We start from the raw sequence: 278039 nt of genomic DNA, 5'->3' as shown, positions 1-278039 counted from the left end.
CTGAGAAGGTGTCCACTAGACAGAGTGACTGTCAATCGGTTGATGGACCGAAGTTTTGAGACAGTAACTGCTGTCATGATGGTCCTACAAAACTCCGAATTGCTTCGCTAAGGATCCGCGAAGGTAGAACGTCTGGGTCATGTCCCCAAGGAGTGAAGAGCTACGTCCCAAGAACAGCACTGAGAACTAGAACTTGGAAGCCTGGGTGGGACATGGGGAAAGTCTGAGGGGATGGGCTGCTAGCTGGGGCGTGGACCAGGAGCTGGAGGGACGCGAGGTATAGACTCCAGGTGAGTGGAAGCTAAAGCACGCGCAGCCACGCGGCTGTCAGGATGAAGCTGGTACCCGAGGGCTCGGCCGGAGGGGCGTGGTCTCTAGTGGGCGGGCACGTGGGCGTGGTCAGGCCTTGCCTGTGTCGGGATAGGGCAGACTCGGGAGAGGCGTGGTTATGGGCGTGGTCATAGAGGGGCAGGCCCGCTGTGGGCGGGGCTCTGGGCCGTCCGCGGCCACGCCGGCCCTTACGGGATCATTCCTGGCTCTCCGGCCTGGAGCTCGGGATCCCGGGGGCACGGAGTCCGCGGAGTCCGCGGTTGCTTCTGGGCGCGGGGATCGACGCTGCCGGCACCTGGGAGCGAGGCCGAGGAGGGCTCCAGGTGAGCCGGGAGGGAGACCGAGGGGAGTGGCGGCCGGGCCGGGTTGCGCTCGCCGCCGCCAGGGGGCGATCGGCCGCGTGGGGCTTGGGGAACTGGCCGGTCCCAACCGGGGACCTGGGCGTCCGCTCGGCGGGGGGAGCGCAGGGGACGGTCAATCAGTAACCCGCAGCGTACACTGGGCCTTTTGTCCCTCTCCGTCCAAAGAGCACCCTGGCCGCGAAGCTGGTTACTCATTGCCCACCCGAGCGGGGGCGGGCCGGCTGTCCCCGCGGCTCCCCCTGGAGACCCGCGCACTCACCGCCCCCCCCCCCCCCCCGTCCCGCACGCTGGGTCACCAGGTAGGGTGGTGGAGGGAGCGCTCCAGGAAGCTGAGACTCCCAGGGGTGCAGCTCTTCGTCCGGGGACCCCAGTCTTTGAGTGCCAGGCACTGAAGATGTGACCCAACCGAGGGCTTCTGAGGTGGGAATAAAACCCAGGGACCTCGCCACCGCCTCTCTGAGGGGAGCTTTGCACTCAGAGCTGCCCTCTCCGACAGCGAGGAGACTTTAGGGGGACAGGCATGGAAAACGAGAGGGCGCATGCAGAAACAGAAAAGCCCTCTAAGAGCCTCCGAATGATAACACAGCGGGGAGGTCGCTGGCCTTGCACGCAGCGGGTTCAATCCCTGGCATCCCATAGGGTCCCCCTAGCACCGCCAGGAAGTGATCCCTGAATACAGAGCCAGGAGTAACCCCTGATATCGCCAGGTGCCCCCCCCCCAGAAAAAAACCTTTAAGAAAAAAAAAAAGCTCAGAAGAGAATTGGGGGTGTCAGAGATAGGAGTCAAGGTGCCAGTATTGGTTTGGTTTGGTTTTGGGGTGCTGAAGCTCAAATACAGGGTCTCACAAAATTCCATTCCCATCTCAGTTGTTGGGTTTCTTTGGGGGCCACTCCAGGGGTCGAGGGATGGAAGCTAGGGCTCCAACATGCAAAGCCTGCCCTTCAACTCAGGGCACCATCACCCCAAACTCCACCAGCCAAAGTTGTAAAGGCTGGCCCAGGAACCACAGTACAGCAGGGATGGCACTTGTCTGGCAAACAAGCGGCCAACCTGGGTTCCATCCCTGCCACTAAGCCCTGCCAGGAGTATGTCCTGAGCATCCCTTGGTGTGGCCCCAAAACAAAATAACCAAGTTATAAAGGCCAGTACCAGGAGACACAGAAAGGGATGCTGGAGGGACACAAAAATTGACAAGGACAGGAGCCGGAGCGATAGTTCAGTGGGTAGGGCGTTTGCCTTGCGCGCAGCTGACCCGGGTTCAATTCCCAGCATCCCATATGGTCCCCTGAGCACCACCAGAAGTAATTCCTGAGTGCAGAGCCAGGAGTAACCCCTGAGCATTGCCGGGTGTGACCCAAAAAGCAAAAAAAAATAAAAAATGACAAGGACAGGGAGAAGGCTTCCAGGAAGGGATCCAGTGGGTGAACCTGCAGTAGCCCATGAGCCTGTGTAAGCGCCAGGATCATACGGCAGATGGACAGGGAGTGCTTAGAGCCCAGCTGGAGAGGGAGGCTCATTTGCTCAGGCTTGTTTGCCCAGGCCCCAGCAAAACAGGACCCTGACCTGCTGTGGACCCAGGCTCTCGGCGGGAAAGGTGGGGTTGACCTGAGAGGAATTTTTTTGTTTGTTTGTTTGGAGCTGTGGTCACACCTGGTGGTGCTCAGGAGTTACCTCTGGCTCTGAGCTTAGTTAGGGGTTATGCCTAGCAGGGCTTGAGTTTCCGGGGATCAGACCCTTTAGGGCCACATGCGAGGCAAGCACCCTGTCTCCCCAAGAGAGGAATTGAGGGGCTAGACAGTGGGGTGGGTGACTGAGCTGGGGTCAGTCATGAAATCCTGTCACCGCAAATGATTCCTGAGCACAGAACCAGGAGTAAGCCTTGAGCGCTATTGAGTGTGGATCCCCCCCTCTGCCCCCCCCCAAAAAAAATTGCAGTGGCAGGAAGGACAAAGGATGGGGTGACAGACTGGCAGGATGGAGCTTGGTTTTTGTTTAGGGCCACATTCAGTGGTGCTCAGGGAGAACTCCTGGTGGGGACTCCTGAGACCCTTTGGGATGCTAGGGATTAAATTCAGGTTGAGTGCATGCATGGCAAGTACCCTCCCTGCTATACTATTACTCCAGCCCCATACTTTGTGGGTTTTTTTTTTAGGCGATGATATTGTTTTTTGGGGGGATCTTTAGGGAAGAGGGGAAGCCACACCCAGCTGTGCTCAGGGTGACCCCCTGCAGGGTTATGGGTAGCCTATGGGGTGCTAGGGATCAAACTCTCAGCTGAATACGAAGCAAATACCCTGTCCACGTACTGTTGCTCCAGCCTTGGGGTTTTAATATTGAACCACACCCAGCAGTGCGCAGTGCAGGGTTACTCCTGGCTTGGTGCTCGAGGCTTGATTCCCTTCCATGGTTTTAAGGAGGGGTGTTGATGGTACTGGGGATCAAACCCGGGTCTTTTGCAAGCAAAACCGGTGCTGACCCTTGGTTTGTTTGCTTTGGAGGTGATTCTTTCTTTTTTATTTTTTTGGAGGTGATTATTTCTGTATATCACTATGGAACCATACTTGGCCATGCTGAAGGGTTACTCCTAGCTCTGAGTTCAGGGGTTACTCCTGGCTCTGTATTCAGGAATAATGCCTGGCAGGGCTCTGGGGACACTTAGGGGGTGCCAGGAACCCAACCCAGGTCAGCTGCGTGCAAGGCAAGTGCCCTCCCAGCTGTGCCATCTCTCTAGCTCTCTGGAAAGCAACAGTTTGGAGGGAGAAATACAGATGAAGGCCAGGACTGTGCTGGGTGCGGGTGGGAGGTGAGGGGTGGCTTTGCTCCTGCCTGGTTGAGGCAGCAGTTACCCAGAAGCACCCGGGACGCCACACCCTAGCCTCTTCCGCTGCCCCAGCTGAGACTTCCTGTTGGGGCTTCTTCTGGGGCCTTTGGAGGAGGAGGGCCACATGGGGTGAGCATCGCACCCTGACAGGTACAGGCCCGGGACCAGAGGCAACTGGCCCAGGGTGGATCTAGGAAGCCAGTGCTGAAGAGGGAGATGAAAATATGTGTCACACACACAACACACTGACACTTTTTTTTTCTTTTTGGGTCACACCCAGCGATGCACTCCTGGCTCTGCACTCAGGAATTACTCCTGGCGGTGCTCAAGGGACCATATGGGATGCTGGGAATCGAACCTGGGTCGGCCGCGTGCAAGGCAACACCCTACCCGCTGTGCTATCACTCCAGCCCCCCACACTGACACTGACACATAGCTCTGAATACTATGGCCCAAACAGAATGGGGCTTGAGTGCCAGAGACATAGGACATGGGTTAACGCATGCAGCTGACTCCGTTTCTATCCCTGAGACTGCATAGGCTCCCCTGAGACCCGCCAGGTGTAACTCCAGAACACAGAACCAGGAGTAAGGCCCGAGCACTTCCCTGGGTGTAGCACTCCCTCACACACACACACACAAAAAAAAAAAAAAGAAAGAAAGCAGTTGGAGTTTGAACTTGGCTTTTTCAGACTTGGACCCCTACATTGTTTTTGGGTTTTGTTTTGTTTGTTTGGGGGCCACACCCAGCAGTGCTCAGGGCTTCCTCTTGGCTCTAAGCTCAGGGATCACTCCTGGCAGGCTCGAAGGGATCACATGGGGTGCTGTGGGTCAAAACTGGCCCTCCCTGCTGTCCTATCACTCCAGCCCTACATTTTTGTTGTTGTTATTTTCATTTGTGGCCACACCCGGTGATGCTCAGGGGTTACCCCTGGCTCTGCACTCATGGATCACTCCTGACAGTACTCAGGGAGCCCTATGGGATGCTGGGGATTGAACCTGGGTTGGCCACATGGAAGACAGGTGACCTCCGCACTGTGCTATCTCTCTGGTCCCTACATTTTTTTTTCTTATTGGGGGGTCCCTCCTTGTGGTAGTGAAGACAGAGTTGGGGCTCGAACCCAGGCCTCCTGCATGCAAAACATAGGCGCCAGCCCTTAGAGCTCTCTTTCCAACACCTCTTCTTTTTCTTTCTTGGCGGGGTTTGGGGCCATACTCACCCCCCCACCAATGTGAGGGGCCAAAGATTATTCCTGATCCTGGGGCAGGGTTAGTTCTCATGGGGCTTGGCAGAACCTGGGACGTGCTGGGAATTAAACCAGAGTTTTCAGCAGGCAAGGCAAAAGCCGTAACCCCTGCACTATCTCCCTGCCCCCCCCTCCGACTTTTATTTTCACGTTTTTTGATTTTAGGGCCCCACCTGGTGGTGCTCAGACCTTATTCCTGTGCTCAGAGATCACTCCTGGAGGGGCTTGGCAGACCCTATGCAGTGCTGGGGATTTGAACCTGGGTCAGCTGTGTGCAAGGCCAGTATTTCAACCCTTGTGCTATCTCCCAGGGGTTATTTAAAAAATATGGGGCTGGAAAGAGGGGAGGGCACTTGCTTTATATGCGGCCGAACCAGGTTGGATCCCTGGCATCCCACAGGGTTCCCTGAGCACCACCAGGAGTAAGTCATGAATGCAGAGGTAAGAGTAACCCCAAGTATCACCAGTTGTGGCCCAAAACCCAAAAGAAAAGATATATTTTATACGTATATAGTTTATATATATTTAAATATATATAGTTTTTTTTTATTTGAGGGCCACATTTGGTGATGTTCAGGGGTTACTCCTGGCTCTACATTCAGAAGTTACTCCTGGTGGTGCTCAGGGAACCATATGAGATGCCGGGGATTCAACCCAGGTTGGCCATGTGCAAAGAAAGTGTCCTCCCAACTTTACTATTAGTCTGACCCCAAAGTTCTTTTTTTTTTTTTTTTTTTTTGCTTTTTGGGTCATACCCGGCGATGCACAGGAGTTACTCCTGGCTCATGGACTCAGGAGTTACTCCTGGCGGTGGTCGGGGGACCATATGAGATGCTGGGAATCGAACCCAGGTCAGCTGCTTGCAAGGGAAACGCCCTACCCGCTGTGCTATTGCTCCAGTCCCCCCCTCGAGTTCTTTTAGTTATTTATTTTTTATGCTGGGGGTCCCTGTGATGCCAGGGATCAAACTCAAGCCTCTTCCATGCAAAGCACATGACCAGCCTTCCAATTTCTCCTGTTTTAGAGTCCATGTTTTGTTTTATATTTGGGGGCAACATCTGCCAGTGTTCAGGGCTGACTCCCGGCTCTGTGCTCAGGGATCACTCCTGGTGAAGTTTGGGGGACCCTATGGGATGCTGGGGATTGAACCCAGGTTGACCAGGGGCAAAGCAGGTGTCCTCCCATTGTACTTTCTTTGGCCTATATTTTTTTACTGTGTCTATATTTTTTTACTGTGTTGCTCCTGGTGAAATGGGGGTTCATGGGGAGGAGTGGGGTCCAGACCCCGGAAGCAGAAACTAGGCTGCAATCCTGGTTCTGCATGGGGCTGGGAGTTGGCTCAGCGGGTTGCAGCACAGGCTTTGCATGCAGAGCCTGTGGACTGGATCCTGGGCACTGCACAGTCTCCTGAGCATTACCCAGTATATGGGGCAGGAGAGATAGGCCAGCTGGGAGAGTGCTTGCCCTGCACACAGCCCTTCTGGGTTCCATCCTTGGAACCCCATAGGGTCCCCCAAGCCCTGCCAGAAGTGATTTCTGAGTGCAGAGCCAGGAGTAAGCCCTGAGCATCGACAGGTGTGGTCCCAAAACAAAGAAACAAAAAGCATCACTCAATATAGCAGCTGACCCCGAGCACCACTGGGTAGGCATCCCCCAGCAAAAAAGAAAAAAGGGGGGGTGACTACAGAGATAGTAAAGCAGGTAGGGTGCTTGCCTTGCACACAGCTAACCTGGGTTCAATCCCCGCCATTCCATAGGGTCCCCCAAGCCCCACCAAAAGTGGCCTCTGAGTGCAGAACCAAGTCAGCTCAGAGCACCTCCGGATGTGCCCCCCCCCCAAACAAAATAAACAGAATGGGGAAGAAATTCTGCTGGACACTGCCTTGCTAGAAATGAGCAAGCCGGCTTCTAGAAGGATTCAAAGCTGGACATAGAAACGTCAGCAATGCTTATAAGGAACATTGGGGGGATGAGGGGGTGCCTATCAGATAACATCCAGATGCTGAAGAAGTTTGGCCTTGGATTAGGTTTCAGATCTTGCTCCTTTTTTTCTTTTGTCCTTTCTCTATTTAAATTCTTTTTTTTGCTCTTCAGCAATAAATTCATTTATTCAGCAAAAAATAAATTATGTGTGCTGAGAGGTTACAGGAGTCTGTCTTCATCCTCCACTTCCCTCCCGGGAGAGGGGCACCAATTTGTCCTTTCTGTGAACTTGTGCCAGAGTCTCAGCGGGATTTGGGGGTGGGGGGGCGCGGGAAGCCAGCCCGTGCAACCCCCCCACCCCCGACAGCCCATCAAGGAAGGAGAGAGCCCTTGAACTCTGGCAAGAACACAGCTGGCTCACGCTATGTCGAGCTGCAGCCTGGCAGAGGGTTGGGAACCACCACTTTCTGCCTCAGTTTCCTTTGTTAGTTGTTTGCTCTTGGGCCACACCCGGCTGTGCTCAGGGCTTACTCCGGGTTCTGCGCTCAGGGATCACGTCTGGCAGATTTGGGGAAGCCTGGGATCGAACCCGCGACAGTCGCGTGCAAGGCAAACACCCTCCCAGCTGTACGACGACTCTGGCTTGTCAGTTTCCTCTTCTGCTGGCCAAGGTGTGCGCATGCGTTAGGCGCGCTTCTCTCCTGCTTACAGGAAGCAGTCACTGGGAAACTCCGCGCGCATCTCTGTGAGCCCGCAGGAAGGTGATGCAGCTGCTCTTAGTCCTCTTGGGGCTCCTGCTGGGGGCCCCGAGGGCTCCAGCTTTGTCCCTGGAGACGTCGGAGGAGACAGAGCTGGGTATGGAGTCTTGGGGTGGGAGCAGGAGACCTGGGTGGAGGGTACCCAGCGGGAGCCGCTGGTTGAGCTCAGCCTGGAGGAACGGGGCAGCCGAGAAGGACCCTAAGTTTCAGTGTCTGACTCGCAGTGTGTGGCCTCCTCGCTTTGTGCCCGCGCGAGAGAACCAGCCTTGCAGGGCGCGGGACCCTAGGCTGGGCTGCAGCGTTGGTGGTGAGCCTCTGCGTGTGTGTGTGCGTGACTGTGATTGAGTGTGTTCTGTGCACCAGACGTGTCTCGGCCCGAGAAAGCTCAGTAGGCTGTGCACAGGCTTTGCATGCAGGATGTCTGCATGGAGCACAGAGCCAAGAGTAGCTCCTGAGCATTGCCATGTGTGACCCGCAAACAAAAGGCAAGAGAAGAGTGTGGCTTGAAGGGTCAGGTAGGTGCTTGCCTTGCATGTGGCCAACCTCGGTTCAATCTCTGACATCCCATATTGTCCCCAAGCACTGCTGGGAGTAATTCCTGAGTATAGAACCAGGAGCAAGCCCTGAGTGCTGGGTGTGACCCAAAAGTCAAACCAAAAATCGAACAACAACAACAACAAAAAACGTGGCTTGGAGGCTGAAGGGATAGGACATCAGGTTTGGACGTTTGCCTTGCACATAGCTGACTGAGGCTTTATCCGCGGCACCACATGTGGCCCCCTAAGCAACTACCAGGTGTGCCCGAAAAACAAAGAGAGATTGATTCCATTATTGTGTGACTGAAACTCAAAGGTGAAAGTTTTGTAACTGTTGCTCGCAGTGATTCACTGTTCAAAAAATAAATACAAAATATATTTTAAAGTTTTCTAACCAGGGGCTGGAGTGATAGCACAGCGGGTAGGGCGTTTGCCTTGCACAGGGTCGGTCGACCTGGGTTTGATTTCCAACATCCCATATGGTCCTCTGAGCACTGCCAGGAGTAATTCCTGAGTGCAGAGCCAGGAGTAACCCCTGTGCATCGCCGGGTGTGACCCAAAAAGAAAAAAAAATAAAGTTTTCTAGTCATTAAAAAAGAAAGAGAAGAAAGAAAGAAAGAAAGAAAACAAAGAGAAAGAGAAAGGAAGGGAACTGGAGCAATAGCACAGCAGGTAGGGCGTTTTCCTTGCACGCTGCGGACCGCGTTCGATTCTCAAAGTCCCATAGGGTCCCCCGAGCACCGCCAGGAGTAATTCCTGAGTACAGAGCCAGGATTAACCCCTGTGCATCATCAGGTGTGACCCCCCAAAAAAGAGAGAGAGGAAGGAAGGAAGGGATGGAGGGAGGGAGGAAGGAAAAAAAGTGACATTAATAGCACAGTGGGTTTGGCATTTGCCTTGCAGGCAGTGCGGCTGATGGTCCTTGGAGCACCACCGGGTGTGTTCCAAAAGTCAAAAAAAGAACGTGACTTGGGAAGCCTGACTGTAGCATCGCATTGTGTGTATTGCCCCGAGTGTGCGTGTGTCCTGTGTGAGCCCTGTGGCATGATGGCATGGGGTTGACATGAGTGGCTCGGTCCCGCATGTGTCAGGAATCGCTCATGTGTGCTGTGTGCTGCATGCTGTCTGCAGGCCCAGGGAGCGCGGGGGACCTTCTGCTCCTTACCCCTCCCCACCCCCTCACAGAGCCCTGCCTGACCCCCAGCCCCGTGCAGCAAGAACAGGAGCTGAGCGTGGCTCTCGGGCGCCCCCTACGGCTGTGCTGTGGGCGAGCCGAGCGCGGCGGCGGCCACTGGTACAAGGATGGTGCCCGCCTGGCTCCTGCTGGCCGCGTCCGCGGCTGGAGGGGTCGCTTGGAGATCGCCAGCTTCCTCCCCCAGGACGCCGGTCACTACTTCTGCCTGGCACGAGGCTCCTTGCTTGTCCTGTACAACCTCACCTTGGTGATGGATGGTAAGTGGGTGCCTGCCGAGGTGAAAGGGTGCCTGCACTGTGAGAAATAACAGTGGGGACTTAATCCTGGACCTCAGCGGCTTCTCTCTGTCCCCGACATAGACTCCTCAACCGCCCGTATTGGGAATGATGAGCAGACCTCCAAAGACCCCACCAATGGGCATGTGTCTCCGCTGCAAGGTCAGTATGAGTTCTCCCTGATGCATTGCTTCATCCCGGTCCGCATACCCCTATGAAACCCTAAGTGAAGGCTAGGTGGGGAGGAGGGGGTGGTCACTGAGACCTGCCGCCCTCTTTGCCCGCCAGCCCCCTACTGGACCCATCCCCAGCGCATGGAGAAGAAGCTGCACGCGGTGCCCGCCGGGAACACGGTCAAGTTCCGCTGCCCTGCAGCGGGCAACCCCACGCCCACCATCCGCTGGCTCAAGGACGGCCAGGCCTTCCACGGGGAACAGCGCATCGGAGGCATTCGGGTGAGCGTGCAAGACGGGACCACGTGGACCCCCCCACTGCGGGCCCGCAGCCCCTTGCTAGAGCACGGGAAGGCGATGCTACTGACAGCTGTGATTCTCATGGGGCTCCGCTGCGGGGGAGGGGGGCGCTCAAAGGGGCGCCCTTTGAGGGTTTTGAGGCAGCTGCAGGACCCCTAAAGAGCATGAAACTAGCGATTCAGATGAGTCCGCCTCTCCACGCTCCACGCCCCATGCCGTTTGTGCCCAAGAGGCGCCAGGGCTGGAATCAGTCTTCTTGCTGGGGGAGGGGTTATGGCCTCCTCGTGGACACGCCCGTGGGCGGGGCCTTCTTAGGACACACCCCCTCCCCCAGTTGCGCCATCAGCACTGGAGCCTGGTGATGGAAAGTGTAGTACCCTCGGACCGTGGCACCTACACCTGCCTGGTGGAGAACTCTGTGGGCAGCATCCGCTACAGCTACCTCCTGGATGTGCTGGGTGAGCGGAGAACAGGCGAAATGGGAGTGGGCTGGGGCCAGGGGGTGTGATTGTGGGGAGATCCAGGTAAATTATTCCAACTAGGGTCTACGCGATAGTACAGAAGGTAGGACATTTGCCTTCCACACGGCTGACCTGGATTCGATCCCTAGCATCCCATAGAGTCCCTTGAGCACCTCCAGGAGTGACCCCTGAGCCCAGAGCCAGGAGGAAGCCCTGAACACAGTCAGGTGTTAAAAACAAAATTTAACAGGTATTAAGGTGCTTGCTTTGCATATACTAAACCCTAATTTAATCCCTGACACCACATGCTCCCTTGAGCCCACCAGGAGTTACCCCTGAGTGTAGAGCTGGACTCTAGCACTGCTGGACATGGCCTTAGTTTCCCCCTCAGCCCCGCAACAAATGCGTGGCATTTAGGGGAAGGTGTGTGTCTGGGGTGTGGTCATAATGTGCTGAGCACACTGGAGAAAGATTTGAATGCTGAGCTGAGAAGTTGTCTGAGACCCCCCACACACCCCCAAGGGAGTCCAAGAATGGTTTAGCCCTGAGGGCCAGAAGGAATCAGACCAATGGTTCAAATCAGAAAGGAGAGATAGCACAGCGGGTAAGGTGCTTGTGTTTCACACCCTGACCCGATTTCGGTCCCAGCACCCCAGATGGATCTCCCAAGTCCCCTATGAGTGATCCCTAAGTGCAGAGTCAGGAGTAACCCCTGAGCACTCTGGATGTAGCACCAAAACAAACATCAGAGGTCCCCTGCCTGGAGCAGGGTAGAGGCCAGAGGCACGGGGTTCATTCGTGGCATTAGGGGTTCGGGGTCACTGGCCTGCTTTGACGGCCCGGCCCGGCCCCCAGAGCGGTCCCCACACCGGCCCATCCTGCAGGCCGGCCTCCCGGCCAACACCACCGCCGTGGCGGGCAGCGACGTGGAGCTCCTATGCAAAGTCTACAGCGACGCGCAGCCGCACATCCAGTGGCTGAAACACATCGTCATCAATGGCAGCAGCTTCGGGGCCGACGGGTTCCCCTATGTGCAAGTGCTGAAGGTCCCGTCCCCGCCCCACCGCCCCCTTGGAGGCGGCTGCCCGGCCCCCTGGCCCCGCGGGGAGCCCTCACCGTGCCCACTGCCCCTGCAGACGGCGGACATCAACAGCTCCGAGGTCGAGGTCCTGTACCTGCGGAATGTGTCGGCTGAGGACGCGGGCGAGTACACCTGTCTGGCCGGCAACTCCATCGGCCTCTCCTACCAGTCGGCCTGGCTCACGGTGCTGACAGGTGAGCGCGGCTGTTGGGGATGGTGGGGGGGACAGGGGGCGCCCATCCTGGGAATTCAGGATCCATAGTCTGCAGATGTGTGTTTCCAGGGCCACAGGACGATGGGTAGGGCGCTTGCTTTGTACGTGGTGGATCTGAGTTTGATCCCTGCCACCCCCTCGGGTTCCTCAAACCCCACTAGGAGGAATCCCTAAACACAGAGCCAAGAGGAAGCCCTGAGTATTGCGGGGTGGGACCCCAAAACAAACTAAAGAAAATGTGTGTGGGGTCAGGGAGATGGGACAGCGGAAAGGGCACTTGCCTTGCGTGTGACTGAGTCGCCTTCAATCCCTGACATCCATAGGGTCCCCAGAGCACTGCCAGGATTGCCCTCCTCCCCACCAAAAAAGTGTTTTCATTATGAGCTTATTTTCATGCTGGCTGTATCTGGAACCTGCCTGCCTTTCCTTCCTTCCTTCCTTCCTTCCTTCCTTCCTTCCTTCCTTCCTTCCTTCCTTCTTCCCTCCCTTCCGTTTTCAGGCAGGGAGGTGCTCAGGGGCTGCTCCCAGCTGTGCTCCGAGAACCAGAGCACATGGAATGTGAAGATGGAATTTGGGGGCCCAGCATCAGCCCCTTGTGCCCACTCTCCTTCAGCCTCATCTGCATTCTTTCTCTTCTATTCCCCTTCCCTTTGGCTTTTTGGCTTCATTTTTTTGTTGGTGTTTTTTTTTGGGGGGGGGGGGGTTGTGCACACCTAGTGATGTCCAGGATTTACTCCTGGCTCTGCACTCAGGAATCACTCCTAGAGGCTCAGGGGGCCGTATGGGGTGCTGGGGATCGAACCCAAGTCAACTGCCTGCAAGGCAAGTGCCTTACTCGCTATAGTATCTCTCCAGCCCTGATTTTTTTGGTTTCATTTTCTGTTGGTTGGTTTGGTTTAGGGGCTGTATCTGTAAGCGCACAGGGGCACTGTATATAAATGGTACCCGGGATCAGACCCGGGTGGGCTGCATGTAAGGCAATTGCTCTCATCTCTGTATTGTCTCTGCAGCTCCAAGTTTTGTTTTTGTTTTTGGGGCCATGGATCAGTGATTGAACCCCTGGTTGGGCTGCATGCACAGCAAGCACGTTTACCTCTGTATGATCTCTCCAGCCTCGAGATTTTTTTTTGGGGGGGGGGTCACCCCTGGCGATGCACAGGGGTTACTCCTGGCTCATGCACTCAGGAATTACTCCTGGCAGTGCTCAGGGGACCCTTTGGGATGCTGGGAATTGAACCCAGGTCGGCTGCTTGCAAGGCAAACACCCTACCCGCTGTATCACTCCAGCCCCATTCTGCCCCGAATTTTTAAACTTTAAGAGTCACACTGGATGGGGAGGGTGGGAGTGGTTACTCAGCTGTGTGCTGAGGATTCACTGCTCGAAGTTGTAGAGTGCTCGAACCTGACTTCTCCCTGCAAAGCACAAGCTCCAACCCTGGGAACCATTCCTGCCCCCACCTCACCTAGCCCCCCCGCCACTTCTACACCTTTTTTTGTGGGGGTGTCACACCTGGCGATACTCAGGGGTTCTTAGGTGTTACTCTTGGCTCTGCATGCAGAAATTGCTCCTAGCAGTTCTCGGGGGACCTTAGGGGATGCTGGGATCGAACCCCGGTCAGCCACATGCAAGGCAAAAGCCCTACCTGCTGTACTATGGCTCCAGCCACCACTTTCACCCTTGTGTTGTAGTTATTGTGACAACCACATACACACTAGAATGCGGATCTCTCCGCAGCTATGTTTTTAGTGATATCACTCACTGGGGTCCAGGTATCTAGACTCCCCAATGGCAGAGACCCCCAGGACCCCCATTGATGCATGGATGGCATTTTAGGATCAAACTCAAGGCCTTGTACTGGCAAGATAGATGTTTTGCTGCTGTGTCTGAAGATGCTTCTTTTACTTATTAGCACAACAGGTAAGGCGTTTGCCTTGCACACAGCCAACATGGCCAACCCGGTTCGATTCCTCTGCCCCTCTCGAGGAGCCCAGCAAGCTACCGAGAGTATCTCGCCTGCACGGCAAAGCCTGGCAAGCTTCCCACGACGTATTCAATATGCCAAACACAGTAACAAGTCTCACAATGTTACTGGGCCCGCTCAAGCAAATTGATGAACAACGGGAGGACAGTGACAATGACAGTAACAATTGTTTATTTCATTTTTATCTATTTTGCTTTTGGGGTCACCTCTAGCAATGCTAGGGGTAACTCCTGACTCTGTGCTCAGGAATTGCTCCTGACAGTGCTCAGAGGACCATATGGGATGCTGGGGATCAGCCATGTGCAAGGCAAATGTCCTACCCACTCTACTATTGCTCTGTCTTTTGTTTTTCAATTTTGTTCTTAAATTTTTAATTTTTTTTTCTGCTTTTTTTTTTTTTCTGCTTTTTTGGGTCACACCCGGCGATGCTCAGAGGTTACTCCTGGCTCTGCACTCAAGAATTATTCTTGGAGGTGCTCAGGGGGACTCTATGGGATGCCAGGGATTGAACCCGGGTTGGCCACATGCAAAGCCAACGCCCTCCCTGCTGTGCTATTGCTCCAGCCCCAACTTTCTAAATTTAAAAAAATTTTGTTGAGCTAGCATGGGAGAGGTTGGGAGAGAGGTGTTTGTCTTTCCCATGGCCTACTTGGGTTCAATTCCAGCACCACCCCTGAGTACTACCTGGGCAGGGGTCACCCCTGACTACAGAGCCAGGAGAGAAGTAAACCCTGTGAACTGCCAGGTGTGACCCCCAAATCTAAAGGGAAAAATAAATGCATCGTCACTGAAGCCAGAAGTTGACACTAATGTTAACCAGTTGAGGGTTTGCTTATCTGTAGCTTTTTTTTGGGTGGGGGTCACACACACCCGGCGATGCACAGGGGTTACTCCTGGCTCTGCACTCAGGAATTACTCCTGGCAGTGCTCAGGGGACCATATGGGATGCTGGGAATCGAACCCGGGTCGGCTGTGTGCAAGGCAAATGCCCTACCCGCTGTGCTATCGCTCCAGCCCCCTTTATCTGTAGCTTTTTTTTTATAGGGGTGGGTTTTCCTGTGTGTGATGGGAGTTGGGGGGGCTGTCAGTCACTGCATGTCATCTGTGGGCAGAGGAGGAGGTGGCGTGGACAGCAGCGGCGCCCGAGGTGAAGTACACAGACGTTATCCTCTACGTGCTCGGCTCGCTGGCCCTGGTGGTGCTCCTGGTGCTGGTTGGGCTGTACCGCGGCCAGGTGCTCCGCAGCCGCCACCCCCGGCAGCCCCCCACTGTGCAGAAGCTGTCCCGCTTCCCCCTAGCCCGACAGGTACGTGCTCATCCCAGCATCTCTGCCCCAGAGCATTCAGCCGGGAGCACTGATGGCCGGGACCATCAATACCAAGGAGCACTGGTGGTCGGGAATATCAATAATTGAGAGCATCATCAATGTCTGGTGATCAAGAGCATCAGTGCCCGAGAACATCGATACTCGGGAGCATTGATGCCCAAGAGTATATTAATAATCGAGAGCATTGATGCTCAGGAGCACTGATGGCTGAGAGCATTAGTGCCTGAGAGTAGCAATAACCTTGAACATCAGTACCTGGGAGCATTGCTGTCCCAGAGCCTTGAAACCCAGGAGTATCAATAATTGAGAGCATTGATGCTCAAAAGCATCCATACTTTAGAGTAACAATCACCATGCCCCAGAACATCAGTACCAAGAGCATCAGTACCTGGGAGCATCAGTATGCCAGAGCATTGATACTCTAGGAGTATCAATAATCAAGAGCATCAATGCCCCTAGAACATCTGTACGGATACCCAAGTACTGGTACCCGAGAGTACCAATACCCAAGTAGCAATAATTTAGAGCAATGAAGACTGAGAGCATTAGTACCCAAGCACATCAATAGTCCCATCTCCTGCCCTGCAGTTCTCACTGGAGTCCGGCTCCTCAGCCAAGTCCAGCTTGTCCCTGGTGCGGGGCGTCCGGCTGTCGTCCAGTGGCCCCCCGCTGCTGGCGGGCCTCGTGAGTGTGGACCTGCCCCTGGACCCGCAGTGGGAGTTCCCGCGGGACAGGTAGGCAGGGAGCACCCTGAGGTAGGGGGGTGGGGGCGTACGGGCACCTGAGCCGCTTTCCCGCCCCTGTAGGCTGGTGCTGGGCAAGCCCCTCGGCGAGGGCTGCTTCGGGCAGGTGGTGTGCGCCGAGGCCGTGGGCATGGACCCCGCGCGACCCGACCAAGCCAGCACCGTGGCCGTGAAGATGCTCAAGGGTGAGTGGGGGCCCCTGGTGTTGGGGGTTGGGGGCTCTTGGCTCTGCCTGCTGGGCACTGGAGGAACAGGAAGGACAATGGCCTCCCCCGCTCTCTGCCCAGACGCTACTGCGTCTCCTTGTGGGAGCCATGAGACCCCATTTTCCAAGCCTGTGGCCCACACTGAGAATCTTCCTCATGCTGGACGCGATGTGTCCATGAGAACTGGGGTGTCGTCACCCCTGACCCCAAACAACCAGCTTAGCCTCACAGACCCTGCGTCTCCCCTTTCAGCCCCCACAAGTCTACCGAAAGGCCCCTTCTCCCCCCATTCTGGCTTCCAGTCCCTCATTCTAGAACATTCTTTTGGCCCAGAGGCATTCTTATCTCTGAGCTGCAGCCCCGGGGGCTCAGAATGCCCTGGAGCCTCCATCCTGTCCCTTTCTGGGGACACCCAGGTCCCCCCCCACCCCCGCTACGAGGAGCCAAACCTGAGTTCTGCCCCCTCCATCCGCTCAGCACAGCTGGACCCACCTGGCATTTTCTGGGAGGCCCGATTGAGAAATGTGCGTGGGGTGGGGGGCGGAGTGTCCTGGCCACATGCCACAGGTCAGCGGGTGGTGGGGGTGATGGGGGCCGGCAGGGCCGTCTCAGATCCTCAGCCTTTCACTCTCTCCCCTCTCTCTGAGGTTTTGGGTTGTTTATGTCTTTTGCTTGTTTTTTCTTTTATGGGGTTTGGGGTTTGGTTTGATTTTGGGGGCCACACACAGCAGTGCTCAGGGGTCATTCCTGACTCTGCACTCAGAGTTCACTCCTGGTGGGGGCTTGGGGGACCCTATGGAATGCTGGGGATCAAATCCAATGGGCCGTGTGCAAGGCAAGTAACCCTCCCTGCTTTATTATCGGTCCCATTTTTATTTTGTTTTGTTTTTGCTTTTTTGGTTTGGGGGTCATACCTGGTGGTGGTTTGGGGTACTCCCAGCTCAGTGCTTGGGGAACTACACCAAGCCAGGGTTTGCACCCCGACTTCCCACACGCAGACAGGTGCTCCAGCCAGCCCTGAGAGTCTTCTCCCCAGCCCTGCTTCTCAGCCGTTTTGTTCATTTTAATTAGTCTTTTGTTTTGTTTCTGGGTCACACCTGGCAATGCTCAGGGCTTACTCCTGGCTCTACAGGATCAATCCTGGTGGTGTTTGGGGGACCCTAGGGGACGCCAGGGATCGAACCTGGCGATCAGCCATGTACAAGACAAACTCCCTCCCCCACTGCCCTATCATCCTCTCATCAGGCCCCAGTTCTCGGCCTTTTAAAGAGACACGGCAGCACTTCCTTCCTCCCAGCCTCCCTGAGCGCACTTCACTGGCAGGCCCCTAAATTCCCAGACCCAGGGGAAGGCCAAGCCTGGCCAAATAGATTTCAGGGCAGCCGCCAGCCTGCTTGCTGTGCTGAGGACGAGCGCCAAGCTGCCTCTTCTTCATTCTCTTCTGCCTCTATTGCTTTACTGTTGTTTGTTTGTGGGGCAGTGCTCAGGGGACCCTGCGGTGCCAGGGACCGAACCCAGGGCTCCCCCCGTCCCGCTCTCTCCCCGGCCACTCATGCTGCTCCCCGCCACCCTTAGATCTCTTTGTGGGGCCCAAAGAGAGTATAGTGAGTAGGGCTCTTGCCTTGCAGGCAGTCAACCCTGGTTCAATCCCTGGCACCCTATAGAGTCCCCCAAAACCTGTGCCCCTTTGGGCTGGAGTGATAGCACAGCAGGTAGGGCATTTGCCTTGCATGCAGCCGACCCGGGTTTGATCCCCGGTGTCTCATAGGGTTCCCAGAGCACCGCCAGGAGTAATTCCTGAGTGCAGAGCCAGGAGTAACCCCTGGGCATCGCTGGGTATAACCCAAAAAGGGAAAAAAAAAAGCCTGTGCCCTGAGTACAGCCAGGTATAGGCCCTCCCCCCACCAAAAAAAAAAAAGAGAGAAAAACAGATCTTGGGCCAGAGTGATAGTACAGTGGGGAGGGCGCTTGCCTGGCATGTGGCCTACCTGGGTTCCATCTCAGCATCCCATAGGGTTCACCAAGAACAGCCAAACAGCCAGGAATGATTCCTGAGGACACAGCCAGGAGTAACCCCTGAGCATCACCAGGTGTGGCCAAAAAGCCAAAACCAAACAACAACCACCACCACCACCAAAAAACCCAGATCTACTGTGTTCTTCTTTATTTTTCTTTTCCTTTTTTGGTCACACCCAGCGATGCACAGGGGTTACTCCTGGCTCATTCATGCTCTCAGGAATTACTCCTGGCAGTGCTCAGGGACCATATGGGATGCTGGGAATCGAACCCGGGTCGGCCGCGTGCAAGACAAACACCCTACCCACTGTGCTATCGCTCCAGACCCTCTTATTGTGTCTTGGCAGTGTTGAGAATTAAGGCATGACCCTTTAGAAAATAAGGATTGAGCTGCTGTTATTTCAGAGGCTCTGGCCGTTCAGAGAGGTTAGGGCGGTTTCTCAAGGCCGCACAGCAGGAAAGCCCAGGCCCCAACTGACCAAACTCTGGGTCCCCCTCTTGTCCCCTACCCTGCAACTTCACCCAGGTGGTGTGCCCCCCTCAAAATATGCCCCCTCCCACCTTCTGCCCCACCAGACAATGCCTCCGACAAGGACCTGGCTGACTTGGTCTCTGAGATGGAGGTGATGAAGTTCATTGGCCGGCACAAGAATATCATCAACTTACTGGGCGTCTGCACCCAGGAAGGTAGGGCCGGGTGGAGACAGGATGAGGGGGTGGGGGGGTGTTGGGGATGCAGGTCCGCAGCTCCTGCTGTCTCCCACGCCCCCCGGTGTTCCCAGGACCCCTGTACGTGATCGTGGAATGCGCGGCCAAGGGAAACCTCCGGGAGTTCCTGCGTGCCCGCCGCCCACCGGGCCCGGACCTCAGCCCCGAGGGGCCCCGCAGCACGGAGGCACCACTGTCCTTCCCCACCCTGGTCTCCTGCGCCTACCAGGTGGCCCGCGGCATGCAGTACCTGGAGTCTCGAAAGGTAGAGACCGAGGTGGTGGCCTGTGTTCTAGAAACCTCTGCAGCTGCCTCTCCATTCTTATGTGGCATGGAACTTGCCCCCTGGCTCTGGTCCATGCCAGCCCTGACCCACCCTAAGGGCGTGAGGGGGTGGGTGTGCAGTGAGGATGGGTGGGCAGCACGTGAGTGACATCATCTGTGAAATGGGTCAGTGAGCTCCGAGAGGCCTCAGAGCTCGAGTGTCGATAGGACAGCAGAGACAGCACTGGCCTGGCACACGGCCAACCATCCCCAGGCACCCTAGAGGGTCCTCTGAGCATGCCCAGGAGGAAGCCCTGAGCACTGTCACCCAAATAGGGGCTGGAGTGATAGTGCAGCGGGTAGGGTGTTTGCCATGCATGCAGCTGACCCGAGTTCGATTCCCAGCATCCCATATGTGGTCCCCCGAGCACCGCCAGGAGTAATTCCTGAGTGCAAAGCCAGGAATAAACCCTGATCACCAGTGTGACACCCCTCCTGAAAAAAAAAATGGTTGGGGACACTAGAGAGATAGTACAGAGGTTCAGGTGCTTGCTGTACATCTCCCAACCCGGGTTCGAGCCTTGGCACTGCTTGGTCCCCTGAACCCTCCCAGGAGTCATCCCTGAGCACTGCAGGTGTGGCCCAAACTCCCTCCCCCTAAAATATTGGATGAATGATAGGATCAGAAAAATAGCTCAGGGGCCAGAGCAATAGTACAACGGGGAGGGCATTTGCCTTGCTATGCGGCCGACCGGGGTTTGATCCCTGGCATCCCATAGGGTCCCCCAAGCCCCACCAGGCGTAATTTTTTTTTTTTTTGCTTTTTGGGTCACACCTGGCGATGTACAGGGGTTACTCCTGGCTCTGCATTTGGGAGTTACTCCTGGCGGTGCTCAGGGGACCATATGGGATGCTGGGAATCAAACTCAGGTCAGCCGTGTGCAAGGCAAACGCCCTACACGCTGTGCTATCGCTCCAGCCCCACCAGGCATAATTCTTGAGTGTAGAGCCAGGCGTAACTCAAGCTTCGCTTTGACACCCCCCCAAAAAAAACCCCCAGAAAATGTTAAGGAGGTTAGAGCAATAATACAGTAGGTAGGGCATTTGCCTTGCATGCGACTGACTCGGGTTCGATCCCCAGCATCCTTGAGTACCGCTAGGGGTAATTCCTGAATACAGAGCCAGGAGTAACCCCTGAGCATTGCTGGATGTGATTCAAAAAGCTAAAAAAAAAATAAAAGGCTCTGGAATACATGCTGACATGCAGAAGGACTCAAGTTTGACCCCGGGTCCCTGAGCCCCACTGAGTATAGCCTTGCCTGTCCCCAGTGTTGCTGGATCTGAATGTGGAGTCCCTGTCAGGCCCCATATGGTGGAGAATCGCCTGGAGGGCAAGTGAGCCCTCCTCCCTTGAGCATTCCTTGGGGGTAAAAATAATCCTCCTCCCAGTTATTTTTAGACCAAATCTTTCCCTTCTGCTAGAAGCTGCTAAGAATTAGACCCTCCAGCACCGTAAATATGGTACAGCAGAGAAGGCTCTTGTCTTGCATGTGTCCGGCCCAGGTTCGATTCCTCGTATCCCATATGGTTCCTGAGCACTGCCAGCTGTGGCCCAAAACCAAAACAAGACAAAAAAAATAAATAAATAAACTGGGGCACAGCAGGTAGAGCATTTGCCTTGCACGCGGCCGACCTGGGTTCGATTCCCAGCATCCCATATGGTCCCTTGAGCACCGCCAGGAGTAATTCCTGAGTGCAGAGCCAGGAGTAACCCCTGTGCATTGTCAGGTGTGACCCCCCCCAAAAAAAAAAAAGAAACTCTGGAAGAGCCGAATATAATGCTGGGGAGGGCGCTTGCCTTGCATGTTCAATTTCCAGCATCCCAAAATGTGCCCCCAAAGCCTCCCACCCTGATCGCAGAGCCAGGAAGAAGCTGGGTGTGACCCAAAAACCCAAAGGAAATATAAAGAAACATCGATCTAGGCCGGTATGATAGATAGTACAGTGGGGCGTGCCTTGCACACAGCCGACCTGGGTTCCATCCCCGACATCCCATAGGGTCTTCTGAGCCCCTCCAGGAGTGATCCCTGAGTGCAGAGCCAGGAGGCAGTCCTGAGCACTGCTGGGTGTGGCCAAAATGAAAGAGGAGGGGGGGAGGGGGGTGGGACTAGAGTGACAGCATGACAGGGTGGAGCGGGCAGGCGGGAAACCCCGAGTTGGATCCTCATCCTCACCGTCCAGAAGCCCACACAGCTAGCAGAGGGGCCTGTGGGACCCCTGAGCGCTGCTCCAAGCTCCAGAACCAGGGAGTGGCGGGGGCCAGAGCTATAGCCAGTGGGGAGGGCGTTTGCCTTGCTCTTGGGCCCACCGGGGGCTCATTTGCATCCCATGCGGTGAGCACCGCCAGGATCAAGGATCCCTGCGCACCCCTAAGAGACGGGAGGTGGTCAGCGCCCCGCCCCCAGTCCCTCCCCCTCTCCCGCCCCGCAGTGCATCCACCGGGACCTGGCGGCCCGCAACGTGCTGGTGACCGAGGACAATGTGATGAAGATCGCGGACTTCGGGCTGGCGCGGGGCGTCCACCACATCGACTACTACAAGAAAACCAGCAACGTGAGGGGCCGGGCAGAGCTGGGGGTGGGGGGCAGGGGCAGGCAGCAGGACTGGGGGCTCGCCACCCACAGCCCGGTCCCCTCCGTCCAGGGCCGCCTGCCTGTCAAGTGGATGGCCCCCGAGGCCTTGTTCGACCGTGTGTACACGCACCAGAGTGACGTGTGAGTCCTGGGAGTGGGGATCGGTGGGGTGGGGGGGCTGACCACCATGGGGTTCATCGAACCAGAGGGGCTGGAGTGATATAGGACAGCGGGGAGGGCGTTTGCCTCTCAAGCCGTCAATCCGGGTTCGATCCCCGGCATCCCCTAGGGTCCCCTGAGCACAGAGCCAGGAGTCTGCCCTGAGCATCTTTGGGTGTGACCCTTCAAAGTGAGAGAGGACAGAGAGACAGGACAGGGGTCAGATGTCCTTGTATTCTGCTGACCTCTTTTTCAAGTCCTTAGCACCTCTTGGGCCCCCAAGCCCCGGCTGGAGTGATTCCTGGACACAGAGCCAGGAGGAGCCCCTGAGCACAGCTGGGGGTGGCCCCCTCAGTAGAAAAGATATTCCTGGTGGCCAGAGCAAAAGTACAATGACTAAGGCACTTGTCTTGCACGTGGCTGACCCAGGTTCGATCCCTGGGTCAGCCACACACCATTTGGTCCCCTGAGCACTACCAGGCGTGATCCCCGAGTGCAGAGCCAGGAGTGAGCATAGTTGGGTGTGCCCCCACCAAAAAAAATAATAAAAGATATTCCTGGATTTGTGCAGACTTAGGACCAGGCAAGAACTCAACAAATAGAGCACAGACTGTGCATGTGGGACACCTGGGTTCAATTCCCAGCATGGCATGGTTGAGCACTAAGCTGGGAGTAGTCCACAGCCTGGCCAGATGCGGTCCCCAAATTAAAACAAAACTGGGGCTAGAGAGATAGGATAGCGGGTAGGGCAGGTGCTTGCCCAGGGCCAGGAGGTGGCTCTAAGGGCTGGAGCGCAGGCTCTTTGCATGGGGGAGCCCTGGGCTTCGGACTCAGCACCACATGGTTCCCAAGCACGGAGTCAGGATCGTCCTGTAGCACTGATGTGTGTGGCCCCTTCTCCCCACAACAGCATATCAAACACAGCATGTGTTCTGCATCACACACAACTCACAGTCGCATGCTCCAACATGCACATACCATTCCACCCCTGGACACTGTCACACAGTTGAACATACAATCACTTGCTTGAACATACAGTTCCATGGTTGAACATAGTCACACAAACATACACAGTCCCACGTATACAGTCACATACTCAAGCATATAGTCCCACGCTTGAACATACAGTCACATGCTTGAACATACACAGCCACATGCTCAGACACAGTCCCATGCATGGACATAGAGCCACACGCTCGAACATAACGATCACATGCTCTCACACAGTCACACGCTTAAACCTACATAGTCATGCTCAGGCATACACAACCACATTTGCACATACACAGCCAAGCTCAAACGCACAGTCACACGCGCCAACATACACAGCGCCACACTCAAACATACAGTCTTACCCTTGACCACACACAGCCACATGCTCGAACACAATCACACTGCTCGAACACGTAGTCATGCTCAAACAAACACAGTCCCACTCGAGCGCACACACATTCCAACACCGAGTCCCACTCGGACACACACACACAAAGCCCCAAGCCACGCTGGGCCGTGACCCTCTGCGGCGCCCCCTGCAGGTGGTCGTTCGGGATCCTGCTGTGGGAGATCTTCACCCTCGGGGGCGCCCCGTACCCCGGCATCCCGGTGGAGGAGCTCTTCTCGCTGCTGCGGGAGGGGCACCGCATGGACCGGCCCCCCAACTGCCCTCCGGAGCTGTGAGCCGCTGCCCCCACTTCCACCCAGACCTTGGCCCGCGGGAGGGCTGGGAGGGTCCCCAGGGGCCCCCCCCCCCGGGGCGCAGTCTGGGGGGGATCCTAATGCCTGCCCCTCCCCTAGCTATGGGCTGATGCGTGAGTGCTGGCACGCGGCCCCTTCGCAGAGACCCACCTTCAAACAGCTGGTGGAGACGCTGGACAAGGTGCTGCTGGCCGTGTCCGAGGAGGTACAGTTCCCGCCTCCCGGGCAGGGCCGCCCCCTCCAGGCAGACCTCCCGGGTTGACCGTCCCTCTGTTCTCTGCAGTACCTGGACCTCCGCCTGACCTTTGGCCCCTACTCCCCCACCGCCAGCACAGAGACCACAAGCAGCTGCTCCTCCAGCGACTCCGTGTTCAGCCACGACCCCCTGCCACGGACGCCCCCTTCCTTCCCTTACCCCCCAGTGCAGACCTGAGCAGCCAGCCGCCTGCTGACCATGACCTTGGCCTTCCCTGGCTGGCCTCAGGCCTTGCCCTCAGGGTGCTGGTGGGTTCCACTTGGCCCTTGACCTTGGTGGCAGGGAGCCCGTGGCGGAAAGGGTCAGGCTCCCGCTCATCTTTCTGCACCTCGGCCCACGTGGCCTTGCTCCCGGGGACGGACAACCGGCAGGTCCTCCCTGTGTTGGGGTCGGGAGCCCCAGAAGCCCCTTCCCCAGGCTCCCTTCTTCCCCATTTCCCCACCACCACCACCACCTCTCGGTGGAAAGGAGCAACCGCCCCCCTCCAAACCTGGCGCTGAGGGGCCTGAAACAAATGCAAGAGGGCCTTCTATAAATTATTATTATTTTTGGAAATAAATTTCTGTGTGCCTGGAGTCGTCTCTGCAACCGGTGAAGGTGGGGGAGGAGGGAGGACGACCCCCAACTCCATCCCCCTATGGTTCTCTCCGAGTGACTGAAATCTCTGCGGGCTCCGCTCTGTGTCCAGCCGCCCGCAGCCCGCGTCCCATCTTGTCTAGCTTGTCCCATCTTGCGTCTGTCTGCCCGCCCCATCCTTTTTTGTGTGTGTGTGCATTTTCCACCATTTACTCTTGTTATCAAAAATAATTCAACTCTTCTTGCAAAACAAACAAAAAAAATAGTGCATACTGGATACATACATCACATTTTTCTTCCTATGGCTTTAGCCCACCCCCACCCCACCAAAAAGACACACACACAAAAAAAGGCCCAACAACAAAAACAACTCTACCTGACCACATCCACAGAAAATGACACCAGGATACACTACAAAACAGAAGGAGGTGTCATCTGCTCTGTGTCTGCCCCATCTTTTTTGTTTTGTTTTTTGGAGCCGGGGTACGCCGCCCGGCGGTGCTCAGGGCTTCCTCCTGGCTCTGCACTCAGGGATGGCTCCTGGCAGAGTCCGGGGGACCCTAAGGGATGTGGGGGGATTGAGCCCCTGTTGGCCTCGTGCAAAGCAGACACCTTCCCCACTGAACTCTCTCTGGCCCCATGTCAGCCCCTTTTTATTTTATTTTTTTATTTGTTTTGCTTTTTGGGTCACACCCAGCGATGCTCAGGGGTTACACCTGGCTCTGCACTCAGGAATTAACTCCTGGCAGTGCTCGGGGGACCCTATGGGATGCCGGGGATTGAACCCAGGTTGGCCGCATGCAAGGCAAACGCCCTTTCCCACTGGGCTAGGGCTCCAGCCCTTGTCGGCCCTTTTGATGCATCCGACGCCCCAGCCTGGGCGTGTGGGCTCTGAGCTACTGCCCAGATGCGTCCACGCGGCACCCTCAGCCCACTGCATCGCTCATGCATGTCCAAGCCTCGGGACAGCCGCTCTCCCTCCCCCACCCTCTGCCCCGCGCCCCCTCCCGCGGCTCCCACGGCTGCCAAGTGGGCAGCGCCCGGCCCGCAGCTGCTGAGCATTAAGTGAGCTGACCGTTAACACAGCGTGAAACCCCAAAACTCAGCCCGGAGGCAGCAGCCCGCTCCCACGCTCTGCCTCCCCAGCCGGGGGTCCAAGGGGGGAGCACTGTGTGCCCGCCCCACCCTGGCCAGTGTCCCAGGCAGCAGCTGGTGGCCGCCCGGCTGTGCCGCAGCTGTCCCCGCCTGCCCGGGCCTCTCCCCTGGGACGCGGGCCGGGCCTTGTTCTCAGACGCCCTCTTTGGGGGCGGAAGGAGGCCGGGGAAGGGGAGGTGCGAGGGGGGGCCCACCAGAGGGATCCATTTTCAGGGCTCTGAGCCCGGATGCATCCCCCGTGGCGCTGCCCTCCTGCCTCTGCTTTGTGGGGACCCCTAGGACGGCCCCTCTGAGCCTCCCCTAGAAAGGGATGGAAATAAAGAGAGGAGACGTGAGAATTGGGAGTTGGGGGCCAGGCAGATGGCACGGGGTACAGGTACATACATACCATGTCCTTGGCTAAACCGGGTTCAATCCCCGGCCACCCCATAGGGTCCCCCAAGCACCGCCAGGAGTAACTCCTGAGTGCTGAGCCAGGAGGAACCCTTGAGCATTGCTGGGTGTGTCCCAGAAAGCAAAACCCTGTGGGTGGGTCAAGCTCCCTTCTCAAAAAAAAAATTGGGGACACTTCTTATCCCCGATGCCCAAACTCGGCTTTTCACCCCCAAACTGCACCTCCTCTGGGTCATCTCCCATCCCTGAGTCCGGAAGAGGGGAGGGGGTAGCTCAGGAGGCTGGAGGGTCAAATCCTGCTGGTTCAGGGGCTGGAGAGGGAGGGTGAGTGTGCTGGGTGTGACCCCAAACCAGACAAGCACTGTAGCACTGTAGCATCCTGTTGTTCATCAATTTGCTCGAGTGGACGCCAGTAACATCTCCATCGTGAGGCTTGTTACTGTGTTTGGCATAGCAAATATGCCACGGGGAGCTTGCCAGGCTCTGCCGTGCGGGCAGGATATGCTCTCGGTAGCTTGCCGGGCTCTCCAAGAGGGGTGGAGGAATTGAACCCGGGTCGGCCGCATGCAAGGCAAACACCCTACCCGTTGTGCTATATAAAAATTGTATTCCAAGGAGGCTGGTGAGGGGCTGGAGCGATAGCACAGCGGGTAGGGCATTTGCCTTGCACGTAGCTGACCTGGGTTCAATTCCCAGCATCCCCTGAGCACTGCCAGGAGTAATTTCTGAGTGCAGAGCCAGGAGGAACCCCTGTGCATCACCGGGTGTGACCCAAAAGGCAAAAATAAATAAATAAATAAATAAATAAAAGGAGGCTGGTGAGAGAATGGAAGGTCATGAGCAGTTTCCATGCAGGAGGCCCAGAATCCATCACCGGTCCCCCAAGCATTGGGGGATGTGACCCCCAAATCAAAAACAAAAGCCAGGGCACATATGCTGCCAGAGGCCATGTGCTGCTTGTGCCCACGTGGCCGAGCACTTGTGGCACCCGCATCTCCCCTCTGGGGATGGGGACTTTTTCTGCTTCCATATGTGACCCTGGGGTGTGTGGAGGGGGTCTCTCTGCCCTCGGGGAAGCCCGCGCTCTCTCCCTTGAGTGCATTTCTCTCTGTTACTTTCTTCTCTCCCTCCTTCCCTTTCCTAAAAACCTCCAAATCAAATCGGTTTTACTTTAAAAAAAAAAAAGAAAGAAAGAAAAAGTTGAGACTCACGAGAGAGTATAGCAGGGAGGGTGCTGGCCTTGCATTTGGCCCACCCGGGTTCGATCTCCGACATCCCATAGGGTCCCCCGAGCACCGCTAGGAGTGGTTCCTGGGTGTAAGGTCAGGAGTCAGCCCTGAGCAGCGCCGGTTGTGGCCCAAAAACTATTTACAAAATTCCCACCTACCCCCAGTCCCTGCTTGTCACTCTCTGCTTTTCATCCGAGTGCCACACAGGAAGCTGCCGTTTGAACCATTGCTGGGCCCCACGTGTCCTCCTGGCCACTTGATCCCCTGCAGGTGACTCCTCCAGAAACACTTTTTCCAAAATGCTTTTCTTTCTTTTGGGAAGATTAGTGCTCAGGGGCTACTCCCAGCTCTGTGCTCAGGGATCCTGGCAGTGCTCAAGGGATCCTATGGGAGGCCGGGAATTGTCTCGGATCACCTTTGTGCCAGGCAAGTGCCCTTCCCGCGGTATTATCTGTCAGGTGTGGCCCAAACCAACTACCTTCCCCCCAAGTCCCCCCAAATAAACTGCTTTCTGTTTATATATTTTTTGGTTTGTTTGGGGGGGTCACATCTGGCGATGTTCAGGGGTTAACTTGCGGCTCTGGGCTCAGGAAACACTCCTGGTGGTGCTTGGGGGACCCTATGGGATGACGGGGCTCGAACCCGGGTCGTCCACGTGCAAGGCCAGCACCCTCCTCACTGGACTATCTCTCTGGCTCCAATGCTGTCTATGTATTGATAGGGTGACGGTCCCTGGCTCCCAGGAGGGACCAGAAAGAAGCTGAGTCCTGTCACACAGCTAGAGCTGGGTCAGGTCACTGGGAGAGACAGGAACAGCTGCTGCTGAGTTGGTCCTGCCCCCCAACAACGCTCGTGCCTGCCCCCCCCAGCCCAGCTACCCACCCTGCACCCACTCTGTCTGCGTTGCTGGCAGCCTCCCACCCTCTGGGGTTCCTGCAAATTCCTGAAGTCCCATGTCAGCGAGAGACAGATGCTGCTAATCCTCCTCCCCTCCCTCTCACCCCTTGCAGGCCTGGCTGTGCCTTCTCCCGGCACGCCCCCCCCCCCATTTACCCAGCGGGAAGCCACCACTGAAACCTGCCTCTCTGGGTTGGTGTCCTGCTTGGATTTGGAGGCCACACCCAGCGGTGCTCAAGGCTGACTCCTGGAACCACTCCTGGTGGTGCTGGGGGTGGGGGGACCCTATGAGGTGCTGGGGATGAAACCCAAGTCCACCGGGTGCCAGGCAAGTGCCCTCCCTGCCGTCCTAGTCCTGCCGCTCTGGCTCCAACCAGGTTTTGAGCATTTTTCAATAAGACCATTCTGAGCTGAGACTAGAGTCATAGGACCGTGGGAAGGGCACACGACTGACCCGGGTTCAGTGCCTGGCACCCCAGACGGTGTCCCGAGCCCCACCAGGAGCGATCCCTGAGTTCAGAGCCAAGAGTCAGCCCTGAGCACCACCAGGTGCCGCAAACAAAACAAAACCCAAATGAGCATCTCCGAGACGGATCCATTGCATGGACCAGCTGGGCCTCCAGCAGCTGTCCTGGGGCAGGGCCTGGGGGGCTGGCCCACCCCTCCTGCTGGGGGCAGGGCTGCCCATGAGCTCATTCCCTCCTGCTGGGACACTGCTTTTGTCCCCAGTGCCCGAATGAGGACACCAAGGTTCACACGGAGCCAAGGACTGGTCAAGGTGACCAAGGGGCAGAAAAGTGAGTGGAACTTTGCCCCCCTCCCCCCGCCAGGCCACACAACTGAGTGCAGAACCAGGAGTAACCCCTGAACACTGCTAGGTATAGCCCCTCACCCTCACACATATACACGAACACACACACATACATCTATATCCGCACACACCTCCAGGAACCGGAGCAATCGTACAGTGAGGAGGGCTCTCGCTTTGCACAAGGCCAACCCAAGTTCGATCCTTGGCACCCCATAGGGTCCCACGAGCAGCTCTAGGAGTAATTCCTGAGCGCAGAGTCAGGAGTAACCCCTGAGCATCACTGGGTGTGACCTCCCCCCACCACCATTCACACACACAGTGTAGCACTGTCGTCCCGTTGTGTTGTCAATCTGCTCAAGCGGGCACCAGTAATGTCTCCATTGTGAGACTTGTTACTGTTTTTGGCATCTCGAATATGCCACGGGATACTCTTGGTAGCTTGCCAGGTTCTCCGAGAGGGACGGAGGAATTGAACCTGCGTGCAAGGCAAACATCCTACCAGCTGTGCTATCGCTCCTTACACACACACACACACGCACACACACACACACACACACAAATCATCAGTACATGCCCAGGGATGTAGCTCCATGGTAGAAGTGATACTAAGTATCACTTTGCATGCAGTATATTTGAAGCTCTGGGTTTGACCCCTGGCCTCATGGGAGGATGGGGAAGTCCCACACCGGAGAGATGCATCAGCAGGATGAGCTCAGGCTTTTTACTAGTGGGATGGAAGGCAGGATAAGATGGGCCACAGCAGCAATGCCCAGGGCTGACTCCTGGTTCTGTGCTCAGGGATCACTCTGGGCAGGGCTCAGGGGACCCAGTGGGATGCTGGGGATCGAACCCAGGTCGGATGCGTGCAAGGCCAGTGCCCTCCCTGCTGTGCTGGTGCCCCAGCCCTAAGCAAGGGCTTTGCACGCCAGGCTTTAACCCTGGGTCCCAGCTGCCCTGAGCACTGCTGAGTGATTTGCAGGCACAATGGCTCGGAGTCGCCCTTGAGCACCGCCGGGTGTGGTCTGAAATTAATAACAATAATCCTCAGCACAGCCAGTCCTCATTGTCATTGAATATTGTGGCGAGGTTCCTGGAATCTTGGACTTAAAGCAAAACCACGTGTGACCGAGCGGATCGCGTCAGCACTGCAAGTTCAAAGTTGGCCAGGCCGATTTTGTATTCTTTTCCCTCATCAATGTTTTTCATCAATTATGTTTTTTTCTTTTCTCTTGTCCATGTTTTAACAAAGGAACATGACGTTATTTGGGGACCTTCCAAAAGAATGTTTTTTGTTTCTGGTTTTTTGTTTGGTTTGGTTTTGGTTTGGAGGGTCACACCTGGCAGTGCTCAGAACTTACTCTTGACTCTGCTCAGGGATCACTCCTGGCAGGCTTGGGAGACTCGATGGGATGCAGGGGATTAAAACTGGGTCAGCCGGGTGCAAGGCAAGCGCTCTACCCCCTGTACTTCTGCTTGGGCCCCAAGACTTTGCAAACTGTTGGTTTTTGTTTGTTTGTTTGTTTGTTTTTGCCTTTTGGGTCACACCCGGCGATGCACAGGGGTTCCTCCTGGCTCATGCACTCAGGAATTACTCCTGGCGGTGCTCGGGGGAACTTATGGGATGCTGGGAATCGAACCTGGGTCAGCCGCATGCAAGGCAAATGCCCTACCCGCTATGCTATCGCTCCAGTCTCACCTTGCAGAATGTTAGCTGAGGGACCAAACAGCATAGGATAGCAGCGAGCACAGAATCTGGAGTAAGTACTGATTGTTGGGTGTGGCCAAACACCAAAACCAAAATTCAAACCCCAAGTGTTAGTCAATTCCTAAATCTCCTGAAGGGCTTTAGTGTTGGGGAGATGGAGAGGAAGTTGGGATATATCTGCTGGGACACCCCACCTTGGATGCCAGTCTGGGGGCCACGCTTTGATTTGGATTCAAGCAAGAGTACATCAGGGAGGGTATTTGCCTTGCATGCGGCCAACCTGGGTTCGGTCCCCGGCATCCCATAGGGTCCCCTGAGCATGCCAGCAGTGATTTCTGAGCACAGAGCCAGGAGTCATCCCTGAGCACCACCAGGTGTAACCCCCAAACAGAAAAAAAAAGTGAGGGGCTGGAGCAATAGCACAATTGGTAGGGCATTTGCCTTGCATGTGGCCGACCCGGCTTCGATTCTCAGCATCCCATATGGTCTCCTGAGCACCGCCAGGAGTAATTCCTGAGTGCAGAGCCAGGAGGAACCCCTGAGCATCGCTGGGTGTAACCCCCCCCCAAAAAAGTGATTTCAATGTTCCTGGTTTGAACAATGGAAAAGGGGCAAGGCAGGGGCCTGGTCCAGTGGGGAGGGCACTTGTCTTACACACGGCTGACAGGGTTTGATCCCCGGCACCGCCCTTGGGTCCCCCGAGGCCTTCAGGAGTGATCCCTGAGCTGAGCAGTGTGACCCAAAAATCAAAAACAAAAGAAAAATAATAAAAGAAAAGAAGAATCCCAGATGGGGTAACAGAAAGAGAGAGCACAATGAGAAACTGCTAGCCTGGCACGGGGCTCACCTGGATTTGGTCCCGGAACCCCATAAGGTCCTCTTTTGGACAGCCAGGAGTGATCCTTGAGCACAGAACCAGGAGTCAGCCCTGCACACCGCTAGATGTGACCTCAAAATTAAAGAACAAAACAAGGGTTGGGAGCAACAGCACGGTAGAGAGGGCGCTTACCTTTTGTGCAGTCAACCCGGGTTCAATTCCCGGAACCCTATGGTGTGATGCACCACCAGGAGTGATCCCTGAGCACAGAGCCAAGAGTCAAACCTGAGCACAGCCAGCTATGGCCAAAGAGCCAAAAGTAAAATATTTTTTTTTCTTTTTGGTCACACCCAGCAATGCACAGGGGTTACTCCTGGCTCTGCACTCAGGAATTAGCCCTGGTGGTGCTCAGGGGACCACATGGGATGCTGGGAATCAAACCCAGGTGGGCCACGTGCAAGGCAAATGCCCTACTCGCTGTGGTATTGCTCCAGCCCCCAAAATTTTAAGCCATAGTCCAGCGGGGTGGGCATTTTCCTTGCACACGGCCAACCAGGATTCAATCCCCGGCATCCCATAGGTTCCCCGAAGCACCACCAGGAGTGATCCCTGAGTGTAGCAGAGCCAGGAGTCAGCCCTGAGCATCACCAAGTGTGCCCCAAAATCCAAATAATAATGCCAAACACAGTAACAACAAGTCTTACAATGTTACTGGACCCGCTTGATCAAATGGATGAACAATAGGAGGACAGTGCTACAGTGCAATAATAATAATAACAATTTTTAAAAAACACACAAGGAGGGGCTGTAGTGATAGCACAGCAGGTAGGGCGTTTGCCTTGCACGCGGCTGACCCGGGTTCAATTCCCAGCATCCATAGGGTCCCCTGGGCACCGCAAGGGGTAATTCCTGAGTGCATGAGCCAGGAGTAACCCCTGTGCATTGCCGGGTGTGACCCAAAAAGCAAAAAAAAAAAAAAAACCCACAAGGGGGGCTGGAGCGATAGCACAGCGGGTATAGGGCGTTTGCCTTGCATGCGGCCCAACTCGGGTTTGATTCCCAGCATCCCATAGGGTCCCCGAGCCCGGCCAGGAGTAATTCCTGAGTGCATGAACCAGGAGTAAGCCCTGTGCAACGCCGGGTACGACCCAAAAATCAAAAAAAAAAAAAAAACAAGGTTTCCCACGAAAAGCAGCCCTTGGCTTCGATCTCTCTGTTGGTAAATGTCCTCCATGTCTGATTGCACTGTGCAGGTTCCTTGCCACCACCCCCAGCAGCGACTGGCAGAACGGGGTGCAGGCAAAAGTGGGGTGAAGCCAGGACAAATTGTCCTGGCCCTGGCCCCATCGCTGCTTCCCACATTCCCAGACCCTGATAGCATCCCCCACCCCACCCCGCCCGGCACATACACCCCACCTGCTACTGGATTTAGCCTAATCCCTGAGAATGTGGGGAGGGGGGTCCCTCAGGAGGAAATCTTCTTTATTCTCTCATTCCGAAACCCAACCTCCCCAGGCACCTGGGACCCCGGGGCGGGGCGGGGGGGTGGAGGGAAGGGGGGCTGCCGCCTGCCCCCAAGAGGTGTCTGAGGAGGGGCGTGAAATCACCAACAGCTGAACTCTCCCCCCAGCTTCCCACATCCTCTCAAGTTGCCCCCCCCCCCCCCCCCCCCCCCGTCAACTGCCCCGCTCCCGCCCCCTGCCCCCCTGGGTCCCAGTTTCACATTTTGGGGCCGGGGTCTGCAGTCCAGCCTGCCCACCTGGCCCCTGTTCATCTCCCCAGGGGCAGGAAGGTGGGGGTGGGGTGGGGGACGGTTGCAGTTTTGGTTGTCCTAGGGCCTGGAGGACTCCGTTCAGTTGCCCCTTCCTCCAAGAAGCCCACAATGATTTCACAGTTCTGGCTTTCTGCCTCCATGCAGGACCTCTGAGCAGGTCAGCCCAGGGCACAGCAGGCCACACCCAGGGGAAACTAGTAGACAAGACAACTGTCATCCCTCCTGCAAAACCTCTCCCTGGGGCCCAGAGGAATGACTCAAAAGGCTGGCGCAACTGGCTTTGCATGTAGGAGCCCCGGAGTTGGTCCCTGGAACTGCATGCTTCCCTGGAGTTCGTCAGGAGCCACTCCTGATCTCAGGGTGTAGTCCAGAAACAAACAAAACGAGAGGGGCTGGACAATAGAGGCCCCACCCAGCAATGCTCAGGCCTTACTCCAGCCTCTGTACTCAGGACTGGCCTCGGGGGACCTTGGGGGAATGCCAGGGATTGAACCTGGGTCAGCCGTGTGTCAGGCAAGCGCCCTCCCTGCTGGACTATGGGCCCCCACCCCACAACTCCTTGCTTGATCCTCCCCTGTCTAACTTCTCACCCACCCCAGGAACATTCTGTTTTTCACTGAGGATCAGGGGAGGCTCACCCAGTAGTGCTCAGGGATCACTCCTGGCAGGGTTCGAGAGAACCTATGCAGTACCAGGGGTTGAACTCAGGTCGACTGTGTGCAAGACAAACACCTTCCCCGCTGACTACGTTTCCCCATCCCTCTCTGCCATGCTCACAAGAATCTCTGGACCTCGGCCAGGAATGCAGCTCCCTGGAAGAGCCTGTGCCTGGCTAGTTGGAGATCTTAGGCTCTGGAAAGGTTTGAACACCAGAGGGGGAGGGGAAGGACCTCAGGGCCTTTGCACCTGCATCTCCCCTCCTGGAATGCAGATGCTCCAGCTCCTTTGGCCACTAGCTCTCAGCATAAAGGTCACTTGCTAAGCAAGGCCTCTTGGAATGGGCCTGGCTAACATTCATCCCCTCTGGTTACCTCCCAGAGCCCCCTGTTTGCTTCCTCTTGGAATAATCTTGTTTGCTCGCTTCCTTTTTGATTGTTTGGGGGCCACACCCAGCGATGGTCAGAGATCACTCCAGGAGGGGCTCGGAGACTAAGCGGTGCCGAGACTGAACTCAGGTGAACCACATGCAAGGCAAGTGCCTTCCCCTGTTAATAAACAGGGTTTATTGTCAGTTTTTTTTTTTTATTGTTTGTTTTTTTTTGGGGGGGAGGTCACACCTGGCGATATTTAGGGCTACTCCTGGCTCTGCACTTTGAAATTACTCCTGAAGGTGCTTGTGAGGGGAGGGGGGACCATCTGGGATGCTGGGGATCCAACCCGGGTGGGCCACGTGCAAGGCAAACGCCCTCCTGGCTGATCTATCGCTCCGACCCTCTCTTGTACTCTTCTCCAGCCCCGTTCGCTTGCTCTTTCCTGGCTGAAAGGTGAGTTCTGGGAGTCATCGGGGAGCACTCAATCATACAAAATGGGGGCCAGAGACATAGCATGGCAGGTCAGACACCTGCCTGCGCACGACCGCGCCAGGTGCAATCCCTGGCACCACATTAGGGTCCCCCAAGTTTCACCGGGCGTGATCCCTGAGCGCAGAGCCAGGAGTCAGCCAAGAGCACTGCGAAGTGTGCACCCCAAAGAACATGGGGGCTTGTTTTGCATGTTGCCCACCTGGTTCAATACCCGGCGTCCATAGGGTCCCCTAAGCACCAGCAGGAGTGACCCCCGAGCACAGGGCCAGGAGTATGCCCTGAGCACGGCCAACTGTGTTCCAACACAACTCTCCAACTCCCCTCCCAGGGATATGATGCCCTCCAACTCCCCACTCGGGAACCTTGGGTTTTAAGCACCCCCAACCCCATTCCTTCCCCCCTTCCCCTCTTCCCCTTCCCCTTCTCCTTCCTGGTGCAGGGGAAGCAGAGCTGACCTGAAGCGCTGGGTTAAGGCGCCACCTCATGGCGGAGGAAGGAAATGCACTATCTGCCCCTCAGCCTCCAGAGGAATGGGGGCTGGGAACTTGTGGTTGGACCCCCAGAGGTTTAGGGTCCAGGTGCTCAGGTTGCTCCTAGAAGAACATGTTGTTAGGCAGGGAAGAGAGTCTGCAGGGTAAGGTACTTACCTTGCACATTGCAGATCTGCTTTCGCTCTCTGGGACCCCATAGGGTCCCCCTGAGCCTGGTCAGGAGCGATCCCTGATACCAAAGCGCTGTGCGCTGCTGGGGGTGGCCAAACCCCACCTCACCCCGCACCCCCAGTGCAAATGGAAGCAACAGTTGAGGGCTGAAGTTATAGTATAGCCCTGGCTTTTTATTTATTTATTTTTGGCTTTTTGGGTCACACCCTGTGATGTTCAGGGGTTACTCTTGGCTCTGTGCTCAGGAATTACTCCTGGCAGTGCTTGGGGAACCCTATGGGATGCCGAGGATCGAACCTGGGTCGGCCATGTGCAAGGTAAACACCCACCCCGCTGTACCATTGCCTCTGCCGGCCTGGATTTGAACATGGCTGTTCCTCCTTTGAACTCCTAATAACGGTGGGTTGCCAGAGGCCACTCCTGAGCAGAAAACCAGGAATAACCTGAATGGAATTCATGTCCAATCCAATCAACTTGGGGCTAGAGTGATAGCACAGCAGGTAGGGCGTTTGCCTTGCACGAGGCCGACCCGGGTTCAATTCCCAGCATCCCATAGGGTCTCCCGAGCACCGCCAGGAGTAATTCCTAGTGCAGAGCCAGGAGTAACCACTGTGCATCACTGCATCGCCAGGTGTGACCCAAAAAGAAAAAAAAAAAGAATAAAACCAACTCAATCAGCTTAATCAATGGCTGAATAAATAGCAGTACTTCTACATTAAAAAAAAAAGGAATAACCTTTGAGCACTGCAGGATGTGGTGAAAAACAAACGAAAACAAACGCTATGTTGGGGTGTCAGTGCCACCAAAGACAGAAAGGACAGCAGGGAGGGCGTTTGCCTTGCACACGGTCAACCCGTTTGATCCCCGGCACCCCATAGGGTCCCCTGAATGAGACCGCCAGGAGTGACTCCTGAGTGCAGAGTCAGGAGTAAGCCCTAGGCATCACCAGATGTGGCAAAAAAAAAAACCCTAAACAAACAAAAAGTACATTGAATCGAGGGGGGCAGGGCAATAGCACAGTGGCACAGTGATCAGGACACTTGCCTGACATGGAGCTGGCCCAGGTTCAATCCCCCGCTCCGCTATGTTCCCCCAAGCCCTCCAGAAGTGGTCTCTGAGCTCAAAGTCAGGAATAAGCCCTGAGAACTGCAGGGTGGAGGGGTCACAGCTAGTGAAGTTCAGGAGTTACTCCAGGCTCTGCATTCAGGAACTACTTTTTTGTGTGATGCACGCGGTGACTTCTGGCTCATGCACTCAGGAATCACTCCTGGAGGTGCTCAGAGGACCATATGAGATGCTGGGAATTGAACCCGAGTCAGCCGCATGCAAGGCAAACGCCCTACTGGCTGTGCTATCGCTCCAGCCCCTCAGGAACCACTCTTGGTGGTGCTTGGGGGACCATATGGGATGCTGTGGGGTGTCACCAGTTAGGGGTGGCCAGACTTTTCCTGGTGTCTACAAAATAAAGCAATCACAGAATATTGCGTCAGGAGGCTCAGGAAGAGAAATTTGAATAAAGCCCGTGGCTAGTTGTTATTAACATTAATACTCTTTTTTGGAGGGGGTGGATGCACACCCGGTAGTGCTCCAGGTTTATTTCTGGCTCTGCAGTCAGGGATCACTCCTGGTAAGTTTGGGGGAGTCAAATCCAGGTTGGCTGCAGGCAAGGCAAACACTATCTGCTGGACTGTCCTTCTGGCCCCTGCATGAATATTCATGAAGGTATTTAGCATAGGCCACTGTGTGATCCCGCCCCCCACCCGTGGTGTGGTTCTGATCCCTGGGTCAACAAGAGGATCCAAGAGCTGCAGAAAGGCTGGGAGGGAAGCATGAGCAGTGGAAGAATCTGATGGTGGATCCCAAGTCCCACACTTGGAGTCCCTGAGTTTCAAGCACAGATCAGAAGCAAAAGCACCACCCACCCCTGAAAACCTTGGAATGCCATTTAACATTTTCTGGAAAATCCCCCATCAGATATTTTTTGTTTGGTTGATTTTGGGCCACATCCAGCAATGCCCAGGCTTATTCCTGGCTCTGCACTCAGGAATCAGTCCTGCTGGTGTTTGGGGGACCCTATGGGATGCCGGGGATCAAACCAGGATTTGAGGCGAGCAAGGCAAGCGCCTTACCTGCTGTACTATCGCTCCGGCTCTATGTTTTTGATTATTGGGCCACACCAGTTGGACTCAGTATTTACTCAGGGATCACTCATGGTGGGACTCAGGAGAGAATAAGGGGTGCCAGGGATCGAACCAAGGTTGGCTGCCTGCAAGGCAAGCTCCCTCCTTGCTGTACTATCTCTCCAGCGTCCCAGCAGATCCCTAGAAGTTTTTTTGAGGGGAGACATAATTGGTCATGCTCAGGGGTTACTCCTGGCTCTGTGCTCAGAAATTATTCCTGGCGATGTTCTAGGGACCCATAGAATGCCAGGGATCGAACCCGGGTGGGCTGTGTGTAAGGCAAACGGGATCCTCCCCTCTGCACTATCGCTCCGCTCTCCTCATCAGATATTTCAACCCATGAGTGATTTCTCCTCCGCTGTTGGTGACTCTGGAACCCAAAGAAGGTTTGTTTATCTGAGTAGTACAAGGGCTGAGAAAGCAGTCTAGGAAATCCTTCTGGTTCAGAGAACCTCTCTCCTGGTAATTCCCCAGAGAACCACAAGGTGGCGGTCGTGCTTCTCTTTTGTATTCCCAACTTTCGGGCTACACAGTAACTAAGGCTCATTAGCGCTTTGCGGGGGGGGGGGGGGGGGGGTTGTTTTTTTTTCTTTCCTCTTACCATTGCTTTCTAGGTACAAGACTAAGAGAATCCATCCAGCATTTCTAGGAGATGGAAGCAACAGTATCGCGAAGCTTATCCAGACCAGGACTTGAACCGTGTTCAGTGTAGACCCAAGTTACAGAACAAGCAAGCCAAAGCTTCTTTCGCTTTCTCCCTCTGGAAATTTAGCTACCTAGAGCGGAGTGTTCCCCCCTCACAGCAGAGCCTGGCAAGCTCCCCGTGGTGTATTCAATATGCCAAAAACAGTAACAAGTCTCACAATGGAGACGTTACTGGTGCCCGCTGGAGCAATTCGATGAACAGGAGGACAGTGCTACATACATCCCTCTGGAAATAATCTACTTTCAGCTTCAGGTACCAGCGGGATGAATCTCAGCGAGGAACTGCGACAAGACAAAGTCTACTGGTATTTAGGGGATGCCAACACCAAGTGGTTGAGACTGAACCGACTACATACCCATATGTAGCGTTTGCTATTGGGAATGATGGGACAGGAGGGGCAGTTCCCCAACTGGGGAGGGAGTAGATGAAGGAATGAAGCTCTTGCCATACAACAATCAATACTTATCTCCATATAATATTGATTGATTGATAATATCTACTCTAGGGGCAGGGCTGGAGCCATAGTACAGCGGGTTGGGCGTTTGCCTTGCACAAGGCCGACCAGGGTTCAATTCTTCCGACCTCTCAGAGAGCCGGGCAAGCTACCTAGAGTGGAGTGTTCCCCCCTCACAGCAGAGCCTGGCAAGCTCCCCGTGGTGTATTCTATATGCCAAAAACAGTAACAAGTCTCACAATGGAGACGTTACTTGTGCCCGCTGGAGCAAATCGATGAACAGGAGGACAGTGCTACATACTCTAGGGGCATATACTACTCTGTGTGCAATATCTACTGTGTGTGCAGGGCATTTGCCTTGCTCCTGGGTTTGACCCCTGGCACCCCTGAGCCCTGCCAGGAGTGATCCCTGAACACAAGAGCCAGGAGTGAGGCTGGAAAAATAGTACGGCAGGTAGGGCGCGTATGTTTCTATTATAAACACTTATTTATATTTATTGAGTGAATAATCTACTTTCAGCTTCAGGTACCAGCGGGATGAATCTCAGCGAGGAACTGCGACAAGACAAAGTCTACTGGTATTTAGGGGATGCCAACACCAAGAGGTTGAGACTGAACCGACCAGCACAGAGGAGCAAGTCAGCTGGGGGCCTGTCCTTGATGAGACGGAGGGAAGGGACCAGGCTCCCATGCGGAAATCTCTTTGTTCCAAAAGGTCAACGGAGTCACAATGCAGCCAAGTGGTACACGCATCTAGAAAAGCCACTAGATGTGTCGTTAGTGAGGCTGCCAATAATCAAAGGGACTCTGACGTTATTTTTTTTCCTTTTTTCCTATTAGATGGGGAAGGAGAGTGTGTGGGTGGTCGCCGGAAGCAGCGAGAATACGGCGAAAGATTCTGGCCCCAGAAAGAGCCACAAAGCACTGGGGCGTCCTCGAGGACCGAACCGGCCCTCTTTCGTCCCCTGGAGGCCACTTCAGATATCAGCTGCACAGGGCGTGCGGCGTGGCCAGCGGGGTCGGAGGATCTCTGCAGAACGGGGGAACCGGCAAGCGGCCCCCCGGAGCTGCCCGGCTCAAAACATCAGCTCCGCCGATGCGCTGCGGTAGCAGCGCGCGGGCCGTTCCCTGGACGCCGCTGATTGGTCAGTAGCCGCCACCTGATCGCGCTGGCCAATCAGAGACGCGCTCCCAGGAATGTGGGCCCACGTGGGGCCGCGGGCGGAAGTGGGAGCCGCAGTGGCGCCCAGCTGCCTGCGGGCCACGTGCGTGCGCGTCTGCTGTTGCAGCCCCCAGAACCTGAAGGCTCCCGGCCCGCTCCCCGACCCCAACTCAGCCGGGTTCCCCCAGACCTGCCTGTCAGATTCCCTTGGTAAATGCCCCTTCTCCGTTTTCTGGTTCCCTTTAGCGGCTCTGCCACCGTATGTCCACCCCTCGGTCTGTGTTTTGGGGGACCCAGTGCGGTCTGATGTATTCAGAACTAAGTTGAAATCACTCACTCCCATTAGGACATACGACCAGTGTTTTGTTTGTTTTTGGCCACTCCCAGCAATGTTCAGGGATTACTCCTGGCGGTACTTGGGAGGGACCCTGTGGGGTTGCAGGGATCGAACTCGGGGTGGTTGCTTGCAAGGCAAGTGCCTTCCCCACTGTATTATCACTCCAGAATAGTTTTCATATTGTTGAGCCTGGTGTGTGTGTGGCGGGGCGGGGGGGTAGAGGGGACCCGACCCGGGTTTGCTCCTATAGGGCCCCCCAAGCTCCCTAGGAGTGATCTCTGAGCAACAAGCCAGGAATAAATCCAGAGCTTCAGCTCAAAAGCTAAAAAAAAAAAAAAAAATCCAAAAGCCAGCAACGTTGAGCCTTGAGTTTCTGGCCAGACGACCAATTTATTACATTCCCTGGCCGGTATTGGCAACTTTGTATTCTTATCCCCTCGCGAGAACTCCCACGCCTGGGATGTGGCTCAGTGCTGAGCCCTACGTTGAATCTCCAACACAGCAGCAAAAAACAACCAAGTATCAGGGGTGAAGATGGAGCAGAGGGGCTGGAGAGATAGCAAAGCGGGTGGGGCGTTTGCCTTGCACGCGGTGAATCCGGGTTCGATTCCCAGCGTCTCATATGGTCCCCATCTCATATGGTCCCCTGAGTGCAGAGCAACTCCTGTGCATCGCCAGGTGTGACCCAAAAAGCAAAAAAAAAAAAGTGGCCAGCAGTAATGGTTCATACCAACACCGCAGGATGCATCGTGACCAACCTCCCCTTCCCCACGCCCCCCCCTCGTCTCGCCCCCATAAAGATGTTAAGGTGGGGCCCAAGAGCTGGACCTGAGGGTAAGATGCTAGCCTTGCATGCCTGCCGCGCTTCCCAGTTAGGCCCAGTGTATCGGGTCCCCTGACTACCGCCAGGGGTCACTCTTGAGCACAGAGCCTGGAGTATCCCTTGAGGAAGGATCAGCAGATGTGGCCCAAATTCCCCAAAGTGTTAACAAAAAATACTTAAGTTTTGGAGGTGGGGGTTGGGGTTTGAGGGTGTGTAGGGATAGAAACCAAATATGTAACACATTCTTCATATTCATTGTGATTTAAAAAATCCATAAATTATTATTTTTTTTTTTGCTTTTTGGGTCACACCTGGCAATGCACAGGGGTTACTCCTGGCTCTGCGCTCAGGAATTAACCCTGGCGATGCTCAGGGGACCATATGGGATGCTGGGAATCGAACCCGGGTCGGCCGCATGCAAGGCAAACGCCCTACCCGCTGTGCTATTGCTCCAGCCCCTCCATAAATTTAAATTAAAAAAAAAAAGTAAAACATATTCTTCAGCCTCCAAATCCACTATCCCTTCTCCTGGACTACTGGAATAATTTAATCCACCAAAATAGTAGTAGTAGGGCCCGGCCACAGCCTTAGTGCAGCGGATAAGGCGCTTATTTGCCTTGCAGCGGGTTGACCAGGGTTCGATCCCCACATCCTATAGGGTCCTGCTCAGAGTTAACTCCTGAGTGCAGAGCTAGGTGCAACTGCTGAGCATTGCCAGGTTTGGTCTGAAAAAAGAAAGAAAACAGTACTAGAGAGCCCCTGGGCTTGATGCTGGGTGCCACATCTACAGAGATTGTACATCGGAAAAGCTGCTTGCCTTGCACGGGGCTAACCCAGGGTTGATCTCTGGTACACAACAGGGTCCCCCAAGCCCCACATACGATCCCCTGAACACTGCCAGGAGTGGTCTTGAGCAGAGCCAAGAGTAAACCTAAAAAACAAGCGTACAAATAAATAAATAAAGCAAAGGGTTGAGCACAGGTTTTGCATGCAAGAGGCTCACCTTTGAGTCCAGGCAAATTATGGTCTCCTAAACCTGGCTAGGACCAATTTACACACATTCCCCCCTCCTCCACCCACTCTACTGGGTGTGGCCCCCAAAACAAAAGACACCAACAAACAAAAGAAGACTGACATCCGGTACTTCTGAAGAACCTCTATAACTCAATAGCAAACGGCAAATTCTGCCAGGGATGGGTATTCAACCCTCCTTGTCATTGGGAAAATGCAAATTCAAACCACACCTCAAGACCTCCCAGATGAAATTTAAAAGGCAGATAACTGGAGATCAGAGGTCGAACTGGGTTTGATCCCATAGGGTTCTTCCAGGTCCCCCTCCCCCCCACCCCCCACCCAGGAGTGATTCCTGAGTGCAGAGCCACTAGTAAGCCCTAAGCACTACCAGGCATGTCCCCAAAGGGGAAAAAAAAAGACAAAACACAAAAGGCCAATAACTAGGACCTGAGCCATAGTAAGAGGGGAAGGTACTTGCTTTGCAGGTAGTGATCCAGTTCAATCGTTGACCCCTCATTAGGCTTACCCCCACTACTCCAGGAGTAAGCTTGGAGCCTAAAAAGCAAAATAATCATAAAAATAAAAGATGGTAGAGAAGGTAGGACGCTTGCCTTGCATGTGGCTGACCTGGATTTAATCTTTAGCACCGCATAGGATTCCCCAAGTACTGCCAGGAATGATTTCCTCTGAGCACAGAACCAGGAGTAAGCCCTGAGCACCTCTAGGGGTGCCCCGGCCCCCCCAAGCCCAAAATAATAACAATAATTACAAAGTCACATAGCTGTAGAAATAGCACAGGGTTGAGACACTTGCCTTACAGGGCCGGAGCAGTAGCACAGCGGGGAGGGCGTTTTCCTTGCACGAGGTCGACCCGGGTTCGATTCCCAGCATCCCATATGGTTCTCCCGAGCACCGCCAGGAGTGATTCCTGAGTGCATGAGCCAGGAGGAACCCCTGTGCATTGCTGGGTGTGACCCAAAAAGCCAAAAAAAAACCCCAAAACACACCACTTGCCTTGCATGGAATCAACTTTGATTTGATCTGGGATACCAGAAGTCCTGTTCCCCTCCCCCCCCCCCCCCCCCCCCGCACCCCAGCAGAGGGCAGTGAAGTGGCCTTCCAGCATCACTGGGTGTGGCCAACAAGTCAAAGATGGGGTTCCCATATGACTCAGCAGTTCCACTCGGCAAACCACAGAAGAAAGTGCTATGATAGCCCCTGAGAGCAGGAAGTCGCTTGCTTTGCAGGGGGGTGGACATGGGAGCCTCTGAACCCCACCAGGAAAGACCCCTGAGTACAGAGCCAGCAGTAAGCCCTGAATGCTTCTGGGCTGACCCTCATCCCAACATAAGGAAAGAACCCAGAAGGCGAAAGACTCAGGGGTTAGGGTTATTTCTTTTAGGAGGGCCACAACGAGGAGTGCTCAGGGCTTTCTCCTCATTCTGTACTCAGGGATCACTTCTGACGGGGCCCAGGGGACCCCATGAAACCCAGCCTTGTGCATGACATGTGCCTGCTGCTTTTTTTTTTCCTTTTTGGGTCACACCTGGCAATGCACAGGGGTTCTTCCTGGCTCTGCACTCAGGAGTTATTCCTGGCGGTGCTCAGGGGACCGACCATATGGGATGCTAGGAATCGAACCCGGGTCTGCCACATGCAAGGCAAACGCCCTATCCACTGTGCTATCTCTCCAGCCCCTGCTGATTTTATTATAGCTCTTACCCCTGGGTGGTATTTTGGTTTTGGGTTTTTTTTTTTTTCAGTTCAGTATTTGGGCCCACACCCAATGGTGCTGGCAGGGGGTTCTATTGTAGCTCTGTACCAGAGATCACACAAAACAGTGCTCAGGAGACCAGGCAGTGCTAGGGATGAAACGGGGGGGGGGGTCCCACATATCAAGGCACTGCTCAGCCCTCTTTTGTTTTGTTTTGGGGCCACATCTGGCAATGCTCAGGCGTTACTCCTGACTCTGTGCACAGGAATTACTCCTGGTGGTGCTTGGAAGGTAAAGGTAAAGGCCCTCCCGTTGTTCATCGATTTGCTCGAGCGGGCCCAGTAACGTCTCCATTGTTACTGTGTCTGGCATATCGAATACGTCACGGGGAGCTTGCCAGGCTCTGCCCTACAGGCGAGATACTCTCTCGGTAGCTTGTAGGGCTCTCCAAGAGGGGCGGAGGAATCGAACTCGGGTCGGCCATGTTGGCTGCGTGCAAGGCAAACGCCCTGCCGCTGTGCTATCGCTCTAGCCCTATAGTGCTTGGAAGACTATATGGAGTACTGGGGATTGAAGTCAGATCGGCTGTGTGCAAGGCAAGGGCCCTACCCACTGTACTATTTCTCTGGCCCCCTCATAGTTTTTTTTTTTTTTTTTCAATGCCAGAGGTGGAACCCAGGGCCTCATGACATCCACATTGGCAAGAGCTCTACCTCTGAACCACCTCCCTGGTCTCTAAGGATGTGATTGACTTGATTCCAGGTATCACAGTCCCCAGCCCCACCCCCATGCCACTAGGTGTGGTTCCCAACAATAGCAAAAAAAAGAAAACAAAACAGAATTGGATGCATAGTGAAAGAAACCAGTGCAAGGGGCAGAGAGATAGTACCAAGTTACAGCACTGCCTAGGGTGCCCCAGGCATTATCAGCAGTAACCACTGAGCACAGAGCCAGGAGTAAGCCCTCAGCACTCCCTCCCCGCCCCCAAAAGAAACATAGACCAGAACTAAAGAAGGGCACATGCAGTCAACCTGGGATTTGATTCCCAGCATTCCAGAGCCCCACCAGGAGTGATGCCTGAGAACAGAGAACAGAGACAGGAGGGAGCCTTGAGCACTGCTGGGTGCGGCCCAGAAACCATATCTTATAAAAAAAAAAAAGAGAGAGAGAGAAGAAGGAAAGAGGAAAATAGGAAGGGAAAGAAGATGGAGGGTAGAAAAGAGGGAGGATTGGGGAAGGAAGGAAGGAAGGAAGGAAGGAAGGAAGGAAAGAAGGAAGGAAGGAAGGAAAGAAGAAAGGAAGGAAGGAAGGAAGGAAGGAAGGAAAGAAGAAAGGAAGGAAGGAAGAAGGGAGGGAGGGAGGAAGGAAGAAGGGAGGGAGGAAGAAGGGAGGGAGGACGGAAGAAGAAAGAGGGAGGGAGGGAAGGAAGGAAGGAAGGAAGGAAGGAAGGAGAAGGAAGAAAGGGAGGGAGGAAGGAAGGGAGGGAGGAAAGAAGGAAGGAAGGAAGGAAGGAAGGAAGGAAAGAAGAAAGGAAGGAAGGAAGGAAGGAAGAAGGGAGGGAGGGAGGAAGGAAGAAGGGAGGGAGGAAGAAGGGAGGGAAGACGGAAGAAGAAAGAGGGAGGGAGGGAAGGAAGGAAGGAAGGAAGGAAGGAAGGAAGGAAGGAAGGAAGGAAGGAAGGAGAAGGAAGAAAGGGAGGGAGGAAGGAAGGGAGGGAGGAAGGGAGGAAGGAAGGAAGGAAGGAAGGAAGGAAGGAAGGAAGGAAGGTGGAAACAGCTCAAAGACACTCAGAGTCCTGAATTCCATCCCCAGCATCAAATGGTCCCCTTAAATCCTTAAATTTCTGGGAGCCCCAATTCCTAAGCATCACCAGGGTATGCCCCCTAAAACAAAAGAAAAGCGAGAAAAAGAAAAACAAAAAAACAAAGGCAGAGACAGATAGCCAGAGACAGAGACAGAGACAGAGAGTCAGGGAGAAGGGCGAAGATCAAGCCATTTTAGACTCAAGGTGACTCAACTGCCTGCAGTGGCTTCAACAGGAAGGTCTGAAAGGGTGCGAGGTGCCCCTCAAGCTGGAAGGGGAGCAGGAGGTGTGGACGATTTGAAATGAAGGAAGGGGGTGTCTTAGGGGTGCCCTCCACTCACCCATGGCCTGGGAGTGGGCCTCCTGTCCACTTGGACCTCTGTCCAATGCTCCAATCCTTCTTGTGGCCTGGGCTCTTCACCTAGTCACTGGGCAGCATTTTCTAGAGCCTTCTGTGCCAGGAGGACCTTCCCAGACCCCTCACTTCTGGTGGAAGTCCCCCTCTGTTGAGACAGTGCCCACCCCTGGCCCCTATGCTCTTTCCTGCTCCCAGTTCAAAAGGAAAAATCAAGGGGGGTGGGGGAAGAAAAAGCAACCACCGACAGGTCACATGACCAGGGAATCCCCAGGAGGGGAGGGGGGAGAGCCCCCCAGCTCCCATAGAGAGATTTAGGCAGAGGGAGGGCCAAGGCCAACTCCAAGCATGGGAACTCAGAAAAACAGGGGTTCACTAAGCAAAAAGCAAAACTCGGAGCAAAAGTGAAAGTGAGTTTGAGTCAGGGGGGCGGATTGTGGGGCAGGAAGGCCCTGTGCTACATAAGTGTTGGTTTTCTAGAAATTCAGGGAGTTGAGGGCCTGGGGAGATAGGGTAGGGGGTAGGGAGCTTACTTTGCATGCTTTAGTCCTGAGTTCGATCCTCTGCATACTGTAGGATCCCTCTGAGCTCTGCCAGGAGTGGTTTCAGAACTCAGAGCCAGGAGCAAGCCCTGAGCACTGGCAGGGGTAGATCCTTAACAAGAACGAAGTAACAGTGATAATTTTTATTTTATTTTATTTTTTTTTCTTTTTTGGGTCACACCCAGCGATGCACAGGAGTTACTCCTGATTCATGCACTCAGAAATCTCCCCTGGCAGTGCTTAGGGGACCATATGGGATGCTGGGAATCGAACCTGGGTCTGCCGCGTGGAAGGCAAATGCCCTACCTGCTGTGCTATTGCTCCAGCCCCAACAGTGATAAATTTTTTTATAAAGAAGAAGTGGTCAGAGAGATAGTACACTGGGTAAGGCACTTACTTTGCACACTGCTGATGAGAGTTCGATCCCCAGTACCCTGGAAGGTCCCCTGAGCACTGCCAGGAGTGGTTCCTACATACAGAGCCAGGAGTAACCCCTGAGCATGGCTGCGTGTGGCCCCAAAACAAAATAAAACATTTTAGTTTGGGGGCCACACCTGACTGTGCTCAGGGCTTAACTCCTGGCTCTGTGAGTAAGGATCACCCCTGGCAGTGCTCTCTGGGAACCCTCTGGGGTGCTGGGGATTAAATCCTGGTAGATGCATACAGGGCAAATACCCTACCTGTTGTACTGTCATTCTGGCCTCTCCTTTCCTTGTGTGTGTGCGTGCATGTGTGCGTGCGTGTATGCGTGTGTGCGTGTGTGTGTGCGTGCGTGTGTGTGTGTGTGTTTGGGCCAGCTGTGCTCTGAGATCACTCATTGGACTTGGGGGTATTCTATGTAATGCCAGGGATGGAACCAGGTCTGGCCCTATGCAAGACAAGTCCCTTGCCCCTTGTACTATCTCTCCACCCACAGGCCCTCAGCCTGTTTTCCTTTGTAGCAGGAGATAAGAATCTGTCTCTGCAGGGTAACAAAAGAGCAAGAGTTGCTATGTAGTAATTCTTCCTTTTGCGTTTGTTTGTTTTGCCACACCTGATGATACTCCTGGCTCTGTTCTCAGGGATCACTCACGATGGAGTCTGGGGACTGAACCAGGCTCAGCTGCATAAAAGGCAAGTGCTCTCTGTCCCTTCTCTCAGGAAACCTCGGTCCTTGCTCTCCAGCCCAGGAATTGATGTAGCTAACTTCCTGGGGACATCCTCAGGCCTTGGAGGGGAAACAGATTTGCAACAGCTAGAGAAGAGTGACTTTTGTTTATTGTTGCGCCCCCTTCCCGACCCGACCCCCCACCCCACACTGCCTGACCAGACTGAAAATTGTTTTTTTATTTTATTGGGGATATGCCAAAAACAGTAACAAGTCTCACAAATGGAGACGTTACTGGCACCCTCTCGAGCAACTTGATGGACAACGGGATGACAGCGATACCGTGAAGAAGTTCATTCAGAGCTGGCAAGACTTTCCTTGATTTTTTTTTTTTGTTTTGTTTGTTTGTTTAATGGGATGCTAGGAATCGAACCCGGGCCTCCCGTGTGCAAAGTAAATGCCCTACCCTCTGTAGTATGACTGTGGTCTGATTTTCCTTGATCTTAAAGTAAAAGTTCATCAGTTCTGGGGAAATCCCTGGGTAGGGAGGAGAAAGAAAGGGAGTTCTTCCGTGTGTGTGTGTGTGTGTGTGTGTGTGTGTGTTTTGGTTTTTACCAGCAGCATTTTTATTTGTTTTTTGAGCCACACCTAATGATGCTCAGGGGGTGACTCCTGGCTCTGCACTCCGGGATCACTCCTGGCAGTGCTGGGGGACCCTATGGGGTGCTGGGGATTGAACTATCAAGACTATCAACTGGTGAGGCAAGCGCCTTACCTGCTGTGCTATTCATATCTCACTCCCAGGCCTAAATTCTTTTGTTTCACGGCCACACCCATGGGTCAGGCTCGTCCTTGCTCAGTGTTTAGGGGTCACTCCTGGTGGTGTTCAGGGAATCGTATTGCTACTGGGGCTTCACAGTGAGGGGATTTAGGCTTTAAGAGACAGAAAGGGGCTGGAGTGATAGTATAGTGGGTGGGGCATTTGCCTTTCACATGGCCCGACCTGGGTTTGATCCCTGACATCCCATCTGGTCCCCCCAAAACCACCAGGAGTAATTCCTGAGTGAGTAATTCCTGAGTGCAGAGCCAGGAGTAACCTCTGGGCATCGCTGGGTGAGACCCAAAAAGCCGCCGTAAATGAAGAAATAAATGGATAAAAAAAAAAACAAAACGGAGAATATCCGGTGGGTGAGGTCCTTGCTTCCGTGTGTCTGACCCGGGTTCTATTTCTAGCATCACAGTCGATTGCCCAAGCCCTGCCAGGCCTGATCCCTGAGCACAGTGCCAGAAGTAGTAAGCCCTGAGCACTGCTGGGTGTGGCCACAAATGAAACAAGCTAAAATGAGACCCCCCCCAAAAAAAGAAAAACCAAAAAACTCCAAAATTCAGCCCTGGAGATAAGGTGTAGCTTGGGCCCAGGGTCATGCCTGGCTGTGTTGGGTGGGAGGGAAGCATCTGGTGCAGAAAACTCGGGGCCTGCATGTTTACAAGGTCTGTGTTCTAGCCCTTGGAACCACTTCTCCAGCCCCATAAGGACCCTCAGTTTTATTCCAAGAGGCAGCCTCCTCCTGAGGGGTGAGGCTCTTACATGCAGTCCACCTGGCTTCAATCCCTGGCACCACGTACGGTCCCCTGAGCCCTGAACACAGAGCTAGGAGAAAGCCCTGAGCACTTTCAGGTACAGCTCAAGAAAAGAAACCTTTTTTTTTTCTTTTTGGGTCACACTCAGCGATGCTCAGGGGTTCCTCCTGGCTCTGCACTCAGGAATTCGTCCTGGCAGTACTTGGGGGACACTATGGGATGCTGGGAATCGAATCCGGGTCGGCTGCATGCAAGGCAAACGCCCTCCCCGCTGTGCTATTGCTCAGTCCCCAGGGTCCCTGATCTTGTACATGCTGAGTTCTGTCTTTAGCTTTGCTCGCTTGTTAGTTTGGGGGCCTCACCCAGCAGTGCTCAGAACCCCACGGCTTGCTCCTGGAGGTGCTCAGGGAGACCCTGTGGTGTTCAGGGTGGAGCCCCAGGCTTCCCACATGCAAATTCTGTCAATCATCTTTGAGTTGTCTCTCTGGCCCCTCTTTGGACTCCGGAGGGGACCCAAACCCAGGCCGAGAAAAAGGGTCCTGAGGTGGGTGTGGGAGAGGGAGGGCCCTTCTCCGACCTGGGTCAGTATCTGCCTGGCACTGCCCTCCCCCACCCCCTGGGGGGCATGGAACCGGCACCTGGAAGATGGGGAGGCGCCCTCAGGCGCCAACCGGGGTGACTGCTGTCTGCAGCCAAGGTCCCCGAGGCCACCCCTGGGAAGAATAAGAGCAGTTCCCTGGGGTCCCACACTCCTCAGGGGACCCTTGTATAACTTGTTCATCCCCCAGCTACCTATTCTCTGGAGCTCCTGCCTTCCTGCTCTGTGGAGGGGCTGTTGGCAAGAGGATCTCTTTTTTACTTTTTGAGTTTTGGACCTACCCAACAATTTACTCTTTTCTTTTTGGGTCACACCTGGCGATGCACAGGGGTTATTCCTGGTTTTGCACTCAGAAATTACTCCTGGTGGTGCTCAGGGAACCTTATGGGATGCTGGGAATCGAACGCTGGTCAGCCGCGTGCAAGGCAAACACCCTACCCACTGTACTATCACTCCAGACCAACAATTTACTCTTGGCTCTGCACTCAGGGATCAATCCTGGTGGTGCTCAGGGCACCCTATGGGGTGCTGGGGTTTGAAGCAGGGTTTCCTGTGTGCAAGACAAGAGTCCTGTCCACTGTACTATTTCTCAGGTCCTAGAATGAGGGGTTCGTGTAGGGGAGAGAGGTCTGGAGTTGATTCTAGCTGCTGGTTGGTTCAGCCTCCATAGAGCTCTCCCCAAGGTCCCAGCTTTTCTTTGTTCTTTTTATTTTCTGTTCTTTGGGGGGGAGGTGCTCAGAGTTTCCTCCTAGCTCTGTGCTCAGGGATCAATCCTGGCAGGCTACAGGGACCCAATGGGTCTTGAACCTGGGTCTGCTCTGTGCCAGGAAAGTGCTCTACCCACTGGACTATCACTTCAGTTCTGGCTTTCTCTTGAATTTAGTATCTGACTTGCCCCAGCACAAACACCCCTGGCTGCCCACCTCTGAGTGAAGAATGAATGAATGAATGAATGAATGAGTGAAGAATGAATGAATTTCCACATTCATTGAGAATCAAGAGTGCGCAGGACCAGGAGCTGGTACAGGGGCAAAGGGGTTGGGAGGACCCCGGAGGGACTGGGGCAAATGTCAGTTATGAAGGAGGGATGGGGCCTAAGTGAGAGAACTCAAAAGTGCTGAGAGCTTGCAAAAGGCCTGGGTTAGATTCCCAGTGCCCCCCCACCCCCCTTCAATTGCCCCCCCATCACTCCAGCACTGGCAGTAGCTCAAGAGCACTTGTCGGGTGTGGCCCCCAGACTGCACTTGGGGAGATGCATCTGATTGAGGGTGAAGAGGAAGGAAGCAGAGAGAGCGAGCGAGAGCGAGAGTGAGAGCGAGAGAAAGAGAGAGAGAGCGAGAGCGAGAGAGAGAGAGAGAGAGAGAGAGAGAGAGAGAGAGAGAGAGCGCGCATAGGGCTGTGTGGTAGGCCTGGCACTAATTCTGGGACTACAGCAGGGCCAAACACATCTGGCAGGGACCACGTTGCCAGGCGCTCATTCTCTGCAACAGGGGTCACCACCGGTGGAGAGGGGGCATCAGTCTCTTTCCGGGGTTACTTCCCCCTCCCCAGGAAAGCACCCTCCCTCCCTGCCTAGGTGACCACTTTGCTGGGAGCTTCTGCTGCCTCCAAGAGAGGTGGCTTCTCTGGGGCACCCCGAGCGCCAGGCAGGCGGTCCTGAGAAGGACGGGAGGAATGGAAGGACTTGCAGCGTGCAGGGCACCCGCTGCTAAAGTGGCCATTTTCCCAGGTGGGCTTGGGGTGATCTGCTGGAAGGGCTTGAGGAAGGTGGGGGGGGGGGGGAGAATCACCACTGGGGCAATAATTATGCACATTTACTAAGCCCCGGGAGGAATGGGAGTCACGTGGCTCTGGAGGGCGGCGCCCTTCGGCTTGGGCTTGGAGATGGAGTGAACTATCTAATCACTGAAGACTTTCTGGAGGAGGCGGAATTTTTATGGCGGCCGAGTGTTTTTTTTTTTTCTTCCCCTCCTTCTGGGTAGCCAGGATGCTCTTAGCACCCTCGGGACCAGCGAGCTCCCGAGGTGAGCTCGGTGCCCGGGAACAAGTTGAGGCGGCGGGGGTCGAGGCAGGCTAGGGTGGGAAAGGGAAGGCCAGGGAGCTCGGGTTCCCGGGCCTCCGGGCCTCGGTCGTCTTGGACCATCATCAGCCGCGCTAAGGCCAGTGCCGCGGGCACCCTCCGACGCCCCCCGCCCCCCCCCAGCGCTGGAGGCCGGTCTCGAGGTTCCCCTGCGCCCCAGCGCCCCGGGTCCAGGCCGGTGGCGGGGCGCGGGGGGGTGGGTGGTGGGTGGTTCGGCCCGGTGCGGTGTCGCCCCGATGCCCGCAGGGGTCCGGCGTGCGCGCCCCGGGGGAGCCGGGCTGTAACCGAGCCGAGCCGAGCCGAGCGGGGCGGTTTGGGGCGGCCGTGGCCGAAGAGGCCCCCAGGGGCGGGAGGGCGAGATCCGCAGTGTCCACGGTGCGAGGCGCGGCTCCTCGGGAAGGCTGGGGCTGGGGGCGGGTGTGTGTGTTTTGGGGGGGGACACCCCGCGTCCCGGCGTCCCCGCACCTCCAAACACGCCCGCCCGCGGCCTGCGAGCCCCCGAGGCCAGGCCCAAGCCCAGCCTGGACGCGGGAGGCGGCGCAGGGAGCGGTGCTGGGCGCCGGGGGGACCCCTCCCTCCCCTCCCGCTCCCCCCTCGCCCCGCCCGAGGCGCCGAGGGCCCCCCGGGCTCCGGGTGGGTGGCGGTGCGGGAGCGCGGCGTCGCCGGGCCGGGAAGTCGGGCCCAGCGGGGCGGCAGGCCGAGGTGCGGGCGCGCTGCTGTCAGGCGGCGGCGGCGGCGGCGGCGGCGGGGGCGGCGGGGTGCGCGGGGGGCGCGCTCCGAGCCGGGGGCTGGGGGGGCGCCGGGCGCGCGGGGATCCGGCCGGGTAACCCGAGCCGACCCGGCTCCGGGCTGAGCCGCTCACCCCGCACGGCCCGCGGCGTGGCGGGGGTGCAGCGGGGCGGCGGTGAGAGCCGCCGGCTCCGCGGCCCGGCCCGGCCCGGGGACGCCGCCAGCGACCGGCCCAGCGGGGCGTCGGGGCCCGCGGCCCGGGGAGCCCCGTGGGGCGGCCCCGGCCGGGCTCGGGGAGGCCGCCCCGAGCCGCTGCCTCCATTTTGTTTCCTGCTCAGCCGGGGCTGTGGGGCTGGTGGTGTGGGTTTGGGGTGCGGCCGGGGGGTTCACCTGCGGTCGGGCCGGCTCGGGGCTCGAGGCCTGGGAGACCCCGGCCCCTCCCCGCCGAGCACCCCCCCAGGTGAGCCCCCGGCGGGCCCGGAGACGGGGTTGTGGGGGGTGGCGGGGCCTGAGCGTCGGGCCGAGACGAGCGGGCCCAGGGCAGGTGCCCCGTGCGCGGGGGAGCCCGGGCTGTAACCTAAGATGGAGGCCGGGGCGGCCCGACTGCGGGACCGGAGCGGGGCGGGCGGGTCAGGCCGCAGCCGGGCCAGGTGCCCCCGCCGGGCTGCTGGGGGAGGGGGCGGGTGAGGGGGTTCAAGTCGGGGCGGGGCCAATCTTGGGCGTGTGTGGGGGGCACGCGTCTGCGCCCCCAAGGGAGGCGTGGGGACGCGCCGGCGAGTGCCACCCACGACGCCCGCCAGGACCCCAGCCACTCCGGGGAGGCGCGCGAAAGCCCCCCTGGGAGCAGCGCCTGGGGCCGCGCCCGGGCGACCGACTGGGCCCGGGGAGGCCTCGGGGCCGCGCGTGGACGCGCGCGCGCCCCCCAAGGGGGGGGGGAAAGTGGTGGTGGGGGCGGCCGCGGCGCCGACGCTGATTGGGCGGCCTGTCCGCGAGCCCGCCTTCACCCGCCCTGAACCCCGGACGCGGGCCGAGGCGCGCGCACGCGCACGGGGTGGGTGGGGGGTGGCAGGCGCGCTCCGGGGTTCGGGGCCGCGCGCGCGCGTTTGTGCGTGCGCGCGCTCTCGGCCGCTCTCTGTGTGTCTGTGTGCGTGCGTGTGCGCGCGCGTGTGTGTGCGTGCGTGTGTGTGTATGTGTGTGTGTTGTGAGGGGGGGCGGCCCGAGCCGCCGCACGCGGGCCGGCGCGAGGCCGCTCGGTCGCACGCGCCGCGGCGGGGGCGCGCGCGGTTGGGGGTGTGAGGCGGCGGCGGCGGCTGAGGCGGCTGAGGCTGAGGCTGAGGCTGAGGCTGAAGCTGAGGCTGAGGCCGAGGCCGAGGCCGCGGCCGGGGCAGGTCGCGCTCGCTCGCTCGCCCGGCGGCCGCTGAAGACAGACGCAGGGGGGGAGGGGGGTGCGGCGAGCCGCCCCGCTCTGGTCCCCGGCGCTGCGCTCGCGGCACCCCGTGTCATGAGGGTCACCTCCTCCCCCGAGCCGGCCCGGGAGGGGGCGCGGGGCACGGTAACTAGTGCGCCGGGGTGGGCGGCGGGCGGGCGCTCGGGTGGGGGGGCGGAGAAGGGCGAAGAGGAGGAGGAGGAGGAGGGAGGCGGCCGGGCGGGGAAAGATGGTGGTGGCCGTGAGGTGAGGGGCGCCGGGGAGGCCCGGGCGCGGCGCGGGCTGGGGCGTGGGGGGCCGCGGGGCCCCCTTCCTCCATCACTACCAGCCGGGCTCGGGCCTAGCCGGCCGGGCCGCCCGCCCGCCTCAAACTTCCTCCCCGCCGGGCCCGCGCGCCCCGCGCTGCCCCGGGCCTGTCCTCAGGTAGCCGGCGCGGCCGCGGGGGCCGGCGGACGTGGAGCGGGGCGGGGGGGGGGGTGCGGCGCGGCGCGCGGAGCCGGGACCCCCCCATCCACACGCAGCCCCAACTTGGCCGACGGAGGCGGCGGGGGTCCCCCCTCCCCCCGAGGTGCTGCCGCGGCGGCGAAGGGAGCGCGGCCCGGGCAGGCGGCGGCGGCGGCGGCGGCAGCAGCCATGTTTGTCAAGCCGGAGCCGCAGCTGCCGCCGCCACCGCCGCCCGGCCCGGGCGCCCCCCCCGGCTGCCTCCGTTTCTCCGTTCCCCCCCCCCCATCCGTCGCGTCCACCCCGACTCCCTCCACTTCCCCGCAGCCGCCGCTACTGCCGCGCGGCCTCTGGTGCTGGGCTGGTAGGGGTGGGGTTGGGGGAGTTGGTGGGGACCCAGCTCGGCCTGCCACCAGCAGCCTGGGCGATCGACGTGGGTTCCATCCCGCGCGCGTGGGGATGTGGGGTGGGGGTCTCCCCACCCCCAATCTTTCCGCCTTGCCGGCCCGGCTCGGACTGCTGCCAGAAAAGGTTTCGGGCGCCGGCCGGGCGCTTGGGTGCAGCGCTATTGTGACCGCTGAGGCCCAGCGAGCCAGGAAGGAAGGAGCGGGGGTGGGGGTGGGGAGGTTGCGGGTCGCTTTTTTTGTGCCGCGGCCCGGGAGCTCCCATCGGAACCTCCCTCCAGTCTCCCTCCGTTCGAGAGGTCTGGGCTCTGGACTCCCCCCCCCACCCCCGCCCCACCGTCGAATCCTGCGGGAGTAGCGGTGTGGATGGGTGGGTGAAGGAGGCTGTTGCGGAGATCCGGGGCCTTCTCTCCTGCCACGGGGGTTTGCAATTTTCGTGCAGCCCCCAAAACTGTCCAGCAGCCTGCAGTGCAGGCAGAAAGGGCCGGGCTGTTTCCATGTGGCTGGAGCTGGGCCCCTGCCCGCGCCGGGAACATGGGAGTTTGCGAAGGCTCCCTGAGGCCATTTTCCCCTCCTCAGCTGGGGAACTTTTTTTTTTTTTCCCCCTGGAAGTGTGGCAGCAGCGAGGCTTCCAGGCCACTAGGCCTTGGGAAGTGGCTGCCATTTTGAAGATAAGCGTCCGAGGGCCTCTGAACTCAGATGATCATTGCTGTGTTTTTTTTTTTTTTTTTTTTTTTTGGATTATTCCAGGTTGATGCTGGCCCAGGATGGATCAGGCCTGTGAACTCCCTCGAAGCAATTGTCTGCCGCCGCCTTTTTCCAATTCAGTGAATTTCGATGCCCCTGAAGACACAGACAGCCCTTTCGGTAATGGTCAATCCACTTTTTCTGAGCCACTTAATGGGTGTACTATACAGTTACCGCCTGCCAGTGGAACCTCCCAAAATGCTTATGGACAAGATTCTCCGTCTTGTTACATTCCACTGCGGAGACTACAGGATTTGGCCTCCATGATCAATGTAGAGTATCTAAATGGGTCGGCTGATGGGTCAGAATCGGCTCCAGGCCCCGAAAACAGTGATTCAAGAGCCCAGATGCCACTTGGTTGCCCTGCCTTGCCTCCTGGACTTGCTGTGAATCAGGAGCCCTCTTGTAATAACTCCCCAGAACTCCAGGTAACAGTCTCAAAGATGCTCCAGAATGGCGTGCTGCACTCTGAGAATTTTCCTGGTGTGGACCATGCAGATGTAGATTCTGAAATGGACCCAGGCCAGCCCGTCCCAGAGGAGGAGAGGATAGAGGAGCTCTTTGAGGAGACCCAGACCAATGCCACCTGCAATTCTGAGCCTAAATCAGAGAATGGTAGAGCCGTGGCCATGGGAAATGAACAAGACGGCACAGCAGAGCGTAGACCCGGGCCAGGCCCAGCACCACTCTTGCCGTTAGCTCCTCAGACTGAACCACAGAAAAATAAGCAGAGGAATGACTTGGACGGCAGCGAGGAGAAAGCAGCCCCCATTTCACTAGGAGATACAAACGTTGACGTAGAAGAGCAATTAAATTCAATAAATTTATCTTTTCAGGATGATCCAGACTCCAGTACCAGCACATTAGGAAACATGCTAGAATTACCTGGAACTTCATCATCATCTACTTCACAGGAATTGCCATTTGTAAGCAGTTTTTGGTACCACTTCAATATATACACAATTGCATATTATATAACTGGCAATTTACGGGAAAATTCAGGAGTGTTTTGGTTCAGGTCGCTTATCAGTTCTCAGTTCAGTGCTGGGGCTGATGGTAAATTTGCAGTTTGGTGGGGGATGTGTGGAATTTTCTTTTGATTTAAAAAAAACATCTCAGTGGAATAAGTTTGGATCTTCAGTAACTCCCCATTGGGAGGGAGGTACCTATGACTGCAGCTTGGAAGGGCATTGGATTTTACGGGCATTTATTTGATTGAGCTTAGATTTCAGTTTTCAAGATGGAGGTGCCCGTTTGTTATTTTTTGTCTTAAGAGTTGGCTTTGACTGGCTGGAATCGTGAGTGTAATGAGCTGGTGATTGTGTGGAGGTTGGTTTGTGCATACATACATCTTGTTCGGGTGATGGCCGATTGTCTTTGCCACCTAGAGGAGAAGGCTGCCTTGGGCATTAGTACACATTTCTGAACCACTTGTTGATCTATGTTTTAGTTGTTGGATTGTATTTTTTTTTTTTATTTTTTCGGGCCATACCTGGCAGCGCTTGATTGGGGTAACTCCTGGCTCATTTCTGGATCAATGCAAGGATCATTTCTGGCAGGGCCCTGGGGACCCTGTGGGGTGCCAGGGATAGAATCCCGGGGGTTGGCTGCATGCAAAGCAAGCAGCTCCTCAAAGCCCTGCATTATCTCTTCAGGTCTTGGCCACTGCCCCCTTCAGAGTAGGCTCTCACTCCTCTTCCAGTTTGTAATTATGGAGTGAATAGTCTGTGGTGAAGAAGTGGAGAGAACAGCGTTGTTACTCAAGAAGAGTTGTTAGTTAGTCTGTTGTGGACAAGAAACAGGGGAATAGTCCTTTTCATTTGCTCTCTCCCGGTGCCAATGCTCAGATGACCGCTGGATGTCTTGTAGCTCTCCATGCTGCAATTTTTCAATCTACTACTACCTCATCCTTGAACTGGTTCCTTGCAGCTCTGGATACTTTTGAAATGGTTTCTGCCCAGACACATTGTGGCAGTCACCTGTGCTGCTGCTGGCATCAGAAGATGCCCCCTCCCTCTCAGCCTGAAATACTATGTAAAGGTTTTATCAGAGACAATTTTGTGGTGTGAGTGACTGACTTACTGCTTGGCTTCACATGGCGATCACTTCACCGTGGAGCTCTTCCATTCTTTAAAGTTAGAGGGAGAATGTGGGTGTGTCACTTTTGTTTCTGTTGATTCATGTCTTAAATATGCCTTTGTACTCTGGTTAGCTGAGTAGTTGGCAGATAAAAAATATTGTCTTGGTAGTTATCTTGAATCTGCATGGGCTTAGTTGGGGTTTTTTGCAGGGACATTTATTGGATGGGCTGTGTGGGCGGCCCACTATTGACACTATTGACTTTGGTGTTCAGATTAAAGACATAAAGTTTGTCTCCATATAATATAGTTTTGCCTTTCTTTCTTTCTTTTTTTTTTTTGCATTTTGGGTCACACCCTGTGATGCTCAGGGGTTACTCCTGGCTCTGCACTCAGGAACTATCTCCTGGTGGTGCTCAGGGGGCCTTATGGGATGCTGGGTATCAAACCCCGGTTGGCTATGAGCAAGGCAAATGCCCTCCCTGCTGTACTATCGCTTCAGTCCTTACCTTTATTCTTACGTAAAAACCTAGATCTGATGGTGGAGATAGATGTTGAGAAGTGTACACACCTGTCTGGTTCTCATCTTGGAGAGGTCAGTGTATACATTTCTTTGTTTCTCTTTTTTTGGTTTTGGGCTACACCCTGTGGTGTACTTGGGGGTTCATAAATGCTGCTGGGGACGTGGTTCTGGGGATTGAATTGGGGTCAGCAACATACAGGGCAAATGACTTTTTTTTTTTTTTTTTTGTTTTTGGGTCACACCCGGCGATGCTCAGGGGTTACTCCTGGCTCATGCACTCAGGAATTGCTCCTGGCGGTGCTCGGGTGACCATATGGGGTGCTGGGAATCGAACCTGTGTCGGTCATGTTGGCTGCGTGCAAGGCAAACGCCCTACCCGCTATGTTATCGGTCCAGCCCCGCAAATGACTTTTTTAAAAAGTATTTTTTGTGGGTTTGGGACACACTCAGTAGTGCTCAGTTCTTTTTTTTTTTTGTTTAGTTTTGTTTTGTTTTTGGACCACACCTACCTGTGCTCAGGGGTTACTTTGGCTCTTCACTCAAGAATGACTCGGGGGACCATATGGAATGCCTGAGATCGAACCTGGGTCAGCCAGATGTAGGACAAACTCCCTCTCTGACTGTTCTATCTCTTTGGCCCTAATTTGTTCTTTTAGCTTTTGGTTCTAGCCTATAATTGAAATGAGTTGCTTTGTGGGGCTAGAGAGATAGTATGATAGGTAAGGTGTTTTCTTTGTGTGGTTCCCATGTGGTTCCCCAGTCTGGATACAGCTAGGTGTAGTCTGAAAACAAGCAAAAAAAAAATCAGTTACTTTTTTTTTGTTTTTGTTTAATCTTCAGACTTTTCCATTTTTTGATTTTTGGTTCACACCTAGCAGTGCTCAAGACTTAACTCCTGGTTCTGCTCTTGGATAGTTCCTTGCAGGGTTCAGGGGACCATATAGGATGCTGGGGAACCAACCCAGGTTGGTTACATGCAAGGCAAATGCGCTGCCTGCTGTACTATCACTCCAGCCCCAAGACTTTTAGGTTTTGGACCAGGCCTAGTAGTGCTCAGGAACTACTCTCAGCTCAGTGCTCAGGGATCTACTAGCATGAGCTCAGATCTAAGAGTCTGATCTAAGAGTCAAGTGTTCTTAATTTTTATTTTTATTAATTTTTTCTATTTTGGGCCACACGTGGGCCAAATTGTTTGCTCTTCACTCAGGATTAAACGTTGGTGGGACTTGGGGAATCATGTGGAATGTTGGGGATTGAAGCTGGGTTGCCTTGTGCAGGGCAGCGCCCTCCCTGCTGTACTATGACGCCTGCCCCTGAAAGTTTTTTTTAGTGGTGCTATTGACGGGCACCCAAGGCCTCACACACCTGTACCAGGCCCGGTATTCTGCCATTGCGCTGTGTCCCTCATCCTTGGGATATTTATTTAGCTGAGGATTTTAAAAAATGAAGTCATTCTCAGTGCGAATTTTAACTGAACATTATGGTTGAGAGACGTGTGATTAAAACGAACGCTTCGATTTTGGAGTCACAATGGCAGCGCTCAGGAAACTGTGTAGTACTGGGGATTGCTCCCTTGTCTCCTTTATGGAGAGCATATATTTCAGTCTGTTGACATCTCTCTGGCCCCTAGCACTAATTCCATGTATCCATATGCCTGTGATGTCTTTTCCCAGGTCATCTTATTAAGAGAGGTCTCACCTCACTCATGCATTTGCATTGTATGATACTTTAGAAAATCCTGACTTAGCAAATACTGTATATGTATTTTCTGTTCTGTCATCATACTGTGATAGGATAAAGTTGCTCATTATGGAAAGTAGGAGTAATCATTTTGGTTGTACCTCCTTACTGGAATTAGAGAAAGACATAATTTAAGGTCTGTTGTTTTGAATTTTTAAAACATTATTTATTTTTGTTTTTGGACCATACCTGGCATGCCCAGGGCTTACTCCTGACTCTGCTCTTTGTTACTTGGGGGACCATATGGGGATCCAAACCTGTGTTGGATCAAGGCAAGGAATGCAAGTCAGGCAAACGCCTCACCCACGGTACTATGACTCCAGCCCCTGACTATCTTGCTGTAAGCAAACTGCCTCTTGTTAGAAATGAGCAGCCTCTCCTGTTTATGCTCATCTACTTGCCCATTACTTTTTCTGCATATGGTGATTGTAATTATGGTCCGTAATACAGACCTGGAGCTTTTAATTGGGTTGATACCATCTGATCCCTGCCAGTGTGCCTGTGTAATGTACTGTGCTTTGTGTGGTGTAGCTGCTTGGGTAAAAATCTTGAAGCTAGGAAAGTGGGTTCCCAGAGTTTAAAATGAGAACAACTTATTTGGGGGACGGGGGCTCATACCTGGCTCTACTCAGGTCTTTAATTTTTGGCTTTTTGGGTCCCACTTGGCAGTGCTCAGGGGTTACTCCTGGCGCTGCACTTAGGAATCATCCTGGTGGTGCTCGAGGGACCATATATGGAATGCTAGGGATTGAACCTGGGTCAGTTGTGTACAAGGCAAACACCCTACCTGCTATTGTCACTCCAGCCCCTTATTCAGGTCTTATTCCTGGGTCTGTGCTCAGGGATCACACATAGTGGGGTTCAGAGGACCCGATGGAATTCCAGGGATTGAACCCAGGTCAGTCATCTGCAAGGCAAGTAATATCTCTGCTCTACAGCCTGCCTAGCCCCTCTTGACTTTATTTTGTTGTTTTGATTTTGGGTGTTTGGTCCACATTGTACTACTGCTCTGGCCTCACAGAGATAAAAGTTTTTCTTCTTTTGAAGTAAAAGGTTTTATTTGGAGGTTTTGAAGGGAAGGAGGAAGAGAAAGTGGAAGAAAGTGGAGTGTATCTTGCTCAAGCGAGAACCTGGACTTCTTCAATGGTGGAGAGAGCCCCTACACACATCCCAACGTTAGACAGCATGAAAGTACACATCTCAAGAGGGGAGATTTCGATGACACATTTGCTTGGGTGCCACATGTGCTCCATCCACATGGGTGCAAGTAGCACATGGGTTCAGGCAGCATATGTGTGCCAGAGATAAAGTTTTATTAGGATTTTTGTTTTTCTTTGGTGGGGTCATACCTGGCAGTGCTCTGCATTCCTGGCAAGGTTCAGGGAACCGAATGGAGTGTCAGGGATGGAATCCAAGTTGGTTGCATGTAAGGGAAGTGCCCTCCCTGCTATTGGCTCTGTAGTTCCTTATTAAGGATTTTCTATTAAAGGTATATTTAAGAATTATGAAAACAGGCTCTTTCCAATTTCTGGAGGAGCCCACGTTCACTCTGAGCGCATTACTTCCTTCCTCTTCATTTCCCCACTTATCTGCTTAGCCCCTCTCTCTTCCTCTCCCAAAACCTCCACAAATAAAATCTGTTACTTCACAAAACAAAACAAAACAACAACAACAAAAAAGAATTATGAAAACATGAGCAATAGTATAGCAGGTAAGGTCGTTTGCCTTGCATGTGGCCAGTCCAGGTTTGATCCCTAATAGCTCATATGGTTCCCTGAGCCCTGCCAGGAAAAATCCCTGAGTGCAGAGCCAGGAGTAAGCCCTGAGCACCTCTGGGTATGTCCCAAAAGCCAAAAAAAAAAAAAAATTGGAAAACATATGTGTATCAACAGGGACCAGAGTGATAGTACAGCAGGTAGGGCATTTGCCTTGAATGCAGCCCACCTGGGTTCCATCCCCGGCATCCCATATGATCCCCCAATTACTGCCAGGAGTGATTCCTGAGTTCATAGCCAGGACTTAACCCCTGAGCATCGTCGGGTGTGACCCAGAAAGCAAGTGTATCAACATACTGGTTGTGATGGTAGTGCTCTATTATGAAAAGAGTCCTGGGACTGGAGGTGTAGCCGTGTGGTGGGGTGGCTGCTCTATGTGTTTGCAAGCCTAGTGTCAGTCATTATTCCTCCTTTTTTTCTTACCCCTACTTCCTCCCTCCAGGCTGGAGCGGTAGCACAGGCGGTAGGGGGGTAGGGCATTTATTTGCCTTGCACGTGGCCAATGAGGGTTCTATTCCTCTGCCCCTCTTGGAGAGCCCGGCAAGCTACTGAGAGTATCTCGCCCCTCTCGCCCACATGGCAAAGCCTGGCAAGCTACCCGTGATGTATTTGATATGCCAAAAATAGTAACAAGTCTCACAATTTGTTGTGAAATGTTACTGGTGCCCACTTGAGCATGAACAACGGGAGGACAGTGCTACAGTGCTACTCCCTCCCTCCAACTCTCCCAAATTCAAGTGTTCCGTAAACTCTGTGCGTGTGTGCGTGTGTGTGTGTGTTGGGGGAGGGTTGTGATACTTAGCACTGTGGGCGACATCAGACAGTGCAAGGGAATCATGGGGTGCCAGGGACCCAAACCAGAGTTCGATGCAAAGCATGTGTCCCAGCCTGTTGAACCACCGCTTCAGTCTGAGTCCTGGAAATTTATGGGCCAAAAATAGAGTGCGGCGGGGAGAGAGCTTGCTTTGCATTTAACCCACCTGAGTTTAATCTTGCACCCCAGAGCCCCACAGGAATGATCCCTGAACTCAAAGCCAGGAATAAGTCCTGAGCATCACTGGGTGTGGCCCATGCCTCCCAACACCCCCCACCCCCGCAAAAAATGTCACATAAAACCCAGATTTGTTAGGCAACTATAGCTCAGTGTGAGCTTGTATAGCTTGTATGTGTGAGGTCCTGCGTATGACCCCCCAGCCCTACATGAAAACACCTTTTGTATTAGTCTGAGATGTTGGAACCGGCTCGGTGGGCTGGAATGCTGACTCTGCACGTGGGATCCCTGGGTTTGCTCTCTGTGCCGAATGGTTTGCCAGCACTGCCCCCATGTGCCCTCCCCCCACCCCCCGGTCCTGCATTTTCTTTAGCAAAATTATGTAATAAGGAGATTAGAAGATGACATGGCTTATTTGGCTTCACTTTCTCATCATGATTGGTAAAAAAGGATAAGTGTTTTGTTTTTTTGGCCCACACCCAGTGGTGCTTGCGGTACTACTGGCTCTGGCTCAGGGATCACTCCTGGCAGGCTTGGGGGACTCTATGGGCTGCTGGGGATAGAACCCGGCTTGACCATATGCAAGGCAAATATCCTGCCTGCTGTATGCTGCTCAGGCCTAGGAGGATAAGGTTTAAAAAAAATATTTATTTCACGATCACAATCATCCTGTTGTTCGATTGCCTCGAGCAGGCACCAGTAACGTGTCCTTCGTCCTAGCCCTGAGATTTTAAAGTGCCGTATTCAAGGCCTTTTCAGGGTTAGGAGAATGAGACCCATCATTGTTACTGGTATTTGGCATATTGGGTACGCCACGGGGAGTTTGCCAGACTCTGCTGTGTGGGCAGGTTACACTCGGTAGCCTGTTCCCTATCCAAGCAGGCTTGGAGATCTCAGCCCTGGGACCTGCATGCCTTTGTTCCTCTGCCGGTACCTTGATGTGTGTGGAGAGTGGTCTCAGCATGGTTGTGGCTGGTTCTGGAGGTCTTCGGCTGCCGGAGCTCTGCTCAGGGCAGGAAGGGAAACTCAACCCACCCCCTTCCAATAAATTTCATTTATTTAATGAAAATCAACTTTATTTTTAAAAAGTTCTCTTTCGGGGCTGGAGCAATAGCACAGCGGGTAGGGTGTTTTTGCCTTGGTCCGACCCGGGTTCGATTCTCAGCATCCCACATGGTCCCCCAAGCACTGCCAGTAACCCCTGAGTGTTGCTGGGTGTGACCCAAAAAGCAAAAAAAAAAAAAAGTTCTCTTTTTTTTTTTTTTTTTTTTTTTGGTCACACTGGTGATGCTTTGGGGTCACTCCTGGCTCTGCACTCAGGAATCACTCCTGGCATTGCTCGGGGGACCATGTGGAATGCTGCCCACTGTACTATCGCTCCAGTCCTTTTTTCCTTCTTTTAAAAAGAAAAAGTTTTTCTTTTTTAACCCTTTCTCTTTTTTATTTTTTTGCCACACCCGGCAGTGTTTAGGGCTTACTCCTGCCTCTGCCCATGGGTCACTCCTGGTGATGCTCAGGGCACCCTATGGGTGTTAGGGATTGAACCTGGATTGGCCAAGTGCAAGGTGTATTATCTCTTTTGCCCTGGAGAAGTTCTCTTTATTTTATTTATTTTTTTGTTTTGCTTTTTGGGTCACACCTGGCAGTGCTCGGGAGACCATATGGGATGCCAGGGATCGAACTCAGTTCAGCTGTGAGCAAGGCAAACGCCCTACCCGCTGTGCTATCGCTCTAGCCCCTGAGAAGTTCTCTTTTAAAAAAGAGAAGTTCTCAGTTTTGTCCACCAGAGGGGCTGGAGGGGTGAACAGGCTGAGCTCATGCTTTGCATGTTGGAGACCTGGGTTGCATCCCTGGCACAATACCCGGGAGTGATTGCCTCCGAGTCTAAACACTGTGTCAACTTCTGAGCATCTCCAGGTGTGACCGCAAAACAACAATAACAATTTTGCCCTGGAAAATGCCATTGCATATATCATCAAAGATGAGAGAATCCAAGACACCTTATGCATTCCACACCTAGCTCCAAGAAGTATCGATAGTTTGCTGTTTTGTTTAGCTTTTTTGTCTACTTCTGTCTCTTGTTCAGGGATCACTTCAGGTAGTGCTCTGGGGAACATCTGTGATGCTGGGGATTTAACCAGGATCGATCACAGGATCTATCACATAACCTCTTGTACTGTCTTAAGCCCAGTGTCAGTGTTTTACAAATCCTATTTTGTCCTCCTATTGTGTCATTTACTAGCATTTCTTTATCCTTTGTTGTTCTTAGAAAACTCCAGTCTTAATTGTCATTCTTATCAGTTGTTTCTTATTTTATTGAATGGATTGAGAGCATCTTTAACTTGCCTATAACTTGAATGGGTCTTTTTTTAATTAGGTTGACTTGAAAAAAATAGCTTCTGCTCATCAGACATTGGTGGTGTACTTTATAATTGATTTGTACTACAATGCTACCATTACTTCTCCAGGCTGAGAAAGACATCATGTCCTGTGCACCATGTCGTCTATGTGCCCCAGCCCTGGTTGAAATTAATTTTTGTGTTTTATCAGTGTAGCACAGTGCTTTCTTCAAACATAGCAGACACTCATGTTTTTTTGATAGGATAAATGCTGTTTCAGGTAGTTGGAATTCTGTTTATTTTCTGGTTTTTGGATCATACCCGGTGATCCTCAGGGCTTACTTCTCCTGACTCTGCACTGGAATCACTCCTGGAAAACTTGGGATTGATCCCTGGTTTGCCTCTAGTTGGCTGTGTGCAAGGTAAACTTCCCACCCGCTGCATCGCTCCAGTGGTTTCAGGTAGGGAAGGGAATAAGATGAAGGGACTGTCAGCTCCTATCTGAAGTGTACTAGGTTCCAAAACTTTGAGTTTCCCCCCCATTATGCACTATTTTTTTTTTTTTTGGGTGATTATACTTGGCAGTACTCAGGGCTATGCCCAGGGGTAACTTCTGATGGTGCTTGTGGGGGACCCTGTGTGAGGCGGGGATTGAACTGGAATTGGTCATGTGCAAGGTAAGAGCTTTCTGTTCTATATGTCTAGCCTAAGCACTCATTTTTAAAAATCTTTGAATTTGAGATATCCGATCTCAAGTGTTCACTCTTCTCTTTAGTCTCGAGTTTCTTAGTTAAGGATATTAAATAGTGATTTTTATTGTTTGATTTTTTTTTTTGGCCACACCCAGCAGTACTCAGGGATCTCTCGCTGATTTCAAGGATTACTTTTTCTAGTAATCCCAGGGATTACTCCTGCCAGTGGGGGATCATATGTTGTGCTGTTACTATTACTGTGGCCCAAAATAATAGTTTCAATATTTATCTTTATTTGGGGTTTTTGACCACATCTAGGACCACTTAACGGTAGTCGAGCGGTGGCTGTGTACAAGGTAAGTCACCTTAACCCCTGTAGGTTTAATAGTTTAAAATTGGACAGATCTCTGTGGGCTTTCTTTGCTGTTTCTTTTTTTCTTTTTTGTTTTTTTGGTCACACCTGGAGATGCTCAGGGGTTATTCCTGGCTCTGCACTCAGGAGTGATTTCTAGCAGTGCTCAGGGGACCAGATGGGATGCTGGGGATCAAACTGGGTTGGCTCTGTACAAGGCAAAAGCCCTCCCTGCTGCTCCTGCCCCTTGTTTCTTTTTTTGTTTGTTTTGGGTCACACCCAGCAGTTCAGAGCTTATTCCTGGCTCTCTGCACTCAGGGATCACTCACGGTGGGTTTGGGGGATTATATGGGATGCTGAGGTCACATCTGGTCAGCTGTGTGCAAGGCTAGTGCTTTACCTGCTACACCTTATCTGCTGCACTTTGGCTCCGGCCTCTCCCTGCTTCTTGCTGAGGTCCAGTTCCTCACTTGTGAATTGGAATCAGTCACTTCATTGCAGGCTGTTTGAGAGAATGCACTAAGCTATCTTCTCTGAAACTGTTTGAGGTGTCCTTTTTTCTGAGAGATAGGTATAGGTTGCTACTATATGCTGAGCCAAATGCAGAGTTAAATGGCAGTTGTGAATTTTGGGGAAGCTGGCTTTACTTTCTTTTTGCTTCATTTAGACTTTTGCTTAGTTGGTAAGGTCAAGGACAACTCTTGACAGTTTTTAGTTTTGTTTGATAATTGGGAGGATTTGTTCCATTTAGTTTGGTAATCAGGAAAATGAAGTTTGTACCCTTCTATATCCCAATTATTAAGTAATGCAATTTAACATTGTTGCTCTTTAACTTTTTAAAAAATTGTTGCCTTCTCCTTTCACTGGTTGAACCCAGGCCTTATAACCTGTGATGCTGTTTAGTGGTTATCCTTTGTCAAAGATATTGTTTCATTTCCATCCCTTTGTTTTTTAGAGAGCAGGTAGAAATGAGTCGCTGTACCTTCTTTCATTGAGCAATTACTTCTGAAAGTGTTTTTAGTAATCTCAATTGTAGCTTATTTTTTATTTTTATTTTTTTGGAGCCACAGCTGCTGGTCATCAGGGCTGATTCCTTGTTCTGTTGCTCAGGGGTCAGTCCCGCTGGTGTCGTGGGGACCCTATGTGGTGCTGTGCATAGAATCCCAGTCAGGCTGCCTGCACCCGCTGTGCTCTCTCTCCAGCCCTGTCTCTTTTTTCATTGAAAACTTTGAGATAATGCAGATTCACACATCATGGAGACCTTGGAGACCTACCTTAATGGTCTCACTGCATGCTTTCCATGTCAGAGGCCCTGGTTCCATCTCTGGCACCACATGGCTCTGGACCATGACTGTATTGACCCCTAGCACTTCTGGGTGTGTTCCGTAAAACAAAAACTTGCATATCATACGGAAGAATCCTTGCCTGTTTTATCTAGTTTTGCAGGAAACAGCTACGATAACCAGGATATGGCTGGTGATGCAGTCTACCAATCAGGCTCCCCATTTTCGTCCTATGAAAAAGAAAACATAAAGGATATATTCCGGGTTGGCCCTCCTTTTTTTTTTTTCTTTTTTTTTGTTTTTGGGCCAGATCTGCTCAGGGGTTACTCCTGGCTCTGCACTCAGGAATCATTCCTGGTAGGCTCGGGGGACTATATGGGATGCTGGGGATCAAACCTGGGTCTGCCTTGTGCAAGGTAGACACCCTCCCCACTGTATTCTCACTCCAATCCAGATGTCCTGTTTTTCACTTGTCCTCACATGTGGTTGTATAAAGTGCTCTGCAGTCCCTCCCCCCGCCCCCTCCCCCCCAATCACTGGTGTGGGGTTCCTGCCTGTATTGCCACAATCAAGATAAACGGAATAGTACCAGTGACACAAGGATGCCACTGTTAGCTCTTTTTCTGTCACAACCATCTCCCCAGAACTTTTTTGACCCCCTCCCCCAGCCTATGTCCCAAAAATGTCACATAATACATTACGTAGCCTTTTGGGGTGAAATTTGTCACTTAATCTAGAGATACATCTTAAGTATTGAATTTACTCTTTATTTTTTAGTTTTGGGGCTCAAGCTGGTGATGGCTAAGGGCCCACTCCTGACTCTGTGCTCAAGGGACGCTTTGGACAGTGCTTGGGAACAAGATGACGATGCTGAGATTTCAACCACGGTGGCTCCATAGCTTGGCAAATGCCTGAACTTATTATTTATATTTTTGGGGTTCATACCCAGTGGTGCTCAGGGGTACTCCTGGATCTGCACTACAGAATTACTCCTGGTGGTACTCACAGGACCATATGGGATGCCAGGGATCCAACCCAGGTCAGCTGCATGCAAGGCAAATGCCCTACATGCTGTACTATGCTCGGGCCCTAAGTACCTGAGTTTTTGTGCCTGAGTTTGCTCCTTATTACTGAGTAGTATTCCATGATACATAGTATGTTGTAGTTTGTTTAACCATTTCCTTGTTGAAGGACAGATGGGTTTACTCTAGCTCTTGACTAGGGACTGGAGAGAAAGTACAGCGGGTCGTAGGGTCTGCCTCGCATACAGCTATCTTGGATTAGATCCCCAGCACCCCATACGGTCCTCTAGCATAGCCAGGAGTTAGCCCTGAGCACTGTTGGGTGTGGCCCCCAACAACAAAAAACAAAACAAAGCTATAAGTAAATATTTGTGTACAAAATCCCCACCCCACCTCTCCATACCTCTGATTGAACAGACCGGAGGGCTCGCACAAGCAGGCAACACAAGTTGCTGCCCCGGCCCTGACCCCTGGGTGCAGATACTTCTCGGAGATAGTAAACGGCTGAAAGTACAATTGCTGCGCCGTGGTGATAGCATGTTATTTTATTTATTTTTTTAATTTTGGGCATGGTGGTGTTCAGGGACCACTTGTGCCCCAGTGTTTGGGAGTCACTCTTGGTGTTACCAGGGAACCATGCAGTTCTGGGGATGGGTGGAACCCGACCTCTGTACACAGAACATGAGCTCTAGCCCTTGGAGCCATTTCCCAGGCCCTGGTGGTGGCCACCTTGATTTCCACAGTAACTGTAACCCTTGCTTATATTCTTACTAGCAGTGTTTGAGAGGCAGACGTTTCTTAGCACCCATACCATCATTTGGTGGTGTTGGCTTTTATTTGAGCTGTTTTGATAATAATGCGGTGCTGGTTCATTATGGGTTTCATTTGCATTTGCTTGAGGTTTAATGATGTTGAACATCCTTTTGTGTTCTTGCCATCTGTATAACCTCTTTGGTAAAATAGATAATTGTCTCTTGCCCATTTTCTAATTGGGATGTTTGATTTGATTTTTCTTTTTCTAATTTCTTGCTGTTGTATTTGAGTGTTCTTTCTTATCTAATCTGGACCAGTGATATTCACGTTTTTTGTCACCTGTATACTGGCAACTGGAAACCCATTTCCAGATGATCTACTGCCTTTTTTATGCTCTGTACACACCATAATTTAAAAGTATTGCTTCCACTTTTAGATAATTAGAGAAGCAATAAAAATCGTATATACACTTGTGGTTTCCCCTTAATAAATTGGAACAGATTTGAGTGTGTGTTGCTGTTATTAGGTGAAATTACTTTATTAAGGCTTCTAAAGTTCTTTTCACATCTCCAGTGACCTTATGTAAAATACCATAATGCTCTGTTGGAGATTGCTGGAAGGATAAGATCCATTTTGGAGGATGAACAATTATATTTACACATTAGATTAAATTAAAAATAATTACTGGTTATGTGATATCCCCTCATATGCCAGGAATAGTCTGAAGGTAGTCCTTCTTGGTAAATTATGAGGGTATATTCCCCATGTCATCTCTAATTTCTCTTGATGCTGTAACTCGAGCTTTTGGGGATCCCTGGTGGAAGTAGGGAATGTGCACGTTAATATCTACCCAGTAAAAACCAGACATTTATAACACTCTAATTGTCATTGAATTTTGTATCCCTAGGCATTTCTTTGACGTTACAGATGGTCCCCTTGATAATGTATTGAATCTTTTTATAATTAGTGTATTAGAGAACGGCTGTGTCATGCCATGATCAAGAGGCACAGGGTAGTTGCTGAGAGATAATGAAGTTCTGTAAGTAGAGTGGCTTTTTGTTTCAGTTTTTGTTTTTTATTTTATTTTATTGTTTGCTTTTTGGGTCACACCCTACGATGCTCAGGGATTACTCCTGGCTCTGCATTTAGGAATCACTCCTGGCGGTGCTCAGGGACCATACGGGATGCAGGGAATCGAACCCGGGTCGGCTGCGTGCAAGGCAAACGCCCTACCCGCAGTGCCATCGCTCTAGCCCAGTTTTTGTTTTTTAACATTAATAGCTTTGAGACAGAAAGATCAGAGTGCAAATAAGCCAACCACTGAAATTAGGTCTTTGGTAGAGTTGTAAGTAAACTTTTGATACTTGGTGCCAGAGTGATAGATAGTACGGTGGGTAGGGAGGGCACTAATCAGTCGGGTCCTCCGAGCCCTTTAGGAGTGAGATTCCTGAGTGCAGAAGAAGGAAGAAGTCAGAGCCACTGCTGGGTGTGACATCGCAAAAAACAAAAACAAAGCTTTCATACTAGGTAGTAATGTTTGTGAAATGATTTCTGATGAAGGCAGGATTATCAAGGCACTGGGTTGAAGGTTTTGTCTGTCAGTGTACTTGCTTTGTCTGACATTCCTATAATGCAGTTTGCAATAATATATTTGTTTCCTAACCTCAATTTTCTTTTTCCTTTGTTAGGGTGGGGGGCAGGCAAAGATTTTGGGCATTAACCTGTGACGTTCAGGGGCTATTCCCGACTGTTTGCAGGGTCCATTTCTAGGGGGCTGTATGAGGTGCCAGGGATTAAACCTGGGTTGGCCGCATGCAAGAGAAGTGTCCTATACGCTCTCTCCAGCCCCTGAAGTAGATTCAAACTTGTTAACTATTTGTATTTGCTTTTGAGTTGATGCAAAAGAGATCAACTCAAAGGTCAAAAGCAAATACAAATAGTAAACAAAGTTGATATGTTTTAATTTTAAGTTTTAATACGAGTTCTCTTTTATCTCATTGGATCTAAATATTTGCAGTCTATTTTTCATTTTGGTTAATAATTTGGTTTTATCCAGATCTGTTTTGGGAGTGATTTCTTTTATTCTTTCATTGATTCAAAGGCCACTGAGCTGTTTTTTTTTTTTCTTTTCTTTTTGGGTCACACCTGGCTTTGTATAGGGGTTACTCCTGGATGATGCACTCAGGGATTACCCCTGGCAGTGCCCAGGGGACCATATGGAATGCTGGGAATCAACCTGTGTCAGCTGCTGCTGCGTGTAAAGCAAACGCCCTACCCAAATGCCCTACCCCCTGTGCTATCGCTTCAGCCCCTGAGCTGTTTTTTTTTTGATAATTTTACGGAATCACATCTGTTATTACTGACATAATGGGGATTTTATTTAAAATGTCTTACCTCTTTTTGTAGTTGTCTTTAGCATCCTCTTTGAAAACATGATTCTTATTTCTGTGGAAGGAATTATTAATAATCAGTTCTGCCTAACACATTACCCTCAAATTTAGCATCGTGAAGCAATCAACTCATACCTCCCTTGGGGGTTTGGAGTTAGGGAGTGGCTTAGCTGGGTGGTTCTATCTGCTTATCTATCTCTGGAACTTGTGAGATCTTGCTATGGCTGATTGTCAGAGGCCATACTTCCTCTCGGCTGTTTCTCTGGGACCACTTACAATATCTGAAGGGCTCCCCCTTAGTCTGCGTGAACCGGGAGACCAGGGAAGGAGCAGAAGATCCAAGGAAGGTCGCCCATCTGACGAGAATGGAAGTCATTTTATTAAAAGGGAAGGCTTCAATCACAATAGCAGTGAAGAGGCTGACTGTATATGAGTGTGTGTTGTGGAAGCCAAGGCCTAGCGTGTGCAAGACAGGTGCTCCAGCCCCAAGTCATTCTTATACGCTGATGAATCTTGTTTTATTTTGAATTGAAATTTTGGATAGGTAGGTGATTAAAAAATACAGTATAGGAAGGGAGCCAACAGAGCACCCTTGTACCTACCTGCTCAGTTAACATGTTAGTTCCTTTGGTTTACGCCCCTTTTGTGATAAATTTGCAAATTTGGTATGCTTAACCTTGCTTTTGCACTCTATCATCTTTTTTCATTTTATCTTTAATTTTTTGGGTTTTTTTTTGGGGGGGGGGCTAGCCTTGGCAGTGGGCTTAGGGCTTATTCCTGCCTCTGCACTAAAGGGGTCACTCCTGGCAGTACATGGGGAACCCTATGTGGTGCCAGGGATGGTATGAGCGTCCACCTCTTACAAGGCAAACGCCCTCTTGCTCTAGCCCTGAACATCAAATTTTCTTATTCTACTTTTACTCTGAGGTAGTTTTCTTTTCTGAGTACATACGGGCATTTTCAGTTCACATATCCCTGCACTGAATGTAAGCCATCGTGTGTTATATGCAGATAGAATTGGAATTCTGAGTTACTTAAAAACTGTTGCCCAAATCCTCACTACTTGACCTACTAACCAGCAATTTATTTGGCCTATTTTATTGGGAATTTCTTTTTGTGGTGGGGGCCCCATCCAGCTTTGCTTAGGGCTTGCTTTTGACTCTTTGCTCAGAAGTCACTTCTGGCAATGCTTGGGAGGACCTCTGAAGTGTTCAGGATTGAATCTAGGTCTGGTCACATGAAAGTCAAGTGCCTTACATGGTGTACTATCTCTGGCCCAGATTGAGAGTTGGCTGAGCTGTGTTAAAATTCCTGTAGCACAAAATTTACCTTTCTGTCCACCTGTAAGTGTGTGAGTATTGTCTTCCTGTTGCTCTGCAGTCCTGTAGGCACTGTATGGTCACTGGGAGGGCACAGGCAGCCATTAGTGCTTACGAATCGTGCAGTGCTGGCGTTGGGTCCTCAGTTTCCTGTGTAGAAAGCTGGTGGAGCTCTCTGTCCTTCCCAGTCCTGTGTTTATTCAGCCATTCTCTGGAATTGTTTCATCTTTGCCAAGACTGAAACTCTGCACCCATTTAATACTTCCCACTTCCCTTTTCCTTCAGCCCCTGGTAACCACAACCTCCCCCTTTCTTTTTGCCTCTAAATTTGACTGCTCTAAGTAATCTGTATGTGGAGTGCTGCGCTCTCTCTCTCTCTCTCTCTCTCTCTCTCTCTCTCTCTCTCTTTCTCTCTTTTGTGCCTATTTAATGTAGTGTTTGCAGATTTCACCTGGTTGTTGAATTTTCTTTTCTTTAGGTTTTGTTTTTGGGGCTACTGGTGGATCTGTACTGGGGTTTGCTGGTGGCAGTGCTGACAGTGCATGTGGTGCCTAGGGATGGAGCCCGGGCCTGCTGTATGCACAGCTTATGCTCTGTCCACTGAAGAAGAGTGTACTTGTCATTTTTTGTTGTTAGTATTTTTGTTTCTCTCCTCTGGCTCCATTCTTGACATTACATTGATGTGGTGACTGATCACATGGACTCCTGACTCTGGTGGTCCCCCACTTGAGAGGGGTGCACGCTCCTCTCGAGAGTGTTTGCATACTGCAGATTGCCGCTTCATTGTCAGCTGAAGTATTTTCCTCAAATTCCATGTACCAGGAGCTCCCCTTACATCAGCTGTAAAGTCTGTGACCTGGAGGAGTAGGAAGTGAGTTTACTGAGTCTGGCTTATTGAAGCTTAGCTCTTGGGTGGCCCAAGGGACGCGATGGTGGCACCCACCGAGCCCAGGCTTCAGGAGCTGATGTGAGAGCGTTGTCCGGCTGCTTGGTCTTGGATGGCTCCCTCAGCCCTGCTCTGCCGCCTTGGGCTGCAGCCAGGCTAAGTGACTGGTTTAACAAATATTTGTCACATACCTTCATTGATTTGACTCTGATGATAGGTTTTATTTATTTATTTATTATTTATTTATTTATTTATTTGCCACACCAGCAATGCTCAGGGCTTGCTTCTGGCTCTGGCCTCAGGGATCACTCCTGGCAGGTTTATGGGGACCATATGAGGTGCTAGGATCAAACCTGGGTCTACTACAAACTCCCTATTGACTGTACTATTGCTCTGTCCCCGATGATAGTGTTTGAGTAGATTTTTTTTCCCTATTTATTTATGTTTTCTATTTATTAAGTGCTAGAGTTTAATTTATTCGGAGGGTGCTTGGGATCTGCTTTAGGTTGTATTCAGGGACCTGTGATGCCGGGATCTAATCATGCGTATGGGGCCCTGGCACTACAGAACCCAGTCCCTGAGACTGTTCTGTCTGGGATTAATGCCATTACGGTGTGGCTGGGAGAGGCAGGCACAGGGAAAGGCAGGGCCTTGACTAAAGAGGGCCCCAGTCTTTGAGGCTGATATGATGTGGGGAGTACATAGTAGGCATGGAAGGAAAGTCAGCGTGCTTTAGCAGGGCAGAGGGCCTGGTGTGCAGAGCACACGGGTCAGTGTGCTGCTGCCTCATGGGAATCCTGGTGGGGCCGAAGTGCAGATGGAGAAAGAGGAGTGAGGTCAGGAAGGGTCTCATTTGTCAGGTTCCTGGAGTTTGACTTTGTAGCTTTGAGAGAGATCTCTTAAAGAGGAAAACACAGCAGCCTGTTAGTGGCTTTGCCTGTGGGTGCAGGGCTGGCAGGCTCTCCCCTGCTCCCCTGGGCTGCCCCTGAGGGACTCCACACTCTCTCAAGGGAGCACAAGAGCCTCTCTCTGGGATGGAGTTTCAGCAGGAGAGTTTGGAGAAGTGCAGGGGGAGAGATTACCGAGGCCCATACACGTAAGTCCACAGTGAGAGGATCCCTAACCTGGCATAGGCTCAGGCAGGGCAAGACGTGAAGCCCCCTCACCTCCCTTTGGATAGTTCTGGAATTGATCAGTAGAAAGTCTGGTATTATGTGATTCACAGGGCCACGGAGAGGGCAGAATCAGCCAGAACACAGGCTTGTGTGCAGGAGTCCTGGCTTCTATCCTGCACAGCTTGGTCTCCCCAGCATTGCTGGGAGAAACCCCCCTGCACCGCAAAAAGACTAAAGGGAAAAACCAAAGGCCGTCCTCTCCACTAAACTAATTTCAGACAATATGTGAACATGTCATTTCATTTCTTTCTAAGTGCTTTTCTTGGAGGGAAGCTTTTTTAGTATGCAAATATTCAGGGATAGTACCTAGTTGGACTTTCCTTGGTTTGTTTTCTGGTCACATGTAGCGTGGTGCTGGTGATGGGCATGCTCCCAGCATGCCCGGGAGACCATTCAGTGCCAGGGACCCAACTTTGGTTCCCCTGTCTGCAGAGCATATGCTGCAGCCATTTTTTTCTTTTTGGGTTACACCCGGCGATGCACAGGGCTTACTCCTGGCTTTGCACTCAGGAATTACCCCTGGCAATGCTCAGGGGACCATATGGGATGCTGGGAATTGAACCTGGGTCGGCTGCTTGCAAGGTAAACGCCCTACCCGCTGTGCTATCCAGCCCCATGCTGCAGCCTTTTGAACTATCAGTCCAGCCTCTAATTAGACATTATACTTTAATTTTGGGCGGAGTGATAGCACAGCGGGTAGGGCGTTTGCCCTGCATGCGGCCGACCCGGGTTTGATTCCTCTGTCCCTCTTGGATAGCCTGGCAAGCTACCGAAAGTATCCCACCCGCATGGCAAAGCCTGGCAAGCTCCCCGTGGCGTATTTGATATGCCCAAAACAGTAACAACAAGTCTCACAGTGGGGACGTTACTGGTGCCCGCTTGAGCAAATTGATGAACAACGGGAGGACAGTGCTATAGTGCTACTTTAATTTTGGTTTTGGGTCTACACTCATGGTGCTCAGGACTTAGTCCAGGCTTTGCTTTAGGGATCACTCCTGATGGTACTCAGGTACCCTAAGCGCTGCAAGGACCAACCCTGTGTCAACTGCAAGGCAAGTACCTGACCCCTGTGCTGTCTTTCTGGCCCTGATGAGATATTTTGAAATAAACCATTGTTTAAGGAAGAAGAATACAAGTAATGGGTTTTTTTTTTTTTCTCCAGGAATGTGAGTTTTGGGCACACCCGACAGATGAGCAGGGCTTACTTCTGGCTCTGCACTCAGGAATGTCTCCTGGCAGTGCTTGGTCACCCTTCGGGATACTGGGTCCCGACACTTGCAAGATAGTGCAAGGCAAATGTACTATCCACTGTACTATTGCCCTGACCATGATTGTGGGTGGGTTTTTTTTTTTTTTTTTGTGGGGGCTACTTACAGTGGTGCTCTGGTTGAGAGGCTTTGGTCTCCTTCCTCTCAAACAAAGGACAAAGGTCCTCAGAAAATAACCCCCAAGGCAAAGATAAAAGAGAAGATCCAGGAAAATGGTGCCCCAGGTTATACTCAACAATTCTAGGATGAGCATCGCAGGGGACCTAGAATACAATTTTGAAAGAAAACTTTATGAGCAGAAAGACAGTTCAGGAATAAAAGTGATTGGATTGGCATTTGATTTTCTAGGGACAGTGTTTATGGTCAGTAGGGAGAAATCCTCAGAGAAAGGAACGGCTTGCTTTGTATGTGGCCATTCCTGAGTCGATTCGAGGCAGTCCTTATGGTCCCCTGAGCCTGCCAGGAGTAATCCCTGAGCACAGAGCCAGGAGTATACCCTGAGCACTGCCTGGGTTGGTCACGCCACCCCCCCCCCCCAAAAAAAAGAAAAACATACAAAAACCCAAAAACAGAACCCACCAAATCCCGAAACAATAAGAAAATGCTAAAAAAGCCCAAGGAAGGCCTGAACTTGTGTTGGTTCCAGTATACCATTATTGGGCTTAAACTGTGTCCAGCCTTTTCTTTCATTGCCTCAGGCTTGAGGGTTGAGAGTTCACTGTTCAGTATTCTGCATGTCACCAAACCTGTTCTGTGCAGCTCGAAGGCCACCAAGGGCAGAGGCTGACCCTGTGCTAGGGAGTGTCTGTCCTGTGGGAGCAGGCTGCCCTCTCAGGATAGTGTTGAGTTCTGGCCTCCTGGTCCTCCTCCTGCACTGGTTTCCGCGCCTAACAGAGCTGCTCTGCTTGGATTGGGGGGCCCTTTCCCTGCCTTCCCACTGTCCTTTTCCAGAACTTAAGTGATTGCATTTGATCTCCTGTCCAGGCTTTTTTTTTTTTTGATCTATTGTTCTTGGGATCTAGCCAGTGAGCATAGATCCTTTCTTACTGAGCAACAGTTAACTTTGACACAGTAATCTGTAATCTTTCCCTCTGCACTGCAGGCGAAAATGTCCTGCCAGAGAGCACCTGGTGGACTTCCATGCAAATTGAGCAGGATTTGCACACCTGGGACCTGGGGCCCCCTCTTTTCTACTCAGTAAAAATGAATACTTGGCTAGACACTAGAGGATTGGGGAGACTGAGTATTCCAGTTCATTGGTTTTCAGCTTTGTGTGTGTGTTTTGGCTTTTGGGTCAGTCTCCAATAATCCCCAGGTAAAACCCCAAGGTAGAACCTTGGGATATTGCATCAATCACCAATAATGAAGAAGCTTCTAATATCAAGGTTTTGAGGTTATATAAGCTAATACTTAAAATGTTTATGTAGTTCTGCTATTGGTTCTTTCCACGTTAACCAGATGAACTATTTGCTTCTTCAGGGTGTTTTTTTTTTGTGTGTGTGTGTGTGGGGGGGGGGGTGTTGCAGTTTCTCTTTGTTTTGGGGCCACAGCCTGCAGTGCTCTGGGCTGAATCTTGGCTCTGTGCTCAGAGATCACTCCTGTGATAATGGGGGACCATGTGCAGTTCCAGGAATCCACTGGATGCGTCGGGTCTCCTGCAAGTACTAACATTCCTGCCGTCAGCGTTTCTAATAGCCCTACAGTAGCAGCGGGTATTGTCTGTTATTTTTTTGTAAGGATGCAAGTGACGCACCCAGGAAAGGCCTGCAGATTCTTTCTAGATGTTTCAGAAGGTGGTAGAATGCTGGTGTTGTGTCTGCAGATATCTCACTGCTGCTAGGAAAATCTGTTCTGTGACGTTCCTCCATTTTGTCTCACTCTCAAGGCGAGGTGGTTCCAGAGGAAGATGGTTTCGTCTGTGCCCTGCGTGTTCAGTCCCCTCCCACACAAAGTATTAGGCTCTCCATTTTATGGTGCTCTTTAAAGAAAAATGGCTATTAAAATTCACTTAAAATTTTACATAGGAGAGTCCCCAGAGAGTAGTAAGGTAAGTGGGTAAGGCATGCTGCTGACTTGGGTTCAATCTGTAGCACCTCTTATCCCCCAGCATCCTCTGGAATCGTCCCTGAGCACAGAGCCAGGAGTAAGCCCTGAGCATCACCGGGTGTGGCCCCAAAAGAAATACATCAGTGAAACCTGTTGAGGGATTGCAGGCCAGGCAATCCTTGCAAGCAGCACTTGCTGTGAGTCTGGTTTGACCCTGTGACACGCCCTTTCCCTTCATTGTGTGTAATCCCTGAGCCACCCCCAGGAGTCATCCTCAACCCCTACTGGGTGTGGGCCATTCTCCCTAATACCCACCTCAGAGATTGTTGAGGCACATACACAGTTGATTTTTTTTTTTTTGCTTTCCTAAACTATGCCGTGTTTTCAGATTATTTTAGAGATTTTTGTTCGAGTTTTCCATGGCTCAAGAAAAGGCTGCTGGAAAACCCCAAAATGTGTTGACAGCTGTAGAACCAGAGGCCTTGCTTGTGTGAACAGACTTCATAGTTCTTTTTTTTTTTTCCCGCTTTTTGGGTCATACCCAGAAATGCACAGGGGTTCAGGAAGTACTCCTGGCATTGCTCAGGGGACCATATGGGATGCTGGGAATTGAACCCGGGTCAGCTGTGTGCAAGGCAAACGCCCTACCGCTGTGCTATCACTCCAGTCCCAGACTTCATTGTTCTTGATCACGGCATATTTGCATTTGCAAGATTCTTGGGGGTTATGAGTTTCATCTGATCATTCAGACAGTTCTTTTGTAAGGTGAAGAAAGTTCAAGAAAGTCTTCATTTATTTGTTGAGAATTGAACTGATGCAGCGTAGATGCCAGCAGGTATTCATGAGTTTTGTTTCTGTTTTTGAGTGGTCTTAGGACCATACCCAGTGCAGCTCTTGAGGCTGAAGTTCTGGAAGCCTCACCAGACTCCCACATCATTCCAGACCTTTGCTCTATCTCTGTACCTGAAAAAAGCATTTCTAACTGGATGAGCCCCTGTGCTATTTTGGTACTGGTTTTTGTGAACTTGGGAAAATGATTTAATTTCCTCTTTTATTTATTTACTTTTTGTGGGGGTAGGAAAGAGAGGCCACCTCGGCTTTGTTCAGGAATCACTCCTGGTGGACTGGGAAATCATATAGGATGTGGGATATCGAACCCAGGTCAGCTGCGTGCTATCTCTCCATCCCTGAAAATGACTTAATTTCCATCTTGTTTTCCTCCAGATGTAATGTATGGGGAAAAGTGCTCTCCTTGACTCTCCTTCGAGGCTCTTGTGAGCTCATCAGGTACTGATGTGTTCATCCTCATACTTAACTTGTGCCCAAGTGAGGTTCTTATTCGATGGCACACAGTTCTAGTTACTGAGCAGTGGGTGGTGGAGATGCCCATCAGCCACTCTTCCATTCTGACATAGGAAATATTCTTGAGTGACGAGGCTGGAGGGTTTTTAAACTTTTGGAGGGGTCTATTTTGTGAAAAGGATTGCACCCTGGAGTGTGTTGGAATGCTCAACTCCTGGTCAGCGAGTGCTTAGCTCGTGACTAGCAGGTGGTACAGTAGTACATTCAGAGTAGGTATCCTTTTTTACGGTGCTGGATGCTTCAGAGATGGATTTTGCTTTTGGGACACATGCTATATTTTAAGAATACTTCAGAGATTTGTAGCATGCCTACAGTGTTAGCATTCCTAGTGTCTGAATAGAATGGTTGGCAGGCCATGGCCCCACAATAAATAAATGTGTGGAAAGAGGTACTTCCTTTGCCCTGGAATATTTTAGTTAGCTAGAGTAGGCACTGGAGAGATAGTACAGCAGGTGGGGTGTTTGCCATGCACATGGTCAACCCTGGTTCAATCCCTGGCATCCCATATGGTTCCTCTGAGCCCGGCAGGAGTAGTTCCTGACCACAGCCAGGAGTAAGCTGAGCACCACCAAGAGTGGCCCTAACTCCTCCTCCCCCTGTATTTCCTCACCTAAAAGTTGGAGAGTAACCCCCTTTCAAGATCTGAGTATGTGGTAGGCTAACTAGTAACCTGAACCGCACTTTTATTTCTGTTTTGGGGCCACACCCACTGGTGCTCAGGGCTTACTCTTGGGTTTATGAATAACATAGGTCTAGAGGTTCCATATACAGTGTTGGTGGTTGAACTTGGATCAGCCACATGCAGGACAGGCGCCTTGCCTGGTGTAGTCTCTAATGAGAACTGTTGTCTGGTGTGACAAAAATACACTATTAACTATAATTGTAAGTGAAGAGGCAACCTGGCAGGTTACCGAATGTTACCTGCCCACACGGCAGTCTGGCAAACTCCCCATGGCGTACCCAATATGCCAAATACCAGTAACAATGCTGGGTCTCATTCTCCTAACCCTGAAAGCGCCTTGAATATGGTACTTTTTAAAATCTCAGGGCTAGGATGAAGGACACGTTACTGGGGCTTGCTCGAGGCAATCGACGAACAACAGCATGATCGTGATCGTGAAGAGGCACTTGGCTTGGCCCCATATGCTTGCAGGAAGGGTTTTTGAAGGAGCCCAGGGTCTGAGAAGGGCAGAAAGGACGGGGAAGGACAGAGAGTGTTCTCAGAACTGTGTGGTGGAAGCTTTCGAGAGTGGAGAGTGGTGAAGCATGATGATGAAAACAGAAATAGTATTCGGGGCCCAGCCTTTTTGATTGCACAAGAAAGAAGCAGCTATTGGCTGTCATCTTTGGACGTTTGTTTGAGAAATTTGTTGCTAATAATAAAGTTAGTGACTTTCCTTCTCCAAGAGCTTCCAACACTTCCCTATCCTTCTAATAGCTCTGCTTGGCTCATTTACCCCCTCCAAAGTGTTAGAGGTCTGGTTATTCCATCCCTAGATTCACTTATTTATTAAATGTGTAAATTCAAAGAAAAGGTTTCATGAAGTTAAGTGTTTAAGAAAAATAAAGAGCTTGAATTTTCACCATCTAAACTTAATATATGAACGAGTGGTTCAGAATAAAATTGCTTACGCTACATTTTCATCATTCAGCAAACATTTTGGAGGCAGAATCAACAGTGATTTCTGCTATCATTGACCTAAGGTTTTTTAGTATATTATAATGTTATATTCTAGGGACCAGAGAGATAATACAGTGGATTAAGACACTTGCCTTGCATGTGGGTGATCCTGGTTTGATCTCTGACACACCATAGGATTCCCTGGCACCACCAGGAGTGTTCCCTGAGTGCAAAGCCAGGAGTAAACCCTGAGCACAAATGGGTGTGCCCGAAAAACCCAAACCAAACCAAAAATTAAGTTATATGCTAAAATGACTAGAGGTGCAGTGAAGGAAGTTAAAAAACATGTTTGGCAAGTTTAAATTATATATCTTAACTAAATATCAAATTTGCAAAGGAAAAATTAACCCAGGAGTTCTGTACCAAACAAACATTGGATATTCCTCTTTTTGTTTTCAGACCATACCTGGCTATACTCAGGGCTTATTTAACCTAGGCCGGCTCTATACAAGGCAAAGACCCTGCCAACTGTACTATCTCTTTCTGGCCCCACCAAATAAGAAAAATTTTTTTGGAGGGGTCTCACCTAACATTACTTGCATTTACTTTTGACTTGCGCTCAGGGTTCACTCCTGGTGGGCACAGGGGACTATGTGTGGTGTTGGGGATCAAATCTGGGTTGGCCACCTGCAATCCACTATACTACTACTCCTGTTTTCATGGTAAAAATGATTTAAAGATTTTTGCCTATTTCCTTTAGGACATTTACTGGTTTCCCATAGTAAATTGTATTTGTTATTTTGCTTTTTGGTTTTATTTTGGTACACACTTAGCAGAGTTTCTTTATGTGTCGTGTGTGTGTCTCCTCTCCTCCCCCCATATTTTGTTGTTGTTGATGTTTGTTTTTTGTTTTTGTCTGTGGGCCATACCTGGTGATGCTTAGGGTTTGCTCTTGGCTCTGTACTCAAGAATCTCTCCTGGCAGTGCTCATGGAACCATATGGGTTGCCAGGGATCAAACCTAGACCAGCCGTGTGCAGCAACAGGTAGGACATTTGTCTGAAAGAGAGACAAGAGAGATGTGAGTGGATAAAAAGAGAAGTCCATGCTTGAGAGAACACAGGCTTCTCTAGAGTGGAAATACTCGAGCAAAGAAACAGACAAGCAAGTGACATAGTTTTCAAGGGAGAAAGAACATGGGCTTGAAGAGCAAGCCCTAAGTTTTGTATGTTGATCTTGTTTCTTCCTACATTCTGGATCTATTATCAGCTTACATTTGTTTCGTTTTGATTTTGAACCACACCTGGCAGTGCTCAAGGGTGCTCAAGAGAGAGAGAGAGTGCAGATCTCCACGTACAGCCCCTTATGGCTTTTACTATGTTGAGGTAGTTCTGTTCCTTGTTTGGTTAATGTTTGTATTCTGAATGGCTAGTATTTTGGCACTCTTTGTCAGTAGTGATGATCATGGCGTTTTTATGTCATTCTGTTAATGTAGTTTATTGTATTAGTTAATCTTTTTTTTTTTAATTGAGCTTTAATACTGTCTTTTTTTTTTTTCCTTTTTGGGTCACACCGGGAGATGCACAGGGGTTACTACTGACTCATGCGGTCACGGTCACGGTCACGGTCCTCCCGTTGTTCATTGATTTGCTCGAGCGGGCCCAGTAACGTCTCCATCATGAGAATTGTTACTGTGTTTGGCATATCGAATACATCAAGGGTAGCTTGCCAGGCTCTGCCATGCGGGCGAGATACTCTCGGTAGCTTGCCAGGCTTTCCGAGAGGGGCAGAAGAATCGAACTCGGGTCGGCCATGTTGGCCGCTTGTAAGGCAAAGGGGTTACTACTGGCTCATGCACTCAGGAATTACTCCTGGTGGTGCCCAGGGGACCATATGGGATGCTGGGAATCGAATCTGGGTCGGCTGCGTGCAAGGCAAACGCCTTACCCGCTGTACTATCACTCCAGCCCCTGTATTAGTTTTTTTTTTATTTCAGACTATTCCTTGTAGTCTAGGAATAAATTCTACGTGGCTATTATGGTGTATGCTTTTAGTATAAAGTTCAGTTTTAAAATTTGGGCCACACCCAGCTATGCTCATGGGTCATTCCCTTTTTTTTTTTTAATTATTCGTTTTCAGTTTTAGGGTCACCTCTGGATTTGCACTCAGGGATTACTTCTGGCGAGCTTGGGTGACCATGTGGGATGCTGGGGATTGAACCTGGGTTGACTGTGTGCAAGGCAGGTGCCTTACCAACTGTACTATCTCCCCAGCTCCTCAGGGGTCCCTCCTGGCAGGGCTCTGGGTACCATATCAGGTGCCAGGGTTTGAACCTGGTCAGCTGTATCAAGGCAAACAGAATTATCAAGCGCTATACTGTCACTTCAGCCCCAGTTTTGTTGACGTATTAAGAAATTTTGCATTGGTATTCTTAGAGATTACTATATAGTTTACCTCTTGTAAATAAATCGATTATTTATAAATATTATAAATTGACTTGAATTCAGGGATTGCTGAATTCAGGGGTTGCTGGAACGTGTTGTCAGTGTGACTCTACATCTAGTTGGATTGTAGTACTGTTCAGGTTTCCCTAGGTTTCCCTGCCCTTAATGGTCTTTGCTGCTCTGTGGACCGTATGGGATATCAGGGACTCTAGTCCCTGACTGAGTTTTGAAGTCTTTGCTGTTTCTTTATTTCTGTCGATTTCTCTTCATGAATATGAGTCTAATTAAATAGATACATAAATTGTTTTTCTAAGGGAGTGGTCAATCCTGCAGTGCTCAGGACTTGTTCCTGGTTCTGCACTTAGCAGTTACTTCTGGCAGGGCTCAGAGGACCATATGGGGTGTCAGGGGTGGAACCTGGGTTAGTCGCATGCATGGCAAGCATGTTACCTGCTGTACTATTGCTCTGCCCAATAAATGCATGTTAATTGTGGTGATTTTTATCATAAATTTTTTTTCTATGTGTCTGTAACTATTTTGCCTAAATATATGTTTTCCTAGGGGACTGAAGTGATAGTACACCGGATAGATCCTTCCTTTGCATAGGGCTGACCTGTTTTCATCCCCAGTATTCTGTATGGTCCCCTGAGCTCAGAGCCAGGAGTAAGCCCTGAGCATCTCTGGGTATAATGTTCCCCCCTCCCAACCCCCCAGGTAATATATTCACTCTTAATAAGTCATTTTTTTATTGTTGATATCAACATGTCATTTCTTTCCTATCTTTTCATTCTTTTGTGGGGAAGGGCAGAGCAGTGGTGCTTAGGCCATTGTTGGCTCTGTGATCTGGGGTCACACTGGGTGGGTGCTTGGTGGGATTCAAATCATCATTGTAGCCACTGGTATGCATTCCAAGTGCTTTAACCTCAGTACTATCTCTGTGGCCTTTTAGATCTTTTTATTTTCAACCCCCCCCCCTTTTTTTTTTTTATCTTTTTGGGTCATACCCAGCAATGCTCAGGACTTACTCCTGACTCTGCACTCAGGAATTAGCCCTGATGCTGCTCAGGGGACCATATGGGATGCCGGGAATCAAACCTGTGTCAGCCACGTGCAAGGCAAATGCTGTCCTCACTGTACTATTGCTCCAGTCCCTCAACCCCAGTTTTAAATTTGATCTAGTTTTCTTTTTTTTTATTTTAACTTTTTTTGGGCTTGTTTTCTGTTTTGGGGCCACTGCTGACAGCAGTCAGGGCTGACTCCTGGCAGGTTCGGGGATCCTATTTGGTGCTGCGGATCAATCAGGGGTCAGCTGCATGAAAGGCAAATGCCTTTCCCACTAACCTGTTGCTCCAGCCGCTGAACTATAGAGTGTTTTCTTGTAGATAGCATGTAAGGCTGTCTACATATTTGTTTTGTTTTGTTTTTTTGGTCACACCTGGTGATGCTCAGGGGTTATTCCTGGCTCTGCATTCAGGAATCACTCCTGTCAGTGCTTGTAGGACCATATGGGATGCCAGAGATCGAACCTTAGTCAGCTATGTGCGAGTCAAATGCCCTCCCTGCTGTACCATCACTCCAGTCCCCTGTAGGCATATTTTTAATGTATTCTACCAGTTCTGCTCTTGTTCATATACAAGAGGATTTGATGTCTTTTTTTTTGGGAGGGGGGTGTCACACCCGGTGATGCTCAGGGGCTACTCCTGGTTCTGCACTCAGGAATTACCCCTGGCGGTGCTCGGGGGACCATATGGGATGCTGGGAATGGAACCCGGGCAAGGCAAACGCCCTACCCACTGTGCTATCGCTCAGCCCCTGATGTCTGTCTTTTGATAGTTTTGTATTATCTGTATCTTAACATTGTCTTCCTCTTACTCTTTTGCTACTGCTACCTTTTATGTTCTATTGTGTAACATTTTGATTCCCTTGATGTTTATATAGTTTATACAGTAATTTTCCTAGTGGTTGTCATGATTAAGTGGTTAAGATTACAGTTAGCAATTTACTACAATCTGGTTTGTATTATTAATACCACCCTAGTTTCAATAGTACAATAAATCTTTGTTGCTCTGTAACTCTTGTCCTCCCTTTCATTGTTATTTTCTTGTCATAAGGATTACAGCTTTAATATATTGTGTAACCATCAACTCAGATTTATAACTAGTGCTCTGAATTTGTCTTTTATACCAGATATGTAACTAATGTTAAATTAAACTATATTTTGTTAACTCTGCTTGGGGTGTGGGCCACACCTACTCACGCTTGGGGGTTATTCCTGACTCTACCAGGAATCACTCCTGGTGGGGCTCATGGCTGTGGGGTGCCAGGAGTGAATTGGAGTTGGACGCTTACAAGTCAAAAGCTTTTAACCCCTGTACTATCTCCCTGGCCCCATTTTAATTTCCCTGGTGCTCTTGATTGTATAGTGTTCTCTATTTCAAAAGAGCTTGGATTGTAGACTTATTAGGGAGTTTCTGGACAGCCACACCAGGTGGTGCTCAGGGCTTTCATAGGCTCAGGGGACCATATGGTGTGCCAGGGTTCGAACTTACTCAGCCCTACTATCTCTGGCCCCTAGCATGTTGTTTTGGGGCATCGGATAGAGGGCAGTGATTGAGTATCTCCTCTTTGCCTGTGTCCTGGGCTCAGCATTAGACGTTGGTGCTGCTGAAGCCACTTGATCCTGAGCAGTGACTGGCCTGCAGACAGCTTCAGGGGTCCCTGTTTGTGATCTTCTTCCCCTTCCTGCAAAGTGCTCTCTGGACTACACGGTTCGTAATAAATCTAAGATTGGTCTGCGCTGTGTTGTTAGAGGTTTTACTAAAAATTTCGTAATATTCAAGGCCCAGCTCTGTGAATTTTATGTAATATCCGAATATAGATGTCTTTTTTTTTTTTTTTAGCTTTTTGGGTCACACCTGGCGATGATCAGGGGTTACTCCTGGTTCTGCACTCAGGAGTTACTCCTGGCGGTGCTCAGGGGACCGTATGGAATGCTGGGAATCGAACCCGGGTTGGCCGCGTGCAAGGCAAACGCCTTACCCGCTGTGCTATCACTCCAGCCCCCCGAATATAGATGTCTTATATGTAAAATAGAGAAGCTATTTTCTCATAGAGTAAAGGAGATACTTAACTGAAGAAAAAGGTAGAAATTCAAAGTAAAAACTCAGATATGTGTTTATGTTTGGTATTTCAAAGCATTGGGCTGGAGCGATAGCACAGCGGGTAGGGCGTTCGCCTTACAAGCGGCCAACATGGCCGACCCGAGTTCGATTCCTCCGCCCCTCTCGGAGAGCCCGGCAAGCTACCGAGAGTATTCGATATGCCAGACACAGTAACAACAAAGTCTCCAATGGAGACGTTACTGGGCCCGCTCGAGCAAATCGATGATCAACGGGAGGGCCTTTACCTTTTTACCTTTTATTTCAAAGCATTATTAAAAATATTTCCTCTCTGGCTTTGATAGAAGCAGTTGCACACTGTTAACAAATGTTGAAAATGAGTTATCTTAGGAGAAAATGTGAAGCAGAGTGCTTTTTATTTATAGAAATTTAGAGAGATTTGAGGGGAGAGAGACCTGTTCGTGTTTGTCTTTTTTTTTTTAATTGAATCACCGTGAGATAGTTACAAAGCTTTCATGTTTGAATTTCAGTCATACAGTGATCAAACTCCCATCCCTTCACCAGTGCACATTTTCCACCACAAAATCCCCGGTATTCCCCCCCCGCCCCCCCCCCCCCCACCATTCCAACCCTTCCCCTGCCTGTGAAGCCTCGGAGACTTAAAAAGTACTCTGACTGAGTTAATGAGCCTTTTCTCAAAGTGTGATAATAGCTTATAGACATCATATAACTAAAAATATATAGTACTGTTTGTTATCTACATGAGTTTCATTTTTTGTGGGTGGTCCGGCCATCCCTGGCAGTGCTCTGGACTTCCTTTCCTTGGGGCTGGGGTGATAGTACAGTGGATAAGGCACTTCCTTTGTGTGTCACCGACCAGAATTCAGTCCCTGGCACCCCATATGGCCCTCTGAGCTTTCCAGGAATAAGCCTGGAACACTGTCGGTGGCTGTGGCCCCCAAACTGAAAATCCAAAACAATTTTCTGCTTTCTTCTCTTGCACGGTTGCTCTTTGGGTGACAGGGATCATACACACTTGGTTGCCCTGCTTGGCTGTGGGGCCCGCTGAGTGATGCGGTGCTGGCAGACCTGTGGCTGTGTGCCTGAGATGGCTCCCTGTGCTGTGGCCCAGGGTCCCACAGCACAGAGCTGCCAGGGCCTCACCTGGTGGCGTGGTTGACTCTGGTGCGCAAACTCTTGACTCCAGGTTTGCCATGCCACCTGTATTTTGAGCACACTTGTTGGTTCTTGGGTGGGGGCATGGGGTACCAGGGATCAAACCCAGGGAACCACCCATTTGCTCCTCCTGGACTTCCTGGACTTCTGGACTTCCTCTGTGGTAAAATTTTAAAGCTCTTCTGAAGAGAACAGTCATAACTCCCTACAGGAGTTTCCCCCCCACCCCCCCTCCATTGTTCTATTCTCTGCCTGTAATTAGTCTGATTTTTTTTTTGTACTCAGATCAGTTGGATTGGGGTGTTGTTTGTTTAAGAATGGCTTTAATAGGATGTATTTGTCTCGGCATTATTTTTCTCCGTGAATTTGTTTCTTATTATTTATTTAATTTGGTGTTTGGTGCTCAGGGCTCACTCCTGGCTATGTGTGTGGGAATTTTTCCTAGAAGTGCTAGGAACCACATGGATCCCTCATTTCTTTTTCTCTCCTCTTCTTATTTTTGTTGCCATACCTGGCAGTGCTCAGAGCTTACTGCTCACTCTGCAATTAGGAATCACTCCTGGCCGATCCAGGATGCTGTGGATTGAACCTGGGTCTGTTGCACGCAAGGCAAGCACCCACCTACTATCCTGCAGCTTCAGCCTCAATTTAACTACCTGTTTAAGATGACACAGTTGATTGTGGAGTCAGTAAACAGAACATTAATTATTCACTTGTCTGATTGGTGGCCTTGGCTTTAAATTTTAGTGGACACCATGCATGGTCTTTTTTGGGGGTGGGGGGGCGTGGGATAGCCACACTCTGTGATGCTCAGGGCTTACTCTGGGCTCTCTGCTCAGGGATCATAGCTGGGGTGACTGTGTGCAAGACCTCCCCACTGTCCTGTCGCTCTGTCCCCAACAGGCGTATGCTGCCTTGTGTCTGTTGAAGGCTTTTGCCTGTGGCAGTTCTTTACAGTGCCCTGAGTTTCAGTGTTGAGGAATGTGAGGGGTTGACACACTCAACCAAACTTTTACAACTTGATTATTAGTGATTTTCTCATAAAGCATATAATACTTGAAGTTTTATTGATATTGGATATAAAGGTAGAGCATTCAAGTTTGGGCCCTGAAGTTGGGCAACCCAGATTTGAATCCTGGCTTTGTCACTTATTACACAACACTGTCAGATCGGGCAGTCATTTGTCTTCAGTAGGAACTGTGCCTAGAAAATAGAAGACATCAAGTAAATGAGGACAGGAGTGATAGTACAATGGTAAGGCATTTGCCTTACACTTGCCCAACCTGGCTTTGATTCCCAGAACCTCTATGTTCCCCTGAGCCCACTGGAGTGATCCCTGAGTGCAGAGACAGTAGTAGCTCTGAACTGCTGGGTGTTCAAAAACCAAAAAAAGAAATGAAGAAATAGACGTCAAATGAATGATTTTTTTCTTTTCTTTTTTTAAAAATTTAGGCACTGTGATTTATCGTATTTTTTATGACTGAGTTTCATGTATATGCCATTCCATACCACTCCCTCCCCAAGAGTGTTCGTGCTTTCTATGTTTTATACAGACATGTTATTTGCAGTGTTATTTGAAATCGTTTAGGACTTGAAGACACAAATTTTATGTTTAATAATGAATTAAATGGTCATGGATTAGAGCCAGAAATATATGGGCACCCACCCAAATATACTTTCAGTACAGGCAAACAGATTGTTGTTTCTCTGGGCTTTGGGAGATAACTCAGTGCTGGAGTGAACTTAGCTTTGCCTGTGGAGGCCTCTGGGCCAACTCCTCACACGGCCAGGTGTGACCCTCCCCTCCAAATTAAAAAAGTAGCAAAACAAACAAGTTTTTAAATCATGTATTGGCATCTAAGAAGTTTTGAAGCCAACTAGCTTTATTTTTGATTTTTTTTTCTTTTTGGGTCACGCCTGGTGATGCTCAGGGTTTACTCTAGGCACTGCACTTAGGAATTACTACTGGCAGTGCTTGGAGGACCACATGGTATGCTGGGGATTGAACCCCGGTTGGCTGTGTGAAAGGCAAACACCCTACCCACTGTACTATGGCTCCGGTCCTCCAAGTAGCTTTAAAGTCAGGATTTTTTTTTCCTGATAACTTGACAAGTTGATAATAGGCAAAGAATTTGCCATTGCTCGTCTGTGTTGGTGGGGTGTCGTGTTGGTACTAGGGATTGACTCCAGGGCCTCACACATGTGAGGCTGAGTGCTCTTGAGCTACATCTGTGCACCTCTTTCTTTTTTTTTTTTAAATGTATGGGAACAAGGACATGGGGCATGGAACAATGGTTGAGTAACATGTCTTGCATGTATGAGATCCCTAACAGCCACCCCTCAAAACACACACAATTGATAATTTATTTCCTAGTCACTACACACTCAGCGAATGGAACAGTTTTGTTCAGTAAAGACATTCTCTGAACTCTCTGAAAGCAGAGTCCTAACGTTGGATTCTGACTTACATCTCATCACGTTGAACTCAGCTTTTGGTGTTGATGAGCCGGGGGTGTTACTTCACATATCCTTCCCAGTCCTTCAGCTCACTCTACTGAGAACAGTCTGTGCCGGGTAGATACTTTTATTAGGTATTAAGGGAAGAAGATTGTCTTGAGCATGGAACTTACCAAGCTGTTTTCAACTCATGGCATTTGTAGGAAATGGTATTTGTGTCGACTAGCCAGGAGTATCTCAGAACACCTAAAAACTTCTCTGTGGAATCCTGGTCTTACTGAATAGAAAGCCACCTATCCTCTCCAGGAAAGATCTGTGTGCGTTGTTTGTGAATTTAAACACGTGGACATTGGTTTGGAGCTGAGATGCATGCACTTGGGTTGCAGGTTATTCAGCATTAGTTTTGAATGCAGCCTTGGGGCTCATCACTGGATGAATCCAAGGAAGCTTAATTCCTTTGTGTTCTGCTGAGAGGTGTCCCTGGGCGCTGCTGGGGCACACCCAGCTCAGTTTCATTGAGAGTGCCCATGAGTGCTCAGCATTCTTTCATGGCTATCAGAGAAAGGGGATTGGGGGGACACGCTTGTGCTCTGGGCTTATTCCTGACTCTGTGCTGAGGACTCACTCCTGAAAGGCTTTGGGGGACCATATGGGGTGCTGGCGATCAAACTCGGGTTAGCCATACCCACTATACTATTACTCTGGCCCCTAGCTTTATTTTTTATTTATTCGGCTCAAGTGGTTTTTTTCTGGAATTCTGTTTGTGTTACTTTTTCAGCAGGGTAGTAGAAAGGTGACAGACTTTAAAAGAGCTTGATCCTTACTGATGATTCATGTTTTGTCTGTCTCAAGTGTCAACCCAAGAAAAAGTCTACACCACTGAAGTATGAAGTTGGAGATCTCATTTGGGCAAAATTCAAGAGACGCCCATGGTGGCCCTGCAGAATTTGTTCTGATCCATTGATGAACACACACTCAAAAATGAAAGGTAAGACCTGCATTTGATTGTAGGTGATAAGGTAGAATATGGAATTGTAGCTTTGCAATTTGCTGTGGTAAAGCCAAATGTTGATCGCTTCACCTTTTGTATAGGTAGTAATTCTACTTCTGAGAATTACTTGAATGAATCTGATGTATTTTACTCTTTTTGGTAAAATTTGGCTTTATTTTTTACTCTGATTTAAATATCTGCGATCATTATTCTATCTATAGATACTAGGAAAATGTTAGCGCCTGGTCTGGTGTTTTTATTTTCCAGAGTTGCTTTTTAGTATAACGTTTTCCTATTTTTAGTTTGATGTCATTTTTTCTGCTCATTTGAGCAACTTCAGGGATCAGTTCTGACCTCAGGTTTGCAAGACTTTAGATTAATGAGCTTTAATGTAGGTTTGAGCTGTCTTCAGCGAGCAGTTCCTGTCCACCCTGATCTTGTTTCCTAGGTTCAGCTCAGCGGGCCCAGCCTCATGCTAGAGGCTTCATCAGTGTGTTGTCCTAGCAGTTGAGATCAGCTTGTGTAAAACTGAAATAATTTTCCTCCTCAAACCAGTACTTTTTCCTTCAATTTCCACCAGTGACTCAGACCAGATACCTTGAATTCACACTTTACTTCCTTCTTCTTCTTTTTAACTTCCTCCTTGTGCTCTACACCAAGCCTTTTTTTTCCTTTCTTCTTTTTTGGTTTTTGGGTTATACCCAGTGATACTCTGGGGTTGCTCCTGGCTCTGCACTTGGGACTTATTCTTGGGGAGCCACATGGGTTTCTGGGGAACAAACTTGGGTTGGCTATGTGTAAAACAGTGCCTTACCTGTTATACTCTCTTTCCAGCCCCAATTCCCCCAGCCCTTTGTGTATCTGGGTGTGTATGTGTGTGTGTATACAACTTTGTTGATATAAAATTCACATTATCCCAACCCTTTGTGGTATGCAATTCTGATGTTTTAGTCTATCCAGTTACACAACCACAATTTTAGAAATTTTTTTTTAAATTGTTTTTATACCCCAAAGAAATCTCACACTTTCAGCTAACTTATCTACTTTTTGTCTCTAGCTAGAAGCCTGTTGGGGACATTTTAAATAAGATTCCTTTTCCTCTTCCCTTTGATGTTGGTGCACAATGATGGTGCACAGTGATACATTGTGTCTGGGACTTAGGCTCAGCACACTCGGGGGTGGTGCCCGGGTCAGACTCTTGACAGCTTTCTGTACCCTGAGCCCTGTAAATGGAGCCTGTGTGGTCCTTTGACCTTGCCTCTTGCATTTCATAGAGTATTTTAAAGACCTAACTGTGTATTAGTGAGGCACTCTTTCTTCGACTGAATAGTGCGGCCGTGTTGGAGTCGGAATGAAGCCATGTTATTTAAGGACCTGTTTCCTTCTGTGCCATTTTGCTTAAAATCACAGTTAATTAGGACCTGTGAGGGTTGGCACCATGTACCTTGTGCCCCCTCACCCACTTGTGGGACTTTCTCTTTGAATTTGACATTCTAGACCATCTAGAATAGTCAAAACATTCACTTAGAATGTATTTAAGAACTTTTTTTATGTTGTATTCATTGTCAGTATTTCAGTTGTGTTTTTAGACTCAGGTAATACTCCATTGTATATGTAGGTCACGTGTGTTATCTCTAGCTTTTGACTTTTGTGAATAGAATTGTTAGCAAGATTATTATTCAGATGCATAGTCTGAAGTTTTAGAATATATCGATTGTTGTGTGTTTGTATTTTTATTTTTCTTTTTTGGGTCACACCTGGTGATGCACAGGGGTTACTCCTGGCTCTTCACTCAGGAATTACTTCTGGCAGTGCTTGGGTTACCATATGGGATGCTGGAATCGAACCTGGGTCGGTCACATGCAGGCCAAATGCCCTACCCGCTTTGCTAGCGCTCCAGCCCCAGTGTGTTTGTATTTTGTCTTAAACTTTTAAAATAAAATTTTGGGCCATACCCAGCAGTTCCCAAAAGAAAAAGAATTGCTTACTTCAGGAGATCATAGTGGGTATTGGGGGTCAGACCTGAGTTGGCATTGTGCAGGGCAATATTACTCCAGCTATTTATTTCAAATTTTGTTTTTTTTTGGGCCACACTGGGCAGTGCTCAAGGACTATTTCCAGTGGTGTTGGGGGAACCATGCTATAGCAGGGTCAAATGCCAGAGTCTGTAGCCCCTGTTGGCATGAAATAATAACTGAAGGAAGAAGAAACAGTTGTTTCCACACTTTCATTTTTTGTATTTTGGGGCACACTGAAGTGGTGCTCAGGGCCTCAGACTGACTGTGGCTGTGCTCAGGAGTCACCTCTGGCGCTGCTGGGGTCATTGCAGTGTTGGGGAGTCAAACTGCGGTTGGAGAAGACATAAAGTAAGAATCTTAACTTCTGTATTGTCGCTCTAGCCTCTAACTTGCTTTATTTCAATTGTTTAAGACACCCTGGTTTACAAAGTTGTTCATGATATAGCTGTTTCAGGCATTTAATTGTCCCAACACCAACCCCACCACCAGCGTGATCTTCCCTCCACGATTGTCCCCGGTTTCCCACCTAATCCCCAAGCCTGACTTCTTGACAGGCACAAAATATTTTATATTGTTTGTTAACAATGAAATAATAAATGGAATAATAGTTCAGTAAAAGAAAGTTTGAAAATTGTTGTATCTCACAGTGGAGTTACTAAAATCATTGCCCGATGATTTACTCAGCTTTTTTTTTTTTTGCTAGCTGAGCCTCTGTGTTATTGTTTTCATTTATTAAGTATAACTGACTTCTTTGCTGCTTTCCTGTGTAATTTGCTGGGCCCCTATATGGCTGTCAGTATTGTAGAATTTGGAGGTGTTTCAGGAGCTTCAGCATCTGTGTATCTGCAAGTTTCATTGGCTTAGCATTTCTTCAGAGTTGTTGGAAACATTGAAGTTGAGTTGCATGTATGGTGGCCGCTGTGGGATGTGGGTCTAAATTATTTTTGTTAGAAAGTTGTCTTTGGGTGTGTGTGCGGGGGTTAGGTTTCTGGTCTGTGTTCAGGGATCACTTGAGTCGAGGCTTGGAGGACCATATTGGGTGCCTGGGATCAAAGCTGGGTCAGCTGTGTTCATCACAAATCCATCTATCTCTGTGCTCCCCCTCCCGCCGCCCAATTCCATTTTTGTGAAATGTCCCTATAGAGATGGGTTTCTTTCTAGAGACAAAGTAGGTGTTTGGTTTCTTGAGAAGAAGGTGGGTTAAGGAGTGTGTTTTTTTTTAAATAATAAATTTGTGTTATAAAGTTGATTGTGGTTATGTAATTGTGAATATACTAAAACATTGGAATATCATTTCAAGAGATTCGTATTCAGAGGAGTGAATGAATATTTTTTTTTCTTTTTTGGTCACATTCAGCAGTGCTCGAAGCTTACTCCTGGAGGTTCTATGTTGAGGGATCACAGTGGGCTCAGGGCATCATATCTGGTCAGTATGGGCTTGAACCTGGTCATTTGTATGCAAAACAAGCACCCTACCTCCCTACCTGCTGTACCCTCACTCCCACCACCACTTTTTTTTTTTTGGGGTCACACCAGGCTATGCTCAGGGTTTATTCCTGCTCTAAAAGGTAAAGGTAAAGGCCCTCCCGTTGATCATCGATTTGCTCGAGCAGGCCCAGTAACGTCTCCATTGGAGACTTTGTTGTTACTGTGTCTGGCATATCGAATACTCTCGGTAACTTGCCGGGCTCTCCGAGAGGGGCGGAGGAATCGAACTCGGGTCGGCCGCTTGTAAGGCGAACGCCCTACCGCTGTGCTATCGCTCCAGCCCTCTCTAAGCTCATCTAAGCTGAAGGATCGTTCTGATGGGCTCAGAGACTGTATGGGGGTGCTAGGAATTGAACTGTGATTGGCTGCATGCAAGGCGAATGTCCTTCCTGCTATACCATCACTGGCAGCACGCCCCCCTACTCTCCAGTTTTATCTCAACAGTTGCTCAAAAGAAGAAAAAAGAATACCTGGTATCGGGCGAAACAGTGTGACTTTTTTTTTTTTTGGGTCACACTGGGCGATGCACAGGGGTTACTCCTGGCTTTGCAAGAACTCACGAATTATTCCTGGTAGTGCTCAGGAGACCATATGGGATGGTGGGGATTGAACCTGGGTCAGCTGCATACCAGGCAAACGCCCAACCAACTGTACTATCACTCCATCCCTAACGGTGTTACTTTGACATAGTTGATTTCATTTATTAGAAGAAAGGAATTGAGCTACCTCTGTCCCCTCAAATTTTTGTTTTTTTTTGTGTGTGTGTGCTGGTTGAAATACAGTACCCTGCATACAGCTGACCCAGTCATTCCGTAAGATCCAAAGAGCACAGTGCCAGGAGTAAGGCTTGAGACTCAGGTGTGAGCATCCCTGCCCCTAATTTATTTTTGTAATTTTAATTACCTACCAAGGGCTGGAGTGATAGCACAGCGGGTAGGGCGTTTGCCTTGCACGCAGCCAACGTGGCCAACTTGAGTTAAATTCCTCCGCCCCTCTCGGAGAGCCCGGCAAGCTACCGAGAGTATCTCGCCCACACGGCAAAGCCTGGCAAGCTCCCCGTGGTGTATTCGATATGCCAAACACAGTAACAACAAAGTCTCACAATGGAGACGTTACTGGGCCCGCTCGAGAAAAATCGATGAACAACAGGAGGACAGTGACAGTGAATTACCTATCATTCCAGTTGCCTTGGTTTGTGCTGTAGTCTTCGTGTGCGTGCGCGCGCGCGCGCGCGCGCGCGTGTATGCTATTTTATGTGATCTCGGGTCTACTCAGTTTCGTTTCCTCCTCAACAGTTCTATTCAGTAGTCAAGGAACGTTATCTTTCTCAGATGCACAGCCGAGCCTGTGACTCCCCTGTTTACCCCACTTTTCCTCAACCACCAGCGAAGTAAAGGCCAAATTCTTGAATCCTCACCCTGTCTCTTGCAGTTCTGCCTTTTGCTTACCTGGCTCAGTTTGTTCCCTCTGCTCCTGCTTTATAATGCAGTGTTCGGAATTTATAGCTTCTAGTTGTTGATGTCTTTGAAGGGTATAACTAACCTTTATACTCAATTTCTCCTCTTAAATTGAAGTTAACTTTTACGAATTCAGGCACCTAATTGGTCTCTGATTATTTCCTCTTTTTTTTTTTAAGTGTTATTGCCATTATCATGCTTTTTTGGGGGGGAAGGTTGCTTTTTGGGTCACACCTGGTGATGCTCAGGGGTTACTTCTGGCTCTTCTGGTGGTGCTGGGGTGACCAAATGGGATGTCAGGAATTGAACCCAGCTTGACTGCATGCAAAGCAAATGCCCTACCCATCCCCTGTATTATTGTTCCGACCCCTTACCATGCTCTTTTATTGTGCGCTGGATCGGTCACCAGTGCTGGTAGCTTTCCAGTCTTCTGTTGTGTGTGGGCTCATCTAAGGTGACCAATTATTGTTGTATGAATTGACTTAAGAACTGTTAAGAATTAAGAACCTTTTTTGTTTGTTTATATTTGTTACTTGTTATATCACACTGGGTGATTTTTAGGGGAATCATATGGTATGACTGAGATGGGACTGGGTTGTCTGCTTGCAAGGCTAGCTCCCTGCCCGCTGTACTATTTCTTCAGCTGCAGGAATAAAGAATATTTAAGGCTAAATAAAAAACTTTTAAGGATCTTTAAGATTTAAGAATCTTTGAGAATTTTTAAGAATTAACTTTAAGAACCTTTATAGGGACTGGAGAAATAGTGGTGGTTATGTATAACACCACTATATATAGAGGTGTGTAAGTGTGTGTGAGAGAGAGAGAGTGAGTGAGAGAGAGAGCACATATGTAATTTAATAGAAAGTAAGGAGTTCTTATTAGAACTTGCATATTTATTTATTTATTTATTATTATTATTTTTTTTTTGGCTTAAAGAGATGCATAGAGACTGGTGCTGGGTCTTTTTGAGAGGCTGGGGGAGGCATACCCAGCTGTGCTCAGGGCTTACTTATGGCTCTGCTCAGGGATCATTGCTGGAGGGCTCCAGGGACCATGTGGAATGCCCGGGATTGAGCCTGGGTTGACTGCATGCAAGACAGACGTCCTGCCCACTGCACTATTACCCTGAATTTTGTATGTTTTTTTTTTTTTTCCTTTTTGGGTCACACCTGGTGATGCACAGGGGTTACTCCTGGCTCTGCGCTCAGGAATCACCCCTGGCAGTGCTCAGGGAACCATATGGGATGCTGGGAATTGAACCCAAGTCAGCCATATGCAAGGCAAACGCCCTACCCGCTGTGCTATTGCTCCAGCCCAGCCCCTGTATGTATATTTTGAAGTAGGGATATTGTTGTAATCAGATGTGACAACTTTTTTTTTTTGTCTTGATTTTGGTGCCATAGCCAGCTGTTGTTCAGGAACCATATTTGTTGTCTGGAATCAAATCTGGTTTGGAAGCACCCTGTCCACTGTACCACTGTACTGTCTCTCTGACCCCTAGATGTGATTTGTGTTTTTTTTTTTCTTTTTGGGTCACACCTGACAATCCACAGGGGTTACTCCTGGCTCTGCACTCAGGAATTACTCCTGGCAGTGCCTAGGGGACCATATGGTATGCTGGGAATCGAACCTGGGTCAGCTGTGTGCAAGGCAAATGCCCTACCTGCTGTGCTATCGCTCCAGCTCCTGATTTTTTTTTCTTAATGTAATTTTATGTAAGATAATGTTACTTTTCTGAAAAGAGATAAATGGCACTTTTTGGAGGGGAGGGGACGGGTTTTGGGGGAGAGAGCTGGACTACAGCAGTGCTTAAGACTGCTCAGGGATTACTTCCTGGAGTTCTGGGGGGACTGTATGGGATACATAGGGCACCCTCATTCCCTCTCAATCTCTCTCCTCTCTTCTCCATGCCTGCCCCTTCTCTTCCGTCCCATACCCTTCCTTCTCCTCTCCAAATCCCTCCCCTCCCCCTTCCCTTCCCTAACTAGCTGTATTCAGGGGCTGCTCCTGTTTGGTGCTCAGGGTTTCTCCTCTCAGTGCTTAAGATGCCATCTGGATTGACCCTGGGCTTCTTCCATGCATCATGTTTTTTAGGCTGTTGCACTCTCTGAGGTCCTGATTATTTACTGTATAACTTTTTTTTTTCTGGTATGAAAAATAGTAAGTGTATGGAAGGTATGTGTACTAGATAAATTTTATTATAATCTCTTCTGACTGAGATATATGTTGTCTCTATAATTGATATTTATTAAAAAATAGACTTTGCTAAAGCAAAAATTCGAATAACTAGATTTTGTTTTTATTATGTTTAGATTTCTTTCTTTCTCTCCCTCCTTATTTTTAAATACCAAGTTCTGCTTTGTCTGTGAAGTCAGTGTTTTACCCTGAATTTGCTCCCTTTGGAGTCATTGAACTTCAGAAGGGGAATTATGTTATTTATTTCTTGGGTGGGTGGGTAGCATGCTAATAAGGACCCAGCCTCTCTATGTGTATGGAGCTCTGGGCAATGAGAGTTAGCACATCAGAGAGACCTGGTTGAGGGTGCTCTGCAGGCTCTCGAGATCTCCTTGTAGTTGAGCATTTAATCACCCCTATCCCCCACAGGTTTTGGGCCACACCTGGCAGTGCCCAGTGCTTTATTAGTCAATACTGAGTCAATTGACAGCGGTTTGTTCTATGAGGAACTAAACAAACCGCTTAACTGGGTTATTATTTTGTTGTTGTTGTTTTTGATTTGTTTTGTTTTGAGGGGCCACGGCTGCCTGTGTTCAGGCCGTACTACTCATCTGCCCTCAGGGATTGAACTCAGGTAGGTATCATGCAAGGCGAGTGCCCTGCGTGCTGTATTGTCTCTCCCGTTCATTGGTTTTGAGTTATAGCACATCACCAGACCAAACCAGTGTATCACTTCATAAACCCTGAAGTGTATTCTTGCCATATGGAATATTTCAAATTTCCTGATCTACTTCAGAATTTGTAGGTTTTTATCATTTATTGATAACTCCCCCTACTCCCTTGATAAACCTTTCTTTGCAGCTGTTGTATGATGCTCTCTTGAGGAGTAGCTGTCCTTCTCAAGTAATGACACTTAGATTTGCTTCTCATCTTCATCTAGTTTCTAATCAGAGGCCCTATCGCCAATACTACGTCGAGGCTTTTGGAGACCCTTCTGAGAGGGCCTGGGTGGCTGGGAAAGCAATCGTCATGTTTGAAGGCCGGCATCAATTTGAAGAGCTTCCTGTCCTTAGAAGAAGAGGGAAGCAGAAAGAAAAAGGCTATAGGCATAAGGTAAGAAAAAAAAAATCTTTCTGGAGACAAGAGAAATACAGGTTGTTTCTCTCTTTGTGGGGTATATGTAAGTGGTGAGTATATTTCATGTATGTGAGAAAATAGAAAGCCTTTTGTTGTTCGTGGGCCAGTGGCGGTCAAGGGCTACTCTTGGCACTTGCTGAGGAGTGATCCTTGTCTGTCCTCAGAGGATGCAGTGCTGGGGATCCATCTAGCTACATACTAGTCAAGTGCCTTTCCCTCTATTCAATTTCTCTGGAGGGTCCCAAATACTGCTTTTTGAAACGAGATAGATGGGGAGTGGAGAAATTTTGCATGCCAGAGATGCAGCTTCATCCTTGGTGGCGCACTATTGCTTGAGCAACCTCTAAGCACTGGGCCAGGAGTAATATCTGAGCACCACCAGCTGTGATCAGTGTTAAATGGTTTTGCTCTTCTTGTCTTGGTTTGTGTGCCTAAGGATGATGCATTCAGCCTGGTTGTATTTTGTAAGGGGAGGCAGTGCTCAGGAGGCTGGGCAATTCATTGTGCTGTCCTGTTCAAGGGCTTGAGAATGTGGTAGGGGCCGGGATACTTGAGTCACACCACGGTCCTCGGGCCCTCACAGCTGCACTTGGTGGTACTAGGTGGGAAAACCTTTTTGCTATCCATTTTTGGGGGTGAGGGATTTTGGCTACACCCAACGGTGCTCAAGATTGTCTCCTGGCTCAGTGGTCATTCCTAGCAGTGTTGAGCACTGGTACGTGGTTCGAGATTGGAACTAGGCTTGATCCTAGCACTCCCTCCTTATACTATCTCTCTGGTGACACCAGGCCATATTTTAGTAATGTGCAAATACTCTTCCCTTGAACAGAACTGGGAAACGCTGACTCAGTGTTTGGAATTTTTTGCTGTTCCTTCATAATCTGCTCCAGAAGAGGAACTATTGGGCACTTAGGACTGTCGGTGGTAGTGGGGGCTGTGGCGGGTGCCTCACTCCTTTCGGCAGGTTCACTGTGCCGCTGAGCTGCCTCCCTGGCCTGCCACTGTCGTCTCACCTTCCTGTGTATAAGTGCTCCTGCCTTGAGTTCTCTGAGGACTGTGGTGGTCTGATGATGTGGACCTTGTAGAGTGGTGTGAGGACTGTAAATGAAAGGCTCTCCGGAATGCCTGTCGCTGCTGCCTTGGGGTGGCAAATGATGTCTGCCTGCTTTAGCTGTTTAGACTAAAGCCAACCCCTGTTTTTGAGGGCTGACCAGAGCATTCAAGTTCTGGAAGATTGATTTCTTCTGCTCACAGCACGGGAGCATGTGCCTTTGTGTGTGCAGTGTCAATCAGGTAGTTGGTTTGTGCTTTAGATGTGGAGGCTGACTTGCTTAATGACATGAATTTTTCATACTCAGTAGAACTTCCTTTTTATGAGTATTAAAATATTTACGAAGATGAACTGATATCTAGAAATGAAATCAAGTTGGGAAATAAGAGTTGAAAGAGTTGGAGACATTTTACTGAGCTGCAGGGTTCTTATGCTTAGAGGAGCCCAGAAAGGAGTACAGTGTGTACAGGGCCCTGCCTGATGTGTCTGGCTATCTCTGGCTATATGGAATTCAGCCCTGGAGAGTGGTTGATTATAATCCAGAGTGTGAGTGACTTGTGTCGAAGCATCGTGATTAATCAGGGACCTAGTGAACTAGTGGTTCAGATTTAGTCAGAGGCATAGACAGTCCCAGCTTTTCCACACATGTCTTTAGCCATGCCTGCTTTTTAAGGTATCAGAATAAGTTAGTGGCCTTCCTATGCCTTGAAGAAGTCTGTCTTAGATACGGAGGGGTAAGTTGGGAGTCTGTTCTGTATTTGTTGATTTATCAGTTTGTTTACTTACCTCTTTTTCTGTTGATTCATTTATCTCCCCTCAAGCAGCATTCAGAAAGTTCATAGGCACTGATAGTTCCCATCTAAGCCAAGGACCAAGGATGCCTTGTCTCCTGGGCTCTATGGTACTCAGAATGGCCTGTCACCCTGACTCCCAGTGCTTAGGGGACAGTGTGGTGCCTGGGAACAGATGTGGGTTGGGGACCTATTTAGATATGCACCCTAACCGCTGAACTGCCTCCCAGGCCTGAGTCTTTCTTGCTTGCATTCAATTCAATAACGTGATGTTGATGACATTTAGCAGTATTGTGTTGGGATATGCCCTTGAGTTTATGCTCTGGGTGAGCTGTGGGTGCAAAGTCCTGGGGCCAGTCCCTTAGATGTGGGGTACTAGAGGCTTGGGAAAACCTCATTTGAGAGGCATTCACCGATCAGCTACTGTGCCCCAGCTGTTTTCTTTGATAACTGATAATGTTTTTCTCCTTTAAATTCAAGGTTCCTCAGAAAATTTTGAGTAAATGGGAAGCTAGTGTTGGTCTTGCTGAGCAGTATGATGTTCCCAAAGGGTCAAAGAACCGAAAATGTGTCACCAGCTCTATCAAGTTGGACAGTGAGGAGGATATGCCATTTGAGGACTGTGCGAATGATCCTGAATCCGAACATGATCTGTTGCTTAATGGCTGCTTGAAATCTTTGGCTTTTGACTCTGAACATTCGGCAGACGAGAAGGAAAAGCCTTGTGCCAAGTCTAGAGTCCGGAAGAGCTCGGAGCCTCCCAAGAGGATCAGTGTGAAGAAGGACCCCATGCAGTTCGACGCGCACAAAGACGAACGCAGGGGCAAGATCCCCGACAAACTTAGCCTCAACTTCCTTCCTGGGGACGTGTCTGAGAAGCAGGCCTCGAGTGAGCTGTCCCGGATAGCAAGCAGCCTGGCTGGGGCTGCCCCTTCCCCAGGAGGCTTTCTCTTTTCTTCGTGTGGCAAAACGCCCATCAAGAAAGATTGCGAGACTGCCACCTGCGACTCTTTGTTGGGCTTGCCCGAGGGTGCCTTGGTGCCAAAACGGCCTGGGGAGAAGCAGCAGCCGCTGCAGCGCGGCCTCATGTGCAGTTCCAAAGTGCAGCTCTGCTACATTGGCGCCGGGGATGAAGAGAAGCGCAGCGACTCCATCAGTGTCTGCACCACATCCGACGACGGAAGCAGCGACGTGGACCCCATCGACCCCAGCTCTGAGTCAGACCCCGGGGTCCTGGAAATCACAGACACTTTCGACCACACGGAGAACTTGCTCTCCATGCAGAAGAATGACAAGGTGAAGTATTCCAGGTTTCCTGCCACAAACACTAAGGCAAAAGCCAAGCCGAAGCCCCTCATTTCGAACTCACACACAGACCACTTAACAGACTGTCCTAAGCCCGCAGAGCCTAGAACCGAGACAGCTCAGGTTAACCTCACCGACCTTCAGTTGTGCACTATTGTCCATAAACCCCAGTCGGATCCTCGAAATGACAGTCTCCTGCCCAAATTCAGCACACCCTCTGGCCTGTCAAGTGAGAACACCCTCCTGAAGAGTGGGCCCACAAATCAAGCCTTGGTCCTTCCGAGAAGCAAACAGTCCAAGATCCGGAGTATTAAGTGCAAACATAAAGAAAGCCCTGGCATGGCCGAAGCGCCCGTTGCGCACGAAGACTGTGGTTTGAAATACTGCTCTTCTGATGCCAAAGGTCCGCCTTTGGCCGGCATTTCCAAAAGTGGGAAGGTGGACGGGCTGAAACTACTGAGCAACATGCACGAGAAAACCAGGGATTCCAGTGACATCGAGACGGCCGTGGTGAAGCACGTGCTGTCTGAGTTGAAGGAGCTCTCCTACCGGTCTCTCAGTGAGGATGGTGGTGACTCCGCTGCCGCCAGGCCTTCCAAACCACTACTGTTTTCTTCCTCGGGCCAGAACCATATTCCCATCGAGCCAGACTACAAGTTCAGCACCTTGCTCATGATGCTGAAGGACATGCACGATAGTAAGACTAAGGAGCAGCGGCTGATGACGGCTCAAAACCTGGTCTCCTACCGGAGCCCGGCGATGGGGGACTGCTCCACCAGTAGCCCCATGGGTGCCTCTAAGGTTTTGGTTTCTGGAAGCTCCACGCAGAATTCAGAAAAGAAAGCAGACGGCCCTCAGGACCGGACCCGGCCTGGCCCGGTCCCTGACTCCTCACTGACCAGGGAGCCGCCTGCCCCCCTCCCTGGCTCCGCCGCCGACAGAAGAGACCTCCCTGCTCCTGGGAAAACTCAGCCGAACTGTGTTCCTAGGCGCAACTGTGGGCGCGCGAAGCTGGCCTCCAAACTGCGAGATGGTTTTGCCCCCCAGGTGGGGAAAAACACCGCAAACCGTAAAGCCTTAAAGACAGAACGCAAGAGAAAACCGAACCACCTTTCTGCTGGGACTCTGGGGGCTGTGCTGCAGGGGGACAGCGAGAGTGAGAGTGGGGGGGCTCCTGGGGATGGCTGCTCGCGGGACAGGGCGGGACCCCCCATCGAGGGAGACCCCCTTTCGTTGGTGGGCGCGCTTCCCAGCGAAGATGCTCCCCGCTTTCCCGATGTTCACCTTGATAGCCAGGCCAAACTTTCGGACCCTAAGACAGATTCCCAGAAGGGCCCCTCTTTTGACAACAAAAATGGCCTGGAGCTTGACTCTGGACTGAACAGCGAGAACGAGGAGCCCAGTAGCATCAATCCGGCCGTGCCGAAAAAACGGTGGCAGAGGGTCAACCAAAGGCGCACCAAGCCTCGGAAGCGCACCAACAGATTCAGGGAGAAAGAGAACTTGGAGGGCACCTTTGGGGTCACGCTTCCTGCTGACCCCGCGAAGAAGGAGGGTGAGTGTCTGGAACCGACACCTTCCCCTCCTCCTGCTGGGACCGTCCTAGAGGAGGCCCTGGCTGAGCCCAGCCCTGCTGGCCACCAGGATGTCGTTGGGCCAAGCTTGAACGTGTGTGAAAAGTCTAGGACCTGTGGGGAGGAACCGGAGAAGGAGCCGGAGCCAGCGATTCCCAGTCTCACTCCGGAACCAGGTAAGAAGGCCTGACCGCGGCCGTGCTGGGCTCTTCGTGCAGGGCTGTGAGGACGTGGTCGGCCTGGAGAAAGGCCCTCTGTGAAGTCTCCAGGAGCCAGCTTTCCTCACTTTGCAGAAATTGTTTCCACCAGAAGCTCTTGTTTTTCTTGATTATTCATTGTTTGGGGTTTTGGGCCCCACCAGCACTGGTCAGGCGATATCTTCTCCTAGCCCAGTTCTCAGGGATCACTCCTGGTTGGGTGCAGGGGACCATGTGTGATGCTGGAGATGGAACCCACGTAACTCTTACTTTCTGCTTGCAGCCGCGTGCAAGGCAAGCACCCTCCCTCCCCGCTGTGCTGTAGCTCTGCCCCCTCTTGTTTGCCTTAGGTTTTTATCAAGTCCTAAAGACTTCTCTCTGTCCCTGTTTTTTCTCTTCATTAATGTATGATTGGAGAATTTAGTCTGGCGTGTGCGAGGCCCTGTGCTTGATGGTTAAGTCTAGGTCGAGCTACTGTAGGGTCGCCGGGCTTTGGATCACAAAGGATGGTCCTTTTGGCAGGAAGTGGAAAGAGGCAGTGCTTTCTGCTTTCGAGGAAATGAAAGTGCCCTGCATGTGCCCTGCTTGTACTACCTGCTGTCTCTAAAAATAGCTTGTTACCTTTGTTTTGTTTTTGTGCTTTTTGTTTTTGTGTCTAATAAACACAACTTGAAAGCACAATTTGAAGCACACTTTGTGACATCTATGGATGTGCATTTTCAAGTCTTTCCTTGATTTGGAAATCAAGGCTACTCTTGATTTCTAGCGCTTTGTTACAGGGGAAAAGATGCATTTTGACTTGAATCTTTGTGACTGTGTTCAGACTTGTTGTGTGACCTTGTGTGAGTCTTCTGCCAGTGCTAATGTAGTGTCTGCTCTGCTGTATGTGTGTGTTCAAACGCTATCTGCACGCCCTGTTGATCTCTCCTCATGTTCACTGCAGATCTAGGACAGTTGACTACCTTCCGCCCTCAGTTCTCCCAGTGGTTTGCTTCTCCTATATTTGGATGCTCCGATATTAATGTACATATCTACTTAAAATTGCTATCATATATAATAAGTTTGCAGTTTATTTCGTGGTGCATTGATGTTTTTTATTCTCCTACCTTCTTTGTTTATCTTGACAGTTTCTGTTCAGGTGGTATGGGGCTTTTTTTTTTTAACCCAAATTGTCTATTTATATTTTATTTTTATTGAAAAGGTGGTATTGATCTTAAGCATGCTGTCCCTTTTCCTTTTTTTTGGCCATACCCTGCGATGCTCAGGAGTTATTGCTGGCTCTGCACTGGCAGTACTAAGAGGGTATATGGGATGCCAGGAATGGAACCCAGGACAGTTACGAGGAAGGTGGAAGGCAAACGTACTCCCCCACTGTATGGTGTCTTTGGCCTAAGGAGCGGGGTGTTTGGGGGCCACATCTGACTGTCCTCAGTGTAAATTCTTGGTTCTCTGTTCAGGGTTCACTCTAGGCGGTGCCGGAATTGAACTGGGTTCAGCCTTAGCACTTGTACTCCCCTGCCCTGCCTTGTGCACATGGGTACACACACACTTAACATGCAATCTTATAAACATCTTCTAGTTACAACTTAAGATAACAGTGTAACTTCAGTTGTACATTAAAAATTAGATTATTTACACTTTTGCTTCAAGTGTTTTGTTACCAGTGTCATTTTGGGGCTAGATAATTTTTGTTCACTGTTTTTAGTTACATTTGTTTATGTTCATGTTTAATTTTATTCTTAATTGAACATCTTTGTATAGTAAACAGCCTATTGTATCTGCCTACTTGAATCAGTAACTTGTACATATCCTGTAGATGTCAGTTATATTTGAATGAATGTTATTTTTGTTTCTACTTGTAGGATTCATTTAGCCTAGTGCATAGTACTTTAGCTTATAGTGCTTAATAGATCATTTTTGTTTACTTTGGGAGGTTTTATTTCACCTCTCCAATTGTCTTCTTGAAAGACATCTTTTCTGAATATAAGATTCCTTCTTTTTGTTGTTTTGAGGTCATGCCTAGAGGTGCTCAGGGTTTACTCCTGGAATTACTCAGAAATTACTCTTGGTGGTGGTGGTGGTGGTGGTTGTGGGAGAGGGGATGGGCCCTGTGGGATGCAGGGGATGGAATCCTGGCCAGCTTTGTGCCTTAACCACTGTCCCTCGGGCACTGAATATAAGATTCTTGATTGACAGTTTTTAAATTTCAGCCCTCTGCAGGTGTGGTGTCATTCCTTTCTGCTCTACCAGAGTTCTACCAGAGTTCTAAAAGATGTGGATTCCCACATCCCTGACCAGTTACTTCTCTCACTGCCTTCCACAGACCCACTTAGACATTCTTTGATTATTTATTTATACTGGGACTTGATACGGTCTTCTTGGATTCATCCTGGTTGGAGATCTTGAGCTTCTGGATGTGGACGTCTATATTAGGTTTAGGGGAATTTTGGGTCATCATTTTTTCACATGAGCTCTATGTGCATTCCCATCCCCCACCCCGTTGTAAATTCCATAAAATGCTTATTGCTTGATGTGATAGTATCTGCAGAGTCTCTTTCCTTCTCTCTTTCAGTTTTTTTTCTCCTGACTTTATTCCAGAAACTTTGAGCGTGTGAATTCTAACTTAAAAAGTTTTATATTCTCTGCTCTTGCCCTCTAGTGGTCTGCCATTCAATTGTATGTTTTAACTCTAGAATTCTTTATGTATATTTTAAAGTGTGTGTGTGTGTGTGTGTGTGTGTGTGTATATATATATATATAAAGGGCTGGAGCAATAGCACATCTGTAGGGCGTTTGCCTTGCGCACAGCCACCCAGCCGAGCTGGGTTTGATTTCTCTGCCCCTCTCGAAGAGCCCCGCAAGCTACCGAGAGTATCTCGCCCGCATGGCAAAGCCTGACAAGCTACCCGTGACGTATTCGATGTGCCAAACACAGTAACAACAGTCTCAAAAAATGGAGACTTTACTGCGCCCGCTCGAGCAAATCGATGAACAATGGGAGGACATTGTGTATTTATATATATAAAATGATGAACCCCCCAAAAATATATATTATTAAGAATAAAAATTTTATTTTTTCGTTGATAATCTTACTATTTTGGTGGGGGACCTACACGACAAACCTCAGGGGTTACTCCTGGCTGGGCACTCAAAAATCGCTTCTGGTGGGGCTCAGGGTAGCGTTGGGATTCCAGGGATCGAACTCCAGTCTGCTGCTGTATTCTCTCTGGGCCCTTTTCGTTCATATTTTCTTATTTGTTTATATTAATGGTTTGATTTTTTTCCCCTTTGTTTTCTTTGTTCTCACGTTATTGAGCTGCTCAAAATAATCATTTTCAACTCTTTGTTTTTTTTAGGGAATGTATTTTGACCTTTTGGACTGTTTGCCTCTTTATGCTTTTGGGTAAACCATATCCCTCCGTCTTTGTGAAGTGACTTCCTAAATGGGGGTGGGGTGGGAATCTTTACAGCAGTTGAGCTAGAGATTCTTAACACCTGAAACCTTTTGTGTAGACTGGATAGCTTTTTCCTAGAAGGGCTAGTTGATTGCCACACTTGCTCCCTCTGGTGTCTCTCTGCAGTATTGCAGGCTCACTCGGGCTGTTGCAACAAACCTCTTTCTCTGGTTCTTGGTGGACCCTGACGACTCAGAGTCGGCCAGCTCCCCATCTGCTACCTGCAGCTGGCAAGAATACCAGTTCCTTGGGCAGGTCTCCAAAGGTCCTGATGGCCAAATGCTCATTCCATGCCTTTCCCTGCTATTCTAGAGAAAAGACCCTGAACTTGTGGCTCCCACCAAGTTCCCACCGAGTGTGCTGCCTCCTTTCTGCCTTGTCACCAGCCTGTCATTCTGCAGCTTTCCATCCTCTATTCTCAGTGTCATGTAGGATCCAAATGATGTGCGTTCTTTTGGTGGTTAGACAGATGCTGGTCCTTCGGGCAACCCCACTAAACTCTTGGGTGCAGTAAATGCAGCACACCATCTCTTTTCCCCTAAATCCTTACACTCTCTCTGGAAATGGCAGTCTGGGTAAAACAACTGGACTCCACTCACTTTGGTGGCACTTTTGTTCTCAGCTTCACAGTTGCCTTTGGTAAAAGAGCTTCTTAACTGGTTTCTGATTTTCTTTTCCTTTTTTATATATATTTCATTATTATAAAAGTATTTTACAGTAGTTCATTACAGATAATACTCAAACACCAATCCCACCACCAAGCACCTTCCCACCACAATAAGAGGGAAGTGTGTGAAGGTTGTTGTATCTCATTCTGGAGCCATTGAAGCCCTAATGTGAGAGAATACAAGCAAGTGTGTTAAAACCAAACAGATGTGTGCTACTTTTGATAAGTAAGTGAGATAGAGTGTGAGAGCTCCAGGAAATTCTGCGGCGCTCTCTTCTAGGAGCTTTAGTTTATAGTCCTGGGTCTTGGCCATTGATGAGATTACATGGCGTGGGGTGATTTTTCTTTTCCTTTTTTTTTTTCTTTTTGAGGTGGGGGGCTAGGCTATGCCACACCTGCCTGTGCTTAGGGCACCTTCCTGGCTCTGTGCTCAGGGATCCCTCCTGGTGATGCTCAGTGAACCACATATGTGGTGCTTAGGGTCCGACCAGAGTCAGCCGCATGCACAGCCTTTACAGCATCTCTCTGGCCCTTTAGCTGGTTTCTAGAGAACTCATAGCAGGCTTTGTTTTTGTTGTGGGCCACATACAGTAGTGTTCAGGGTTTACTCGTGGCTCTGTACTCAAGGATCACTCCTGGCAGGCTCGGGGGCCATACGTGCACTGGAGGTTGGGTAGGCTGTGTACAAGGCAAGTACCCTCCCTGCTGTACTACCACTCTGGCTCCTCATAGTCGCATTTTGATTCATCTGTGTGATTCTCTGAAGGGAACTGTGGGGATGTCTATTCTGCCATCTTGCTGGCATTCATCATGATTCATTTCCTTATGTTAAAAAAGGTTTTCGTGTATGAATAAACTTTATTCTTTCATCATCTGGTGGACAATTCTGTTAAACAGAATGCTCTTCAGAACAAATGCTGTTACGAGGATTCTTTTGCAATGTTTTGTGCGACTGTCTTTGCTTCTACAGTGTTTATTCATAGGAGTGGAATTGCTGGGTCAGTTGGTAATTACACGCGTTGGTGGTCACAGAGTACTTAAGAGAGACTCTGTGCTGAGGTCGCTCCACTGTTCAGGGAGAAGCAGGGTGATGGGGGTAGGGGTGGGGAATGTGACGGTGCCCAGGATTGAAGAACCCTTGAATATGGGCCCCCTGCATGGATAGTGGGTTCTCAGCCCCTTGAGCCATCTTTTCAACCCCTCCACAGAGTCTTAATTATCTTTGTGGCAATTAAATAATTTTGAAAGTAAAATAGGAAACTACAAGGTCTTCCAATTCGGTCCTTTTTCAAGATAATATTGGCATTTCAATATTAAATTTAGTCTTATTTAATGTAGCTTGTCAATTTCTGCGTAAGGCCAGCTAGGAGTTCAATAGGAATTGTCTTGTATCTGGGTATCGGCTGACCAGTGTTGTTACATTAACAATTAGTAAAAGAATAGAGTAAAAATTTTCAAATTATTGGTAGAGATGACTTTATGTTATGTTAGGCTTTCGTCTGTTTTGTGCTTTTCCGTGTGTATGTTTATCTCCCTCATGCTGCGCCCCGGGGCCCCCCGCGCCCCCCCCCCCTCCCCACACACACACACTCCCGTCTTCACTTTGCTATTGCTGCTGATTAGGTGACGGGCCGTACTTGTGCTTGTGGTGGCTCCTGGTGGTGCTTGGGGTTCACACAGGGTTGGGTCATCGATCCCAAGCTTTCTGCATACAGAGCGTGTGTGCCTGCCTTTTGAGCTCTCTCAGTGCTCACTCCACATAAACATTTCTGCCAAGCCAGTAAGTTTTCTCTATCACATTTGGCTTTTTCTGGAAATTTCATATGAATAGAATTATAAGAGTGAAGTGTGGTGTGTGTGAGTCTCTGTTTAGCATCAAGTTTTTATGGCTTATATATCAATATTCTGTTACTCCTGTGGATGAATACTGTTCAGTGTATGCATCCAGCCCACATTTTGTTTGTCCATTCATCAGTTGGTCAGCCCGGTAGTTTCGACTATCCTCCCTCCTTAGCAGTTGTGATGACTGGCACTCAAGTACATACTTGTGGTGATCCCACAAGCGATCCCATATTTCCTCCTATAGTGTATGCGGGGGGTCATAGCCGTGGTTGGCAGTGCAGCCGGAGATAGACTTGCTCATAGCTCCCGGAATCACATGCAGCAAAGCTGCTGGGGTTTCCCTGCATGAAGCACCAGGGTTAGGATCCCTGACTCCTGCTTATGGGGCGGGTGTGCCCCAGCCATCCTGGTCCTGGCTGACGGTCTCTTGCACTGTGTGAGTGTAAAACTATGGCTGCGTTTCTGGGAGCAGTGATGGCAGCGGTTCTCCACTGTAGGTCTTGGCTGTGTGGTATTTGCCTGCCGACGTGGTAGTGGTATGCTGGGTGCCACGTACTGGGGCTTGTGGGATTTCTTTGTCCCACTGGCTTTCATCACTTCTACTACTTCGCACCATTACCCAAAAGGTTATTTTCCTCTTTCGTTCCCACAGTCTGCTTACTGTCACTGGCAAATCACTTTCTGTAGGCCTCTGTTTGCCTGTTTATAGATTGCATGGATTGGGTCAGTAATTTGGACACTTGGAGTTGGGGACGTTTGGGGCCACACACCTGAGCATCCTGGGACAGGGGGCCCTTACTCCTGGCTCTGTGTTTTGGAATGACCCCGGTTGCTTGTGGCATATTCAGTGCTGAGTCCAAGGTATGTCAGGCAAGCACCGTACCACCTCTACCCTCTCTCAAACCCTGCGATGAGTAATATGGGCTTTTTTCACTCAGAAGTGGATTGGTTGTATGAGCAGTGGAGGTTCAGCGATGACAGGCTCGGGGAAGGGAGTGGCAGAGGACTAAGGCAGAAGGAGTTGCCTGAAACAGGCAGTTTACACATTCATTTGGAAGTCACTGTGACCAGGCTATTTTCATTTACCATGTGGTACCCACTCATCCAAGGTGGAAGTTGCCTAAACTTTTCTTAAAGGGCAAAATAGTAGTAATTTGAGATTTTGTCATGCGCAGTATCTGACAGTCAGTTCTGCCTTTTGTGGCACAGAAATCACAGACCATCCATCGAGAAGTGAGCGTGGGGGTAGTCCAGTTAGAAATGATGTGCATCCCGGTCACATTGGGATTTTGTGGAACTTCCGCAGTTTCAAGGGTGATTTAGTGTGATTTTTGTTGAGGAGCAATACCTGTGCTCAGACACCTGATTGTTGGTCAGGTACCAAGGATCACATTTGTTCTAGGATTTTGTTGTTTGCTTCTTTTCTTGTTGAACTCAAGGAAATACAGAGCTGAGCGTGGAAGGTACCCAGAGAGGTGGACACCACGACAGAATGCGGGACAGCAGCTTGGGGAGCAAAAGGAAGAAAATGGAGTTTATTGACCCCACCAGGAAGACGAGGGAGTGAGCTGCCATTCCTTTCTGGGGCGGGGGTCCAGTTAGCGGGGATCAGGAATGGGGTTTGAGGGAGGTGGTAGTGTTACTGCTATTGCAGAGGTTTGGTGAGAAGAGTCCAGTGCATTTGTAGTTTTGATAGATATGTTTGGAATTGCAGTCTTGTCCTGTTTCAGGTCATAATGGACTGACTTGACCATGAGTGGGAAGAGCATTTTTCCCTTTGGAGATTTATCACATTATTTATAAAGTGTGCATCTGATTACTGCATTTGCGGGGAAGTGAGGATAGTGCTGCAGTAATGGCTGAACAGTGCCTTGTGCAAATAACCTGCTGGTGCTGCTCATTGCTTTGGTTTTGTTAACAAGAGCCGTTGTGTTTGTGAGTACTTTCTTAATAGCGTTTAAGTCATCATCTGCTGTCATCACTAGAAATGCACATACATGGTCTCTTTCCTCCAAGAGATGTTTCAGGGGCTGGAGAGATAGCACAGAAGGTAAGGCACTTACTTGCCTTGCATGCGGCTGACACAGATTTGATCCCTGGTATCCTTTATGGTCCTCTGAGCATCTCTAAGAGTAGTAGTTCCTGGGAGCAGAGCCAGTGTAACCCTAAGCAGTTCTGGATGTGGTGGTCACGGGCCACTCCCAGTGATTCTCTGTCAGTGGAATATTATTAGGACTTGGAAGGTATGGGTATGCACCGGAGAAATGGAAATGACTGGGCCAGGCACTTCACTATTGGGACCTGAGGGTGTGGATCCTCTCTGGTCCTGCAGCGCTGGGGGGCCATCAGGGTTGAACCCTCTGGTCCTTGATGCATCCTCCTTAGCTCCTTTCCTGGTGTGTCTGCCACTCCCTGACTCCTTGGAAATTTTTTTATATATTTTGACTTTTGTGGTTTTAACTTCTTCTAAAATAACGAGCAAGGAAAAAATTTTGATGTGGGTCAGTGACCTGTTTATTGTCCTGGAAAATGCCAGGTTTGGTCCTGCAAGGATTTTGGGAAATCTGCAGGTGACTGTTAAGAGCCTTACCTCCAACATAGTTGTTTCAGATTGTCCTGGTGGTGTTGGTGCTGGGATGAAACCCTTGATCCATGCAAGTGCAAAGACATGCTGGCCACTGAAGGCCAGCAGTCATTGATGTAGGATTTAGTATTCAGGCCAGTTTTTGGCTTATCACAAAATTGGGGAAGGTAAAACCAAAATTTTCCACGTATTCCCTGAGAGCACCCCCGTTTATTAGTATCCTGAAGAGGGCCATGCATTTGTCACAGCCAGTGAGCCCACTCCTCTCCCATGGTCCTCAGTTGACCTTGGGGGTTGTCTTTGGTTTTGTGAGTCGGTGGGTTTGGACATGTACATGATGACATGTAGCCATTAGAGCCTTTCACTGCCCCAAGGGTCATCCTGTATTCTGCCTAGCAACACGCCAGTTTTCATTGCCAACTGCTCTGTCCTGTGGTTGTGTCATTTTTTTAGAATGTCATTTACTTGGAATTATTACTTCAGGGACCTTTAATTTTGTTTTACTTGTTCCTGAGCATTTCCCTTTCCCTGTGCATTCCCATGGCTTTAATGGCACAGTTCCTTTCCAAGTCTTGATAATATTCCATTGCCAGAATAGTATGTTGTTCACTTCTTTAATCGCCAGCCCAGTCTTGGTTGCTTTTTTGTTTTAATTTATTTCTTTAAATTTTTTTCCCCTTACATGCTATGTAAACACTGGTTTACGAAGTTGTTCATGACAATTTCTAAAAGAATGATCAAAAAATGTTTTCTCAGAAGAAAGTGAAGATTTCCCCCCCCCTCCCGCTTTTTGGGTCACATCCAGCGGTGCTCAGGGGTTAATTCTGGCTCTGCACTCAGAAATTACTCCTGGCAGTGCTGGGGGAACCATATGGGATGCCGGGGGTCGAATCCGGGTCTGCCGCTTGCAAGGCAGATGTCCTACCTGCTGTATTATCGCTCTAACCCCATGTCTATCTCATCATGGAGCTAGTTAGTTAGTCCTTGTGTAAGAGATTACAAAATGTTGTTACAGGTTAAACCTTCTTGTGTTGATATTTTGTTGAGATTGGATGCCTTCTACATTACATCCCATTCAATCTGGTGTGCTGCTCCCAGTTTATCAGTGTTAGAGAGTTTGAGGTGTTGCTCTAGTAAGTCCAAAATTTTAATGAGGCGATATAGCTGGAGTTAAATCTTTAACTAGGTAGCATCAGGGGGCTTGAGCATAACTGCCAGAAAAAATGGGGGGAGGTAGCCCATCCCCGACTCCTTGAGCGGCTGGATATTTCAGTCACAAACACCTGGATACCTGAGTTTTTCAACAGATTAATTTCTGGATGAGGCTTGTCCTGAGTAGTGGAGTCCAGTGATTGTGAAGTGTGGAGGTTTTTGGTTGCCCGGACTCTGGGCAGGTGTTGGGCTCACCTGCCTCACCTTCCAGGGTGCCCCAGACTACCAAGCGTTGGGCATTTAGTAGTTAGACTACTAAAGCTGCTGTAAAAATGAATAAAGCTGTTGTAAAAGTCCATGTGCAGGGGCCAGAGCAATAGTACAGCGGGTAGGGTGTTTGCCTTACACACAGCTGGCCTGGGTTCAATCTCCAGCATCGCATATGGTTCCCCAAGCACTGCCAGGAATAATTCCTGAGTGCAGAGCCAGGAGTAACCCCTGAGCATCACCCTTGAGCATTGCTGGGTGTGACCCAAAAAGAAAAAAAAACTCTGTGTGCAGGTTTGTAAATGGTCATAGGTGTTCAACTCATTAATATGAATTTGGTATTTTCTTCTACTAGTCCGGAGTTACAATAGTTAGGGAAAAGAATCTTTTCCATATCTATAACTGGCGAAGGGCCCCAGCTTGTTGTGCTGAGCCTTTGTGCCCCTGCCCCGCAGAGAACCAACATTGCTTGACTCAGCAGCAGCAGCAGCTTCTCGGGAAGGCCTGCCACTTCCTGCTTGAGTAGACCATATGTTGCACCGTGTGGGCATTTATTTGATTTTACTGCTCCCTGGGATGAAAATGACTGACACCTCAAATATTTTCAAGCAGAGACACCATTGCCAACCGGGAGATGCACTGGAGCCAGGCTTTGCCTGGGGGAAGCCCTGGGTTCATACCTGGCACCACATGGTTCCCTGACCAACACTGGGAGTGAACCTGAAACTTCAAGCCTGGAGTATCCCTGAGCACTGTCAGGGGTGGCCCACAAACCAGAAAAGTTCATTTATGTAATCAGAAGTCTGCTTGGGGACTTGTGGACCTGGGGACCATATGGGGTGTCAGGGATCAAACCCCGGTTGACTGCATGCAAGGCAAATGCCCTATCCTGCTGTACTATTCCTTTGACCTCTGTATACCCAAATTCTACGTTTTTATTTTATGTCTTTGGAATACTATACATTCATTTTATGACATATGTAATTATGTTTGATGAATCCTTTTGTATTTATATTTCTTAGTATCCTGTGCCATCCCCCCACCCCCCAATTTTGTTTCTGCTCTTGTTCGGGGGCCACACCTATTTGTACCCAGGGATTGAGCCTGGGCCTCTTGCATGCAAATCATGTCTTTTGAAATTTAGCTCCTTGGTTGAATCTAAGTTTTATCATGCATTTTAAATTTAGTTTTTATGGTTCTTTGTGTATGTGTTGGGCTGGAGCGATAGCACAGCGGTAGGGCGTTTGCCTTGCACGCAGCCAACATGGCCGACCCGAGTTCGATTCCTCCACCCCTCTCGGAGAGCCTGTGATGTGTTCGTATGCCAAACACAGTAACAAAAGTCTCCAGTGGAGACGTTACCGGGCCCGCTCGAGCAAATCGATGAACAACGGGAGGACTGTGACTGTGTATGTGTTGTATATATGTGTACATTTTATATGTATGTACAGATATGTGTATGTGTTATATAAATGTATGTGTGTATCTCATAGTGTATATACGTTTTACACGTGGGAGAGAAGAGATAGAACCCTTCTCCATCTTTTTTTTTTTTTTTTTGCTTTTTGGGTCACACCCGGCGATGCTCAGGGGTTACTCCTGGCTCATGAACTCAGGAATTGCTCCTGGCAGTGCTCGGGGGACCATATGGGATGCTGGAAATCGAACCTGTGTTGGCCATGTTGGCTGCGTGCAAGGCAACTGCCTTACCCGCTGTGCTATCGCTCCAGCCCCCCTTCTCCATCTTTTGCGTAGGATGTGCCTTTTTCAGTTTGTTATTTTTATTCTCTATTAGCTTAAGACAGTCTTTTGGTATATATGACTTCCCATTTCTGTATCTTGTGATTGTGACTATTGTTGAATGAAAACTCTTTCCTCTAAAATTTTGGTTTATGTTAACTTCTAATCTTTCAGCTGTTCGGACAGAGAAGAAACGCCTTAGGAAGCCAAGCAAGTGGCTTCTGGAATATACAGAAGAATATGATCAGATCTTTGCTCCTAAGAAAAAACAAAAAAAGTTACAGGAACAGGTACACAAGGTATGTTCCAGTATTATGCGGTCTCTTGGGCTTTCTGGACCCTGCTGTTGGTACTTTCAATATTCATGTAATAGCAATTTCCTTTCTTAACTGGAACCTGGTTTGTGTTTTTTTTTTAATAAGAAATATTAGAAATTAGTGAAATCCCTAAACTATTGAAAAGTAATGTTTAACTTTTTGAGTGTGCTTATCTTTTGGTTTTGGGCTATACCTGGTGGTTCTCAGGTGTTTCTCCTGGCTCTTTGCGTTCAGGGATCATGCCATGGGCTTGGGGGGTCTATATGGGGTGCCAGGGATCGAACCCAGGTTGCCTGTGCGCAAGGCAAGCTCCTTTCCACACTACTGTTTCTACCCCCTTTTTGTTTTTTTCTGTGTTGGGGGCGCTCCCAAACAGTGTTAAGGTAACCGGGAACCACTTCCAGAGGCAGTGAGCCAACCATGCTTGGCAGTTGAATTGTTCGGGCCTGAGGAAGTGAAGCTGCTTGGACCCTGAGATCCAGGGACCATCAAGACTACTCCAGCAGCGCGTGGGAACCGCCAGGGCTACAGCGTGCAGGGCTCAGGAGGGATTGAATGTAGTCCCCACATATGCCAAGCATGGACCCCTTCCTGGCCTCTTTAGTGACATTAATGTTTGTTTATTTTGACATTAATATTTATTATGGTGGCTTTATTACCATCATTATTTTAGGCACTGTGATTTCCAGTGCTGTTAGTGACAGGGTTTTTCTGCACATTATGATCCAACACCACACCCTGTACCCGTTCAAAAGTGTCACCCTCTTCCCCCTTTCCTTAGCGCCTGGGCCCCACTCTTCTATTTTCTGTGTCCATGATGATCATTTAGGTGCTTCATGTCAGTGGAATCATACAGTGTTTGTCCTTTTGAGTCTGATGTATCATGCTTAGTGTGATGTCCACTTAATGCACCTGTTAGAGTTCCCCTCGCTTCTGAGTGTAGTTCACGCTGGACTTCAGTTTGCAACAACTTCATCCTATGGCTTCTATTTCTGCTTCCTCTTAGGTAAGTTCCCGCTGTGAAGAAGAAAACCTTATAGCCCGATGTCGCTCTAGTACTCAGAACAAGCAGGTGGATGAGAATTCTTTGATTTCAACCAAAGAAGAGCCTCCGGTTCTTGAAAGGGAGGCTCCATTTTTGGAAGGGCCTTTGGCTCAGTCTGAACTCGGAGGTGGACATGCTGAGCTGCCACAGCTGACCTTGTCTGTGCCTGTGGCTCCGGAAGTCTCGCCACGGCCTGCCCTTGAGTCTGAGGAATTGCTAGTTAAAACCCCAGGTAAGATGCAAGGGGGTCGCAGTGTGTACAGGGGGATGATGTAGTGGATGCAGATGTTACTGTGTATTCTTGGATAGTCGGAGGGAACAGAGCAAACCCTACCCATTTTTAAAGTCCTCCAGATTCCAAAGTGTTGACTAACTGGTTATAGTCACTAATCAGGAGCGGGAGGCGTGTTGTCCAGAAGTGGTTAAAACTGCTCTTCTTGCTGTGTTGTTTCTCTTCACCCCGACTAATAGGGCTTTGGCAGGGACATAGTGCTGTATGATGCTTCAGTGCTTGGCTCCACTATTCATGTGTGCCCTGGGAAGTTTCTTACTCTGGGCTTGATCCTGCCCCTGTGAGGGAGAGCATGGTGATGCCACTCACCCCATCCCTAGGGAGGCAACCTGAGACTCTCCCTTGAAGGTCGTTGCTTTGTGCACGTCAGACTTTGTATATAGTTCACCTAGTGAGAAACCCACTTTCTAACTGTCTCTCTTTGACCATCGACTTTATATACAGCCCAGGAAAACTTCCTTTAGGAAATGAAGTCCCCAATTAGTCTTAATCAAGAAGGGTAGAATTCAAAAACTTTTAAAAGACTAGTTAAGGAAGTTAACGATTTCATCAACGACTGTTAGTTGACACAGAGAGTTATTAAGAATATTTCAGGCAGAATAGAAATTGTAACCCTGGACAATTCAGCCCAGAATCACAGCCCACTGGATTTTATTTGTCATTTTATTCTTGTCATCAATTAAAGGGGATTCGCCTTTTGAATTTCTTCCTTAATTGTTTTGTAATATAGACATATATATATCTGTATACACGTATGCATATATATGTGTATATATCTATATCTCACATTAAGTATACATGTATACTGACAAAAAATTCTCGCCTTTGTGTCTGTTACGGGAGCTGTTCCCCTCTGCCCCCCCACAACAAATAATTTAGAATTAATAGATTCTTACTGTGTTGCTCCCCAGAAGAGGATGAGGAAAATGCCAAAAATAGGGTGGCTTATTCTTTGTGTGATCTACAGATGTTTTTAACTAGTCTGTGTCCATTTAAAAATCATCTAATAAAAAGATACATGCATTTCAGGAAATTATGAAAGTAAACGTCAGAGAAAACCAACCAAGAAACTTCTTGAGTCCAATGATTTAGACCCTGGATTTATGCCTAAGAAAGGTGATCTTGGACTTTCTAAAAAGGTATGTTAATGTACTCAGTTTTATAGAGTTAAACCCAGGAAATACGGGTTACTCCAGGGGAATGTCTGAGATGACGTGGTGTTGGAGATCAAAACATGTTATTAGCCCTTTAAACTATCTTTTTTGGCCTTTAAATAGATTGTTTTATTTTTATTTTATTTATTTTTTGTTTGCTTGTGGGCCACACCTGGCAGTCCTCAGAGCTTACTCCTGGTTCTGCACTCAGGGATCACTCCTGGTGGGCTCAGGGAACCATATGGGATCCTGGGAATCAAGCTTGGGTCTGCTGTGTGCAAGGCAAGTGACCCCTTCCCGCTGTACAGCCCCTTAATTTTTTCATTCCTTCCCCCAAAGAGGATCATGGATAGTGATGAAAGCACAAGTAGTCGTGCTATCCCTCTGGCCCCTGAATGTTTCTTGGAGTGCTCAGAGACTATTGCTAGCTTGGCTTCAGGAATTGAACCCTTGGCCTGGCATGCAAATTACACTACTCCAGCCCACTGAGTACTTCTGGAGTGAGGTTCTGAATCTTAGTAGAGGACTTAGATCTTTAGTGTTTTAAATTGAATGGGTTTTTCTCCTCAGAGTATGTCTAATTGCTTTAGCACTGTTTATCCCTTTTCAATCTTTTCTTGGGGGCATTAGCTGTAATTAATAGTGGTCATTGGGTAAAGTTTAGTTTCTTCGATTAGAGAGGTGGACCTTAAATTTGGCACTAAAAGAGGAGCACATGGGATCATTCCTGATGACTTAAATAGTGATTCTGTACTCAGGAATCACTCCTGGTTGTGCTCAGGGGACTGTATGGGATGCCGGGGATTGAACTCAACGTCTGCTGTGTGCAAAACAGACGCCCTCCCCACTGTGCTATTGCTTCGGCCCAGAACAGTGACACTTACTGCTAGTCCATCACCCTCTAAGTGGTTGGGTGCCTAATTACTCTAAAGTCTTTTATTTATTTATTGGTTAGTGAATTTTGGGACTAGGAACGTCACCATATCTGTAACTGGTCCAGCAGTGTGTGTGAGTGATAGGAGAGGGATGATCTGTTGGTTTAGTAGTTTCTTAAGGGTGCAAGGGCTTCCTAACTCTGCCATTTAGGAAGTGAGTTAATGGCATGATAGTCCCAGTCCTTAATGGAAAGCTGTGAGCTTCCTTTCTTGGCAGCACAGGCAGGTTTTTATTCATGTAATGAGATTTGATGGTGGCGGTGTGTTAACTTCTGTTTTACTTTTAGAAAAATGAGGGCCAGAGCCGTAACACAGTGGCTAAGGAACTTGCCTTGCACACGACTGACCCGAGTTCAATCCCTGGCATTCCATCCCTTAGAACTGCTGGGAGTAATTCCTGAGTGCAGAGCCAGGAGTAAATTTTATACTTTGTGCTTCTTGTTGTTCAGTTCCTTCCCCAGGGTGCTCTGACCTGGTGGCCACCAGGACCATGGCAGGTGGTGCTGGGGCTGGAACCCAGGGCCTCACATGCACGTGGCATGTAGTCTCCCTTCTAAGCCACCCCCCCACCCTGTTTCATATTTTGACTATAGGATTGGAAGTGATGTGTCTTTTGTATTAATATTAATAAACTGTTATTACTTTAAATAAAAGATACAGTTTAAGAAGGTCAATGTTATATTCAGAATGTGGAATAGAAGTGAGCAGGTAGGTTCTGGATGCGCATTCTTTGTCCTTTCTCTTCATTTTCTTCCCCTTTAATGTGAACAGAATTTTGTATCTTTTTTTTTAATTATTATTATTTGAATGGAATATGTGTCAGTCTTTTGAAGTTTTTGTTTGGTTTTGTTGTTTTTAATACGCACCTGACTGTGCTTTGGGGCTGTCCCTGATTTAGTGCTTGAGGATTGTGCCCAGCCTTGTCTGGAATGAAACCTAGGACCTCACAGTTACAGGGCAGTTTTGCCACTAAGCCAATCTCTAGATTTGGAAACAATCTGTAAACCTATCCCTTTCCCCTTAATTTCCATTTGGTTCTTTATCCTTTATTATTACCACAGGTATTTATTTTTTTGATGATCCAAAATTGCCAGTCTTCAGTATCTGACAATTAGTTTAGTTTAAATATTTAATAAAAGATTTTCTCTTCTGTAAACTGTGTAATGTTTTATTTCCTTCCAGTGTTATGAAAGTGGCCACCTGGAGAATAACATAACTGAATCACGCGCTGCCTCTCATTCTAAAGAGTATGGTATAGGTAAGTACTTAAGAGATTTTTTTTTTTAATGTAAAACGGTCCTGTGCTTCACCTGGTCAAGTATGTAAAACAGACCACACCTGAAATGTACATGACCCAAATAGTCTTTGTAATGCTGCACATGACAATATCAAATAATTAAATGTAATTGACAATAAGAAGTGTTAGTCTTAGTCATCAGGGGCCAGAATACTAGTATAGTGAGCCGGTAAGGCACTTGTTTTGTAAGCTTCTGACCCTGGTTCGACCCCCGCCACCTCATAAGGTCCCCGAAACCTACCAGGAGTGATCCCTGAGTGCAGAGCTAGGAGTAAGCCCTGAGCCCAGCCAGGTGTGCCACCTACCCCAATAAAAAAAAAAAAAAACCCAAAGGAAAAGAACAGGTAGTAATATTAGAAGGCAAAAACTGCGCCTTTCCATAATTCTCTAATTACCCAGATGGCATCTAAAGCACTGCAGTGGATATTTTCCATGCCATCTCTTTCACAGACTGGCAAAGTTATTCATGGCTCGGTTTTAGACCTGCTGGTTGCCAGGTTCCCTCCCCTTACAGCCTGCTGTCTTGACATGCACCTTTTTTTTTTTTTTTTTTTTTTCTTTTTGGATCACACCCGGCGATGCTCAGAGGCTACCCCTGGCTCATGCACTCAGGAATTGCTCCTGGCAGTGCTCAGGGGACCATATGGGATGCTGGGAATCAAACCTGTGTCGGCCATGTTGGCTGCATGCAAGGCAAACGCCCTACCCGCTGCGCTATCGCTCCAGCCCCTTGACAGGCACCTTTTTCAGTTTGGTTGTTAGTTTGGGTTTCATGATTTCAGTGTTGTTGACTCTGGATGTTTAACTATCATATCTCTCTTTTAAAAAAAATCAGTCATCATGATTTACAGTAATGTTAATGGTAGGGTTTCATGCATGCAGCATTGCAACACCACCCTTCCTCCTCACTAGACTGTCTGCTTCCCTTCACTGTTGTCCCAGAAACAGGAACCCCTGCACAACTCCCCGTCCCCACCCCTCCTCCATTCTCCCTACATCTCTCTCGTGGTAGACTCCGTTCTGTGGACCAGTTTGTACTCTGTTGCTTGTGGTGCACAATGCCCTTGCTAAGCTTTATTCCATGTGTGACAGAGATCATTCTATGTCTGTGCCTTTCTTTCTGGCTGACCTCACTTAGCATGATTACTCTAGTTCGTCTACACAGGGGCAAATTGCATGACTTCATCTTCTGTTATAGCTGAGTAGTATATATATATCACAGCTTTTTTTTTTATCCAGTCATTTGTTCTTAGACTCTTGGATTATTTCCCAATTTGGGCTGGAAAAAAGTCAAAATTCCCACCAGTAACAGATGAAGGTTTCTTTTTCACCATATTCACACCAGCATTAGTTGTTTTCATTCTTTCCAATGTGTGAAAAGTTTGACATTGTTCACTGGTCAGATTCACTGGTGTGACATGATATCTCAGGATTGTTTCAACTTGCATTTCCCTGGTGGTCAGTGATGCAGAACATTTTTTCATATCCCTACTGGCCATCAGAGTATGTGACCTTGGATGATGGTCTGTTCATCATTGTCCACTGTCCTTTGTCCTCCTGTTGTTCATCGATTTGCTCGAGCGGGCAGCAGTAACGTCTCCATTGTGAGACTTGTTACTGTTTTTGGCATATGAGTTCATCACATCTCCCCATTTTTTGATAGGGTTGATTTTTGTTGTTATTGTTTAGTTTTAGCAGTGCTTTTTGTATCTTGGATTTTAACCCACATTCAGATGGTGGTAGGCAAATATTTCCCCCCAGTCTGTGTATTGTCTTTCTGTTCTGCTTATTGTTTCCTTTGTCATGCAAAAGTTTCTTTTATTTGATGTAGTCCCATTTTTTTTTAAATCTGTTTTCCTTTGCTTGCATTGAATCATTGAAGATACCATTATTTAGATTCAGTGTCCTGGAAAGTTCTCTCTGTTTTAAAATTGGGAGAAAATATGTCTCTCTGGGCTCCAGAGAGATAGTAAGCGGTTAGGGTCCTTCCCTTGCATATAGTTATACTGGGCTCAATCCTGGGACGCTGAACACTGCCAGGAATGACCTCTGAGTACAGAGCTAGGAGTAAGCTCTGTGCTGAGGGAGAACTGATTCCCTGGTACTTAATATATTTTTTATTTTTTAAAATGTGGTCCATGTCACATCTTACTGTCTATTTGTTCATTCATATCAAAGTGTCTTTATTGACTTTGGTCCTTTTTGAAATTTAAGCCCAGATTTGAGTGGAAAATCCCACATGTCACTGCCTAGCTAAAAAGGAACCCCAGAAGCACTAACTGCATGTAATCCTTTGACCCCTGGTAACTAAGTCTTTCAGCAAGCAAGCCAAGTGTGCCATCAGTTCATTTTAACCTGTCATGCAATCAGATTACAAAGGATGCCCAGTTTGCTTTCAAAATTGCAATAGGTCTCAGCTCTTTTCCTGGAAACAATTTGTGTAATTTATGACATAAAACCTGTAGCCTATACTTTTTTTGGGGGAATAGGGCCTTCCCACACAGTACTGAGGCTGGAGCAATAGCACAGTGGTAGGGCGTTTGCCTTGCACGCAGCCAATATGGCCGACCCGAGTTCGATTCCTCCGCCCCTCTCGGAGAGCCTGGCAAGCTACTGAGAGTATCCCTACCACACGGCAGAGCCTGGCAAGCTACCCGTGACGTATTCAATATGCCAAACACAGTAACAAGAAGTCTCATGATGGAGACGTTACTGGGCCCGCTCGAGCAAATCGATGAACAATGGGAGGACCGTGACCGTGACCGTGACCCAGTACTGAGAAGTGGGGACCATGGATATTTGTTGAGAGGAGTCTTGGGTGCTGAGATTACCCAGGGCACCTCTGTGGGGTCGGGGCTTTTGTGACCACCGACACCAATGCTTGGGGCTTCTGACCTCTATCCTGCAGTGGTGCCTGGAGTCAACTGGAACTGGCCCAGCTAAGAAAGGTGCCTCAGCAGCCCTGGGCTCTCTGTTCCTACCCCTTTGTCTTTTAAGAATTAAGCTTTGGTGTTGTTTTTTTTTTTTTTTTTTTTTTTTTTTTACGGGGAGGTTGGGAACCACATAGATCAGGGTTAACTACTGGCTCTGCACTTTGAAATTACTCTCGACGTTGCTCAGGGGAACATGCAGGATGCTGGAGAATGAATCTTTGTCAGCTCTGTGCAAGACAAACATCCTGCTCGCTGTGCTGTCCCTCCAGTTCTCAAGTTTTGTTTTTTTTTTCTTTTAGGATTTTTTTTCTTTCTTTTTTTTTTTTTTTTCAGTGAACCACCACCATGAGGTACAGTTGTAGACTTACAAATTTTTGTGCTTGGATTTCAATTATACAATGATCAGATACCCATCCCTCCACCATTTTCCACCACCATGGTTCCCAGTATCCCTCCCACCCCCCCTTCCCCTCCCCCTATCCCCCCTGCCTCTGTAGCAGGGCATTCCCTTTTGTTCTCTCTCTCCTTTTGGGTGTTGTGGTTTGCAAAAGAGGCATTGAGTGGCAATCATGTTTGGTCTATAGTCTACTTTCAGCATGCTTCTCCCATCCTGGAAGGATCCTCCCAACGCCCTTTATTTGGTGCTCCCTTCTTTATCTGGGCTCCCTTTTCCCCTAGCATGTGTGGCTGTTCTCCAAGCCATGGAGCAAACCTCCTGGTACTAATCTCGGCCGCTCTTGGGTGTTAGTCTCCTATTTTGTTACTTTATGTTCCCCAGAATGAATGCAATCTTTCTATGTCTATCCCTCTCTTTCTGACTCATTTCACTTAATATGATACTTTCCATGGAGTACCACTTGTATGTAAATTTCATAACCTCATCTTTTCTAACAGCTACATAGTGCTCCATTGTGTAGATGTACCAAAGTTTCTTTATCCAGTCATCTGTTCTTGGGCACTGAGGTTTTTTCCAGGTTCTGGCTATTGTAAAGAGTGCTGCAATGAACAAACAGGTGCAGATGTCACTTTGACTATACTTTTTTGCCTCTCTGGGATATATTCCCAAGAGTGGTATTGCTGGATCAAATGGGAGCTCAATTTCTAATTTTTGGAGAATCGTCAATACTGTTTTCCAAAAGGGCTGAACCAGTAGACATTACCACCAGCAGTGAAGGAGGATCCCTTTCTCGCCACATCCGCGCCAGCACCAGTTGCTTTTGTTCTTTTGGATGTGGGCCAGTCCCTGTGGTGTGCAATGATATCTCATTGTTGTTTTGATCTGCGTCTCCCTGATGATTAATGATGTAGAGCATTTTCTCGTGTGCCTTTTAGCCATTCGGATTTCTTCTTTGGGAAAGTTTCTGTTCATTTCGTCGCCACATTTTTTGATGGGGTTGGATGTTTTCTTCTTGTGGAGTTCAACCAGTACTTTGTATATCCTTGATATCAACCCCTTGTCGGATGACATTTTATAATTCTTTAAGGTTCCTTCCATAGAGGATAGTCTTGGACATACACATGCTTTACTAGCAGGTAACACCTATTTTCTTGCGTAGGTACCACCAAGATATTTGATAAGCCGAGGAAGCGGAAACGACAGAGGCATGCTGCAGCCAAGGTGCAGTGTAAGAAGGTGAAAAGTGATGACTCATCAAAAGAAACCCCAGGCTCAGAGGTACTACTCAGTTCCTTCCCTTTGACCTGCCAAAGTGAAGCTACTTTTCAGTAGCAGCCACTTCCCTTCTTCCCTGTGGTCCATGCAGGGATAGTTTCCTGATGAAAATGCCAATAGCTTGAAAGAATTCTGCAGGAGAGCTTGGTCCTCAGGAGAAGTCGGTCCAGGCGCCTCTGGCGTGGTGGGAATGGCCTTCTTAAAGAGCCAGTCCAGGGGTCAGTGGAGAGATGTTTCCACTTCCACACCTTTATCTTGTCGTAGGCCTCAAGAGCACAGTTCTGAGTGGCCATGGGCTCTTTCACGCAAAGATGCCTGTGAGTCGGGGGAAGTTGATTGGCTTATTTGAATACTCATACCACGGTCTCCATTTTAGGGTGATGCTCCCCGCACCAGCTATTAGGAAATGTAACATTTTCAACCATTTCCTCATGGAGGGAGCATGAGTGCAGTCAGTGATGTCGTCTCTGACTGTCCAGTTCGGGCTGCGAGAGACTAGACCAGGTCAGGCAGGTGACAGAAGACCCTTTGCATGGAATGCCCAGTGAGGGCACCGCTTAGGAAGCACTGATCTTGGAACAACAAAGAAGTAATCGAATAAACTTAAGAATGTTTTCTCTCCCTTAGTGAATCCTTAAAATGGAACAGCTCAAAAAGTTCCAGTGGAACAGCCTCAGAGCAGTTAGTGGCAGGGCATGAGGCGCCCACTTCCCGCCCAATCACAGCAGGGTTAGACTAACATTGCATGCAGTCCGCCCGCGTGATTGGCTGAACATCTGTAAGTGCTCACTGGCTAGACAAATAGCAGCCCAGAGGGAGGGGGTCAGATGGAGGAGACGGGAATAATCCAGATGCCGGACATCCTGTTGTCTCTGCAAGGGAGAGCTGATGCCACTCAGGACGGCGGCCAGCCCCAAGGACCCTGCCGAGGAGGGTGCGGAGCAGGAGCTGCCAGTGTCGAAGAAGCTGCAGGGGGAGCGCGGCGGGGGAGCTGCCCTCAAGGAGAACGTCTGCCAGGTAGGCGCTCGCGACTGGGGGTTGGCTGCCGGTGATGTCAGGGGCACTCTGTGTTGGCGACTCCCTTCTGGGGGTCGTGTGGATTCCCTGGCAGTGGGTGCCCTTCCCTCTCTCTCTCTGTCTCTGTTTTCCTCTCCATCTCCTGGACCATCTTTCATGCCCTTGCTGTGCTCTCAAGCTCTGCATTTCAAAAGAAGTTTTCTAGGATGGTTTTTGCATTGAGACTTTCCCCATGTCTCCCGTTACCTTGTGGCTTGAGAGCAGTCACCCGCCACCTGTGTTTTCCTAAAAGTGAAATGACTTTGAAACGTTCAGAGTAATCGTTGTGTGGCTGCTTTACAGTAAGGACACTAGAATCCCCTGAGGTAGATGGCTGTTGGTGCTGTAGGTTGTTGTTGCCTCTTTGCCACAGAGGAAAGTCTTGGGCAGGCACAGAGAGGTCCTAGTGTTGGCACATGGGTGCTTGGTGAGGTCTTGCCAAGCCCTTGCCTGCCGTGCCAGGTGATTGCCAGGTCAGTGGGGCTGCCCTGTTGTCATGGAGGGTCTAACCTGGGAGCCGCCACTTAGTTGCTCAGGGTTCTTTGATTTCCCTTTGTCGGTTCTTTCAAAGCCGCTAGTCTGAAAGTAGAACATACTGTTATGCTTTATTCCCCTTTATTAAAGCAACTGACAGATAAAAATGAACCCAGGCCACAGAATCTGTTAGTCTAGGAGTTGTGGACCCAGTCTCTGCTCTCAGCTCCCAAACAACTTCTTGTGACCCTGTGGGTGCTGCTGTCCTGCTGGGCCCTTTATGATGTTAGTGAATGGCTCCCCCACACGGACCCCAGTTTCAAAGACGGTCAGGGTCAAGAGGCCGTTCGACCTCCAGTTGAGGTGGAACCATTGAGTCAGGGCCTTGGGGGATGTCTCCCCTGATGCTCTGTTCTGTGGTGGTCTGTGTGCAGTGTAGGGGTGGGTCTCATTGCTGCTCTCTGTACTGGGAGGAATATCCTTCCCTTTGGCATTGGTCTGCTTTGTATGTGACTAGTTGGAAATGGGAGACCCTGACATGACATCCCCGGGCTCAGGTTACTGATCAGCCCTCCTGCTAGCTCCTGCCCTGACCCCCTTAATCCCTGACTGCCCCTGGCCATTTCCCACAGCTTTCCTACTGCTTTGTTTCTCTTTAGTACTTTTTGTTTGTTTGTTTTGAATAAGATCACTGGCAGTGGCTTGGATTTAGCTCTAGTTTCTGTCCTGGTCCAGTGCTCAGTTGTGCCACCCTGACTACATACAGGGTGTCAGGAAGGGGCTGGGCTAGAGCGTGTAGCGCCAGGGCTCACACTCGGGGCCCCTCATTAATCTCCCGTGTTAAGTGGTCAAGGCTAGTTTCTTTCATCTTTCTGAGGTTACTTTACCTAATCACTTTCTCCTTTTCTTTCTAGAGAAGTTGTTTAAGCCCACCCTCCTGCCCCCATTTTAACATTTTTTTTGGTGATCACTGTGGGGAAATATGAATGTGAAGTGAAAAGTCACAAATATTAGGAAGTCTATAAAAATAGGTTTGTCTAAGTCTTTTCAGTGTGACAACCGTTTCTTAAAGTTCTTGCATTTTAGGTGACAATAGTCCCAATCTGAAGGGGTGTTGAGCCATGATTAGAGCTCTTCAGAGATTGTCACGAACTCAGCTCAGCTGTGTGTTATCGCCTGTTCTAGACCATTGCAAGAACCTCCTTCATTGCTTCTCATGCTGCCTTCTTCCTCTTTTTTGGGGGGACGGGAGGGCTGGGCAGGAGACTGCCCTGGGATTAAATGGGGTTGAATTGAGGACTCAGGCATTAAAGGTCTCGACATTATGGAATCGCACACCCAGCCCGTCACCTCCTGTGCCTCCAGCTCATATTCTGTGTAGCCATCATGTATCTGTGCTTGAACAGAGCTCTGGTGCCAGCCTGCCTTCGGTAAAGGATGGTGGGGTTCTGATGGCTCACTTTTGCCTCCTCTTTCTCACTTTGTGTCTTCCCTTTGCCAGATTCCCTTTACTCCATGCAGTGGTCTCTTTTTCCTTGTGGTTCTCCTTGTGGAGCCTGTCGGTGCGCTTGCTGCACTTGTGGGCATTTTATAGTTGACTTGGCATTCAGAGGCCCGGCTGCCCCGTGAAGGAGCCCTGGAGCAGGGCCTTGCTGGAGTGGAGAGAGCCATTTTTGTTGGCCTGAATACTGGACGGGGTTTCTGGTTTCTGCCAGAGCTGCTTTCTCATGACTGGCTGCGCGGGGACCTTGGGTTTTCTCGTTGGACAGACCTTTCTGTGTTCTTTCTTTTGGCAGAACTGTGAGAAGCTGGGGGAGCTGCTGCTGTGTGAGGCTCAGTGCTGCGGCGCTTTCCACCTGGAGTGCCTTGGATTGACCGAGATGCCCAGAGGGAAATTCATCTGCAATGAATGTCGCACAGGTAAAGTCCTTTACTGGAGCCCTCCTGCCATTGGGAAGCTGAGCCAGGTAAAAGCCCTTGTTATGATCGTGGACCCCTGGGATCACTGTGTAGCCAATGGACAGCGAATGGTGTGGTTGAAATATGGTCGCAGCACTGTGTACATTTACTAACGGCCAGTGGTGAGCTCTGCTGCAGAGAACAAGAACAAGTGTATCCCGGGATGGGGGGGATGGGAGGCGCACGCTCAGCAGTGCTAGGGGACCCTGTGGTACCAGTGGCCTCTACCTGCACAGCCGGAGCTCTCGTCCTCTGCAGCTTTCTCCTCTCCTCTGAGTGTGGGCTTAAAAGTGCAACGGAAATTCAAGTGGGGCAGGAGAGGTCAGAGGGGAGTAAAGGGCCTTGAAATTGGGGGTACAGGAAGCTGGCCAGTACATTAGCATTCAAGCTTAAGGAAGACACATCAATAGAGTGACAAGGAGGTCTTCCAGGAAGCTGTTGAAGTGCTTGGTTTCTTGATTTTAGTGGCGATCAGCAAGCTTCCTCCCTCCCTTTTGGGGGGTGGATTTGGGCCACACTCAGCAATGCTTAGGAATTTATCCTGGCAGTGCTCGGGGACCATATGGGATGCCAGGAATTGAACCCAGTCAATCGCCTTGTGCAAGGCATGTGCCCTCCCCACTATACTATCACTCCAGCCCCAAGTACTCGAGCATTTTACCTCGATGATTATTCACTGTGATAAGTAAGTGAAGTAAAGGCCCTCCAGTTGTTCATCGATTTGCTCGAGTGGGCCCAGTAACGTCGCCATTGGAGATTTTGTTGTTACTGTGTTTGGCATATCGAATACATCACGGGTGGCTTGCCAGGCTCTGCCATGTGGGCGAGATACTCTCGGTAACTTGCCGGGCTCTCCAAGAGGGGCGGAGGAATCGAACTCGGGTCGGCCATGTTGGCTGCGTGCAAGGCAAACGCCCTACTGCTGTGCTATCGCTCCAGCCGGGCCTATTGACATATATGTCAATAATAACCAATTGCCATAAAACCGTTTTTCAAAAAAGGAAGAATATTTGGGGAACAATTTATACAAATTGAACTATAAGCTGGGACGGGTTAGTTAATCCTATAAACCACTTTAAAAGCTGTGTGAGGGGCTGAACAGTAGTACCCCAGCAGGGTGCTTGCCTTGTTTGTGGCCGACCCAGGTTTTATCCTTGCACCACAGATAGCCCCCCTCCCTGAGCCCCGGCAGGAGGAAACCCTGAGCATGTCTGGGGTGTGGCCCCCAAACAAACACACACACAAGAGCTGTGTTTTTTCCTACTTGCTTCCGAAGCAGTAGAGACGCAGGCTGAAGGTTGTGGTCTTGGGCTCCGTCCTCGGGCCATTCGTGTGCATGATGCAACACATTACTTGGGGTGGTCGAGAGTGCCACTGTCCGTCCCTGGGCATGCCCAGTGCCAGGGGCCCCTCGAGAGCGTCAGCAGGGGCATTAGTAACCCAAGAGGCTCCGCTGGGGCAGAGCAGCTGTGTTTGACGGTGAGAAGGTGCCCCAGTTACCACTGTCGCCTGCTTCATGAGTAGGAAATTTTCTTCTAGAAGCTAGGCTTCAGTGCGAAAGAGGTCAGGAGCTGCCACAGGGAGGTATTACAGAGGCAAGGAAGGAAAGTTTCCTAAGATGAGGTGAGGAATTATTTAGGGAGAGACTGAGAGACGTTACAATGGCTAGGCCATTTGCCTTGTACATGGCCCCAGCCAGCCCTAGTTGAATTCCTGGAATCCCATGTGGTCACCAAGCCTGCCAGGAGTGAGCCCTGAGCACTTCTGGGTATGGCCCCGAAAGACAGACCAAAAGTATTAATAGGGAAACTAATAAATGAAACAAAGCACAGCTGTTCATGGCCCAAAAGCATAGGGCTAAACGCACACTTTGCATACGGGAGGTCCAGGCTCTGCTTCCTATCCCTGTCACCACATAGTCTCCTAATTACTGCCATTTAGGTGTTGCCCCCAAATAATCATTAGAAAAATAACTCTGCTTTTTTGGGTCACACCCAGGCATTGCACAGGGGTTACTCCTGGCTCTGCACTCAGGAATCACTCCTGGCGGCGCTCAGGGAACCATATGGGATGCTGGGAATCGAACCCAGGTTGGCCTCGTGCAAGGCAAATGCCCTACCTGCTGTGCTGTCACTTCAGCCCCCTAGAAAAATAACTCTTTAGCGGAAATACAGGTGGGTAATGGAAGGTAATAATGACCGATGCCAGAAAGTGCCTTGGAAGGATGAGTTGGGGAAAAAAAGCTGCATTGTCTCCGGACCTGAGAAGCCCCTCTATGCGGGGAGGCTGAATCACAGCTCTGCTCTCATTCGCACCACTGCGGCAACAAAGCCTGGGATACAGAGTAGCTCATTGGGCGGCTGGACTAACGGTACAGTGGGTAGGGCATTTGCTTTGCTCTTGGCCAACTCTGCTTCAATCCTCAGCATCCCATAGGGTCCTCCGAGCACCACCAGGAGTAATCCCTGAGTGCTGCGCCAGGCAGGAGTAACCCCTGAGCATCGCCAGGTGTGACCCAAAAAAAAAGCCAGAGTAGTTAATTGGGCTCTCAATCAGAGTGGAGTGGTGTCCTTCTGTCCTGTACTTGGAGAAACTGTAGGCGCACAAACACGCCTGTGTCCTCATTTCAGGGTAGCCTAGCTCTGTGCCAGAAATCAAGTATTGCTGCCTTTAAGTCAGTTGATTCCTGCCTCCCTCCCTTCCTTTTAACCTCCCTCCTTTCTTACTTTCCTTTTTTCTCCTGAAATTTCCCCCTTCCCTCCTCCCCTCCTCCCTTCCTTCCTGTTTTGGGGCCACACCCAATGGTGCTGAAGGTATACTCCTGGCTCTGTGCTCAGGAATCACTCCTAACAGGTTCTGGGACCCTATGGGATGCCAGGGATTAAACCCAGCTTGGCCACATGCAAGGCAAATGCCCTCCCCACTGTATAATGGCTCCAGCCCCAAGACTTTAGATTTCTCCGTCATGAGTTTCATAAAAATGGAGTCAAAGGCTAGTTTCAGTAAAGATGACCAGAGTGAAATGAAGTAAAGGAGCCGAGTCCTGTCTTCTCTTTTGTCTGCTGCTTCTCACTTCTGTTCCCACGGTAAGCTAACACGGCCTAGAGCATATTCGGTGTCACTAGTGCATGCAGACGCTGCCTCCAATGTATGTCCCCGTGCTGTGGTTTCTGTAGGACTCATTTCCTTTCTCTTTACTTTGTTACGTATGTGGATGTCACCTCCATTTATAATCACCCCAGGGAGTCTTCTTTTTTGGGTTGGTGACAACACCCAGTAGTGCCAGAAATCAGACCTAGGTCAGCTGTGCACAAGGCAAGTGCCCAACCTGCTGTATTCTTTCTCCAGCCCCAGGAGTAATTTCTTTTTCTTATCTTTTTTTTTTTTTCTTTTTCTTTTTGGGTCACACTAGGTGATGCTCAGGGGTTACTCCCGGCTTTGCACTCAGGAATTATTCCTGGCGGTGCTCGGGGGACCATATGGGATGCTGGGAATTGAACCCAGGTCAGCCATGTGCAAGGCCCTACCCGCTGTGCTGTCACTCCAGCTCCCCCCCTTTTTTTTTTTTTTAATTTATTTTCAGTCCACACTTGACAGTGCTCAGGACTTTTTACTCCTAATTCTGCAGGACTTGGGTAACCCTTTGAGGTGATGAGGATTGAATCTGTGTCAGCAGGCTGCAAGGAGCTGTTTCATAGTGAGCACAGAGCTGTCATTTTGCGCATGTTTTTGTTGGTGTGGTGTTGAGCTATGGTGGTGATGCTTAAGAACCGTTCCAGGGTCTGTGCTGTGTTTGGAAGCTGCTCTCTGTAATACTCTGACTTATGCTAAATTACCTGGTCCTTTTTTACCATGGAGCTCCTTTGACCCTTGGGACTTAGTGAAGAGAGTAGTCAGTGTGTCCTTTGGGGCTTTCGTGAATGAAGTAATTTTCAGAGATCCCCCAGCAAATGGAGCTGGTTGCCTGGAGAACAGACCGATGATGAGGAGACTGCATCTTTCATCCCTTCTAGCTCCTTGGAAGGGGAGGCTGCATTAGGCCAGTGGCTCAGTGTCCCTCCCTTGGTGCACCATGTCTGTGGAATGACGCTTCAGGGAAACCCGGCAGGCCTGGCTTTGGAGTGCTTTCGGCTCGGCGAACCTGTGGGCCCAGTTCAAGTGGTTGGAGAAGGCAGAGACTCCCATTGGATCCCTGATCTGCGTTTCTCTTTGCCTCCTTAATTCTAGCCTCTTAGCCTCTACAGGGAATATATAGTCAGTCAGGTCCTTGGCTTGAGTTCTCTGAGCCCCAATCACCAACTGATTTAATCTAAGGGGACTATGTTCTTGGAAGCCTAATTGATAGCAGTGGGTTTAGAGATAGACACCACCGGCTTGCTCTGTCATGTGACTGACCTAGGTTCGATCCCTGTCATCCCATAGCATCCCCTGAGCATCGCCAGGAGTCATCCCTGAGCACAGAACCAGAAGTAAGCCCTGAGCATCGCCAGCTGTGGCCAAAAAACAAAAGACGCCACAACCTGGAGTTTTAACTGGGATTGCAGGTGTTATATGGGGAGGGCCGGGAAGTGACAGGGCTGGTTTTGTAGCACTGGGCACGTCTCTTGTGGCACCTGGCTGCAGGGCAGGAGTGGCTGCATTGTAGGACACGGAGCTGGTGTTGAGTCTTCAGGGGCTACGGGAGAGGTGTTGCACCTGCATGCTGGATCCTCCAGAGTTCTGTCCTGGCGTCTCAGGGCCAGGGCAATGCTTGACCTGGTATTCATGGGTTTCCTTCCCCCTCTTTGCCAGGCATCCATACCTGTTTTGTATGTAAGCAGAGTGGGGAGGATGTTAAAAGGTGCCTTCTGCCCTTGTGCGGAAAGTTCTACCATGAAGACTGTGTCCAGAAGTACCCACCCACTGTCATGCAGAACAAGGGCTTCCGGTGCTCCCTCCACATCTGCATCACCTGTCACGCTGCTAACCCGGCCAGCGTCTCTGCGTCGAAAGGTACGAGGTGCTCGCGCCGGGCCTGTCTTGGGGTGCAGCCTCTCGTGCTTCTTCTGCGCTCTCTGGCTCTTTCTTGGTGAGAGAAGCCCAGGGGCGTGGGCTGCTCCCTGTTCACGGTGTTACGTCATCAGGGGAAAGACTCAGCTATTCATTTTTCATGGAGTGGGGGCTGGCTGTAGGGCCACACTGATGGTTCGCGGGTTCCTAGCTCTGTGCTGGGGAGCAAGACCTTTACTCTGCTCCTCTCGCCAGCCCTGTGTGTTTAGGGGAACTGTTTCCTGGTGGGAATTTTGGTCAGCGGTAGAGCTCTTCCCTTGCCTGAGGGAGCCCTCAGTTTGATCTCCATCACCACGCCCCAATCCATTCTCACTGGAAAAACAAATATTTCTTTTTGCTTCATAATGGTGTTACTAATTTTTCTTGAACTAAAATTCTCTAAATGCCCACCTCCCCAACACACACATGCGCACACGCGCATACACTTCTCCAGTAGAAAAAAAATGGAACACTATTGACTTCTTTTAATCACACTTTTGTAAAATGACTTATTGGCCTTACAGCGTTCATCAGTCTTAAATACAGTGTTTTGTTCTTTGGTATTTGGGCCACAGTCAGTGATGCTAAGGTTTTACTCCTGGCTCTGCACTCAGAAATCACTCCTGGTCACACTCGGGGGCACTATGGGATGCTTCAGTTCGAGCCCAGGCAAGCCCAGGTCAGTTGCATGCAAGGCAAGGCAAGGCAAGTGCCCTCCCCACTACACTCTCTTTCTGGTCCCTGACCACAATATCTTAATTTCATATTCGAAACTGCAGCTTCAGTGCCAGCTGGCTTCCTCTTCTCAGTGGCTGTTGAGTCATATTTAGCTGGTTAAGTGCACTGAGGGTATGCTTCATCTGTCGGGGATAAAGAAGTAATGTACCTGAAAGACTCAGAATCCGAGTTGCAGGCAGTCTCGGTGAGCAGTCTTCCAGCAGGCAGACCCTGTGACGATGTCTGCCTGGTCCTGTCATCCGGGACCGTCTCAGGGAGTAAGGGCTTCATATCAGTTTGGAGCTTAGCGTTGGTCCGAAGAGTGTGAGTTAGTATTAAACTGTCAGTTTGGAGATTGGATTCAACTTAGCACAGGTTTTCCTTAGGACCTAGTAGAGTGACCCCTAAGCTTAGTAGGTTTATGACATTTTCTAAGTGGTTACACATAGATGAGAGTGATTTACCTCTCTAAAACATTTAGTCATTGGTTTTCATTTCTCTTCCGTGGTCTTCCCATTTCTTTTTAGGTCGTCTGATGCGCTGTGTTCGCTGCCCTGTGGCTTACCATGCCAATGATTTCTGTCTGGCTGCGGGGTCAAAGATCCTTGCTTCTAACAGTATCATCTGCCCGAATCACTTTACTCCTCGGCGGGGCTGCCGGAACCATGAACATGTTAATGTCAGCTGGTGTTTTGTGTGCTCAGAGGGTAAGACATGACTTATACTGTTGTTGCCTCAATACACATTTTTTATACAGGTTTTTAAATTGCAACCAAAATTTGTTTTCTTTATGTTGCCACTAGATGTCTTATATTCGGAGATGATTTCTCCAGTTATAATTAGTATCTTAGGATATTTAAGCTTTCTTTGATCTTTATAAAGGAGGGTGTTCTTTTTGTTATCTTCAGCTTGGCCTGATTTTATACCAAAATAAAAGATTTAGGGCTGGAGAAATAGTAAAGCAGGTAGGACACTTTTTTTGCATCCAGCTGACCCAGGTTGGATTTCCAGCACCACGTAGGGTCCCCTGAGCAGTGCCTGGTGTGGCCCAACAACCTCCTCTGAAGAGCAGACAGTTGAAGCAGCAGACAGTAGTGAGGACACCTTGTGTGAATGTGGCTAGAGGTAGAGGCGCATAGCCCAATGGAACTATTGTCAGCAACACTGTGTGACAGATCTGAAAATTGCAAGGTAGACCTCAAAACCCGTCACCTCAATGCATTGTTTTAAGTTGATAAGAAATGGCCTTCTCTGTCCTCCCCGGGTCCTCTTCTGCATTGCATGTGACAGTTCCATTGGTTTAGCAGGGGGAAAAAAGAGGGAAGCTCCAGCACAAAATGAGAAATCAGTAACTAGCCCGTCAGCTAATCCCACTCATAAAGATCCGCACAATGAGACGAGTAGCTCACGGGCCATGCTTTCTCGGTGTGGGAGGATTCGATCCAGGTGCACTGAGCCTGCTGTGGCCGAAATAGAAAACAACTTCACATTATGTTAATTGAGATTTTGCTTTATTGGCGGCCATCTCTGTCAATACTAAGGGTCAATACTGCTGGCTCTGTGCTCTTCTCCAGGGAGTTGCAGACAAAAATGAAAAGAATTTAATGTGGCTGGAGCAATAGTATAGCGGGTGGGGCAATTACCGTGCACATGACTAACCTATGTTCAGTCCCCGCACCCCATATAGTCTCCTGAGCACTGCTAGGAGTGGTATATGAGTGCAGAACCCAGAGTAAGCCCTAAACACTGTCAAAATCTAAGACATAAATACTCAGCCCTTGGCTGGGGGGTAAGTGGCTTTGAGGCAGGAGAAATGCTGTGTCTGAGCGGCCTCTCTGCGGCGTGCTGATCCTGACTGCCTGGTTCTTGATTCCTGTAGGAGGCAGCCTTCTGTGCTGTGATTCTTGCCCTGCCGCTTTTCATCGTGAATGCCTCAACATTGACATCCCCGAAGGAAACTGGTATTGCAATGATTGTAAGGCGGGCAAAAAGCCACACTACAGGGAGATTGTCTGGGTCAAAGTAGGACGCTACAGGTGAGTGAATGTGAGGACACTGACACTTCTCTATCATCTCTTGGGATCCTCTAGAGAGAGGGGGGAGCTTCTCTCCCTTGTATTTTCCATTAAAGACTGCTCTGCAGGTAGAGGAATGAGACACATTCCTTATAGACAGTCCTTTTATGAACACAATCTTACCATCTAAGGCGATAACATCACTCCCTTTTGGCATACTGACATGCAGTCACTCCACAGGCACCCTCAGCGTGATTGATAGCAAGAGTTTTGGCCTATTGTCTGGCTTTTTCTTAACATTGCTTTGAATATGGGATGCATGAAAGAATGTTATAGGGACATGGTTTTAAAAAATAACAAAAGCTGTGGTTAGAGCAATAGCATGGTGGGTGGGGCAGTTGCCTTGCACACAGCCAACCCAGGTTCAATCCCTGACATCCCATATGGTCCCCCGAGCACCGCCAGGAGTAATTCCTGAGTGCCGAGACAGGAGTAACTCCTGAGCATCGCCGAGTTACCCAACAGGGAAAAACAAAACAAAAAAACCCAAAATTCCGACACCAAAACTTTCAGTAAACATTGTGAATATACAACAATGACACTAAGTTTTCCTTCAAAGCACACACACATTTTAGAAAGATAATTTTGCTGGAGCTGATTTCAGCAAGTGAAGTAGATATTCTGCTCTACTAGCCACAGGCCATCTAGAGAGGCTCCTGGGCACAGAAGATGGATGACTTGCTCCAGGTATCCATTGGCACAGGGCAGCAGTACCAAGCACTGCACCAAAAACATTCGCTAGAGAGCCAAAGAAATTCCTCGCTGTGCACTCAGGATTATTCCTGGCGGTGCTTGGGGGACCATATGGGATGCCAAGGATCAAACACAGGTCTCATGCAAGGCAACCCTACCCACTATGCTATCACCCCGGCCCCATTGTTTACTGAAAGTTGAACAGACACACATTGGAGAGGTGTAGTGTTTGGTTCTCTTGAAGAGGTGAAAGTAACAGACAGCAAGTGCAATGTTTGTGGTTCCCTTGTGAGCAGAAAAGCCCTTCCATACGCGTAGGGAATCTCTTTAGTGTGTACAATGGCATGAAGCCTCACAATCAGTGTATACATGGTAGTAAGCTGCAGCCCACACTCCAAGAGTGAACACACACTGTTGCCTTCTGGCACACAGTGTATGTGCAACAACGAGGCAAGCCCAGGGAGACAGAGTGTGCTTCTGCCTCAACCCCATCCAGGGTGGGTTTAGTTGGGTTTCTACCTTGCAAACAGTGCTCCCTCAAGCATCAGAGGCAGATTCTGTGGGGTGGAGCATTACCCCTGGGAGACTGCGTGCCTGGGAGCAGGGGAGGCCCAGCACCTTCCCTGCTTGTTTGCTGCCAGACAGGCCTTGCCTCGTCCTTCCTGTTCTGGAAGGAGGTTCTGGTCTTCGTGTCGTGCAGACTTCACAGATTTCCTGTCCTGTTCTCACCACTCACAGGTGGTGGCCAGCAGAGATCTGCCATCCGCGCGCTGTTCCTTCCAACATTGACAAAATGAGACACGATGTGGGCGAGTTCCCGGTGCTCTTTTTCGGCTCCAACGACTATCTGTGGACTCACCAGGCCCGGGTCTTCCCCTACATGGAGGGCGATGTGAGCAGCAAGGATAAGATGGGCAAAGGCGTGGATGGAACTTATAAAAAAGGTAACTTCAACCGAAATGATACTATAGCCAGGAGGGCACTTGCCATGTACCCATCCGACCTGGCTTTGATCCTCTGCACCCCATACAGTCCCCCAACCCCCCAGGGTATGCTGACATTCCGTGCTCCCACCCCCATCCAAAAAAATAGTTGCTCCCTCTTGTATCATAAACCAACACAGACCTGTTCTGTTTGTCGGTCGATAGGCTTCAGCACAGGGAGTTCTAGTCTGCCCTTCACTTGCATGCGAACCTTGATCCTGAAGCTCCCTTGTTTTGAGCCTGACCTTTCCTTGCCCGGAATTTCCTTCAGGGAGACATTTTTCTCCCTCTCAGCACAGCACATATGTTTCTGAACCCCTCATCCAGTGCCGGGGCTCGGGATTGTTCTACATGGTTCACCCTGGTTGGCGGTGGTGCGGCAGGAATCCAGCAGAGCTGTGCTGGCAGCGGCAGCTGTTCCTTCGTGGAAAGAGATAGAAGGCGCACAGCAGAATCGTGTTCTATCGGGGCAGGTGGGGGCGTCTGTGCAGCGGATAGTGTGCTTTCCTTGCACCTGGCCAACCTGGGTGCGATTCCTGATATCCCCATACTGTTCCACAAACAGTGCCAGGAGTGATCCCCCAAATTTTGAAGATATGCTGGGCAGGGGCTTGGCCTTGCAGTGGAGTAAGGACAGAGTGGGCTTGTCTGTCTGAGTCAGATCTGAGCCTGTTGTCCTCTTACAAAAAGAGTAAAGGTGGCGGACCTGCGAGGGAGTCCAGTGAGTGTGTCACCTCGTCAGCACCATGCTCCCCGAGCCCTAAAACCAAAGAATAAGGCGTTGCGAATTGACTGTAAGCCTCAGAATAATCCTGCATTCACGGGCAGGGCCTTCTCCAGCTGTCCTTTGCAAGGCTGAGCCCTGGCTCCTGCTGTCTGCACCTACTTGGGCTTGGGAAGGGCAATTTTGTCTTCAGGGGTGGGAGTGGCAAAGAGGGTTCTGCACACTTGAAGCTTGGCCGGGGAGGGGGGGGGGGTGGGGGGCAGTGAAATACTCCCATAGAGAACGTGCTTGCCAGAGGTTCTCTCCTTTCTGCGCGCTGTGTAGCCTCTGTTGACTGGGCTCAGCCCTGGTGTCACAGGAATGCGGGGCTATAGGCTTATGGTCTCAACTGATAAGAGACAGTGACTTTTTCTGGGAGAGAAGGTGAAGTGGGGAAACTGCATGTGTGAGCCTGCTAATGCCCTAGCACTCTGCTCTGTGAGTACTGAGTTGATTGGTGTTTGTGCTTTCAGGGTATACTTCTGTTTTTGGCTGGGTGCAGCAGATGTGGGGGCAGTTTCTGGCAGTACTTGGCCAACTGGACCAGGCAGTTTTGCGCAGAGGCCCTGTCAGGCATGTGCTCCAGCCCTTTGAATTGCCTTCCTGACCCCAGGGAGCATGTTTACACGTGGAAATCTCACATGGACACCAGCTCTCAAGGAGTGTTGGGATCCACAGGCACGTGCTGTACAGTGCCCCAGGCAGGATGGGGGACAGGGCCTGTGGGTGCAGTGCCCAGTGGTGAAGTGCTGGCTTTGCATATATTTAGCCCAATACCGCCCCCCCCCCCCCAAAAAAACAGAAATCACCATTGGGAGGAAGTATAGAAGTAAAACTGGATTGACAATCAGGTTTGTCAAGCCCAAGTCACTTCCCCATGTGAGCCGAGAAGAATGACATTGTAACAAGTCCTCTTCCCCTTTTGTCAGACCCTTCAAGAGAATGTTGTCCTTTAGCAGCCATTAATCTCATCTGCAAAGGCCATGTACATCGGGCTTAAATGACTTGCCCAAGTGCTTTGTTAGTTACTGGAGGCATATTTCAAACTCTTAGGAGTTGAGCTTTAGATCCAAACTCCTAACCCCAGTACTGACCTGTAAGTGTTGTCACAAGAACACCAGGCGTGTTGGATTCAGTCCCTGCATTAGCACCTGAAAGTTATAAAGTTATTTCCGTGCAGGGGCAGTTTCCCTGGAGAGGTAGTTAGGGTCCATAGTCCAGGTAGTTTCAGAAATTCCCATCAGGGTTGGGGGCCCACGCGCCCAGCAGATAAGCCTGCCATATGTCCAGGCCGGGCCCTGTCATCAGGAAGAGGCCTCGGGCAGGGACGGTACATGTCTGCAGTTTGCAGAACTGTGGCAGCCCAGACTCTGCTAGATCACTACAGGGAGATGGAGATGTGGGGTCTCAGCCCCAGAGGGAAGCCACAGAGAGAAAACAGGAATTCTAACCTGCTTGTAAGGTCGGTGAATGAAGGAAGGGGTGAAAGCTAAAGATTTTGTTGGGCTTTCTATATGCTACAACCTTTCAAAGAGTACATGGAAATATCGAACTTAATAGTGCATTAATAATGAAAGTTTTTGTATCAGAGGCCAGTTAGTACAGCAGGCAGTGTGTTGCCTTGCATGCATCTAACCTGGGTTATTGCTCCAACACTCCATATGGTCCCTTCACTGTTAGGTGTGGACACACTCTCCGCCGCACCCCCCCCCCCCCACGCCCCCTGCCCCAGTCCCTGCAAAAAAATAAATAAAATTCATGTATCAGTAGTCAATAGTTGATATTTTCAGGAGGACTTAGAGAAAGTCTAGGAAGGGAAAGATATTCAGGAGACAAGTGAAGGAAGCAAATTTCACCTCTGAGGTTCTTGGGTTTTGGGTTTCTTTAAACTTGGATTATTGGGGGCTGGAGCAATAGCGCAGCGGGTAGGGCATTTGCCTTGCACGCAGCTGATGCAGGTTCTATCCCCAGCATCCTATATGATCCCTCGAACACCACCAGGAGTAATTGCTGAGTGCAGAGCCAGGGGTAACCCCTGTGCATCACCGGGTATGACCTAAGAAACACACAAAAAAAAAAGTTGGATTATTTTGTTTGTGTGTACTGGGGGGTCATGCTCAAGGGTGACCCCTGATGATGCTGGGGAGACCATATGCTGTGTTGGGGATCAAGCCAGGCCTGCATCAGGACACCTGGGAGGGTTCGGATGCAGGAGAGCTCTGTTTGTGGAGTGGCGACTTGGCAGAGCAGCTTCAGTCTCTGCGTCCTTAGGAGCTGACAGATGTGGGCTTTGCCAGGTATTGACCTGTTTGGGTTTTGTCTTACCTTTTTCTTCTGAACTGGTGATCTGTCTGTGTGTTGGGTTTTGTCTTAACTCCTCTCTCTGAATACACTGAGGATGATCCCCTGTTCCAGAATTAAGCCATACATACTTTCCAGCCATTCATATAGTGTTAGTAGATTTTTTGTTTTGAAAGCACGAATTTGGGGGCAGGAGCAACAGTACAGCAAGTGAGGCTTTTGCCTTGCTCACGGCCGACCTCAGTTTAATCCCCAGCATCCCATAGCACTATCAGAAGTAATTCCTGAGTGCAGAGCCAGGAATAACCCCTGAGCATCACCAAGTGTGACCCCAGAAGCCAAATACAATTTAAAAAAGTAAATAAAAACAAAAGCATGGATCTCCGTGCGCCCCCCCCATCCTTCCCCCTCCCCCCACACATACACACACAACCCTATTTAAAGGATCTTTTGAGGAAAAGGTGAAGTTATTCCACCACCTTGAGATGCTGACATGACTTGTGCTGTGTTTTCTTAGCTCTTCAAGAAGCTGCAGCGAGGTTTGAGGAGTTAAAGGCCCAGAAGGAGCTGCGACAGCTGCAGGAGGACCGGAAGAATGACAAGAAGCCCCCTCCTTACAAACACATTAAGGTGAGCAGAAACCACAGGTGACCCCGAGAGGCCTGACTGATCCCTGCTGGGGGCCCGGGAGTCGGGCACATGAGCAGGAACAGCACCAGTTGTGCCTTGACTGATTGTCTCTGCTCAGAGGACTTCTCCCAGCATGGGCAGTCTCTTTGGTCAGCATCTCACTGTTAAGGTTCCAGGAAGCCATGAAATGGGCATCCAGGACATGACCCCAGGTAGTGAGTGGGTCCAACGGCCTACCTCAGTGTCAGGAGCACCTTGCTTCTGTCACTGTCTGTGTTCACACACATGTCCCTTTTTGCACACAGCCTGTTAGTGGTCTGGGAACAGTTTCCACCCACCTACCAAACCGTGTGGTATTGGGAAGAACTAGAAGGTCACCCTGGATCTGATCGCTAGGTGAGAAGTCATTTAAAGATGACCCAGCAGCAAGGCTTAATCAGTTCCTTTGGCCAGAACACCCAGGGAAGGCTGCAGCGTAAAGCCCATACCGGGATGCAGCATCTGGGGTTTGCCCCTCTGGGACCACAGCCTTAGTAGTGAATTTACCCACAGAGAAGACGCCAGCATTCCCTGTAGACTAGACTCCAAAAGCAGCCCCAGGTTGGGATTGGAATGTTGAAACCAACATTTCTGGACGAGAAGCTTCCATTTTCATTTTGTTGTCAGAAACTCATGGTTTCTATATTCACATGTGTGTGTGTGTGCGCATGCACACACAACACGCAGTACCTGTTTTGGTCGTTACGGTGATTTTACATCACAGATAGACTTAGAACATGAATTCAAATGAGATTTTCTTTTCCAGCCATCTCAAGCTAAGTCTTTGTTTTCGATTTTTTTTTAAAAAAATTCTGGTTGAACACAGATAAACAGGATTTATCATCTCCGACATTTAGACCAGTTACAGTGGTGTCAAATGTCTTCATAATACTTGCAGCTTTCCCTGGCATGCATCTCTGGATTTCCAGCTTATATAACTGAAACTCTTGACCCATTCAGTTCTTTCTGGCCCCTCGCAACCCGTGTTCTGCTGTCTTTGATTTTGACTACTTGGCCAGAGAGAGCCAGATCTTTGTCTTGACTGGTTTAGAGAAATATGAAGGGAGAGAAGAGGGGAAGGGATACCTTGAAGAGAAAACACAGGGTTTGATCTCCAGTGCAAAAAAAGCTTTTCATTTTTTGTTTATTTTTGGGTCTCACATGGCGCTGCTCAACAGTACTCCTGGCTCTGTGTTCAGGAATTACTCTAGGCTGTGCTCGGCAGACCCTATCAGGTGTCAGGGTTCGAACCCAGATCAGGCACATGCAAGGCAAGCGCCTTCCTTGCGGTCTTCTCTCCGCAACCCCTCCTTTTCCCTTTTCCAACTCAGTAACACTTTTCTTTATTAATTCATGTGTTGATGGACAGTGGGTTGTTTTCCTGTTTTAGCTATTGTGACAAATATTGATGGACTTGTATATTTTATTCTTCTGGTGTCGGGCATTAGAGCCAGCGCCACACACAGCTGGGGCCTATGCTGTGTCCCTCGGCTCTATCTCCTATCCCAGTACTCAAAATCTCCGTAGCTCAGAGTCATATTGGCCGCACCAGGGGACCTTGAGGTCCATAGATCTGCCTCGGTTATAGGCCCCGAGCCGGCTTTTGGTGCATTTCCGGTGTTCTAGCAAGCGTGTGCTTCTCCTGCAGGTGAACCGCCCCATCGGCAGGGTCCAGATATTCACTGCGGACCTGTCTGAGATCCCGCGCTGCAACTGCAAGGCGACCGACGAGAACCCCTGTGGCATCGACTCGGAGTGCATCAACCGCATGCTGCTGTACGAGTGCCACCCCACCGTGTGCCCCGCTGGGGGCCGCTGCCAGAACCAGTGCTTCTCCAAGCGCCAGTACCCCGAGGTGGAGATTTTCCGCACCCTGCAGAGGGGCTGGGGGCTGCGCACGAAGACCGACATCAAGAAGGTGGGGAAAGGGACTCCCCCTCCCTCTTCGCCGCCCTCCCCCCAACCCAGACACACAGCCATTTTGGTCTTCTAGGACTTGTAGCTTAAGAGGCCTTTTCAGCCCGTTCTGATGAGTGTGAGACATTGCTTACTGAGGGAAAAGGACCGAGAGAGCTCTGTTTCCCTGGAGACATCCTTGCTTGAGATCCTCTGGTCTCCTCTCACCCTGCAGTCCTCAGGAGGACATTGACTTTTCACTTTCGAGTTCCCTCTGAAAAATGAGAAATGGTTTCCGAGGAGACATTTGTGAAATTGCAATCAGGAAATGGGGCCCAGTGGCTGTAGTCAGATCGAGGAGCTGCAGGGCCTCTTCAGAAAGACACCTGGCTTTGAGGCCATGCTGGGTCAAGTGCACCCAAACGCAGGCCCTGTGATGGTTTCCCAATATGCAATGATCTCTTCACAATCTGATATCTCTCTTGTTGGGTATTAAGCACACTGTGTTAGCGGGGGATCTTGTGAAATTATATGAGTTATACTGGACCACACAAAAATAAAAGGTCCTTATTTTTTATTTCGTTCCCTGTGGAGCAATAGCACAGCCGGTAGGATGTTTGCCTTGCACGCAGCCCACATGGCTGACCCCTGTGTATGAACGTGGAAAGTAAGGGAAATTCCTAGAGGACACAGAGGTCTTATTTGCTCTTCTGTGTAATTCCTGGGACCTCCGCTTAAGTGAGGGAAGTGAATGGGTGATAGAGAAGTGTTGAGAACCTGCGAATCAAGTCACACGTCTACTCAGGGTAGCGGCAGCTCACTGGACTAGAGCACATAGCCTGCATGTAGGTGACCCCGTGTGACCCCCCAGCATTGTCGGGAGCAAACAAACCCTAAGCACCTTGGCCTGAATGGCCTCTGAGCATGGCCAGCCATGGCCAGCCCCCACTCCCACCCCAAAGTTCCATTTCTACTGCACGGAGCATGGAAAGAAAACAATTAGGGGCTGGAGCGATAGCACAGCAGATAGGGTATTTGCTTTGCACGCGGCTGACCTGGGTTCAGTTCCCAGCACAGCATCCCATCTGGTTCCCTGAGCACTGTCCTGAGTGCATGAGTCAGGAGTAACCCCTGTGCATCACCGGGTGTTACCCAAAAAGAAAAAGGAAAGGAGGGAGGGAAGGAAGGAAGACAATTAGATACCCTTTCATTAGGAAGCATGAGCTTGTGGGAAAGGGAAGATTCAGTCTGAAACTGGGGGTCCGGCCTATTGCTAGGGAATGCCTTGGTGTGGGGTGGCCTCAGCAGGCATCTGCCATCGTGTACACTGTGCTTGGCTCAGGCTTGGTGCACCACCCTCTGCCCGTTATTTCTGGGCTCTCCAGGTGTCGGAGAGTCTCTGTTAGCCATGTGCCTGCGTGGAGGTAGCCCATCATTCCAGAGGAGAAAGACCAAGACCGAGTCAGACCAGCCGGAGTGCGAGCAGTCACACAGGGCAGTGCCCGCAGCAGCCAAGGGCCAAACGAGCTCGTCCTCGGAATATCTTGGGGCCTGCTAGAGACTTCGCCGTGGGCTCATGGGTGGGAGAGAGCAGACCGGAGATGGTAGACTACGATAGGAGGGGGACAGACTTCCCATGGCCTCGGGCAGCTGGGAAGAGGACTGGCTGAGTCCCTATGGACCTGGGGCCTTATGACCCCCCAGCACCCAGCAGGAACACAGGCTTTCTGGTCTGGAGCAGGTGTCGGTTCCCTTGCCTTCTCTAAGAGGGAGAGGGAAGGCAGGGAGAGGCAAGGGTGTGGGGGTGGAAGGAGGGAAATTGGGGATTTTGGTGGTGGGAAATGTACACTAGTGAAGGGATGGTGTTGGAACATTGTATGACTGAAATCCAGTTATGGACAACTTTGTAGCTTTATCTTGTGTTGATTTCATTAAGAATATTTTTTAAAAGAAATTGTTTTTAAAAAGTGCTGGTGGCTGGAGATGTGCTTCTTTGCCCTAAAATCAAGCGCTCTTTTCTTGTTCTAGGGTGAATTTGTAAACGAGTATGTGGGAGAGCTGATCGATGAAGAGGAATGCAGAGCTCGAATCCGTTATGCCCAGGAACACGACATCACTAATTTCTACATGCTCACTCTGGACAAAGTAAGTTGCTTGGTGCCTTCCAGGGGTCCACCTTGTGGGATCAGGGGTGTCTCAGCCTGCATGTCGGTCTGGATGGCTGGGCCTATACAGGAGGGACAGTGGCTCGTGGCTGCTTTTGTAGCTTGGCTCACGGCAGCGATGCATCTCAGGCATTCTGTACTCTGTACAGTGTCTTTTAGGATTAAAGTTGAAGCCAGAACTCTAAAGAATCATCTTTCACCCTTGTGCTTCACAAACTAAGACACTCTTTGTCCCCATGCACTTGGTGAGGTTTACCTCTAGAGCTGCTGGTTCAGGGGCGGGGGTCCCCCTCATCAGTATCTGACGTCCTTGATGGTTCCTCTAGGACAGGTTACTGCACAGTGGCTTCAGGCTACCAAGCCAGGAAAGGAACTGCCATGGGACAGTAGCTTGTGTCAAAAATAAGAGAGCCGCTGCCCCGGCAGCTTTGGGAGAGCAGAGAGCCTCGGAGTGTTGTATGCTCTGTAGGGACCAGGAGGCAGCTGTCCAGGTCTTGGCGGGCGGGGCTCTCGGGCTGCTGATGAGCAGAGTCTTTTGGAACTGTAGGACCGGATCATCGATGCGGGCCCCAAAGGAAACTACGCGCGCTTCATGAATCACTGCTGCCAGCCCAACTGTGAAACCCAGAAGTGGTCTGTGAACGGGGACACGCGTGTGGGCCTCTTTGCCCTGAGCGACATCAAAGCAGGTAAGACCCCTGTCGGGCATGTTATCAGGAAACCCAGTGCGTCTGCCCTCAGGCTACGTGAAGCTCGTGAGGTAAGCGAGCTCTTTCAGATGGTGAACACTGGGCAGTCCCCGCCATTAAGTGTCCCGGCGTCTATTGGCTGCTTCTGTTGGCTGCGTGCTGTTCACATCCACAGTACACTTCCTCTCCCCAAGAGTGTGCTGTGCATGTGTCCACATCCAGTCTGTCTTGTTTTATTTTTACTTTTTTATTGAATCATTGTGAGATAGACCCTTATAAAGCTGTTCATGATTGGATTTCAATCATACAGTTTTCCAACATCCATCTTTCCCACCAGTGTACAGTTCCTAGCATCAGTGTCCCCAGGTTCCCTCCTATCACACCCCACCCCCAGCCTCCCTCGATGGCAGATGCTTTTCCTCCCCCCTCCCCCCTCCCTACATCCCGTCCATTATTTTGGGGATTGTGATTTGCAATATTGATACTGAAAGATTATCAAGAATATCCCTGTACCTACTTTTAACACCCAGATCCGGTCCGGCACCCCTCCAGTCTGTGTGTGTGTGTGTGTGTGTGTCCAGCATCTCTCCAGTCTTTTGTATATATGTGTGTGTGAGTGTGTATATGTGTTTGTGGTTTTGGGCCCACAACTGCAGTGCTCAGGGCGTGCTTCTGCTGGGCTCAGGGGAGTGCCCCAGGATGGTGCTGGGGAGTGAGCTGAGGTTGGCCGTATGCACAGCAGGATCCTTCCCCACTGTCCTATCTGTCCCGCCCCTTCCTCTCAACTCTGTGGTACAATTGAATTGTGTATAAGTGCATTAAGTTTACGAAAATTCAATCCCGTGCTCATGCTTTTTTTTTAATAAAAAAATACTGTAAACAAAATCACTCATCATTCGGTGATTTCCTAGTAGGCTTGAGGGAAGGCCCAGCCCTTCTGCCCCTTGCCCAGTCTCAGTTCCTTCTTAGTCCTCGAGGACAGCTCTTGAGGAAGTCCTAGTATTTCTGCCAAGCCCAGCAGTGATTCATTCCCCTCACAGGTGATAACACAGGTCTGCAGTAGGAAGCCTTCCTGAGTTTTGAGGGTTTCCACTGAATGTTCGTTGCTGTGTAAACATCCTGGGGATGGAGCAATAGTCCAGTGGGTAGGGCACATACTTTGCACGCCACCAACCCAGGTTTGATCCCCGGCACCCTCTGAGTACAGAGCCAGGTGTGATCCCTGAGCATAGCCAGGTGTGGCCCAAAAACAAAGGAACCAAAAAAAAAAAAATCACAACTGTGTATTTGTTGAATAACGAAATAATGTGTGAAAGTGAAAGCCATAGGTACTAATATTTGCCGCATTTGTTATACAGGCACTGAACTTACCTTCAACTACAACCTAGAATGTCTTGGGAATGGAAAGACCGTTTGCAAATGTGGAGCCCCAAACTGCAGTGGCTTTTTGGGTGTAAGGCCAAAGGTACCTTCCAAATGTTTGCATCGGGAATAATGGTGTAGCTTCCTACCTCCCAGACATGGGGCTTCTTGATGGTCTTCTAAGAGGTTTCTGTGAAATGGTGACACTGAATAGGTTCTATAGGGACACTGGCAGTTTGCTGAGCGAACTTTCTGGTGTTCTGTAGGCTGGCCTGCCCCCCAGGAGTTCTTTCAGGATTGTCCCAGTAACACTGTGCAAGTGTTTTGAGCAGTGTAACTTGCAAATACCTCTCTGGCTAAAAGAATTTGCCCACTAGGAATCTATAAAGTCAGTTCCTGCCATGTCATTTCTTTCTAATTTTTCCTTCCTTCCATTATCTCTATCTCTCCTCTCCTCTTTTTTCTCCCTGAATCTAAAGAAATCAAAGAATCTGCGGCTAATTTTAAGATTTTCAATGCAGTTTCACACCTTATATAGGTGTAGGATCCTTAGTCTGGCTGTGGTAACAGTTTTAACGTTGTTTTGTCTTAAAATTTCTGTGTATGTATACTTGAACTGAATTAGAGTTCTGCAACTATAAGAATTATTTGCAAGTTTGTGTCATGCCTTTGTTAAGTATTAACCAAAAAAAAAAGGTTTTCCTTGCTATTACATAGTCCTATTACTACTGCTTAGCCCTCATTTTAAGTACATTTAACTTTTTCATATGATGGAGGGACCATCAGAGAGGAGTCTCTAGATGCTTCAGGATTGTTGGATCATTTGCGAGCCGGAGCAATAGTAGAGCAGGGAGGGTGCTTGCTTGGCATGTGGCCAACCCAGGTTCGATCCCCAGCATCTTATAGTCCTCCGAGCCTGCCAGGAGTAACTCTTGAGCATCTCTGGATTTTGCCCCCAGAACAAACAAAACATTTGTCACATCACACTACAGATTTGATGGGTTTTGTTTGTAAGTTTAGTTTTGGGGCCACTCTCACCAGTGCTCAGGGTTTAATTCTGGCTTTGCACTCAGGCATTCCTGGTGGACTTGGGGAACCATATGGGGTGCCAAGAATTGAGCCCTGGTTGGCCATGTGCACACCAAGCACCCCCCTAGCTGTACTACTAGCTCTGGCCCACAGATTAGTGTTTAATTGTGATCCAAACTAGATTCTACTTGGCCTTCCAATTGTGTGTATTTCCCAGTAGTCCTTCGTGATCGTGATGGTATTGAAGCCGTATATTAAAAGTAAGGGCCAGGGAGCTCAGAGGGGTCAGGCCCCATGTTCAATACCTAGCTCACTATGGTCCCCTGAGATCTGGGAATCTCCCTGGGAAAGGAAGTAAAATATGTAAATCAGCATAGAAGTCAATACTAGAGAAAGTAATAAATGACTTTAAGTAGTTACACATGAAGGTGAATGTTAATCTGTTTGGTCTTTAGTGTTGGTTTTTAGATCACACTTAATCTTGGGCTCTTTCTTAGGGGAACCATATGTGGTACCAGGGTTGGAACCCAGGTTGACCACAAGCAAGGCGATTGCTTTACCTGCTATACTAGCTCTTCAGCCACAATTATTTAATAAATAAGGGCCATTATTCTAAGTTGGGCCTTGATTTATTTATTATTTAGGGAGTGATTTGGTTCCTTAGGTATCCAGTTGCCTTAGTATGTTAAAAGGGTTTTTTTATTTAAAAAAAAAAAGTTATTGAACCCAAGGTTGATGGTGTTGGATGTACTGGGAATGTCCATGTCTGCATCCCTAAGATCCTCCCAGGATTACCTTTCCCGTGGGAGTCAGGAAGAAAGAAATTTGAGCACAGATCCATAGAAGCGGAATCACGAAGGGCTGGCGGGACTGGCGTGCTCTCATGTGGGCCCTGGGGCTCCTAGGTCAGCACTGCAAGGAGAAGCACATGATCTGCCAACGAGGCGTGGGCGGCTCTCAGATCTGAGCTGGGCTTCTGAGCACAAGCCCCAGCACGCACTGTGCTGTCTTCCTGGCACAAGCTCCCTCGCCACTGCCTCCTCCCGGATCTCACGAGCCCTCCCGCACACACATCAGTCCTCCTGGGGAGTGAGCCAGCGTTCAAATCCCGCCAGCCAGGAAAGGGAGCGGCTTTCGCACCAGTCCTGCCCTGTATGGTCCCAAAGGCAAGTTTCCCTCCTGAGTCGAGGTCGCATGGTCGTAGCTGATGCTCCTGCCACGTGTGGCAGTGTGACTCACCCTGTCTCCCAGAAGAGCGGGGGACTCATTAGCCCAACCCAGCTCCTGTTCCGCGCATGTCACCAGAATGCTGACTGCTCAATGTCTGGCCTCTAGAATCAGCCCATCGCCACGGAAGAGAAGTCCAAGAAATTCAAGAAGAAGCAGCAGGGCAAGCGCCGGACCCAGGGGGAGGTCACCAAGGAGCGCGAGGATGAGTGTTTCAGCTGCGGCGACGCTGGCCAGCTCGTGTCCTGCAAGAAGCCAGGCTGCCCCAAAGTGTACCACGCCGACTGCCTCAACCTCACCAAGCGGCCTGCAGGTGGGTGGCCGAGTCCGTTCCCAAGGGTTTTTTCCCACTGACATACCTGGAACCCATGCTGAGTGCTCCCAGTTATCTCCGAGTAAACGTGAGCCTTCCTACCAGGGTTGGGCATTTCCTTTGTGTTGATTCTCCTGTGGGGGTGAGGCAGTCTCATCTTCCAGAGCTGCAGAGCAGGAAACCGGGTGTTGGCTGAGACACCTCACAGGATCAGGGAGTGTAGGTGGAGGCCCGGGGCTGCTGCTGGACTTGCTGACCCCCAAGGCCGTGAGCGATGGAGGAGAGGTGGGATCAGGCAGGGGCTTGCAATGCTCCCGTCCACGCCACATATCATGGGGTCCCAGGTCCACCCCTGCCACCAGGGCCCAGGACATCACTCATAGGGCTAATGCAGAAGCTTCCTCTGCAGGGGCCTTGGGGTGGGTCCCCAGAACTGCCAGGTGGGCCCCAGTAATGTACGAGGGGAGCTTGGGCATCACTCTGGTCAAGAGGAATAAGTTGGCATCAGTTGCTCTCTGGGGCTCCTTGCGTTGCAAGGAAAGTCAAGGTACGTGCCCAGCCCTGGCAGCAGCTCATGGGACTTGTGATGGCGGGGAGACCATGGTGACCTCAGGCAGGGGACGGCTTTCTCCGGGTCAGAAGGTTTTCAGGATCTGAAAGAGCTTGCAGAAGGGAAGGAGAGCCTCTCCCCTCGGGGTGTCCTGACCCAGCGGGCGTCACCCACAACTACCTGCGGGTGCCAGAGAGAGGGTCGGTCCGGGCCGGGGTAGTATTCGGGGGTCACTCAGGGTTGTGGCTCATTCGTGCTGAGGACTCAGCTCACCAGGGTCTTGAGGCTGAGTCACTGCAAGGGACCGTGTCACCCCTTCCCCGTTCCTTCTAGTCATCCGGGAATTTTATGGCTGAAGCCCTCCAGAGAGCTGCGTGCCAGACGGTCAGGACCGAGCGCCCTTCAGGCGTCCAGCCGCTATGCGCTTGCACTCGGGCTCAGCTCAGGCCCACCCCGAGCTGTGTTCTTTCTACCCATGTCTGTTCGCTGAGCTGTTCTCCCATGCAGTGCCGCCAGGAGGCTGGGGGCAGACCCCGTGGCCTTCGTCATCCCCCTCTCCTCTCTGCCTTTCAGGGAAGTGGGAGTGTCCCTGGCACCAGTGTGACATCTGCGGCAAGGAGGCGGCGTCCTTCTGTGAGATGTGCCCCAGCTCCTTCTGCAAGCAGCATCGGGAAGGCATGCTCTTCATCTCCAAGCTGGACGGGCGGCTCTCCTGCACCGAGCACGACCCCTGTGGGCCCAACCCCTTGGAGCCCGGGGAGATCCGTGAGTATGTGCCGCCACCTGCGCCACTGCCGCCCGGGCCCGCGTTGGGAACGGCTGCTCAGGGGCCCGCGGCCTCTGAGAAGCCTCCTGCCGACACCTCCCAGCCGCTTGCACTGGCCAAAAAAGCTCTGCCCGGCACCTGCCCACGGCCATCCCAGTCTGACCGACCGCCTCCAGGCAGGACTGACTGCAGGCCCCAGTCTGTGGACAGGGACCGGGACTCAGCGGGAGCAGGGCCCAAACCCCCCTCCTCGGCCTCTGGCCAGAAAGCCCCGGACCAGCCCCCTGCCGCAGCCGCAGGACCCCGGCCCCAGCCCTCCGACAAACCTGCTCCAGTCTCCAGCCCCAGCGCCTCCAGCTCAGTCAGAGCCCCGCCATTGGAACGGCCTCCGGGGGCATCTGATTCCCGGCTGGAAAAACCCAGAGGTGCTGCCGGCTCCCGGCCCCCGGCCCTGGAGAAACCCCCAGGCCCTGCCGGCCTGCGACTGCGGCCGCCGGACAGACTGCTGCTCCCCAGTGGGCCCAAGCTCCAGACGCCCGACAGGCCCCCCGAGAAGCCCCACGCAGCCCTGTCCCAGAGACTGCCGCCTCCTGACAAAGTCTTATCAGCTGTGGTGCAGAGCCTGGTGGCGAAGGAGAAAGCGCTGAGGCCCGTGGATCAGAACTCCCAGGCCAAGGACAGAGCCGCGCTGGTCATGGACCTCATCGACCTGACCCCTGCCCATAAGGAGCGCGCAGCCTCGCCCGATGCCGGCCCGCCGACCGGGGACAAGATGCCCGTGCTGGAGCCCGGCCTCTGGCCCGCCAGTAGAGCTGGGGGCGAGCGGAGCAGCGCATCCGATCCTGGCCTCCAGGCCCCGGGAAAAGCCGCCGCCCCAATGGAGCACCCCTGGCAAGCTGTTAAGTCACTGACCCAGGCCAGACTTCTTCCTCAGCCCCCCGCCAAGGCTTTTCTGTATGAGCCGGCAACTCAGACCTCGGGGCGCGCCTCTGCTGGGGCCGAGCCCACCGGGGCTCCCCTCCAAGCCACGGGTCTGCTGAAGCAGGTGAAGCAGATGGCCGCGGGCCAGCAGCTCTCGGGGCTCGCTGCCAAGAGCGGGGTGTCCCACAGGCCGCTGGGGAAGGCCCCCGGCTCCCTCCCTACAGAAGAGAAGCAGCTGCCCACCTCTGAGCAGAGGCCCTGGGCCCCCGGCAAGGCCTCCCCGGGTGCTGGACTCTGGCCCCTGGTGTCTGGACAGAACCGGGCCCAGTCCTGCTGGTCCCCCGGGAGTGCACAGACGTTGGCACAGACTTGCTGGTCCCTTGGAAGAGGGCAAGACCCTAAGCCAGAGCAAAACACACTCCCAGCTCTCAACCAGGCTCCTTCCGGTCACAAGTGTGCAGAGTCCGAGCAGAAATGATAGCGTCCATGTCACCTGGCCAGTCCAGCAGTCCCTGGGCTTTGGGGAATGGGAGCTCTTTCGTCTTTCCTTCCCCCCTGCAGAAAACAGACCCCAACACTTTCCCACTGTCCCTCTTCCCTTGTGTCCCAACACTCAGAACTCTTGTGACATTAGCCAGTGGGGCTTGTGATTGTGTGAGCTGTGTCTGGACATCCCAGTGGGCCCCAGCCAAGGAGACAGACAGGCTTGGGTCTCCCGCGCCCCCTCATCTTTACATGGTCGATTTAAAATAAAGAGTCCACTCTGGAGTCAAACATGGGATTCAATTCTGGTCAGGTTGGAAGGTTGCAGGTTGGCACTGCAGGCTCTGTCGGCCCTGGGGGAGGTGGGGTACACCTCGCGGGGTCCGCAGTGGCTCCCCGCACACGCCTGTGTGCTAGGTCAGGTCCGTGCCCCAGAGCTCCAGGCCGCCCAGGAGCCCGGGTTCTTGTCAGAATTTGGACCAGAAAGCGGCAGGAAGTTCTGCGGGGCCCGGGGCTCAGAACTCCTGTTTCCTAATGTCCTTTGTGGTGGCGGCCACTGTGGGCACCGGCCTGTGTGTGTGCGGGGGGCGGGGTCTGTGCGGGGCAGAGTCTGAAGGTCCGTGCTGGCCCGGGCAGCTGGGGTGAGCTGGTCTGCCCGGCCCCACCGCGCTCCTGTGGTGTCACGAGGCAATTGGCGAACTGCCCCTTGGCTCCCCGCCTTTCCTCCTTTTCCAGACCGCCTCATGCTGGCCCTCGACACTCAGGTGCTTTCAGATTTCAGAGACCCCAGGGGACAGCGGGCACGGGAGCAGGTGGCCCCGCCCTTCCGTGCAGGCGTGCCCAAGGATGATCCTTTGCCCTTTCCCCTGACCCGAGGCCTGGGGGGCCCAGTGTGGAGGCGGCACCGGGCAGGAGAGGGGGCCTCGGGGCTGGGCAGTCTGTTGGTGCTAACCTGCCCCCACACCTACCACCCACTCCCCCGATGCCCACAGGAAGTGCTGTTTGCCCAACTCCTTCCCATGCCTCGGCCGGCCTTCGCCCCTGACCAAACGTGTTTACCTCTCTGCTTTGCCAACATAGCCAGCCACTGTCACCAACTGGCTGTTCCCTGTCCTGTGGGGCAGGGCCTGACGCCCCCAGCGGGAGTCTGTTCTACCCCGGTTCCCTTCTCCCTGCTTCCAACTGCAGGGACTTCCGGCCCTGGGAGCAGGGCACAATCGTTAACAGAAGCATTTGCGCTTTATATAAAGATTTAAAGAAGTTGCTTTTTTTTTTTGTTTTCCTAAAGTCTGTCTCTGCTATTGGAGACACTTGAACTGAGGCAGAGGCTTGGGCGGGGGGGGGGGGGGGGGGGGGGGAGTGGCGGGTGGGGCCCCCCCCCCCCCCCCCGCGTCTCCTCTCTTCTTCCCAAGAGAGGCAGGACTCTTCCCTGCCCCAGAGGGAGAGCAAACGAAGAAGCTTATTTTCTTTGAGAAGAATTTTAAAGCAGTGAAAGATATTTTTAAAGACACCCACCCTGGGCCCGAGAAGTTCATTCTATTAAGTATTTATCATGTGTGAGAATAATCGGTCCATCCGCAGCTCGTAGGTCCCTTAGGTCGTGTGAGTAGGGTTTGCCTGGTGCCGTCCTGTCCCTCTTCTCTTGTCAGCCGTAGTTGTGAGCAGAAACAGCCCCCGCGCTGCACTGTCAGACTCCCCGCGCCGTGCCGTGCTCAGTTACCGCAGCTCTTTGTTTCATGAAATAAACTGTGAATTTTTTTTCCTCTTTACGGGGGGTGGGGGGTGTGCACAGGCTGTGTTTCTTTAAAAAAAAAATTTTTTTTTTCTTTACCAGTGGAGCAGTCACCTCTGCAGTGGGCTTTGGTAGGGAATGAAGTGACAGCCACAGGCTGCCCCTCGCGCACCGGCCCCCCACCCCCTCAGTCTGGTGCTTCCCGGCTTCCGGTTCTTCACTGTCACCAGAAACTTGGCTCCAGACTTGTCTGTGGAGCTGTGCCGGGAGGTGACTTGGGGGGCTATTTAAATTTCCTCAGGACTGAAGGGAAAAGGGGGGCTCATACCCCTGGTTAGCATCAGTGGGTAGCTTGTAACCGAGGGCATGGGGGGGGCGCCTCCTGGAGCCTACCTAAGAGTGTTCTCTTAGCAACCCCGTCATCTCTGCAGGACAGGACACGGTGACTGAGCAGAGGTCTCCGGAGAGTGTGAGACAAGCCCCGAGCAGTCATCCCGAGGGGAACTGGTCAATTCAGAGCCCCCCTGGGTTTTCCCGGCACCTCCCTAGGCTCTACTGCGTCCCCCCAACCCCGACACACTGCATCCTTTGTGGCCGTGGAAACCCTCTTGCTCTCATCTCTGCCCGCAGCAGACCCAGTCTCTCCACGTGTCCCAGAACCTCCCCACCCCCGGGGTCGCAGAGGGCAGAGGACCCCTGAGCCCTAACCTCTGTGCTGGGGAGCAGGGCAGGAGGGAGGTGGCCCTAGTCCTCTGTGACATTCCAGATCACGCAGAGCTTGAGAGTGGCTGCGGGAGGCTTGGCATTGCTGTGGCCAGTTAGTGTTAGGCGGGCTCCTAGGGACTGAGATGGCTGTCAAATCAGTTGAATTAAGAATAGGGAATTGCTTGTGTGTACACACACACACCCACACATACAACACACACACACACACACATACACACAATGTAATGATGGTGCTAATATCCTGGTACAAACAAGCACTGCCAAAGGTCGAGAGCCTGGAGAACCCCCAGATTCCTGTTGGAGAGGAGGAGGGTGTCTGGAGACAGGTGTCCCCAGGCTCTCTGCCAGGTTGGGGAGCTCCGGGGAAGCCCGCATGCAGCCCTTTGTAGCACCTGAGCAGGGAAAGGTGTCACAGGTGTCTTGGGCTGTGGCGCCTCGCCTGCCACCTGCATGCACACAACCCCCACTCCCAAAACGGGCTGGCGGAGGGGTCCAGGGCATAGATGCAGGCGGGGGTGCAGAGTCGTCTCCCCGTCTCTCCTGGGAGCACCTCTGGCTTCCGAAGGTGGAGGGATGATTTCTTACTACAGGGGGGAAGTGTTTCAGCCTACAGGCTGGGAGGAGCGCGCCCGGGCAGCCTCAGCCCAGCTCCGCACAGTGACATGTAGGCATGGGTGTGCCCTGCCGAGCGCCGCTCTTGTGGGACGTGTAGAGACTCCGGGGGGGGTGGGGGTGAGGTGGGGGGGGCGCGAGGGGGGTAGCAGGTGACCCCCTCCCCGGTGGTCAGTTCTAGCGCTAGTGGGCAGGAGTGAGCCCCAAATGACAGCCACAGGAGGGAGAAGGGTCAGGGTGCTTTCAGCTTCCCAGGGAGGGGCAGATGCCAGGTTCCTGGGAGCTGCCTGTGTGCGTGAGGTGCGTGCGGACGAATGAGTGCAGCGCGCGGCCGGGGAGCAGGCTGAGTCCTGACACAGCACCCAGCCAAGCGAGCGAGCCTTGAGATTGGGGAGGGGGCGGCCCGCTGAGGTCCATCACTGGTTTATTTGCCCCACCCCCCACCCCTGGCCCTGTAGGTTGTCAGTTGTAAGTGAAACTCCTAGTGAAAAAAAAGCGGGGGGAGCCCTGTGCTAGGAATCCCCATAAATATGTACTGTAATTCTTTGTATATAGAAAAATTACTGTAAAGTAAAGTTTAACTTTACTCTTCTGGCCCTGCCCTGTGTTTTGTTTTCTTCCTCAAGGGTGGGAAATGGAGTGGGAGGGGGAGCCGGCGGGGGAGGGGGGTGGCAGGGCGGCCCTCAAGCCATCACTGTCACAGGGAAGGAAGCCTCTGTCACCCACCAAGGAGGGATATTTTGCAGAATTGGTTTTTGAGAAAAAGGAAGTGGAAGCAAAGAGGCGAAGCCATTGGCATGGAGACTCGTGTTCCCCGAAGGGGCCGCGCCATTCAGAGCCCGTGGCGAGCCAACAGCCCAGGATAACTGGTCGCTCCGCCCTCCAGCCAGCTGGGGAGCAACCCCCCCCTTTACAAAAGGGGCCAGCACAGAGAAGAGTTGTGTTCCCCCTCCCTGAGCCCTGGTGTGGGGGCACCCAGGAGTTCTCCATGAGCCTGGGGCACTGTGGGGTGGGGTTAGGACATGCGTGACTCAGGGACTTGAAGCAACCGGTATGAGCTGGAGGTGCTGCTAGCCCTTTGACCTCAGGGTGCCTCTTGGGCCACCCTTCCCACTCCAGAACTGAAAAGGACCCTTCCAGTTCTTCCAGCAGGATCTCAGCATCTCATCCAGGAGGGGGTGTCTTGGCCCCCCATGCACACAGCAGGGCAGGGGCTGAGTGCAGTCACAGTGCATTCGACTTTATTTACACATCAGAAGCCACTTCGATCATCTGTAGATACAAATGTCACTTGCGCTGGGGGCCGACGGGTCACAGCTGCCCTCCTTGTGCCCCTCAGCCAGCCCACTGCTGCCTAGCATGGGGCCAGCACGGCCGGCGCCACCTCTGCTGCCAGTGATTGGGCCACCGAAGCCCAGACAGCTGCTGGGTCCTGCCCTCTGGGGAAATCCTCAAGCCAGGGGGGTTACTCAGTGGTGACAACAGCTGTAGAAGTAGGGGTTAGCCTTCTGATTCAGGTCCACACCCTTGTCCTCTGTCAAAGAGAAGGGGGACAGCTCAGCTCCCTTCCGTCAACAGAGCAGGGGCCCCCGAGGTCTGGAGGAAGCTTCCAGAAGCTGTGGAAGCACGCACCTGTCATCACCTGGAAGGCAGCCACACTGACGTAATCCTCAGCCACTTTCTGGAACAGCTCGTCTGGCAGGAAAGGGGATGGTCAGTGAGGGCCTCACCGCCAGGGGATCCCGCGTATTTCCCCCACTACCCCGCACTCACCCACACTCTGGCCCGTCTTGCTGGACGTTTCGAAGAGCTGCGCTTTGATATCTGCAAAGAGCAGAGACAGTGAGGCCGCGCTCCTCCGGACACGGCCGACCCAAAGGGATGGTTGCATTCCCAAGCCCACCCGTGCCCCAGGGGAGTGCGGGGCAGTAGCTACTATCTGCGTAGTCCTGGACATCATGGAAGTCCACGCGGCGGCGGTGGCGGTCCTCCTCCAGCAGGTCACGCTTGGTGCCGCACAGGTAAATCTGGCAGCTCTGGGGTAGAGGCCGATGATGGATGATGGCGTCAGAGCCCCCCTCCAGCAAAGCCGTTGCAGGAATCCCCCGGGGTCCAGCCCTTTACCTCCTCCAGACTGCGGAGCTCCTTCACCCAGAACTTGGCCCGCTCGAAGCTGCTGCTGTCCGTCAGGTCTGGGTAAAAGGAGGAATTGGGGAGTGGGGGGGAGGCGTAGAAACAGATCAGAGGTCAGAGTCAGAATCTATGCCCCCCCTCCCCCCCGCCCCTGGGACCCGCCCCAGAGCCGCCCCCGCTTACCGTAGCAGACGATGGCCGCCTTGGCGCCCCGGTAGTAGATGCGGCTCATGGCCTCGTAGCGCTCAGATCCGGCCGTGTCCTGGACAGCACAAGGAGCTCAATTCTGGCTGCAGTTCCCGAGCCGAAACGAGGGCGCCGGAAACCCCCGTTCTCGGCTGCGGGCTGGTCCTCCAGCAGGGAGTCGCTCTCCCGGGGAGGTCACGGTTCTGCCGGTGACAGCCGGGAGCGAGACGCCCCCGCGACCACTTACTTACCCAAATGCCCAGAGTCACTGTCCGGTCGCCGACGGACATCACCTTGGCCACGAAAGCAGCCCCGATCGTCTACAAGGAGCAGGGGAGGGGGCGCGACGGTAAGAGGCGCGGGGAGAGCTGGGGCAGCCGGGGGCGCCCCCCCGCACCCCGCACTCACGTTCTGGTAGGGCCCCACCAGGAAGCGGTCGTGCACGTAGCGCTCCACCAGGCTCGTCTTGCCCACGTACTCCTTGCCCAGCATCACCACCTTAACGTCCACGCGCTGCCCGCTCATGCTCCCGCGACCGCCTCGCCCGCCGCCGGGTCCCGAGACCCCCGGGCTCGCGCCGCACCGCCGACCCCTGGCCCGGGCAGCGCCGGGCGCCGACCTCCGGCCGAGAGACCCGCGCCCAGCGCTGGGAGAGCTCGGCCGGCGGCCCCCGCGCGATCGTTGTCCCGGGGCGCCCGGGGTCGGGCCGGCCGTCCGCGTCGGCCCCGAGCGTCGCCGCGGCTGGGCTTTCCCCGGCCGACCTGAGGGGGGGCGACCCCTGGGCGCCGCTCCGGGCCGCAGCGCAGCCGCCGCCGCCGCTCGAGGAGTGGGGGTGAAGGGGCAGGGGGCGGGGGCTGTGGGTCACGTGGCCGCGCGCCGGAAGTGCGGGGCCCTGCGCCGGAAGTGGCGCGCGGCCGGGCGAGTCCTCATGGCGGCGGCGGCGGCGGCGGCGGCGGCGGCGGGTGGGGCGCGGCTCGGTGCTGATTGAGCTGCGAGACTGGCGGCGCTGTGCCGAGCCCCGAGCCGGCCTCCGCGGGCCCCGCACCCCGGGCTGCGCACGCCTGATGCTGCGCGGGCGCTGAGCCCGCCCCGGCCGGGACGATGGTGAAATATTTCCTGGGCCAGAGCGTGCTCCGGAGTTCCTGGGACCAAGTGTTCGCCGCCTTCTGGCAGCGCTACCCGAACCCCTACAGGTCGGCGGCCAGCCCGCGGCGAGCAGCCCCGCGCCCGCGCGCCTTGCAGCCCGGGGTGCGGGGAGAGGCCGGGGGCGGCGGCGGGGGCAACCCGGCGGGCGGTGGCCAGGCCTGCAGCTAGCTGGGCGTTGGGCCCCGGGGCCGAGGATCGGCCGCTCGGGCCGAGAAGCAGGAAGAGGCGGAGGCGCGGGGCAGGGGCGTGGAGCTTTGCGGGTGGACTCCAGGAATCCGGGTCAGCGAGGGGGCGGAAGCTGGAATTTGCCCCCGGGATGGGGCCGCGCGTGTCGGAGCGCGGTGCAAGCTGGGGTAGAAGGGGCTGGAGCGATATAGCACAGCGGGTAGGGCGTCTGCCTTGCACCACGGCCGACCCGGGTTCAGTTCCCAGCATCCCATTAGGGTCCCCCGAGTGGAGCCAGGAATAACCCCAGAGCACCGCCAGGTCCTCCACGCCAGGTGGGACCCAAAAAGCAAACAAACAAAAAAGATGGGACAGGGGCTGGAGCGATAGCAGATAGCACAGCGGGTCGGGCGTTTGCCTTGCAAGCGGCCAACGCAGTTCGATTCCCAGCATCCCATATGGTCCTCTGAGCACTGCCAGGAGCAATTCCTGAGTGCAGAGCCAGGAGTAACCCTGTGCATTGCCGGGTGTAACCCAAAAAGAAAAAAAAAAAAGATGGGGCAGAAGGCCTGGCCCTTGCCCGCCCAGACCAAGGCACTGCCAGGGCCGAACTCCCCAGGACCCTCCCTGCTCTCCCCACCCGCTGCAGCAAACATGTCCTAACGGAGGATATCGTGCACCGGGAGGTGACCCCGGACCAGAAGCTTCTCTCCCGGAGACTCCTGACTAAGACCAATAGGATGCCGCGCTGGGCCGAGCGTCTGTTCCCCGCCAACGTTGCCCACTCGGTGTACATCCTGGAGGATTCCATCGTGGACCCGCAGAACCAGACCATGACCACCTTCACCTGGAACATCAACCATGCCCGGCTGATGGTGGGACTCCTTCCCCTTTTGTCACTCCCCGAAACTACCCCCCCCCCAAAAAAAAAGGTAGGGCATTTGCCTTGTATGCGGCAAACCCGGGTTCGATTCCCAGCGTCCCATAGGGTCCCCTGAGCACTGCCAGGAGTAGTTCTTAAGTGCATAAGCCAGGAGTAACCCCAGTGCATTGCCGGGTGTGATGCAAAAAAAAAAAAATAGGTTCCCCTCCCAGTAATGTACAAAGAGCGAGGGGCGTGGTTTGCACAGGGCCTGCAGCCCCCACCCCGCCCCGGAAGTTCACTTTTGTAATGGGTTTCCAGCAGAGATTTTGGGGAAATAAGCGTTTTTTAGAATTTCCCTTTGACCCCATGGTTTTGAGAACCTGGCGTGGAGGGTCGGTCCTAGGCCAGTTTTCTTAAATGTGACTGTCCGACTGCTTTCCGGGAACTGCTCTCTGATGTCTCAGTTCTTCCCAGCATAGGGTGGGGAAGGGGTAATAGATACTGGGGACAGTTTCTGCAGACACGGGTACATGCCCCCCCCACCCCAGTCACAGAAGGGAGCCTGCACTGATTTTCTGGATTCTCCTAATCCAGTGTGTCTTGGAGATGCTGCCCAAGACCTCAGCCCATCACCGAGTTTCCCTGGTTTTTTTTTTCTTTGGGGGGGGGGTTGGTTGTGGGGGCTCCACCTTGCGGTCCTCCATGCGCTGCACCTGGGAATCACGGCTGGCGGGCCTCTGGGGACCCTGTTGGATGCCGGGGATTGAACCCGGGTTGGGTGCGTGAGAGGCAAGCGCCCTCTCCACTGTACTATTGCTCCAGCCCTTGGGTTCCACGCCCTTTTTTTTTAAATTTTGGGTCACACTCCAGAAGTGCTCGGCAGTTTCTCCTGGCTGGGCACTCGGGAAGTACTCTTGGTTGCGCTTGGGGGGAGCATATGGGATGCCGGGTCATACATGCAGGAGCCTCCATGCGCAAAGCAAGCGCCCTCCCCGCCTTCCCGTCTGTCCAGCCCCTCGGGGTTTCCCTTTTGCTGTGACCTGGTGGGGAGCTCTGGACAGACCAAGGCTGAGCAGGTTGTGAGGAGAGGGTGGGGCTGATGCCCCCGGACCCGCAGAGCCAGAAGCCTGGCCACCCCCCAATCCCTGCGCTCCTGGTGAGGGCCCAGGGTGGTGTCTGGTTGTGGAGGTGAGGCTGTGACACCCCCTTGCGTGGCTCCTTCAGGTTGTGGAGGAGCGGTGTGTTTACTGCGTGAACCCTGATAATAGCGGCTGGACCGAAATCCGCCGCGAGGCCTGGGTGTCCTCCAGCCTCTTCGGCGTCTCCAGAGCTGTCCAGGTGAGTCCTTGTCTCTGGACACGTTCCCGGGAGAGGGGTTTTTTTGGGGGGGTCCTTGGGCGGCTCCACATGCTCCACCTTCTTACCTCTCCCCAGGAATTTGGTCTTGCCCGCTTCAAAAGTAACGTGACCAAGACGATGAAGGGCTTCGAGTACATCTTGGCCAAGTTGCAAGGTGAGAGCCAGGATGACACGACCGCGGGCCGAGGACAGCGCGGGGCAGCGCCCTCCCTCACCTTTCCCCGTGGACACCCCTGTCTGGCCGCAGGTGAGGCGCCCTCCAAGACCCTGGTGGAGACGGCCAAGGAGGCCAAGGAGAAGGCGAAGGAGACGGCGCTGGCAGCCACCGAGAAGGCCAAGGGCCTGGCCAGCAAGGCCGCCACCAAACAGCTGGTGTAGCCGCGGACCCCTCCCCCCTGTACTTGCTCATTAAAAGTCAACTTCAGCCCTATCTCCTGTCTGCGGCTGGGCTGGAGGGGGGGTCCCCCTGCCCCACGCTGATCCCCCCATCTCCCATCTCTTGGAGGCAGCTAGACTGTGTCCCCATCCCTGGCACGTGACAGGCACTCAATAAATATCTGTTGAATTCAAGCGGCCCCGCTTACTCCCTCGCGCCGAGCCCAGAAGCTCCAGCTTCTGGCTTTGGGTCTCAGGGGGGTGACACCCCCTGAGCCCTCACCCACCTCCAGGCCTCTGCCCGGCCTCGGGATGGGGCCACCCCCAGCAGTGCTCAGGGCTGTGTTGGGGGATGACCGAGGCCAGCACCTCCCCCATGGCCCCACTTCACCAGGGCACTCCCTGGATCTGGACAGGAACTTAGAAAAGAGGCTTTTAATGAAAATACTGTACAAATATGATGTGGGGGCGGGGCCAGGGGGCTCGGCCCCCCCAAGGAAGGGCAGGGGGCACGGCTGCGGGCTTCCAGGCCCTGGTGGGTCACAGACCCAAGTGCTACAAACAAACCACCCCAAGGTGGCTGGCCGGACCTGAGGAATTTCAGGGGGCCCTGAAACACACACGCGCGCATGTGCGCACCCCCACCCTGGGGGAGTGTCTTCCCATTCAAGAATCCGTTCAGTCCATTCTACCCGGAGGGGTGTCCCGGGCGGGGTGTCACGGCCAGGCGGCCCCGCGGTGCGAGTAACTGTGCTCCTGGCCTGCAGCGCGCGCCCGCAGCAGCTCGTCGGGGGGTCCAAACACCAGCGTCTCCACATCCACCTCCAGCTCCTCTGCGGGGTGGGGAAGGGCGTTGGGTCAGCGGGTTGCCCCGCCAACGCCAACGCCAACGCCTCCCCTGCCTCCCCCGGTCCCCCCCCCCACCTGGGTCCGAGTCGGAGCGCCCCGACGAGTCCAGGCTGTCGGCCCGCAGCCGCTCGGCTCCTGCCGGCCCCCGCAGCTGCTCCAGCTGCCGCCGCAGGCTCTGCTGGCGGCTCCGCAGCTGCTCCTTGAGTCGCCGCGCCCGCAGCTCCTGCTCCTCCAGCTTCTGCGGGGACCCAGGAGCGAAGGGGAGGGGGAAGCGGGGGTCAGCTCCCAGGGGAGCTCAACCCACCGTCCCCCCCTTCCTGTCCCCCTCCCAGCCCCGGAATGCGCCCTGGCAGGCCAGATCTTAAGCATCAAATGGCCTGGTGGAAGCTTCTAGAAAATCATAATTGGAGGCTGGAGCGGATAGCACAGCGGGTAGGGCGTTTGCCATGCACGCGGCCGAGCCGGATTCCATTCCCAGCATCCCATACGGTCCTCTGGGCAGCGCCAGGTGTAATTAATTCCTGAGCACAGAGCCAGGAAAAACCCGTGTGACCCAAAAAGCCAAAAAATATAAATAAATAAATAAATAAATAGAAAATCATGCTTACTCATCCCCCTCCCGCACATGCTCCCCCGCAGCCTTGAGGGATCCCGGGAGGACCATCTCCAGACTGTCCAGAAGATTCCAGGACCGAAAAAAGGGAAGATGAGCTCCCCAGGTTAGAGGCTTGCCTGGCCTGTGACCTCTTGGGCCAACCCCCACTGTAGATCTAGGGTTCCCCGAGCACCACTAGGGGCGCTCCTGAGCATAGAGCCAGAGCAGAGAACTCTGGCCAAAAAATAATAATAATAATAATAATAAAAAGGCGGTGATCACTCCTCAGGTCATCCTCACTGATCAGTCAGCACCCCAGAACTCTGTTGGGCAACTGGTTTCTTTGATTTGGGGGTGGGGGTCACGCCCGGCAGTGCTCAGGGCTGACCCCTGGTTCGGTCCTCAGGGATCACTCTTGGCGGTACTTGGGGAATCCTATGGGGGTGCTGGGAATCAAATCCAAAAAAACCACTCTGCAAGGCAAACATCCTACCTGGGGGGTTCTCACACCGGCTTATCGGCTGGGCAGCTGAAAATGCAACCTATGGGAACTGTCCCGCTGCCCAGTGCAGGCCTGACCAGGTCCACAGTAACGAGCAAGAAGCAAGCCCGGAGTGGGGGGAGGAGTGGGGCCGGTGCTGGTCCCCCAACTGCCCAGCCCTCAGTCTCTCCCCCTCCGCCAAGGGAACAGGAACTAGACCCGGCTCCAGGGCTTTGCACCGCGCAGACCTATCCACCAGGGGGCGCCAAGCGCCTTCCCGGGAATTGCCACCTCCTGGGCCCTCGGGCAGCAGAGGGGTCAGAGCAATAGGACAGCGAGGTGGGCACTTGTCTTGCACGCGGCCAAGCTGGGTTCCATACCCAGCATCTCATATGGTCCCTCGAACCCACCAGGAGTGATTCCCGAGCGCTGAGTAAGGAGTAAGCCCTGAGCACTGCTGGTGTGGCTCTAAAACAATAACCCCAAAAAAGGAAAAAACAAAAACAAAAATACACACAGACCTGCCAGTTCAGTGACCGGGGATGAAATTGAACGGGGGGCCGAACTCAGCGTCTCATGCACGCTAGGAATGCACTGAAGCCATCTGCGGCCCAGCTCCTGAGATTATTCCGGCAATTCCCCCCCCTCCCCTCTAGCCCCCGACCCCAGTCCATGAACCACTCTGGAAGCACAGGCACCCCGCGGCCCCACCAAGCGGGGTACCCCGGGGACGGCCCTCACCTGGATGTGCGCCCGGGCCCGGCGCAGAAGGCTCAGCGTGGTGGATCGCGCGCAGTCGGTCCCCAGGGGCATTTGCTGCCTGAGATGCTCAAGGCACCGCTTCAGCTGGGCGCGCCTGCGGGGGCGTGGGGGAGAGCGGTGTGGTTTCTGGAGGGCACTAGCCTCGCCTCAGAGGGGGCAGCGGGCAGGCAGGGGCCTGGGGCACCGTGCGGGGTGGTGGCCGGAGGAAGGACTCACCTGCGTTTCTCCAGCTCGTTGTGCACCGACCTGCCAAGGCCAGGGAGGATGCAAATGAGGGTCGTGTCCCTGCCCCTCAATCGCAAAGTCCTTCCCCACCCCCAAACGGAGCCAAAAGTCTGGCCCTGGGGGCAACATCGGGGCAAACTGTCACCCATCCCGGGCAGAAGAAACAGCTGAGGTGAGGTAGAGCGCGCACCCAAGGTCCCTTCCCCTTCACTCCCCCAGCTGGAGATGGCGGGAAGGGCACGCAAACTGGGGGAACAGCATGTGCAAAAAGCAGAGGCCAGTGAGCGGAAAGTCGGGGCGGGGGGAGGGGAGGTTGGCGGGGAAATGACCGAGCAGGGGCCTGGCGACATCCAAGTGCGCACAAGCCTCAGTCTTGTGCCGCTGCCTGCATTGAAGAAGGTGGGTTGGATGAGGTGGGCTGGTGTTGGGAGACGAAGGAAGGTAACCAAGTCACTGGGAGGGGCGCCCCGCCTCCCCCTACCGCCCGGGGACCCTGCCCCGCTCCTTACCGCCCACTGTCCTGCGCGGCCGCAGCTTGCGGGGGTCGTTTCCTCCGCTGGTGGAGCGCGCCGGGGCTGCGATGCGGGAACAGGGACGCGTAGCCATGCTCGGCCTCTGCCAGGGACAGTCCCCCCCGCCCGGGGAGCCGCGTCAATCTGGGGCTGGTGCCAGGGGGTGCCCCTAGCACGGCAGGGTCAGATAGATGGACGCCTCTGGCCGTCCATCCCCCGCTAGCCCAGCCTCCGGCGGAGCCATCGGGAGCTGAGAGCCCGGGCGAACGCCCCAAAGCCCTGCATCCATCCCGGTGTTGGGGGGGTGGGGGGGTGCAGTCCCGCCCAGGCCGGGGTCCCGGGGGGTCCGGCCGAGGGCTCAGCCTCACCTCGCTCGCGGCGCTCCAGGAACTCGGCCGCCTGCAGGAGGACTTGGATGTTGCTGGCCACCGGTTCCATTTCGGCGACAGCTGGCAGCGGGCGGGCGTGGGGTGCTGCGGGCCGGAGCTGAGGCGGCCCCACTTTTGTTACAATGTAACTGACACGGAGCAAACAAACACAGGCGCCGGCCCGCCCCCGAGGCGGGGCGTCCGGGGGACGGTCCAGCTCCTGGCCGCGCCCCTCGGCGACGCGCTGCTGGGCAGCCGCAGCGCCCCCCTCGGCCCTGCGGGGAGGACCTGCCGCCGGCCCCGGACCCCGCCTGCGGACGAAGTCCTGGGGCTGCGGGGCGCCACGTCTCTCCTGCTCTGCTCCCGCCCGGGCGCCCGTTACTCGGGGGTGCAGCAGCCGCCGTTCCCGGGCCCGCGCAGTGACGGCCGCTGGCCGGGGGGCCGGGGAAGCTGCACGTGGGCGCCGCGGGGGCGGGATGCGCGGGCGCCGCCGCTGATTGGCCGCTCCCCGGCGGCCGCGCGTGGCGTCACCACCGGGGCGGAGCCGAGACCACCTCCGGGGCGCCTATTGGCTGCGCGCGGCCCCGCCCCCGCCCGCCCGTCCGGGCGGGAAACGCGGCAGGTTTCAAATTTGAAAACCCCGGTTCTGAGGGCGGGACTGGCGGGGTCCCGGGCCCGCGGCGCGCAGGCGCCCGGGGAGGGGGTCGTCGATGCTCTGGGCAGCGCTGCGGGTCCGATCCTCCGCGTCTAACTTGTCTGGAGCTCTCTAAAGCAACCCCGGTCTCAGTTTCCAAAAGTGTCACCTGGGAATTGCCCTCAGGCTCCTCCTCCTCGCCGTCGGTGTTGCTACCATGACATCCCCGTTTCGCAGCCGGGCCCTTCCCGGGCAGCGGCTTCCTAGATCGGCCTCCTTCCCGGAGCTGATGGGACACGGGCTCGTTTCCTGTGGCCGTGCGAGGTCTGAGCGTCTTCGGGGCGGGAAGGGCCGGAGCCGGCGGCCACTCGGTCCCACAAGCGCCCGCGCTGCTCGGAGCCTGCCCGGGAGCCCCTTTCATCCCACTTTCCCAGGGGGAACAGCGCGGGGGTGCGAGCAGCTGCGCGGACTTACTAGGGTCGCCCTAGCAGGTGTGGGGACAGCGAAGGACAGCGACTTAAGCTGCAGACAGGAAGTTGAAAGCAGCTGTTTGTTTGCGGTGGAGCCCGGGACTGGGCTTTCTCCGGAAACGAAACGACAAGTCCCCGCTGAGAAAGACGGGCACGTGACTGTCAGGCGTCCAGATCGCAGGTACAAATTTGGGAGTGGAGCTGTTTTGGTGTTGGGGCCACACCCTCCGATACAGCTATTCCTGGCACAGTGCCTTGGCGTTGCTGGGGACTCGAAAGGCGTCGGTCAGTCACGTGCAAGACAAGCACTTTCTTTGGGCGGGGGGCCACACCAGTTGATACTCAAGGGTTACTCCTTGCTCTGTACTCAGGAATCACTCCAGATGGTGCTCAGGGGACCCTATGGGATGCCGGGGGTCGAACCCTGGTCAGCAGAGTGCAAGACAAATATCCAACCCGCTGTACTATCTCTCCAGCCCCCAAGGCAGTCTCCCAAACTTTGGGATGCTTTTTTTTTCTTGGCTTTTTGGGCCATACCCGGCGATGTTCAGGGTTAGTTCTGGCTCTGCACTCTGGAATCACTCCTGGTGGGCTCAGGGGACATACGGCCTCTGGGGATCCTACCCTGGTGGGCTGTGTGTACAGGTGAGGACACTGCCCGCTGGACTCTTGCTCCGGCCATACCACTTGTACCTCCTGATGGTCATTTCCAAGTCAGCGCGTTTCTACCACACCTGGGCAGTGTCATCTGGGCCCCCATACTGTGTGGCTAAAAGCATCTTCACTGAACCGCAGTCACAACATGGAGAGGCGGCACTGCCCCCTAACCCAGCTGATTTCTGTGGGGTGCGGCTAAGGTTCCCAGCCTAGAGCAAGGTTCGTGGGAAACTAAATGAAGTGGAGGGGCTGGGATAGCACAGCAGGGAAAGCGCTAGCCTTGCAAGACGCCAACCCGGGTTCGATGCCCCACACCCCATATACCATCCCCCGTGGACCATCAGGACTAATTGCTGACTGCCAAACCAGGAGTAAGCCCTGAGCACTGCAGGTGTGGAATAAAATTTAAAAAAACAAAGAAAACGGGGGCGGGGGGATGTCCAAGTAGTAGTGCCTTTGACTAGTGCATTCGACTTTGACCAAGTCGAATTTGGTCCCTATCATCCAATAGGATACTGCCAGGAGTGATCTCTGAGTACAGAGCCAAGAGTCAATACTGCTGGTGGAGACCCCAAACCCAAACCCCAGGAAGGATAAGGCATGACTGGCTGTGGGTGTCTGTCCTCAGCAGAGGGGTCACTGAGTCATTTCTAGAAAGGATCTCCTGCCCGGGATATAGAGAGATAAACCACATCCTTTCCCTTTTCTATTTTTTTTTGTTTTGTTTTTCGCTTTTTGGGTCACACCCAGCGGTGCTCAGGGGTTACTCCTGGCTCTGCACTCTGGAATTACCCCTGGTGGTGCACAGGGGACCCTATGGGATGCTGGGAATCAAACCCGGGAGTCATGCAAAGCAAACACCCTACCCGCTGTGCTATTGCTCCAGCCCCTATTTTTTTTTAATTTTTGAGGGACCACACCTGGCGATGCTCAGGGCTTCCTCCTGGCTCTGTGTTCAGGGGTCACTCCAGGCGGGACTCAAGGGGCACTAGTGTTGGGGATTTGAACCCAGATTGGCTGCTTACAGGGCCTTGCCTGCTCAACTATCTCTGCAGACCCCTTTCTCTACCTTCTGAATCTTGTTTTTTGGGGGTGATGTGTATTTATAGATTGGGTTGGGGGTAGGTAACTGAGGAACACAGAGCCTCACCTTAGAAGGCAAATCCTCTCCCAAACTAGGACTCATATAACTCTTAGGAGAGCAGGAGCCGGAGACACATTTTCGAGGATCTCTAGCATTGCATAGGGTCCCCTGAGCACCACAGGGGTAGCCCCTTAAAAGACTTTTGTTGCGGGCTGGAGAGATAGCACAGCGAGTAGGGCGTTTGCCTTGCACGCGGCTGACCCGAGTTCGATTCTCAGCATCCCATATGGTCCCCAGAGCACCGCCAGGAGTAACTCCTGAGTGCAGAGCCAGGAGTAACCCCTGTGCATCGCCAGGTGACCCAAAAAGAAAAAAAAAAAGACTTTTGTTGGGTCAGAACGATAGTCCAGTGGGGGGGTGTCTGTCTTACACCAACCCAGGTTCAATTCCTGGCATCCCATGGGGTCCCCTGAGCACTGTCAGGAGTAATTCCTGAGTGCAGAGCCAGGAGTCAGACCTGAGCATTACCAGGCATGACAAAAACTTTTGTTTTGGAGTCACGCCCAGCTCTGCTGAAGGCTTACTCCTGGCTCTGTGCTCAGGGATCACCCCCTGGGTGGAAGAGCTTGGGAACTCTGATATGCTGGGGATCGAAACTGGGTGGGCGGCATGCAAGGCAAACACCCTACCTCTGTACTACTATTCCATCCCCAGGAGTCCCAGGTTTGATGCCAGCACTGCCAAGCCCCACCAGGAGTGACCCCAGTTGCCAAGTCAGGAGTAAGCCTTGAGCACTACCAAGTGTGGTCCCAAACCAAAAAATTCAATTAAAAAACAAAAGCTCAGCTTTCCTGAGCTCTCCCTACCGTCCGTTGAGGTGAGGATGGGGTTGGGCCTGCGCTCGGCTGTGGGTCCCGCTGGGGATCAAACGTGAGGTCCTGATGTTCACACACCCAGACTCTAGGTGGCGCTTGCCCCCTTAGATGTCATCAAGCCCCTTCTGCACCACAGGGCCAAGATGCTGCACCTCAAAACTGCTTTTACTGCCAGGATCCTGAGTGGGTGGCCTTGGGGATCACTCATGAACTCCAGCTTGGAAGGCTGGTGCTTAGTCCGCGCCCCCCCTTTTTTTTTTTTTGCTTTTTGGGTCACACCCAGTGGATGCTCAGGGGTTACTCCTGGCTCGGCACTCAGGAATTACTCCAGGCAGTGCTCGGGGAACCCTATGGGATGCCGGGAATCGAACCCAAGTCGGTCTCATGCAAGGCAAACGCCCTCCAGCCCCCCCCTCTCCTGAGGTATGTCTTTTGCAGCATGCCCAAGAGGTCTGCGTATGTGGGAGCTGCTTGGGTACACGTGCCAGGCGAGGCAGACGCTGGATACGAGTTCTCTTCCAGTTGGGAACGCCTCGCGTTTCTCAGGAAAAAGTCCACAGCCCAAGCCCACGCTGAGTGTGGATTCCAGCCTGCCATGGGAGTGAAGGGCGGGGATCCGGGATGGGGGCAACCGAAAAGGGGGTGCAACCCAGGAGGGCAGAGAAGGCAGAGGCAGACACAGGGCTGTGAGGATCCGGAGGTACGCGAGAAAGGAGGAGGCCACAGAGCAGGGGGCTTTACATGGAATGAAGGATGGGAAGGGAGAGAGAACAGGAGGTTAAGGTCCTTGCACCCGAACTTAATCTGCAACACCCCAAAGGGTCCCTGAGCCCTTTCCAGGAGTGATCCCTGTGCACGCAGATAGTAGTAAGCCCTGAACGCTGCCAGCTGTGGCCCAAAAACCATAAGAGAAAAAAAAAAAGCAGGGGCCAGAGAGATAGTACAGTGGGTAGGGCCCTTGCCTTGCACACAGCCGACCTGGGTCCAATCCCCAGCATCCCATAGGGTTCCCCCAGCACCAACAGGAGTAACTGCTGGGTGTGGCCCAAAAAAGAAACAAAACATAGAAAGAGAACAAGAATCCCAAGAGATAAAGAGTGGGTCAGGTGCTTGCATTGCGTGCAGCTGATCTGGGTTCAATCCCAAGCACCTGATGCGGCCATATGGTCCCTGAGCATCACCAGGAGTGACCCCTGAGCACAGAGCCAGGCATCAGTCCTGAGCACCAATGGCCCAAACAAAAACCACAACAAAAAAACACATAAAACAGGTCATTCTGCCCACACAGCCCACCGCCCCCACCACCGCTCTGTGAGCGGAGACCGCCCTTGGCCACTCCCCACAGCCTGCCCGATGCCCACCCCGAGTGGCAGATCTGGTTTGCCCTGGGGGCTGGCTGGAAGGAAAGACAAAAAGCGAGGCATCTTGGGCCGAGCACAGGCGCTGGAGTTTGGTAGTTCTTTATTGGGCAGACACGCACACGCCACTACGCGGATCCCGCTGCACTCCTGCGAGGGGGTCTGGTTCGGGGAAGGGAGGTCGGAGGGGGAGCGGGGAGGGGGGGCGGCCTGGCTCTCCCCTGTAGCACCCCACGCTCTGCAGCATCCTCGGAAGAGTGGGGGGGGGGGTCTCCAGTGTTGCCAGTGCCTACGGGGGCCTCGGACAGCTCCGGCCACCGACTCCCATAGTTCCTGGGCGCCTGCACTGCCCAGCGCCTCGCCTCGCCGTCGCGGGGCTGCCGCCGCCGCTCCTGACTTCCCCCTGCACCCCTCCGTCTCCGCCCTGCAGCCCCTGGCGGGCAAGAAGCCAAGTGTAAGAAAATACTTTAATGATTTCTTTGAAACGGGTTACGAAAGGGCGGGCGGGCGGGCTGCTCGGGGGTCGTTTACAATCCCAGGTTTGAAAATCAAAACGGAAACAACCCCGACTTCCGGCAGGTGGGCGCATGCGCATTACACATGCGCGGGGAGGGCTCAGTAGAAACGCTTATTCCGCTCCTGCCGCTTCTGGAAGACCACGGCGCCCACCACGGCGCACACGATGATGCCCAGCAGCGCGCACAGCAGCAGCAGGAAGACCCGCCACCCGGTCAGGGGCCCGCTGCGGAAGTTCCCCGTCGGGTCATCCACGTTGTCTGCGGGAGAAGAGAGCACGGTGGGGCACCCGGCTCGGCTGGGCCCCCCCCCCCCCTCCGACCCCAGCGGCGCGGGGAGGGGTGGGGGGGGTGTCTTTTGGCCGAGGTTCTCAGGCTGCATCCCTGCCCCCAGAGCCACTGGGCCCGCGGCGGGGGTCTGCAGGCCCGGCCCTGCCCCTGGTCCTAACCAGCGCACACCTACCTGCTGCTGCGGGGCTCCTGGGGGTTCTCGGACCCCACACCTGCCCCTCTGCCCGCTACTGACAGTGGAGCATCAGCTCCCAGGGGGCTGGGGAGTCCCCACCCCTGCTGGAGGCGCCCGGGAGGGCAACCTCTGCAGCTCCCAGTCTAGTCTGGGGAGCCACTGGACCCCGGCCCCAACCCCAGCCCCGCAAGCCGTCTGCCAGGCTGGCCTCTGCCCCCGAACTTGCTTCTCAACTTGACCTTCCTTCTCAACTCTTTACTGAGACAGCCAGTGGCCAGCCACCTAACAGCCTCTCCCAGCTCTGCCCGAGAGCAGGAGGCCCAGCCCCCAGCAGAGATCCACCAATGAGCACTCAGCCCCGCCCTCAGAGGCCCCGCCCACCCCAGCAGAAGCCCGCCCCACACAGCCCAGCGGATGGGCAACCCCTGGGGGAGAACGGGGCTTCCGCTTGGGTTTCTCTGCCTCAGTCACTCTTGAGAGCTTCCAAGCAGGGGCCAGCCCATTGCAGGGCAGTGTGGAAGCTCCAGAACTTCCAACTACGGGTACAAATGCGTCAATGAGCCTGTAAACCAGTTAGTCCCTTCCTTGCCGGCCAGCTGGGCTGTGAGGCAGCTAGCAAACCCTTCCTGGAAGTGGGCAACAGGAGGCCTGGCCTGGATCCACTCAGACACCCTCAGAAGCCACCGAGGGGCACTTCTATGCTTTAGAGATGGTCAATTTTTGAGGGGGGAGCATCTGATCATCTTGCTGAAGAGGGGGTGGTAGGCCCAGTACGTTTGGGGACCTCTCTAGGGAACTTCTGCATGGACACCGCCAAATGTTTAAAAAAGCAATCGGGGTCTTCACTGAAGCCCATCACAACAAAGGCTCCCTCTGGCTTGCACTGGCCCACCTAACAGATGCCATAGGGTCCCCCAGCTGTCCCACTTGTGTCCACTGCTTAGTGGACCCAGAAGCACAACACTGGGATTCTAGGCAGGGCTTCCTGTGTCCAAACAGAACCTGGCACTTGGTTCTGTTGGCCCTCACCCAGCAGTGCTCAGGGCTGACTCCTGGCTCTGTGCTTAGGGATCGAACCCGGGTCAACTGCGTACAAGGCCAGTGCCTTTTAGCTGTGCTCTCTGCGCCACCTGAGCTGAGCGGCTAGGCTCCTGGGGAATCCCGGGGCGCTCTTCAGACAGCCCAGGACATCTCCTCCTGGGCCAGGCTGCAGTCCAGATGTCTCCGGGCGTGGCCCCCATCGCCATGTACCTTTGGGTGACTTGAGGAAGCTGACGCTGGGCTCGATCTTAGTCCAGTCGATGCTGTCCTCGTCGGGCGTGTGCTCCACCATCAGTTGGAACAGCTTCACCGAGATGAGGTCGTGATTGTCTGTGGGCCAAGAGGTTGCTTGTGAGGGGCCCACTCCAGAGGGGAGACAACCCCCACCCCCAGCCATCTCCAGGTACCCCCACATACATCCCGCAGGTTGTTTCACCAAGGCCAAACAACGTCTTGAGCTCAGGCTCTTGGGAGGAAGGAGGATGAGGGGAAAGAGAGAAAGGGGGTGGCAGGCAAAGCCCCTGGGCTAAACTCCTAGGTCTGCACCCTCTCTCAGGCTGCTTTCCCTCCCACACACACAGGTCCTGAAGCAAGGGGGATATGAGGCAGGTGGGCAGGGGGTCCCTGGCAGTGAGTTCTTGGGAAGTAGTAAAACAGGAGGGAGTTAAGCTCCTGTCACAAGCCCTGTCACTGTCACTGCCCTCCCATTGTTCACCGATTTGCTCAAGCGGGCCCAGTAACGTCTCCATTGTGAGACTTGTTGTTACTGTGTCTGGCATATCCAATATGTCACGGGGAGCTTGCTGGGCTCTGCCATGCGGGCGAGATACTCTCGGTAGCTTGCCAGGCTCTCCGAGAGGGGAGGAGGAATCACAAGCCCTAAAGCTTCTAAAATCATTATGGATAGATCCACTTAAGTGGACGAAGAAACTGAGGCCTGATGGGCCAGGACAATAGTGCAGTGGGGAGGGTGCTTTCCTTGTATGCAGCCAACCCGGATTTAATCCCCAGCATCCCATAGGGTACTCCGAGCCCCTTCAGGAGTGACCCCTGAGCCTGGAGCCAGGAGTCAGCCTTGGGAACTGCCAGTAGTGGCCCCCCAAACAACAACAAAAAAGCTTAAAACTCCCAGCCAGGGGGCCCCAGTGCCCCGTGGTCAGGAAGGAATTTCTGGACAGGGGCCGGGTCACCCGAAGGCTTACACAGGGTCTAATCACCCTCAGTGGGCAGCGGACACCGGAAATAAAAGAAGCCAGTACAAAGGGGTGTGTCTGAGCCCACTGGGGAGGCGCCTGTCTTTGCGGGCCCTGGGACCCCTAGAACTGGGGATGGAGAGGCAGGAAAGGCCAGCTGGAAGCAAGGAACAGGGAGGGGGAGGGCGCCCCGTGTCCTAGCTCAGCACCCAGCTCCCCACTGACCCGACAGGTCTCCGGTGCCAGCAGAGGCTCCGAAATAATAGCCGGTGGGCAGGCGCACCCCAGTGACGTCGAAGCAGTTCTTCCACTGGTTCTTGTCCTCCAGGTCAGTCATCACCTGGGCCCAGGGCAGCGCATCAGACACTAGGAGCGGAACTGGCCACGCCCCCCAGAACACCCTCTATCCATTGCGTTATCCCACCCCACTCCTACACACCAGGCTCTACCCACCTCGCCCAGGCCCCGCCCACAAACCACACTAGGCCCCGCCCACCTGTGGTCTATCCCGGGCCACGCCCCCCCCCACCCTGCCCAGCGCAGCCCAGCCTAGCCCAGCGGGTCCCACCAAGCATCCCTGCCCCGGGGTGTTCCCTCTCTGCGCGCCAACTCACCGTCAGGCGACCCCGCGAGTAGCGCACGGCCAAGAAGGTGTCATGCTCGCGGTTGCGGAAGTCTGCTGTGCAGCCAGCCAGCTCGGTGGCGCGGCCATCCCGGCTGTGCTCGTAGGACAGCGAGCCGTTGTTCACCATGCCCGAAATGTAGGGGAACACGCGCTGGGGCGAGCGAGACACCGTGAGTCGGCGGGAACAGGCACGGGGCGCCCCCCTCCAGTCCCCCCCCCCCACCTCCTCCGTGCCTGGGGTCAGGAGCGTACCTCGGTGGTCTCATCATTGGGGTATGTGTCCAGGAAGATGGCCAGGCCGTGGAAGTTGTCTTTGCTCCCAAACACGGGCCCTGGGGCAGGACATCACGGGGTAAGGGGGAGGGGGTTTCGTCATGAGGGCGATGAGGGTGCTGTGAGGGGTTAGAGGGGGCCCTGCCAGCAGCAGGGAGACCTCCCAAATGGAGTGAGTGGGTGACTGGCCCTTCTGCCCTCCCACACACACACACTATGAAAACCCGCTATCAACGCTGACCCAAATGTGTACCCAGGGCAAGCCTGCTTCAGAAGGACAGAAAGGGAGGGGGGAACACATATTGGGGGTCAAGCCCGGGGGTCTTGCGCTTGCTGTGTGCATTCTCCCCCCAGCTGCCTTCCTGGCTAGAGGTGAAACTTACTGACCTTTGAGCCTCTACTGGGGCCTGGGGAGCACATCTTCCTCCACTGTGCTTATTCATTTCTTAACTGTGCCACTTGTTTAAGTAAAACAGATTTTATGTGAAGGTGTTTGAAGGTGAGGAGGAAGGAGAAGTGAGAGGCAGTAATATGCTCAAGAGAGAGCGCGGGCTCCCCAGAGGGCAGAGAGACCCCTCCACAGACCCCAGTGTCAGCTATGGAAGCAGGAACGTCCCCATCCCCAGAGGGAGATGCGGGCACCACATGTGCTCGGCCACGTGGGCACGAGCAGCACATGGGCTTGGGCAGCATAAGTGCAGTGCCAACTGTGCATTTTTTTTTTAATTTTCTTATAGATTTTTTGGTTTTTGGGTCATACCAGCGATGTTTAGGGGTTACTCCTGGCTTTGCACTCAGGGATCACTCCTGGCAGTGCTTGGGGGACCCTATGGGATGCCGGGGATCGAACCCGGGTTGGCCTTGTGCAAGGCAAATGCCCTCACCACTGTGCTATTGCTCCGGCCCCAATTGTGCCTTTTTTAAACAATCAGGTCAGACAATTCAATGCTTAGGTCCCATGAGGTGAAGCTTCTCGGGCAGGTGGGGTACCAGGCCACACCTGAGGCACCTCCCCCAAACTGGTTTTGCCTTTTTTTTTTCCTTTTCGCTCTTTTTGAGGTCACACCTGGCAATGCTCACAAGTTACTCCTGGCTCTGCACTCAGGATCACTCTGGCAGTGTTTGAGGGACCCTATGGGATGCTGGGGATCGAATTCAGGTCAGCTGCGTGCAAGGCAAACACCCGCCCCACTGTGCTATCACTCGGGCCACTGGTTTTGCACTGGTTTAATTATTTTTTACTGAGGTAGAGCTACAGCACAGTGGGGAGGGTACTTGCCTTTCAGGCAGACCTGGGTTCAATCCCCAGTACTCCGCACGGTCCCCCAAGCCCTGCCAGGAATGATCCCTGAGCACAAAGCCAGAAATTAGCCCTGAGCACTGAAGGAAGTGGCCCCAAAACTTTGTTTTTGGTTTTTTTTTGGTTTTTGGGTCACACCCGGCGATGCTCAGGGGTTCCAATGGGATGCTGGGAATTGAACCCAGGTCAGCCGTGTGCTGTGCTATGGCTCCAGCCCCAAGACTTTAAAAAAAAAAGTGGGGGGAGATGACAGAAGCAGCAGACAGGAGCATCCCTGGCAACACCCATCCACCCACCCAGCACCAGCTGGTCACAGGTGTGTGTGTGTGTGTGTGTGTGTGTGTGTGTGTGTGTCCCTGCCACACACACACACCTCCTACCTGGCACCAGGCGGTCACGTGTGTACCAAAGGGCGATGCCATCCCCATGCAGGTTCTTTTTGCCTGTGCCGTGGACCTTGAAGTGCACGTGCATCTCCCAATCCTTGAGGAAGCAGGGCTGCAGAAGACAGGGGGACACGGGGCTCAGAATCCCCCACCAGCCCACGCCTTGTCCCCACGGCTGGGCAGCATGGGGCCCTGGGGGGAGGGGGAGCAGTGATCACAGAACCCCCTCCCCCGCCTTCCAGGCAGGGAGGAGGCTAGGGGTCACCAGGCAACCTTCTCCACCACCCCCACCATCCTCCGGGCTGGGAGCAGGAGTGCGGTGTCATGACCTCACCGGGCCACAGCCATTTATCAGAGACACACCTGTCTGTCTGTCTGCTGGGGTTTCTTTTGGCTTTAGGACAACTCCTGGCTCAGTGCTCAGGGATTACTCTCGGAGGACCATGTGAGGCACCGGGAATAGAACCCAGGTCGGTTGCTTGCGAGGCAAACCCGCTGCCCGCTGTACTTATCACTCCAGCCCAGAAGACACACTTCCTGGGGTCCGTGGAGATAGTAGGGCAGGGAAGGTGCCAGCCCACCTGGGTTGGATCCTTGGCACTGAACCAGCCCGCCCCAGGAACGATGGCTGGCGCTCAGACTTTGAATGTGGGAGCCCACGGGTTGAAAGTTGGCACCACGTGGTCAGTCCCCCCCGCCCCCGGGCTCCACCAGGAAGGACTCTTGTGGGGGGATTCACTGCACCAGGAGTCACCCCTGAGCAATGCCAGGTGTAGCCCCCAACCCCAAAACATCCCCAATTAGCAAAGATAAAGAAAAGCCAGGAGAGGTGGCGCTGAGACAGCGCCTGCACCAGGTGGCGCCACGGTGATTCTCAGTCTGACCCAGTTTATCACAAGGGTGCACCTCTGCCCTCACTTAGCCACACAAAAACAACAGCAGGGGGGCGGGGGTGGGGGCAGTCAGGAAACAGAATGGGGGGCGAGAGCACAGCGGGGAGGGCTCTTGCCTTGCCCACAGCCCACCTGGGTTCAAGCCTCGGCATCCTCTAGGATTCCAGAAGCACCGCCAGCAGTGCTCCCTGAGTCAGGAGTCAGTCAGCCCTGAGCACCGCCGAGCGTGGCCCCAAAACCCAAAAGAGCCTATGCTCATCAGACCTGCGAGCTTTCTCTGCCTCACCCTTTCTTTTTGCAGGGACTGGGGCCGGAAGTCAGGACCTCACGCAGCAAGGGGGGGGGCGCGCTGGGAGGGGGTCCTCCTACTGAGTCCCCCCACCTTCTCAGATATTTAAAACTGACAACTTTTGGGGCTGGAGCAATAGCACAGCGGGTAAGGCGTCTGCCTTGCACGTGACCGACCCGGGTTCAATTCCCAGCATCCCATATGGTCCCCTGAGCACCGCCAGGGGTAATTCCTGAGTGCAGAGCCAGGAGTAACCCCTGAGCATCGCCGGGTGTGACCCAAAAAGCAAAATAAATAAATAAAATTTTTTAAAAAAATTCATTAAAAAAAAACTGACAAGTTTTGATTCTGTCCATTTAGGGGGCGGAGGTGGGGTGGGCGGTTTTTGAGCCACATCTGGCGATGCTCAGAACTTACTCCTAAGGCTGAGTGTAGGTTAGGGACACACATGATAGCACAGCAGGGAGGGCGTTTGCCTTGCACGAGGCCAACCCGGGTTCGATTCACGGCATCCCATAGGGTCCCCCGAACACGGCCAGGAGTGATTCCTGAGTGCAGAGCATATATGATAACCTTTCATATCTGTCAGAGCATAATACCCAGAAGGGGGTGGTCAACAGACAGACAGACAGACAGAAGTGCTTGCCATAGAGGCAGGCGGGAGCAGGAGTGGGGGATGGGCAGAGTGGCAGGAGGGAGACTGGGACACTGATGGTGGGAAATGTACCCTGGTGAAGGGACAGGTACTAGAGCATCCTATGACTGAAACCCAAGCACAAACAACTGTGTAACTGTGTATCTCACGATGATTCAATTTTAAAAACCTTTCTTTACAATAAAAAAAAAATGAAAAACTAACAAAGAAAGTACTTCCTTCCCCAGGGCTCTGCACTCTGGGCTCACTCTTGGCAGTGCTCAGGGGACCCTCTGGGGTGCCGGGGATGGAACCCAGGTTGGCCGCGTGCAAGAAAAGCACCCTCCCGCTGGGTTAGTCTCGGGCCCTGAGGAAGGGCAGAGCAGGTTGGGGCTCCCAGTGTTTGCAGCCAGGGTGCCTCTCCCAGGGGAGCAAAAGGAGGGGACGGAAACCGAGCAAAGTCCAGACAGCACCGCGTGCCAGGGAGCATACCAGGGAGCGTGCCAGGCAGCTGCTGCCCGGGGCTGGCGTGCGTGCTCCGTTTCTGGTTTCTCTGAGCGGGCCACACCCGGCGGTGCCCAGGGCTTACCTCTGGCTCTGTGCTCAGGGGTCACTCCTGGCCAGCTCGGAGGACCCTAAGGGATAACTGGGAATCGAACCCGGGCCAGCTGCCTGCAAGGGGAGCACCTCCCCACGCTGCCCTCTCCCTCCAGCCCCTGCAACACCTGAGCGCCACCAGGTGTGACTCCAAACCCTACCCAGCAAGTTCCTCCCTGGCTCTGCGGAAGAGGGCGTCCTCAGGAGCCACAGAGCGGGAAATTCTGGGAGTTCCGTGATGGAGTAAAAGGAAGCCTAGCCTGGAGGGACAGGATTGGAGGGGTGGGGGGGGCAAGAAAATAAAACTAAAAAGGGGGATGTGTCAAAGGCCAGTTGGGACAGTGGACAGGGCGCATGCGTGGCTGCATCCCGGGCACCACACAGAACCGCCCCCTCCCACACGCTCCCTGGAGGTCCCAGCACTGCTTAGAAGCCCATGCAGTGCTGGGGTTCAAACCAGGGCCTCCCGCATGTAAAGCACATCTCCCGCCCCTGTGCATCTCCCCACCCATTACTGGGGTGGCCTAGGAATCCCCTAGGCACCCCAGAACAGAGCTTCACAGCAAACTGCCGACCCAGGTGGTGGAAAATCACTGGCTGGGGGACTGGGGGGGTGGCAGGGTCTCCTGAGCACAGCTAAAAAGGAGAGGGAGAAAGGAAGGGGGAGGGGCTGGAGCGACAGCACAGCGGGGAGGGCGTTTGCCTTGCACACGGCCAACCCGGGTTCGATTCCCAGCATCCCATAGGGTTCCCTGAACAGTGCCAGGAGTAACTCCTGAGTGCAGAGCCAGGAGGAACCCCTGTGCATCGCCAGGGAGAGGGAAGAGGGAGGAGAGGAGGAAAAGAGGGAAGAGAGGGAAAGAAGGGGAGAAGAACAAAGGGGAGAGAATGAACAAACACACGAACGAACACACACGAACACACACACACACACACACACACACACACACACACACACACACCCTTTCTGGCCAGCAGGGAGGACGTTTGCCTTGCACGTGGCCAACCTGGGTACCCCACAGGGTTCCCCCAAAGCCCCACCAGGAGTGATCCCAGAGCACAGAGCCAGGAGTAATGTCCTGGTGTGTGTGTGTGTGTTTTCACACTTGGTTGAGCATGGAGGCTACTCCCAGCGGGAAGGAAGAAGAGAGGAGGGGAAAGGGGAGAAGGGAGGGAGGGAGAAGGGAAGGGCAGGGGCAGAGGCAGGGAGAGCAGGGCTGAGCAGCCTCCCGCCTGGTAAGGGCTCCCAGAACCTACCCAGGATGGGACCTTGTTCTGCCCCAGGCCCACCCTTCCCCCTTCCCTGACCTGGACCCCCTCATCCGCAGCTGTCTGAGAGTAGCTAGCTGGGTACTGCCCACACCCGAGCCCACGGCCTCCAGAGCAAAGGTTACCCAAGCAAAACCGGCATCCCCCCCTTGCCAATGGGGAGTCGCTCTCAAAGACGGGGGTGGCCAGAGAGACAGGACACGGGGAGGGCGTTTACCTTGCACATGGCCAAGCTGGGTTTTGATCCTGGCACCCTACATAGGCCCCCCCAGCCCCATCAGGAGTGATCCCAGAGCGCAGAGCCAGGACTCAGCCCTGAGTACTGCCAGGTGTGTCCCGCCTCCCACAAAAAAAAAAAAAATCAGAACTGTCCACAGTATCCCCCGCCCGTCACGGTGACACCCCCCCCCACAGCTGTCCACCTATGTGCCTCCCCACCCCACACCCCATGGGTCCTATTGAAAGTGAGGCCCTGCAAAAATTCCTCATGGCCATCTCCTTGAAACAGCCGATTTGAGCAAATTCCAAATGTATCTTTAGGGTTTGGGGGGGCCCTACTAGGGGCCCACTGCTTAGAGGCCCAAGCGCACCTCCCGCCCCTGTGCATCTCCCCAGCCCCTGACAGCTAATCCCAGTGAGTCCCACCCAGAGCAAAAGACCTGGGTCAAGATTTCGGGGGGTGGGTATCCTTTTTATGTTGCTTGTTTAGGTTTGGGGTTTTTTGGACTGATGAGGTGTCAGGAATTGAACCTGGGTCCAGCACATGAAAGGCAAACACCCTCCTCACTGTACTAGCTCCCCAGCCTCTGTAGTTGGGGGGGGGGGTTGGGGGTGTGTGTGTGTGTGTGTGGTGTTAGGAGTCATCTTTAGCTGTGCCTGGAGGCTAGTTTGGGGGTGGTGTGTGTGTGTGTGTGTGTGTGTGTGTGATAGGAGCCACCCTTAGCTGTGCCTGGAGGCTACTCCCAGCTCAGTGCTCAGTGCCCTGGGGTTGCTCTCAGGAATCATTCGAATCTAGAGATGGCACCCTGGGTCTCTGCATGCAAAGCCTGTGCTTAGCACGATCAGCCACCTCTCTGGGCCCCCCCTGAAAGCCCCCTTTCTCCCCCTTATTCCTTTAGGGTGTTCAATGCAGGCTCCACCTAAGTCCGTGAGGTTTTCCGTTTGGCAGTACTCAGGGAGCACCCCTGGTGGTGCTCAGAGAGCCCGACGGGTGCAGGGCTCGGCCCCCGTGCCAGGCAAGCGCCCTGCCCGCTGTGCTTATCAGTCGGGGGCCCCCCACCCTGGCGCGGCGACGCTTCGTGCCTCTGCATCCCACTGCCAGCCAGCCAGCCAGCCCCAGCCACGGGGGTGGACCAGACTCGCTCCCGCGGCTCTGGAAGGACGGAGGGGCCGGTCCCCGCGCGCTCCCGCCCCTCCGTCCCCCGCGGCCGGCAAGTGGGGGGTGGGGGGTGGGGGGCGTGCCCGCCAGCGCTCACCTGGCGATTCCAGATCGAGCCCTCCTTGCTGCGCTCGTCGGGGGTCAGCCGCACGTACTGGCTCGTGAGCATCGTGCTGCCCTGGAAGTCCCATAGGGGCATGGCGCTGGAGCCGACCCCTGCGGGCGGACACGGACGCGGACGCGGGCGTGGGTGCCGAGCGCGGACACGGCTCCCGGGAGAGGGGACCCCGCCCTCGCCCCCAAATTTAAAAAATAATAATAACAATTAAAAGCCCACCCCTCTCGCTTTCCCCACCCCGCGCCCCGGGCCTCACCTTGGTAGGGCTTGATGAGCGAGTGCTCCCGCTTGAGGTGTTCGCTGTTGCCGTCGGTTATGTCTGCAGCCACCGGCCCCAGCGACAGGAGAAACAGCAGCAGCAGAGATGGAACGGGGCCAGGGCCGGGGCCGGGAAGCCCAGGCTTCCCCGGGCACCGCCGGCCCCAGCCCCAGCGCCAAATCCAGCCTCCAGCCGCCATTCTCTGGTCTGCACGAGCACTTCCGGCCGGGCACTTCCGCCTTCCGGGTGTCCCCTCGAATGGCCTCCGGCCGGAAACCCATCACCGCCAGGGCCACCGGGGCGTTCAACAACTCAACTTCGCCGCCGCAGGGGGCGGTGTCCTCATTTCCCAAGCAGCCCCCCCACCCGTCCATGCTTGCTTAACTGCCTTTCCCTCTCCTCGGAGGCTCCGAGGCACCCCGACGGTCAGCCGCGGCCACCGGTTCTTAGGAGCGACAGGGTGGTCCGCCAATCGCGGAACAGCACGTTAGGCTTGTGAGCCAATGAAAAGTTGAGGGGGCGGGACAGAGCGAGGGGCGGCCCGCGGCGCGAGGCATTCTGGGACTTATAGTTTGGCAGTGGCGCGTCGTCTGGAAAGATCTGGCAAAGCCTGCAAAGCCCCTGGAGCCGTCGTCCGCCTGTCGTCCGCCGCGGGTCTGGAGCAGCCTTTACCACCCCCGGGAAGACCAAGAAGCTCATCCTCGAAGGCGGCGAGCCGAATTCCACCCCCCGCGCCGCCTCGGCCTCCTCGCCCGGACTCCGAACCTCTAGCCCGGCAACTCCCACGCCTGGAGGGGCCGCTTCGTCTGGAGCGTGCAAGACTCGCATTTTAGAGCAGGAGGAGCAAGCCCCGGACCCCGGGCGGGGGTCCCCCCGTGAAGGTGGGGACCCAATCGGGGACGTCACGCCCCTGGAGAGATCCGGGAAAGCGCTTTGTCGGATTAGAGGTGGAAAGCGGCAGCCGAGCTCCCGTTTTTTTTTTTCTTTTTTTTATTTTTTCCCCCTCTCTGCTTTTTTCGGTGTCAGTCGTGATTTAACGACAGGTCCTTGCAAACCAGGACACTTCGCGGCCACATTTAGAAATCGGATTTTCTGGTTTCTCAGCAAAACTGAGACAGATCTCGGCACACTTGGCCCCCCGCGGTTGCTTCTTCTGCCTTGTCTTTTGAATGAATGACAGGGGCGCTGGCGGGTGGGGATCCCGGGGGATCTGTCCTTTCGCTGAGTGCGGTTTATTTTTCTGTTTGGGGGCCACAGCCAGCAGTGCTCAGAGCTCTGTGTTCAGGGTTCCCTCCTGGCAGGGTTCGCTGGACCATCAAACCCAGACCGGCTGCTGCCTCGTGGACCTAGTGGAATGAATGAACTTCTGCGGGATTAGATACTGAGATATCTTTTTAGAGATCACTCCTGGCAGGGCTCAGAGAACCCTAAGGGATGCCAGAGATCAAGTGCTTCCCTGCTGTATTAGCTTTGTAGCCCCTGATTATACTGTTGTTTTTTTTTTCTTTTTTGGCGGGGTGGGAAAACGTGGCGATATAGCCAGTGATGTTCAGAGGTTACTCGTGACTCAATACTCAGGAATCACTCCTGGCGGTGCTCAGGGGACCATATGGGATACTGGGTCAGCTGCGTTCAAAACAAACACCCTACCCACCGTAGCTATAGTATCGCCTCTGCGCCATACGTGTTTTGAATTAGCCTTCTCATTATTTTTAAATTCACAGTTACATAGTCTAGAGAGAGTCAAGAAACCCTTCTTCCCAAAGATTTGTCTAGATTAGGAGACTTGATGCAGATAAATCCAAACCAGGGGGCTGGTGTCTTGCATGCAGCCAACCCAGGAGCGATCCCAGCATCCCCCCCAGGGTCCCCCAAGCACCACGAGGAATGATTCCTGAGTGCAGAGCGAGGAGTAACCCAAGAGCATCGCTGGGTGTGGCACTACCTGCCCCCACATACACACACGCACACAAATAATCCAAATCAGGATACTAGGACTAATTTTTGGAGGGAGGGTGTGGGGGTGGAGCCTCCCTACAGTGCTCAGGGGTCCATGTGATGCCAGAGGTGGCACCCTTAGGCGTGCACACCAGCCCTTGCAGCCATAACCCCTGTCTAAGGCTTGGGATTTTTGTTTGATTGTGGGTCATACCCAGTGGGGTGCTCAGGGCTTACTCCTGGCTCTGTGCTCAAGGGATCACCCTTGGTGGGGCTCCCGGGATCCTGTAGGGTGTTGGGGATGGAAACCGGGTCAGCTGCATGCAAGGCGAGCACCCCTCCCTGCTGTACTATGGCTCCGGTCCCCCAGACCTGGGACTTTTGTCAGTTGGTCGCTACTGCATGTCAGGCCTCTGTGACATGGACCTTGCTCCCCACTCAGAGGGAACGTTTGTCCATTCTGATCAATCCTAAAAGGGGATCATAAAGAAAGAGGAGGAAATGATGAAAAAGTGGAATGTCTCTACAGCAGGATAGAGACTTTCCTGCAAATGCAGGAGAGCGACAGGGGACATGGCGCCAAGGGCCCAAAATCTGTAGACTGCATGCAGAACCTCAGGTTCCATCCCCAGCATCACTGGGAGTGGCACCCATAAGCACCCTCCAGCTCCGCTGGGGTGCATCCAGGGGCTGGAGCAATAGCACAGCAGGTAGGCCTTTGCCTTGCACGCGACTGACCTGGGTTCAATTCCCAGCATCCCATATGGTCCCCTGAACACCGCCAGGAGTAACTCCTGAGTGCAGAGCCAGGTGTAACCCCTGTGCATCACCAGGTGTGACCCAAAAAGAAAATAGAAAAAAAAAAGACTCCAGAGGCTTTGTGTGCAGCAAGTCAGGTCAGTCCCTCCCTGGACCAACGACCTCCACTGGGGTGTATCCTCCTCCAATCACATAAGCAACTCAGCAGTGTTGGGAGGGGTTTGTTTTTGATTCTGGGACTGCACCTGGAAATACTCGGGTTACTCGTGGCTCTGCACTCAGGAATTACTCGCGGCGAGGGTCAGGGGAACCATATGGAATGTCAGGGATTGAACCCAGCTCAGCCACGTGCATGGCAGGTGCTCTCCGGCTGCACTATCGCTTCGGCCCCAAGGGGGCGCTCTCTCAGCCTCCGAATCCAAAACTGTTCGAGGGCAACAGTGAGTGTCTTAACCCCAGGAGGTCCAGTGCGACCTCCGCCCAGGCCAGGACCCAGGCACCTGCCCAGGTGGGCCTGAGCCAAGCACTTCAGGGAGTCCCTGGATTGGGCATTGTTTAACATAATCCCGACAATACTTGGGTTACTCCCGGCTCTGCGCTCAGAGATCAAGCCTAATGGTGCTCGGGGGACCCTATGGGATGCCGGGGATCAAACTCGGGTCAGCCGCATAAAAGGCGAGTGCCCTCCCCTGTGTCCTTTTGTTCTGTCCCCCTATCATGATGATCTTAGCAGGAAGCGCCTGTGTGTTTCTGTGCTTCTTTTTTGGGGAGTCCCATCCGGCAGTATTCAAAGTTCTGCTTGAGTCTGTGCCAGGCATCAAAACCCAAGCTGGGGGCCCGAGTGACAGCACAGTGGGGAGGGCACTTGCCCTCTATTCCTGGCAGCTCCAGGAGTGATTTCCTGAGTGCAGAGCCAGGAGTCACCCCTGAGCATCGTGGGGTGTGGCACCCCCCCAAAAAAACCCCGAAACTGCCATGTGCTGGGAGCTTTGGGGGCAGAAGGGGCGGGGATGTGCCTTTCACTGCTGGGGCTCCCCCCAGGCTGCAGCCCCGGCATGACCGTTGGTGCCTGAGAGCGCGTGTTCCTAAGGGCGCAGGCAGTGCTTGTAGAGGTGTGTACCTGCTGGTGTGCTGGTGTGCATTGGTGTGTCTGTGTGCACGTCTGTACATGTGCTGGGGTGTGTGTGTGTGCGCACGTGTGTGTGTGTGTGCTGGTATGGCATGCATTCCTGCCACGTGTTTGCGTGAGTGTGTGCTGGAGGGCATGCGTTCCTGCATGTGTCTGTCTGTGTGTTGGTGTGTGTGCCTGTATACATAATAATTCAGTGTGCGTGTGTGTGTGTGCATGTGTGCACGTCTGCATATTTGTGTACTGGTGTGTATATGTGTGTGCTGGTGTGTGTATGAGTGTGTGTGGTGTGTGTATGCATGTGCGTGTGTGTGCTGGTGTGTGTATGTGTGTGCTTGTGTGTGTGTGCTGGTATGAGTGGGTGGTGTATGTGTGCTGGTATGTGTGTGTATGCGTGTGTGTCATATGTGTGTATGTGTGTGTGCCAGTGTGCGTGGGTGTGTGGGTGTGCTGGGGTGTGTGTATGTGCCAGTTTGTGTACATGCCTGGGTGCTGGGGTGTGTGGGTGTGTGTGCACACGTGTGTGTGGTGTGTGTATGCGTGTGGTGTGTGTGTATGTGTATGTGTGTGCACGCGTGTTTGTGGTGTGTGTATGAGTGTGTGGTGAGTGCATGCATGTGTGTGCTGGTGTGTGTGTGTGCTGGTATGTGTGTATGTGTGTGTGGTATGTGTGTGTGCCGGTGTGCGTGGGGGGGATGTCGGTGTGTGTGTGTGTGTGTGTGTGTCCGCGTGCCAGCGTGTGGGGGTGTGCGTGTGTGCCCGGGTGCGTGTGGGGCGCGCGTGTGCGGAGAGAGGCGCGCGCGCCCTCAGCCCCTGCTTCTCTGTGGTTGGTTTCTATAGAGACGCTTCCTGTGGCAGAGGAAAGAGGTAGTGAGCAGAGTCTCAGGATGTGAGCTGGGTGCTCGCCGCCGCCCGCCCTCTCGCCCGGCCGCCTGCTGCCATCGCCAGCCCTCATGGTGGGCAGCCCCCACAGCGGGGCCCTCTGAACCCCGCCGGCATGCCAGGGAAGCCCAAGCACCTGGGCGTCCCAAACGGGCGCATGGTGAGTGTGGGCTGGGGCCAGGCCCCGGGGTGGGGGGGCCGAGGGGGGGCACCCCGGGGTGGGGTGGGTGGGGCGGGTGGGGCCGGGCAGTACCAGGGCGGTGGGGGGGGCGTGGTGCCATGCACCAGGACTTTCCAGATCACCCTGAGGAGAACCTGGGGCCACCCCAAAGGTGATCTCAGAGCGCAGCCGACAGAACCGTCTGGTGTGGACCCCCCTCCTTCTCCGTCACCCACCCTCCAGCGGTCGCCCGAACCCCCAGGTCTCCTCTGACCTCTGCACCCCACCCTTTGGGGCCCAGGCGGGGTTCAGGGCAACCCTCGCCCCGCCCTCTTCCCCAACCGGTTCTCAGAACTTCCTGCCGGAGAGGAAAAGGGAGACCCCGGTTCCGAGCCCGGGGCCCTGGCCAGGTGTAACAGTGCCCGAGTATTCAGATGTGGGACCCCCCAGAAAGGCTGGGGGAAGCCCAGCACACGGGAACCCCCTGCCGCTAACCCCCACCCACCCCTACCCCGGTCAGAGCTGCCCCTCCCCCTGAATGGCTGGCTTCTGTTTTCACTCAACAGATGGGACAGGAGGTTGCTCTGGGCGGGTCCCCCTTTTCCCCCTGGGGCACCCCAGCCAGCCTCAGAACCCTCAAGGTGGCCAGTGCTGGTGGACAGAGTTAGGGTCGAGACCGGCCCAGGGTGGGTTCCCACCCGCTCTGCAGCCTGTCAGACACTCGATTTCCTCCTCCTGGGTTAAATCAGGCTAGGGGTACTCAAGAGGCTTGTGGATGGAGAACCAGAGGGACGGGGGCCATGGGGGGTCCCGGTGAATGCCAACCCACTGCACCCCTCTGTTCTCTACCCCTCGCTTCCAAGATCCCCTGCCTCACCTAGGAGCTAAGCCTCCCCCCACCCCCACACACACACACACACACACACACACACACACACTCTCCCACCTGCTAATTCCTTTTTTTCGTCGTTTTGGTTTTAAGGTCACATGCAGCCATGCTCAGGGCCAACTCCTGGCTCTGCACTCAAGTGTCACTCCCGGCAGGGCTCAGGGGGACAGTTACGGGATGCCGGGGATCGAACCTGGGTCAGCCACCTGGCAAGGCAAGCACCCTCCCCGCCATCCCATGGCTCCGGCCCCCTCCCTTCTAATTCCTGAGACCTGCCTCCATCCTTCTGCTTCCAGCCTCTCTGTGCCCCCCCAACCCCGAGACAAGCTGGGTCAGGGGAGAGTTTCCCACACCCCACCCCCGCCCCCAGCTGGCCCAGCCTGCCCCTCATTGGACAATTCAAGCACCTGCAGGCCGGCCCCTCCTACCCCAGGGCTGTCTCTGCAGAACTCCAGGGACACCCCAGATGTGGCCCCCAAAGAAATTAAATGTAGGGGGTGGTCCTAGTCATCATCAGGGGCCTTCGGGAGCCCAGGCCACAGTGGTGGGGTGGGGAGCTGTGGGCTGTAGGGGGGGTTGGGCTAATTCAGCCTCACATCAGGCAGGCATGTACCCGGACACTTGAACAACCTCTTGTCTGAGAAGGAAAATGGGAGGTTTGGGAGAATGGAATGGGGGTCTGGGGGGCAGCTGATCATCCCAGCAGCTGTGGGGGTGCTCCTGTCCCACCCACAGCACCCTGGGATGCCTGTACCCCAGAGTCATTCAGGGACGCCCCCCCTCCACGCCACCCTGGCTCCCGCCAGACCCCCAACTCCCTCAGCTACTGTGCCCTACCTGAGCCCACCCCCCAAATTCCCGGATTGACTCCGGACGCCCCAGGATCCCAGAAATGAGTCACTCTCTGGTGCCCGGGCCCTGGGGACACACCTGCCCGCCCAGAGTCCAGCCGCTCCTGCAGCCAAATCCTCGGAGGCGGAGCCGGAGCGATAGTCCAGCGGGGAAGGCATTTACCGTGCCCGCAGCTGACCTGGGTTCGATCCCCAACACCCCATAGGGTCCCCCAAGTCCCTCCAGGAGTAATTCCTGAGTGCAGAGCCAAGAGGAAGCCCTGAGCACGGCCGGGTCTGCCCCTACCAACATCACCCCCCCCAAAATAAATAAATAAATGAATGCTAAGAGGGGCTCAGAGCCCCGTCTTTAACCCTGGCACCCCCCATTCCAGGCTGGGGTGCCTCCCCACCGTTTCTCTGCCTGTCCCCACACACACTCCCCCAGCCACACCCCCACTGCCTCTCCTCACAGCGATTGTGTCTCCCCAGTTTCCCCCACGCCTGTCAGGCAGCTGCATTGAACCCGCCACTGGGTGTCAGGGGTGGGGTATGGGGGCTCCTCCCCTCAGGGCCAGCCCCGGGCAGACTCAGACAGACCCTGAATTTGGAGCTGGAGCGATAGCACAGCGGGGAGGACACTGGCCATGCACTCAGTAGACCAGGGTTCGATCCCCGGCACCCCATCGGGTCCCCCGAGCACCGCCAGGAGTGGTGCCCGAGCACAGAGCCAGGAGTCAACCCTGAGCTCTACTACATGTTGTAACCCCTCCCCAAACAAATGAAATGGAGGGGGTGGTCCTAGTCATCATCAGGGGTCTTGGGGAACACAGGCCACAGTGCTGGGGTGCGGGGCAGTGGGGGGGTCGGGTTGAACTCGGCCTCACGTCAGGCAGGCATGATCCCTGACACTTGAACTCACTTTTTCTGTCTGAGAAGGAAAACGGGAGGTTTGGGAGAAGCAGGGGTTTGGGGGGCAGCTGGTATAGCAGGGACACATCGCCCCATTTCATCCTTCCCTTGAGTAAAGGGAAACTCCCAGGGGGCTGACCCCTTCTCACCGACGTTCCCTGACACCCGCCATGTGCCTGGTGGTGAGCTGGACCCCGGGAAAGAGACAGAACCATCGTAGGTTTGGGTCTGGGGCCCTTGTCAGCTCCCTCGGGCCTCGCCGCTTTGAGGTGCCTGTTTGTGCCACTGAGGAGCGACACCTCCCACAGGATGCCCTTCAGGCTTCCTCTCATTCAGGGTCTTTTTCCTTTACGGGAGAGCCCACCACCCTTGGCGGTGCTCAGGGCTTCCTCCTGGCATTGCGCTCAGGGATCACGCCTAGTGGACTTGGGGGACCCTGTGGCGGGGATGGAATTGGTGTCAGCTGCTGCGCCCTCCTGCCTGTACTCTCCAAACCCTGTTTTTATCTTTTCTTTTTTTCTTTTTTTTTTAGTTTTTTTTTTTTTTTTTTTTTTAGTATTAGGAGCAATAACAGCGGTAGGGCATTTGCCTTGCGCGCAGCCAGCCCAGCTGAGCCAGGTTTGATTCCTCCGCTCCTCTCGGAGAGCCCGGCAAGCTACCGAGAGTATCTCACCCGCATGGCAAAGCCTGGCAAGCTCCCCGTGATGCATTCAATATGCCAAACACAGTAACAACAAGTCTCACAATGAAGAGGTTACTGCTGGGCCCGCTCGAACAACTCTATGAACAATGGGAGGACAGTGCTATAGACTGTGGTTTATTTTTTGTTTTTTTGTTTTTGTTTTTTTTTTTTTTTTTTGCTTTTTGGATCATACCCGGCGATGCACAGGGGTTACTCCTGGCTCTACACTCAGGAATCACCCCTGGCAGTGCTCAGGGACCATATGGGATGCTGGGAATCGAACCTGGGTCAGCTGCTTGCAAAGCAAACACCCTACCAGCTGTGCTATTGCTCCAGCACCAGTGCTCTTCTTTTTCTTTTTTTTTTTTTACTGGGGAGGGGGTCCATGTGAGGAATCCACATTGGTGGTGTTCAGGGGCTGACTCCTGTCTCTGTGTTCAGGGATCACTCCTAGAAGGGGTCTTGCGGGACCCTGTGGGGTGCTACCCAGGTGGGCCAGGTGTAAGGTCAGCACCCTCCCCGCTGTCCTGTCATTTCGGCCCCTTGAAGTTTCTCCTGAAGGGGGTCAGGGAAAGGTCTCAGCACAGGGAGGAGCCCCGGACCCACCCCCAGCACTGCACGCCCCCTCAGACACCACCAGGACTAACCCCCAAGCCAGGAGTCGTCCCTGAGCTCTGCCAGATATGCTCTCTGCCACCCCCCAAAAAAATATGGGCCCTGAAAAGATCTCCCAGCAACCCTCATCTTCTTCCCTGCCCATCAGGGGCCTATCCCTGCACACATCTGAGCTCTCATTCCAGCTGGGGCACTTTCCTGCCTTTGGACCTCAGTGTTCTCATCTGTACAATGGGGCAGAGGCCTGCAGCCAGCAGAAGTGGGGTACAGGACCCAAATGCATACCTGCCACACACTGGGGGGTTCAGGAGAAGCCGCTTCCACCCCTGGCTGGGGTCCTGGGAACCCAGTAAGGTCACCCTAACTCGGAGCACCACGCCCTTCCTCATCCTCTGTTCCCCTTTTCTTCCCCACAGACTGGCCAGGGTGGGGCCCACTTCCCCCCTCCCTGATCAGGTCCAAGCCTCAGGGAGGGTCTGGTGCCCAGGGACGCAGCTTCCCCTTCCATCCGACCCTCATCCACCCTTCCTGGAAGCCCCAGGAGCTTGGACCTGAGAAATGTAGCCTGAGTGTGTGTGTGTGGGAGGGAGGGTCTCCCCAGGGGGACTCTGAGGGCTGGGGAATTCCTTGCTTCTCTGGAAAGGAAGGTCAGCCTTTGCCCCACTGAAACTAGGCTCCATTTCTGCCTGTTGCCCCCCCCCAAAAAAAAATACCTGGATCTGTGTGCCTTCTTTTATTTCGTTTTGATTTGGGGGCACACTGGTGGTGCTCAGGGATTACTTTACCCCTGGAAGGCTTACGGGATGCCGGGGATTGAACCCAGGTCAGCTCCCTCAAGGCAAGTGCCCCTGCTTTGTCTCCCCAGCCCCTTGGTGCCTTGGTGGGTGGGTGGTTTTTTAGGTTTTTTTTTTTTTTTTGGTTCATTTGCTTTGGACCCACCCTCCCAGCAATGCTCAGGGCTCCTTCCTGGCTCTGTGCTCACAGATCACTCCTGACTATACTCGGGGACCCTATTGGATGGCAGGGATAGTAACCGAGTTGGCCGTGTGCAAGGCAAGTGCCCTCCCTACTGGACTATGGCTCCAGCCCCTTATTTTTTGTTTGTTTTGCTTTTTGGGTCACACCCGGTGATGCACAGGGATGCATACTCCTGGCTCATGCACTCAGGAATCACTCAGGGGACCATATGGGATACTGGGAACCGAACTCGGGTTGGCCGTGTGCAAGGCAAACGCCCTCCCCACTGTGCTATTGCTCCAGCCTCATGTTTTATTTTTTGATGGTGCCAGGAATTGACCCCACGTTGCATACATGCAAGACAGATACTCTCCCTGTGAGCTACACCCGCCTCCCACCTCCCAAGACCTCCTCCTCCCTGCCTAGTCCTCAGGGGCTACTCCCAGCAGTGCTCAGGAACTGCACGGTGTCGGGGACGGGACCCAAGGCACCAGCATGCCAGGCCTGTGCTCCAGCCCTTTGAACCATCTCTCCCACCTCCTTCTGAGTCCCTCCTTCAAACCAGATCTGCAGGCTCCGGAGCGAGAGAGGAGCAGGGAGGGCACTTACTGACCTAGGTTCGATTCCCAGCATTGCACCAGGTCTTCCAAGCCCACCAGTAATGATCCCTGAGCATAGAGCCAGGAGTCAGTCCTGAGTATCACCAGGTGTGCACCACCTTCCCCCCACAAAAAATGGGACGAAAACAGGGGGTGCAAACACTGGTCAAACGCTGTCAGGCAGGAACGGCAGCATCAGCATCAAAGATTTTTTTTTTTAATTTTATAATGTAGGAGTACTGCTATTTATTCAGCCATTATTTAGCTGATTGAATTGGGCATGAACTCCACATGACTTTTTTTTAATTCAGAATGTTTATTTATTTATTTATTTTTGCTTTTTGGGTCACACCCGGCAATGCACAGGGGTTACTCCTGGCTCTGCGCTCAGGAATTACCCCTGGCAGTGTTCAGGGGACCATATGGGATGCTGGGAATCAAACCCGGGTTGGCCGCGTGCAAGGGAAACTCTTTGCTATTGCTCCAGCCCCCAGAATGTTAATTTAATTTTATTATTATTTTATGATTTATTTTTCCCCCTTGAGATACAGTTACAAAGCTTTCCTGTTTGCGTTTCAGTCATACAACGATCGATCACCCAACCCTCCACCCATGCACCTCTCCCACACCACCACCAAGGTCCCCAGTATCCCCCCTCCTCCATCCCAACCCTCCCCCTGCCTCTATGGCAGACAACCTCCCCCATACTCTCTTTTGTATTGCTTGTTACGAATAGCAGAAGATCAGATGATTTCAGAGCTAAGAACTTTGCAAGAGAGGACTGGAGAGAGAGGACAGCAGAGAGGGCACTGGCCTTGCATGTGGCCGACCCGGGTTCGATCCCCGGCACCCCATAGGGTCCCCTGAGCCCACCAGGAGTGATCCCTGAGTGCTGGCGGGTGTGGACCCCCTGCCTCTCCCTCCCCCCACAAAAAAAAAAAAAACCTGACTGTGGTCTGCAGAAGGAGCTCCCAGCCAAAGGAGTGGGTGGGGGGTTTTCAGGTACTCAGAGAAAGGGTGACAGGTAACCACTGAAGAATGGGGGCTGCCCCCACACAGGGGAGCGCAGAGGGGAGTGTAGGGGGGGAAGTTTGATGAATTGAGTGCAGGGTGCAGTGGAGGGAGGACTGTGGGGGAGGTGCGGGGGGGGGACTCATTAGTCACATAGGTGACTTGTCACCCAGAGCGGGGGGGCGGGGGACCGGGAAACGAGGCCAGAGGGACCCTGGGCCTCGAATGCATTGTTCCGCATCTCTGCTGGGGAGAAGGCAGGGCGTGAAGCAAACCCGGGGCGGAGAGGCTGGCACCTGGGGGCCTCCGAACGGACTCCTGGCCTGCTCCAAAGCCTGGGGCAGAGGTGAGGGGGTAGATTCAAGTTGAAGGTGCGAGGGGGGTGAGTGGATCAGAAATACCCGGAGCCCCCCAAAACAGGACTACATGCCCCGAAAACAGGGTTATGCATGACCCCGCGGTAGGGGACTGGTACAGGGCTGAGCCAGCGGCTGATAGGAGGCACCTGCCACTTAGAGCACAGCAGGGAGGGTGTTTGCCTTGCATACAACAGGGTAGACTCCGGTTTGATCCCTAGCAACCCATAGGATCCCCGAGCACTGTCAGGAGTAATGCCTGAGTGCAGAGCCAGGAGTCAGCCCTGAGCACAGCTGGGTGTGCCCACCACCCCGCCAACCCCCTCTTTTTTGTTGTTGTTGTTAATTAAAAGAAAAAAAAGAAAGGGGGCTGGAGTGATAGCACAGCGGGTAGGGCGTTTGCCTTGCACGCGGCTGACCTGGGTTCAATTCCCAGCATCCCATAGGGTCCCCTGAGCACCGCCAGGGGTAATTCCTGAGCATCGCTGGGTTGTGACCCCCCGAAAAAAATTAAAAGAAAAAAGGCACAAGCACACAAGAGATTAGCAGCAGATGCAGCTTTCTAGATGCTTCAGACTCACCCTGACTTCTGCCAGAATGAGTCCGGCCTGAGTGCAGGTCACCGGGACCTTATATCAGTTACTATGGGAATGTTTCTCATCTGACGTACACAGCGGTCGCTAAGCTACGTGCCACTCTAGTCAATGATTAATACAGCCGAGGTGCAATGGGCCGGAGTGGGGACAGAATTAGGAGCTCTGAGTAACCCATTCTAAAAGGGGGGCTTGCCTCGCACTTGGCCCACCCAGGTTTGATCCCCGGCACTACAGAGGGTCCCCCAAGACCCTGCCAGGAGTGATCCGTGAGCACAGAATCGGAAGGAAGCCCTGAGCACTGCCAGGTGTGGCCCCAGACCCATAAAATAGCCTCCCAGGGTTTTATTTTTGTTGTTGTTGTCTCTGTTTGGGTTTGGGGGCAACACGTCGGGGCGGGGGAGGGTTTGCTCAGGGCTGACTCCTGGCTCTGCACTCACGGATCATTCCTGCTGGGTTGGGGACAGCCTATGACATGCAGGGGTCAGACCTGGGTTGAGCACACACAAGGCAAGCGCCATCCCGTCTCTCCAATCCCTATTATTTAATCTTCCTTCATTTTGGCGGGACCCTGTCCCCTAGTGTTGGGGCAGTACTGGGTGGGACCATGTGGGGATCGAACCTGGGGCTCCCGCATTTAAAACTCATCTCCAGCCCTTTCAGCTGTCCCTGGCCCCTCCTTGATAGCAGGGCAGGGGGAAGGGGTGTCTACCAGGCCATGCTGGGAGCTACTACAGATTCAGTGCTTGGGGGTCTGCACCCAGAATTGCTCCCACCCCCATTCTGCTGCTCTGACATACTTTCTCTCTCTCTCTCTTTCTCTCTCTCTCTTTCTCTCTCTCTCTCTTTCTCTCTCTCATAGGTTGTGGCTGTCTCTGATGGAGGTAAGTGACAAGGAATGAAAGGGGAGTAGGGGACCCCCTTACTTGGTAAGGCGGGCCAAGGAGGGTCAAGGTAGGTTGGGGACAGCCCTGCCACCACTGTCTTTGCAGAGTGCATGGACGTGCCCCTGAAGTGGGGCTGGGGGGTACAGGGGAAGACACCCCACCCTGCCCCAGCCCCCCCCCAACTCCCGGGCACTTGGCTTTCCCCCTGCAGAGCTGAGCAACACAAAGGGGCCGCAGGGCCAGGGTGAGAGCCGGGGCAGCTCCCTCAGCGTCCACAGCCTCCCCAGTGCCCCGGCCAGCCCCTTCCCCAGCGATGAGCAGCCCGTGGCCAGCTGGGCCTTGTCCTTCGAGCGGCTTCTGCAAGACCCGCTGGGTCTGGCTTTTTTCACTGTAAGCTCTTGCGGTGGGGGCTGGTGAGAGGGGACAGCGGGGGGACCGAGGGTGAAGATGGGGTGCACCTAGGGCTGAGCAGAAGTCTCCCTGTCTGCTGCCGCCTCCCCCTGTCGCCGGCACCCCTTCCGGTGCCTGGGAACTTGCCTCCCATCTCATCGTCTGTTTCCTCCTGTGCCTCTGGGTCCGGCCATCTGGCTGCCTGTCTGGCTCGGTCTCGGCCCCCTTGTCACTTCAGTCCCATCCTGCTGTGTTGTCTGCCCTTTTCCTCCTCCTCCTCCTCCTCCTCCTCCTCCCCCCTCTGGCTCCCTCTTCCCCTCACCCCTCACGCCCCCAACCCCCCCACCCCAGGAGTTCCTGAAGAAGGAGTTCAGCGCCGAGAACGTGACTTTCTGGAAGGCCTGCGAGCGCTTCCAGCAGATTCCGGCCAGCGACACGCAGCAGGTTGGAGGCTGGGGGCGGGGGAGGAAGGTGGGAGGAAGAAGAAGGGCCCGGGGCTTGGGGATCAGGGCGCGAGCCGCGCCACTGATGGATCGCCTCCTGGCACTGCTGCCTTCCAGCTAGCTCGCGAGGCTCGCAGTATCTACCAGGAGTTCCTGTCGAGCCAGGCGCTGAGCCCGGTGAACATCGATCGGCAGGCATGGCTGGGCGAGGAGGTGCTGGCTGAGCCCCGACCGGACATGTTCCGGGCACAGCAGCTCCAGGTGAGGCTCCGGGGGGCGGTGCCTGAGAGGAGGCGTGTCCTCAGGGGCGTGGTTTTCTGTGGGGCGAAGCCTGAGAGACGCGGGGGCCTTTGTGGGCGGGGCACCCAGCGGGCGGGTGCTTGGTGCTTGGTGGGGCGGAGACTTAATGGGCGGTTTTGAAGGCGTGGCCAAATATAGGGGCGGAGTCAGCTGCAAGGGGGAGTGGAGAGCATGGGGAAAAGGGAGTTGGGAGGGTGTAAGGGAGTAAATTTGGACAGGGGAACCAGCTACCAGCAGAGGCATGTCACGGGCCCCGGGCGTCCTAGAAGCTGCGAGAATACGGGGCGGGAAGCAGGGGCCTACCTCGAGGAGGGGCGGGGCCTAGCTCGGGGCGGGGCCGGCACCTGGCGCGGGCGGGCGGGGCTTGCCGCCGTTGCTAGGGACGCTGATAACACGCCCCGCGCCGTCCGGCCCACAGATCTTCAACCTGATGAAGTTTGACAGCTACGCGCGCTTTGTCAAGTCTCCGCTATACCACGAGTGCCTCCGAGCAGAGGCCGAAGGCCGCCCCCTGCGGGAACCTGGGTCCTTGCGCCTGGCCAGCCCTGAAGCCACAAGGAAGGTGTGGCTGGGGACAGGTGGGGAGAGCCGGGAGCAGGTCTGCGGGCTGAATGCTAGCGCTTGCCCTGCACCCCTTCTCCCCACTACAGAAGCCAAAACTGAAGCCCGGAAAGTCGCTGCCGCTGGGCGTGGAGGAGTTGGGGCAGCTGCCGGCCACTGAGGGTCCTGGGAGCCGTTCCCTGCGCAAGTCCTTCCGCAGGGGTGAGGAGGGGTGAGGGCATGGGCCCCGGGAACTTAGACTTTGGGAAACACGCTCTCCCTTCCCTTTTTCCTCCGGGCTCCCCAGCCTGTAAGTCTGAGAAGCCGAAATGCAGGTTCCAAGGCAGGAAAGATAGTACGGCGGGGCGGGCGCTTGCCTTGCACGCAACAGACTGGATTTGATCCCCAGCACCCCAGAACCCGTTAGAAGTGATCCCTGAACGCAGAGCCAGGAGTAAGCCCTGAGCACTGCCGAGGGTGGCCCAAAAACAAACCCAAAAAGCAGGTTTCTGTGACCAACACTTGCGGATTTCCAGGTTAGACCCTAAATTTTGGTGAAACCCCTCCAGCCCCCCCTTAGTGGGATTGCTCCTGGAGACCTCAATCACTTTATTTATTTATTTATTTATTTATTTATTGCTTTTTGGGTCACACCCGACAATGCACAGGGGTTACTCCTGGCTCTGCACTCAGGAATCACTCCTGGCGGTGCTCAGGGGACCACATGGGATGCTGGGATTCGAACCCGGGGCAGCCGCGCGCAAGGCAAACACCCTCTCTGCTGTGCTGTCACTCCAGCCCCTCTCAATCACTTTAGACTCCTGCAAGAGAGTCTATGTGGGTGCGTGAGGCTCCCTCAGAAAAGGACTACGTATAGGAACTGGGCTTTTCTGCTGAGTGCCCCCCTCACCTCTAGAATTGGCAGGGGGTGCGGCCAGCCAGCGCCGAGAATCCCAGGGATCCCTCAACTCCTCTGCTAGTCTGGACCTGGGCTTCCTTGCCTTCGTCAGCAGCAAATCTGAGGTAAGCCCCAGATGTGGGTGTGTGGGGAGTGTGGGAACAAAATAAGGCCCCACCCCTTCCCGTTCTGACCTTGCTCCCTTGGGACCTCCCATCCTAACGACAGCCACCTTGGGCTTTCAGGAACACCACCTGCAGCTCAGGTGGGTGCCTACCTGGGCACGTGGGGTGCCCAGGTTGGTGGGTGCACCTACACCTGTGTGAGCGTACCCCAATAAGGGCAAGAAGACGCACCGTCCCTAACCCTAACATAATACGGGGTATGCCGTGTGTGTGGGTGCACACCGTCTCTCCTGGAGCCAGGGCTGGCTGTGCACCCCTGATACTCTCATACTTGAACCCCCCACCCCCATTTCAGAGCCACCGGAAGAGCCTGGGGAGTTCAGAAGGGGACGGCGAAGGCCGGTCGCAGTCAGGAAAGTATTGCTGCGTGTACCTACCGGATGGCACTGCCTCCCTGGCCCTGGCCCGCCCGGGCCTCACCATCCGCTCCATGCTGGCGGGCATCTGTGAGAAGCGAGGTCTCTCCCTACCTGAGATCAAGGTCTACCTGGTGGGCAACGAACAGGTGCGCCCCCGCCCCCACCCTCACTCCCAGCATGCCCCTCCCTCAGGTCTAAGGCCTCTCAACGCAGCGCCCTCTTGCGGCTCAGACTTTTGATTGCCACTGTTCCCCGAAATCCCGTCTGCACACGTCTCTGGGCCTCCCTGCTCCTGGAGTTTCTAAAACAGCCATTTGGGGGCTGGAACGAGAGTACAGCGGGTAGGGTGTTTGCCTTGCACGCGGCTGGCCCAGATTCGATCCCCAGCATCCCATAGGGTCCCCTGAAGTAATGCCAGGAGTAATTCCTGAGTGCAGAGCCAGGATTAGCTCCTGAGCATTGCTGGGTGTGACCCCAGAAGCCAAAATCAAAACCTTGAAATGGCCATTTGGGGGAGCTGCCACCTCTCCTGTTCTCGGGGACCACCCCATGGCACCCAACTTTCCCGCAGGTGCAAATGAGTCTCTGTGAAGCTTGAAAAAGTCTAGAGGCGGGGCCAGAGAGACAGTACAGCGGGCAGGGCATTTGCCTTGCACACGGCCAATCCGGGTCCAACCCCCAGCATCCCCTATGGTCCTCCAAGCACCGCCAGAGTAATTCCTGAGCGCAGGACCAGGAGGAACCCCTGAGCATTTCTGGGTGTGGCCAAAAAAAGAAAAAAAAAGAGAAAGAAAAAGTCTAGAGGCTGGAGAGATAGTACAGCAGGTAGGAAGGGGGCCTGCCTTGCCCACAGCCAGTCCTAGTTCAATCACTGCTATTGCATTAGGTCCTTGCACAGAGCACAGGACTAGGAGGTCTCCCAGGTATGACCAGGAGAAATTCCTGAGCACTGAGCCAGGAGTAAGCCCTGAGTATCGCCAGTGGAGAGCTAAAGAGAGGAGTATATAAGGGACCTGGAGAGATAATACAGTGGGGAGGGCACTTGCCTTGAATGTGGCCAACCCAGGTTCTATCCCCAGCATCCCATAGGATACCCTGAGCACTGCATGGAGTAATCCCAGGAGTAACCCCTGAAAATCATTGGGAGCTTTAAAAAATGTTTTTAAAGGGTGGGAGCCGAAGAGATAATACAGCAGGGGAGGGTGCTTGCCTTGCATGCAGCTGACCTGGGCTCAATCCCCAGCACCCCATAGGGTCCCCCGAGCACTGCCAGGAGTCATCCCTGAGCACAGAGCCAGGAGTCAGCCTTGAGCACTGCCAAGTGTGGGGAGGATCAGAGCCTGTAGATACCTGGGTGTGGTCAAGGGACATTCGGGGACAGGGACCTATTGAAGCAGAAGTGGTGAGAAGCAGGCCCAGGTCAAGGGTCAAAGTATGAGAGAGGGAGGACAGCAGTGAGCAGTGCTGTGCCTACTCTCAGCACCGTATCCCAGAAGGCCTTACACTCTGTTTTGTTTTGGGGTTGTGGTTCATGGGGCCACAGTCAGAGGTGCTCAGGGCTTACTCCCGGCTCTGCGCTCAGGGATCACACCTGGTGGTGCTCAAGGGGCCCTGTGGGATCTCGGGGATCGAACCTGGGTCGGCTGCATTCAAGGCAGGCACTCTCCCCACTCTACTATTGCACCAGCCCCAACTGAGCTGACACTTGGGCTAAATATAACCTCGCCACCCACACCCCACCTGTCTCTGTGGCAACACGGGCCTGTGGGAGAGAGGCTGTGTAAGCCACGCGGGGGCTGATGCAGACAGAGGGGCCTTTGGGGGTGGCAGTTCCTACAGCCACTGTTTATGTCCCTACTGTGTGCCGGACGAGTACAAGTAGCTAATACACCTTCCGTAAGTCCTCACAGTCCTCTGGTCTACACTGAAGAAGGGTCCTGTTTACAGTGACACAAGATGTTCCCTTAAATGGTGGGACAGGGGCCAAAAGGGTAGCACACCGGGGACTGCATTTGCCTTGCATGTGGCTGACCCAGGTTCAATCCCTGGCATCCCATAGTACCTAACATCCGGGGGCCCAGTTGGTGGGTAGAGAAGGAAGCAAAGGTGGTTGGTATGTGGGACACCTACCACGAATGACTGGAGACAAGGAGGGGGGACTTTGGAAGGGCGTCTTCCCAGTAATGCTGGGGAAAAGGCTGCAGTCAAGGGCCAGTGCTGTTTTTGGGGGGCAGGGAGCAAACTCAAGCCTCACATACAAGGTATCCTTGGGGCTGGACCGATAGATAGGGTGTCTGCCTGACATGTGGCCAACCCGGGTTTAATCCTGGCATCTAATCTGGTTATCTGAGTGCAGAACCAGGAGTAACCCCTGAGTATAGCAAGGTATGACCCAAAAAGCCAAAAAAAAAAAAAAGAAAAACCAACAAGGAGTGCCTGCTAGCTTTTTGAGGGGTCTCCCTCACTCAGGGATGGGGTGGGGGTGAGGGCGCTGAACCCCCGCCCACTGTTTGCAGAAGGCCTTAGTCCTGGATCAGGACTGCACGGTGCTGGCCGACCAGGAAGTGCGACTAGAGAACCGGATCACCTTCGAGTGAGTGCTGGAGTGTGCCCAGGCTGGGGTCTTGAGGTGCGAGGGGTGGGGGGGTGACGGTTCTTCCCCCGCCCCCCCCCCCGCCCCTGAACCCATCCGATCCCATCCGATCCCACCTGCTGCCTCTCAGGCCTGGGGCTGGGCTCTCTCGGAAGGGTGCGGGGCAGAGGCGCGGTGGCGGCCTGCCTCCCGCCCCAGCGCCCGGGTCCCGCTTAGGCTGGAGTCGCCGGCGCTGGACCGTGTCGTACGCATCTCGGCCAAGCCCACCAAGCTGCTGCAGGAGGCGCTGCAGCCGGTCCTGGCCAAGCACGGCCTGAGCCTGCAGCAAGTGGAGCTGCGCCGGGTGAGCCTGGGGGCGGACTCTGTCCTGGAGGCAGGGGATGGGCGTGGCTTATTGACCAGTGAGGGCGGGGCTTTGCTGGGGCGGGGAGGTGGGCGTGGCCAGCGTTCTGAGGTGGGTTGGTCGTGGGGCGGGAGAATGGGTGTGGCCAAGATTCAGGGGCGGGGTCTACCTTGGGGGGGTAATGGGCGTGGCCTATAGACCAGTGAGGGGCGGGGCTTGTACTGGGGTGAGGCGGTGGGCGTGGTCAGCGTTCAGAGGCGGGTTGATCGTGGGGTGGGAGAGTGGGCGTGGCAAAGGTCCGGGGCGGGGTCTGCCCTGGGGCAGGGAGAGTGGGCGCGGCCAGGAGCCTGGCCCAGCATCCCTGGGAACCAGGACTGGATCAGGGGCAGGGCTTGTCCTGGGAATGGGGCGTCTGACCTATCCTTGCAGCCAGGTGAGAAGGAAGCACTAGACCTGGGGAAGTTAGTCAGCTCCGTGGCGGCCCAGCGACTGCTTTTGGACACGCTCCCAGGTAAGTGACATTGCCCCACGTCGTACCCCTGGCGCGTCTGGCCCCTGGAGGCAGCGGGTGCCAACGGAAAGTGAGCACGATCTGTGGCCCCCCCTCTGTCGCAGGTGTGAAAATCCCCGAAGCCGGAGATGCATCTCAGGGCCACCGCCAGGTGAGCAAGGCATGGGGCGTCCCCTGCTGTCCGCGGCCTCCCCTCCCCCCACCCCACTTCCAAGTTCTGGCTCTGACACCCCAATCTCCCAGGGTGGCCCACCTCGAAGCCAAACCAAGGCCGCCCACGCTCCTCCACCCAACTCGCTGGCCGAGGTGCCAGGTGGCGTTGCGGGGAAGCGGCAGACCTGTGATATTGAAGGTAACAGCGGGGAGGGGGGTACAGTGGGGACCTTCAGGGGCTTGATTTCAGGCGGCGGTCTGGAGGGTATTGGCGTGGGAGGGCTGCGGACCTAGAGGTGGGTTGAGACGGAAAAGGGGGCATGGATGCTGTGAGTCAGGGAGGTCGGTGGGACTAGGGTGGGCTAGATAAACCTGCTAAGAGGTTCCCCCTGACTCTTGTGCTCCCCCTTTGCCTCCAGGCCTGGTGGAGCTGCTGAACCGGGTACAGAGCAGCGGGGCTCACGACCAGAGGGGCCTGCTGCGGAAGGAGGACCTGGTCCTCCCCGAATTTCTCCAGCTGCCCGGCTCCCCAGAGCCCCCACAGACTGAAGCAGCAACAGCAGCCTTAGACTCCGCCCACTCGGCCCTCTGAGGGCTCCTGGGCTGGCTGCCTGGCACCCGGTGGGCCCAGCATGCCCCGGCCCGCCTTGCATGCTCCGTCTGCACCTCTCTGGCCCCTGGCCTGCCCCAGCAGAGCTGGGCGCGGACAGAGAGGGGGGACCAGAGGAGCCGCACCCCACTCTGCCCTGCACTGCTGGCCAGGCCCTGGCGGGAGGGGGGGGGCCAGGCCCCTCCCGGAGCAGGTGTCTGGCAGCAAGGGGTGGCGTTGGCAGTGCCAGCCCCCTCCTCCCGCCAGGCCTCCAAGGGAGCAGGCTGGGGGGGCCGGCCCCTCCCCCTGGGAGCAAGTGTGAGCAGGAGGGGCAGGTGGGGGAGCCCCTTCCCTGGCCCTGCAGACTGAGCGTTTGCGTTCGCAGTCAACCACCGACATGGGTGACTCTAATAATTATTCCTCTTCTGCCTCGCGTTGTGTTCTTGTGTTATCCCCCTCCCCAAAACCACAGGCCTCTGTAACCAGGGTCAGTGCCAGGAAGTTCTTGGGGACCTCAGGATGTGCCCCACTGACTTCCTGTTGTCGAACCTCTGTGTCCGTACCGCACAGAGAAGTGGGGGGCAGGGGGGAAGAGAGGCAGTCAGAGGGAGGAGGAGGGAGAGGAGAGGAGAGGGGAGGGGAGGGCGGGTCCTGGCCCTGATGCCATGTCTGGAAACCAAGTCCAGCACCTAGCCCAGCCCCTTGAAGGGGGGTACCCAGTGTGTGGGCCCCTATAGCTGTGCACATCTTGACTCGGGTTCGCCAGAGACCTTCATGAGGGGAGGTTGGAGGGAACTGGTGGAGACACTTTGGTTTGGGGGGTTCTTGCCTGTCCCCCACCCCTCACGGCTGGGGAAGAACCCAGCCCACCCTGTGGGTGAAGCAAGATGGCCTGTGGAGAGAGAAGCAACATTCAGACTTGTGAGGGGACAGACGGGACATGGGTGCCTTGGGCAGGATTGTGATTGCTGTCGCCGTCCCCCATAAGTCCCCACCATACGCACCCCTGATCTCCTTGTCATGTAGCAGGTAACAAATGGTTCCAGTCCTTGACATTTGGCCGGAATCTCTGTGTCTTTCTCCAGAATTTTTTTTTCTTTTTTTGTTTTTTGAGCCACAACCAGCAGTGCTCAGGGGCTTCCTCCTGGCTCTATGGTCATTCCTGGTGGGGCTTGGGACCATATGGGGATCGAACCCAGGTCAGTCACGTGCAAGGCGAGTGTCTTATCCACTATGCTATCATGCTAGCCCCTGACTTCTTTTTTTTTTTTCTTTTTGGGTCACACCTGGCGATGCACAGGGGTTACTCCTGGCTCTGCACTCAGGAGTTACTCCTGGCGGTTCTCAGGGGACCATATGGGATGCTGGGAATCGAACCTGGGTTGGCCGCATACAAAGCAAGTGCCCTACCCGCTGTGCTATCACTCCAGTCCCCAAGCCCCTGACTTCTGTATGAAAGATTCTCTCTCGGGCCAGAGGGAGATAGTGCAGCAGGGAGGGTGCTAATCTTGTACCCCAGTACCCCAGATGGTGCCAACAAAACAAAATTCATCTTGTTCCCTCAGGCCACTCAGGCTGGAGAACTCGGTAATGTGGCTTGGGCCTAGGGTGAGGCCAAGGCATCCTGGACCTTGGCTCGGAGCCCCGGGAGGGCAGGGAGCAGTGGTAGACGCCTGCATTACCTGGAACTCAGCAGGAAGAGCTAAGTCAGCGGTGGCGAGCAAAGGCACCAGGGGAAAAAACCTCCTTCATCTCCAACAAGGGCTGAAAAGACTGATGTCAGGGATTAGGGGCTGGAATTCAGCTGTCAGAGGGAGACAAGGTCCTAGTGGGAAGGACACGTGCATGCATGCGTGTGCACACACACACACACACACAAATACAGATTTAGAAGACATTGAATCATATGCAGCCCCATTGGGTAGAACCCACCCAGCTATACAGCCTCAGGAGAAAGCTATCTGGGCTAGCAGTAGTTCAGAGGGATCCAAAAATTTTTTTATTTTTGTTTTTTATTTATTTTTTTATTTATTGAATCACTGTGGGAAAAGTTACAAAGCTTTCAGGTTTAAGTCTCGGTCGTGCAATCATCAAACACATTTCCCTTCACCAATACTTATTTTTCACCACCAAGAACCCCAATAACCGCCCCCCCAATGCCTGTGAGGCAGATGAATTCTAGTTAACACTCTATCTACTTTGATTAGATTCATTGTTTCGACAAAGATGCACCATTATTATTTAGAGTTTACGCCCCCAAATCAGACATGCTGAAAAAGCATTGTGATATAATTTGTTTTCTACAGCTGGTCACAAGAATCAAATGATGTTGTGCGGCCACAATAGCGGCCACGCGATTTTGGATTTCTGGTATTTTACTTATTAAGCCTGGAAGTATTTCTGCTGAGAGTCAGATAATTATGAGATTGTTTTCTGTGCTCTGGAGCCATGGCTGTGCTGGAGAGCCACTCGTGGGGGGCAACTCGCGACCTCGGTAGGGCATGAAGGACGTGAGGTTTCAGTCGCCCTGTCATGACCAGCTCATACCTGGCTTTCCATAAAGCTCTGAGGCAGCCACCATCTTTCTTTCCAGAGGGAAAAAGGCAAAAAAAAAATTTTTTTTAAAGCTGGGAATGTGCACACTAATGGGGCCACACCCAGCCATGCTCAGGTGTGGGCTTACTCCTGGTTCTGTGCTCAAGAATCACTGCTGGTAATAGGATTGACCCTATGGGTGGCTGGGGATAGAATTTGGGTCGACTGTGTGCAAGGCCAGCACCTTTTCTGCCATATTAGCTCTCAGGTCCCTGTACATTTTTTTTTTTTTTTGCTTTTTGGGTCACACCCGGCGATGCATAGGGGTTACTCCTGGCTCATGCACTCAGAAATTACTCCTGGTGGTGCCTGGGGGATTGTATGGGATTGCTGGGAATCGAACCCAGGTCGGCCACATGCAAGGCAAACACACTACCCGCTGTACTATCACTTCAGTAGCGTCCCTGTATATTTTTAAAAATTATTTATTTATTTTGCTTTTTGGGGGGTCTCAACTGGCGATGCTCAGAGGTTACTCCTAGTTCTGCACTCAGGAATTACTCCTGGCAGTGCTCAGGGAATCCTATGGGATGCCAAAGATGGAACCCAGGTCAGCCGTGTGCAAGGCAAACACCCTTCAGCTGTTCAGTTACGCCGACCCCTACATTTATTTTTATCTTGGAGCACACCGGGCCGTGCTCAGGGGCTGTTCCCTGCAGAGCTCTGGAGACAGGCACTGCCAGGGCTGGAACCCAGGGCTATTTTTAATTGTTGTGTTTGTTATGTGTCTTATGGGCTGGAGCAATAGCACAGTGGTAGGGCGTTTGCCTTGTGCGCAGCCAGCCCAGCCAAGCCAGGTTCGATTCCTCTACCCCTCTCGGAGAGCCCGGCAAGCTACCAAGAGTATCTCACCCACACGGCAAAGCCTGGCAAGCTCCCCATGGCATATTTGATATGCCAAACACAGTAACAACAAGTCTCAAAAAATGAGATGCTACTGGGCCCGCTCGAGCAAACAGGACAGTGACAGTTATGTCTTGCCACACCCAGAAGCCTAATGGTGCTCAGGGCTGACTCCTGGCTCTTCACTCAGGGATCACTTCTGGTGGGGCTCAGGGGACCCTGTAGGATGCTGAGATTGGCCTCGTGCAAGGCAAATGCCCAACTCACTGTGCTATTGTTCTGGTTCCAGAACCCAGAGCAGTGGCCTGCATCACAGACTCTCGGCCCCTGAAGTTACAGCAAAGCCAAAGGAAGGATCAGGGGTTACCAGCTCCACGTCTATCTCCAGGGAACTGGGGAGAGGGCAGAGCAGAGGCAATAAGTCAAGGACAGGGGCTGGAGTGATAATACAGCGGGGAGGGTGTTTGCTTTGCACGCGGCCGACCCAGGTTTGATTCCCAGCATTCCATATGGTCCCCTGAGCACCACCAGGAGTAATTCCGGAATGCAAAGCCAAGAGTAACCCTTATGCATCATTGGGTGTGACTCAAAAAGAAAAAAAAAAGAACTTTAGGAGTTCAGTGGGTAGGGACTTTGCCTCACACGTGGCCGATTGGGATTGATCCCCAGCATCCCACAGGGTCCCCCAAGTACCACCAGAAGTAATTTTTGAGTGAACAGCCAGGAGTTACCCTTGAACACCACTGGGTGTGCCCCCCACCCCCCAAAAGAAAGACATTCAGGAGGTTGCAGCAGGCTGGTTCGATCCCCAGCATCTCCTATGATCCCCAAGGCACTGCTGGGACTAATTTCAGAGTGCAGAGACAAGAGTCAACCCCCTGAGCACTGAAGGGTGTACCCTCCCACCCAAACACAAACAAACAAAAAATTTAGGTACTCAGACTGGAGCATAGAATAGCAGGGAGTTCTAGCCCAGCACTTGCCTTGCACGCGGCTGAGGGATCTACCCAGGTCACCAGGAGTGATCCTGGAGTGCAGAGACAAAAAGAAGCCCTGGGTACAATGGGATGTGGCCCCCAAGTTAAAAAAATAAAATAAATAGGGGCTGGAGTGATAGCAAGCAGGTAGGCCGTTTGCCTTGCACACAGCCAACCCGGGTTCGATTCCCAGCATCCCATCTGGTCCCCTGAGCACCGCCAGGAGTAGTTCCTGAGTGCATGAGCCAGGAGTAACCCCTATGCATTGCCAGGTGTGATCCAAAAAGCAAATAAATAAATAAATAAATAAATGGCTTAGGAGCTCAGGATGGCCGTAAACAAGTCGCTACTGCCTCTCGCCCTGACCCTGGTCCCTGAGACGCAGGAAGGGCAGAGGCTGAGGGGCTGGGGGAAGGGGGCTGGGTGCCAGGAGAGTGCTAAAAAAAGCCCCCAAGCAGCCTCAGCTCTTTTGCTTCCAGACTTTGGCCTCACCCCCGTGAATGAGTGACCGGCGCCTGGGCCACCAGGATTAATAATTACAACTGGCATATCTCCCCCAAATGAGGACGGGGCACTCTCTGGTCAGCCGGCTCCGGACCTCTGGAAATTCTTGTAGCGTGGGTTCCCCCTTCTGGAAAATGAGGTCACAGAGGTCAGCCGCTTGGATGGGAGACTAGCATCTCCCAGAGATGGGGGTGGGGTCGAAGAGACAGCACAAGGGGGAGGTCGCTGGTCTTGAATGTGGCCAATGGGGGTTCAATCCTCGTCATTCCATAGGGTTCCCTGGGCACTGCCAGGAATGACCTCTGAGCATAGAACAGAGCCAGGAGTGGGCTGGAAAGATAGCACAGCGGGTAGGGCGTTTGCCTTGCACACGGCTGACCCGGGTTCAATTCCCAGCATCCCATAGGGTCCCCCAAGCACTGCCAGGAGTAACTCCTGAGTGCAGAGGCAGGAGTAACCCCTGAGCACAGTCAAGTGTGGCTCCAAAGTAAACAAAAAGCAGTGCATGGGATGGAAACCTGGGCACATATGACAATGCACCCAAGACCTTTGAATCACACTCCAGCTCTCAGGAGGCAGTTTTATTTTGTGTGTGTGTGTGTGTGTGTGTGTGTGTGTGTTAAGTTTTTGGGTCAAATCCAATGATGCTCAGGAGTTCCTCTTGGCTCTGCACTCAGGAATCACTCCTGGCGGTGCTCAGGGGACCTTATGAGGTGCTGGGGAATCGAACCCAGGTCTGTCATGTGCAAGGCAAGTGCCCTCCACGCTGTACTATCACTCTAACCCCAGAAGTTGGAGCAGGGCTTCAGAGAGAAGCTCAGAGCTACAGGGGATGGAGAGATAGTACAGCAGGGAGAACACTTGTCTTGCACCTGGTCAATCCAGGTTCGGCACCCATAGGGTCCCCTGAGCCACACCAGGAGTGATCCCTGAGCACAGAGCCAGGAGAAAGCCCTGAGCACCCCAAACCAGAAATAAAATTTATAAAATATATAAAACCTAATCATCAGGCCTATTTTCCTTCCCTGGCATCTTGCTGGCCCTCTCGGCTTGCTAGGAGATTGAATTTGGGGTCCCGCGCAGGGAGAATCTTCAAGGAAAGTATTGCAGGGACCAGAGAAATAACAGCCCAGATTCCATCCTCGGCATCCCATGTGGTCCCCCGAGCACTGCCAGGAGTAATTCCTGAGTGCAGAGCTGGGAGTCACCCCTGAGCATCGCAGGGGTGCAAAAAAGGGGGAAACGAGGTGGGAGAAGGTAATGCAAATAGTCCAGGGGTGAGGCAGTGGCTGTGACGACCTGGAGGTGAGGAAAGCATACTGGAGTCCCCGTCTCCAGGTGGCTGAGAGGCAGGAACAAGTGCTCGCGTGTGCCCCGGCGGCGCAGTCCTTGGCTCGGACGCAGCACAGGTGGCCTGCGTGGAGGCGGAAGGCGCCTAGCGGGCTGGGGTGAGGAGCACTTTCTGTACTGCAGGCCGGCACAGCCAACTGCTCCTGCGGCTCCAGACACTCTGTACAGACAGAACTTGGCACCTTCCCCCAGACTGCTCCTCCTGCGTGCTGAGACTCTGACAAACGTTTCTTCTTCTTTTCTCACTTTTCCTTTCTGGGCCACACCCGCGGGTGCTGTGTGGGGGGTAGGGGGGGTCACTCCTGACTCAGAGCTGAGAAGAGGGCGGTCCCAGGGTTGAAACCGGGGCTCCTGCAGGCCAAGTCAGTGCCCCAAGTTTGTGAGCCATCACTCTAGCTCTTTTTTTGATTTTTCAAAGAATTTTAGGGGCTGGAGTGATAGCACAGCAGGTAGGGCGTTGGCCTTGCACACGGCCAACCCGGGTTCGATTCCCAGCATCCTATAAGGCCCCCTGAGCACCACCAGGAGTAATACCTGAGTGCCTGTACCAGGAGTAACCCCTGTGCATCACTGGGTGTGACCCAAAAAGCAAAAAAATACCAGAATTTTATTGTGGGGGCCAGAGGGCTAGTACAGTGGGGAGAGCCCTTGCTTTGCATGTGGGTAACCCGGGTTCAGTTCTGGGCATCTCATAGGGTCCCCTGAGTATCACCAGGAGTAACCCCTGAGCATTGCTGGGTATGGCCCCAAAACCAAAAATAAAAGAATTTCATTGTGATTTTTTTTTTCTTTTTGAGTCACACCTGGCGATGCTCAGGGGTTACTCCTGGCTCTACATTCAGGAATTACTCCTGGCGGTGCTCAGGGGACTGTATGGGATGCTGGGAATTGGACCTGGGTTGGCCGCGTGCAAAGCAAACGCCCTACCTGCTGTGCTATCACTCTAGGACCCCCTCTTTTTTTCCTTTTTTGTTTTGACGACACATGGCAATGCTCAGGGCTTAGTTACTAGAGACCGAACCCAGGTCAGCCGCATTAAAGGCAAGTGCCCTCCCTGTTGTACTAATGCTCTGGCCTCTCATTGGGATTTTGGGAGGTTGAGGTTTTGGGGGCACACCTGGTAATGCTCGGGCTTGCTCTGTGCTCAGTAATCACTTCAGGAGGGGCTTAGGGGATCTGGTGGGGTACCAGGGATTGAACCCCGCTCAACTGCATGCAAGGGAAACACCTCATCCTCTGTACTACCTCTCCATGTTACAGGGGGCCACAGGTACTCAGGTTCTTGTTCTCAAGCAGTCAAGATTAAAAAGCCAGGTACCAGGGCTGGAGGATAGTTCAGTGGGGAGGGTGTTGGCCTTGTATGTGGGTAACCCGGGTTTGATCCCCAGCATCCTTTACCAGAGTGATTCCTGAGTGTAGAGCCAGGAGAAAACCCTGAGCATCACTGGGTGTGACCCAAGGTGGGAAAAGTTCAAGTACCAGGGTGTTTTGAGATAATAAAGGAGGGAGGATTTGCCTTATGTGGGGCAGACCCAGCTTCGACCCTTATTACCTCACAGGATCCCTGAATGCAGAGCCAGGAGTGATCCCTGAATACCACCAAGTGTGGCCCCCAACCGAAAATCACTTGATCACTTCAAACAAAAATCACTTGATCACTTGACTTCCCGTTAATCACTGATTTGCTCGAGCGGGCCCCAGTAACGTCTCCATTTGTCCCTATCGCATGGTAGTATAGCCCAGTGGCATCTGTGAAATGTGAGTGCCAACCAAAAATAATTAAAATAAATCATCCTTTTAGGCATAATTTTTGTCTTTTGTTTGTTTGTTTGTTTGTTTTTGCTTTTTGGGTCACAACCAGCGATGCACAGGGGTTACTCCTGGTTCATGCACTCAGGAATTACTCGTGGCGGTGCTCAGGGAACCATATGGGCTGCAGGGAATCGAATCCGGGTCGGCTGCTTGAAAGGCAAACGCCCTATCCTCAGTGCTATCACTCCAGCGCCTTAGGCATAATTTTTGTTTGTTTGTTTTGAAGTTATATCCAGTATTACTCAGGACTTACTCCTAATTCTGAGCTCAGGGAGCACTCTTAGCAGTGCTTAGGGGGACCTATGGGGTGCCGGGGATCAACCTGGTCAACCTGTTGCAAGAAAAACACCCTCCCCACTGGACTATAACTCTGGCCCCTCTTTTTTGGGGTCACATCCAGAGATGCTCTGGGGTTACTCCTGGCTCTACACTCAGAAGTTACTCCTGGTGGTGCTTGGGGGACCATATGGGATGCTGGGTATCAAACCCGGGTTGGCTGTGTGCAAGGCAAATGCCCTTCCCACTGTACTATCACTCTGGCCCCACTCTGGCCCCTCTTGAGTGTACTTTTTCTCCATGTGAGACAACACCAACCACCCATGCTTCTAGCCCAGAGAAAATCCTTAGCACAGAATAGACAGACACGTCTGTTCCTGTTCAGGGATACTCAGAAGTGGGCAAGGAGAGAGGTGAGCAGGGAAGGGACTGGGAGGAGCAGGGACTGGAGTATGATCCCCCACACCCATCGCTTACAGGAGACCATAAAACAAATGTGTGTGTTTAATCATTTTGTTCGTTTTGTGGCCACATGCAAACATTACTCAGGGCTTACTCCTGCCTCCGTGCTCAGGGATCACTCCTGGCAGGACTCAAGGGACCATCTATAGTGCTGGGGATCAGACCCGGGTCAACTGCGTGCAACGCAAGCGCCCTACTCACTGTGCTATCCCCCTGGTTTCTTCCTTCTTCTTCCTCTTCTTCTTATATATTTATTGATTTGTTTATTTTGATTTGGGGGCCACATCCAGCAATGCTCAGGAACTTACGCCTGGCTTTGAGCTCCGGGATTACTCCTGGAAACAGCAGGGAGGGCGTTTGCCTTTCATACAGCAGACCTGGGTTTGATCCCTGGCATCCCATTGAGTCCCCCGAGCACTGTCAATTGTAATTCCTGAGTGCAGAGCCAGGAGTAATCCCTGAAGCAAAAGAAAGAAAGAAAGAAAGAAAGAAAGAAAGAAAGAAAGAAAGAAAGAAAGAAAGAAGGGAGGGAGGGAGGGAGGGAGGGAGGGAGGGAGGGAGGGAGGGAGGGGAAGGAAGGAAGGAAGGAAGGAAGGAAGGAAGGAAGGAAGGAAGGAAGGAAGGAAGAATTACTCCTAGTAGACTCGGGACCATATGGGATGCAGGGGCTCAAACCCAGGTCAGCCACGTGCAAGGCAAGCTTCTCCCTGCTGTGCTACCTCTCTGGCCCCTGTCTGGCCCCTTCTGTGGTTTCTTGTCTGAACCTGGCAACTTCTGAGCAGGGACTCAGGGACTCCAGAATCATAAACCCGGACATCAGCAGGCAAACCAGAACTTATGTCACTTGGCCCCAAAGTCAACCCCAACACTCCTCTGCCTCCCCCTCAGTTCCCTGTGGGTTCTGGAACCAAAGCAGATGCAGCCAGGATGTGGTAGAGCTGGGGTCCAAGTCCTCCAGGCTGGTTCTCTGCTCTTAGCCCCATTGATGAGAAGTCCTTGGAGCATACGGTTGCCACTGACCAGCCCTGAGGCCCCGGGTTAGACATTGATTAGTTAACCTTTGTTACAGAAAAAGAGAACTGTGCAAAGCCTCTAGTTCCCTGAAGAGACAAAGGCTAAGTCTGCATTTCCCTAAATACTTGACGTTTGTTGTTGCTTTTTAATTTTTTTTCCACTTTTTGGGTCATATCCGGTGATGCACAGAGGTTACTCCTGGTGGTGCTAAGGGGACCATATGGGATGCTGAGGATTGAACCTAGGTTGGCCGCATGCGAGGCAAACGCCCTACTCACTGTGCTATAGTCCCCAATTTTTATTTATTTATTTCATTATTAATTCACCAGGGCTGGAACGATAGCACAGCGGTAGGGCATTTGCCTTGCATGCAGCCAACATGGCCAACCCGAGTTCGATTCCTCCGCCCCTCTCAGAGAGCCCGGCAAGCTACCGAGAGTATCTCGCCCGCACGGCAGAGCCTGGCAAGCTCCCCGTGACGTATTCGATATGCCAGACACAGTAACAACAAAGTCTCCAATGGAGACGTTATTGGGCCCGCTCGAGCAAATCAATGAACAACGGGAGAGCCTTTACCTTATTTTATTATTGAGTCATTGTTGTTTTGTTTTCTGGATCACACCCAGCAATGCTCAAAGGTTCTCCTGGCTCAGGGATCACTCCTGGGGATACTTGGGGTAACACACGTGGTGCTGGGGATAGAACTGGGTCAGTCGAGTGCAAGGCAACTGCCCTGCCCTCTATACTATTGCGCCAGTCCTAGTATTTGAGTTTTCTACAGAGGGAGCCTTGAAGCCCTGGGACCACTCCTTGGAAATGCAGCCAACTGAATGGATGGTTCATTGCTTGTGCCCCAGCATGCAATGGTGTTTGGAAATATCTAGTGCTTTGGAATCTGTTCCAGGCATGAAAAACATTCACCAGGGCCAGAGAAATAGTACTGCGGGTAAGGCGTTGATCTTGTACACAGCTGACACACCTTCAATTCCCGGCATCCGATATGGTCCCCTGAGCAATGCCAGGACTAATTCCTATGTACAGAGCCAGGAGTAAGTATCACTGAGTATCACTGGGTGTGACCCAAAAAAAGAGAAAGAAAGAGAAAGAGAAAGAAAGAAAGGGGGAAAGAGGGAAAGAGGGAAAGAGGGAAGAAGAAAGAAAGAAAGAAAGAAAGAAAGAAAGAAAGAAAGAAAGAAAGAAAGAAAGAGGGAAGGAGGGAGAGAGGGAGGGAGGGAGGAAGGAAGGAAGGAAGGAAAGAAGGAAGGAAAGAAGGAAAGAAAGAGAGATAAAGAAAAACATTCACCTCTGACCCCCCCCTTTTTTTTTGTGGAGGCACACCTGGCAGTGCTCAGATCTTACTCTTAGCATTGTGCTAGGAATCACTCCTGGCGGAGTTTGGGAGAACCCTATGGGGATCGAACTGGAGTTGGCTGCCTGCCAGACAAGTGCCCTATCTGTTTTGTAGTATCAGTTTGGCCCTTACCCTCACTTCTTACTCCCCAGCCCTAACCTACATTAGTGTGGTTTTGTTCATTTTATTTTGCCTTTTGTTTGGGGGCCACACCTGGTGATGCTCAGGGGCTACTCCTGGCTCTGCACTCAGGGATCACTGCTGGCGGTGCTTGAGGGACCCTATGGGATGCCGGGGATTGAACCCAGGTTGGACAGGTAGAAGGCAAATGCCCTCTCCGCTGTTCTATTGCTCCCACCCCTTACATTAGAGACTGAGTTGGAGTGCAGAGCACTGGTGAGCCAAGAGGAATTGCTGGTATGTCTGTCTGTCTGTCTGTCTTTCTTTCCTTCTTTTTCTTTCTCTCTTTCTCTTTCTTTCTCGCTTTCTCTCTCTTACCAGGCAAGCATGTGAGGCAACAGCCTTGATGGCTATACTATGTCTCCAGCCCCCCAAGAGGAGAGATTTTTGACCTGACATTATTGTAGAAATCTAGGGACCAGATGACTGATATGGAGACTAGGATGGGCCTGTCTGGGGTTCAACTTCTGGTACCACATAATCCCCTGAGCACTGCTAGGGGACAAACTCTAGCAGTCCATATATAAGGCCTACCCACTTCACTTTCTCTCTGGTGCTCTTATTGCTATTTTATGGGTGAAGGGATTAGGGCTGTGGTGTGGGGATTTCATGCTGACTCTGGGATTGCTTGGACTGTTTCCTGGGATTGGACAGAAACTGGTATTGGCCATCTTAAAGGAACACCAGGAGGAATTTCACCGAGGAAATTCCATGAGGAACGCACGGATCAGCTCATGACTGGCTGGATAGTTGGAAGGGTGGGGTGGGTGGGAAGATGGATGGATGAATGAATTGGTGGTGGATGGGTGGATGGATGGGAGAACGAATGGGTGGATTAGTGGATGATATTGCTGAGTGAGTGGGCGGGTGGATGGAAAGATCAGTGTTTGCTAGGATGAGTAGATGGTGGGTGGGTGGATGGATGCTTGAATGATGGGTAGGCGTGTGGATAGATGAATGAGTACATGGGGGGTCGGTACATGGTGAGCAGATGGATGGATTGGTGAGTGAACAGATGGATAGATGGATGAGTTGATGGTAGATGGGTAATTGATGGAAGAAAGAGTAGATGGCAAGGGACCAGAGTGTTAGTATAGTGGGTAGGGCATTACCCTGGTTCAATCCCCAGCATCCCATAGGGCCCCCTGAGCACCACCAGGAGTAATTCCTGAGTGCAGAGCCAAGAGTACCCCTGAGCATCACCGTGTGTGACCCTAAAAGCCAAAAAAGAAAAAAAAACAAGAATAGATGGCAGATTGGTGAATGGATAGATCGGTAGTGGGTGAAGTATGTGTGGGTGGATGGGTGGAGGGATGCGTGGATAGATGAATGAATAAATGGAGAGATGATGGATGGGTAGGTGGGTGGATGGGTGGACAGATGAAAAGATAAATAGATGAATAATGGAGGGGCGAATGATGGATGTGTGGAATGGTAAGTAGATGGATGAGGGCAGGTGAATGGATGGGTGAGTAGATTAAAGGATGAATAAACAGATAAATGATTATGGAGGAATCAAGAGAGGGAGAGAGAAAGGGAAGAATGGATAGATGGATGGACAAATTGGCTCTTTTAGTCTGACCAGGGGTCCTGTGTTTCTAGACTCCCACAGTGGACCTCTGGAGGCATTAGAACCCCCCATGATTCAACACCACCAGCCTCTCAGGTTTGGGTTTACTGCTTCCAGCTTCCACCATCACACCCACTCTGTTCCAAATACCACCCCCAAGACAACCAGACAGACCACAGACACGCAGGACCACAGTACGGCCACAGGGAGTCCTGTGAGAGACACACAATTCCTTTGGGAGACCCTGAGAGGTATCAGGGTCCACTCAGGCTGAGTGTCTGGGGTGGCAGGGGCGACTTGGACCACAGACTCCCCTGCAGAGCCAACGATTAGCAATTAACCGGGAGGAGTCAGACAGGAGGGGAGGTTAATGTGAACAGAGGGTGGCTGGGGTGCCAGGGACTTTGCCCTTCATCCGAGGATACAAAAAGAAGGGTCCCTGGGTTTCTCTGAGCAAGTGAACAGAAGCCGAAACACAGAACCCCAGGTGAGTCCCAGCTCTTGGGGGGGAAATAACCCGTGGCCCCATTTCTCCCCCCTCTTCTTTTTTTCTTTCTTTCTTTCTTTCTTTCTTTCTTTCTTTCTTTCTTTCCTTCCTTCCTTCCTTCCTTCCTTCCTTCCTTCCTTCCTTCCTTTCTTTCTTTCTTTTTTTTGCTTTCATTTGTTTGGGAGCCACACCCAGCAGTGCTCAGAGCTGACTCCTGGCTCTGCACTCAGCAATCACTCCTGGCAGTGCTCAGGGGATCCTATGGGATGCTGGGGATCAAACCCAGGTCAACCACATGCAAGGCAGGCACCCTCCCCTCTAGACTATCGCTCCGGTGCCAGTTCTTTGGTTGTTGGTTTGGTTTGGTTTTTGTTGGGGGGTGGGAACCACACCTGTCAGTGCTCAGGGATGATCCCGTACTCTGTGCTCAAGGATCCTGGTGGGACTCAGGGGCCAGGGATTGGCTACTTGCCAGGCCAGTACCTTACCTCCCAGACTATGCTTACGTGCCCCCCAACTGTTCTAACTTCCCCCTCTGCCCTCTCACCCTAGCCTGGCACATTCCCCAAGTTCACTCTGATGCTCTCCCAAGTTCTGGCTTTGCCTTGACACCCTCATCCTAACAGCGAAGGGCTCATGTGGAGAATGTTGGGGATGGGAGTTGGGTGGGGATCTGAGACAGCTTGGGGTACATCCATCTCAACAGCCAACAAGTATTTAGTTGTACCCAAGGGCTTGCCAAGGCTTGAGGACAAGAGAGGGACTCCTTCCCTAAACCAGTAGCCTAATGGACCAAAGAGATAGCACTGGGGTTGGGGATGGAGTGATAGTACAGCAGATAGAGTGCTTGCCTTGCACGCAGTCAACCTGGATTTAATCCTAGATGCATCCTCTATGGTCCCCTGAACCCACCAGGGGCGATCCCTGAGTGCAGACCAGCAGTAAGCCCTGAGCACTGCCAGGTATGGCTGAAACCTCATCACTCCCAAAATATAGATAGTGCAGCTTGCCTTAAGGCGCCTGCCTTTGGGGCTGGAGCAATAGCACAGCGGGTAGGGTGTTTGCCTTGCACGCAGCCAACCCCGGTTTGATTCCCAGCATCCCATATGGTCCCCTGACCACCGCCAGGGGTAATTCCTGAGCGCAGAGTCAGGAGTAACCCCTGTGCATTGCCGGGTGTGACCCAAAAAGAAAAAAAAACAAAAAAACAAAAAACGGTGCCCTGCCTTGCACGTGGCTGGCCTCAGTTTATTCCCAACACCACATATGGTCTCACCACGAGAGGTATCTCCTGAGTGTAGAGCCAGGAATAGCCCCTGAGCAGGGCAGGATGTGTTCCAACCTCCCTCCAGCAGTCCCCTCACCCAAAAGAAAGATATTCTCTCGTGAAGGAGACCTTGGAATTTGTGGTCTGGGCTGGTCACCACTCTGAGTGCTCCGCTAGGCACGTGTTAGGGATTTCCCCCGCCCCATACCCCATGGGTGTTGGGGTACAGCAGTGTGTGGGCATTGGCGAAATGGGGTGGTATGGTTCCCAGGTGCAAGAGTGAGTGCTTTCCAGGTCACGTGGACCCCACTATCAGGACCTGCCACGCGCCCTCATGATGATGTCTTATGGAGAGAGATTGGGGGGTCCGGCTGTCTCCTCAGTCCCGGTCTGCGGGGGACACATGATGCATGGGACAGCCTTTGCCTATGTCCCCAGCCCCCAGGGTGAGTGCACCCCCAAAACCTGGCCCATCTGTGGACTCCAACACCCCAGAATTAGAAGGGGATGCCTGGGAGTCGGAGCTCCAGGATATCTAGTCACAGCATCTATCTCAGTCCTGCACAGGATCCCAGGCACCTCAGCCTATGGCTTCCCCAGCCTGGGCCCCGTGGCCCTCACTGAGCACGGCTGTCCCTTTGGGGAGGTTCTGGAACTCCACGACCCAATGCCAGTTAAGCTGGCCTTGGATGATGGGAAACAGCCAGGTAGGTCTGGGCAAGGAGCGGGGACTGGAAGGTGCGCAGGGTGGGGTGGGGTGGGGTAGTGACTGCCTAGACTCAAAGCTGGGCTAACCTGTCCCCAGAGTCTGGGTGGCCCCAGAAGCTGCGCCGGATTGGGGTGAACATCCTCAAGGTCCCCCTGATGCTCACATTCCTGTACCTCTTCGTCTGCTCCTTGGATGTGCTCAGCTCTGCCTTCCAGCTGGCCGGAGGTAGGGCCAGAGGTGGGGAGAGTGGGGCTGGGCTCCCAGGGGACTCGGACCACCTGACACCTGCCCCCCAGGAAAGGTGGCCGGTGACATTTTTAAGGACAACGCCATTCTGTCGAACCCGGTGGCTGGGCTGGTGGTGGGCATCCTGGTGACTGTGTTGGTCCAGAGTTCCAGCACTTCGACATCCATCATCGTCAGCATGGTCTCCTCTGGCTGTGAGTCGGGGGATGGGGGAGGGGACAGGGTGCGGGGACCTCAAGAGAGCCTATCAGGGACCAGGATGGGAGCATTGAGACCAAACAGCATGGTTCTAGCATCTTTCCCCAAAGCATGCCAGGATTCACGCAGGGGGTACCCTCAAAAGCTAACAAGGGTGGAGGATGCATGAGACACCGTCCCAGGAAGACTCACCTCCATGATACCACACAATCATTCATACCATCAATCCAGGAAACAGTCAGAGAAAGAGGGACCCACAGCGGCTGGGGTGATAGCACAGCGGGTAGGGTGTTTGCCTTGCATGCAGACGATGTGGATTTGATTCCCAGCATCCCATATGGTCCACCCATGTACCACCAGGAGTAATTCCTGAGTGCAGAGCCAGGAGTAACCCCTGAGCATCACTGGGTATGACTCTTCCCCCCCCAAAAAAAGAGGATCCACACCTGATCTTTAACTCCCCACGGGGCTCCCCCTGGAACAAGATCACTTTTCGGGGGAAGGGGCCACACCTAGTGGTGTTCAGGGCTTACTCCTGGCTCTACATTCAGGTATCACTCCTGGAGGACTTGGGGGGAACATCTGGGGTGCTGGGGATCGAACCTGAGTTGGTTATGTACAAGGCAACAGCCTGAGCCAATGTACTTGTCACTCTGAATCCCAGGCTCACTTCTGACATTCCTTGGCTTCCACATTCAACCAATCTCTTCTGGGATTTCAATCCACAGGAGCGAAAAACCAGAAACAGAGACCTGTCCTTGTTAAATTGTGGCTATGTTTGTGTGTGTGTGTCGGGGGTGGGGGTTGTGACTGAGAAAGCGGCAGACAGATTTTCAACTGGGCAGGAATCAGTGTTTCTAATCCCAAGGTGTTCAGACCCTTGAAACTGAGCGATACCCGGTGAGGGGGAAGGCTCAAAGGGCGGGAGCCAAGAGCCAGGCAGTTCCAACCCTGGCACGGTTGGCTGAGCACTGAACTGGAGTGGCCCCAGGCAGGACACAGCTAGGTGTGCCCCCCAACCCCAAAGAGAAATTAAACATTAGGTTTATCGGCACAAGTAGGCTCTTGCAAAGAGAACAAAGTTTCCTCATATAGAAAGACCTGGCACAGGGCTGGAGCGATAGCACAGTGGGTAGGGCATTTACCTTGAGCACAGCCAACCCGGGTTCAATTCCCAGCATTCCATATGGTTCCCCAAGTACCTCCAGGAGTAATTTCTGAGTGCAGAGCCAGGAGTAACACCTGTGCATCGCTGGGTGTGACCCAAAAAGAAAAAAAAAAGGACAGGGCACCTGTTTCCTTTATTTTGTTTCTGAACCACACTCAGTGGTACTCAGGTCAACTATGGGCTGATGGGATGGAACCTGGGATTTCCTGTATGCAAAGTCTGTCCTCTAGTCCCTTGAGACACCTCCCTCCCCCCTATTTTGTTTTTGGGCGACACGCAGCAGTGCTTAGGGATTACTCCTGGTTCTGTGCTCATGGATCACTTCTTATGTGCTCTGGGGACCCCATGAGATGCTGGGGGTCGAAACCTGGGTCTATCGCGTGCAAGGCAAGTGCCCTACCCACTGTGCTATCGCTCCCGCCCCCTGCCTTTTCTCGTGAGTGCACACAAAATACGTCTTTCACCGGTGCGTGCCCACCAGGACCTGTGGCCTCAAGGTCGTGCAGAGTCAGCAGCTGGGCAAGAGTGCTGGCTGGGGGCTGGGATCTGGTGGGGGGTCGGCCAGGAGGTCCCTTGAGAGCAAGCGTCGAGTGACCTACCCCCCCAGAAAGTCCAGAGACCTCCTCCTCTTCTCTGCCAGTGCTGGAAGTGAGCTCCGCCATCCCCATCATCATGGGCTCCAACATCGGCACCTCTGTCACCAACACCATCGTGGCACTGATGCAGGCGGGCGACAGGACAGAGTTCCGGCGGTGAGGGGCACGCGGGCGTGGTAGGAATAAAGCTGGGTGGAGGGGTGTGGTGCAGAGGATGTGGGGACATGAATTGGGACGGGCAGGGCTGTCACAGGGCTGTCACCGGCCTAGTGTAGAGCCCGTAGTGATGTGCATGGCTTTTGAGATGGGCGTGGCTGTCACAGGGGCATGCGCGAAATTGCGGGGGGCGTGGCTTAGGGTGGGCGTGGTTGTCTTAGGGCGTGGCGCGAAGATAGGGCTTGGTGGGCGTGGCTTGTGTGGATGGGCGTGGCTTTTCACGGGGTGTGGTGCAGGGCTGGGTGTGGCCGTGGCTTTATAATGGGCGTGACAGTCATGGGGGCGTGGTGCAGAGAAGGCCGTGGTGGGCGTGGCCTGGTGTGGGGCGGGTCTCTAATAGGGGCGTGGTGCAGAGAATGGCATGTGGTGTGGCTTGAGATCGGGTGGGGGCTGTCACAGGGGCGTGGTGCGCATGGGTGGGGACAGTCATGGGGCAGGTGCAGGGTGTGGCGAGGTGTAGAGAAGGCTGGGATGAAGGGGTGTGGCTTGACGTGGGACCAGGTGGTTATAGGGGCGTGATGAAGTAGTGGAAGTGGTGAAGCATGCAGGAATAGAGCCGGGCTTAGTAAGGGGGCGTGGCACAGCGTGGGGCGGGACGGATGTAGGGTGGGACATAGCTAGGGGAATGGTCAAAGGGGCGTGGTGTAGGGCTGGGGGAGGGGTACAGTGGTGGTCTCTGGGCAAGGGGTCCTGCGAGGTAAAGGGGGGGTGGGCAGGGGTCGGTAAGGGTGCATGCCAGGGTGTGAGGCGGGGTGTAGGGGTAGAGCGTGGGGAGGGAAGGGATCTGTGCTCGGTGGCTGCAGAGGGCGGTGCCAGTGGCCAGGAGCCCTGCCCAGCCACCAGGCAAAGTGGCTCCCTGCCCAGGGCCTTCGCGGGGGCCACGGTGCACGACTGCTTCAACTGGCTGTCGGTCCTCGTCCTACTGCCCCTGGAGGCTGTTACCGGTTACCTGCACCACGTCACCGGCCTTGTGGTGGCCTCCTTTAATATCCGCGGCGGTCAGGACGCCCCCGATCTGCTCAAGATCATCACGGAGCCCTTCACGAAGCTCATCATCCAGGTTGGGGTGGGGCCGGGGGTGGAGCTGGGGGCTTGAAAGCGCCGTCCCTGCGCTCTGTCCCACCCACGTGTGGCCCGTAGCTGGACAAATCCGTGATCACCAGCATCGCCATCGGGGATGAGTCCCTGCGGAACCACAGTCTCATCAGGATCTGGTGCTCTTCGGACACCGCAGAGGTAAGTCCCAGCTCTGGTAAGCGGGCGCCTCATCAGGCAGCTTACTGGTGGCGTCGTCATCCGGGTAAATGCTGCCAAAGAACAGGGGAGACAGCTCAGAGAGCTGGAAGGTATTCTTTGCCTGCAAATATGCGAGTTGGGGACCCGAGAAATAGTACAGTGGGTAAGAGACTTGCACGTGGCTGGCCAGGGTTCGATCTTCAGCACCACATGTGGTCCTCCACGCTCTGACAAGAGTGATTCTTGAGGGGCTGGAGCAATAGCACAGCAGGTAGGGCGTTTGCCTTGCATACGGTCAACCTGGGTTTGATTCCCAGCATCCCATAGGGTCCCCTGAGTACTGCCAGGAGTAATTTCTCAGTGCAGAGCCAGGAGTAACCCCTGTGCATCGCTGGGTATGACCCAAAAAGACAAAAAAAAAGAGTGACTCTTGAGCATAGAGCCAGAAAGAAGTAAGCCCTGCACATGGTTGTGTGTACCCACTCACATATCAAAAAAAATATGGGGGGCCGGAGCGATAGCACAGCAGGTAGAGCATTTGCCTTGCACGTGGCCAACCTGGGTTCGATCCCCAGCATCCCATATGGTACCCCAAGCACCGGCAGGAGTAATTCCTGAGTGAAGAGCCAGGAATAACCCATGAGCATCGCTGGGTGTGACCTAAAAAAAAAAAGAAAAAAAAAGGAAATTAATGAATCCCTGTACTGGGTTGGTTGTACCCCCTACTCAAAAAAAAAAAAGCTTCGGAGAGACCTTGGAGATCAATTAGTGTAGAGTGGGCAAAAACTTGTCATTTGGGGTCACTGGGACAGTGCTCAGGGCTTACTCCTGGCTCTGAGCTAAGGAATCACTCCTGGAGGTGATCCGGGGATGGTATGGGGTGCTGGGGATTGAATGTGATTGTTGTATGCAAGGCAAACACCATGACCCCTATATTATCTCTCTGGCTCCCCAAACTCACCTCTTTCACTGACACTGTGGCAGTAGCAGATATTGCTAATCCCTCCCAGAATCAAACTGGCTTTATACAGCCACTACCAATCAACCTGCATTTGGAAACCCAGGAATTCTCGGGGCTGGAGTGATAGCACAGCGGGTACAGTGTTTGCCTTGCATGCAGCCCAACCCAGGTTCGATTCCCAGCATCCCATTGGTCCCCCGAGCACAGCCAGGAGTAATTCCTGAGTGCATGAACCAGGAGTAACCCCTGTGCATCGCCAGGTGTGACCCAAAAAGAACAGGGATTCTCTTTTTGCTATTTTGTTTTTTGTGGTTTTCTGGTTCCATCCAATGGTGCTCAGGGTCTGCTCCCAGTTCTATGCTCGGGAAACATGCAGTGCCAGGAATAGACTCCTAGTTTCCTTGCATGTAAAGCATGTGCTCTGGCATGCTAGGCTGTCAGAATGCAAGCCTTTTGCAGCCAGAGACAAGAACACTGAAGCCAGAGAGAGAGAGAGAGAGCTAACCCTTGCCCTGCTTCCTCTCCACTCACCATGGATTTGCCAACTTTTATCTCAACATGGACAGCCCATTCCATGTTCCTTCACTGCTGGTGTTGGATGGGTTACAAGCAGTGTCAGGGATTGAACTCGGGACCTTGCACACTGACTCTCTGAGCTACCCGCTCAGTGCCAAGCCATGCCAAGAGCAGGCTGAGTCCAGGAGAGATAATCCAAGGGTTAGGTGCTTGCCTTGATTACGGCGGGAACCCTGATTCAAATGCCAGCATTGCACCACCCTTGTAGACCACTAGGAGTCGCTCCTGAGCACAGAACCAGGAAAAGACCGGAAGAATCGCCAGGTGTCACTCAAGCAGGGCGGAAGTCAGATGCTGGGGCGGAAGTCAGATATGGAGCGGAGCAATATGACTCCTGCTGCTGCGTTGCTCTCTTGTAACATTTTTGTGTCTCCTGCCTTCAAGGAGGTGCTTCTCCTTTGGTGCCATCTCCTTGCGCCAGCTTCTATTTTCCTCCTGGTCTTGCACAGAGGAACCGGAGCAATAGTACAGCGGGGAAGGTGCTTGCTTTGCAAACAGCCAACCCGGGTTTGATCCCCCTCACCCTATATAGTCCCCGGAACACTGCCAGGAGTGGTCCTTGAGCATAAAGCCAGGAGTCAGCTCCGAGCAACGCCAGACTTGACCCAAAAGACAACTAAACAAACAAAAAAAAGTGCCTAGAGCTGAATCCAACCTTGCCTAAACTATTCTCCAGAGAACCTCCGTCTCCAAGGGGAAGATTGAGGCTCTGAGTTTCTCCAGAGGGTGAGGAGGGGGGCGGGGGAAACAGGCCAGGGAGGCCCAGGAAAAGGGTCAGTGGTCAAACACATGCCTTGCAGGCAGGTCAGTGAGTTCAGTCCCTGACTACCCGCACTGCCCACATCCACCCGGTGTGATGCTGCGATGCTGTGGTTTGGAACCTCCAGATTCTGTTGTTTGGGGCCACAACAAGGTGAATGTGTGCGGTGCCCCTTGGGCAGGTGTGTGCCTCTTCCCCTGCCTGGCAAACATGACAGCCCCAATGTGGGCAAACAAGTTGGGTGAACACTTGCAAGTAAGGGCAGTGGGCATGTCAAGAGAGAAGGAAAGAAAGAGGGAGGGAGAAAGAGAAAGAGAGAAAGAAAAGGAGAGAGAGGGGTCAGAACAATAGGAGAGTGGGTAGGGTGTTTGCCTTGCACGTGGCCGACCCGGGTTCGATTCCCAGCATCCCATATGGTCCCCTGAGCACTGCCAGGAGTAACTCCTGAGTGCAGAGCCAGGAGTAGCACTGCCAGGAGTAAATCCTGAGTGCAGAGCCAGGAGTAACCCCTGTGCATTGCCAGGTGTGACACCCCCCCAAAAAAAAACACCATCTTTTGCTTTTTGGGGGGCGGTCACACCCGGCGATGCACAGGGGTTACTCCTGGCTCTGCACTCAGGAGTTACTCCTGGCTGTGCTTGGGGTACCATATGGGATGCTGGGAATCGAACCTGGGTCAGCCGCGTGCAAGGCAAACACCCTACCCGCTGTGCTATTGCTCCAGCCCCAAGAAACATCTTTTGAAGAGCCCTAAACTGAGAGGCAGGAATGAATCACCTGCCCATTTCACAGATGAAGAAATCGAGGCTCACCCCCAGGGCCTTGGGGTGGAAACCGAATGAAAATTCTAGTGAAGTCCAGAACTCGCGTCCCTAACTTTGCACCTCTTGCCTCCTCTAGAGGACAGCGTGAATTTCCCCACCCACCCCCACGCCCCAACACGAGCCTTTCCCACCGCTCATCAGGCCTGGAAGCCACTGGGGACAGCGACCCCCACCCCCACCCCGCCCACTAGATGCTTCCTGGGGGTGGTTACCAGCCGTTTCTGAGCAGTTCTTGTCTCTGACGCCAGATGGCGCTGTAGCGCCACAGCTTTCCCCAGCCGGTCTGGTGGGAAGGATTGACAGCCAGATAAGGCTCAGTGAGCTTAATCTCAGAGCCTTGGCGGGCTGGGTGGGTTCTGCGGATTCCCCAAATCTCTCTTCCCTGAATCTTCACCACCCACTCCTCCAGGCTTCAGACTGCGCGTAAGAAAAGCAAAACGCAGTCCTGGGACCACAGAGATAGGACAGGGGTGAAGGTATTCGCCCAACACACGACTGACCTGGGTTTGATTCGACTCTGCGTAAGAGCCCCCAAGCCCCCCACCCCTGCCGAAGTCACCCGTGAGCACAGAGCCCGGAGGAAGCCCTGAGCTGAGTGTGAACCCCCTAAAAAAGACAAAAACGGGCTAGAGCGATAGTACAGTGGGCAAAGCACTTGTCTTGCATGTAACAGACCCAGGTACAACTCCCCGCATCCCACAGGGTCCCCTGAGCTCACCAGGAGTGATCTCTGAGTGCAAGCACTGCTGGGTGTCACCCCAAAACCAAACCAAACCAAATTATGCATGCCAAGCCTACACTTAACCCTTTGAGCTCACACGCTCTCTTCTCTCTCCTCACTCTTTCTCTCAGGTTCTTTTTTCTTTTTAGGTCACACCCAGCGATGCACAGGGATTACTCCTGGCTCTGCACTCAGAAATTACTCCTGGCGGTGCTCAGGGGACCATATGGGATGCTGGGAATCGAACCCGGGTTGGCCGCGTGCAAGGCAAATGCCCTACCAGCTGTGCTATTGCTCCAGCCCCCTCTCAAGTTCTTTGCTGGAGTGGGAATCCTCAAGAAAGTCTGGATTGAGCCCTCCTCCTGTTCCTTCCAGCCTGTTTACGTTGCCCACATCTGCTTTGCCTTCCTCTCTGGGAGACCCTGACAAACCCAGGCAACAAAATTTGCAACCCACAGAGGTCTCAGCCCTTAGCCTTGCCCGGACTTTCCACTCCCTGCCAGCCCTGGGTGGGAACCCTGTTTGGTTCCTGCTCTCCTCTAATCTGGGATCCCTAGCCACAATCTCCCTAGCCCCCAGGGCCAAAGGAGGTGAAAAGTCACACACTGCGGAGCTCAGAGGACCAAGAGGGTTAGGACAGGAGTGATAGTACAGCGGGAAGGAAGCTGGCCTTGGATCTGGCCAACCTGGGTTCGATTCCCGGGATCCCATAGGGTCCCCCAAGCTCACCAGGAGTAACCCCTGAACACAGAGCCAGAAGTAAACCCTGAGCACTGCCGAGTGTGTGGCCCAACACACACTCACACACACACACACACACACACACACACACACACACGGTATCGGGAATGGAAGTGAGATTGACCCTATGGAAGTCAGGTGCCTTAACTTCTGTTTTACATCTCCAACCCTGTTTGGCTTTTTTTTTTTCCATGGCAGGGAGCCATACCTGGCAATGCTCAGAGGTTACTCCAGGCTCTGCATTCAGAATTATTCCTGGTAGTACTCAGGAGACCTTGTGGGATGCAGAGATCGAGTCTGGGTTGACTGTGTTCCAGGCCAGCTCCCTTCCCTCTGTGCTATCACTGTGGCCCCATGCAGTGCCAGGGAGTCACCCCAGGGCTTCCCAGGCCATAGAAGCTACACTCAGACGCAGCCCCCAGCCAACTCTCAAATTAACCGAGGGCTCCAGAGACTTCTTTCTTGGTTCCTCAGCCTGAGATTCTGGTTTATTTGGGGATGGGAGGTGGAGGAACACCTAGGGGTGCTCTAGATTTCCTCCTGGCTCTGCTCTCAGGGATCACTCCTGGTGGTGTACGGGGGACCCCAGGGGTGCTGGCGGGCAAATCCAAGTCAACTGGATTTTAATCCAGTCAACCACTTTATTTTTTTTTTATTTTTGGGTCATACCCAGTGATGCTCAGGGGTTATTCCTGTCTCTGCACTCAGGAATTATTCCTGACAGTGCTTGGGGGACCATATAGGATGCTGGGAATTGAACCCGGGTAGTCTGCGTGCAAGGCAAACACCCTCCTTGCTGTACTATTGCTCCAGCCCCAGTCAGCCACTTTTAAGGCAAACCCCTCCCCAATGTACCATTGCCCCAGCCTGAGATTTTTGCCTTGAGGAGACCCTCCCAGACCTTGGACTGTTTAGCTGGGGTACCCTGACACTGATCCACTCAACCCCCAGATTGAGGGCCAGGGAGATGGCTCAATGGGCCAGTACACAGGATTGGCTTTGCATGCACGAACCCCAGGTTTCCTCACCAGCACTGATGACCCCCCAATACATCCAGGAGCAACTCTCCATCTCCCTTCTGAGCACTGAGCCAGGAGTAAGCCCTGTGCACTGCCAAGGTGGCACCTCTGCAAACCGAGTGCAACCCAGATTGAAAGTGAGATGCCACCAAGCGCTCTAGGTCCATTCTTTATTTTTTTCCAATGACATATCATTTAGAATCAAAGCTCAGGATCCTGCTAAGTCATAATGTCAGGAGTATAGTACCCAGAAGTTGGAGAAAGGTGGGGTGCTGAACTCCCCAGGGAATGGGCCCGGGTCAGTTCCTGACCTGGGAAAGTTCATTTTAACTGCGTTGTCTTTGCCCCTCCCCCACCCACCCCACGCACCTGGGATGCTCAGGCTGTTCCTGATTCTGTGCTCTGCTCTGGAGTGACCCCTTGTGGTCATTCCTGGGTCTCCCGCGTGGAGGCCCGTGCCTGGCACTCTCTCCAGCAGAGTCATGGAGTTTATCCTTTGCACTCCACCAGGGCGCCTGGGAGGACCTGGCCCTTTCTGGACGGCAAATCCTCCTTGTGAGATGCCTTCTACTCAGCCAAGCCCTGCCCACAGCCTTCCTTCCCTGTAGCTGATTGCTAGAGTCCTGGGGTACGGCGGGGGGGAGAGGGAGGTAAAATAAATGCAAACCACAGATTGCAGTTTTTAATTTAAAAATTATTTCTTGGGGCTGGAGCAATAGCACAGCGGGTAGGGCGTTTACCTTGCACCTGGCAGACCCTGGTTCGATCCCCGGCATCCCATATGGTCCCCCGAGCACCGCCAGGAGTAATTCCTGAGTGCAGAGCCAGGAGTGACCCCTGAGCATTACTGGGTGTGACCCAGAAGGCAAATAAATAAATAAATAAACGATGTCACCTCAATTTAAAAAAAAACTTTTAAAAAATTAAAAAATTATTTCTTGGGGCTGGAAAGAGCACAGCAGGTAGGGCGTTTGCCTTGCATGCAGCCGACTAGGGTTCAATTCCCAGCATCCCATATGGTCCCCTGAGCACCGCCAGGAGTGATTCCTGAGTGCAGAGCCAGGAGTAATCCCTGAGCATCACCAGGTGTGACCCAAAAAGCAAAATATATATATATGTATATATATATATATATTTCGGGTAGGGCATTTGCCTTGCACGCAGCCAACTGGGGCGACCCGAGTTCGATTCCTCCACCCCTCTCGGAGAGCTCAGCAAGCTATTGAGAGTATCTCACCCGCACGGCAAAGCCTGGCAAGCTACCTGTGACGTATTCGATATGCCAAACACAGTAACAGGTCTCACAATGTTACTGGGCCCGCTCGAGCAAATCGATGAACAACAGGAGGACAGTGACAGTGATATATTTCTTAGGGAGGGAGGCAGAGCAATCATATAGTGGGTAGGATGCTTGCCTTGCAAGTAGTCGACCAGAGTTCAACCCCCCAGTATCCTATATGGTCCTCCAAGCCCACCAGGAGTAAACCCTGAGTACTACCAGGTGTGGCCCAAAAAGAAAGCAGGGAGGGGGGAAAGGCGCAGCTTCCACTTTCTATGCATGATCCCTGGGTTCAGTCCCTGGCACAACAGAGTCTTCCGAGCACCCATGAGTGTGGCCCTCCCTGCCAAAAAGAAGATCATGATTCCTAGGCAATCCACAAGGAACTGGGGCTAGAGTGATAGCACAGCGGTAGGACGTTCGCCTTACAAGCGGCCAACATGGCCAACCCGAGTTCGATTCCTCCGCCCCTCTCGGAGAGCCCGGCAAGCTACCGAGAGTATTCGATATGCCAGACACAGTAACAACAAAGTCTCCAATGGAGACGTTACTGGGCCCGCTCGAGCAAATCGACGATCAACGGGAGGGCCTTTACCTTTACCACAAGGACCATTTCTTATTGCAGGAGACCCATGTGGGGAAAGTCTGATCATTCAGGCCTAGGGGAGATGGTTTAAGGGGCTGGGGATCAGGATTTGCCCGCCAGAACCCCAATTCCACATCCCCAACCCCACAGCGTCCCCTGAGTATGCTGGGGTAACCCTCCAGCACGGCCAGGAGCAATCGCTGAGCACCACCAGTGTGGTAGTCTCTCCTAACAATCAGATCTCTCAGAGCCCAGAATATTTCATTCCTGTGTAGCTGAAATTTGACACTATCCCTCTTTGGGGCTTTTTTTGGGGGGGCGGGGCGCTCCAACCCACTGTGACTCAGGAGTTATTCCTGGTTCTGTGCTCAGGAGCGACCCCTAGCGGTGCTCGAGGGGACACTTCACGTGCTGCAAATCAAACCCAGGTTCACTGTAAACAAGGCAAGTGCCTTTCTCTCTGGCCCCGAACCTCATCCGCTGGGGGGCAAACAGACTCACAGCTCAAGCAAAACTCTCTGAGGATATGGAAGCAAAAATATCACTTCTAGGGGCTGGAGTGATAGCACAGCGGTAGGGCGTTTGCCATGCACGTGGTCGACCCGGGTTCGATTCCCAGTATCCCATATGGTCCCCTGAGCACCGCCAGGAGTAATTCCTGAGTGCAGAGGCAGGAGTAACCCCTGAGCATCGCTGGGTGTGACCCAAAAAGCAAAAAAATCACTTCCAGGGGCTGGAGAGAAAGTGCAGTGGGTAGGGCACTTGCCCTGCACAAGGTCAACCCAGCACCCCAGAGGGTTCTCAAAGCATCTCCAGGAGTGATCCCTGAGCTCAGAGCTAGGAGCAAACCCTGAGCACCACGGGTGTGACCTCAAAACAAAACACACCTTACCCTCCACCCCACCTTGGTGACTGGCCAAGCAGTTTTATCTGGTACCTTCCACTCCCTGATCTCTTCCTTTAGGCTCCCAGGTCCTCGGCCAACTCCAGCCGGACTCTGGGAAACGCTAGCTTGGAGAAATGTGAGTGTCCAGCCTGGAAGAGGCGTCCCTCCCTCCCCCACGAAAGCCCTCCCTTTAACCCGAGTGACTTCAGCCACGCCCTCCAGTTCTTGGGCTTGGATTAGACCCGTGTCCCTGAGGGGGCTTTGAGCTTTGAGCCCTTGGGGGTGGCGAAAGTGGGAGGCTGTGGAGGTTGGGAGGGAGGGGGGCGTCGCTCAAAGAGCTACAGAGCTTGCCTGGCGCGAGCAACGCCCGGAGTTCGATCCCCAGCACTGTTGGGGAGAACCCTAGTGGTCCCCAGCGCTGCTTGAGGAGGCTCCCGTCCCCCCAAAAAAAGTGAGGGCTGGGTGTGGGGATTCATTCTCAGTAGCTTACTGCCCCCTACAGGTCACCACATGTTCGTGGATACGGGGCTGCCCGACTTGGCCGTGGGGTTGATCCTGCTGGCCGGCTCCCTGGTGGTGCTCTGCACGTGTCTCATTCTTCTGGTCAAGATGCTTAATTCCCTGCTCAAAGGCCAGGTAGCCAAGGTCATCCAGAAGGTCATCAACACCGGTGAGCCCCAAGGAACTGGCGGACTGGGCCGTATAGGAGTGGGGGGGGGGGGCCTTATCGGAGTGGGCGTGACTTTCACGAGCGGGCGTGGTCTTCTTGGAGAGGGCGGGGCTTCAGATCCCAGAGGGTCACACCTCAGCTTGGCTGGGGGATTGTGGGGAAAAATCCCTTTTTTTTTTTTTTTTTTGCGGGGTGAGGTCACACCCAGAGATGCTCGGGGTTTCCTCCTGGGTCTGTGCTAAGAGATCACTCCTGGCGGGGCTGGGGGACCCTATAACGTCCCGGGGATCGAACCAGAGTTAGCCGCATTCAAGGCAAGCGACCTTCCCGCTGTACTACCGCTGTGGCTCTAAGCCTGAACTTTCTCATTTTTTTTTTCCCTTTTTGGGTCACACCCGGCGATGCACAGGGGTTATTACTCCTGGCTCATGCACTCAGGAATTCCTCCTGGCGGCGGTGCTTGGGGGACCATATGGGATGCCGGGAATCGAACCCGGTCAGCCGCGTGCAAAACAAATGCCCTACCCGCTGTGCTATCGCTCCAGCCCCGGGTGGCTTTTTTTTTTTTTTGCTTTGTTTTGGCGTCATACCCGGCGATACTCAGGAGTTACTCCTGGCGGTGCTCAGGGAACGGTATGGGATGCAGGGGATTGAACCTGAGTTGGCTGCTTGCAAGGCAGTGCTTTACCTGCTGTACTATCACTCCAGCCTGTGGACTTTCTCAGTTGGAACAGCAGAGTGATACCGCCTGATTTTCTTTTGTGAGGCCCCCCCAACAGTGCTCCGGACAATGAGGGCCACTTCTGGCAACCCCTGGATCAGAGAGTAAAGGGTTAAAGGCATTGTTTTGAACACAGACAACCCAGATTCCATCCCTGGTTCCCCCTTGGCCCCCCAGCCCCTTCAGGAGTGGATTCCTGAGTACAGAGCTCAGAGGAGCCCCAAGCACTGCCAGAGGTGACCCAAACACTCCTTCCTCTCAAGTACCCAGCCCACCTGTGTGGGCCTGATTAACTTGGTACTTGGTGGACCAGGTAACGCTGGAATAGGGATCCCCCGCCCCGACCCCCATGCAAAGCACATACTCCCCACCCCTTGGGATTTTCTTTCTTTTTTCTTTTTGTTTTTGGGCCATTCCCAGCAATCTTCAGAGCATACTCCTGTCTCTGTGCTCACTCCTGGCAGAACTCAGGGGATCTTATAGGGTGCTTGGGGATCAACCCTAGGTGGGATGTGTGCAAGACAACTGCCCTACCCATTGTTCAAAGGCTCAGACCTGGGCTGGAGCGATAGCACAGTGGGGAGGGCATTTGCCTTGCACGTGGCCAACCTGGGTTTGATTCCCAGCATCCCATAGGGTCCCCCGAGCACCGTCAGGAGTGATTCCTGAGTGCAGAGCCAGGAATAACCCCTGTGCATCGCCAGGTGTGACCCACCCTCCAAAAATAAGCAAAAAAGAAAAAAAAAGTTTGTGAGCCGTCTTGGGGCTGAAGCGATAGCATAGTGAGTAGGGCATTTGCCTTGCATGTGGCCGACCCGGGTTTGGTTCCCAGCAATCTCATATGGTCCTCCAAACACCCTCAGGAGTGATTCCTGAGTGCATGAGCCAGGAGTAACCCTTGTGCATTGCCGGACGTGACCCAAAAAGCAAAAAAAAAAAAAAAAAAAAAGAAAAAGAAAAAAAAATGATCAGACCAGTGGTGCCCCTGATTTTCATTTTAAGTTTTGGGGGGTACTGCCTGGCTTCAGCAGAAGCTCCAGGACATACCCCCTTCCTGAGGAATGAGTCCCTGCTTCCCTCCCCACCCAACACCCTCTCTCCTGCGCCCCATCTCTGCTCATTCCCTACCCTCACATCTCACCCCTTTGCTCGCAGACTTCCCTGCCCCCTTCACTTGGGTCACCGGCTATTTTGCCATGGTGGTGGGTGCTGGCACGACCTTTGTGGTGCAGAGCAGCTCAGTGTTCACCTCGGCCATCACCCCGCTCATTGGTGAGTCCCCGACTCCAGCTGGGGTGGGGGAGGGGCCGGTAGGGACCAGTGCTGCTCACACTGGTCACTGCTGCGCCCAATTTCTGCTTCCACCCTCAGGCCTGGGCGTGATCAGCATCGAGCGAGCCTACCCGCTCACCCTGGGCTCCAACATTGGAACCACCACCACTGCCATCCTGGCCGCCCTAGCCAGCCCCAGGGAGAAGCTGTCCAGCGCCTTCCAGGTACGCCCAGGGGGAACTGGGCAGAGGCCGGGATGCAGGGGCCTGCCCTGGAAAGAGGCAGAGTCTAGCAGAGATTGTGGACCCTTGATCTGTGATGGAGATAGTCAGGGACCTCAAACACACACACACACACACACACACACACACATACACACACACACACGGAAATTTAAGCATAACTTTTCTTTTTTCTTTTTGGGCCACACCCAGCGATGCACAGGGGTTACTCCTGGTGGTGCTCAGGGGACCATATGGGATGCTGGGAATCAAACCCAGCAAGGGCAAGGCGAACACCCTACCCGCTGTACTATCACTCCAGCCCCAAGCATAACTTTTTTTTTTTCTTTTTGGGTCATACCCAACAATGCACAGAGGTTACTCCTGGCTCAAGCACTCAGGAATTACTCCTGGCCGTGTTCAGGGGACCCTATGGGATGCTGAGAATCGAACCCGGGTCGGCCGCGTGCAAGGCAAACCCCCTACCCGCTGTGCTATCGATCCAGCCCCCCCAAGCATAACTTTTTAGAGAGGGTATAGGAGGGCATGGGGGACCCTAGCACCACTTTTGGGTATCCATGGCTAATTAGATGCTTTGAGGGGGAGTTGATTTGGAGCTACCTCTGGCAAATGCTCAGGGCTGACTCCTGGCTCTGTTCTCTGGGATCACTCCTGGAAGCTCAAGGGACCCTATGGGATGCCGGAATCGAACCTGTACAAGGTTTGCCCTCCCTGCTGTACTCTGGCTCTGGCCCCATAGATGGTTCAATGCTTGTGACTACTGGTGCAGGCAGTGGACCTCCAGACCACCCCAAGTCATCATGGGGGTACGGAATGGGCATGTGTTGCTGGGGATTGAAGTTGGGCCCCTGTGCATGGAAGGCCTGCACCCCTGAACTGTCTAACCAGTACCCCAGGTATACCTGATGGTGGGGACTTCCCAGAGGTGGGAGTGGCTGCCTGGAACCCCACCCAGTGATGCTGAGTATTGCTGGGTGTGACCCCCAAAAACAAAAATATTGGCAGGGGAATTCCCGAACATGAGATTTGTTAAGAGAGAGAGATGGGTGTTTGACAGCTGGTTCCAGTACTGAGTGTGGGGATGGCTCAGTGGGCAGAAGCCTAGGTCCACTTCCATCACTGCATGATTCCTGCCCCCTTCCCCTCTGCACCACCCCACCCCTAGCACCTCCAGGCACGGCTCCAAAACAAACACAGGAAAAGAAAAAGGTTATATATATATATATACATAAATATATATATACATATATATCTGTGTGGGTTGGAGCAATAGCACAGCGGGTAAGGCATTTGCCTTGCATGTGGCCAACATGGCCGACCCGGGTTCGATTCCTCCGCCCCTCTCGGAGAGCCCGGCAAGCTACCGAGAGTATCTCGCCTGCATGGCAGAGCCTGGCAAGCTACCCGTGATATGCCAAACACAGTAACAACAAGTCTCACAATTTGTTGTGAGATGTTACTGGTGCCCACTCGAGCAAATCGATGAACAATGGGAGGACAGTGCTGTATATCTGTGTGTGTGTTTGGGGACCTATGTATAAAGTTTTTATATCTATATGTTTTAGTATATATTATATATATGTATATATATATATATCACTGTCACTGTCCTCCCGTTGTTTATTGATTTTCTCGAGCGGGCCCAGTAACGTCTCCAGTGTGAGACTTTATTGTTACTGTGTTTGGCATATCGAATACGCCATGGGTAGCTTGCCAGGCTTTGCCATGCGGGCGGGATACTCTCGGTAGCTTGCCAGGCTCTCTGAGAGGGGCAGAGGAATCGAACTTGGGTCAGCCATGTTGGCTGCGTGCAGAGCAAACACCCTACCTGTCGTGCTATCGCTCCAGCCCATATATATATATATATATATATATATATACATATATATATATATGTATGTATTGAGTCCACACCTGGCGATGCTCAGGGCTGACTCCTGGCGCCGTGCTCAGGGATCACCCCTGATGGTGCTCAGGGGACGCTATGGGATACTGGGGATCAAATCCGGGTCAGCAAACGTGTTCCGCACCGGCCCCTAGAAAGTTACCATATTCGGAGTGGGAGTGATAGGACAGCGGGGAGGGCCTTGCCCCCGTGCGATCCGGGTTGGATCCCCGGCATCCCATAGTATCCCCAGCATCCCATAGCATCCCCCAGCACCGCCGGGAGCAATTCCTGAGTGCAGAGCCAGGAGTGACCCCTGAGCATCACCAAGGTGTGAAGTGAGCAGATCTTCCCCTCAGCCTTCAGCAGGAAATCCCTTACTGATCTTCCCGTGATCCCAGTGAGCCGGAGCCCACGCCAGCCCTTCTCCCTCTCCCCTGCAGATCGCCCTGTGCCACTTCTTCTTCAACATCTCGGGCATCCTGCTGTGGTACCCGGTGCCCTGCACGCGCCTGCCCATCCGCATGGCCAAAGCGCTGGGCAAGCGCACCTCCAAGTACCGCTGGTTCGCTGTCCTCTACCTCCTCCTCTGCTTCCTGCTGCTGCCCTCGCTGGTTTTCGGCATCTCCATGGCCGGCTGGCAGGCCATGGTAGGGGTGGGCGCTCCCTTCGGGGCCCTGCTGGCCTTCGTGGCCCTGGTCAGCGTCCTGCAGAGCCGCGACCCAGGGCGCCTGCCCAAGTGGCTGCAGACGTGGGACTTCCTGCCCGGCTGGATGCATTCCCTGAAGCCCCTGGACCGCCTCATCACCCGCGCCACCCTGTGCTGCGCCCGGCCCGAGCCCCGCTCCCCGCCGCTCCCCGCCAGGGTCTTCCTGGAGGACCGACCCCCGGCCACCCCCTCTCCGCGCCTGGCGCTGGCGGCTCGGCACAATGCCACGCGCCTCTAGGCTGCCGCCTGCCGGCGGGGAGGACCCGTGCCCAGTGCCACGGGGAGGATGGGCAAGAGCCGCGCGCGGCTGCTCCGCCGTCCGAGCACGCGCCCCGGCTCCTCCCGCAGGTTCCCCCGAGGGCTGGGGCTGGGCTAGCCCGATCGGTGCAAGATGCACGCGGGGGATCGATTTGTGAAGAGCCTGTGCACAGATGCTGATGCAGGATATCCCCCGGGCGCAGGCTGCCCTGCGCCGTCCTCAGCGCGCGCCTGGAGCGTCCCGGCGGGCACGTCACTCCACTCCGACCCGCGGAGCCGAGTGCCAGTCTTGTGTGCGCGCGCGGATGATTTGTCGCAGTCTGTGCGTCTTCGATGTGGGTGCCTGCGTCATTCCTGCCGTCTTCCCTGCGCCCTCCCCGTCTCCAGACGGTCATACGGCTTTTCTGCATTACTGATTCACGCCCTCCCCCCCACCTTTCCCACACTGATGAAAAAATAAAAAGAAATGGCATGCATGATTTTCCCCGTTTGATCCAGACGCCCAGACTTGGGATGCAGCAGTGCTTTTCCCCACTTCTACACACACACACACACACACACACACACCTTCCCCCACTGTGCTGGGGTAGCCAGGCTACAAGCTCACACCAACAGTTGACCTGGCCCATGGCCTAGAGTGATAATACAGAGGGTAGGATACTTGCTTTACAGTGTGGTTAAACTTGAGTTTGAGCCCTGGCACCCCATGATTCCTGAAGCCCACCAGGAGTGATCCATGAGCCTAGAGCCTGGAGTAAGCCCTTAGTACCACCAGGTGTGGCCCCAAAACAGAAAAACAGGAAAGCGGGGCCCGGAGTGATAGTACAATGATTAAGGCACTTACCTTGCATGTAGCCAACCAGGGTTTGATTTCCAGCTTCCCATATGGTCCCTGAGCATTGCCAAAACACGTTTCTTTTCCCCCTTTTGGCTTTTTGGGTTAGTACAGTGGGGAGGACACCCTGCCCGATATGCACCCTCTCAAACAGGGAAAAAGAAAGGAAGGGAGGGAAGGGAAGGGAAGGGAAGGGAAAGGAAGGGAGGGAAGGGAAGGAGGGAAGGAAGGAAGGAAGGAGGGAGGGAAGGAAGGAAGGAGGGAAGGAGGGGTTGGATTACAGTTCTAAGCATTTTAAGAAGTAACATTTATTTGTCCTTATTCCTCCTGCAGGGAGTTTAGGTTTATTGAGTTATACCCATCACAGCACTCCCGAGGCAGCCCAATTCCATCAGGCACTGTAATTTTGTTAATCTTTAACCTCTCCTTTGTGTCCTTCTGCTATCTGTTAATCACAAATATCCCCAAATCAGGCCCTGTTTTGTGTAGGTCAGCTCTTCTGAGGGGTCTGGGTTTTGTCTGTATAAGTGAAATATTGCTTTTCTCTTTTATGTCCTTTGCATACTTTAGAACAATGTCCTTTTTGTATAGACACAGGAACACAGTTCATGCTATGCTTTTGTAACCTGGGAGTTAACTGACTCCGAATAATATTTACTCCAGGGCATCTATCATATTCACTTGACTTAAGCCTGTTTCCCTTACTTCCTAACACCCCAAAAGGGGAGTCCTGGCGAGGTACTTGGATGGACCCAGAGCAAGCCGTAAACTACCGTTGTGTAAAAAAGGAACTGTCTAAGCGCCATAAGTAGTATAAAAGCACAATCATGGAACAAAGTCTGTCTTGACCAAAAAAGAAGTAACTTTATAAGGATGCTGCTGGGGTTAGGAAAGACTAACCTGACCTGAGGACTGAAGTCTGGGATATATAGTGAGATGTACCCAGGAAAAACCACTCTTTAAGCTTAATATATCTCTTACTGTATTCATGCAAAATGCCTAGAAATATACTAAGTAAATTTAACATGATTGTTTAAATGGATTACTAGCTAAGGAAAGGAGAAAGCAATATGCCCTTAGATGGAATCTCGCCCATGGAATCCCGCCCTTGGGCAGATCGCCTAGTAATCTAGAGTGCTGAACCCTCAACTGAGATTTTGTCCTTGGGTAAATCCCCAAGAAGAACTTCCCCTGAAGGAAGGGCTTTGCATCTGTTTGTTGTTATAGTAATGTTCAACCACACCTATGTGTAATTGCTACCCCCAACACTTCAAGATTTCTCTTTAACTAGCAGCTGTGAGACTGGAATAAACAGTCACTGATTACTGATTATCAACCAACCTGTGGCCCCCTTCCTTCATTTGTTGCTGTCAACCAGCTGGAGAAACAGTGATTGGTTTTGAATACATCAAGGGGACCCTCAGGTCACCACGGGATGGTGAGCCCCTGAAATAGCAAAGAAAGGGAGGATGGAAGGAAAGGAGGGAAGGAGGGAGGGAGGGAAGGAAGGAAGGGAGGATGGAAGGGAGGATAGAAGGAAAGAAGGAAGAGAGAAGGAGGGAAGAAAGGAGAGAAGGTAGGAAAGAAAGGAAGGAAGGAAGAAGGAAGAAGAAAGCAAGGAAGGAAGGAAGGGAGAAGGAAGGAAGGAAGGAAGGGAAGAAGGAAGGAAGGAAGGAAGGGAAGAAGAAAGTAAGGAAGGAAGGGAGAAGGAAGGAAGGGAGGGAGGAAGGAAGGAAAAGAGGATGGAAGAGAGGAGAGAAGGAAAGAAGGAAGGAAGGGAAGAAGAAAGGAAGGAAGGAAGGAAGGAAGGGAGGAAGGAAGGAATGAAAAGAGGATGGAAGAGAGGAGAGAAGGAAAGAAGGAAGAGAGATGGAAGAGAAGGAAGGAAGGAGAGAAGGAAGGAAAGAAGGAAGAAAGAGAGAAGGAAGGAAGGAGAGAAGGAAGAAAGAGAGAAAGAAGGAAGAAGAGAAGGAAAAAAGGAAGGAAGGGAGAAGGAAGGAAGAAAGGGTGGGTTGGTTCCAAGTCCTTATCTCTGGCCTGGAAGACGCCAGGTGAAGAGCATCTAACGCGGGTTTCAAATCTCAGACCCAGTAAATAAACCTTCAGCTGCCGGTAAGCCACGTCCACGCCCTGCGCACCCTTGCACCGAGAAGGAGGCAATGCACCCCGTGGAGGCCAGACTTTATTCCCCGCGCGGGGCCCTAGGTTCCCTGCGTGCGCAGCCCGTGGATGAGCTCGTGCACCGTCTTGTTCAGGACGCCGCCGTGCACGCCACGGCAGCCCATGAGCACCAGCAGCACGCGCGGCGTGTGGCCCACGCACACAGCGCGCCCGTCCAGCCCCTTGGTGCGCGCGTCCAGCACGCCGTCGCCCTCGGCCAGCAGATGGTCGCGGATGACGCAGCAGCGGCGCCCCGCCACGCTCACGCCCGTCTGCAGGAAGCTGCGCCGGTCAGGTCCCGTGAGCACCCCGACCTCCTGCGGGGAGATGGCCGCCAGCAGGCCCCCGGGCCGCGAGGCCCACACGCAGCGATTGTCCGAGTGGCCCACGATGGCCACGTCGTCGATGCGCTGGTCCCGCAGCACCGCACAGATGTAACCTTTCCAGTCGCCCATTCCTGCTCCGGGTAAGTTTTGCTCCTCCTGCTTCACTGGCAAGCTGTGATCGCCAGGGGGCACTGTGACGGATGCTCGCCAGGGGGACACTGTGACGGATGCTCGCCAGGGGGCACTGTGACGGATGCTCGCCAGGGACACTGTGATGGATGCTCGTCAAGGGGCACTGTGATGTACCATTGCCAGGGGGCCACTGTGACTGTATGGGATGTAATGTCACGCAACGTCTGAGCATGCTGAGAATATGCGCGTTTGGGGGGCTGGGATTGGGGGTTGGGCAACATCCGGTGGTGCTCAGGGATTACTCTTGGTGGGGCGTGGGAGACCCTAAGGGCTGTGGGGGATTGAACCCGAATCTGCTGCTTGCTAGGACAGCGCCTTAAACTCTGGACTAGTTCTCCATTTCCTGGACTCTTTTTTGTTTCCTTTTTTTGTGTGTGTGTGTTGGGGGCGGGGGGTTACCTCCAGTGGTGCTCAGGACTTACTCCTCTCTCTGTGCTCCTGGTTAGGCTTGGGGACCCTATAGAATGCTGGGGATCAAACTCAGGATGGCTGTGTGAAAGGCAAGCACCTTACCCACTGTACTGTCGCTCCAGTCCCAACGCTTCTAATTTTGTTGGGGGTACCCAAGCGTGCAAGGGGGACATTTCCTAGTGCTGGAAATTCACTGGATTTTTCTGCTATAGGGTCGCCAAGCTGTAAATTACATTCCTCCTAATTTTAATACTTTGCTGCCATTAGCACTCATATGCTCTGGAGTCTTTTTTTTCCGCTTTTTGGGTCACACTTGGCGATGCTCAGGGGTTACTCTGCACTCAGGAATCACTCCTGGCAGTGTTAGGGGACCATATGGGATGCCGGGGATCGAACCCAGGTCGTCCGCATTCAAGGCAAACGCCCTACCCACTGTACTATTGTTCCAGCCCTGGAGTCTTCAGCTGAGTACTGAATAACTCTGATTTATATGATACTCTTAAGCTGAGTATCATGTAAATAAAAAAAACACTTCCCATATCAACTTCTGGGGTCCACCAAGCACAGGACGAGGTGTTTTTTTTGTTTGTTTGTTTGGGGGCTACTTCCACTTTTATTAAATATTTTTAGAGGAAATTTTATAGAAAATCACCTTTCCTGAGGCTTGTCCATACTGACATCTAGTACCAGCTGGGCTGAATCTAAATCTTGGAGCTGGAGCGATAGTACAGAGGGTAGGATGGTTACTTTGCATGTGGCGGACTCTGGTTCAATCACTGGTATCCCATATAATACTGCACTGTCAGGAGTAATTCCTGAGTGCAGAGCCAGGAGTAACCCAAGTGTCAATGGGTGTGATTCCTTCCAAATAATTCAGAAATTTAAAAAATTGATTTTGGAGTCACACCTGACAGTGCTCAAGAGGTTCCTCTGGACTCTGCACTCATGAATCAATCCTGATGGTGCTCAGGAGACCATTTGAGATGCCAGGGATGGAACCTGTGTCATTCGCATGTAAGGCAAACAACCCACCGTACATTGCTCCAGCAGAGATACAAAAATAAACATATTTTAAAAGAATCTAAGTCTTACACAAGCTGTTCAAAGATCATTGGGACAGAAGGGGGGTGGAGCGATAGCACAGTGGGGAGGAGGGCATTTGCTTTGCATGTGACCGACCCAAGTTCGATCCTCGGTATCCCATAAGGTCCCCCAAGTACCACCAGGAATGATCCCTGAGTGCAGAGTCAGAAGTAACCCCTGAGCATCACCAGGTATGGCCCAAAAAGCTCAAACCCATAGATCATTGGGGCCCAGGGTATAGCTTGGTGGTAGAGAATCCCCCTTTGCCAGCCTCAGACCAATCCCTGGCACTGTCCCCCACATGCCCAATGCAATCCACTATACCACTTGTGCAACTGATTATCACAACAGAGGGAAGAGGAAGTGGGGGGAGGGAGAATTTCTGCAGAGCATGAGGCAGATGGGGAAATTGTTCACACTTGGAATTTTCTAGTGCAACCCCTGAAGGACTCTGCTGCTCAAATATTTACAATGAGCACTTTATTAGGAGTACCCAGGTGCGTTTGGGGGTTGTGCTCATCCGTGTTGAGGGGCTACTCCTAGCCCTGTGCTTAGGAGTGACCCCTGGCGGTGCTTGGGGATATAACCGAGAGCACAAGATCCTTCCCTCAAAAGAGCTCTTTTTTAGTCATTTTTTGTTTGGTTGGTTTTTTGGCCACACCTGGAGGTTCTCAGGGCTGACACTCCTGGCTCTGTGCTCAGGGATCACTCTTGGAGGTCTTTTATTTATTTATTTATTTATTTTGCTTTTTGGGTTACACTCAGCGATGCACAGGGCTTATTCCTGGTTCATGCACTCAGGAATTACTCCTGGCCATGCTCGGGGAACCATGTGAGATGCTGGGAATCGAACCCGGGTCAGCCACGTGCAAGGCAAGCGCCCTACCCGCTGTGCTATTTCTCCAGCCCCCACTCTTGGAGGTCTTGATGGATCCTATGGGATGCTGGGAATCAAACCCGGATGGGCAGTGTGCGAGGCTAGCACCCTCCCCGCTGTCCTATCTCTCTGGACCCCTCAAAAGGCTATTTATTGATTGTGGCATGCATGAGCGTTCCTTGCCCATCCAGACTCCTGCCCCGACCGGCTCCCTGATCTCGTCCAGGAGCAAAAGACGCATTCCTGGGTGAGATCAGGAATCCAGATGCTCCTGAATCCAGGCCAGGTAGTTGGCAACGTCGGTGTAGACACCTGGCTTATTGCGGTCTCCACAGCCAGAGCCCCAGCTGACAACGCCTCGAAGGATGAGCTGGTCCTCAGCGTCCTCGTTCTCACACACCAGCGGACCTCCGGAGTCCCCCTGGGGGTGGCGGGGAGTCAGATCACGTCCCTGGACTGGGGTCAGGAGACAGACCCGGGCCGGGGGAACTCACCTGGCACGCGTCCGTGCCGCCCTCCAGGAATCCGGCGCACAACATCCCCTGGAGAAAAGTGGTCCCGTGCACTTCGGGGGCCGAGCAGCGCTCAGGGGAGATCAGAGGCACCTCCGCCTCCTGCAGGAAGCTGGAGTATTCCTCCGCCCCTGCCAACCGAGAGATCGCCTTTCTCACTCACAGCCTGCCCTCCTCCCTGCCCTGTGCGCGCCGTGCTCGTGCTCGGTGCGCGTGCCATCCAGGCGTTTCCAGACGCTCCAACTTCCTTCGTCCCTCGCAGGCAGCAGCCCAGGCCAGGCAGGGGAAAAGTGGGATTGAAATGCCTCAAACAGGGGGGATCCAGAGTGATAGTACAGAGGGGAGGGCATTTGCCTTGCACATCCCCGACCTGGGTTCGATCTCTTGGCATCCCATAAGGTCACCTGAGCATCGCCAGGAGTAATTCCTGAGTGCAGAGTCAGGAGCCCAAAAAGTGAAAAGAAAAAAAAGGGGGGGGAACACCTTGGACTGTTTGGGGATCCTGACCCATCCTGTCTTCCCCTCCAGGGTCTTAGGACTTTGTCCCAAGCCTCCCACCTGCCCTGGCCCTTTCTGCCCGTCTTAGCCCTGGCAGCCCAGAGGGTTTGGATTTTTGTACACCTTCCATGAGCTCCTCAACCCTGGAAAGAATTCAGCTGACCCAGATGCCCAGGGAAATCCTTGAGCATAGAGCTGGGACCCGGACTAAGGGAGTTGGTACTAAGCCCTAAGCACCACTGGACATGACCCAAAACAAACTAACAAAAATATTGATGGTTAATCTGATCTAAATCCAGATTTGAGAGGAAAGGGGCTTGCCTTGCACTTGGTCAACCCGGGTTCAATCTCTGGCATCCCCTAGGATCTCCCCTGAGGACCCCAGGAGTGGCCCCTGAGTACAGAGTCAGGGGTAAACCCTGAACATTGCCAGGTGTGGCCCCCAAACAAAATCCTACAAAACAATCAGTGCTGCCGACCCTCCCGAGGTCCCCCTCCTTCTGCCCCTGAACCCCCCCACACACACACACTTTCACACCAGTCACTCCGCTTACCATCAAACTGGTGGCCCCAGCCTGCCACCTCGCACACCATGCTCTCGTCTTGGGCTGGCGATGCGGGGCCGCGGGGCAAACACACCGGCTGCACGTAGGGCGACGTGAGGGCGCAGCTGCCGTCCGCGCGCTCCTGCAGGCGCAGCAAGGCTGACCCGCGCGCGGGCAGGAGCCGGGTGAGACAGCCCCTCGGAGCTCTGCCCTTCCCCGCACCCCGATCCCCACTGGCACGACCCCCCACCACCCCCACCCCGCGCACCCAGGTCGTGCTGGTAGGTCGTGGACGAGAAGCCTTCGTGCAAACGGTAAGAGTGCACGGCCAGCGTCTGGCACTGCTGGCAGCTCTCGTTATAGCGCTCCTGACCCAGCACCACCGTCAGCTCCTTGGGCGCAGGCCTGTGGGAAGGGGATGCGCTCTCAGAGGAACGCCCCCCACACACACACACACCGTCGCAAGGTCCCCCTGCATCCCACCTCTGGGTTTCAGAAACTCAGGATGGGCGAGCGCACGGAGTCAAGTGGGGTGCAGCTACCCAAGATGCTTGGCTGGAGCTTGGGGGTTGGGATTGGGCAGGGGCCAGAGACGGGGTGCTCACCGCTTCTGCAGGCAGTGCGCCGCCGTCAGCACCCAGCACGGGGCGATGAGGCTGCCGGCACAGAAACCGTCGCTCCAGTACAGCGCTGCGATGTAAGGGTGCGCCCCGGGCAGCGCCACCAGCCCCCCGACCACGCGGCGCATCGAGGAAAACCGTTTCCGGAGCCGTCGGCCGCAACCCTCCGGCTCCACCTGGCGCACCTTGGACCAGGGGGTCGACTGCTTCTGGGGCAAAGTGGGCGAGGCTACGAGAGGAGCCGGGACTGAGCAAGAGCCCGCCCCCCCCCCCTAAAAAAAACCTTTGCCCTCACCCACCCCAGAAACGGCAGCATTCGGGCGTTCCCCGCGTCCAGTTAATTACCAGTGGTCGGGGGATGAGTTGAGCTCCCGGTGGGAGTCAAGGACTCGGGTTTCTGCCTGGGTGAAGGTGGGGGAGGGGGAGACTCCGGGTACCCCGAGGGTCTCCAGCGTGCGGGAAGGATTTGGGGCATCAACCGGCCCCGGGGCTGGCACTGTGGCACGCGACAGTATTCCCAGGTTAGACGGTCGCCCATCCAGATAAAGCACCACGGACGGGTGTCGTTGTCTGGATTCCTGTGGCCGCCAGGAGGGGGCGCTGTTAGAACGTGGGAACCCCAGCCCCGTCCCGGGCTCGCCCCGCCCAGCTCTGCCCAGGTCCTGCAAGGGCGCACCTGCAGAAAGCGTGGTCTCCCAGGCCCCAGTGGCGCGCTTGCTCGACGCTCACGTTGCTGTAACTGGCCTCCGAGGTCCAGGACTCACAGCGAGCGCCCGAGACCGTGGTCCGCTCCCTGCCGCGGTAACTGAGACCCCGCCCTTCGTAGCAATTTGTCTCAAGATCTAACCGGTTGCGGGAGGAGAGATTGCACAGCGGGTAATGTGCTTGTCTGGCACGCATACCCCTTGCATTCGATCCCTGGCACCCCTGAGCCCTCCAGGAGAAATCCCTGAGCTCAGTGCTAGGAGTGAGTCCAGAGCATCGCCGAATGTGGCCCAATAACAGAACTTAAGGCACGTGGGACTGGAGAGATAGTACCACGGGTAAGGCGCTCTCTTGCCTTGCATTTGGCCAATCCCACTGTAATAGTTTCTGAGAGCAGAGCTAGGATAACCCCTGAGCATTGCCAAGAGTGCCCGCAAAACAAAAGAAACAGGGGCTGGAGCCATAGCGCTGCGGGTAGGGCATTTGCCAGGGTTAAATCTCCAGCATCCCATTTGGTCCCCCAAGCACCGGCAGGAGTAATTCCTGAGTTTAGAGCCAGGAGTAACCCATGAGCATAGCTGGGTGTGACACAAAATGAAAAAAAAAGACAATTCCCCCCACCACCCCCAAAAAAAGAAACCCACCCAGTATTGTTTTGATAACTCAGGCATCATCCCTGAGAATAAGGCCAGGAATAGTTTTTCCAGCATCTCTGATTGTGTGGCCCAAACACCCTCCCCCCCCAAAAAAAGAAAAGATCTGGAGCTATAGTAGAGCAGGTAGGGTGCTTGCCTGGCATGTGGTCAACCTGGGTTCAATTTCTATCACCTCATATAATCCTCCAAGCATTCCTGAGCACAGTGCCAGGAGTAAGCCCTGATCAGTGCCTTTGCCAAAAATTTTAGGGAGAGAAGAGGAGCAGAGAGGGCATTGGCCTTTGCACATGGTGGACCAGGGTTTGATCCTGGCACTCCATGTGGTCCCTTGATGCCTGAGCACACAGCCAGGAGTTAAGTCCTGAGCACAGCCAGGCATGGCCCCAAACAGGGAGGGTTAGGGGCTGGAGATAGCACAGTGAGTAGGGCGTTTGCCTTGCACACGGCTGACCCGGGTTCAATTCCCAGCATTCAATGTGGTTCCCCAAGCACTGCCAGGAGTAATTCCTGAGTGCATGAGCCAGGAGTAACCCCTGTGCATCGCCGGATGTGACCCAAAAAGCAAAATATTATTATTATTATTATAATGGGAGGAATAAGGCTCCCAGATATCCAGGAGGTTGACCACTCTTCATCCCCTCCGCTGACACTTCCCATGTGGCCTCTCCTCTCCCTGTCCCACCTCCTGCCTTACTCACCCACATCGCAGATGCTTCCAGAATAGCCCTCAGGGCAGTGACACAGCTGGTGCCCCTCCACTTCCACGCAGTGTCCCCCATTGAGACACGGATTGGCCTGGCAGGCTGGGAGAAAGGGCCGAGTGAGAGCCATATAGATAGCTACAGTGATAGCACAGCGGGGAGGGGGCTTGTCTTGCTCACGGCCGACCCAGGTTCGATCCCCGGCATCCCATATGGTTCCCTGAGCACCTCCAGGAGAGATTCCTGAGCACAGAGCCCCTTAAATGGCATCTCCCACCCACTTTCCCCTCAGCCGCCCATCAGCTCCTCCACCCACATCCGGTCCTCTATGCCCTCACCTTGACCAGCCAGCAGTTGGCACTGGGCCCCGGGCCCCCGGCACTGACACCTGGCCCCACCAGCCTGCTCAGCCCGGTACCAAATTTCATTCTCATGAAAGAATCGGAGAAGCTGAGGCTCGAAGCATTTCTCTGGGAACAGAGAGAGAATCCCGGGAGTCGGGGTGTGGGCTCCATAGAGGGACACCCTGTCAAGTGTCCCCTGAGTCTGTGCACCCCAGTTTGGACTGACCCTCATCACCCCCACCTTTCTGGCAGTGCTTGCCGGTGAAGAGCTCGGGACAGAGACAGCGGGGGCCTTGGGGTGTGTTCACACAGGTACCCCCCTTATGGCAGGGATTATGTTTGCCGCAGTGGTCTGAAAGAGAGGGAGAGGTGTGAGTCTGACCCCTTGACCCACCCCTCCCATCCACCCACCAAGTCTTTGCCTGAACCCACTTGTCTTCTAAACCTGGATGCTGCCAGGCCTTGATTTACATATCTGCAAAATGGGCTGATTCCTCTCCCACAGCTTCTCTCCCAGGGAGGAAGGAAGGGAAGGGACAGGGTGGGTTCAAACCCTGGGCGGTTGGATGGGTTATGTGGGAGGGTGGTCAATGGACAATCAGGGGGTGAGGAGAGGGCCCCTGGGCCACCCCAGCAGTGGATGGCACCTTTCTCTTTCTTGGGCTCCAAGCAGTACCCCCATCGCTGGTCTTGATCAAAGTTGGGGGTGGTAGCGCACCTGTTGAAAGAGATCCAGCTTTTTTTTTTTTCTTTTTGGGTCACACCTGGCAATGCACAGGGATTACTCCTGGCTCTGCACTCATGAATTACTCCTGGCGGTGCTCAGGGGACCACATGGGATGCTGGGAATCGAATCCAGGTTGGTTGCGTGCAAGGCAAACGCCCTACCTGCTGTGCTATTGCTCCAGCCTCCCAGAGAAGCAGTTTTTTTTACTCTGCCCAGGGACTAGCAGCCCCCTCTGACTCCCCCCACAAACAAGGATTCTGGGGGCAGCCTCCCTCTCCTGTGGGGCTTCTGCTCCCACCACTCCAGCAGCCTTACCAGGGCTGGGAGCCCGGCCGGCCCCTCTGGGTACAATGGTGGTAGAGCCGCCGGTGGTATTGGAAAGGAAAATGGCAGAGTTCCCCGCTGACAGTCAGCACTGCAAAGAGAACACACCCTAGAGCCTTCTGCCCTAGCACGACCTCTTCGTGCTGGGGAGAAGCGTGATGCCCTCCCCCCCAAAGATCACTGCCTTTGGGGTGGAAGTGATAGTACAGATGGTAGAGAACTGGCCTTTTTTGGTTTTGTTTTGTTTTTGTACCACACCAGTGATGCTCAGGGCTGACTCCTGGCTCTGCACTCAGGAATCGCTCCTGATGCTGCTCAGAGGACCCTGTGGGATGCAGGGGATGGAACCCAGGTCGGCTGTGCACTAGGCAAGCGCCCTCCCTACTCTACTATCTCTCCGGCCTGGGGGGAGGGGTTTGCCTTGTGTGGAGCTAACCCAGTCTTGATCCTTGACGCCCCATAGGATCTCCCCCATGACCCACCAGGAGTGATCCCTGAGCTCAGATCCAGGAGTAAGTGCTGAGCACTGATGGATGTGCCTTCTACCCAAAAATGTGTTTCTGAGCTGCAAAGATAATCTGGAAAATGCCAGGCTGTGAGTTGGATCCTCTGTGCTGCCCACATGCCCTGAGTGCAGTCTTGGCCACTCTGATGGTAGTGGTCCAGCACCCCTAGGCCCTCTGGGAATGATCCCTGAGTGCAGAGCTGGGAGGAAGCTTTGAGCACTGCTGGGTGTAGCTCAAAAAAGGAAGAAAAGATAAAAAGAGAGAGAGAGAGAGAGAGAGAGAATAAAAGGGAGGGCTGGAGAAATAGTCCAGCAGGTAGGGCATTTGCCTTGCATGCAGCAGACCTGGGTTCAATCCCCAGATCCCATAGGGTCCCCAGAGCAAGCCAGGAGTGATTTCTGAGTGCAGAGCGAGGAGTAAGCTCTGAGCACTTTAGGATCTGGCCCCAAAACAAAGAGGAAAGAGAGAGAGAGGAGAGAGAGAGAAATAGAGAGAAAAAGAGAGAAAAACAGAGAGATAAAGAAGGAAAAAAGTAAGAAAGAAAGAAAAATAGGCCAGAGTGGTAGTACAATGGGAAGGGCTCTTGCCTTGCATGTGGCTGACCCAGGTTTGATCCTCGGCATCCCATAAGGTCCCCTGAATGCAGAGCCAGGAGTAACTCTTGAACATTGCCAGGATTGGCCCAAAAACCAAAATTAAAAAGTATGATAGAGAGAGAAGGAGAGAGAGAAACAAAGAAAGGAAAGGAGAAAAGAAGAGAAAAGAAAAGAAGGGGCTGGAGCGATAGCACAGGGGGTAGGGCGTTTGCCTTGCACGCTGACGATCCGGGTTCGATTTCTAGCATCTCATATGGTCCCCCGAGCACCACCAGGGGTAATTCCTAGGTGCACAAGCCAGGAGTAACCGCTGTGCATCACTGGGTGTGACCCAAAAAGCAAAAGAAAAGAAAAGAAAGGGGCAGGAGTGATAGTCCAGTGGGCAGGGCATTTACCTTGCATATGGCTCACCCAGGTTCAATTCCCAGCATCCCATAGGGTCCCCTGAGCACCGCCAGGAGTAATTCCTGAGTGCATGAGCCAGAAGTAAGCCCTGTGCATCGCCAGGTGTGACCCAAAAAGCAAAAAGCAAAAAGAGAAGAAAAGAAAGGGGCAGGAGTGATAGCACAGCGGGTAGGGCATTTGCCTTGCATGTCACTCACCTGGGTTCAATTCCCAGCATCCCATATGGTTCCCCAAGCACCACCAGGAGTAATTCCTGAGTGCAAAGCCAGGAGTCACCCTTGAGCATGGCTGGGTCTGACCCAAAAAAAGCCGAAAAAAGAAAACAAGATAATAAAAAAGAAAGAGAAGAACAAGGGAGGAGGGCCTGGGGATCGTTGAGGAGGTCTTCCCGCCTGTACACGGCCTCCTGCCAGGCCCGCATGGCCTCTGGTCAGCAAACCCAGTGCTGGAACCCCGCCCCCCCACCCCACGGGACAAGTATTACAGGGTGTGACCCCTCGGGCTCCTGACCCTGCTGGAGTAGATCTCCCCACACACATCCCAAAAAGGAAAGGAAAGGAAAGCAGTGCAGCCAGGAGCACCGATAAGGAGTGGGGCGAGGCTGAGATTTTGTGAGCTGGCCTTCCTGGCTCCGTGTCCCGGGGCTGGGCCGGCCCCACCAAATTGGGCTCTGGAGGGCAGAGTTCATTTCGTTGTCATCTCTAGGTAAATATTTAGTGCCCCGGAGAATAATATTTAGTGCCGGCGGTGAGGGAAGAGGCCGGATTGGAGACACAGGGAGAGGCCTCTGTGGAAGGGGGGGGCTGGGAGCTGGAGCATAGAGCACAGAGGGTGGGGTACATGCCTCGCACTCCGTCCACCTGGGTTCTGTCCCTGGCACCCCAGAGTGTCCTCTGAATCCCTCCAGCAGTGATTTTTTTTGGGGGGGTGCTTTTTGGGTCACACCCAGTGATGCTCAGGGGTGACTCCTGGCTCATGCACTCAGGAATCACTCCTGGTGGTGCTCGGGAGACCCTATGGGATGTTGGGGATCGAACCTGGGTTGGCTGCGTGCAGGGTAAATAACACCCTCCCTGCTGTGCTAAGGCTCCAGACCCAGTGATTTCTGTTTTTTTTTTTTTTGTTTGTTTTTTTTTTGCTTTTTGGGTCATACCCGGCAATGCACAGGGGTTACTCCTGGCTCTGCACTCAGGAATTACTCCTGGTGGTGTTCCGGGGACCCTATGGGATGCTGGGAATCGAACCCAGGTTAGCTGTGTGCAAGGCAAGCACCCTAACCACTTTGCTATCGCTCCAGTCCCTTATTGGGCTTTTTGGATCCAAAACTTAAAATAAAATGGAAGTGGCCAGAGTGATAGTACAATGGGTAAGATGCTTGCTTTGCTTGCAGTTGACTTGGGGTTCGATCTCCAACACCCCACAGACTCCCCCACACACTGTTCAAGGAGTGATCCCTGAGCACCATCCGGTGTGGTTCCAAAAGCAAAAAAAAAAAAAGTTTCTGTTGTTATTGTTTTGGGGCCACACCACATGGTGACTCCTGGAGCTGTGCTCAGGGGACTCTATGAGGTGCCGGGGATTGAACCTGGGTCTATCCCACAGGTCTATTTCTCTGGCCCTTTCTTGGAGTTTTCGGGGCTCAGGGGCTGCTCCCAGTGTGGTGCGCTGGGATCAGTCCTACAGTGCTCAGTAGATAAGGCTGGGCCGGGGATGGGATGTGGACCTCTCTCATGCAAAGGCGGCCTCTTGAGTTTCCTCTCCACAGCGCATGGGTGTTTGGGAGCAGGCTGGCTACTTACCCACAGTGTTCCCTGCAGCCGCCTGTCTCTGCTCCTGGCGGTTTCTCCAAGGGGGACCCTATGGGATGATGGGGATTGATCCTGCGTCGGCCACGTGTAAGGCAAATGCCCTCCCCACTGGACTATTTATCACTCCAAACCCAACTATGCTAGCTAGCATCTTCCCTCAGCCCCCAAATGCCGCTCCCTTCCTTGCAAGACCTTGCCCCTCCACATGCCCTCCACCATTCTCCGAGACTTGTCTCTGGATCTTTCCAGAAATGCGGCCCCTCCCCCTGCTGTTGGCTCCCTCTGGCTTCTCTCTCCCCAGACTGGGCTTTACGGAAAGGGAGGAGAGCAGCTAAGGCGTTTGCCTTATATGCTGCCGACCCCACTTGCATCCTTGGCACCACAGAGGTCTTCTGAGCACCGCTAGAAGGACCCCCCAAAGGACAAGAGCCGGGAGTGACCCCTGAACGCTACCATATATGGCCTCACCCTAAAAATATCAGGCCTTGGGACCTGAGCCCTAGTTACAGCAGGGAGGGTGTTCGCCTTGTACGTGGCCAACGTGGGTTCGATCTCCGGCACCCCATAGGGTCCTTCAAGGAGTGATCCCTGCGCACAGAGCCAGGAATAAACCCCAAGCACTGCTGGCTCTGGCCCCCAAACTGGAACAAACCCCCCTCTGCCCCCCAAATAATCCTGGATTGAGAGATTATGGCCAGAGGCCAGGGCTAGAGTCTGATCCCTTCATTTCCTCATCCCAAGGGGTGTTCTCTGGTTGAGCCTCCAGAAACATACTCAGCAGTGCTGGGAGGTGGGTCTGGGTGCGGAATTTCAACCAGGATCCTGTGCACGCACCCCCTAACCCCGACCCCTGACCTTTGATCTTTGACCCAAAACCCCCTGGTCCAGTATTCTTGATCCCCATGGTGCTCACCAAAAGCACGGACTCCAGGCTTGCCAGCAAGAACCCCAGGAGCAACGGGAACCTCATGGCGGCTGGCTGGACTGCCCCGGAGTCCAGATCAATAGGTGTGGGCCAAGGTCCCGAGGATGGAGGAGCGGGATTGGTCAAATTCTTCTCCCATGCAGAGGCCAGAACCCCCCACACCTGGCGTGTGTGGAGTTGGGAGTTGGTGAGTGGAAGTGGATGGAATGATGAGCTAAGGGGTTCCCCTCTCCTGACTGATTTTTTTTTCTTTTTGGGTCACACCCGGTGATGCACAGGGGTTACTCCTGATTCTGCACTCAGAAATTACCCCTGGTGGTGCTCAGGGGACCATATGGGATGCTGGGAATTGAACCCAGGTCGGCTGCATGCAAGGCAAACACCCTACCCACTGTGCTGTTGCTCCAGCCCCTCTCCTGACTGAATTAAGGGACACTCAGGAACAGCATGAAGGGCCTGAGCAATAGGACATCAGGGATGGCGCTTACCTTGCTCATGGCAGATCTGGGTTCGGTCACCATCATCCCATAGGGCCCCTCCCCCTTGAGTCTCACCAGGAGTGATCCCTGAGTGCTGAGCCAGGAGTCAGTCCTCAGCACTGATGGATGTGGCCCCCAAGTCAAAACAAAACAAAACAAAACACAGCCTGAGGGACTTTGGGTCTCTGGTGCTCTGGCATTGCATCTGGCAGTGTGGCGCGGCTCTGTGATGTCAGGGATAGAACCCAGGGCCTCCTGTAGGCAATGCTGGTTGAACTATTCCTCTAATCTCAACAAGGAACATTCTTAGGTTCCCAGAATCCAGCAGAGGAGAAGGAGGGGGAGGGGGAGAAACCTCTGCACTTTAGGGGGCTCTTAGAGTTCATGGGGAAAGTCATTCTCTCTCTCTCTCTCTCTCTCTCTCTCTCTCTCTCTCACTGCTGACAAGATTCCTGGGATGTTTTGGGGGAAATCTATGGGTTCCAGAAATGGAAACTTTGTCAGTCATATGCAAGGCAAATGCCCTGATTTCTTTTGTACTGTCTCTCTAGTCCAAACAAACATAATATATGATTTGGTTTGGGGAGGGGAGCAACCGTGACCATGCTCAGGACTTACTCTTGCACTCAGTAATCACTCCTGGTGGGCTCAGGAGACCCTATGGAATGCCAGGGATTGAACCTGGGTTGGCCACATTCAAGCACCCCTCCACACTGTACTATCACTCCAACCCCACTCCAGGTAAATTTTTTGGCGGGGAGGGGTTTGGGTCACACACAGTGATGCTCAGGGGTTACTTCTGGCTCTGCACTCAGAAAATGACTCCTGGCATTGGGGGATCCTCTGGGATGCCCGAGATTGAACCCAGGTTGGATGCATGCTAGGCAAATGCCCTACCTACTGTATTATCACTCTGGTCCCAAAGGAACATAATCTTTCTTAATTGGACTCCAAGATTAGCTAAGGGTGGAACAGATACCCAGGGGGAGGGGAATCCACACCCCCTGCTGCACCTTGGTGACAATTGTTTCAAAGGTAACACTTAGCTGTGGCAGCTCAGGATGAAAGGGAAACTCCAGGTGGTGGTAAAGGCAGCCCTGTTGGTGGTTGATTACTCCTGAGTACAGACCTTGACCTATGCTGGGTCCCGCATGGTTATTTCCCTTTGGGAAAGGGCCAATTCCAGCTTTAAATGCAAGAGGGCCAATTTTTTTTTTTAAGGAAGTGCACATCTGAATACTCTTGGCTAAGTGTTCAGGGGACCTTTTGCAGTGCTGGAATCGAGACTGGTTGCGTGCAAGCAAACCCCTTCCCTGCTGTCTCTGGCCCAGAATCCAAAAGGCTTTTGGGAGAAGTCTTGACCAGGAGTAGGGATTTATAGTTGGGAGAGGGAGGGAAGGTCTTTCCAGAAATGTAAACTCGGGTATCAAAGGAGGCCTGAGGGCCTAAGAGATAGGACAGCAGGGAGGGTGCTTGCTTTGCATGTGGTGAACTCAGGTTCAATACCCAGCACTGCATGGAGTCTGCCAGGCCCGCCAGGAGTGAGTCCTGAGCACCGCTGGATGTGACCCAAAACCCCAAACTCAAAACAATGTCATTCAGAACCCAAGTTCTGTAAGAGATAATTCAGAGGGACCCTGGGCACTGCATGGTTCCATGAGCATTGATGTGGGAGTAGCTCATGACCCTCTCCTTGTGGTCACATGATGGCTGCCACAGATCCCAGAATCACACCTGAATTCCAGAGGAAGCGTCTCTCCTTCCAGTTGATCTTTCTCAGACGTGAAGAACCTGAAGCTAGAGTAGAGGCATGAGGTCAAGTGGCCATTGGAAATGAGTCACTGGACAATAGTAGGACGACCACAGTATCTCCTGTGACTGCTTCCCAGATTGCTGGTGATTTAGTTCTTGAGTTTTGTTTTGTTCCATTTGGTTTGGTTTGAGGGCCATACCCAGCAGTGCTCAGGCAGGCTACTCCCAGGACTCTTCCATGTAAAGCATGTATGCCAGCCCTTTTGAACTATTTTCTGGGTCCAATTTCTGACTATTTTTGAGGGTGGGGGGAGTTTAGGGCCAACACTAGTGCTCAGGGACTATTTCTGGCTCGGGTCAGGAGTGACCCATGGTGATGCTCAGGGGGCCCATATGGGGAATTTGATCTGGGGTTGGCAGGATGTCAGGCAAGTATCTTAGTGTATGATGTTTTGTTTACCGGGATTTTTTTTTTTTGAGGAGGCACACCCTGAGGCTCAGGACTTATTCCTGGCTCTGTGCTCAGAGATCATGTGCTTTACCCTCTGGCTCCCTTCAGGAATTTTTGTGTGTGGAGGAGAACCATACCTGGTGGTGCTCAGGGCTTTCTCCTGCCTCTGCGCTCAAGGATCATTTCTGGAAGGCTCGGAGGACCCTAACTGGGTGCTGGGAGTTGAACCCGTGCCCGCTGCATGCAAGGCAAGCGCCAGAGCCTGTCACTCCGGCCCGGTCTATCGGGAATGTCTTTTTTTTGCTTTTTGTTTTTTGGGTCACACCCGGCGATGCTCAGGGGTTACTCTTGGCTTTGCACTCAGGAATCACTCCTGGTGGTGCTCGGGGAACCCTATGGGATGTTGGGAATCGAACCCGGGTCGGCTGCGTGCAAGGCAAACGCCCTACCCGCTGTGCTATTGCTCCAGCTCCCTAGCCGGAGTGTCTTAATAGCACTTAACTCCTAGAGACTCTCTGTTTATGTAGAGTGATCCCCTTTCGCCCCGCTTCTAGCCTGCAAGCAGGGAGTTCGGGCTGACCCCACACACAAGGTTCCTCAGCACCTGACTTGGTGTCTGGCAGAGAGCGCATGCTCCTTCGTTTTGGATGAATGGGATGGGGAAGCCTCCCAGAATCTGGCTCTGCCTGAGTAGCAGAGTTGGGGCAAGCCTCCGCTTCCTGATGTGTAAGAAGTGGGAGTATGTTGAACTTGAAGGTGTTGATTAGCCTCACAATGTCAGCCCAGGATTCTTCTCTAGTCTTCCGGCCCGGAGCCAGCTACAGGACCTCAGCTGTTCACCTGTATAATGGGTGTGAGCCAGTCCCTGGTAAGAGCGCTGCCTTATAAGGTAGCAGGAGGCCCAGGGCGAGCAAGGCCGTATGGGTGGAGAGAAATCATAACATCCTGCTGCGGGGGCGAAGCAGGGGATGCCCAAGGCGGCCGGGTCGGAGACCCGCGAGCAGCTGGGGAGGTGACCGGTAACTCTGGGCCTCTTCCCGCTCCCAGGGGAGTTCACGGATGGGCCTTTACGGATGGGCCAACGCAGAGGAAAACGGCCGGATCCAGGACCCAAGAAAGCGCGGCCCGCCCACTGGAGGCCTACGATATTAAGTGCGTCCCCTACAAACCCTAGAAAAGCAAAGGCGAGCTACTAGGACCAGGTCCACACTCCCATACGATGCTCCAATCAGAGTGCAGGGCTGGACATAACTGACGCTTCCAGCATCCAATCAAACAGCTCGACTCCAAGGCGTGACTTTAGACGCCCCACCTCCGCAGCCCCAGCGGAGGGCTCGGCCCTAATTGGCACTTCGTTCTCCTATCACGGTCCAGAAATTCGAACCCGGGGGCTGAGCCGCACCCGCAGGCCAACCAGGAAGAGATGACGTAGATGTCCCGCTTCCATACGTCTTTGGGCCAATCCCGTGGTCGGGGGGCGGGGACCTCGGAAGCCGCTGGCGAATGGAAAGGCGGCGCGGGGAGCACCCTTCTGCTTATTGGTCGAGCAAAGTAAACAGTGGGCGTGAAGGGGGCGTGGACAGAACCGGGGTGGCCCCCGGGGAGGAGGCGGGGAGAGCACCGCGGGCGGCGGCGGCGGCGGCGGCGGCGGCGGCCGGACCCGGAGGCCGGGGAGGCCGCGGCGCGGTCACTGCGAGCCGAGCCGAGCCGCGCCGATCGCCATCCGGCCCCCGCGGCCCTCGCTCGCGATCCCGGCCGGCGGCGCTGTCCGGCGCGGGGCCGGTGGCGCCGCAGCCCATGGAGCTCGAGAACATCGTAGCGAACACGGTGCTACTCAAGGCCCGGGAAGGTGAGGCTGCCGGGTGCGGGCCACGCGGGGCGCCCCGAGCGCGGCACCACCCCGTGCCCGCACGAGCCCTTTCGGGCCTCTCCCACCCCCCCACCCCCCACACCTTCCACCCCTGGCCGCCTCCTCCGCACCTGCCCCGGGGAGCCGGGGCCCAGGAAGGGGCGGGGGTCAGGCCTCCGCCCTCGGGGCGGGCTGGCGGACGGGGTTGGGGGGGGGAGTGCGGTGCGCGAAGGGTGAGAGAGGCCGAGAGGAAGGAAGAGGGTAGGGTGGGACGTGAGCCAGGGGAGCGGCTCCCCGCCGCAGGGAGGCCCTCACCACCCACCCCCCGGAACGGGTCACTCTGCAACACGTGCCCGGGAGCCCGGCCGGACCAGGCGCAAAGTTGGTGCTGGGGGACGGTTTGGAGAATGAATGGAAGGGAATCCCCCGCGCACCAACACCCATCATAGATACCAGACCATACCGAAGCCCCTTGCCGGTTGCCTTGGAGCACTGGGGACAGAGGCGAATGAGTCACCGTTTTGGCCCCTGGAAACCCACAAGTGGGGCGCCCCGGCAGGGAAGTTAAGGGAGAGCCGAGCTTTGAAGGCCCGCGTGGCCGCCTTGGCCCCAGGGTTTGGGTATCTGGGTTGTCCGATTGCTCCCGGGTCCCACCCACTGTGGGATCCGCCTCCCAGCCCGGTGGCCGACCCTCCAGGGCTTGGCCGTCCTGCCTCCCTCTGCCCTTGCCCCTCTCTGTCTGTCTAGCTGGGTCTCATCCTCGCCAGGGGCTCGGACCCAGTCTTATGGGAATGCTCAGAGTGGGGCCCAGGAGCGTTTCCCCATTCTAGTGGAGAGCTGCTGCTCGAGGCCCATTTCACAGGTGGGAAACTAAGGCTCGGGTGGGGGGAGGGGCACTGCTCTCGTGGGCTGCCTGCCACACAGGTCTCGAGGAATCGTAGAAGAACCTGGGGCCCCCCCGTACAAACTCTGGGACTGGGGTGCTCTCCGGGTGCCTTTCTAAGTGACCCCCGCCTTACGTTTCTTCATGCGGAACCTCCTTTATCTGCTGTTCTGCCAGCCTCTGTCTGGGGGCATCTCCCCATGATTGTGTTCTGCCTCGTCATCCGGCCTGCCAGGGAGGAGGGGTGGGGAGAGCCAGGCAGGGCAGCAGCGAGTTCAGCCTCAGGTCTGCAGAGATGACGCTGAAGTGTGGGCAGCCGCCTTCAGCCACGGGCAAGGGACTGACTAGTGTGTGCGTGTGTGCGTTTGTGTGTGTGTCTTGGGGAGGGGCCAGTGATACAGTGAGACTGGGACCCTGGGTTCCGTCCCTCCCAGCTGCACACCACAAGACAGACCACTCTGCGCGTCAGCTGGTCGTGCGGAGTGAGAATTGCAGGATCTCAGTGTATCACCGAGTCCTGGGCACTGGCGTTGGCTGCCTCCCTCCAGCCTTTCCCGAGCGTTCTGGCTGCTGGTGTTTGGAAAGACTGGGTGGCCGTTGGCATCTAAGAGATGCCCAGCGTGGGGATGTTGGCTCAGGAGCAGGGTTGAGCCCCGCCAACTGAGTTCCCGTCTGGCTCTGTCACCTCCCAAGCTCTCTCTGCTGTTCCTGGAACCCAGGGATTGCTTATGTGGCGGAACCTCCTTTCGGGACCCATGTGGGACCCGGGTCTGTCTGGGTGTAGCCGAGATCGGGGCAGGGGGTGAGCCCAGCTAGGGGCGATGGGCAATTTGCATGTGAGTCGGACTTGCCTTGATGTGGTCTGGGAGGAGAGAGAGGAGGAAGTAGCCGCGTGGAGGGGGGGTTGGGGGGGTGCAGCAGCGGATGAAGGGGGGGGAGGGATGTGCGGGGGCAGGAGAGGAGTTCCCCTTCTGGTGGGGCCATAACCCCAGCTGAGGAGTGATTCTGTTGCTCACTTGCCAGTGAAGCAATGCCGGGTGTGGGGCACCGGCTCTGGGGGGGAGGGGCTGGGGAAGGGGGCTGCAGAGAGGTTGCCCAATGGGGTCTACTTCCTCCCCCTGGTTACTTAGATCCCCATAGCTGGGCCTTCGCCTCCCCAACCCCCACCCAGCTTTCACTCAAGATCACATGGAAACTGGGCGGCGGAAACCTGAGGGGAAACTGAGGCCAGACCAAGGAGAGAGAGAGAGAGAGAGAGAGAATGGTTATCTGCAGCCACCAAGTGGTGGGAGCTGGGGCCTGGACCCCTCCCTGACTCCACAACCTCACCGCCACCCCCACCGAGAGCGGTACTGATGGGCTTCTGTGCCCTCTCTGCACCTCTCGTGGTGGCTTGAAGTCGTTCTGGAGAAATCACCCTTGTTGAGAAGTCGGTGATGAGAACCGGAAGTTCAAACCCAGGCTTTTTGAGTTTCCAGTCTCTACCTGGGGGCCACATCCGGCCAGACTCTCACGCGTCTTGTTTGTGGGTGCGCCTGTGTGTTTTCTGCCTTGGTCTCTCTAACAGGGGTCTCTCCCAGTGGGACCCAGGCCTGGCAGTGCTCAGGGACCACCCCCGCCCCTCCCCCCAACCAGGGCCATGTGGTGGCAGGGATGGAACTGGGACCTTCCAGCAGGCTGGGTGCATGCCCTGCTGATTCTGCCAGCCGCCCTATCCCTCGCCCTGGGAGATCAGAGGACAGGTGGGCTTCCCCAGCTGCCTCTGAGTAATCAGGAGCACTGGTCACCGTGGGCAGTACATAGCCTGACACTGGGCGAGCATTTGGTGGGCCGGTGCCTGCCTGGGCCACTTGGCTGCACTCCCCACCACTCCCTATCACTCACCTCTGACCCCATTCACCATTTCTATCTGGCTCTGGGCGGTATTTGAGCTGGGAACTGGGTGTTCCGCAGCTCCCCAGCAGCGGGGTGTTGTGTCAGGTAAACTGAGGCAAGCGGTAGACCCAGGGGAACCTTTGGGTGCAGGCAGCCTCCTGAATGGCGGCTTTAGTGCCACCCCGTCTCATCATCTCTGACGTCTCTGAGGCAGGCAATGCCTGGCCAATAAGGGCCTGGACACTGCCAGGATCTAGTCTATTCCATTTATTTTCAAGTTTTTTTTTTTGGGGGGGGTGTCACTCTTGTGCTCTGGGCTTCCTTCAGGCCTGGGCACTTGGAGAACACTCCTGGCGGGGTGCCAGGGATTGAACCAGTGCTGGACGCAGGCAAGGCAAGTGCCCTCCTCTCTGTACTCCCGCTCCGGCCCAGTGTCTGTGTTTTAGAACCTAGAGAGGCACTGGAGCATAGTCCAGCCAGTAAGACACTCGCCTTGTGACCTGGGTTTGATCCCCATAGGGTCCTCCGAGCACCTCTAGGAGTAATTTTTTTTCTTTTGCTCTTTGGGGTCACACCCGGTGATGCACAGGGGTTACTCCTGGCTCATGCACTCAGGAATAACTCCTGGCGGTGCTCGGGACCCTATGGGATGCTGGGAATCAAACCCAGGTTGGCCGTGTGCAAAGCAAACGCCCTACCCGCTATGCTATTGCTTCAGGCCCTTGGAGTAATTCTTGAGTGCAGAGCCAGGAGTAACCCCTGAGCACTGCTGAGTAGGAACACTGCCAAAAGAAAAAAAAAATTCAAAAGAAGCCAAAGAGGCAGATTCTGTGGAGGGAAGGCCCACCCCAAACCCACCGCCCTCTGAACCTCACCGAGAGTCACGGGCTGCAAGGTTGGGCCCAGGGAAAGGGGTTCGGAGGGTCAAAGCTGGTGTTGGGCCGTGTGCGAGGCCCAGAGTTCCATCCCCAGCCCACCCACGAGAGTGACCCCCTGAAGCGTGACTGGGGTGTCCCCAGGCCGGGTGGCACGGGGACCCCACAGCCTCTGCCCTTTGTTCCCACAGGCGGTGGCGGTACCCGAAAAGGCAAGAGCAAGAAATGGCGGCAGATGCTCCAGTTCCCTCACATTAGCCAGTGCGAGGAGCTGCGGCTGCACCTAGGTGAGGCCTGGGGCAGAGATTAGGGGGCATGGGAGACCCCCATCCCAGGGCGAGGGCAGAAAGACTTCATTCACTCCCAGTTCTGTTTCTAGACTTGGCAGAGGGAACAGGGGACCTGGTGGGGAGGGGGAGATATATCATTGGCGGGGGGCCCACACCCAGTGATGCTCAAGGGTCTTTTTTTTTTTCTTTTTGGGTCACACCTGGCGATTCACAGAGGTTCCTCCTGGCTCTGCACTCAGGAATTACTCCTGGCGGTGCTCAGGGGACCCTATGGGATGCTGGGAATCGAACCCGGGTCGGCCGCGTGCAAGGCAAACGTCCTACCTGCTGTGCTATCACTCCAGCCCTCCTCAAGGGTCACTCTTGGCTCTGCTCAGGGATCACTCCTAGTCGTGTTCCCATGGTGACCTTATTGGAGGCCGGGGATTGAACTCGGGTTGGTGGCATGCAAGGCAGACGCCCTTTCATGTACTCTCTCTTTGACCCCAAATTTGGGGCACTATCACTATCACTATTCTCCCGTTGTTCATCGATTTGCTCGAGTGGGTCCTGTAACATTGTGAAACTTGTTACTGTGTTTTGCATATCGAATATGTCACGGGGAGCTTCTTCTTCTTCTCTTTTTTTTTTTTTTTTTGGCTTTTTGAGTCACACCTACCGATGCTCAGAGGAATTACTGAGCTCTGCACTCAGGAATTATTCCTGGCAGTGCTCGGGGGACTCTGTGGGATGCTAGGGATCGAACCTGGGGTTGGCCGTGCGCAAGGCAAATGTCTTCCCCGTTGTACTATCACCCTGACCCCTGGGGCAACGTCTGTGAGATGTCAAGAAAGGGACTAGTCAGGCCTCTGGTGGCTGAGCCCGGCCTCCGGGATAGCAGGAGGCAGTGGAGATGCTGGGGACACCCCCAGATGCATTGCCTTGGGGTCCCCACTTCTGATTCAGCCCTGGAGCTGGGGCTGGGGGGGCCCCCCTCAGCACAGATACCATGACAGGTTCTCTGAGAGGGGAGGAAGGATCCCAGGCCCTTTGCACCTGCGCCTGGGGCCCTGCCTGGGAAGGAGGCCGGGCCGGTGTTCCCCGGAAGCCACAGTTTCCTCCCTGATTTCCTAGCCTGCCAGACAGCAGCAGGTGGCCGCACAGCACCCAGCTCTAGCTTGGATGGGAGTCAGAACCCCGAGAACCCAGCGAAAGTGGCAGGGAGGGAAGGGGAGGGGCGTGGCATGGTGGGGCTCCACTGAGACTCCAAAGCTGTGTGACCTCGGGCTCATTACTTGCCATCTCTGGGCCGCCGAATGCCAAGTTCCTCTCCCACTGCAGCTGCTGCCCACCTCAAGGCTAGGAAGGGTCTAGCTGGGACTGCCCTGGGCACCCAGCACCCCCTACCTCTGCCCCCTCCTTGCACAGAACATGATTACCACAGCCTGTGTGAGCGCCAGCCCATCGGGCGCCTGCTCTTCCGGGAGTTCTGTGCCACCCGGCCCGAGCTGACCCACTGCATCGCCTTCCTGGACGGGGTGGTGAGTGCCAGGCGGGCCGAGACCCGGCACCTCCCTTCCACCTCTGACCCCGTCGCCCCCAACCCTGCCCCTCGGGCCAGCGCTGCCCCCGCCCCCCGGCACCAGGCCCTCAACCCTCTCAACCCTCTGCCTTGGCCTCCCCCCACCCTGCAGGCCGAGTATGAGGTGACTCCTGACGAGAAGCGGAAGGCGTGTGGGCGGCGGCTGATACAGAATTTTCTGAGCCACACGGTGAGAGAGCCACTAAGTGGCTGCTGGTGGTGACAGTGGCCGCAGGGGGCAGGCTCCGGGCTGGGGAGAGGGGTGACTGCAGATGCAGTAACCACAGTGCGGGGGTGGGGGGAGCCCGCCAGCCCCTGAAAATACCCCCTGCCCTGACCCGTCCGTGCCCCGTCCCCAGGGTCCTGACCTCATCCCAGAGGTTCCCCGGCAGCTGGTGACAACCTGTACCCAGCGGCTGGAACAGGGGCCTTGCAAAGACCTCTTCCAGGAGCTCACCCGGTAAGCGTGTGCCACCTCCCACCCTCCCTGCTGCCCCTTGGGTCCACCAGGCTTCCCAGAACAGGCCCCAAGCCGCCCCCTTGGGGGGCTTGCTCTGCTGTGTGTCCCCGGCCAGGTGATTTGCCTTCTCTGGGCGGTGGCTGTCGCCGCAGCAGTATGAGGTGGAAGGCCCGGGCAGAGGGGTGGCCCCAGGGTGAGTGAGGCCTTCCGGACTAGGCAGGCACCCAGGGTGGGAGTAGGGGGTGCCTGGCCTCGGACCCTGGGAACCTGGGGCTTAGCCAGAACCTGTCACAGGCTCACCCATGAGTTCTTGAGCATGGCCCCCTTTGCCGACTACCTCGACAGCATCTACTTCAATCGTTTCCTGCAGTGGAAATGGCTGGAAAGGTGAGACCCTTGCTGAGGAGGGGTGGCTGGGGCCCTGATAGGGCAGGGTGGGGGGGGGGTGTGGGCCTGCTCAGCCCCTCCCCCACCTCTCTTTGTTCCCTAACCCCCTTGCCTATAGGCAGCCGGTGACCAAAAATACCTTCAGGCAATACCGAGTCCTGGGCAAAGGCGGCTTTGGGGAGGTGAGTGGTGAGTGGGTGGATGAAGGGTGGCTGGGGGGGGTGGGAATTGCCCCTCTGAAGCCCCGGAAGCCACACGCACATGCGCACACACACACATGCATACACACACCTGTCATGCTCTGCCACATGAACCATCTCCCTGGCCCCCTTTGCCCCTGGAAGACAGACACACAGACATACATACATGCACATGTCCTGGTCCCCTTGTTCCCTCTGAAGCCTGGAAGCCACACACACGCACACACACACACACACACGCACACACACACACGCGTGCACGCACACGTACGCACTTGTCATGCTCCGCCACACGAATCATCTCCCCGGCCCCCTTTGCCCTGGTTCCAGGTCTGCGCCTGCCAGGTGCGGGCCACGGGCAAGATGTATGCCTGCAAGAAACTCGAAAAGAAACGGATCAAGAAGCGGAAGGGGGAGGCCATGGCGCTCAACGAGAAACAGATCCTGGAGAAAGTGAACAGTAGGTTTGTAGTAAGTACATCCAGGAGACCCCGCCCCCTGCCTCCCATTGGCTCATTCCCTCCACGCCCCTTGGTTCAAGCCTCGCCCCGCCCCCTGGTTCAAGCCCCGCCCACCCCTCGGAGATGCCCGAGGCCCTTGGTCCCAGGCCTGGCTAAGAAGCTGGGCTTGAAGGATTCTTCCGGGTGGCTGGCCGGCTGCCACCAGGCAGACCTTGACCCCCCTGCCTGAAGGCTTGGGTCCCCTTGGCCATCCATAGGTGAGCCTGGCCTACGCCTACGAGACCAAGGACGCACTGTGTCTGGTGCTGACGCTGATGAACGGCGGGGACCTTAAGTTTCATATCTACCACATGGGCCAGGCCGGCTTCACCGAGGCCCGAGCAGTCTTCTACGCCGCCGAGATCTGCTGTGGCCTTGAGGACCTGCATCGGGAACGCATAGTATACAGGTAGGCGGGCACCTGGGGGGGGGGAGAGAGAGAGAGAGAGAGAGAGTGTGTGTGTGAGAGTGTGAGAGTGAGACTGTGTGTGCAGTGGTTGGTGGGGGTGCTCTGACACACACCTGTACACTGGGCATGGTGGGAAATGTCCCCTCTGTGTGGGACCTCAGGCGATGCCCACTTCCTGTTCTCAACTCTGGGAACCCCAGGAGATTTCCTGACTTACAGTTTATGGGGGTTCTATGAGCAAATATGTTGATGGCACTTTAATAATATTAAATCATGTACCAGGGCTGGAGAGATAGCACAGCGGGTAGGGTGGTTGCCTTGCATGCAGCTGACTCAGCCAACCTGAGTTCGATTCCTCCGCCCCTCTTGGAGAGCCCGGCAAGCTACCAAGAGTTTCTTGCCTGCACGGCAAAGACTGGCAAGCTCCCCGTGACGTATTCGATATGCCAAAACACAGTAACAAGTTTCACAATGTTACTGGGCCCACTGGAGCAAACCGATGAACAATGGGAGGACAGTGACAGTGACAGTGACCATGTGCCTGACATTCACGAGACCAAGGGTTTGATCTGTGGCACCAAAGAAAAGCTCCTTCTTGTGGTGTGGGTCTTTTTGTTCATGGGCTTGGGTCTGGGGTGCTGGAGGCATCCAGGGCTATGCCCAGTGGTGCCAGAGAGGTCACGGGGTACCCGAACATCAAATCTGAGCTTCTCTGCCTGCCCGATGTACATTTCCACTTTAAGCTCTATCTTCTCAATCCTTGTGAGAATGATTTTTTTTCCCCTAATGTATTTGTTGTGATTCTGGGGGCTAGGTCCAGCTGTGTTTGGGGGTGCAGGGTGACTCCTGATAGCTTGGCCTCCCAGAGGTGGGGGGGTGGGGGAGCGGGGGCCTTGTTCAGGGCCTACCAGGCAATGCTCAGTAGTGCTCAGGATCCAGCTCCCAGCCTTGTGCATGCCAAGGACTACCCCTGGCTAATTTCATTTGTGCCCCACCCAGCCTCAGGAGGAGAATGGATTTGGTTGGCCCCATTGGACAGATGGGAATGTGACAGCAGCCACCCAAGCTGGGAAGGGCTGGCCCATGGGGAGGAGGGCTTGGTCCGGTCCCTCCCCATGGCATGTGCTCCCCCATTTGCCCCCCAGGTCCTTCTTTGCACTCTCAAGTTTTTTTTTTTTTTTTTTTGATTTGTTGGGTCACACCCGGCAATACACAGGAGTTACGCCTGGTTCATATACTCAGGAATCACTCCTGGCGGTGCTCGGGGGACCATATGGGATGTTGGGAATCGAACCTGGGTCAGCCGTGTGCAAGGCAAACACCCTACCTGCTGTGCTATTGCTCCAGCCCCTGCACTCTCAAGTCTTGACTTCTGGCAGAGGGGCATCTGTGGGCCCCATCTGCACCCCTCATTCCATACCCTTACCCAGAAAGCGAGCTGGGGGGGGGGTGACCCCATCCGCCTCCCTAGTGGACTGGGCTTCTGCTGACCCTTCCTTCTCTCCTGCAGGGACCTGAAGCCAGAGAATATTCTGTTGGATGACCACGGTGGGTGGGGCCCCCATGTGGGGTGGGGCAGGGAGGGAGGTTGGGGGGCGTCTAGTTCACTAGCTTATTTGGATCCTGGATTCTCCCCTCACCTCTAGGGCACATCCGTATTTCTGACTTGGGCCTGGCTGTGCATGTGCCTGAGGGCCAGACCATCAAGGGCCGCGTGGGCACTGTGGGTTACATGGGTGAGTCCCCCCTCTGCCAGCCCATTTCCAGTCCGCCCAGATTCTTCTTCCCCTTCTGCCTGGAGTCTCCTGTGCTCTGGGGAACAAGCAGGAAGTGTTCTTCTTCTTTGAGAATTTGGGGTGCTGGGGCTGGAGCGATAGTACAGCAGATAGGGCAGTTTGCCTTGCACAGAGCCCACCCAAGATACGATCCCTGGCACCTCATAGGGTCCCCTGAGTCCCACCAGGAGTGATTCCTGAGCCCAGAGTCAGGAGTAAGTTCCTGAGCGCGGCTGGGGGTGGCTCCAAACAAAACCAAAACAAAGATTTAGTTATTTATTTATTAATAGAAGTGAAACCAGGGAACTGGGCTGGAGTATTAGCTCAAGGAGCTTAGCAGAGGCTTGGCATGGGGGACGTATCATTCCTGGCACCTCCTGGTCCCCTGAGCACCACTGGAAGCAACTCTTGAGCACTAGGGTGTACCCAGAAACAGGAAGGAAGGGGGCTAGAGAGATAGTACAGCAGGGAGGGCATTTGCCTTGCATGCAGCTGACTCGGGTTGTATCCCCGACATCTATGGTCCTCTGAGCACCGCCAGAAGTAAATCCTATGCACAGAGCCAACCGGGAATTATTCTTGCCTGGTCCAAAATCTCAGGGCTAGGACGAATAGACGTTACTGGGGCCTGCTCAAGGCAATCGACGAACAACAGGATGATCGTGATTGTGATCGGTCCAAAATCCAAAAACAACAACAAAAAACTCAAAAACCAGGAAGAAAGGCAGGTTACAGATCACAGAGATAATACTGGGGTTCAGTTCCTTTGCTGCCCTGAGTGCAGTGACCTCGGTTTGATTTACATGTTTCCTGAAATACCACTGGGGTGTGACCCAAACCTGTGGTACATCATATGATCTCCCTTCCCCTCTACCCCTGCAAATATGTTTCTTGCTGAGCACCGTCTTAGGGGTTCTGAACCTGGGTAAAAGGCCCCCTCTTTTTTATTTTTTGGGTCACACCCGGCAATGCTCAGAGGTTACTCCTGGCTCTGCACTTAGGAATTACTCCTGGCGGTGCCCGGGGGACCCTATGGAATGCTGGGGATCGAACCTGGGTCGGGTATGTGCAAGGCAAACGCCCTCTCCTCTGTGCTATCGCTCCAGCCCAGGGTGGGCCCCTCCTGACCCCGGTGCCATGACCACCCCCCTCTCCCAGCTCCGGAGGTGGTCAAGAATGAGCGGTACACCTTCAGCCCCGACTGGTGGGCGCTGGGCTGCCTGCTGTACGAGATGATCGCCGGCCAGTCGCCCTTTCAGCAGAGGAAGAAGAAAATCAAGAGGGAGGAGGTGGAGCGGCTGGTGAAGGAAGTGACCGAGGAGTACTCGGAGCACTTCTCACCCTTGGCCCGCTCCCTCTGTTCCCAGGTTAGCCCCGCCCACCACTCGCGGAGCCCCTCCCACCACCCTAGCGCCCCACCCATCCTACTAAAGCCCCACCCACTGCAGGAGATTTCCCCACCCAGTTGTGTATCCCCGCCCACTACATCAAAGCCATGCCCAGCATCTTAAAAGCCCCTTGCACTGTCATGAATCCCTGCCCACCACAGCAGATTTCCCGTGTGGAGCCCCGCCTACCAATTTGTTTATTTATTTATTTGTATATTTTTTGGCCTTTTGGGTCATACCCACCGATGCTCAGGGGTTACTTCTACCTCTGCACTCAGGAATGACTCCTGGCAGTTTCCTGGGGAACCTAAGGGATGCCAGGGATCGAACCTGAGGCTGCATGCAAGGCAAACGACCTCGCCGCTGTGCTGTCGCTCCGCCCCCCCCACCAATTAAAGCCTCACCCACCACTCCTGATTTCCCATGCAGTGGTGAAGCCCCGCCCACCCTGACTAGCTGCCCCTCCCTCATCCACTCCAATGGGGGGCACCTCTGCCCTGGGCTGGGGGCCCTACTGACAGGCACCTTGCCCTGCCACAGCTCCTCTGTAAGGACCCTGGCGAGCGCCTGGGCTGTCGCGGGGGCGGCGCCCGCGAGGTGAAGGAACACCCCCTCTTCAAGAAGCTGAACTTCAAGCGGCTGGGAGCAGGCATGTTGGAACCTCCCTTCAAACCCGACGTGAGTGTTTGAACCCCGTATGGTCCCCTCAGAAGCAATCCATCAGCACAGAACTAGGAGTCGGCCCTGAGCATTGCTGTGTGTTGTTCTCCCCCCCCCAAAAAAAAGAATTAGAGGTATAGAGCAAGTTAAGGGGCATAGAGGAACGAATAGTTGACCGCACACAGCCTTGCAAACTCGAGGCTGCAAGTGGGTGATTGTTGCTTGACCACATCTGGCAGTGTTCAGGGCTGACTCCTGTCTCTGTGCTCAGGGATCACACCTAGTGGTGCTTGTGGGGCCCTGTGTGGTGCCTGGTTCCCCTCGTGCACAGCAAGTGCCTTTCCCCCATCCTGTGTCTTTGTGTGTGTGTGTGTGTGTGTGTGTGTGTGCGCGCACTTTTTTTGAGTCACACCTGGCGATGGTCAGGCATTACTCCTGGTTCTACACTCAGGAATTACTCCTGGCGGTGCTCAGGGGACCCTGTGGGATGCTGGGAATCGAACCCGAGTCAGCTGCGTGCAAGGCAAATGCCATACCCGCTGTGCTATTGCTCCAGCCCCTGTCCTGTGTCTTTGGCCCAAGGCTGTGAGGTTTTCTTTGGAGTCTGGGGAATTTGGAAGCCACTTTCAGCTCTGTTCAGGAGGTCACTTGCAGTGGGGTACAAGGGATCCCTCAGTGCCGGAGATGGAATCCAGGCCTCTTGCATGCAGAGCTTGGGCTCAGAACCTGGCTCTAGCCTTAGTTGGATGCCCGGGACCCCTGTCTGTGCTTCTGTCTGGGACCCTTGGCCCCTTCAAGGCATTCCTGGCCGTGTGTACGGGCACCCCAGCTGAAAAGAGTATGACAACCCCCCTCCCTGCAACCACATGACTAAAAGCCACTTGAGCCCCCCTGGCTAGGACAGGCGGCCCCAGTGAATACTCAACCCAGAATGTAGGTGAGCATCAAATTTTGAGGGGTGTGCCCCCCCTACCCCCGGCAAACAGCAGGCCCTGGTGTATGCAGGCAGAGGTGGGAGGGACCCCCCCTGCCCCCGGCCCCCGCTCTCAGTCATGGCAATAAGAACATCAGCAAAAGGGCAGGGAAGGGGGGAGATGAATGAAGAGGGTATTTTTAGATGGGATGGTCCCCGAGGGACCTCAGCTATGTGAAGAGCCGTGCCAAAAAGTAGGGTGTGAGCATACCCAGGAGGGGGAAGGCGTGGAGGGCCTGGCAGGGCGCCTCGACTCGAGCAAGGAGACAGGAGTGGAGAAGGTTGAGGTCAAAGTCTCGGGGTGACAAGGTCTTTCGGGAGTGTCCAGTAGGAGTGGGGCGGGGGGGTGGCTCTTGAGGTTACCCAGCAAAGGTGCCACTATTGCTTTTAAATGGTGGGTGTGGTGGCCGCACCCCTGTTGGGAGCAGTGTGCGGGGGGCGGGGGGGGGGGGCGCGGCGGCAGTTCAACCCGCATCCAGAGTCACCTTCCCTTCTGGGACTGTCGCCGCTGCCCCAAAGTGAACTCCTGCCCATTTTATTCCCCCCTACTTGTCATTTCACCTAGACGTCATCCCACTGGCCCCAAGTTAGAAAAGGGAAAAGGTTTGCAAGATCAGAGACCCGAGAAGTAACCTTGAAGGAAGGGCACTTGCCTTGCATGGAGCTGACCCCAGTTCAATCCCCACCACCGCCTAGCCCTGCCAGGAGGGAGCCCCGTGCACCGCTGGGTGTGCCTAATAAACCCCTAATAAAAATGTTAGCAAACCGGTTAGAGGCGCATATGCTACCCGAGCCCATGTGCTGCTTGTGCCCACGTGGCCGGGCACATGTGGCGCCCGAATCTCTCCTCTGGAAATGGGGACTTTCCTGCTTCCATATCTAATGCTGGGGTGTGTGGAGGGGTCTCTGTGACCTCGGGGAAGCCCATGGTCTCTCTTGAGTGCATTACTCTTTTGCCCCCACCTTCCCCTTCCTGAAACCTCCACATCAAATCTGTTTTTAATTAAAATAATAATCACTTAATCACTTAATCCCCATTATTAGCACAGCGGGTAGGGCGTTCGCCTTACACGTGGCCAACATGGCCGACCCGAGTTCGATTCCTCCGCCCCTCTCGGAGAGCCCGGCAAGCTACCGAGAGTATTCGATATGCCAGACACAGTAACAACAAAGTCTCCAATGGAGACGTTACTGGGCCCGCTCGAGCAAATCGACGATCAACGGGAGGGCCTTTACTTTACTTTACTTTATTCATCGATTTATTCGAGCGGGTGCCAGTAACGTCTCCATTCATCCCGGTTGCGTGCTAGCGTAGCCCAATGGTATCTGTTTGTTCTAGGAACATGCAGAGCCTCAAACCGATCATTTAGGGTCTTGATGAAGAAGTCTGACCATCTTATAGGTGGGCGTCCACGTGATCTTTTGATGTCCCGTGGAATCCAATCAGTAATGACTCTAGTCCAGCGGTTGTCTGTAAACCTCATTACGTGTCCAGCCCATCTGATTTTTGATGTCTTGGCAAATGAGACAGCGTCCCTGATTCTTGAGCGTTGACGAAGATCAGAACTCCGGATTCTATCTCTCATTTGAGTGAATCGAGATATTCCAAGCATAGTTCTTTCGATTCCTCTTTGAGAGACCCGAATAGCGTTCTCATCCTGTTTTCGTAGGGTCCAGGTCTCTGAGGCATATGTTAATGCAGGAAGAATAGTGGAATCAAAGAGATGTGCTCGTAGCTGGAGGTTCTTTGTCCTTTTAGTTATTTCTTCAATGCTCTTGAAGGCATTCCAAGCCGCTCTCTTCCTCCTGCGCAACTCAGGTGCCAGGTCATTCATCATGTTGATTTCTCGACCTAGGCATATATAACTGTTGCATTCGGAGATGGTGGTTCCGTTGAGAGCGAATGGAGCGTCAGGAACAAGGCTGTTTCTCATAAACATTGTCTTCGTAAGATTCAGCTGTAGTCCTACCTTTCCACACTCACGGTCAAAGTCAGCCAGCATTTGTGCCGCTTGGCTGATGTTTGGTGTTATTAGAACGATGTCATCAGCAAAGCGGAGGTGGTGTAGTTGCCGACCATCTATCTTCACTCCCATGTTTTCCCATTCTAGTCGTCGCATGATGTTCTCGAGGGTGGCACTGAAGAGTTTTGGTGAAATGGTATCACCCTGCCGAACCCCTCTCTTGATATGGATGATTACTTCTTTGTAGAATGGTGAGATCTTGGTAGTGAATCCGCAATAGAGCTCACGAAGGATCCTGATGTATTGAGTTTGTACGCCCTGATTGGCTAGGGCTTCCATGACCGCTTCCGTCTCAACAGAATCAAAGGCCTTCTTTAAATCAATGAACGTTAGACAGAAAATAATAATAATAATAATAATAATAATAATAATAAAGAAAAAGAGAAAATTGACTAGAGTGCCTGAGAGGATCCAGTGGTGAGACCCTGCCTGGCAGACATAAGGTCGAGGGCTTGTGCCCTGGAACCATCCCCTCTGCTCAGTTCCATCTTGGTGGCACTCTTGTTTGACATCCCTGGTGCAACAAGAGTGTGTGATATAGGTTATTGTTGCAATGATTAAAAAAAAAGAAAAAAAAGGAAAGGGAATAAAAATTTTACTATTGCTTTTATTAAAATTTTTTGTTTGTTTTTTTTGCTTTTTGGGTCACATCCAGCGATGCTCAGGGGTGACTCCTGGCTCTGCACTCAGGAATGACTCCTGGCAGTGCTCGGGGGACCCTATGGGATGCTGGGGATAGAACCCGGGTCAGCCGTGTGCAAGGCAAACACCCTCCCTGCTGTACTATCACTCCAGCCCCACTATTGCTTTTATTATTTTGGCTTGAGGGGTCACATCTGGTGGTGCCCAGGGCTAACTCCTGGCTCTGTGCTCAGGGATCACTCCTGGTGAGGCTCCGGGGACCCTATGGGGTACTAGGGATTGAACCCACGTCCACCGTGTGTAAGGCAAGGGCCTACTTGCTATCCCATTATCTGGCTTTGATTTATTTATTTTTCCCTTTTGGGGCCACTTCTGGTAGTGTTGGGGGATTCCTGGTTGAGGGTTACCCTGGCAGTGCTTGAGACCATCCAGAGTTGTGGATCAAACCTGGGGCTCCTATATCCAGATCAGATTCTCCTTCCCTCTGAACTGCTCCCTCGCCAGGTCCCACATTAAAACTTTTAGGAACTAAAACTTGGTCATTTCTCCCCCACCCGCCTTGGGCTTAAAGGGTTGGGGCCATTCCCAGCTCAGGGGTTAATCCTGGCTCTGTGCTCAGGCGTCACTCCTGATGGTGCTCAGGGGACCATGTGTGGTGCTGGGGATCAAACTAGGGTCCGATGCATGCAAGGCAAGTGACGTACCCTGTACAATCTTTCCAATCCATGACAGCAGTTTTTACCAGTTCTGTTGATAAACAATACACATAATGGATAGGCACAGTCACTGTCACTGTCCTCCCGTTGTTCATCGATTTGCGCGAGTAGACCCAGTAACATTGTGAGACTTGTTACTGTGTTTAGTATGTTGAATACGTCACGGGGAGCTTCACCGTGCAGGCGAGATACTCTCGGTAGCTTGCCGGGCTCTCCGAGAGGGGAGGAGGAATCGAACTCGGGTCGGCCATGTTGGCTGCGTGCAAGGCAAACGCCCTACCCGCTGTGCTATCGCTCCAGCCCATATTGGATAGTAGACTCCTTTAAAGCCCATTTACAGGGGCTGGAGCCATCATCGGACAGTGGGTAGGGTGTTTGTCTTGCATGTGGCTGAACCAGGTTGGATTCTCCCTGGCATCCCACGGTGTCCCCTGAGCACTTCCAGGAGTGATCCCTGAGTGCAGAGCCAAGAGTCAGCCTTGAGCATCTCCGGGTGTAACCAAAAAGCCCAAAAAACCCACATGCGTTGTTTTGATTTTGGCCACACCCAGTGCTCAGGGCATATACTCCTGAGTCTGTGCTCAGGGACCACTCCTGGTGGGGTTCGACTCCCAGTACCCCATACAGTCCTCCAAGTCTGATCCCTGAGCACAGAGCCAGGAATAAGCCCTTGAGGGCCCAAGTGATTGTACAGCAGGGAGGGTGCTTGCCTTGCATGCAGGCAACCCAGATTTGATCCCCGGCTCCCCATCGGGTCCCCAGAACCCTGCCAGGAGTGATCACTGAGCACAGAGTTGGGAATAACCCCTGAGTACCAACCAGGTGGGGGCCTGAGAACAGAAAAAATAAATAAGCCCTGAGCACTGCTGGATGTAGACCCCCCAACCAAAGCAGGTGATAATCTGAGTGTTTTGGGGGCCCCTGTTGGGGGCTGGCCTGTGGGGACCAGGACTACGGGCAGCCCTTCCCAGGAGGGGCCCAGAGTCAGCCCCTGTTCCCCAATTCAGATGCAGAGGGAGAGGAACAGAGCCCTGTAGGCAGCCTCCTGGATTGGGGGGGTCAGGGGGATCCCCAGCCGAGGGGAAGAATCCTCAGGGAGAGATGGGTACACTAGACAGGCCGAGGCCTATGCATGGGGGCCTTTGTGTCCATGGGTCTATGGAACTGTGTGTATCTGTGTGTGTATCTGTGGAACTGTGTGGTGTGTTTTTCTGCCTTTCTCTCCTTTTTTTCCCCCTCTTTTGTTTTGGTTTTTGGGCCACACCCAGCATTACTCAGAACTTAGTCCTTCTGGCTCTGTGCTCAGGGTTCACACCTGGCGGTGCTCAGTGGACCCTGTGGGATGCCAGGGATCGAAGCCGGGTCGGCCGCGTGCAAAGCAAGCACCTTATCCACTGTGGGGACCAGGACTACGGGCAGCCAGGACTACACACAGCGCTTTGGTCCCTGTCTGTGTGTCTTTTTGTGTTTGTCTTTGTGTACAGGCTGCTGAGGGTTGTGTGTGTGCTGTATCAGTGCACACATCCGCGTGTGCGTGTATGTATCTTGTATGTCTGTATGTCTATATCTGTGTGTGCGCGCATCTCCTTGTGTGTGTATCTGTGGCCTTTTAAAATTTTATTATTTTGTTTGTGTTTTGGTTTTGGGTCACACCTGGTGATGCTCAGAGGTTCCTCCTGGCTTGCACTCAGGAATGACTCCTGTCAGTGCTCAGGAAATCATATGGGATGCCAGGATCGAACCTGGGTCGGCCACGTACAAAGCAAACACACTCCCCACTGTACTATTGCTCCAGCTCCCTATTATCATTTTTTACTGTTGTTTGGGTGGGGGTGGGGGGTACACTTGGCTGTGCTTACAGCTTACTCCTGACTCCCGGGGCTCAAGGCACTATACAGAGCGTCAGGATCCAATGCAGGCTGTCCACATGCAAGGCAATTACCTATCCGTTGTGGTGGCTCTGGGCCCAGTGTGTCAGTGTCTTTGTGTGTCTGTGAGTCAAAATCTCTCTTTGTTGGGGGCCGGAAGGATAGTACAGCAGGTAGGGCATTTGTCTTGCCTGCAGCCAACCCAGGTTCGATCCCTGGCATCCTATATGGTCCCCTGGGCATTGATACCAGGAGTCATTCCTGAGTGCAGCACCAGGAGTAGTACCTGAGCATTGCCTGGTGTGACCCCAAAAAACAACAACAAAAAATCGCTGTGTTGCTCTGTTGCTGTGTGTGTGTGTGTGTGTGTGTGTGTGTGTGTGTGTACACACCGTGTCTGCCCTTGTGTGGATCTGTGCAGTTCTTTTCTGCTGGGGTATCTGTGTATGCATCTGTAGCTCTCTTGTCTCTGCGTCCCGCCTGTGCTGTCTGTCATGGGAGCTGCCTGACACTGTCACCCCCTCCGCTGTCCCCGCAGCCTCAGGCCATCTACTGCAAAGACGTCCTGGACATTGAGCAGTTCTCCACAGTGAAGGGCGTGGAGCTGGAGCCCGCAGACCAGGACTTCTACCAGAAGTTCGCCACGGGCAGCGTGCCCATCCCCTGGCAGAACGAGGTGGGGTGCACCCTTGTGGTAAGGGCAGGGTGGGGGGGAGGGGGGCTGTCCTGGTCCCCTCCCACCCTGACGGGGCCGCATCTGTCTTCCCTGTGCAGATGGTGGAGACCGAGTGCTTCCAGGAGCTGAATGTCTTCGGGCTGGACGGCTCCGTGCCCCCTGATCTGGATTGGAAAGGGTTGCCGCCCGCGCCCCCCAAGAAGGGCCTGCTGCAGAGGCTCTTCAGCCGCCAGGTAACCCCCACCTTCCGTTTCCCTTGGGGGGCCTTCCCCCCAACCCCCACACACACACCTGGCTGCCGGGGACAGAGGGTGGGAGACCTCCAGCTGTGCCTGGGGGTGCTGTGGCCTCGGTTGATGCTGGCCCCCCTAACTCCCCACCCCCACCCCTGCCCCGCCCCGCCCCTGGCCGGGCTCATGGCCTGTTTTCTCTTTCCAGAGGTGAGCGCATCCACATTCCCCGTGGGGTGGGCTTGCTGCCCGGCCACGGGAGCCCCCCCACCCCCGTGCAGCCCTTCCATGGCAGAGGCGAGATATGGGCAGAAGAAGGCTGGTGCCCACCCCCCTTTCTCCCCCCCCCCCCCGCTGCCCCCCCCCCCCCCGGCCCCCTTCCCCACCCTGGGCACCTCCAAGCTGCTAACCTGGCTTAGCTGAGGGACCCCGAGCCCAGCTGCCACAGCCCCCAGGGGACAAGGGCCAGCCCACCCTACGCCCCGCTTTGTGTGTTTCGTCAGGCTAACGGGGTGCGCCCCCCTTTTCTTTCTCCCCACCCCCACTGTCTCCTGCCCCCCTTTCCCCAGGACTGCTGTGCCAACTGCAGCGACAGCGAAGAAGAGCTCCCGCCCCGCCTCGAGCTCCCCACCCACCTCGAGCTCCCCACCCGCCTCTAGCCCCCTGACTTGAGCGCCCCCCCAACCCCCACGGCAGGGATGCCACGCACTGTCGGCCCTGGTGGGGTGTGCCCAGGGGCCCGCGCCCGTCGCGGGCCCCTTTCCCCCCCCATGGACAGGGGGAATGAGGTGGAGGGGGGGCCGGCTGGAGCTGTGTGCTCCCCCTACCCCCAGCTGCCCACCCCGCCCCTGCCTGCGTCTTCTGCTCTGAGCTCCGCCCGGACAGGGGCGCCCCTCGGCACTAGACCGGGACGGACGGACAGATGGACAGAGGGACGGAGAGCGATGTGCCGAGCGCCTCTTGGTGTTCACAGGCCTCGCCCTGGAGCTTGGCCGCGGAGTGGGGGGGACTTGGGTGGGGTGGGGCCCCGTCCGAGGTCGCCCTGACCCCCTGGAGCCCAGCACTGTGCCTGCCCCGCTGGACACTTGTGCCTCACCGGACTCCAGGCCCCGCCCCCCCTGCTGACCCTTCTCAGCGCTTGCTGGAGCTGGGGGGATTCAGGGTGGGGGTAGGGGGGGCGCCTCTGTCAACCTCTCCCTGCAGCCCCCCCCAAGGCCTGTGCCAAAGTGGGACCGGAAGTGGGGCTGCCCCACCCCTCCCAGCCCTCCCACTGCCAGCCTTCCCCAGGGGGTCGGCCTCCGCCTTCCAGCTCCAAAGGGCGCCCCTGCACCCCCCCATGCTGGGCCTTGTCCCCAAGGCGCCTCTTCCTGAGATGCCCCCGCAGGGGGGGTGGGGGTGTGGGTCCGGGGGCCAGGGCGTCCCTGCCGCCCCCCCCCCCCCCGTCGAACATTCCAGAGTCCCCTCTTCGCCCGAGACACACGTGCCCAGCAATAATCCACCCATCCCCGTGCGGGAGTCCGGGTCGTGTGCGTGCGTGCGTGCGTGCGTGTGAGCGAGCCTGCGCTCGGTGGCGGCGGGGGGCTTCGTCCGACGGGAACTGCCCCCCCAACCCGTCAGCTTTGGTACTCCCCAGACTGAGGGACCCATCTGAGGGTCCCGTGGGAACCCAAGAGCCCGGGTTTTGTTTTCATTGTTTTTTTTTTGTTTTGTTTTGTTTTTTGTTTCCATTATTTAAAGCGGTTTTTCTTACTCCGTGTTGTCGGCTGCAAGCTGCCCGTGTGTGTCTGTGTGAATATAGACCGAGCACAGCCCCTTGCCTGCCTTTTTTGCTCATGGGGCCAGTCTCCCCACCCCCAGCCAGGCTCTAAATCGGGGATGGAATGCGTGGGCTGACAGGTGTCCTGTGCTTGGGGTGATTTCTCCAGGTGGGACCCTCCAGGGGTTCCCTTGGTCCCCAATGGGATGAGGCCTGAGTCCCCGCTGGAAAAATGACCCAGCAGGGAGCAGGTGGGAGATGCTATGAGGAACCCAAACTTGGGGAGGTCTGGGCTGCCCATCTGCTCTGTTGCAGGCAGTGGGGTCTGAGAGAGACCAGAAGGTGGGCACTTGCCTTGCACGCAGCCAACCCGGGTTTGATTCCCAGCATCCCATAGGGGCCCCCTGAGCACCACTAAGAGTGAGCAACAGACAAGAAGTCCTGAGCACCGCCGAAGTGGTTGCCCCCAAACCAAAAATCAAGTGGGCAGTGCAGCTGGACAGAAGGATAGGGGCTCTGGGACACAGGGGAACCAGCCGTGTGAAGCTGATCAAGTCTTGATGGCCATACTTGGGGGCTGGAGAGGGACAGTGAGCATGAGGAGGGGGGCCCTGAGGATCATTACCCTGTTGCTGGTTTAACAGTTTACTGGTCCTCCAGAAGCCCCCAACAGGA

At 53.5% G+C, this 278039-nt stretch overlaps 11 protein-coding genes across 16 annotated transcripts; 6 read left to right on the top strand and 5 right to left on the bottom strand.

The window, feature by feature from the left end:
- The first annotated feature begins 7419 nt into the window (after window positions 1–7419).
- On the top strand, window positions 7420–24003 carry FGFR4 (fibroblast growth factor receptor 4). Its single transcript, XM_056113125.1, has 17 exons — window positions 7420–7538; window positions 9163–9429; window positions 9532–9609; window positions 9736–9902; window positions 10255–10378; window positions 11237–11427; window positions 11518–11656; window positions 14771–14964; window positions 15574–15719; window positions 15792–15913; window positions 18527–18637; window positions 18733–18923; window positions 21413–21535; window positions 21626–21696; window positions 23250–23387; window positions 23509–23614; window positions 23693–24003. The coding sequence occupies exons 1-17, from the start codon at window positions 7448–7450 to the stop codon at window positions 23840–23842; spliced, it is 2409 nt and encodes an 802-aa protein (XP_055969100.1). The 5' UTR covers window positions 7420–7447; the 3' UTR covers window positions 23843–24003.
- A 29769-nt stretch (window positions 24004–53772) lies between these two features.
- Window positions 53773–154139, top strand: NSD1 (nuclear receptor binding SET domain protein 1). Of its 3 annotated transcripts, XM_056113121.1 has the most exons (24): window positions 53774–53923; window positions 55393–55509; window positions 56226–56315; window positions 91052–91187; window positions 99269–99441; window positions 101788–104362; window positions 116265–116389; window positions 117414–117684; window positions 118774–118883; window positions 121016–121091; window positions 125620–125738; window positions 126615–126752; window positions 129062–129185; window positions 134016–134216; window positions 135497–135676; window positions 136849–137005; window positions 138476–138681; window positions 142302–142414; window positions 144102–144371; window positions 146378–146494; window positions 147062–147203; window positions 148562–148668; window positions 150930–151134; window positions 152258–154139. In XM_056113121.1, the coding sequence occupies exons 2-24, from the start codon at window positions 55480–55482 to the stop codon at window positions 153847–153849; spliced, it is 7257 nt and encodes a 2418-aa protein (XP_055969096.1). In that variant the 5' UTR covers window positions 53774–53923; window positions 55393–55479; the 3' UTR covers window positions 153850–154139. The 3 variants fall into 3 exon arrangements, with proteins under 3 accessions (XP_055969094.1, XP_055969096.1, XP_055969095.1); XM_056113119.1 differs by having other exon boundaries at window positions 53773–53923; window positions 55393–56315; XM_056113120.1 differs by lacking the exon at window positions 53774–53923 and adding an exon at window positions 54016–54043 and having other exon boundaries at window positions 55393–56315.
- Window positions 154140–158143: 4004 nt separating this feature from the next.
- Window positions 158144–159966, bottom strand: RAB24 (RAB24, member RAS oncogene family). The gene is made up of 8 exons (XM_056113082.1): window positions 159652–159966; window positions 159495–159563; window positions 159241–159319; window positions 159049–159116; window positions 158861–158960; window positions 158698–158748; window positions 158557–158619; window positions 158144–158458 (listed from the first exon to the last, which is right to left on the bottom strand). Exons 1-8 carry the CDS (start codon window positions 159766–159768, stop codon window positions 158394–158396), a joined length of 612 nt encoding a protein of 203 aa, XP_055969057.1. The 5' UTR covers window positions 159769–159966; the 3' UTR covers window positions 158144–158393.
- A 190-nt stretch (window positions 159967–160156) lies between these two features.
- Window positions 160157–163264, top strand: PRELID1 (PRELI domain containing 1). Of its 2 annotated transcripts, XM_056113081.1 has the most exons (5): window positions 160157–160436; window positions 161204–161429; window positions 162644–162757; window positions 162854–162932; window positions 163026–163264. In XM_056113081.1, the coding sequence occupies exons 1-5, from the start codon at window positions 160345–160347 to the stop codon at window positions 163154–163156; spliced, it is 642 nt and encodes a 213-aa protein (XP_055969056.1). In that variant the 5' UTR covers window positions 160157–160344; the 3' UTR covers window positions 163157–163264. The 2 variants fall into 2 exon arrangements, with proteins under 2 accessions (XP_055969056.1, XP_055969055.1); XM_056113080.1 differs by having other exon boundaries at window positions 162854–163264.
- Window positions 163265–163562: 298 nt separating this feature from the next.
- MXD3 (MAX dimerization protein 3) lies at window positions 163563–167367 on the bottom strand. Its single transcript, XM_056113083.1, has 6 exons — window positions 166946–167367; window positions 166575–166680; window positions 166057–166086; window positions 165820–165934; window positions 164078–164240; window positions 163563–163986 (listed from the first exon to the last, which is right to left on the bottom strand). Exons 1-6 carry the CDS (start codon window positions 167013–167015, stop codon window positions 163871–163873), a joined length of 600 nt encoding a protein of 199 aa, XP_055969058.1. The 5' UTR covers window positions 167016–167367; the 3' UTR covers window positions 163563–163870.
- Window positions 167368–172224: 4857 nt separating this feature from the next.
- On the bottom strand, window positions 172225–183585 carry LMAN2 (lectin, mannose binding 2). The gene is made up of 8 exons (XM_056113055.1): window positions 183257–183585; window positions 182980–183098; window positions 177817–177934; window positions 176116–176195; window positions 175853–176014; window positions 175464–175578; window positions 174256–174375; window positions 172225–172799 (listed from the first exon to the last, which is right to left on the bottom strand). Exons 1-8 carry the CDS (start codon window positions 183456–183458, stop codon window positions 172639–172641), a joined length of 1077 nt encoding a protein of 358 aa, XP_055969030.1. The 5' UTR covers window positions 183459–183585; the 3' UTR covers window positions 172225–172638.
- Window positions 183586–187959: 4374 nt separating this feature from the next.
- RGS14 (regulator of G protein signaling 14) lies at window positions 187960–203963 on the top strand (the record flags this gene model as incomplete). Its single annotated transcript, XM_056113041.1, has 15 exons — window positions 187960–188127; window positions 196434–196455; window positions 196670–196848; window positions 197200–197292; window positions 197409–197552; window positions 198010–198153; window positions 198242–198353; window positions 199048–199154; window positions 199510–199719; window positions 202090–202166; window positions 202383–202509; window positions 202939–203020; window positions 203125–203211; window positions 203244–203372; window positions 203593–203963. Coding segments are annotated over 15 exons (1854 nt in total), but the record flags the coding sequence as incomplete, so codon positions are not given.
- A 14824-nt stretch (window positions 203964–218787) lies between these two features.
- Window positions 218788–236909, top strand: SLC34A1 (solute carrier family 34 member 1). The gene is made up of 12 exons (XM_056113107.1): window positions 218788–218896; window positions 219008–219157; window positions 219256–219384; window positions 219456–219599; window positions 221412–221523; window positions 222448–222643; window positions 222724–222819; window positions 231251–231308; window positions 231675–231842; window positions 233719–233835; window positions 233935–234059; window positions 236406–236909. The coding sequence occupies exons 1-12, from the start codon at window positions 218788–218790 to the stop codon at window positions 236907–236909; spliced, it is 1908 nt and encodes a 635-aa protein (XP_055969082.1).
- A 3056-nt stretch (window positions 236910–239965) lies between these two features.
- PFN3 (profilin 3) lies at window positions 239966–240379 on the bottom strand. Its single transcript, XM_056113234.1, has one exon. The coding sequence runs from the start codon at window positions 240377–240379 to the stop codon at window positions 239966–239968; it is 414 nt and encodes a 137-aa protein (XP_055969209.1).
- Window positions 240380–242421: 2042 nt separating this feature from the next.
- Window positions 242422–252746, bottom strand: F12 (coagulation factor XII). Its single transcript, XM_056113092.1, has 14 exons — window positions 252674–252746; window positions 251752–251809; window positions 248437–248536; window positions 248042–248112; window positions 247636–247746; window positions 247389–247520; window positions 247048–247152; window positions 245665–245830; window positions 245334–245566; window positions 244974–245217; window positions 244637–244773; window positions 244378–244527; window positions 243308–243456; window positions 242422–243234 (listed from the first exon to the last, which is right to left on the bottom strand). Exons 1-14 carry the CDS (start codon window positions 252728–252730, stop codon window positions 243067–243069), a joined length of 1881 nt encoding a protein of 626 aa, XP_055969067.1. The 5' UTR covers window positions 252731–252746; the 3' UTR covers window positions 242422–243066.
- A 4245-nt stretch (window positions 252747–256991) lies between these two features.
- GRK6 (G protein-coupled receptor kinase 6) lies at window positions 256992–276314 on the top strand. Of its 3 annotated transcripts, XM_056112887.1 has the most exons (17): window positions 256992–257216; window positions 261041–261136; window positions 262547–262659; window positions 262813–262890; window positions 263060–263160; window positions 263455–263547; window positions 263666–263729; window positions 264078–264218; window positions 264466–264656; window positions 266167–266204; window positions 266303–266392; window positions 267590–267798; window positions 268360–268497; window positions 275241–275378; window positions 275477–275611; window positions 275817–275818; window positions 276178–276295. In XM_056112887.1, the coding sequence occupies exons 1-17, from the start codon at window positions 257165–257167 to the stop codon at window positions 276278–276280; spliced, it is 1782 nt and encodes a 593-aa protein (XP_055968862.1). In that variant the 5' UTR covers window positions 256992–257164; the 3' UTR covers window positions 276281–276295. The 3 variants fall into 3 exon arrangements, with proteins under 3 accessions (XP_055968862.1, XP_055968861.1, XP_055968860.1); XM_056112886.1 differs by lacking the exon at window positions 275817–275818 and having other exon boundaries at window positions 256993–257216; window positions 263506–263547; window positions 276178–276314; XM_056112885.1 differs by lacking the exon at window positions 275817–275818 and having other exon boundaries at window positions 256993–257216; window positions 276178–276314.
- The last annotated feature ends 1725 nt before the right edge of the window (window positions 276315–278039 follow it).

This window comes from Sorex fumeus, unplaced genomic scaffold (assembly GCF_029834395.1).
Source record: "Sorex fumeus unplaced genomic scaffold, SorFum_2.1 ptg000019l, whole genome shotgun sequence".
NCBI lineage: Eukaryota > Metazoa > Chordata > Mammalia > Eulipotyphla > Soricidae > Sorex > Sorex fumeus.
The sequence above is the reverse complement of the archived record's forward strand: the minus strand, read 5'-3'. Positions and strand labels throughout refer to the sequence as shown.

Coding starts and splice junctions, on each gene's coding strand:
- FGFR4 (XM_056113125.1), top strand. CDS start 7,448: ATGCAGCTGCTCTTAGTCCTCTTGGGGCTCCTGCTGGGGGCCCCGAGG. Junction 7,539..9,162: donor GTCGGAGGAGACAGAGCTGG/GTATGGAGTCTT, acceptor ACCCCCTCACAG/AGCCCTGCCTGACCCCCAGC. Junction 11,657..14,770: donor CTGGCTCACGGTGCTGACAG/GTGAGCGCGGCT, acceptor ATCTGTGGGCAG/AGGAGGAGGTGGCGTGGACA.
- NSD1 (XM_056113119.1), top strand. CDS start 55,410: ATGGATCAGGCCTGTGAACTCCCTCGAAGCAATTGTCTGCCGCCGCCT. Junction 104,363..116,264: donor CAGTCTCACTCCGGAACCAG/GTAAGAAGGCCT, acceptor CTAATCTTTCAG/CTGTTCGGACAGAGAAGAAA. Junction 129,186..134,015: donor CTGCAATGAATGTCGCACAG/GTAAAGTCCTTT, acceptor CCTCTTTGCCAG/GCATCCATACCTGTTTTGTA.
- RAB24 (XM_056113082.1), bottom strand. CDS start 159,768: ATGAGCGGGCAGCGCGTGGACGTTAAGGTGGTGATGCTGGGCAAGGAG. Junction 159,564..159,651: donor TGGTGGGGCCCTACCAGAAC/GTGAGTGCGGGG, acceptor TGCTCCTTGTAG/ACGATCGGGGCTGCTTTCGT. Junction 158,620..158,697: donor CAAGACGGGCCAGAGTGTGG/GTGAGTGCGGGG, acceptor CTTTCCTGCCAG/ACGAGCTGTTCCAGAAAGTG.
- PRELID1 (XM_056113080.1), top strand. CDS start 160,345: ATGGTGAAATATTTCCTGGGCCAGAGCGTGCTCCGGAGTTCCTGGGAC. Junction 160,437..161,203: donor CGCTACCCGAACCCCTACAG/GTCGGCGGCCAG, acceptor CACCCGCTGCAG/CAAACATGTCCTAACGGAGG. Junction 162,758..162,853: donor GCGTCTCCAGAGCTGTCCAG/GTGAGTCCTTGT, acceptor ACCTCTCCCCAG/GAATTTGGTCTTGCCCGCTT.
- MXD3 (XM_056113083.1), bottom strand. CDS start 167,015: ATGGAACCGGTGGCCAGCAACATCCAAGTCCTCCTGCAGGCGGCCGAG. Junction 166,087..166,574: donor GCCGCGCAGGACAGTGGGCG/GTAAGGAGCGGG, acceptor TGGCCTTGGCAG/GTCGGTGCACAACGAGCTGG. Junction 163,987..164,077: donor GCGCTCCGACTCGGACCCAG/GTGGGGGGGGGG, acceptor CCCACCCCGCAG/AGGAGCTGGAGGTGGATGTG.
- LMAN2 (XM_056113055.1), bottom strand. CDS start 183,458: ATGGCGGCTGGAGGCTGGATTTGGCGCTGGGGCTGGGGCCGGCGGTGC. Junction 176,196..177,816: donor ACGTGACCGCCTGGTGCCAG/GTAGGAGGTGTG, acceptor GTCCTGCCCCAG/GGCCCGTGTTTGGGAGCAAA. Junction 174,376..175,463: donor TGGCACCGGAGACCTGTCGG/GTCAGTGGGGAG, acceptor CTTGGCCCACAG/ACAATCACGACCTCATCTCG.
- SLC34A1 (XM_056113107.1), top strand. CDS start 218,788: ATGATGTCTTATGGAGAGAGATTGGGGGGTCCGGCTGTCTCCTCAGTC. Junction 231,309..231,674: donor AAACGCTAGCTTGGAGAAAT/GTGAGTGTCCAG, acceptor TGCCCCCTACAG/GTCACCACATGTTCGTGGAT. Junction 234,060..236,405: donor AGCTGTCCAGCGCCTTCCAG/GTACGCCCAGGG, acceptor TCTCCCCTGCAG/ATCGCCCTGTGCCACTTCTT.
- PFN3 (XM_056113234.1), bottom strand. CDS start 240,379: ATGGGCGACTGGAAAGGTTACATCTGTGCGGTGCTGCGGGACCAGCGC.
- F12 (XM_056113092.1), bottom strand. CDS start 252,730: ATGAGGTTCCCGTTGCTCCTGGGGTTCTTGCTGGCAAGCCTGGAGTCC. Junction 247,747..248,041: donor GGAGCCCAAGAAAGAGAAAG/GTGCCATCCACT, acceptor CCTCTCTTTCAG/ACCACTGCGGCAAACATAAT. Junction 243,457..244,377: donor CTGGGGCCACCAGTTTGATG/GTAAGCGGAGTG, acceptor CTCGGTTGGCAG/GGGCGGAGGAATACTCCAGC.
- GRK6 (XM_056112887.1), top strand. CDS start 257,165: ATGGAGCTCGAGAACATCGTAGCGAACACGGTGCTACTCAAGGCCCGG. Junction 262,660..262,812: donor TCGCCTTCCTGGACGGGGTG/GTGAGTGCCAGG, acceptor CCCACCCTGCAG/GCCGAGTATGAGGTGACTCC. Junction 264,219..264,465: donor AAGTGAACAGTAGGTTTGTA/GTAAGTACATCC, acceptor GGCCATCCATAG/GTGAGCCTGGCCTACGCCTA.